Here is a 253,028-nt window from a genome sequence, read left to right on the forward strand (position 1 = left end):
TCTAACTAATTAATATGCGTGAACCCTCAGGGGTTCACGCAAAAAATCTACACTCTTAAAGGGAAATGAACGTTTATCTATATGACGAAACGGTGTAAAGGAAACTTCGAGAGCTATGCAGGATATATTAATGTCAGTTTTCTTATAGACAAAACAATGTTAGCAATAATCTGGGAACTGTCTAAACAATAAATTGGTATAACAAATGCAAAACTACTGTAAGGTTGAACGTATGATACAAGAAGCCCTTATGGGAAATATTTCATTAACTAGATATTACTGTTGTATTAATTTGTGTTTCTCTCACTACTGTTTGATTTGCTAAATAAACAAGAATTAAAAATTATTGCATGTTCAAACTATTATTTTATAATAATTTTATAAATGTATAAAATATGATTTAAAAAAAGACATCAAATTAATGCACTTTTGATTAAATAATATAACGTTTCTGAGTTATGAAATACATCTATAATGTTACGTCTATTTATAAAACAAATATCATTACCTTAATTTTGATTACATTTTTCTAAAGTTTTTAAATAAATTTAGAAATGATGCATGCAATTTAAAAAATTTAAACTCATTTACACTGTACACTCTACACGTCTTGTTGATGGAGAGATGTTCCCACTAGTCTTTGTACTTTTACCAGGGAAGTCCGGGGACATTTACACAATATTCACCTGAACCTAACAACTTTCTTCATTGATTACGAAGTTGCTGTCCAGAATTCTGCCAGATCATCCTTTCCAGGAATCACTATTAGAGGTTGTTTTTTCGCTATACCCAGTGTACATGTGTATTTGGCGCAGCAGTTCTTCCTCTTGTACCACATTCAGAAATAGAAGACGTCTGGTTCCATGCACTTGAAGACTTGGAAAATTCGGACTCAACTGCAAATACCACTCCGTTACGGACTACGTCACAACATGCTGTGTTGAAAGCAACAGGCAGCTATGGAACCATTACCAAATCGAAGGACCAAGGACGACAAACCACCTAGAAGGATTGCAAAGCAGCTTGAAGAAGATGATCAAAGTACCACACCCAAATATATACAAGCTACTAAACTACCTTAAAGAAGAGCAGTCAGCAAACAAAGTGACCATCATCCAGTACCAAGACGGAGGATTACGACCAACAAATGGAAGAAAATACACACAACTCAATCAACGCCTACAAGAACTCAAAGATCGTCTTCAGAACAGTGAAGTTAGTGTGTTTAAGTATGCTAACATTAGCTCTTTTTTGTTAAACTTGGACTAAATGTGTTGCCATTATATGATGTGTTGGGATGTTAATGTTATGTATTATGTGTGCTTTATTGTTGTACTTATGTATAATATATGCTTTATTGTTGTACTTATGTATTATGTGTGCTTTATTAGTGTACCTTCTGTATTGTGTGTGCTTTATAGTATCTGCTCTTCTTGTCATATGTGTGCTTTAATGAATTAAACTGTTTATTATGTGTACTTAATTGTATTTAGCTGTTCATTGTGTGTTCTTAATTGTAACTCTTTTAGTACACATTTATGTAGAATTATGTAGAGTAGTGCTTGGCATGTGCTATTTTATGACTTAATATTATATTCTATGATGATACTTCAATTGTATCTATTATGTGCAAAATAAAATATGAAAATTATTTCATATTTTATAAGTTCCATTGATTAGTTATACCTTCATTACCTGCTACACACTATAACAACAAATTAATCACTATCAAAACAATTCCAGATTGTCCCATAATTGAACTTCCCAATTGTCCCACAAACATATTCCCGATTGTCCCACAAAATTTCAATAATTTTTTACCTGTAATTTCAAAAAGTGGGACAATCGGGAAGACACCTGTCATTCATATATGACAATGTCATTCGATGTGTTTTAGCATCACCGCTCTTCAACACTTTGTACAGTGGACCATTCATTGGATACCAATGACCGTTTGCACCCGCCTTCTTAAATTGATTGACAACCGTCTTATGAAAACATTTTGAAAATAAATTTATTAAATTGAAAATAATTTTCAGTAGAAATAAACTACCTTTTCCATTCCATTTCAAAACAAGCAATGCATTTTTCAAGACATTTAGTCAAACATTTTATTTTAAAAAAATGCATCCCTCTTCCAAAAAAGGAAAAAAATAATCGGTGCATAAGAAAGAAAACTTCAGCATGATATATTTAGTACCGATGTTTCAAATACTAATCAACTGTGAAAGATATTCTGGAGTCGTAAATTTTACGAGATCCATGGATTTCATTTAAATATGAAAACAGAGGAGTTATCAGGAGTCGTATGATTGTAAGATTACATTGTACTTGCTTGAAAATATTGTGTATAAAGGGAAAGTTCTCTTTTGCATAAAAGTCAGTAAAAACGTGCTTCTGTTTGTCGATTCAAATTTATACATTTTCGCTACGTGCGTGAATATACATTTGCAAAAGAGGCAATGCATTTCACACACTAATCTTAAATGTCAATCTTTACTCAAAACTCACGATGTCTTTTATGAACAAAAATGTGATTTCCCCTGTGTTTTATTTTAACCTGCAAGTTAAATATCTAAAAGTTGCAAAATCCTACTGGAAACTGATTATTAAACAGTCTTTATCATTTTCTTAAATATTGTTTCCCAATCTAAATTATTATCTGTCGCTGATAAAAGCATATTTTGATACAAAACTGCAAATTATACATGTTTTTGTAACATTTTGCAACGCTAACCAAATTTGATTAATTTGATTCCGAAAGACATTATACATTATAAACCTTTTTTATCATGGTGAATTTGTAGTAATTATGTACTTTCGAATTTATTCTTTGCATAAAGAAAGTCTGTGGTGTAATTTATAACGCACAAAAAATATGTTTCACTTGCATCGGTCAAACAGATGTTGGGATGTAAGAATTAAGTTTTTTTTTCGCAAAAACTGTTTGATTTTAAAGAAATATTGGAAGAGAGAAATACATAAACATCCAAATCCCAGACATTTTGTTTACAATCCCTGGAGGAAAAGGACTAGATTTTGAATAATTAGCTGCACATGGTATAAGCATTTTATTTAACTGTTTGCTGTATAAAGTTTAAAGCTTTTCAGAAAGCTTATGGAATTTTAAACAATCATTTTGTGATTTGGTATAAGTACAATTTAAAATAAGGAGATGTGGTATGGTTACCAACGAGACAACTTTCCTCCAGGAACCAAATGACGTAGATGTTATAGCAACTATAGGTCACCGTACGGCCTTCACCAATAAGCAAAACCCATACCGCATAGCAAGCCATAAAAGGCCCAGACATAACAAAATGTAAAGCATTCCAAACGAGAAACAAAAGCCTGAATTATGTACAAAACAACAAACGAATAACAAATATGATAAACAGCAATGAACGACAACCACTAAATTACAATCTTTTGACTTGGGACAGGCACATAAATAATGAGGCGGGGCTAAGTATGTTAGTGAGCGCCCAAATGTAGAATGATGAGGTCACATGTTGAAGGAATTAAAATTAACCTTTGAGAACAACAACAACAAAAAAACAGATAAAAGAAACAGCTATTTAATTATGCAATGCCATCGTGCAGACCAAAAATAAAATATCGACAAAAATACAACAAGGAAAGTTAACAATCAATCAGAATAAGAATAAATGTTTTCATTTGCCTATGCATGATAAAGAGGTGTGTACCTTCATAGTGATGATATATTTCCAGTTCAGTATTCTTAGTATCAAGTAGACTTTTGAAGATTCCGCCTTTCCAAAACTTTTTTTTTTCATGGTAAAACAATTTGCAATACAAATCAACTTTTTAAACAGAATTATTACATTAGCCAAATTCTTTCATTTGTGTATTTTCTGCATGAATTTATTATTGATATCACAAAAAATATATCTTAACATTGCTCTTGAAGAAAATACAAAATCTAAAATTGTATGTCAAGTTATCGCCAATGCCGCTTTCTGATTTCAGACCATAAGAAAATTTGTTTTTAAACAATGAAAAGTTCTGATAACATCACTATTTGCTATGCACAATTCTGAGTGCACAATTTTCTTTTTTCATAATAAAACTAATTTGATGTACACATGTATTTCACGGGCTTTATTAACGATTATCACTTTTTTCAGTAAATATTTTAAGCTCCTTTTCTGTTCCAAAATACAGGATATTCTTCCTCTCTGTGCAATAATTTTGCTGGCAATAGTTGTATGGCAAGTAACTGAACTGTAAATCACTGTAAGGTTGAAGTATCGGACAACAGCGAATTATGATTTCTCACAAAAGATGAAACTATTTTTAAAAACTATGCCGAAATTACTCTTGCAAGTGTTGGACATGTCGATTCATAAACGTTGACTCTTTAACAACAGAACACTGCAAAGAATATGGTTTTTTTACAATTAGTTTGCCACGTTTTTAAAATATTTTTATTGATTCTAAATTTCTAGAAGAAGAATGATTAATTTCAGGGGGGGGGGGGGGGGGGGGGGGGGGGTGAACAAAAAATTTATAAAACAATAAAATATGCATAATTGAGTTTGAATCAAGTTGAAATGACAGCAAAAATTCTACATTGATAATATTTTTATTCAAATGGTATACACGTCGAACCCTTTAATCGACATTTCTCTGTAGACCCTACATTGCTGTAAGTCAGTGACACTTTATCCACCAGCAACATACGTTCACAACCAAAATTCAGGTACACGAGGAAACCTTCTTGCTTTAAGACGGTTCTCATTTTCTTAATTTTGAGCTAGATCTAGTTTCGACCTTGGCGTCTTATTTTTAAATTTACTTCATTGACGATATAATCACTACAACATACTTGCAAAATCTTCGTTCCCGTGAAAATTAAGAGTTGTTTAAATTTCAAATTTCATCAAGGTCTCTTCTGTGTATATAAGCCAACTGTCTGGCGGGCTTCAAAGTCGACAAGATAAGAGGTCAATGTATTCAAGTGAATTTATTCTAATATACAATGGGTAAATTTCTGTTTAAAAATTAATCTTATCTTTGATGTGCCGCATAAACATCCCTATAAAGTAAGACAGTCCGTGCGTGACCCATGACATAAGATATTTTATGCATTTCATTGGTTATTTCATATCAAAATCCAGACCAGCTAGTAACCTATATCAATTTACGTGTCTGAAGACGAATTTGTGTAAAATATTTTTGTTTGATTTTAATTTTTTTGAAAATCAAAATAAACTGAACTCTAGAACAGATCTTTTCGGGACGCCGGGTTGATGTTTATTTTTGCGAGAATTCGGGATTTACACTTATTGGGACTCTGGAATCAATGATTAATTTTTCGGGATTTCGGTATTCAGCTTTTGTTTTTACGGAAATTCGGAATGACACCTCTCTCTCTCTCTCTCTCTCTCTCTCTCTCTCTCTCTCTCTCTCTCTCTCTCTCTTCAGCAGACAATGTTGAGAAAAAAAAAATATAAAAAATATTATGAGAATTTGAATTTGTTAAATAAAACTTAATCTACAATTTCATGTTCAACGTTACTCAACATTTTTAATACTGAAACAATTAGAGATATCAATATTTTTTTTCAAATATCGAATACTAGTTCCCAACTAAATGTCTAAATATATCTTTTAAATCATGTTTTAATATTTCTTGAATATATAAAACAATTAATTATATATAATATATTCATTCGTAAGTTCAAGTTCTCCACCATTTAACAGTTAGGTATCTAAAACAAAGTTTTCGGTAAACTAATTAAGATTGTTGAGTAGAATTTCTCTACATAAAGTGTATTTTGGGCAAGCGAAAAAGAAATGATGGACATCCTCAATATCAGACCCACACTGAATGTTCTTCTATATTTTATGATGGTGTGATACTTAACCCCTAACGGGAGGGATTGTGCTTGATTTTCATATGATGAAGACATTATCTTTCAATCAGTTTAATTGAGGTCTGGAGCTGGCATGTCAGTAACTGCTAGTAGTCCTTTGTTAATTTATATATCATTGTCATTTTACTTAGTTTCTTTTGTTACCTATTCTGACATTGAACTCGGACTTCTTTTAAACTGAGTTTTACTGTGCGTAATGCTGTGTGTTTATTTTTTCTACATTGGCTAGAGGTATAGGGGAGGGTTGAGATCTCACTAAACATGTTTAACCCCGCCGCATTTTTGCGCCTGTCTCAAGTCAGGGGCCTCTGGCCTTTGTTAGTCTTGTATTATTTTTAATTTTAGTTCATTTATATGTTTTGGAGTTTAGTATGACGTCCATTTTCACTGAACTAATACACATTTTTGTTTAGGGGCCAGCTGAAGCTCGCCTCCGGGTGTGGGATTTTCTCGCTGTGTTGAAGACCCATTGGTGGCCCTTCGGCTGTTTTTAGCTCTTTGGTCGGGTTGTTGTCTCTTTGACACATTCCCCATTTCCATTCTCAATTTTATTTCTTATATGAAAGAGTTGAAGATGCAGTTGTAAATTTTTAAAAGTTGATGGACAGTTGATTTTTTAGGAAGAAATCCGTATTCATAAATCAATTTGTTAGCGTGTAGATGGTTATAAAACAAGTGTTTAAAACAACTCTTTCCATTACTTTACCAACACAACTAATAAGAGAAGTCGGTCTGTAATTTGAAGGCAATCCCACTGTTTGAATATAGGTAGTAAATTAGTTATCTGCGAGCTGGTTTGATATTTGCCATCTCGTAAAGATTTATTATATATATTAGTGAGCGGAACTGCTACCTTTTCTGGAAACAACTTTAGCATTTTATGACTATCACATTAGGACCTGGTGTCTTGTTTCGATATAATATCTATGATTTCTTGTGTATTTGTTTGGATTTCCGAAAACTTACTATCAGTTTTTGTTTTAAATTTGGGTAGATTTACATGTTCTTCGTCAAGTTTTGAAATTATACAAAATTATTTGTTTAGAAAGCTGCATTATTCCTCATTTTCATATACGACATCATTTATTCCATTATCATTTATAATATTTTGGAGATGTTTTTCTGGATTTTTATTTGATTTAATCAACATTTTCATTAGTTTCGAATACGTTTTTGAGTTCGGGGAGTGAATATAATTTTTATAATACTATCCAAATGTGTTTCAAACTTTTCCTTTCCTTTTTCTCGAGAAAGGTAAATATGCTAGATATACTTACTGGAGGTATGCTGAGATGATTAAAGCTGTGCTTTTCTCCTTGACAACATTTATGCACGTTTCGGCAATAAAGTTTATCGACAGGTTGTAGTAATTCCTATGGGCACCAATTGTGCCCCTTTAAGGGCAGACTTGGTTCTGTACTGTTATGAATCACAGTTTATGGCCAAACTCAGTTAAGACCCGTCTAAATTCCATTTTATTGATAAATTTCTCCTTGACAACATTTAAGCACGTTTCGGCAATAGAGTTTATCGACAGGTTGTAGTTATTCCTATGGGCACCAATTGTGCCCCTTTAATAGCAGACTTGGTTCTGTACTGTTATGAATCACAGTTTATGGCCAAACTCAGTAAAGACCCGTCTAAATTCCATTTTATTGATAAATTCAACAACACTTGATATTTTTTCGTTATATAATGAAGAACTCTCTAAATATACTGCCGAACTTTACCAAAAGGAACTTCCTTTAAATAAATCAAATATTAACAGCAATAAGTTTCCTTTCCTAGATTTAGATATTTCAGTTTTACACAAATAACTCTATACACAAATTTACAATAAAAGGATATATTTTTCTTTCCCTATTGTTAATTTTCCTTTTTTTGGACGGTGATTTTCCTTTGGCACCGTCTTACGGTGTTTATATATCCCAAATAGTTCGTTATGCCCGTGTCTGAAGTGACGTTTTGGATTTCAATGAGCGTATTTATGTATTACTAGTAAATTGTTAAGTCAGGGGTTTCGTAACACAGATTACTTCAAACCTTTACTAAATTCTTCGTTAGAAACAAAGATTTGGTTTTGAATTTTGGTGTACCTGTAGAAAACTTATTTCAAACGGGATAGCACATCTTAATTTTTACGGTGATGTTGAATACCGAGCCCGGAAATTTAGATACAATCCGAGTACACTTATCAATCCTTTAAATAAACTCATTCTAAAAGGTAATTACCAATTCAACACTGTAATTAGACATATGAGTATTGTGTAAATTGGAAAAAATATTTATTTTGTCATCAGTAAATTAAAACCATATTAAATAATGCCCATACTACAATCTGTCGATACCTATATTTTGGCATTGCACAAGGTCATGTTTTTCTCATACTGTTAATGACGCCTTTACACTAGATCCATTGGATGTTGGATCTGTACTGATTGATATTTAAGTCTTAGATACATGGTTTTTTCATTAGTTGTTACTGCCTTTTAACTAGCTGTCAGTAACTGTGAGTACTCTCAGATCTGTACTTTGTGTCTTTTGTGTTGTGATGGATGTATAAATACCCTGCCACGTCCGGTCTGTGTTTTTACAAAACTTTGAATTTTTGAAATACTAAGGCTTTTCTACCTCAGGAATAGATTACCTTAGCTGTATTTGGCAAAACTTTTAGGAATTTTTGGTCCTCAATGCTCTTCAACTTCGTACTTTATTTGGCCTTTTGAACCTTTTTTTGATTCGAGCGTCACTGATGAGTCTTTTGTAGACGAAACGCGCGTCTGGCGCAAGTACAAAATTTCAATCCTAGTATCTATGATGAGTTTATTTGTTTAGATGTTTTTCTGCTTTGTATCGATCTGATGAGTTAAGCCCTTTTAAAGTGATTTTTATAGTTTGTTCTTATGTTGCTCTGTTACACCACTGTGCCAGGTTAGGGAGCTACCATTTGGTTTTTATGGGGGGGGGGGGGGGGATGCTAGGATGAAAATTGAAAAAAAAAGGCAGGACAGGAGTTTTGAGTAAAACAAAAAATTTGTAAGGGTTCCGCAGAACCCAGTGTCTCGCCTACTTTTGCTGTTAATCACAGGCTCAACAAAAATGAGGAAAAAAATTAATAAAAATATTCCTCTCTATACTATCTTTTGATTGTAAGTAGCTTCTGTCCAAGTTTTGTAAAAATCCAGGATAGTTTATGAATCTAATAAATGTTTTAAAAACTTAAACTGCAGACTGTATGTAATGTTAACTGGAAGAAAAACTAAGTCCATTTATAAGTAAAATACGGAAAAAATGGAACAAAAGTTTAACAAAATTTCCTTCTAGATACTAGCTTTTAATCATAAACAAGCTTCTGTCCAAGTTTGGTACAAATCCAGGATAGTTTAAGAAAGTTGTTAAAATTTTAAAAACTTTAACCACAGAGTGAATGTAATGTTAACTGGCAGAAAAACTAAGTCCATTTATAAGTAAAATACGGAAAAAATGGAATTTTTTTTTTACAAAATTTACTTCTGGATACTATCTTATGATCATAAACAAGCTTCTTTCCAAGTTTGGTAGAAATCCAGGATAGTTTAAGAAAGTTATTAAAATTTCAAAAACTTTAACTACAGAGTGAATGTAATGTTTCTTGGCAGAAAAACTAAGTCCATTTATAAGTAAAATACGGAAAAAATGGATTTATTTTTTTACAAAATTTACTTTTGAATATTATCTTATGATCATAGACAAGCTTCTGTCCAAGTTTGGTAGAAATCCAGGATAGTTTAAGAAAGTTATTAAAATTTCAAAAACTTTAACCACAGAGTGAATATTTGTGGACGCCGCCGACGACGACGACGACGACGACGCCGACGCCGACGGAATGTAGGATCGCTATGTCCCGCTTTTTCGACAAAAGTCGAAGGCTCGACAAAAAGGCAGGATAAGCAACTTGAAAAAAAAAGCAGGATGACAATTTATCTAAAAAAAAGTCAGGATAAAATAATAAAAAAAAAGGCAGGACCGAATAGAGTGAAAAATAAAAAGGAAGGAGAGAGATTACAACTAAATAAAAATGCAGGTCAAAATTTTTCATCCTAGCCCCCGTAAAAATCAAATAAGGGGAGGGTTGATGCCTTCAAACATGTTTTACCCCGCCACATCCTATATGTACCTGTCCCAAGTCAGGAGCCTGTAATTTAGTGTTTATTGTTTATTGCTGTTTTTTATATTTGTTTTTCGTTTATTTTTTGTATAGTTTGTTCTTGTGTTGTGCCGTTACACCACTGTCCCAGGTTAGGAGAGGTTTAGCTCCTTTAAACATGTTTATCCCCGCCACATTTTTTGATTCTTTAAGTGCCTGTCCGAAGTCAGGAGCCTGTAGTTCAGTGGTTGTTGTTGGTTCATGTCTGTCATATTTGTTTTTTGTAAATTATTTTGTTATAAATTAGGCCGTTAGTTATCTCTATTGAATTGTTTCATATTTTTCATGTCGGGGCCTTTTAATGATGACTATACAGTATGGATTTTTCTAATTGTTGAAGACCGTACGGTTACCTATATTTGCTTACATTAACTTCATTTTGGGCTTTGGTGGATGGTTGTCTCATTGGCAATCATACCACATCTCCATTTTTTTTCTATATTGACAACGCTACGACTAAGACTGAGTTACACGAACCTGACAAAAAATCGGAGTTGATCCCAGATGCTCCGAAACGTTAAGCAGATCCTGCTCCACATGTGGCACCCGTCGTGTTGCTAATGTAAGTACAAACCCGGTGAGTAGTCTAATTCGGTATGTCACATTCGGGGAAAAGAGGACGGGATTGTGAATACGACATTTGGAACATATCCGTCGTCATCTATGAAACAGATATTCCATAACGGTCAACCAACTCAATTACCCATAACTAGCAATAATACCACATCACCAACTTTGAAGAATTTTTATACGATGTTTGCTTTCTTATCGAGGACAAAACAGAGACAATACCAATACCAATTGAAATACAGAGAGACGGCTATTGAAAATGAAATATGACAAATATGACTCTTCTGGTGATGAGATGTATTGAAAACAAGAATATCTTTAATTCATTTTTAAATTATTAATATTGTTACAATTTTAGTAATATTATGCAGACGAAAAAATAATCCGGTAAGAATTTAGATAAAAAATACTTATTTATTTGTCATTTAGATATTTCAGACCATGGAAGTATTATATTGACAATTTAGTACTTAAGGATGTACTCGGGTCAGATTTATGAATTTTTGTCAGATGTTCGGACTTCTTGGTTTTTTTCCCTACGATACAGGGTAAAATATTTTGCCCCATATCACCCACTTTTCTTTTCATAGAAGACTTCAATAGATTTTTTTTCTTACGATTGAGACCCAAATAATGCCAATGCTAAATATAAGGTAAAGGTCCAAGTCAGCCTTTTCCCGCCATTTTGAAAAAATTAAATATCGCAAAAAGGAGTTCCATAACCTATCAATATTTTTAGCTTATTTTGTTTCTTACTAAAATAATGCAAATGCTAAATATAAGGTAAAGGTCCAAGTCAGCCTTTTCCCGCCATTTAAAAAAAATTAAATATCGCAAAAAGGAGTTCCATAACCTATCAATATTTTTAGCTTATTTTGTTCTTTACTAATGCTCTTCTGACATATAGTATCAACTTTAAATTCTAGATTTTTTTAATTTCACCTATTAACTACATCTTTAAATGTTCAGATCGATTAACGAATCAAACGCATTTTGTTAGTAAATTATAAAATGTGATTTTTTTACTACTTGCTGTATTTAGAATATTCTGTAATACAGTTATTTTAGCGATAGCTTAGTCATCGAGAAGTAAAAGGCTAATTAATTCATGTGTGCATAGAAAAAAAACCACTCTATTGACGATTCATTTCAAAATACTATTAACTAAAACGTAAAGCAATGACCTTTTATATCATTTACATGATTTTCTGTATTTAAGGTCATTGGATAATAATCATGATTTTAGTACGTCTTTGACTACTATTCCATAGCAAAGGTCTGAAACAGATAAAGCATTACGATTGCTTAGTGTTACCATACAGGCTAATCAATTGCACATTTAAAAGATATAGGTGATGTGAAGAACAAACATATAGCTGTAAAAATGGTCCTAATCAGTCTAAAGTTTTTTTATTTTTAGACTATTTCGTGTGGAACGTTGGCGAAAATTCCAATTCTCACAAATTGAGAATTTGTTTAAAATATATCTGAAACATTGTTTGATGTTATCTTATATAAATACTATTTAATGGAAAATGTCACGAAGGCGCGTTTGGAATTGCTATTTGATTTAACCTAAGGATGCAACATTTAAATAAGAACAAAATAAATGAATAAACAAATGTAACCAAAAAGCGTTTGGAAAAAATTAAACAAAAGAGCTGTACATCCCTTTGTTGAAATTTACGGTAAAGATACAGTTTTAAGCAAAAACATATAAATCACTTAAATAATGATGTTGTAGATTATTATAACAAAATTAGTTTACCATATGTTGATGCGGATGTTTTGGGGTAAGGGAGGGTAAGGATTAGGATGATAGCTTGTATGACTATTTAGGTCTCATATCAAACTTGGGACTTGATATTTGATGTTATGTTAGCTTTACAAAAAGTCATATCACATCGATAACGCCGATGTCGTTGGCAATCGCTTTATTTAGACATGTAAAGTATCTTTTCTAAAATACCTGCACAAATTGAAATAAAATGTGCCAAATGTTAATGAATATGTTCAAGCGACCTTTGCTTCTTTAAGCACTTTTTACTTGTCAGAGAAGCTCACAGTCCATGGAGAGAAAAAAATCGACCTTTGGCAGAAAACCTGGCAATTCTAGTCAATTACGGTTGATTTCGAACACACATCGCCACGAGCGGGATTCAAACTCACAACATCAGAGTTGACAGGCTTGTGATCGTAAATGAAAAACTATTACCACTCGGCCCCCGAAGTCCTTGACCTGTTAATTGTTACAATGGTCTTCAGGTCTCGTCGCATGCTTTCTAATATGAAAAAAAAACAACGCATATTTGTTTTGTTTGACGGTTTGACGTTCTTTCTAAGATCTGTTTCCCTCGTTAATGTCGTGATTTTTTTCTTGAAACTTTATATGTTGTTGCTAAGTAAGATTTTAGTTGATATATAATAATCTCAGGGTCGTCGACTACGCTTTTTAAAACTCCAAACTTACGACAAAACAGACTATGTTTCTTTCCTTATTGTTTTATTGTTAATTTTCATTTGTTGGACGATGGTGTTCCTTTAACACCGTCTTACGGTGTTTATATATCCTAACTCGTTCGCTATGCCCGTGTCTGCAATGACGTTTTTGGTTTCAATGAGCGTAATGTACGTTTTATTGGTAGCTTATTAAGTCAGGGATTTCGTTACTACAAATTACTCAAAACCTTTACTAAATTCTTCCATAGATACAACGATTCAGGTTGCAAGTTTGGCTGTACCCGTAGAAAATTTATTTGAGACGAGATAGCACATCATAATTTTTACGGTGATGTTGTTTACAGAGCCCGGAAAATCTAGATACGGTCCGAGCAAACTTACCAATCCTTTAAATAAACTTATTCTAAAATTTTACCAATTCAACACTGTAATTAGATCTTTGAATATTGTTTTTATTGGTATAAGTATTGATAAAACCAAACTAAATTTTATTGTAATACACATATGCACTTTCACGGTACTACGATCTGTCGATACTTATATTTTGGATTTGCATAATGTCATGTTTTTCTTTGACTATTAATGACGTCGTCTTTACACTAAATCCATTGGATGTTGGATGTGTACTGATTGAAATTTAGTCTTAGCTACATACTTTTTGTGTCTGTCCTAAGTAAGGTGCCTGTAGTTTAGTGATTGTCGTTGGTTCATGTCTGTCCTGTTTGTTTTTCGTAAATTGTTTTATTAAATATTAGTTTTCTCAATTGATTTGTTTCATATTTGTCATGTCGGGGTCTTTTATGGCCGACTATACGGTATGGGGTCTCCTCGTTCTGGTACGGTTGCCTATAACTGCTTACATCCACTTCATTTGAACTTTGGTGGATAGTCATTGGCAATCATGCAACATCTCTTTATTTTTATTCATAATAAATTGTGTTTTGTTTTCAATTAAGAATACGTATCACACCCACCCGATCTGAATGTGTCTAGTCTGCATAAAATGTGTACATCTGTTGATTTCCAAAATGTGCATACCTAAAAAAAAAAAATATTCCAAATTCGTTAATGTACTAAAGTCTATTACAAATAAGACAATTATAAGTAACGAATAGTTAACGAAAAAATGATATGTTGTCACACAGAAAACTATCGAATTTTACAATGTTAAACTGATATAAATGGTGATTTGCCTGAGTACTTATAATTGCAGTCCAATAGCAGTGGTTCATCTCCTTTCCTTTATTAAAGTTACTTTGCCTCAAAGGCTAGAATGAGAGCAATATTTTGCCTGGCTGTTTTACTCGACAATCGATTAAATGTGAAATTAGGTAAACACATTTAAAGATATATACAGAGAACAAATTAACTGAACTCGTTGTATTTATAAGTACTAAGGACTGAAGAAAGAGTGCTCCTTTTTCTCATTGTCTGATATCTTCATAAGCACTAAAATAATCCAGAACCATAGCCCACGTGATTTTGGGAGACTTTGAATGACATACCCTTATTAAAACTAAGACTTCAGATTAAAAGGGAAGATCTACGAATATCGATCTCAGCATGCATTCCTTGACTTTGTCAATTACTTTAATAAGTTTAACCTTATTAACATTCAGAACATTTCGTGAGATAATCTTGTAATTAGCTCATGTGAACGAAAGATATTTGTTTGTCACGTAGGTGAAATGAATGTTATATATATCTGGCAGAAACTGTTTCTACAGAAGTCACTTGATACGAACAGACAGACAGGTAAGCAAATAAATTTTACTTTTAATTTTATATTTGATGATTAATTATTTTCTGTATCAAAAATAACCTTTCTTTGATACTTGAAAATATATATGTACAGCTACACATTTGTGAATAAATGAGTTTGACAAATTTTCTTAAATTGTTTGAAAAAAAACATTAAACAGTTTAATTATGTAGAGTTTACATGTCGACCTCTTTTTGCTGTGCATTTATAAGTCTTTGTCAGAGCACTTTGTGTCTGAAAGTAATTAGTAACCTTATTGTGTAAGCTTTTTCATATATGCGTTATCCTAAAAGTCTATTCCATCTTTTTTAAGATGAAGAACATATGAAGTAATAGCTTCCAAATTAATCCGTCATAATCTATTTGTGGTCATTTGTTAATTTACCCAACTTACAACATATGATAAATTAATCTATGCTCATCTATAATAAATAACTGTAAGATGATTACTTTTTGGTCTGTGACGCAAGTAGAACACTTTTGATAGGCGATGCCGAGACAACAAGACATCCTTTTCCGTCAAGCATGACACATTTAATTAAGGCGTAAGGCAAAGATTTGTCTTTTCGCAACCTTAGAAATGTATGGGATAGCTCGTATACTTGCATATTACTTATCTTGCGAGCTAGCGCGTTAGCAATCCGTTTGTTGGTCTAGTACGAGGCAAACATCATATAAATATTTACATCAATACATTGAAATAAGGAGATGATGTATGATTGCCATTGAGACAACTATCCATAAAATTCCAAACGACGAAAATATGAACAATTTCAGGTCAACGGCCTTCAACGATGAGCAAAACCCATACCGTGTAGTTTAATTCCAGCTAACTTTGGAAAGCGCTGGTTTCATGTTGTAAGTAGTCTGTTTGTCATTGTGTACCTTCTTTTTAGATGTGTTCCGTTTAATTTCTTAGATTAATGCTAAGCTTACACGGTCGTTTGGTCATATCGTTAAGTAGTTTCACAATTATTATATTTATTCACGAGGCGGAATTGTTAAATTTGAGATAAATCATGTTTTCCTTGACAGTCTTCCCGAAATGCCGACATTTCAAATAACAATACATTCATTTCATGACAGGAAGGACCATTGAATAAATGTTTTACTTTTTATAGGAAACGTTTTTTTTTCCTTTTTTCCGAATTAGAGCACCGCCAAGTAAATAGCAAAAAGATGTTATATATGTGCATATTTTATATAATTGTGAAAAGCAGGCTTTATTAACGATCTTAAGTTAGTAATATTTTTGAAAGAAAGTATAAATGGTGTAACCAATAACTAATTACCTTATCTCCAAAGTATTGAAAATTACTATCCATCTAGTTTTTATTTTATTTCTTCTTTTTTATTTTCATTCTATTAAGAGGACGATTGGGTTTATAGCTACTCATGTATAATGAACCCTTGCTCATCTTGGGACAGCAGAAACAACCATAACTGTCCTATCACACCTTTCGAACCGAAAGTATTTTGAGCTAGACAGCAAATGGTATCATTAGCAGGGAGATTTTGAAAGTAACTATTCGATTTTTATATATTTTGTTTCAGGTGGAAAAGGCAGAGATGATGCCAAATATGATTGCTGCGGTAACGGGACTAATGTTTATCATGCCTGCTGTATATAGTGCATTTACCGAAGAACATTCCAAAACGATGCCGAAGGAAAACATTTTTGAATTCGCATCATCGCGTAACATGCTTGGAGTAGATTACGATGACAAAAGAGGGTTTTGGGACAAAAGAGGTTATGGTGATAAAAGGTCAGAGGCAATATCAGAGAAATCGTTACAAGATAAAGTTTGTGAACAATATCCCAGTATTTGTCTTTTAGGATTGATAGGACCAGACAAACTAACTCGTGACGCTCGTACTGGTAGCTTAATATTAACGAAACGTGGGTATGGCGACAAACAAAAAAGAGGTTTCTGGGATAAACGTGGATTTGGAAACAGAAGAGAAATAAATGACAAGCGGGTTAGACGAGTTTATCCCTTGATGTTACTTCCGAACACTGCTTAGATGCTTAACAAACACATATTATTGTCTCAAATAAATACACTAATTTTGGAATTCATGTGGATTTTATCTTTCTCGAAGAAGCCTGTTATCAGACCCTGACAACTAAGCCAGGGTCACAAGTCGATACAAGAATGATAAATTATAAATTTACTTTCTTTATTAGAAGAAATTGTCATCAATTGTAAATTATATGCTAAAAATATGTATGATACCGAAATAATGTCCTTCATAAAGGTATCATCAAATCCAAAAGTTTTGAAAGCCAACAATAGAAAAAAATTTAACAAGGTATAAAAGCCAAATGACCTTTACAATGCAGCCTTTAACTGTCTAAGGTCAATTTTGCCTCAGGTAGTTACAATGTTAAATTTTGAATAAATAGATATAAATCCAAACACAAACAATTAATATAAAAATATATGATTTTAATTGGTCTTGTACGAATCAGTGATAACTGGTTGTATGGTACTATTGGCGGCTGATATTCCAACATTAGAGATACTATTCAAGATACTGTGAAAATGTATGATTCAGATTTCCGCAAACTGAATCGTGTTTCTGGAATAAGCATCACAGTTAACATTCCAGTTAATCTTTAAGAATATAAAAACCGGCAAAACTGTGTTAAGTCTTTTTTGTCGAACGGAAAAAAATTACTACAACGGATTTTATAATAATTGTGTTTAAACCAAATGAAAACTGAAAACCTTCAGTTGATATATCTAATATTAAAGTTTGGGTGTAATTTGTGTAACAATTGTTATAATTAGATACCCCTGATTTATAATGCACTTTTAAAAAAGGGGGGTAGCAGCCTGTTTTGAAGTTTTGCATGCATCTAAAGCATGATGTATTGCATATGAATATCAAATAAATGATAAGTCACTTTTATAACTTTTTAATGAAGAAGATTAAGTTTGTAAATTTCGCAAACAGTTAAAAAAGAGTTTTACTTTAAAGTATGTCTTTAAACCCTGCTCCATGATTTTTATTAAAAAATTTATGAAGTTGATGCCACAGAAATTTCCGTTCTATTGAACTATTCCTAAGGGGTCCCGAAATTGTTTTTGAGTATAAATAGTTGAATCTTCCGAACAGTTTGACGGTTGGACAAAGTATGCGTAAAAGTTATGACTGCATTGTGCATCGAAATCTTATTTTTCAAGGTTTTGTTTTTATATATGACACATTTACTTGAATGATTTAAGCTATAAAAACTATATCGGCGACTCCATATAACTTTATTATCAATAAAAATAGAAAATTTAGTGGCATTGACATATCGTAGAGCAGGTGTTGTAAAAATGCAAATATTTTGCAATTTTTTAATTGGTATCGTTATGTTATATAACATATGTCGGACATTTGTTATTTTTGTTATTCTATCCAAGAGATAATCAGTTTGCTTTATTTTGGAAAGTATTAAAGTCAAATACTGGTACTTCATTTTATTATATTGATATACTTTAACAGTTCAACATGCTGTATATAGTTGCTTGCCAATTTTTATAAAAGCAATGAGAGTACTTTTTACTTTAAACGTAGCTTATCAAGTTCGTGAATGGTCCTCTATGTTATATGAAATAAGATGAAAGAGGCCATCAAGTTCGATGTATAGCCGCACGAGTAGGAAGTTTCAAAGTAACAATGAAGTCCTGTTTTGATAAATAATAAATCAGGGGCAACTATAGTTTACCAATGTTCAATCTCGTAAATCCAATAAATGAAAGCGTAAAGTCCAAAAGAAGCGAGACCTAGTGTGTCGACAGGACTGAGGTTTCCTACAAGGTATGCATCAGTCGCAATGGCTAATACAGTCTTGTTAAAATGTCACGACATGGAATAGAACACAGTCGGTAAATTTATAGATCAGATAACTATTCTGGTATCTTAAAATTAAAGACCGCGAAAAAATATCTCTAATAATTTGTGACACAGACACATTTTATCAATCAAATAATTCGTGATGATGGTCATAAAACTTTTCGATTTCAGTCGTTCTTTTTCAGAGCAGTTAAGGCGCTATAAACACTCCACAATGAAGTCCGTTTAATGTGAACATGAACGCGTGTCAAGCGTTAATAGAGATGTGTAAACGCCATAGGATTGGGAAAGGGGTATTTTCCTAATGCGAAATAGGAAGTTGACAATGTATCGTCACAGATTTCATATATCCTAGTTTGAAGTCGTCCATTTGTATCAATTTCAAGAAATAGTCTAATCTAAATATAAAGCACGAGTGTTGATTCATCTATTAAGTTTTTTTTTTAATTCCGATTGGTATTAACAATATTAAAACAATAATAAATTTGGAAAGAGTGTCTTCGTCTTTTTCACGTTTTTTGCCACTGTTCGACATAATCCTTGACTGAATCCTTTAATGTTTTAAAGTTTTCAGTTATAGAAATAAACTAATCATAGATACCAGGATTAAAGTTTTGTACGCGAGACGCGCTTTTCATCTACAAAAGACTCATCAGTGACGCTCGAATCAAAAAAGTTAAAAAGGCCAAATTAAGTACGAAGTTGAAGAGCATTGAGGACCCAAAAATTTCGAAATGTTTTGACAAATAAAGCTCACTGTATTTCGTTCCGTTTGCTAACACGTTTCGAACATAAGTGATATAACGACAGCTTATCGACATGGAAATTGATAACTGTGAATGACTAAATACCGAACATATAACAAAGGCACAGCATTACCTTAATTGTGCCAAACATAATTTAAAGTTCCAATATGTATCTTTTTGTGCGTTTTCTCTGTGATGAGTGTTCTTGCTTATGTTTGAACTGTATTTCTGTCACGTAGTGTTGTCATTTTAGCAATATTTTTTAACATTGCCATATAAGCGGGAGGTTTGGCTAGCCATAAAAACAGGTTTAACCCACCATTTTTTCTTTAAATGTCCTGTACCAAGTCAGGAATTTAGCAGTTGTTATCAAATAGTTCGTTTCTATGCATGTTGGCGTTTATTTTTGTTGCACTTATGTGTTCCTGTTGTTCTTTTGTTTTCCTCTTAAAGTTGATGTGTTTACCTCGGTTTTAGTTTGTAACCCGGGTTTGTTTTCTCTCAATCAATTTATGACTTTTGAACACCGGTATACTACTGTTGCCTTTATTTGTCCAGTCGTACAAATGTTTGCTCGTTTACACATATATAAATGTATAAAACATTCCTCATCACTTGTAAGGAATTGCATTCTAGATGCTCTTCTTAAATATTCTGCATCAGTTACCAAGCATATATAGATATTACCAGCTAGTGGGGCTGTCAGATTGGATGACAGGCATAGAGTTGGTTGCAAAGGAAAGGAACATCTATTTAAATGCGGCAACAGTGCTATAGTGATACGTGTCATAGCATTTGCAAGTAAAAAATTACTGTTTGCATAACGGTTCTCATTAAGAAAAAAGTAAAATCACAAAAATACTGAACTCCGAGGAAAATTCAAAAAGGAAAGTCCTTAATCAAATGGCAAAATCAAAAGTTCAAACACATCAAACGAAGGGATAACAACTGTCATATTCCTGACTTGGTACAGGCATTTTCTTATGTAGAAAATGGTGGATTGAACCTGGTTTTAAAGCTAGCTAAACCTCTCACTTGTATGACAGTCGCATCAAATTCAAAACAAAATTTCGAAATGTGTCCCGAATAACTATACATACCGGCTGGTTAGATGGATACTTGCAATGATAGCGATGAAATGATAATTTATGATAAGACAAGCATTTGATCCCTCAAGTTCGGAAAAGTAAAACAAAGACAAAGAGAAGAAATGGGAAGAATCGATAGCCAAAGAAGATTAACAACATGGCAAAAATAAAGTACATAAATGCATTATAAAATTAGTAGTATACAAAACGGTATATAGAAAAATTAAAACTATCAAACAAATTCAAATTGAAATTGAAACAACTCATGAGGAGAAATTCCTGCGTTCTGAAAAGGAATAGCAATTTTTACTCCATTAGTTTTATCCATAATATTTTTAGTGGCAAATAACAATTCGGTGATATTTCTTATACGGATTGTTGCTACAACAATAAAATATATTATACTAACGGATTTTTTTACCAAATCATGATTAATCTTCATATAATTGCTATTCATGCCTACCCATCATACTTCTTTCTGTTTTAAAAGATTCAATACCTGACTTACCTGAGGTAATTGAACATACCGGATTATTGACGTCACAAAGATTCGATTCCTTTAGGCAAGATTTGAAACCCATGATTGATTTTTTTTAAACTTTTTGGTTCGTGAAACATTTCTTTGAATCCTTACCCTGACTTAAATCAGTAAAAATGTTGCATTTCCATATTTCCAAGACCGAGCAATGAAAATCCGAATTTGGCCATAAGAAAGATGCAGGCAGGAAAACGTCAACGTGCTGTTGCTAGACAATTGCACGTCAGAAACTCATTTACAGTCTTTACAACAACGGTACAGGAAGACGGAATGTGTTAATGACCACCATGACCAGATCAACCTGTAGTGACAACATCATGTCGATGACATTTTATTACGCAACGTTATTTTTGGTACAGGTTAACGATTGCAACGTCATCTGCTTACCAAGTCGTCGGATGTCATGGCAGACAGATTCACGCCGTGAATGTTTCCCATATACTGAAATGCCATAGAGTCGACTGCAGAAAAAATATTTTAAGGCTATCAGTTTTAACCGCATAATTGCCAAAATATACTGTAATAGGTGAGAACGACAGCAAATCAGAAGGGAGAAAACAGAATTTCAAACATGCCCAACAGAACTGGTTGACTTTTCTGTCAATCATTCAGGCGTTGTTACTAGCAGTCATTACATTCGACGGTGGTACAGCCATTGGTAAGGAGAAACCAGAGTTTCAATACCTTCCACTTGATTTGAACAATAAACGTTACGTTATCAATTCAACTTTTTAAGTACAAATTTTATTTAGACAATGTTTATATATTTATTTTACAAGTACATGTATTGCATATTTAAAAATTAAAATTGAAAAAAATAATCTAGTGTTGTGTATTTAAAGTATTTTAGTATATAATCTTGGTCATCTGCAACACAGACGTGAACTGTCGATTAGGTCATTATGGCTTCAATAATTCTCCAAATATATAACATCTAATACTAAATCTTTTTGAACTTCATTAATGTATGTCCGGCAGTGTATATGTATGGATTTTCTATATATGTACATAGTTTGGTTCTCCTAATACACACTAATAAATGCATTTTACCATCATCTGAAAAATCTGAACAATACTTGTTATTCAGTCATGTAAAGCTTGTCATTCAATTTTCAGTCTTATCAACTACAGTGAATTCATTACTGTTAAAACAATTAACTTGCAGTCAATTCAGTACTATTCAGTAGCATTTCAGATGTTAATGTGTACAGGTAAATAGTAGTTACGAAACAATCTTAGTATAAACTAAACAGATCTTAATTGACTGCAAGCAAAAGGTCTGAATAGAACTGAATTTACCGTAGTGGATAAGTCTTTAAATTACTGAAATACTAAAAAATAGCGTTATAATTTATTGTTCAGTCTCTTCAGAGCTGTTCAAATCAAAATTGGATTACTAGTGACATTTTATTACATCATAGCTTTTATCCATGAAATTGTCGGAGGCATATTTATTTTAAGCAGATAGTAGGTTGACATAATTTCAATGGTATATAATTACTTGCATACTGAAGGACCTACAAAATCAAAAGGTATCTTAATGAATAGCCAAATTCACCTGAGGTGAAGTTGGAACCTTAGTTTCTTAATAATTTCCAGATCATAAACGGAGAATTCGTGTTATGAATAATGTCAAAGGAAGCACTCACTGATAAGCTAGTGATACCCTCGGGAATAAGCATTCCACCAGCAGCGATGTCGACATATGCTAGATAATGAAAATAACAAAGGGTAAATTTAGTTTGTCCGAATCATTCCAATATTAATCTACCTCAGGAACGCTCAAACCAAAACAGTTAAAAGCCAAGTATGTATAAATACTTGAATGTTATAGGAGCTATATGACCAAAATGGACAGGAAAGAATATCCAAATCAACGTAAGGTCAACCTTGCCTGAGGCAGTTGGAACTTTGGCTCATGGAACATGAAAATTTGAACCTGCTCACAAATAACTGTCAATATAAAAATAAGAAGATGTGGTATAATTGCCAATGAGACAACTCTCCATCAGAGACGAAAAAAGCACATACTTACATCTATTTGGACACTGGAAGGAAATTTTGCTGGTCTAACAAAAAGTATGGATACATTATAAGAAACCAAGAAGCCGAAAAACAACTTATAAATTTAAAAAAACGACTAAAAAGCGTCATCGAAACTAGTTCACAAAGAGAGAGATATATATGCCGCCGATTTGCGTGTTTGGTGTTAACCGTTCGTATCGTAACCAGCAGATCGTTTCATAATCTACTATAACTTAAAAACAAAACAGACATGAATGTAAATAGATTGATTGTTCTAAACCAGACCTATAACAGAAATGTCTAAGAATTCACGTGTATGTAAAGAAAGCTATAATGGAATCTTATGAAGATCTAAGGAACTGATAGGAGAAAAGAATTTAATCTGGATAAATGGCATACCATTAATGGCGAAGAATTCCAGGAAGAATAACGGATATTCGAACAAGAGGTGACAAATCATCGCAATGAGCGTTACACTTTATCACGATTCAGTGATAGACAATATAAACTACTCAATAACTTAATACAAACAGTGTGTAGATAGTAACGATGGCATTCCAATGGAAGAAAAAAAATTATCTAACTGTTTGAACCAATGTGAGTGATTGGTATATATTTCATTTTCATATGTTGGTCGCAAAAAAGAAACATTCTTCATGCTAAATATTGCATGTACCGACAGTTCTGTCAACATATTTTGATGCGGATTGCAGCGACGAAAACTTTTAAATTGTGTTATTTTCTTTTTTCGTCTGTTTCAGTTGTTAAAAGTTAAGTACGTCGGACAAAGCGGCATAACTCGGATTTTTCTGGGTCTGTATGCTTTGTGTTGATTTTTTTATGGTAACTAATAGTAAAAAAAAATCAAGCATAAAAGAAAATTGGATGTTTTTTTTTTAATTTTTAAATCTCTGCACTAGAGTAGCCTTACGGTTTGAATGGTTATACGGTATTTTTGAAAATTAAGTTGGAATACACATGTAATGACAAAAGAAATTCTCTAAATATAGGAGTCTCAAACGGCTGCTGAAAATAGATGTTCATAATTCTTATGAACGTATGATCGAGAATTCTCTTGTTATACTGCGGAAATTTTCACAAGAAAACCGACTTTGAATAAATCTGAAATGAACAGAAATGACTGTCTTTTCTAGATTTGGATATTTCAGTTTCACATGGAAAACTATACAAAACGTCACGACAAAAGAACGATTTTTCGTTCCCTACTGTTACTTTTCCTTGTTTGTACGGTGATGTTCCTTTAGCCTCTTCTTATGGTGTATATATTTTCCAAATCGTTCGGTATGGCCGAGTCTGTAGTGATGTTTTTTAAAAATATTTAGTAAATTCTTTCATACATACACACATTGGTTTGGAAATTTGACTGCACTATAGAACACTTATTACAAATGGGATATCACATCCTTATTTTAACGGTAATGCTGTTTAAAAGCCTTTAGATTTAGCCACGAACTATGTAAACACATTGATCCTTTGAATAAAAATTTTTTTTAAAATGAATCAAGCCCTAACTATTGAATTCTACATATTTTCTTATGCTGTGTTGTTATACTATTGTCTGTGGTTAGGAGGGGGGTTAAGCGCTCATAAACATGTTTAATCCTACCACATTGTTTATATTCCAGTCTCAAACAAGGAGTATGTAATCAAGTGGTTGTCATTGGTTGCTGTCTGTCATATTTTGTTTTTCGTTTATTCTTTAAGCATAATGTTTTTTATAGCTTACTGTATGGTATGGGATTTCGTGTCTTGTTAAAGACTGTACGATGACCAATAGTTGTTTACATCCTTGGCCTTTGGGTCTCTGTCGGATATTTTAATAACACGTCACTTCAGTGACATAACAATCAAATTATCACGGCAAAGCAAACATTAACATTAACATTTTGTGAAATCATTACTTTTGAAGTTCAGAAAAGTAATTACTAGTAACAATATCATTCAATCTTTAATGTTGTATGTTGTGAATTTATAGTGTAAAATAAGTCCCAAAATGTACCTTCTCAATATTTATCTATTTTGATATGTGGTTGCGAAATGTAGTAACCTAAAATTAGGTTGTCTTGGATATGTCCGAAAATCCCATGTTATGAGTTTAGATCGTTTGAGTTCTATAAATCTTTAAATATATTTTATTAACCAAATTTTATATGCGCTAGCTGATTTCATAGCCCTATTTTTTCTTATTGTTGTACGAGCTCTGACAATATTTGCTAGAATTTTTAATTAATTATGGTTGTCCATTAGGTCTCTGGGGTAAAACTATATATTATTGTTAGGTGTGTTTAACCATATAAAGAAATTATAGCTTCATCTAATTTAGGTACTGAACTATCAACACGTGTCCTAATACATTCAAGTATATTTCTCTGTTCTCGCGTATTATACTTTTACAATGTTATAATTGGAGAGGATAGCTATACACCAACGTGACCAGATAGCTAAAGTAGAACTGTGGATGCTTGAATGATTTTCTCCATGGAATTTGTTGTCCAAAAAGTTTATCCTTGTATCGGTTGTCCCGCTTTTGTCGATATTTTTTTCCAAATGTATGACGTTAACGAAATAACCGAGATCTTCCTGAAAAAATAAAGTGTCTACATATGATGATAACACGATGATTAAACGATGTATTATAGTGAAACGAAAAGTCGTGATGCATATAAAAAGACGAAACAGTACTTTAATTTCGTAAATCCATTTTGAATAGATATCTACAAACCAAGTTAAAACAACTGCGGGAATTGTATGTACTCCAAAAGAAACGAGTCCAGGTGCGTCGATAGGATAACATTTCCTACTATGAATGCGTCTACTGCCATTGTTATCCAGACTCAGTTAAAATGTCACGATTAGAAAAGGGACACAATCGGTTGACTATTCTGGTATCAAAGACCGAGGATCTTTTTTGAATTGGGATACATGCACTTCGTATCGGCCAACCAATTCGTAATTGTGGCCGTAAAACTTGTGTTTCTGTTTTCAGTCGTTCTTTTAATAACCATTCTGGAGCAGATTTTGCGTTGTAAGAACACCTTTATAATGAAACCCGTCTAACGTGAGCATGCACGTGCGTTACTTACAAATTGAGATATGCAAACGTCATACGATGGGACAGAGGGCATTTCACTACTGACAAGTGGGAAGTTGACAGTTGGCAAACTGAAATCATTTCGTTTATATATCATAAGTGAAAGTCGCCCGTTAGTCAATTTCAAGAAAAAAGGTCATTGCATCATCAATAAATATTAAGGTAGATTAAGGAACTTGGCAAGATGTTTATTTTCCTTCTTTTTGTCTGTGAGAATGTTTTATATGATATCAACTTCATATGATTACAAACACGAGTCAACCAGTAGAGTTACATAATTAGTACTTATCGGAATACCGATTGTTTTTTTAAATGTAAATCCATCAAACTCGACAAAAATATTGTAGATCAAAACGTCTAGCATATTAATGATATTGTTGTCGGTGTATTTTTTTGTTTAAAACAGTATGGTTCTTCACAAAGTCTAATTTTTTGGGACAAAAAACGCGAAATTTGTATACGAGATTACCATTTTAGTACGAATTAAAAAAAAAAGGAAAAATAGCACAGTTGAAAGAGAAGATTGATCCTTCAACTGAACATGAGATTGTGCAAAATGTAGACAAATCAAAAGTTTGGGTATAAACATATTTCACATTTTGGGTTAAATATGTGGGTAGATAAAAAATAAGTCTATGATGGCAGTAAGGAACGCCAACCATAATTCTAAAAAGTCACCAGTATATCACTCGGTGTAGTTTATCGCAGGTTGGACAATGTAAAATGGCCTTTCGTAAGAAATGCATCATGTATTCAAAACACAATTACTTAAATTATCAAAGTGTAACAAAACTATCTTCATAGAATTTTTTGTAGAATGACGTGCATGTTTCTCATTTTTGTAATTGGTACATAAAACAATTAACATGTTAGACACCCTCTTACAAATTTCTCCAAATTTTGAATATACAATTTTCAACATCTGGCATAATACAATAGTAAAGTTCTAAGAATGAAAGTTAAAACCAGATCACGTATACAAGAGATTCGACGCAAAAGAGTGTTCATGCAAAATGCAAAACGGGTTCAAGCAAGTAAACAATTACTAGTACGTAGACAAAATACCTTACTAATTCCGATGTACACAAGACGCGTGTTTCATAAGACTCGACAGTGGCATACTATCCAATACAGTTGGAACCCTAAATCAAATACGACATTGGAGAGTATTAAAAAACTGAAAAAGTGTGCCCAATCCCACTAAGGTGATTTTTGCCTGGTGGTAGAAAAACCTTAGTGCTTAGAACAGTAAATTTCGGAAAATGAACATATCAATAATATTTCATGTCAACACAAAAGTGATGACACCTGGGCTGGTGATACCCTCGAGGACAAAACGTCTACCAGATGTATCATCGACCCATTGGTTGTAACACTCATCAAAGATTCCAGGCTTGTAATTTGGTACGCAAGACGCGCGTTTCATCTACATGTACGTAAGACTTATCAGTGGTGCTGGAATCAAAACAGCTAAAAAACAATGCTCGATATGTTCTATGGAATAATCAAACATATATTTTAGAAACAGGAAGTTTAAAACATGAGTTAATACAAATTGCCTTAATAAATCACAAACAGTGAATATTTATCATTTCGTCTTGCTTCAAAAATAAAGGGTGTAGTGACAGACCACTGTATAAGGTTACATTTCTATAATGTGTACTTATTGTCAAAATCATAATAATGCCTCTGGAGGGTGTTTGAGAAAGATCTGGTACATAGATTAGAGCAAACAGTAGCTATATAGTTCACAGATGTTCAATTCTCACACTAGTTACTCAAAAAATACAAATCAAGTTAAAAAAGAAAAACCCGAGGGAATAGCATAAACTTCACACGGAGCGAGTCCGGCGCGTCGACAGGGTAAGCGTCTCCTCCTCTTTTAATACAACTATAAGCCAATTTTCACTGAGTCTCGCAAGTTTCGGAAATAACCGAATTTCAGATATGCACGGTGTTACTGGATAGTATAATTTCTCCCAAAGAATGTGCTATCTTTCAAATGATACCGCTGAAAACAAACCATATAAGAAACTGTACTTTGATACAATATTGAATTGTTCTCTTTTGGAATCTAAATAAAAAAGCAACATTCATTAGTATCATTCCATTTCATATATTAAAATCAACTTACCTTAAAGTGAAAAATAAAAAAGAGACTGAGAAAACCGAGGGGACAAGAAAAACATCATAAGTCGAAGAAAAACAGAAAACACCATGACTAAAAAGAAAAACGACGAAAAGACAAACAAAATTCTACGAACACTACCCAGGAAACTAAAGACTGAGCAAATTGAACGTTACCAAAAATAGTTCGATGATCGGTAAGCAGATCCTGATTTACCAGTGGCACAAGTCGAGTTACTCATTGAAAGTACAAATTAAGTTAGAAGTCGCACACGGTGATGTTATAATCTAATATAAGAGGACGGGATGGTGGCTACGACAATTGTAATATATCCTTGGTTATCTGTGACACTGTTATTCCTTAACGATCAACGGTGTCCGTATACATTTCGAAGGGATGACTAACTTAATCTATAGGAACCCTTAGTTCCATAACTTCCTTGCAAGCAGCAACCTTATATTACGGAAACAGACACAGGCTCTGGAATATCGTATCAACTGGGAAATGTATACTCCATACTATAGGTACTGCTCGAAATGTTGCTATAAAGAAATAGAAATTTCCAACTGAAAATCCTCTTTTTGTGGTAAAGTTTAGTTCTCAGCCGACCACAGGACCAGGTTTTTGTCTTTCGTAGAAATTCGTCATTAATGTTTTACAGTCAGGTCAATTCAAATGGATAGTCTTGATCGTTCAAAAGAATTTGGATGATTTCAAATGATAAACGATGAATGTCGTGAACTGTCTGCGTAAAGTGTGTTTGTTAATTTGTTCCAACATATGAACCTTTCCCCAAAAATAGCCATTGAAGGGAAATAACTCTTAAAAGGAGTCAATTAATTAATATTCAAATTAATCAGCATTTTTGTAAACTTTTACTGATTAGTACTGATGCTACAGATTTTGTGTATCTATAAAAACTGTTCAAATATACCAGGCTTCTGATTAAGTACACTAGACGCGCACGAGTAAAAACTCATCAAGCACTTGAATTAAAACAGTTTGAAGGCCAAATCAATTACGAAAATAAAATTATCAACTATTTTTCATGTTAGCACTGGAGTGCTGACTATAGGTCTGCTGATCCCTCAGGCAACAAAATGTCAACCAGCAGTGGCATTGCCCCAGCGGTTGCACTGAAAACCAAAAATTACAAAATTTGTCCCAAATCTGGCTATTTTTATCTTCCCCATGGGGAGGTGTGGTAGAAAACCTTGTTGTTTGGAATACATTACAGAAAAATGACTACTGGGCTATAATTTTTAATAGCATTAATTTTTAAATTGTTGAACAAATCGTAATGTGAGGGAAATAACTGATATAACTCCTTCAGTCATATTAGCATGTTTGTAGATCTTGTATTTCTGATAATTTGTGTAGTTTACAGTTTCTTTTTAACCATTATAGTCTGCATTGGCTAGTTAATAAGGAGAAACGCTATATTATACGTGAAAACAACTCCATTTAAGTGCTTTAACTACTTCAATGAGTCGTCTGGTGGTTTTAATATAAAGTTAGAAAATATGTTGGTTGATGGACCGAATTGAAAATTTAAAAGTACATCCTAAAAGATAAATTTTGTGAATTTTTATTTCAATTGGTTGAGCAGCTTTAGAGAAAATTATATTCGAACAACTTTTCGGACGACTGACGTCAGACGCCAAGTGATAGCAAAAGCTAAAACTAACAGTGCTCATCCTAGCCAGAAGCCAGTGGAGGTAAACATATGGATGAAAAAACAATCGACATTCGAGTTATCGCATATTTTTATTTTAGGGTTTAAATATTAATATAATTTCATGTGCTTCTAGCCTTTTGTACGTTATCTTTTGTATTTTTTTTGGGTTAAAATCGTTATAATCTAGGCATTCACGGTGGCTTTCCCTACTTGTACATGTCTGCCCATTTAAAGAGTGTGCGCTATTTTAGCATTGCTATTGACAAATTCAAGAAAAGCTTTTGAAGAAAAGTAATAAAAGCGCTGTCCCTTATTTATGTACATTTTGCTATTGTTGTTTATGCATTTTACCATGTATATTTCTTATATAGGTCTGATAATTCTTAGTCGAAATAAATCTCTTCTTCTTCTCCACAATACATAATATTCCTTATTGACACAGAGTACTGTATAGAGGAAGAATCAATTGAAACTTTTGAAACAATCGGCGTTTTAAGAACGCCTTTTTTCATATTTCGACTGCTTTTAGAACAGGCACCGACTATGATTACATTGAAATGTAATACTAGTTATAATAAAAAAAGTTATTGTTACATTGGACACAAATTGCCGGAATGCTAAGTTGGGTTAGAAACCGATTAGGAACGTAACAATAATATTTGTGTCTACAGTTACCTTGTGTTATTGTTACGTTAATACACTTCAATGTGTGCTGGGAGTAGTGATATGTATTACTAGTAAAATACAACTTTAAAACTTTTTATTTGAAAACACTGCAATGCTACAATATTGCATACAATTTTTAAATTTTATTTACAATGGAAGCTTCTATACATCCAGTATAAGCTTTTGGAAGCACTCTAAGTAGCCATCACAAATGATGCAGCAGTGCGCAGGTCAGTTTTGCAGACTAAACAGCTCCACTCTGCAATATCCCCTTTTATAGTTATAGCAACTTTCAATATCTGCCACGCTTCAGGTGAAAAATATTTTTTATTTTTGAAATGTTTATATTTTCGTCCAAAATATTGTTATGTTCGTAGATAATCTGTTCCTTTCCCAACAAATCATTTTAGCAAATAGTGTCCAACGTAACAATTACTTTTTTACTATTGTTACATTTCAACGTAATCGTAGCCAGTGCCTTTAGAATATGCCGTCATTTTCGATGAACAATTAAGAAATGGCCCATCTGAGACATTTCACCAGAGGTTTGCTATAATTTTAAAAAAGTACAGAGGACATTGGCAACAAGAATAATGGATGCTTAAAATAGCAATATCGAGCGATATAATTTAAAATGAATTATGGTACCCAGTGTTTTTTCACCAATGTGTTAACTTTACAATTTTTCTGTGGTGGATTGCAAAACTGTCTCACTTTTGTAGATATCAGGTGGTCCCAAAAAAAAAATATCTGTACTTAATATAATTGAAAAAAGTTAAAAATAAATTTGGTCCTGAATGCAGTGAAATTGTTTTTCTAATCTTAGCGGGAATCACTACCTATGTATGTAAATTGGACCGAGGTTATCTCGATTTGTTGTTGTTTGCTAAATGTCCAAGAGGTCTTGAGTAGCATCTGTTGTTGTGCAGAATGTATCAAATACAGTTCATGTGTTCAAGAAGGATGCAAATGATTGACCTATGACAGAAGAATGCCAAAAATGGAAAATTCCAGCAGCATGTTGGGAATTCGCTTATTGTCCATATATTTTCCCTGTGGCTTACAAAAGCCCCCTTCCCTTTTGAATCCATTCCCACCTGTCTTTTCTAATTCATTGTTATTTCATGCATTTCATTGCCTTGTACTGCTGCAAAACACAACCAATATATTCTTGATAAATCTGTTTATTGCTGTATAACACAGTCTTTGTAATCTTTCTCACATTTAATATTTGTTCTTTCAGTGAAGTGAAAGATAACGAGTTTTTCTGAATTTTCATTATATGTTGTCTGGTTGCTCATGTCCCAATAATGATTTGCAGCTTATGAAGGGTTGAGTTCAGAAAGTAATAGCTGTTTTGTTTCAGAGGAGGCTGTTTGAATTGCTAGCATAGCTGATTTCTGAATTTATTGAATGGTAAAAAAAAATTGTAGCATCTCAACTCTAAGTAACAACAGAATACATGTGTACAGATTGCATTGACGATTTATTTGACCTCTACTACAATCAACAGTACAACATTCATAGATGGTAAAAAGGATATGATGAAGTACAAACTTCATTAAACTTTGGATCTTTTTTAATAAGCAGCAGCTCTTTCCAAATTAACCTTGTAATAATAAGGTTTTCCAAGAGCCATGTCTAATTGCACACTTGAAATGCTTATCTGGTGCGTTAATTGGTAAACAGTGTTATTTCAATCACTGCATCAAAATATTCTTCTTTCAAATGTTTCAATTTAAAATTTGTCACATTGCACTACATCAAATCCTTTATTGATAAATATATGAGATGTACACCAGAAAGTGAAAGAAAAATATATATCTGTTAACAGTAAAACTTCATAAAATATATAAGAGAATTAACAAGCTGTTCTGAGCCTTATCACAAAAATGTAACAAGTGTGATAAATATGGAGATGTGGGCTGGTTACCACTATCTATAAAATACAAATCTTTCTCATTTCTTTTAGAATCTGTATTCATCTTCCTTTAAAATGCAAACTTTTATAACCTTATTCTATTCTTCTAGTTAAAAAATTATGTTGCATAATAAACCTTGATGACATCCTTTGTTTTCTTTTATACTCATTACCTATAGTTCAAATAATAATAAGGATATAATTACAACAAACAATTCTTTTATCAAGAATATAGATTATTATAATTAGTTAGAACAAAGTAAGTTCATGATTTAATAGTTTGGTAAAAGCATCTTTGATTCATAAGTCTTTGAAATATACTTTCAAGATTTTAAATTCAACAATAACTTAACATGGAAAGAATAACAAAGATAAAAATATAACACCATTAACTTTGTTGTTTACTAAATTACAGCATTTTGTGCTGTTCAATACATGTCTATATTCAGTAGAGGGCACTGCATTGTCTGTAGACAGCAGCATAAAATTGAAAGACACACAAAAGTATTAACAATCTAAAATTGCAGTTTTAACATCCTGACAAAAGAGATTTTTGAACATTGTATTTCTGCATGATTCAAAATTATTATCAAGATTATTTTTAAAGTTGTATTTTTTTGTATACTTGCATGAAGTTGTAGATTATCAAAAGGAAAGACAATCTGGTTATGACAAACAGACTATATCTGGTCATCTGTGACAGTCAATGTTGGTAAAAAAATACCTCACAGGACAAATAAGATTCAAACAACATTGCTTTCTTCTTCAAAACCTTACAATTATATCAATATATATATATATTAAAAGAAGTTGAAAAGATCTACATATAATCGTTTAATATAAAAGAAGTTGTTTGCAGAAATACTGTTTGTATTGAATCTTGATAATAAATTAAAGTTTAAAAAAACATTGGTAAAACAAAATATCACATTTATTGAAACCTAAAAATTTGATGAATTCTAATTAAATGTTATAAAACAGACAATAAAAGATCAATAACTATTGTATAAAATTCCTTCACAAAGAATAAGTCATCATCATAAAAGTTTAATCAATCAACTCAATATATCTATTTTATTTGGTGTAGGTATCAATGTAAATCTAAATGTTCTGAAGTTGACATCGGTCTTTATTTCTAGAATGCAAATGCATGTCAAGTTTCAATACAATCAAAATATTTTATTTTCAAATTTTAAGTATGGATTTTCACATTTTTGTATGAAGCCATTTTGATTAGATTTCTGTTCTTTAGATTTTAGGGTGAGAAAATAAGGTGCATAAACAATTTTATTATTTTTTTTAATGAAAACTATTTTAATTGGAACAAGAACTCCATATAATGCAGATTTTCAATTTAATAAAAAAAATTTAAATCAGCCCTAGAAAGTCTTCAATTTTAATTTGACTACAAAAGCCTGAAATAAAAATTAGCCATTTTGGCTGCAATATTGGATTTAATTTTTCCTTCTCAACATTTAATGACTCACTGGCCTATACCATAACTGGTTCATGGATTTTATCTGCCATGATAGTTTTTATGGTCTTGATATAGGTAAAAGAAAAAATCTTCTTGTTAATCTGATAGCTAAATATCTGAAAGTTTCTACAAATCAAAGGTTAACAGGTCTGAAATCGTTGGGTTTTGTTACAATAAATTAATTCTTATAAGATGATGTCATCACTTTTAATTCCCCTGAACTATAAAACAGCTCCAAAAAGCAATAAAATCTTGGCTTCAAATTAACAGTACTGTTTTATGTAAAAATCAATAAGACAGAATATCTTCAAATTACTTTAGTAATGGTCTCAATATTAACTCTGTCAGCAAGGTTATATGTCCATACTGAATTAGTTTTTCTGATTTTAGGCATCCATATTAGAAAAAGAAATAATTTCTTCTTTCTTCTAAATATTCGCCAAATTATTTATTAGCCAAACTACAATTGTTTACATTATTTCACATTATTCACAACTGCTTTCACAGCACAATAAAAACTAAATATGTAAAGAATAAATAGCTCTTCAAAATAAAATATAAATAGAATTTAATAAACATCAATATATAAATTTGTCTTTAAACTATATATATCTCATAAATACAGGCAACAAGACTTATTTTTGTTAATAAATGCTAAAAACATCATGAATATACTTTCAAAATGTTGCTTGTAAATGTCATTGTTGAATCCAATACTATTTAAACCATTAGTTGTCCCTAAAACTCTGGATTGCAGTTGCCAGAGTAAATTTGATATCCACATATAGCTTCATTACAATATATATATATAACATATAAAAATCATAAAACTGGAACTTCATTTTCCTAGGCAATCCCTTAAAACAAATAAAAATGACATAAATAAATTAAATTTGTAAATGGTATACAAAATGAGCAGAAGAAAATATAAATTAAGATTTAAAGCTCAGAATAAAGATTCCGTTAGATTTTATTTGTGAAAATGTTTATTCTGATTTGACACTAAACAACATGAGATTCACACCCAAAATGTTATATGTAAATTCAGTACATATAATATCAATATTTTCATCCAATCAGATTGAAGAGAGGTCTTCACTGTGGGAGTGCCTTTAAAATGGCATGGACTTCTTCAGCAACGGCTGCCAATGCAAACTGGAACTGCTCCTACAAAAAAAAACATAAAAAACTTGTAAAATAATGAGAATCAATTTTTTTTTTTGGAAAATGAGGTCAGGTCAGATGAAACCTGCCAGACAGACATGTGAACCTTACAATCAATCCATACACCAAATATACTTGACAAACCACTTATTGTATCCGAGATACGGACTTGACCCCAAAAACTTTTCCATTAAATGAACCCTATCTGATGACATTATAGCTGACTAAACGGTATGGGCTTTTCTCATTGTTGAAAGCCTTACATTTGCCTATAATTACTTTCATCCACTTCATTTGAACTCTGGTGAATAATTGTCTCATTGACAATCATACCACATCTTCTTATTTTTATATTTTACATAAACCTTGCAAGGATCTTAAATACTAAATATAGTTATCCTAATACTCAAAATAAGTGAGAAATTCACAAGCCAAAAACTCGCTGAGCCATAAAAATGAGGTTATGAACTTTTTACAATATATAGATGAATACTTAGTAAAATAAAGCATCTGTATACAAGGAATTAAGCATCCATGTCTTCTACCTTCTGAAATATATAGATTTGTACAAATAGTATATGCTTTCGCTGCCTGATAAGCATCGCTTTATCTGGCATTCTGCTTTGGCTACAAGCGAGACAACAAAAACTACATCATTTTGAAAGGTTTGAATAATTTTACTCTTTTTTCAATTCCAGGGGCCAAATCATGGCTCTTATCAATACCTCCTTCTTTCATGGCACATCCATCATTAATTTTGTAAACAAGCACAAGTCTGTGAAAAATTGTGTATATTGATGATACCACATTCACTTTTGAAGTGAATAAAAAAACAAATACTTACATGATTATTATGGGTGTATCAAATCCCATTATAGTAGATTTACAGCCCAAAACATTCTTATAATTACCTTAGTTTTGACCGTGTTCATCCTCTGATCCCTGATATGTTCCAGTGTAGCAGCAATATCAATCTCTTTGGCTCCTTTAGCCATCCTATTGAGAACCATATCTACAAGACAGTAAGTACCGGTCCTACCACACCCATCACTGAAATTATAATACATGTAATACACAATTAAATAATGACTATGTTCATTTATTTGGTTATCATCCATGTTAAAATTAGCATATATAAACATAATATTAAGAATCAATTCTTACAAATAGTAGGTTTTTTTTTATACTTCTATCAAATTGTTTTATTACTACATGTAGTAAGAACATTGGTTCCTTAAAGATATTCTCAAGCCAGTACAAGACGGCATCAATTCTCATTAACATTTCATTTCTTTTATAGAAATATCAAATATAGTATCTGATTTAAAAGTAAGTGGACTTGTGTATCCTGTTTTCAACAACCACAGAAAAAAAGCTTGTTAGCTTGATTACTGTTTAAGAAGATGAATGTAATCTTAAATCTTAAATCTGTTTAAAAAAATATTAAGTTTGATTATCATTTCTAATTTTGTGATTGGTATGAACTTTTTCATTTCAAATAACAGGTACATAAATGGACTTTTATGAAATTTGCATGCAACTAGATCATAAGGAAATGCATATGAATATCGAAAAAATTATATATGAAACTTTTATCTTTTCAAATAGATATTTTAGGCAAATAGAAAAACAAATTATTGATGGATTGGTAGAGGTTTACCGCCACTTTCAGCACTGTTGGCTATTTTGTGGCCGTCAGCTTTTATTGGTGAAGGAAACCAGAGTGCATAGAGAGAACCACCAACCTTTGGTAGGAAAACTGACAGACAATCTAAGTCAATTAATATGGAGTCAAACACACCTACCATGTACAGGACTCGAAATCACAATCTCAGTGATGAAAGTCTTGCGATACATTAGTTGAACTCCTTAGACCACTTGACCACCGAGGACCCTCCCCAAAGTACAAATGTATAGAATACATGTACATATCTTAAAATGAGCAGCAATTTTGACTTTAAATTCTAGAAATCCTGTCCTATGAATTGAAGTTATCCTTTTAGTGATTTAACATTTGAAGGGGTCACCAAACCTATTTGTACAAATAACTGAATCCTCTTCACAGCTTGGAAAAAAGGGGCAAAAAGGTAAAAAAACTTCTGACACTTTTTTTTTTTTTTTTTTTAGATAAAACAGATACACTTGAATAGTTTATACAGCCAAAATTAATATGAGAATTGCCTATCAATTCTATATCTATAAACTCAATCAAATGGAAATTTAAGTGATAACAACATATATAGAATAAAGGACTTTTTGTTTTTGATACTGACTTTATCAGAGTAAAATATCAGGTGAGCCCGAACATTTTAATAGATGTAACTCAACTTTGGTCTATTTACTTTCGCTTTTTGTGTTTTTTTTCAGAGTCATGTAATTTATTTTTCAACCCAGACCCTCAATTATCAATATGAAACATTTAAGGCTCTGCGGTAACCTGTATTTTCAGAGGCGGATCTAGAGGGGGAAGGGGCAGGTAGCCCTGGCCACCCCTTATAGGGCTACATTTATGGTTAATGCAGACTTTTTACCTGTTCCACTCCAAACGTTGTCTAGTTTGGGGGCCACCGTGCATCCACTTTTTCAAAATCTTGGATCCGCATCTGAATGTGGTCGCTTATTTGTTCTTTGGTCTATGAATAGCTATCTATACATTGACAATGAAACCACATCTCCTTAATTTTATATGATGGTCCCCCAAAAGAGGTCGAAATATGTTTATTTTATTTGTTTTTTAGCCGTTCTTTCATGCGATAGCGGTACCCTTTTGGTCACTATTTATGTGTTGCGTCTAAATATGAATTGTAACACTTAATGGTGACTGAACAGGTTGAACAAAACCTTCTCAAGAAACAGAAACAGAAGCATCTTGGAACAGAACCAGACTATTTAACATTCAAGCTTATAAATGAAAACTCAGCCGGGATAATAAGGTAAGCTATCAATAATAAAAATTTTCACACAATCATTCAAAAAAGCTCATCTAACTCTTTACTGTTTCGTTCACCAAAAAACTCGTGGGTTTCTGCGAAAAAAATCATGTGCGATTTTGTGAATGAAAGGGAAAGTAGATCCTTACGCGGTGCACTCGCGCATGTCAATTGCGAACTGACCCAATAATTTTTTTATTATGACCAGTCCACTGATACTGATATTATCAGCGAGTACACATCAAAGGAAAAATGTACAAATTACTGATAAATCATTTTTAAAGAAATTTTATAGGACAAGTTTTTGAGTAAAGTTAGTCAAACTATTCATTTTTTGTGTGCAATGTTTACATGTATCCTTTACATTTATAATTCTATCTACAAGCATTAAAGTTTATTATTTTACTTTTTTTCAATATTCAAATGCACTTCCAATTGCTCTAGATGCTTGCAAAATTTTATTAAAACCTTTCAGATGGATCACAAATGTACTTGTTACCTTAACTACACAGAAGTAAGATTACTTTCATTATGAAGATGCTCTGGTAAATTTCAAACGGACATAAAATCCATGAAATAAGAAATTCTAAATTATTTTTTACCTGCAATGTACAACTACAGGACAGGAACGGCCTCTGTATGACTTGTTTACTTTTCTGTAAAAAATCAACAAAAATTAATAATTACAGCAATAGGAAAATATTTAAAGTATTCTCTAGTAATACAGAAAGTTGCAGTTTTCACTAGTGTTATAAAAATGCACTGTTCACTACTGATAAAAAGCTAGGTGAAGTGTTCACCAGTGATAAAATGATAGTAAAGTGTTTATAAGTGATAAAATGATATTTGCATAGCTCAATATTGATGCAAAGATACTTGAAGTGTTCACTAATGATGTAAAGCTATAATGTAAGTGATACAATAAAAATTGCAGTGTAAACCAGTGAAAAAAAGAAAGTCGAAATCTAAACCAGTGATTCGAAGAAAGTTGAAGTGTAAACCAGAGATTCAAAGAAAGTTGAAAGGTAAACTAGTGATACAAAGAAAGTTGAAGTGTAAACCAGAGATTTAAAAAAAGTTGAAAAGTAAACTAGTGATACAAAGAAAGTTGAAGTGTAAACCAGTGAAACAAAGAAAATTGAAGTGTAAACCAGTGAAACTAAGAAAGTTGAAGTGTAAGCCAGTGATTCAAAGAAAGTTGAAGTGTAAACCAGTGAAACTAAAAAAATTGAAGTGTAAACCAGTGATACAAAGAAAGTTGAAGTGTAAAGCAGTGATACAAAGAAAGTTGCAGTGTAAACCAGTGAAACTAAGAAAGTTGAAGTGTAAACCAGTGATTCAAAGAAAGTTGAAGTGTAAACCAGTGAAACAAAGAAAATTGAAGTGTAAACCAGTGAAACTAAGAAAGTTGAAGTGTTAACCAGTGATTCAAAGAAAGTTGAAGTGTAAACCAGTGAAACTAAAAAAATTGAAGTGTAAACCAGTGATACAAAGAAAGTTGAAGTGTAAACCAGTGATACAAAGAAAGTTGCAGTGTAAACCAGTGAAACTTTAAAAATTGAAGTGTAAACCAGTGATACAAAGAAAGTTGAAGTGTAAACCAGTGATACAAAGAAAGTTGCAGTGTAAACCAATGAAACTAAGAAAGTTGAAGTGTAAACCAGTGATACAAATAAAGTTGAAATCTAAACAAGTGATTCAAATAATGTTGTAGTGTAAACCAGTGATTCAAAGAAAGTTGCATAATAAACCAGTGATGCAAAGAAAGTTGCAGTGTAAACCAGTGAAACTAAGAAAGTTGAAGTGTAAACCATTGATACAAAGAAAGTTTAAATCTAAACCAGTGATTCAAAGAAAGTCGAAGTGTAAACCAGTGATATAAAGAAATATGAAAGATAAACTAGTGATACAAAGAAAGTTGAATTGAAACCAATGATACAGAGATTTGAAGTATTCACTTTTTATGCTAAATGTCAGAGGCAAATATTACATACATATTCAGGACCGTAAAATGGGAATGGGATATGAATATCCCCTTTTTGTACTAGAAAGAAAGGCTGTGTTATGTTTCTAAGTAGTTAGCTTACAAGGTAACAGTCAGCAAGAAGACATTTCAGCCCTCTTAGACACATTTTTCAGACTCTTGATCTGACTTATTTTTGCTTGTACTCCTAAATACAGACTGCTATGAAGAAAGCAGCAGATACCAACTTTAAACTGTACTTAAACCACAGACTGAAAATGAACCTTGCAGTCGGTTCCACTATAAAATGTTGCAGGCTTAACAAAAAGGATATTTTCACAAACGCTTTCAGTTTTAATGTCAGGTAATCCATATAATACAATCTATATCCCTGATCCAAGCATGAATCTTGTTTCATATAAATTGAATTTTTATCTATCCCAAACATGATTTTCTGGATTCAAAGTCAACCTTTACCCCCTATACATGCATTGTAGTTAACAAAATGACTCTAAAAGTTTATTGCAAAACCCATCAGAGTTCATTTGACTTTTACATCATTTTATTTCTAAACCCAATGCCATAACAATCAAACACTCAAAATGTTGACCTGAACCCTGAGGTACTGATAGCATTCATCAAAATCAATCTTACCCCAAAAATAAATGTGAATTTCATCAACAAGTAAAGTAGTATTTCCCTACCCTACAATATCACATGTTAATCTACAATTGTGGCAAAAAAACCTAATAATATCCAAAAATTCCATCACTAAAAATCAGGCTTAATTGATATACAGAAAATGTTAATACCAAACATTATGCTGCAACACATGTGAAAGTGACTCCAACTGCACCATTAAATATCAAGCTAAGCAACACTGAAAAATACCCCCATCTGTATCAAGCAGTATTAAAGTGAAAATGTTAATGAAACTAACCCAACAAATCTGTGAAGCATTCCAAAGCTAGTCTACAGTGAAGTGTTAGTGAGGTTAACTCAGATCCCAGATCACTTTTGTGACTATGCAATTTGTCAATTTACAATTGCTAAATCACAAAAGCTCCCTCAGAAACTGATAGTGAGATTAGTGGTTCTACTAAGCAGTGGTTATATCTTCTAAATACTGGTCAACACCAATCACCATGCAGGCAATGAAAACTTCATCAGAAATAAAGCATTATAAATCCCTTCACCAAGCAGGAAGTCAAATCTTCCACCACAAATAAATCAATAAAATTCCTTCACCATGCAGGAAGTCAAATCTTTCATCACAAATAAAACAATCAAATTCCTTCACCAAACAAGAAGTTAAGTTTTTCATCACAAATAAAAAATTCAAATCCCTTCACCATGCAGGAAAATCACCTGTTACTTTTATTAACATTACACAGCCCATTACCATGCAGAAAATAAAACTGCCATCAGAAATAAAACAATCAAATTCCTTCACCATGCAAGAAATCAAATTTGTTACAGAAATAAAGCATTATTAATCCTTCGCCATGCACAAAATTAAACTTTCATCAGAAATAAAGCATTATTAATCCAATCACCATGTAAGCAATCAAACCTTCATCAGATATATAGCATTACAAATCCTTTACCATGCAGGAAACCAAAACTTCTTCAAAAATAAAGCATTTCAAGGCCAATCATCATGCAAGCAACCAAACTTTGATTTCAAATAAAACATCACAAATCCCTCAAGAAGCAGTCAAATGAACAATTGCTTAGCATTACAAAACCAGTCATTTTGCAAAAATCCAACCCATCAGATATGTACATCAGAAATCCCTTTAGCATGTTGGTAATTAACTGTTCATTAGAACAAAAAACATTATGAATCCCTTCACCAGGTGAACAAACACTATCAGAATATAGTGTTCAAAACCCCTTCACTGTGCATTGTAATGATTATTCATCAAAATCAAAGCTTTAATAATCCCTTTCAAATGCGAGAAATCAATTTTCATCAGAAAAAAAAGCATTATAAATCACTTCATTATGCAGGAAATCAAACTTTCAAGAAAAGGAAAGCATTACTAAACAATTCACCATACAAAAAACTAAACCTTCATCAAAACAAAGCATTACTAAACAATTCACCATACAAAAAACTAAACCTTCATCAAAACAAAGCATTACTAAACAATTCACCATACAAAAAACTAAACCTTCATCAAAACAAAGCATTACAAACCCATTCACCATGCTGCAAATCAAATGTTCTTTCGGAAATATCATTACAATTCTTTCAACATGCAGAATTCAGAATTAAGCGACAGTAAGTCTTTCACCCCCAAATAGGTCAACAACTACTTCAGAAGTAAAGCATTCAAAATTTGTTTACCAAAGAGGCACCCCACAGTTCCACACTCAAAACATGAGTCCACCAATTAATATAGTAGCAAAATGATCATCCTTATGCACTCAATTGCTAAATATCTATATATACATATATTTATGTTAATTAAGAAATTAATGCTTATTGCCAAACTTCCGCAACCAACAATAAAATTAAATATGGCAATGTGACAATTAACTGAATAAATATGATAAGAAGGAGATACCTTCTAAAATCCAAGAGAGCTTTAATTGAACTGGGCACACCCAAATCTGGCCAGGTCAGGAAATGGAACTGGGTTACTGTCCTTGTTTCATTGGTTTGCAGATTCTTAAGGTAGAAACTACGAACCAGATAATCATCACACCAAATATGTTCTGACACAAGATGAACCTGAAGTGAAAACAAAAAACATCACTTAAAACAGAACAATAAAGTTTTAGTATTTAAATGTGCAATTGAACTTAACTTTATCCAAGTTATCCTTTCTTTGTTTATGATCATAATTTACTTGGACAAGCGTGACACAATTGGTGCAATTACTGAAGCAGAGGATGCTTACCTTCCTAGAGCACCTGAAATTATCCCCAGTATTTAGAGGGGTTGGTGTTTCTCAATCTTTAATTGACACATACTGTGCACAATTTCAAGCCATATCCAAAGTTGTGTGTCACATTTAGGTAAAGAGGGCATCATTTTAACCAGAAGACCTTTGATGCAATTTGAACTTCTAAGGCAAATTATAAGTAATAGTTCATATAATAAATTTCGTTTTTTTTTCTTCATCTGGAGAAGTTTTCGACATTCTTTACAGCAAGATTAATTTCTATTAAACGTATTGTAATTTATTTTAACAATTGAAACCATAGATATTTAAAGACATATCCTATAACAATGCTTAGTGACTGTTATGCCTATTATTTCAGTCATTTAGAGAAGCCATTTTTTAAACATACCTCATATATATGATACAGGTCACTGCCTTCCTCTGGCCAGTATCGGTGGCACATAGCTTCACCATTTTCAGTTAATTTTGATAACATAACAATTATCACACTGCCTTGTTCCCATACCATCTGCAATACAAATATTAATATATTAAAAGTCTGAATTGTCAAAAAAAAAAAAAATGAAATAATAAGGAAAACTAAAAAAAAATAGTCAATTTATGACAATCACTCATATGAAGTCATCCAATGGATTTGGTCGTATTTGGCTTTCTTGTATATATTGTATTGATGATCAATTTTGCTTTTTAAGTTTCTTCTTTTCTATTATATTTTACGAGATAAATGACAAAAACTAAAAAAAGTTAAAAAAAATCTTCATTTAAGGGCAACAACTCCTATAAGGAGTTATCCCAAGATTTCAGTCATATTGTCATATTGTACATCTTGTATTACTGATCATTTTTGCTGTTCACAGATTCTACCTAAATATTAAAGTCGAGGCAATTTATCAGTCCTGTTATAATTCCTGCTCACAATTTTTTTTAAACTAAGATGAAAAGGACTTGGTAATATTCAAATTGTTATGTTTTTATTGTGCATCAAAATGAGTGTCCTTAATTAATACTAGGTCAATCAGTTTGTTTGAATAACCATCAGAATAGCATGTTCATAGTTTGTTGACATCTTTGATGATTGATCATGCAGAAAATTATGTTTTTGGAACACATGTAACCTGGGATAATAACAGAACAAATTAATAGACCTTAGCTGAAAAAAAATCTTTAAAAGACAGAACAATCATTCTAATTACAATTTACTGATAAAAGTTATGGAAAAATTAAGCCTGGACTTCAACAGATAGTTATAAAAGAGAACGCTGAATCCTTTGCAAGTGACCTGTTTCATTGCACTAGTGCTTCCTGATGTTCTTTTGACTTGTATATGTAACCATTAGGCATGTGCTGATTAACCTGTCTCTGTTTTATTAAATAATTTGATATTCTAACACTTTTGATGCATATAGATTGGAATTAAGGCACCTTCAATTATTACAGATCAGGCTGACAGAATGGATCAAAGGTTCACAATTTTTTTTTTAAATTTATCAGTTGATTTTTTACCGTTTGGAAATTGCAAAAATTGTCCTAAACTTGCCCATGGGTAGAAAATGCTTTTCAAATATATTTTCATTCATTTATCATTACCCATGCAGCTGGAAAGCTGACTATAAAGAATTGGGAAATAGCGCATGGAAAATAATAAAATTACTTATTGCCCTAGAACAAAGAGCAATATTAAATTTTATACTATTAATCTTTCAAAATAACTTTAATCAAAAGTTTGATGAAAGAACTTTGTAACCTGTTTAAGTACACATGATTATAATCATAAAACTAGCTTGTATCACCAAACAGTAAAGAAAGGTTTACAAACCTGCCAGAAGTCAGCCACTGTATGAGGCAGAGGTCCCTGTGTAGCGATATAGGCTGGATTTCTAGGATCATGGTCAGTCTACAATCAAGTTATATTAACTATCATTATTATAATGTCCTATCATAAGATACTCTTTCTAAAGTATATGCATTTGAATGTACAGTTAAGGTTTCAATTTTTCAATAATTTCTGGAAACAAATTCCACGATAATACTGATTTTCAATTTATGCCCTTTTATTTAGTTAATAAAAAATGTCCTCAAAATTTTTTCAATCTACAGTTGAACAGGGTCATCTGTAAAGCAAAACAATACATATTTTTTTTATTTTTTTTGTTAGCTTGAATTTTGCCTTATTTAAAAAGCTCTTTAAAATGTTTATGATTTCTTATAAAGCAGGAATAAATGAAATAAAAATAGATGTAACTTACAATACTGCTAGCATTGACATAGTCAGAGCTGGTGATATTACTGGCATTAGACAGCACTACTCTGGAGTGGTCATCTATAATTACAATGGTTAATAGGTAATTAGTGTCCACCTGTCATACCTGTACAGGTGTATCACAGCTTGATCACAGTTGTCATAGCTGTTTAACACTCAACATTAGCAGCTGATCCCCAGACATATATTCCATCAATATTGGATATGTGTTTATCAATGCTTTGTTGAGTGGTATATTCTGATTAAGTTCACACAATCTGTTAACTATGTTAATTATCATTGTGCATCCTACTTTTAATTCTGTTTGACATTTTAAAGAGGAATTGAGTTTTCCATAAAATATGGATTTTTAACATGTTATGCAATGCCAACTTCTATCAATGTCTGGAGTAATACACATTTGTTTATAATAGATATCTCTGTTCTGAACAAAAATATTTCATGAATTCTTTTAAAAAAAAATCTTTTTTTTTTTTCATTTTTTGGCCTGTATAAAATTAGTTAACCAATTTAAATGTAACGAATTTGTTTCTATGGCTAAGTTGCAGGGAAAAATCATGTTTCCATATTGGAATACCGACATATTTTTGTTGCAGCTTTCTCATGCATTCGATAACATTTTGAAAAATCAAAACCTTTTTCATCATTTAGATTAACAAAAAAACTAAAGGTTGCATATAGTTTATATATCAGTGTTTAAAACAGGCTGCATAATTCTGATTATCAATTCAAATTAAAAAAAATAATCCTTTGGTGAAAAGGTTAATTGTTTTATTTTGATATCTTCAAGAAAAAACCTGCAAAAAAGCCTACAATTAATAAAAAGAATTGTCTTCTTGTATGACGTGATCACCAGATATTTTTCTTTAATTCATTTAATCTTATGGCAAAAAGTTGATATTTAAAAAATAATTCCCAAAAAAAGCAAAATATAAAAAGAACCTAAAGGACCTTAAATATTCTGTTAGACTATAAGATAATTCATAAAATACAAATTAAACCTGAAGGCAGTTCTTGGAAAAATATCATGAAATCCTTAACTTCATAAGAACATTTGTAATATGAAATAATAAAATTGTAAAGCTTCCTCATTTTACTACTATTTGTTAACTTCAAAGATAGAAAAAAAAACAATTTTAATAGTTAGATATTCAAGATAATATTTGTTTTGTAGACTATACATGTCATCCATTAGGGACATGGAACACAATCTTATCATGGTCTTGTTTCAAACAATGTCTATAAACATTAAATGTTTGACATCAGAGTATAATAAAAATTTAATATGGCCTTAAGAACATCTCAGTAAAGTAGTCAATTGTTTGAAATACATATGTATCTTGTGACTATATTTTTAACTCGAGCTTCCTGGAACCTTATCATATAAATAAGTATAACATATGGGAGTGTTATCACAACTCTACACAATATGTGACAACTCCTGAAGCCTACAGTTTTATTGAGCAAATTAAGCCAAAAGACATATATCTCTAATTACAGAAAAAAACCTATATTACTTAATGTATAAATAGTCCTATCCTTTGATTAGAAAATAATGATACATTTTGTATTTCTATCCCTTTTCATTTGTGTTGTGAGCTACCAGAATATTATGTAACTGACCACTGAATAATGTAATATACTATAGTGAAGCTGGAATGAATATGGCAGTTTTCTCCCATATTATTATGTTTGATAAACACCTAGTCAGGTGAAAAATAATAATAAACTTTCATCTATGCCTCAGTCAATTAGAGTAATAATACTGACCAGTATGTAATTATCTACACTGTAACTATACCCTTTCTGGTCAGCAGCTGCTAATCCAAACCTCAATAAATCTATACAAGACCATTTTCTACATCAATTCATAACTCTCATTATTAAGGCTTTCTGTTTATAAGGGATATTTTAACTAGGACTGACAGAAAAACCTGACACTGCATAATATTAAACACTGAGATAATGAAAACATATCCATCTGAATGAATATCTTTCATTATTAGAAATTTATTCTACTTTTATTATTAGAATACTTTGGTCCATAAACAATAGAATCATTTTTACCCAATAATGCTGAATGTAAAATTTACATGTTATAATTTAAAAGATATAATAGAAATATGGTGCATTACATGTGTCAGAGGCAAGCAGTTGTACAATATTTTTTGATCTTTTCTGCCTTGTGGAAAAATAAGGGTAAGGGGAAGCATGTATAAAGATTGTATGGATAAGAACAAGAACACAAGTAGAGTGAAATAAGTTGAACTACTACAGATATTTTTTTAATGAAATTGTGTACAAAACACACAAAACCAGAAGGGGGAAGAGTCCATTCCCCAAGAGCATCTGACTTTCACAAGAAAACAATTTGGATATAAAAGGGCATAAAACAGCAGTTACGTGTTTGGAGATCTAACAGATTAAAGAGGTACATGTACTGACAACTCTATCTATAGGAGTTAACAGAATTAAAGTATAAAAAAAGTACAAGAGTTACCTCCAACACCTGTCTAAATACCTGAGGACACAGGTAGACATAATTAACTGATTTAACAAACAAAAAAACATTTACTATGCAGAAAGATATGGTTTCATAAAACCCAAAGAGGTTCACTTTGGGTACCTCAACTCTGTGATTCTCATCCCTTTTCTATTTCAACTTTTTAAATCTAAACATTTATGAAAATTGATTAAAAAAAAAAGAAAGTTAAAGCTACTGTATTTGTCCCTGTTTTCCTATTGTATTTCATGAGACCGGCTGCATTTCAAAAATTCATATGTATGAAAAAAGACTTGTGTGAAACTGAAATATCTTTTATTCATCATTTAAAAGTGTGGAAAAAGGAGTGCAGTCTAATGCTATATGGCTTCTAGTTTCTGGGATGTTTTAAACCATGTGGTAAATTACCAGTCCCATTAATTGGATAGGTTTATTGATTCATGGCAATTTATAGTACAAGTTCTTTGTACAAAAAATGTTAAAAACAAATTTAATGAAATCTCTAAATTATCAATAAAAAATCATCTCAGCCTTCTAATTACAATACATTCTGGTGGCTGAACTTTAACAATGAAGATGATGTATGCAGATGAACTGTCTCATCAGATAATTTTTATAAGGAAGTGAATGAACAATATTGACTAAAATGTAGTCCAAGTTCCTTCACAACTATCCATAACAGTAGCTAGGATGTTATTTCTAAAATAAATAATTCATCAGTAGATTAATATTAACTCCTACAATTCATCCTAGTTACTAAACTAATATCTAAACCATGTTAAATGATCTATTAGGAAACAAAATTAAATATTCTGGAAAAATTAGAATACGTAAATCATCAATGGAAAATGTTCAAGTAATATAATCTTCATTTAGAAACAGGAAAATTAAACAAAAAAAGTTATGAAATAATCTCATTTTGTTTTTTAATTTTTAATTTTGAGAAAGACACATAGAAAATGTAGGTTTTAAATGGGGTGATACAAGATGGTTCATGCCATTATATTCAAAAGAAAGGTTATTAACTTGGTTTATGATAAAATCTTAAAAAAATCTTATCATGTGAATACAGTAGCAAACTTGGCTGATTCACAATTTACTGTAAAAAATTATTTTATATATAGTAAAATTGAGAATGGAAATGGGGAATGTGTTAAAGAGACAACAACCCGACCAAAGAGCAGAAAACAGCCGAAGGCCACCAATAAGTCTTCAACACAGCAAGAAAATCCAGCACCCGGAGGCAGGCTTCAGCTGGCCCCTAAATAAAAATTTGTACTAGTTCAGTGAAAATGGGCGTCATACTAAACTCCAAAACATATAAATAAACTAAAATTTAAAAACATACAAGACTATCAAAGGCCAGAGATGTTCAGTGGACCGTGAAATTGGGGTCAAAACTCTAATTTGGCATTAAAATTAGAAAGACCATATCATAGGGAACATGTGTACTAAGTTTCAAGTTGAATGGATTTCAACTTCATCAATAACTACCTTGACCAAAAACTTTAACCTGAAGCGGGACAGACAGACGAACGGACAGACGAATGAATGGACGAACGAACGAACGAACAAACGAACGAACAATCCGAAAAACATAATGCCTCTCTACTATCGTAGGTTGGGCATAAAAAAAAAAAAAAGTACAAGAAAGTCGTCTGAAACCTTATGAAGAGTGATGCTGAGTTTTGTGATATATATCAAATACCAACACATAATATGGAACAGATGGAAGACAAAAGGCCTCCTTAACAGTTAAGACTTTTAGGAACATCTACAAATATATTTTTACTTGGTTGATTTTTAAAATGTTTACGTTATAAAATAAAAAGTTTTGAGTGTTCTTGATTTTGAATACATCATGCATCACTATAAACTTACTCAGAGTAAGATAACCTAGCACACATATAGCATTGCTGACATGTAATGATCATGTATACAAATAAACAGACAACCCTGTTCAAACAAACAATACAAGGATTATACAATGCAAGAGGACACAAAACTTGCATGCAACAAGAATCATTGAAATTGTATTAGTGTGAAATGTAGCATGTGGAATGAGGTATTACCTGGGTGTTTAAAAGGGTGTATTAACCATCAAAACTTTTCACATTTATATTCATGAATGAATACAGATCAATAATCACTTTATCACAAACTTTACTTTTAAGTGCATGACTATAATTTTTTAAAACTTATTTTCATGTTTAACTACACAAATAATGTTCTATTGAATATTGATAGTAATTTTATTCAAAAGTTTTTAAAATAAACTGCATGTGAGAACACACAATGATACTCTTGACTTCATATAAAACTTGGATTGTGCCATGGCTAGACTCATTTTGCCATACAGGCTCTGGGGTGGCCATTTTGAGTTTCAGAATGGCACCAAAGTAACAATGCTTGTACTAAACCTTTGAAGAAACATATCTGTTAAGTTTGTTAATACAGGTTATAAAAACAGAGATATTTAAATTATAGACCAATCTGACCCCTCTTTTCTTGTAAAAAAAAAAAAGCAAATGGTTAAGAAAGGGACATAAATCAATACAACATTACAATAAATACACATAAAGTTGGCAGTAGATCATTAGTTTCTACCCTGTAGTTATTTTTTTCAAGTGAAGAAATGCTTACATGGTAATATGTCACTGTATCTATTTTTTCTTGAGTTAGCAGAGTCACTAGCCACCTTTGTACTGGCAGGGTCAGCTTCATAAGAACACAAAGCCTCCCACTCTCTGTCCAATCGGTCCTTGTTCTTCAAATGGTCCTCCATGTAAGACTATTGAATCAATAGTTATTCATTAAATAATAATTATTTCTAATCATTCACCTTTTCAATTTCTTCTTCATTCAATATTCATAGGAAAAAGGTTAAAAAGGGCTGACATTTTCGTTATAAACATATGGTACCATGTGTCAAGTTTCAGAGATATGCCTAGAACAAGGTCTCCACTTCTATACAAATTTACTTAACAGTGTGTATAGATTTCATATTTTATGTTAAGACATTATCATTTTTCACAAGTCACTATCCACAGAAAATTCTGTCCCCTACCAAACCATAAATATTTGAAAATTTTAATGTATGCTGTAAATACTCAAATTGTTTTAAAAAGCAGATAGGATAGAAAATGCAAGAAAACATGTTGTTGTGTATTGTTTAGACTTGGTCTACAACTTTGGTCACATTCTATACCAGACTTCTCATGCACGTTCACTTGCTGTCATTCATAGAAAATAAACAACTGTTTCTTTTCCCTTAAACTTTCAGAATCAGAATTAATCCTATATCATGCCTTATGGAAAATATATGGTGTACACAAATTCTAATGCAGTTTCCTTTTGCAATATAAATTCATATACAGGGTATATAGAAAGATTTAGTTGAGGTCTAATGTGTTAAGATGTAGATCATGTGAATGTGTACATTCTAATTGCTAGATGAGATTTTTCTCCCATTTTCTACACTAACTTACCAAAACAATATGTCCTGTAGAGATGTCCATGTTTGAGGTCACTGGTTCCTCGCTCCTATAATGATTAAACACAAGTTTTTCAGTAGAACAACATGGCTGAACATTTGTGTAATCTATTGACCATCGTTTTATGTGTGTAAATGTGTCCAAGTAACTGTCACAATTGTCCGACCAGAAGGACGAAGCCACACTCTTGGATCGATGCATGTTGCAATCAAATTACTTAAACATAACAAGCTTTGCAATCAGATGCATAATGCCAAAATGAAGTTATCGTCAAATAACAAGTGTTTAGAAGCTTCTGTACTTCCATCAGACTAATCTATTTCTTACACATCCTTCAAGAAAGACAATTCAATCATATCTAGTTTCAATGTAAATTAAATCACAGGAACCCTAGCTGTTTCATTTTTGTTCACAAAATCTACTCAACATGAACATAATTATAGTCAACTTTTGTAAATAATTCTGTATCTTATCTCCAACACTTTCACATCTTTGTTAATTTGCATAGTTTTATAATAAAGCACCAGGTAAAAGTAAACAAATTTTCATGGTTTAGCAATCAAGGTAATTATTACATTAAATCACACGTAATCACAAAGAATTTATCTGAACTTTAGATTGTAATATTAAACTCCACAATTTTCATTCAGCCATGAATATCAATATATGGTATCACCAATTGATTATTTACTATAAAATTTTGATGACTGCATTTATTTCCCATTCAAAAGTTTGTCAATAATTCACATTACAGTTTCTAGTTCACACATGCTGCTTTTATGGTGGTGTCAAAATCATAAAATTCCTTGTCAATTTCAGCTGTTGCTTTAGAATTATTTCATTACAAATAGATAAAATATACCTAACATTCATAATTAGCCTAAAGCCAATCACCAAACTATTAAAAATCTGATATTGACATTTCAAATAAAATATTAAAATTGTATTTCACAAGTCAAGTTTTAATATATGAAAAAATGTCATGGATTGATATTAAGAAAATGAAAGCACTGATGGAAGTAATTTATAGATGCATGATGCAATTTATCTATCAAAATGTTGTTTTTACTAATTTAAAAAACAAACAATAAAACTTTTCATATCTATTATTTTGATTAAAATGTACTGAATGTCACTGGATAACTGACTGTGTATTATATGCATTAAAACAATGTTTGTGTGGTTTTAATTAAAAAAAAAAATTCTAAACACTGAAGTATCATGAAAACTTGGTAAATTATTTCAAAACAGGAAGTATAAATAATCGAAAATTCGTGAATCATATCGTTTTACAATAGTTTCAAGTTGTAATCTTAATTCCCAGGAAAGAAATGAAACCAGCTCACATTTTCCACAAAGAGAAGGATTATTTTTAATGACAAGGCATTTCCCAAGAAAACAATAAAATCTTGCTTTTCACAAACAAGTTCTTAGAACTAATATCATTGTATTTGACATTTATATCACAAATTTCATTAAAGCATTATAATTTGAAGAAAATCAAATTTTAGGCAAAACTAATGAAGTGGGGAAGTGTACTCTGGTGATAAACTTTTCTACAATAATTGGAAACTATTTTGAAATTAAGGCATTAATGTACAGCAATATACGATTTTTGATAATGCTCTTTCTTGATTACATCTTTTTTCCTTTCAATTTGTTCAGTGAAGAGCACTTGTGTTCCTACTTCCCAATTAAAAAACTAACAAGAAGTTGCATGTAATGTTGTGCAATGTGTTCCTTGACTGTATAAAACTGACAGTGCATGAAATATATGCCACTGGACATTAAGCAAGCAACCAACAACAACAATTATAAAACATAATAAAACATAAAGTTAAGTGGGCAGTATAAAAATTCCCGATATAATCGAAGAGGAAGTGACTACCTAGTATGCCTGAAAATCACCAACACAATAAAACTGAACATAACCATATCCTTCTTTAATTTGGAAACTGAGTAATATATTACTAAAAATTCCACATTAAGTGGGTAAAATAAAAGTTCAAAGTATTAACAAACAGGATTTGCAGCTGGTTATATCAGAACTCATTTCCATTGTTCATCTAAACATTATATAATTCCAGCCCAATATGTCAAATTCACTTCTCATACAAATGTTTAGAAACATGAAAGAAGACTACAGATGGAAAAATGGTCAGATACTAATATGGATGAACTGACCAGGTGATTGCAGTATAAAACCCACTCCATGAGTAGGACTAATAATATCTGTATTGCTAAATCAGTATGGTGATATTTTATAGAATAGTTGTCAATCCTATTTCTTTGTGTTCTCTATATTATGGCAAATTCATGCCTTTTTTTTCAGAAAGTAAAAACACATAAGAGTTGTCTTTTAAAATACTTTTATATTTATTTTCCAAAAGAAAAGGCTTATATCAAAAATTAAAATAAAATAATTCTGATGTCTTCCTTTTTTAAAAGAATTTTTTACTCATTAGCTGTCTCTGTAATAAAATATTCATTTTAAATGGCCTTTAAAGAAAATACAGAATAAATCTTTCACACAGCATACAATCAAATGTAAACATGGAATCAACATGTCCATTAATCCACTCTAAAAACTAACAAGCAAACAGAACAATAAGGTGAAAAGGTCAATGACTTTTATGTGAACTCTTAGAGGTATTACCAATATTTTGGATTAAGCTTATGTTGACCCTTATTTAAATAATAAAATAAAAAGAGTTGTGATGAATAGTTGTTCTCTTTAAATAAAACCATTGCTTTTATCCCATATACATATGCATTTTATGAATAAAATGATGACACCAAACATCAAGCTAAGATACTAAAACACATTGATCTTTTTTTAATTCTACTTTGAGAAAGAATTTATCAGTTATAGTTAAAATAAATCTTCTTTCTTCCATTCTTAATTCCAATAGACATTAAACAAATAACAACCAATCAATCATTTCTTAATTATAACTTATAAAAACTAAAGAATTCATATGTTCATTTAATATGTAAATAACAAAAGAACTGATACTTAGTAGCATCCTTTGTTCAATAGATATAATAATCTTTTCAAGCAATATTTCAAATTTAAATTTCCTTTCATTATAGAATATCAGCAACAAGGAATACAAATCAATAATTCATCAATTACCATCCATCAATGATGACAACACAAATTGTTATTTTAGAAGAAATACTTGACTTTTTACAGCATCACAAAGAATCTGTTGAGTATTGTGCCAGGCAATATTAAACTGTTTTTAGACATAATTTCTCAATTTAATGCTTGATGGAGCATTTAAAACAACAGAGAAAATTTCTTATTACAAAAAATAGAGAAAAACTATCAATAAGGAATCCTCTCAGGCTCTGTTATCAAGATAAAACAGAAAACTAAATTCAAAATGGTCATACATGTCACAACTTGTTTTTACACTTCAGATTTATTGTTGATCAAGAACTGGTAATGTTGTTTGGCAACACATTTAAATGTACTTTTTCTGCTTTTTTTGTTTACATAAATCAGGCCGTTAGCTTTCTTGTTTAAATTGTTTTACATTTGTCATGTCATGGCCTTTTATAGTTTGCTATGTGGTATGCCTTTTGCTCATTGTTGAAGGCTATATGAGACCTATAGTTGCTAACTTCTAAATCTTTGATCTCTGGTGGAAAGTTGTCTCATTGGTAATCATACATCTACTCTTTTATATTTGTGTTTCTTTCAAAAACACAAAGAATAAGTGTCCAGGCCCTTATTTGGCCAAAATATAAAGCAGTACAAAATCTTATGATTGTTTTATTAAAATAATTATGAATATTCAGAGATACATGTATATATAAAATTTATAATTTTTTTTTTTCTTTAACAGCTTTCTGTATCTTTTGAGTTTTCTTGTCACAAAGAAAGGTAACTCTTGCGTTCAATATAAATGTACTTATAATTAAACATGACAGAATGAAGGAATTATTTCTAGACAATAACATTTAGTAAATATCTAAAAAGAATTATTCTCTGAAATAAGATAAAGAAATATTTTTCTTTTTGACACATTCCAAATGCCTCCTAACTTACATCTCATCTTAAAGGAAGGCACTCATACATAGAAACAAAATAGAAGAGGAACACAACTTCACTATAAGGTACAGAAATGATATATTTGACTGCAATTCATTCAACAGATTCTAAACTAGAGGCTCTAAAGAGCCTGTGTCGCTCACCTTGGTCTATGTGCATATTAAACAAAGGACACAGATGGATTCATGACAAAATTGTGTTTTGGTGATGGTGATGTGTTTGTAGATCTTACTTTACTGAACATTCTTGCTCCTTACTACTATCTCTATCTATAATGAACTTGGCCCGGTAATTACAGTGGAAAATACTTTGTAAAAATTTACAAAAATTTACAAAATTTATGAAAATTGTAAAAAATTGACTATAAAGGGCAATAACTCCTTAAGGGGTCAATTGACAATTTTGGTCATGTTGCCTTATTTGTAGATCTAACTTTGCTGTACATTATTGCTGTTTACAGTTTATCTCTATCTATAATAATATTCAAGATAATAACCAAAAGCTGCAAAATTTTCTTAAAATTGCCAATTCAGGGGCAGCAACCCAACAACGGGTTGCCTGATTGGTCTGAAAATTTCAGGGCAGATAGATCTTGACCTAATGAACAATTTTACCCCATGTCAGATTTGCTCTAAATGCTTTGGTTTCAGAGATATATGCCAAAATCTACATTTTACCCCTATGTTCTATTTTTAGCCATGGCGGCCATCTTGGTTGGTTGGCCGGGTCATCGGACACATTTTTTAAACTAGATACCCCAATGATGATTGTGGCCAAGTTTGGTCAAATTAGGCCCAGTAGTTTCAGAGGAGAAGATTTTTGTAAAAGTTTACGGACGACGGACGACGGACGACGGACGCAAAGTGATGAGAAAAGCTCACTTGACCTTTCAGGTCAGGTGAGCTAAAAAGCTGATTGAAGATTTTTTCATTTTACACATAATACTTGGCTTTAATCTTCAATTGAAGGAGAAACAAATAAATGAACAGATGAACTCTTTATACCTCCTGGTATCACTAAGGGATATATAATTGAAAGGATATAGGGTACTAGGTACAGGTACATGGTACAAATGTATAAAGTAAAAGCAATCAAATGTTAGTTTGATTCCTTTAATTGAATGGATAGTATTAAAGCTGTAAAACATACCAGGATGATGTACTACTTCGACTGGATGGACTTCTGACCTGGGTCTCTGACACACTACCAATTCTGGAGGCTGCATGAAGTGGCTCAGGCTTCTCTGATGACTTACTCTGCATACGCTGGCGACATAGGTCCTACAAAAGACAGTTACCATTTTATTATGGATTATTGTGTCAATGATTAACTGTCTGCAGGTATTTGGAAGTGGATGTTTTTATTGCATGGAACTGATTTAGAGATAAAAGATGAATACTATAGCCAGTAGAAATATAAATCAGACACATAGACATATGAAACATAAATCTAAAGTTAAACCAAATTACTAAATCATACCCTCCTGGTGTAGGAGAAGTTAACAAATCAAATAAATGTTATGTGGATTGCGAAATAATAAGTTGAATTCAATCATAAAAACAATGAAGCTTTGTTTAGATTATTCAGCTGTTAAAAATAAAGAAATAAGCTGCAAACAAAAGATATGATCATCTGAGATATGATTATACAGACAGATCAATGAAGAATGAACGGAAACCAACCTTCCAATTGCTACATCACTTCCGTAAACCTAGGATTGATGCAAATAACACTACATTTCTGGTTCAACGGATTGTCAATGACAAAACTAACTAAATATGCTAAAACCCAATCAATAAGTTAACGGAAACAAATTCATTCTGTACGCCTCAGATCCGATTCACTCTATTATTACAGATAAATCTAAAACTTTGAATTGGAAATGCATGTATTGAATCAAACATGCAGAATAACTACACCTGATAAATTTTTCATTTCACATAACATGAGAGAATAGATTTTTCTGTTTAATCATTTTGTACATTTAAAGCTACATTTTTCTATTTATTCATGTAGAAAATGCATGCATGAAAGGTTAATGCTTCAAACACAATTAAAAAGCAATATTTATTTTACACATTTCTTCCAATTTCAATATAAACTCCACACTACAAGGATAAAACAGCATAACATGTAGAATTTATTAATGTAAGTAACAGTGGAAAGGACCATTGCATTTATGTCTTGGAAAATTAAAAGTTCTATAATAAACAGGGTCTAAAAATGATGTAAAAAAAATCTGGTGATATTCAAAGAAAACATCCTGGCAATTTACTTTCACCTTGTACAAAAAAATCCTATCATAATAAATCAAAAGTAATTTATTCCTCTCACTACCAAATATGCAAAAAAATATTAAGTGGTTTTAAGTAAAACTTCACCACTAAAAAGCAATGAATACATTTCCTGGGTTAGCCTCTGAGTTGCATATGTTTCAAAAGCACCATGGATATTAGCCTTTCCATCAATACTAACTCTTGTCTACAAGCCATTTGAAACCTTTTACTACACCAAGTTAAGATTTTATGATTCCATCACACATTATTCTTTTATCATAACAATACAGGTCAATAACATTTCATTCTTTTCACTTTCTTGTCAGGGTGAGAACACATCTTACCAATGCAAATCAATTAGGAGACTAAGCCTGTTATTGAATGAGCCAAGCAATTACTTTCCTAAGAATCTGGCCGTGACAGCAGAATCACATTAACTGATAATTACTTTGTCTCTTGGGACTCGCACATGATGGACAAGTTCCGCTACCAATACATAAAAAGGCAATGATGTAATAATTCTACACATATCTACTGAAAAATCATTAGGCCATTGTATTGCATATGATTGTATCAAGTACATGACCAGCATGCCAACATAGGTACAACCATTTACATGTTAATATTGTTAATGATATTATTTAATAACAATGGTGACTTTAATATGATTATGGACTATGTGTACTTTAAGTACTTGTACAATGACTATAACGAATGAACTTAAAATGTCCTTCTCAGAGACATCAATTATTTTCATACTTGAAAGGTTCTCAGTTGGTTGAGGTGTTGAATGTCTTAGTCAAGAACTTAAATGTTCTAGGTTGGACTGTTATAATGTTCAGGCTAACATACAGAGTATATATTTCAATCTACTTCATAGTAGATTGGTTATTACTAAGGGAAAACTTGGATGAAGCCAAATACTGAATACTCCCAATCATGTACATTGGAAACTGCCTACTGTGGACTACTTTTTTTTTATAAAAGTGTAAAATGTCATGTCAATGTTTTTATAAAGAAAGTGTTCAAATGATGTCATGTTGGTTCTGTAATGTTTAAGGTACATCACAAATTTATCAACATTTTGAAAAAAAACTCATACTATTTGAGACCCAAATAAAAAAAATTGCTGTATTTGAGTTTTGCAGACATATATATTGATTTTACTGTCAAAAATATCTAGTTAACTTGCTCCATTATGCACCACTAGGTAAACTCAATTTGGGACAGTAAACTATAGACTAACATCATTGTCTTTCCTCCAGAAAGCATTAACTACAATTCACTCCTCTCCTAAATCTATATACTTTATGCAATGCATTTTCTAAGTAAGAATGACAAAAAAGTGGCAAAAGTATATAATTATCATGAAGAAGAAATTACAGCACATGCTGAAAAGCATCAGTCAACTCTAAAGTTAACTGTATGATTCCAGTATTACCTGATAGTCTTTTGAAGCTTCTGTTCCTTCAGATACAGATGCAAGCTGGGCTAATTTTTCTTTTGAACGAGAGTGACGTCGGATCAGGTAAATGACCACAACAGCCAATAGTATGCCAGCAATACATCCACATAAGACAAAGGTGAGGACAAAATAACGATCATCTTTTACATTCAGCTCATCCTGGTTCTGAAATGACAAAAATAATATTTCAAATTATATTTCACTATATGCCAGAGGTTTATATCGGTCAGTTTTGGTTAGTGATTAGACAACTGTGTTTAATATTTATTTTCATTCATAATGTTTTTGCTAAGCCTACATTTCCTTGTTGTCCAGTAAAAAAAAAACCAGAGGAAATACCTGATTGTTAGTTTCATACAAAAGGATATTTTGTATAATATGTAAAAAAATTAAAAAGGGCATTTAATGTAAAAAAAAAAAAAAACTTCATAAAATATGTTTAAGAAAGAAACAACGACATGGTCAGGATTTCAAGGGGAAAAGGGCATGAAGTAGCACAACAAATGTTTTATAGGTACTGTTATAAGGAACAAAACTCAACTGATCTGTAAATACATCATATCAAATATACAATATTAGCTCAATGTCAGAAAAACAACTTTTTGTGCGAGGGTAAGAAACTTGGGAAGGGTGAGGTTTATTGATTTGATATTTTCTGGCATTGACCTAATATTGTTTTTATAATGCAGCTAAAAATGGCTACAATTGTTAACTTATTTTCCATCCCAAAACTAACCCCAGATCGTGAAAAAAAGTGATGTGACATTAAATTGATAATGCATGAAATATCCCTTTGTTATTTTACATAGTATTGACAACAGGAAGTGTTCTAGCAGCAGTAGTAAATCCTATTTTTTTTTATTTTTAGCTAATGAATAAGTTGCAAACTATCTTTCATATAAGCTCTGCATCCACCTCCATAAACACTTTAATACATAATATTTTTCAGAACAAACACATGTAATTTGGATTATAAGTAACTTGATACACATGTATTGTATTGTAACACTTTTATCATCCACCCACTTCTTCATCACATATAGTGGTATCATTTGGATTCATTTTTTTTTTATAAAAACTAACCAAAAAGACAAAATGGGAGCATACATGTGCAGGTCAAATGTATGATCCTCAACAATACAAGCAAAGACCAATTCTTTATGGTAACTTACATGTCTGCTTGTTAACTGATGATGATTGAGTCTTTAAGCTACAGTAATCAACATAAACCTAATAATATCAATGATCCATGAAAATAGTGTCAAGGATAGATAAACCCTGCAAGAGGGACATGTACACCTTACTATTATTGGATACACTAAACATAGTAGACATTCTAAGCTGCTTATAATAAGTATTAGAGAAACAGACATAAAGAAGAAATAACTTTGATCACTTATCCATGTTAGCATCCTATATTATGTCGTATATTCTGCAACAGGGGAGACAATAAAATGGTATTATAAGACAAAATATGAAACATTTTGACGATCTTATTCAAGACTTCTTATCCCTCTTTCTTAACTACATAAAATATAATAATGAAAAGAAAAAAACCAAGAATTATTCACTGGCATCATCAAACTTGGCTGTTAATCAAACAAAAAGATTCCCAAAAGAATACAGAATCAAATACACTAGTCACTCAAAATTTTCTCTACCACAACCATGTTTTAGCTAAAATAACATGATTTACTCAATATGAAAATCCTATTGTCTTACAGTTAGGAATAACTATGAATTCATACACATTGATATAAACAAGTTACATTATGTCTACCATTGATCTACATTAAAATGTCTAACTCAGTAAGATTTATTAAGCAGCGATTCTGAATGATTCATTACTTCCTGATGTAGAATGTTTATATATCAGAAAGGTCAGGTCTCTGTTTTACAAAATAATGTTTTCTTTACTAGAAGACATTACCAGTGAAAATTTAATATCAACTGTTAGTTCTTGTTGCAAGATACCATTAAGGTTTACAGGGAAATTTTAACTGCAATTTTTACTGATGAAATAAGTAGCTAAATAAGGCATTGTCTGGTTAAATATTTAAACTAGATCATGTCATTTTTTCATGTCTTTAATTACCTTTTTTTTTTTAGCATAAAGCGAAAATTTATAAATACAATTTCCCTTTTCTTTCCTTTTACATATAGAGAAGAAGAAAAAATTCAGTTTAGGAATGGCTTGGAAAACCTTCAAGTTCTAAACTATTTTTATGATATTATTATTTACCCTCAATTTTCCTCAACTAAAGCTTAAATAATCAATCGTATAGGCTTTTTTCTTAAAACAACAACTGTTATAATTGCACCGTTTAAATTCAGACCTGCAGCTGACAAAGGTTAAGTGTAGTTACATTGTAAAACATTTTAACAAATACCCTCAAGACATTAGTTTAAAATAAACATTTTTCTCTTTTAAAGTCTAAACTTACAGTTTGTCATTCTACAATTTGTTGTAACTCACCCAAAGCTAAGCCTGCCTGTCACCAAAACACAAGTCAAACCCGATACTTTGCCAAATTACTAACAGAAAATGACATTTTCTTTACTTCATTAAATAAGTAAATGAACAGATATTGGAAATTCTCGAGTGAAAATTACTGCCAATGGGCTAAGAAAGGAATCAACAAGAAAAATCATGCTGATTTGGTTATTGAAAATGGTTGTAGTTCTGCACGGTAATGAGATGGTTTCTACAAGATGTTCATATCATTTGATCAGATTGTAGAACAGGTTTCAATCACTTTAGATACTTTGTACTTTATTTGTCCCTTTTAACCTTTTTTATTCCAGTGTCACTTTTATTTCTTTGTGAATAAAACGCACGTCTGGCATACAAAATTTTAATCTTGGTATCTATCATGGGTTTATAAACACACTGGAAAAATACCAATCTAATTTCATGTTTGATAAAATTTCTGACTTTAAAAAAAAATTAATTTCCACTGAACGACTAATATTCCTTAATGAACTGACCAAGTAATGCTCTCTTTAATATGGACATTGAAACATATCTACATGATTTTTTTCTACTAAGAAAAAAAAAAAAGATTTTGAATCCCTAAATATTCTACTGATCTATATATATCAAGTTAAATATGTTATATATATACCAAATCATGTAGAAGACATTATACTAACAGATTGATACATGTATACCAATTGTTTGATTTTTGGTTGAAATACTAATGATATATCACTATTTTATTACTATTTTATTACCTTTGGGTGGAATCTAGGTAAGGGTTTTTCAAAAAGAAAAATATATGCATGATATTCAGAAACATTATTTTATATTTATGATAACTGTAAGCTTTATTCAGTATATATGCATGCAGACATGACTTCAAGTGAATTATAGAAGATAAACAATTGGATTCTGAAGCATGGAGAGCAGCTGATCGAAATCACACAAGATTATATAAAGCTTCTGTTTCTGGCATGTTGAGCCATTGATTGTATTACTTCTGCTGTAATTATAAGGCAGTGAGTCATCCTGCTAACATCAGCGATTTTTAACTGGGAAAAAGGTTAATGTGCTACCATGTTTAAATTACCATTCCTTATATAACTAACAAACATTTTTTTTTTTTAACAATTCAAATTGTTGACTTATTGGTTTTAAACTAAGACAGATATTGGTAAAGATGGAATTTCTTTTACGTAATTAGGCGCTGTTTCATATATATGGTTCTATTCACATCAACGGTTGATAAAATATTTATCATAAAAGAATTTGAAATAGTGCTCTGTTTTATTGAGACTGTAAAGTATAAATGCATAATTTCATATTAGAATAAATCATAAGGTCAGGGTCATGAATTTGGTTCAAGTTCAGGTAAGTTTGAGAGTACCGGTAGTATTTAAGATTTGCTTCATAAAATTACTTTGAGAAAAATGTCCAGTGGTAGAAAGAGGTCTTTAAACTGAACTTAAGTAACTTATATCAAATAGCTTGGGATCGAAGTTTGAGTGGAAAAAAGAAAGAGATCAAGACCTAAAGCATAACTTAGTTAAATTGGAACATCACTTTTTTTCCTTGCTTACAACTTGTAAAACTATGTAAAAGTTTTGTAATGATTGATGTGTGAATTATAGAGCAGAACCTCATGCTTTAAGTAAAACTTAAATAACATCCCAACTCCTTTGTTCTCACAGGGGGTGATCTGAGTGGTATCACCCCTACCAGATTACCCTACCTTGGGCTTTTTTGTTCTGCATGCTTTCTTTTGTTCTGTAACATTTTGGTGGGAATGTTGAACACACAATAAAACTTAAAATATTTATTCGGAATAATGACTAATTTTCAAAATTTATGTAGAAAACATTCCACTAAATTTCTACTGTCTATGCTGGGATTCGAACTCAAGACCTTAAGCATGTGAAGCCACGATGCATACCCCTACACCAGGACGATTGCATACAAACTCACTGTTAATTTAACATATTTAAACATTGTATCTGGGGCTCATAAAGGGTATATACTATATAGTTATATATAAAGTATATTATAATTATTGTATTGCATTCTGAACTAGATGTTATGAAGCGTAAATGTTTTTTTTTTCTTCATATAGTCTAGAAGAGCTCAGGATGCAAAATAATTATCCCACTCGGGCTTGGTGTGTCAGTGTAAGATCACCCTCTGGCCTCCAGCCATCGGGGTCCCTCATGGGATAACTATTACAGAAATTTATGGGTGTTAAAATATCATATAAGGTCTTCATTATGTCTTCCTAGAAACCACTACCGGTAAATATAGGTAAAAGTACTTCTTCATTGGCACTCTTAAACATAGATAAAAGTACTTCTTCATAGACAAACCTGAATATAGTTATTGCATAAAAGCAATATTTGTTAAGGTACATCTAAATTAATAAAGGTAAATGTACTTCTTCATAGACAATACTTATCATAGATAAAAGGTTTATTAATAGTCGCAACTAAATAAATGTAAAAGTACTTCTTCATCTATATGAAGATCAGTAAAATTACTTCTTCATTGACACACCATAAATAAAGGTAAAAGTTTAATTTTAAACTTTCTCAACACACTTTAATATAGGTAGATTTTGTACTAGTACAATGTACTCCAGAAACACACCTTGAGAAAGGTAAAACTTCTTTATAGACAAAACAAAATAAAGGTAAACTTTCTTCTTCATACAAAAAACTAAACATATTTAAAAGTTCTTCTTCATAGACAAAACAAAATAAACGTAAACTTTCTTCTTCATAGAAAAAACTAAACATATTTAAAAGTTCTTCTTCATAGACAAAACAAAATAAACGTAAACTTTCTTCTTCATAGAAAAAACTAAACATATTTAAAAGTTCTTCTTCATAGACAAAACAAAATAAACGTAAACTTTCTTCTTCATAGAAAAAACTAAACATATTTAAAAGTACTTCTTCTTAGACAAAACAAAATAAACGTAAACTTTCTTCTTCATAGAAAAAACTAAACATATTTAAAAGTACTTCTACATAGACAAAACAAAATAAACGTAAACTTTCTTCTTCATAGAAAAAACTAAACATATTTAAAAGTACTTCTACATAGACAAAACAAAATAAACGTAAACTTTCTTCTTCATAGAAAAAACTAAACATATTTAAAAGTACTTCTTCTTAGACAAAACAAAATAAACGTAAACTTTCTTCTTCTTCAAAGAAATAAATGGGGAATGTGTCCATGGGACACAGATGATGCCCCTGCTTGCATATAATGTTATAAAGGGACATAACTTAAGAACTGTAAAAGTGACGCTACCCAAATTTACTTGATCTGAGTTTTGTGGTAATAAGCATTGTTTAAAATAAGTTTCATAACATCTAGTTGAGGCAAACTTAAGTAAGAGAACGGAAACGAAAATTTCACCAATTTTTCCATTTGTAAAGGGCATAACTCTAGAACGGTAAAAGTGACGCCACCAAAATTCAAACTGGATCTGTGTTTTGTGGTAATAAGCATTGTGTATAAGTTTCATAACATTTGGTTGAAGCAAACTAAAGTTAGAGAACGGAAACCAATTTTGGGACATACGAACGTACGTACAGGCGGACAAGGGTAAAACTAAATGCCCACTCCGCTACGGCGGGGTCATAAAAACTAAATATATATAAAAGTAGTTCTTCATGAGACACACCTATAAAATATAAGTGAAAGTAAACTTCTTCGTAGACAAAACTAAACAAAGGAATAAGTTTTCTTTGTAGACAAACCTAAATATACATATAAGTTCTTTATTAACAAAACTAAATAAAGGTGAAAGTTCTTCTTCACAGACACAACTGAATATGAAATTTAACATTTACACTCTAAAAACTCTGAAGTGTTCTGAGCATAATAAATGCTTCACATACAATAGTAAATTGAGAAGAATGAATGTTTATACAATTGTATACCAATTATTAAAAGTTTAATATAAGTGCAAACTGTTACTTTAAACCTTATCAACATTGGACACTACTAAATCCTGTAAGGTTGGTCTAAGATCAGACAGAAAATCAAAGTAAGTTCCTTCAGAAATTGACTTATCAATTTTAAAATTAAGATGTTAATCAGGTAATTCATGTATTTTGTCCAAAAACAATATTTCCCCATTATTTTCTGTAAAATCAACAATTTTCTCAACCATAAATTGCAATTATCATAGACTTTTCCTCACAGACTTAAAAGAATCTAATAAAAATGCATTCATTTTCATTAAGCTTCTCCACGTTATCAAGCCTAATCCATCTGATGGGGTTTTACGCCTACCGCCATACAATGATGAATTTTCAATGCCTTACTGGATCAAGTCTCCTCATTTAAAACATCTAAGTAACCTGAATCAAGATAATCAATTTCTGGAAATTTTCTTGGTAAAAGGCGTTAATTAAAATTCATGTCACATTGTCATACTGTGGAAAGATAGTAATGAAAGATACAAAATTCACAATAAAATTGATTGAAAGATGGAAGTACAAGTTTCTTAAACATGTACACATCTTGGCTTGAATTTCCATCTCTGAACAATTTTAAGATATGTCTTGCATAATCAATGATTCCCAGTATTAAATTCACTTCAAAATTATAACATTTTCTCTAATCTAATGACAATTATAGATTTAGAATATCAATTGACCAGTAATGTCTCTAAAATTTACATAAACTTTATGCACAACTAAAAGTCTTTTATCAAATTAATATAAACATTGGACAAAATTTGAAAAATATAATCTTTAATTTGAAATTCAGAATTAATGCTTTTGTAAGTCTTAAATTGATTAATGAATTGAGTGTCTCATTGCTTAAATGCCAGCTAACTCAACATTTTAATAGACTGTAAACTGAATTTCTGAAATCAGGTTAAAAAATAGCAAACAAGAGAAATTAATTATTCATCTTTAATGAAATAAATCAAATGATAATGAATCAGAGCAAAGTTCCCTAAGGTAAGCATCCAACAAGGAATTAAAAAAACTATGAATCATTTTTTTTTCAAATAACAGCAGGGTTTTGTTTTTATTACTCTAAATAATGTATGAAGAGAGCAACTGAACCAAATAATTTGTATTGACAGTGACAGTCTTGTCTTCTGAGCAATATACAATAGTCTTTAATATGTATTGACAAGCAAACTCCTTTGTTTGAATCAACAACACAGGATAGACTGCACAGTTCTGTGGTCAAAGTGTATTTCTACTGAACAAACAAATCATAAACCAGTATCTAAACGTTCCCAGAGTGACAGATCCCTGAAAAGAATTTATTGTAGGGTTGTCATATGATCTGGAAACGGAGATTTAATCAATTTAGGTAGAACAGACTAACAGGTCCCTATAGAAAAGAATACAATAATTTATCTTCAAATGGAATTGTAATAGAAGAAAACAAAATTGCTGTTGTTTTTGAACAGTTAGTTATTAAAATTGTACTTTTGGAACTGTTCAACAAACAGAACTTATTTTTCAAGGCCAAAATATTATTAATATACCTGACACTTAACACTTTCTCATAAAAAAAAATCCTTGGATTTAAAGTGAGACCCTGACTGATTCGAATATACCTGATATAATCATTTAGAGAAAATAAGAGAAGTGGTTATTTTCCAGAGGTCAGCCCTGAGAGGACCTAAGGAAGATAACCATTTCAGGATTTATTAATTTCTATTATTAACTATTCATGAAGAACATAATTGTTTTATTATGCTTAACTAAATAACTACATTGTAGTTATTTCTTTGATGAAAAAAATCGTGCTAGATTTAAAACAGTTATTTTTACTACATGCATCATATTCTCAAACAATAATTTTGTCAACCTGCATATTTATACCGTGAGAAAAAAATGTTATTTTTGTCAATTGATAGAAATTCATGCTGTAATAACTTTTTTTTTCTATTAGTGGTTTAACTATACTTGTAGTAAAGTAAAATAATATAAGAAATAATCCCTTTTTTCAAATTCCATATATTAAATAAGGAGATGTGGTAAGATTGCCAATGAGACAACTATCCACCAAAATTCAAATGAAGTGGATGTAAGCAATTACACATTTTTAAAGATATTGAAAAATGAGAAACAGAACCTAAATTCCTTATTTTTTTAATCTTTAAAATGGAAAACAAAATATCATTATCTAATGAAATTGACAATCAAAGGTAGCACTAAATAACATATCTGGTCTTGAATTCGATAACAATATTATGTATAAGCAGAAATAATTTCATAGTGTATGACAGCATCCTTTTTTGTGCAAAATTTAGAAATTACTAACAGTTTTATTGGATGTTTTCTTAAGATTAAATTTCTGATCCTCTGTTAAAAAGGTAATTTTGAAGATAATATTGATATTTTTTATAGCGTAATAAATGTCAGTATCATCTTTACCTTGAAGTTAATGAATAATACATTAATGATTTTTACTGTGAGCTGATTTTCTGCTTCTTTAATTAAAGTAACACAAGTAATTCTTCACTGAAGGGAAGTAATAAGATATGTCATTTTGAATATTATAAAGAAATTTCCTACAATTGTGAAGAGAATGAGGACGACAACATGATATGATTTTTTTTCATATGACAGGGATTTTATCAATTAAATAAAATTTCACACACAAAGAAATACACACCAAAATAAAACTGAAAATAACTCAAAGTGATATAAATGATTTTTTTAACGTTTTCAGAAATTCAAAACATTAAAATTTTTCAAGTATCTGCATGCAAGTTCATGAAGTTTTTTTTTATATGTTTAAATAACATATAGGCTACTATGGGATATGTACATAATTTACTGTTTCAATATAAAGTGCATAACACATTTTACATACAAAATAAATATCAAAGGAAAGTTTATTCATAATTTTCTCTTTAAAGATTTTCCCCCTAATCTCCAGAATGAATAAATAACCATATTTATGTTTTAATTAAATTTAATCAAATATTAGGTAAATTACAACAAAATAAGATTAATCTTATACAAAATCTAAAATTAAAATGCAGAAAAGTATTAATTTACTGCACTTACAAAATGAATAAAATATTTATAATTTTGGTTTGTAATACAAGCTTATCTTTAAACTATTGAAAATATTATCTTTTGTATGCAAACAAAGACACTCTACTATCCAGCATTATTGCAAGTTACTTTAACAAAGGCTTACCTAAATTCAATAGAGGATCTCTTTACTATGAAATCACATCTCTCATACGACATTGAATCAGAATTACACACCATGACAATGGCATCATGTCCCCAATGTCCCCATGCTGACTAGTGATAAATATGTATACATCCATACCACTAGGACTCAGCCTCGGAACTGCAGACGAAATCAGAATTTTACGTTGATTTGCCATTGTATCACTAATATTAACATTATATTGATCAGAATTCCCATCATGACATGCCTGTTACCTAGGTAACCATACTCAACTATCTTTTCCAAAATGATTTTAATGTTTTGGTGCTAAAAATTCTTAAATGACTTTATATGGAAGTATCGTGATTTTGAACAATATTAATGAAAAATAGATTTTTAAACTTTATAACATTGATGACAAATCTTTGAGATTCAATCAAGTTTTAAGCAATTGTAGAAGGCACTTTTTCTTCTATATAAATTTTAATTTAATATAATAGCAAGGTAAATCAGCCTCAGATCAGTTATTTTCACAACCTTATAAAACATTAATCAGAATTAATGTATAGAGTCACTTTTTCTTCAAACTTATTAACTACATTTTTGTATCAGTCGATATCTAAGCAAATATCTATTCCGGGAGTCATTTAACTTTAGTATCATTTATTAATTATCATAAATGGTATTGCTATTTTTACCTTAAATTACCATGTATAATAGTATTTCTCTTTTGATATAAAGTCAATTGACTTTATGATTTTATGATTATGTGAACCTACACATATGAATGTATCAATCAACTTATATCTAGTTGTCACGGTTTACAATTTAGAAAATCAATCATTTTTTTTTATCTATCACATATCTAATATATATAAAAATGAGTATTTACTCAATTGTTAACTGTTTGTCTCTACAGAAATTATGTAATATATTTCTGCATTTTTACATTGATACATTGTGAAGGGCCCAGTGCCCTAAAATCTGCCAACTTTTGAAAAATACAGGACTCAATTACACAATTTTTCATACCTGTCAATCTCTGAAAATGGAAATGCACACTAAGGAAGAAAAAGTCAGGTCACAACCCATACACAATTTAATTCAGTTGAATTTTAAGTATTTAGAAGATTTTTTTTAATATTGTATAACATAATACTAGATTCCTACAAATATTCAAAATAAACAAGTATTTGCGGAAAATTATTTAAAACTTCAATTTACGTTTTCATTTCAACCATATTGTAATTGTTAAATATTTATTATTAATCAAATATTAATATAAAGTAATGTCCTCTAATGTTTCATTCACACTATTTTTTATTAGTGAATTTTATAAAACCCAACTTTTATAAGAAATCAGCTATAGATAATGTGCTCCTATACATAGGAGGAAGATCAAGAAAAGGAATAATTTTCTGTTGTTTGCATTCTGTGCAGTCCCCGCAGTAAAGCCGTGTATGGATTTCAAGTGACAACAAAAATAAATGGTTAAAATAGTTAAGGAACTTGTATCTCTCCAAAAGTATGTATAAAGAGGTTCAAATTGTTTTATATAATTTTAATAGGATAATTGATTTTTGTAAAGAAGAAATTTTATAAATCAGGACATAAAATTGTAAGTCAAACTTGACTGGCTTCAACCTTTCTGGGTACAATTAACGAGATAGATAGCAAATTATTATTAACTTTCAATCAAAAGAGTGTCAAAAGTATGCTTTGATAGCTGTAATTTCATTCAATTGAGTGCAAATTATCAAAATTCCTGTCCTGGAAGAATTTGGAGTTTGGTCATTTTTTTGGAGGAAAACTTAGCAATTTAGACATAGAACGTCTCATGGTACTAAAAAATGGTGAAAACATTTCACTTGATGAAATCCAAGTTTATTTGATGACCCGTACAGGTATTGAAAAATCTCTGGTGAGCTGGTCAATTCACGGGTCAGTTGACAGGTATGGATTATAATTCAGTTGCGCCCAAAAATAAGTACTTACTTTGCAATATTTTTCAGGTAACATGAATGATTTTCAAAATTTCAATTTTAGTTACAACTACATACAAGGCTCATATCAGAAATTTTGTAAATCTAGCTCATTGTAGTGCAAAATCAGATTTTTCTTATAGTTATAGGCTATTCATAGATTGATAGTTGCTTGCTTAATGTCCATTGGTAATTATTTAATCCATTATCAGGATGAGAACAAATTAATAATTAATACAAAAGGTGAGTTCTTCAAGGTAGGTTGACCAGGGTGAAGGGCTGGGAATTTGGACTACCACTGGAGAATGAGGGTGCAAACAAAACCTGTAGATAATTGGGTTTTATCCTTATTATTGAAGGTCATATTAGTAAGAGCTTTACCTGCTAGAACTCCTACTTCCACCTCCAAGTGGTGATAAATGGGTAACAGGCCAAAACAGAAGTGGTTAATACAAATAAATAATACACACTGAATAGTAAGATTATACTACTGTTGAAACTACATGTATTTTATACTACTATAACACAATAAGTAATAGTAATCTAAGTTTGCATATCAGCCTGGTCCATCATCATCATCTAAGTATCATTTGATTTTTACTGCTGAAGTAATTCAAAAAAATGTACAAAAATCTGTTTAAATAACACTTTAAGAATACTATTCCATTATGGTAAAGTGAGCCATCTATATTCGATGACAGATTTTTTTTAACTGTTGAAAGATCCCAGACTAAACCAGACATTTGTATAAAATTAAAGATTGGCAACTAGGCGAAATCTTGTGATATCTCTCTGCCCTCAATATTTCCTTTTAAATGTTACAGCAAAAATCTTGGAACAGAAATATTAAATATTTAATAATTCCTGTAATATGCTATAAAGAAATCATTCAAATTTTCATTTATATTGCATCATAATTGCACAAAAATTAAAAAAGAGGTGTCAAAAAAGTCCCGACATTTTCCACTCTTTTTATGACTTATTAAATTTTCAATATTTTGATGTTAATTTTTTTAATAGTTTCATTGTTCATAAAATCTTTATCTTACGGATATATGTCATTACTTAAATAAAATGCTTCGCTGAGCGCAGCTGGATACAACTGCAGAGGTCCAACCCTGAACAGTTGGGGCAAAAATGGACACAATATTCGCGCTTGATACAGGTCTGAATTTGGATTGTAATTAAATATTTGACACATAATAGGTTTTTGACACAGAATAACTGTAGTCAAAGTACTTAGAATTGGTTATATGATTTGAATTTATATTCTCCCCCACCCCCCTTTTTTGGCAAAAAAAAAAAAAAAATTGAAGAAATTTTCTTTTTAATTTCTGAAATCTGAAATGAGAAAAGATTGCCCCCCCCCCCTTTTTCCAAAAAAAAATTCTTTCCCTCAAGATATGGTCATAATCTCAATTCAAATTTCCAATGGAGTTTGCAGCATAATTACCAATTTAAATACATCATAAAAGTCTTAAAATAGAAAATGACATACATAATCATGGCTAAAATTAATATTCCTTTAATAGTAATTTCTAAAAATAAATTGACAGCTAATCACCTCAAGACAATACAACATTTCTTTATAAATAATTTAAAAGAAGTGTAAGGGAGGTAAATCCAAACATACACAACATTGTACTTTAAATGTGTTTGGATTACCTCCTTACACTGCTTTTTAATTGTCCATTAACCAGGAAACCCTTGTTTTTCCCCCTTTTTTGCCCCTAATTCATAAACGGTTTGAGCCATAACCCCCAAAGCCAATCCTAACCATCCCTTTGTGGTATGGAAACTTGTGGTATAATTTCAGAGAGATCCACACACCGTTCCACAAGTTATTGTCTGGAAACTAGAAAACTGCTTATTTGGGCCCCTTTTTGGCCCCAAATTCCTCAACTGTCAGGACTATAATCCCCAAAATCAATCCCAACCTTCCTTTTGTGGTTATAAACCTTGTGTTTTAAATTTCATAGATTTATATTTAAATATACTAAAGTTTTTGTTCGGAAACCGAATGTCTTCGGATGACGACGAAGACGATGTGATACCAATATACGACCGCAAAATTTTTTGCGGTCGTATAAAAAGTAGATTGAAAAATAACGAGACAGCTTTCAAAATTCCTATTCCTTTGGTCTTTGGTGGAAAGTTCTCAGATTCATCTTGTTGCGCTTATATTGTATGAAATTTCAATAGAGGATATGGCCATTTGATGGAGTTTCTAATCTCTGGTATAATAATGTCCCTTACAGAAACAATCTTTTTTCCCACAAACCACAAAGTCTAAATTTTCACATTTAGAGAAATTTCTGACTTTCTATTACTGTAAATTCAAAAATGATATGCATGCATATATTATTATGATTCTTAAGACATTATTTTTTTGAAGATAGACAATTTTTTCTAACTATTGGAAAGAAAATATGCAGAGATAAGGAAAGTACTGATGTATAAACTTCATGGTGGTTTTTAGTTTCCCATGGCGATCTGGCATATCATAGCCTTATGCACTTATATTCAAAATTGCAGACTGCTGGCTTGTTGCTCTATATACATTATACAGATCACTTCATAATGAACATATGTGTACTAATTTTAAAACTGATATGCCAACAATCTATTTTAAGTCAAAACTTTAACCTACCTTAATAAACAAAAACTTTAACCAGATACAGGATGAACAGACAGAGACATAAACCAGAAAATATAATGTTCCTCTACTATCACAGGCAGGACACAAAAATAAGGAGATGTGGATGATTAGTAATAAAACAACTATCTATACAGACCTAAGGACAAAGATGTGAACATTGAATAATGAATGATACCATTTCATAATGCTTCTTTACATTTAACTTATTTTAGTATTCAAATATTTATTTAAATTAAACTTTTGGTAAAATAATCAACAGTCTTACAGTTTTTTTTTCACATTTTTCTGATTAACAATTGAATTTCAAATCCAAAGTCTTTATAAAAATCTAATGGAAAGAGAAAGTTTTCTCCCTTGATAAAATTAAGCATGGAGACCAAATAAAAGATATGGAAGTTGACAAAGTTCAGAATGGATACAATCTCCCTGAAAATACCTCTACAATACTCTTTATGTTATTTAGAGTACATTCATACTTAAAATGTCTACCAAAAGACTTTTAAAAATATGACACAACATTAGTCATTTTTGCCATTGTAGAAAAAAAGAAAAGAGAGTTCATTGGTTTCTAGCAGCATCTTCTGTTATAAATAATAATTTTATCTTTTTTCCCACAAAGCCATTGCTGCAACACCTGTACATATCAGAATGAAGCAAAGAAATATTATTTTCTAGACATGCACAAGAAGTCATAGACAATAAACTTTATTCTTAATTTATTAGGAAACAGGTGGGTTAAAATGAAAAATGTATAGTTGGGCTTTCATTTCAATGAATAAATTTAAAAATCCATGACAAGTTGTCTAATATATTGCTGATTATTTGAAAATTATAGTACTTCAAGTACATGTATATCTAAAAGATTGTCATCAGCATTTTTCATTCTTCATTAGACCTTGCTATAAACGAGAACTCAATTTGAGCAGGAAATAAATACCTTAAGTTATTCCTTCAACATCAAAAGAGAATAACTCTTAGGAAAGGGAGATAACTATATTCAGACAGGGAATATCCCACTCACTACCCACACTAACTTTGATTGAAATAATGAATATAATAAATGTTTCCCAATATAAAAATGAACATGGTTTTTGATAATTAATGGTCGTCCCTAATTCAAAATCTGACTCCGAGAGACACTCATATTAATATGCATGAGGGAACTTCAATGACAAATCTGCAGACTGGTGGTTTCAGAATAGTATAGATAATCTGTTTTCAGTCCATAAATCATCTTGCAGCACGAAAGTGCAACACATTTCTACTAATGGCTAGGCCTTTGATTAGCCAAAAGGAACAAGGTTTAGTTCTGTCTACACAAATTTAAAGAGGACTATTACTCATCCCTCAGTCTACTGCATCATTGATTTTATACTGTTTCTCATCATTACATATTTCGACATTTTTAAAAGTCAATAATTGATTAAGTTATTATTTCTGATGTTAATTGAATTAAATGCACTGAGAAAAGTCAACTAGAGGCTCAAAGGACATGAATAATTTTAATATTTTCACCAGTACATGACTTAATGCTGTTCAAATTTTACGATTAAAAACTATTATGATTTATACTGAATCACAGATATTCAAGGGGGGAAGTTTTGTACAGCTATTTTCCATTTTTTGCTTTTCTCATATCTTAAAGTATTTTGTGAACTTTCATAGGAACTGAGGTCAGGAGATATACTTATTACACCAATTGAAATTTTTAATTATTCTTTATATTTGTAGCCAGAAGAGGGGGGTTTTCAGACAAACACCTCCCGAAAACATTATTTTGATTAAAGCCTATTTAAATCAAGATTTAAATTTGAAATATGAATTGTAGTCAGAGCTTCGTTCATGACCCCAAATAAATCCCCTTCGAGACATTCTAGCTACTAACTCATGTGCTTAACTTAAGTTCTATATACATTTTGCACATGGCAGTTTATATAATTTGATCTTTTGATTATTGATTAAAAATTCCCTTTTAGCACCTCTGTCATGCTACCTGAAAATGTCTCTCAGGTGTTTCTGGCACTGTGTGTAATTGTAACTAAAACATTATTGATTCAGGACCTATTATGAATGGTTACAGTCTGTCTTGCTCTTGTCATATTCTTGACAACATCAAATTATCACAATTCATCAATATATGTTATGCATGTCAGCATCTGTTCACAGTTTGTGTTCAAGGTACTTCTATATCATGCACTTTGAGTTAAAACACTATGTTATAAAAGATCTTTGCCAACAGGTTTAATTAACTATAGGTTCACATGTGAGAGGGAACAATTAAAAGTCCAGTTTTAAGCATTATGGAATCACCCAATTCTAAAATACATTTAACTTGAACAATACCCCACATTTAACCTCCATGCACAAAAGGCTATTATTCAAAATGAAACTGCGGTAACCACATTTATAGTTTATTCAGGATTAAAAAAAAAACACTGCCACTGGGTAAATCACCTGTTTTCTATTTCCTGTTTTGTTTAAATCGGTTTTTTTTTCTAGATCCCATTTAGATTTTTTCTATATATATATTATAATATTATTGACACTAACGAAGGCTATTTGTTAAGCCAAAATATTTTTCAACACGATTTTATAACATCATCTTCGTATATTACCATCTTATATAAGTACCGTTGTGCAAATCTTTAGACTTATATAATTTTTTCATTATCTGACAGTATCGTCTATTCTAGACGATCCGGTACATATAAAACTTGCTGGTTGGTCCTTTTATAGATGTCTATATATCAGGGGTTAAAAAATCCACTAGCCTGACGCCCTGGACAATCAAAATTGTTATATAAACCCAATATGCCTGACGGACTAGTAACAGTGGGGGGGGTATTGTACATTTCTTATGCCGAGATTTTAAATTAACGGTACTGGGGGTATGATGTATTGATTGGTATTGACCTGTCTTGTCGGACAGCTGTTGAGCACGAAACCAATCCATGCAACCAAATATTTCTAAATATTTTAGTACGGGCACCCAAGGAACTTCGTCAGTTTTAAAACGAAAAACTGTAGATGAAGGGGGTAATGAGACTAACAATTCATCCCCCAAAACTGCTAAATACAACCGGGAAAAGCTGAAAGGAAAATTTATAGTGTCCCAGAAAGAAAGATTCCCCAGGGCAAGGTCGGCTGTGTTGCTGATGAAAAAAGCAGAGAATATTGCTGTTATTTTCCCGAGCACGCCAATCAAAAGTCTGCTTTGTATGTGGGAACAACTAATTTAGGATAAGCACCACTGTTTGTTTACCAACAGAATAAAAAGCAGGTCAACAAAAATTATTAAATACAGTGTATAATGCCACCTTCAAAACAAGAGACACCCACTTTGTAATTATGCAGCAAACTCTGATTTGTAAGGCATTCTAGGGCTAGCAGGTCAGTTTTGATGGGCTAGCAGTTCTTCCAACAGGGCAAGTAAAATCCTGCTGCAAATAAGTCCTGGGCTAGTTACCTGTAACAGAATTTTTTAACCCCTGATATATATATATATATAATCCTGGCGAGGGAAGAACAAAAATTAGCTTCTGCAAATTTGCAGATTTAACATTGTAATGCTGATATTTAGAGTGATTATATATGTGTTTTCAGGCTTGTATCACCATCACTGGTGATCCGATGGATAAAATCTGTCGTAGAGGTGTCACTGGTTCAGACGTACTTATATCTATATATCAAATAAGACCCCATTGTAAACCTAAAAGTCAAGCTGCCTTCTATACAAAATCAGTAAATACCATATAAGAAATATGTCTGTAGTTTTGGTTACAATTGGTTAAGTGGTTGAGGAATATTTTAAATTTTCTATCACATGGGATATCAAATGGTTAAGTGGTTTTCAAGAAGAAGATATTTACTTTAAATATTTATTATGATACTTTCCATTGTTCCAATTTAAAACCAAGTATATTCTAGTGATTGTATTATTATTCATCCTTTATCTTAGAAAACGTTGCAATGAAAGCAAGTACCTACTAACAAAATCTTTCTCTTCTATTTGCTGTTTCCAACAGTTGTGACAATTCACAAAAAAGGTGGAAAAAGAATATTCTTCTACATATTTCCAACAGGCTGCAATGAAAAATTTAGTTTCAGGTTGTTCTGAAGTTCTCAGAAAGAAGCAATTTTCAACCAATCAGAAAAGTCTAAATAATTTTTGGCCTTAGCAGCCCTCAGAGGGTTTGTTATATATTCAAAACAAGATTTTCATACAACCATCAACACTAACATTTCTGCCAATTTTAGTTTCATTCCTATTAGTAGGTTTGAAGAAGAATTCACCAATATTTACTACAGATGACAGGTTGATTGACTGTGGAAAATATCTATAATATATGGATCTGACGACTTTTCTGAGCTTCTATTAATGGACAATAGGCTTTAGGAAGTCACCAAATATAATTTGTTGCCATGTTCTAATGACAAAGTGATGTTGAACTGGCTTTATAGAAAGATACATTCAAAGTCCAGAAAACAAAAGGTTATATTATATATTGACAATTCTTTTAAAAGGTGGGACCAAAGTTTTCAAACGTTATTCGAATACTAATAAAATAAGCTTGAGAGACTGTGCCCACAACAAGTGAACTGTGACTGATTAGAGTATAACAGTGATTGTTGAATAGCGTGATGATGAACACTGATGTATTGTTAATAGTTCTATTATAACAGTATTGTTACATCATTCAACCCCTGCCACTCAAGTCAAATTTCAATTTCGTCTGAATAATGCATTTCCATGTTATTCGCGATGTTCAATTTTATCAAGGAGAAGTGTGAATAATTTAACTGAAGAAATCAGATTTGGCCAAGAAAAGACGACAGATATTTGTCATCGTCAATTTCTACTGGCTTCTTGATGGTTTTTGTTGTTGAGAAAAATCAATGCTGTGCAAAGAAATACAATTAATTTGCATTCAAATGGTGAAAGAAAAATTCCTCAGCTTAACATTTAATTTTTTTCTTTCCCTGATAATTATGACTTGATGAATGTCTAATATTCATTTGGAAATCAGAATTCAAAGAAGTTATTATAATCTTCAGAGTGGTAGTTTGACTATACAAGCAGCTTATTTTAAGATCAAATCTAAATAACCTTTTTTTTCTGATTGATTAAGGAAAGTATAAATTGAACCTAAAACAGGCATGGTCTATGACCAAAAGACACATCTTTAAACACAAAGGAGAAAATATGCAAGCCTTAATATGACAAAAGATACAGGTTTTTTTTTAAAGAAATTAAATAAAATCACTTAACTGCAAAAAAATTGCAGCAATTCATTACTTAAAGGCATGATGCTTACATTTGTCTCAGAAAACTGATTTCCAATAATCTTGTTCGGTCAAAATGATGTTCCTTTATAAAGTGGCATTAAATGCTTTAACCAATTCCAATGCCCAAAAATCAGATAACAGCTGTTTTATTAATACATTCAGAACATAAAATATACAAATATGACTTTATGGTCATATATCAACATATTTTTTTTTAAATATATATTTTGCCGAATAAAACGAAAATTTCCAGATATATCATTATTAGACGACAAAGCTTGAATTGTTTTAGAGAATTTTTTGAAAATTAAATATATTGGCCTATCAAGCAAATTCTTAAATGTTCAATATCAATGAAATGTTTAGAAACCTGGACTGTAAGGCTTGTGGTAAAAGAAAGACAGACACCTGTAATCCTCCAAAAGACCCTTTCAGCTTTGCTGTGTAAACGGAAATAACAGACAATTTTCTTAAAACTTTCATCAGAGCATTGAATCTAAAAGGTTTAGAGTGCAATCTTACAGTCTCTTCCTTAGTACAAATATTGGATGCATGCTTAACTCTAATAATGTTTTACACACATCAATTTAATAGTCTCCTTTCACTAATTAAAAACAATTATCAATTTTTATACCGAAATTGCTGCAAAAACACTCTTTGACTGAAAAATAATGTCCCAAGAACCCCTTCAACCCTGTAATCACAATCAACACAATTTTCCTGTGTAAACAAACTGTATATGTATGTTAATTACAAAACACATGACTATAAATGGACCACTGTGAATAAAATGATGCCTGAATGTCCGTATTGAACATGAATACGCATCTTTTATGACAGGAGATATATGGAATAGTTTTTAACCTATCACTACAAATAAGTTCTGATGAAAATAATCTCTGAAATATAACTGATGATCTTCAGTTCACCTACAACTCCTAATGGGACATAGAAATTTGTTGGGTATTGATTTACGACAGAAGGAGATTTACAACAATATTACTGACATATTAATCCTTGACGGTGATGTGAGAAAAATCAGTTACTATAGATATTGTATTAAATTCTGACCATCAAATTCCCATCTCCCTCCCAAGTGCAAATAATAGCTATGTACAAAAGCAAATTACACCCAAGACAGAGCTTTACACAGGATATTACTGTGCTTAGCTGTGTTAATGAGAATAAACCAAAAAACATCTGCTTCACAAAATTCATGATTTCAATTCCCAGACGAGACCCGGATTGCATCCAAAGATTTCCACTGTTGACACAGTGTGACTTTATCCAATCGATATACAACTAAAATTCAGAATTACGACTTAAATGAAAAATATATGAACTGATCATGACAGTTTTCCTGTCTTGGGAGTGATGATAAATCAACTTTTAGGTAATTTAGGGCTTAATACATAATGGATATACTAGTTACTGTCCTTTGGTCATAAAGGTTAACTTCAGTATAAAGAGAAACTGCCCATTGGTCATCAAAAGATAACTTGTGTATAATCTGGGAATTATACTGAGTGCCTATAGAAAAGCAACACATCATTTCCAAGCATTTTTTGGTCTCTTTTTGAATATAAATACAAATTTACTTTCAATGCATTAACTTTTTTCAGTTCAGAAACTTCGATTAGTGCCACAGACCAATCTCAAGTTCTTTTTTTTTATTATTGAATTAAGCCTGTCTGAGTAAATGACTCCATTGAATAATTGACTCTTACTGTGACGTGATAACATAAGCTTACCGTGACACTGGAAATGTACAGGACAATTTTTTGAAAGTGAAAATCCTCTTTAGGAATCAATACTCACAAATGTCCATCCAAATTGGTCACACTTGAAGAAATGCAAAGATATAATTGATTATCAGTATTTCTATTTGATAACCTTTGCTGTAGGGCTTCATTATGGTGGAAATTTGCAATCAAAATTGCAAAATTTTTATTTTTGGTTAAAATGTGGAACTTTTAAATGTTAAAATAGCTCTTAAAATTGCTGAACTAAAGTGTCCTTCTCTAGACATCTCATGTAGAAAGTAAGAACAAGAAATCATTTATCAATCACAAATTAGCAAAAGTCATTGTTTGAAGATGGCAATACCATTCATAACCTTGATTAGATTTCCAACAAGTTTCCAGACACTTATTTCATGGAGTCATTTCAATTTTAACTAATAATAAGCATGATTACCACTAAATCAACAAACAAAATGGAGACTAGCAAAACTTAAGTCTAAAGCAGAAAGGTTAAAAAATATTGTACTTGTTTTGTTTTTTAAGGTATATGAACTATAATCAATAAAATCTTGGGATGATAATTTAATTTAGTGGCATTTTAAAAGAAAGAATGTTTTTTTTTACATATGTACTTTTGAAACTTTATCTGTTTTAGGTTTAAAAAAATATCATGAACTGTATGCTATATTAGGCTTTATTTCATTATATAAAACTTTAGTAGAATACTGTATAGTCTGCCCTTTACAGTTTTCTTTAATTTAATTTAATTGAATTTCTACATAACAAATATACCAAGTACAGGCAGGTTACACGATAAAGCAAAAAAAAACTTCCATAACTAAAGACAGATAGTTTACTGAAAAGTGTTCTGAGTATTGAATATTTTCTGAAACAAAAAGGAAAACAGTCTTTCTTTCAACTTGGTATTGACAAACATGAATTTGGATGTCACAGAATGTTTGTGAGATGTTGCATACAACTTCAGAATGTTCAACATGACAACTAAGAATCACAAAACATTATTTCATTAAATAAACTGTTGACACAGAGATATGTCTCGCCTGTCACAGTCAGCATAAAATCTAGAAAAAGACAATCGAATGGACAGCAACATTGCTTATTTATTCAAAGTCACTTGACCATGAACTAGTTGACAGGGCCTCGAAATAATGGTCAAACTGATATGTACTAATAGTAATGCAAATTTATAGAAAATGTTATTGATCTATCACAAGTAGTTCCTATCAAACTGACTTAAGCAGAAAAATTAACATTGAAAATTGCTAATTAATTCAAAATCACTGGACCATGACCTAGGGGCAGGGACTCAAAATAGTCGTCAAACTGATATGAAGTGATAGTACTGCAACTTTATAGAAAATATCATTGATCTATCTATCTAGAAACTTAACAATTGTTGATGCCTTCTACGACTTTCGTCACAGGCAAGACAAAAAATGCAAATGCAATAAGTATAAATAAATGCACATTTGTGTAGGATGTAATTAAATTTTATGTTCAATTCATCAAATTAGTCAAATAAACCAATCAGATTTTTCTTAAATATTGATATAATCTTGCTTTACACAGAGTCAAAAAATTTATTTAATGCATAAATATTTCTATTTCTGTGTTACAAGGTTATACTTATTTTGATTCATTTTTCGACCCTGCTCTTATTATTTTGCATACATCTAAAACAAAGTCTGAGACAGTTTAATTTTAAATATTTAAAACTCTTGGCAAGCCTCCAGTTTTAAATTTGAAAATTAAACTGTCTCCAGTGAAGAAATATTATATCACACTTGATACAGTGGTTTTAAAAAATAAAATTGTCTTGTCTTGTGGTAGATCTAATATATACTGGTGCTTCCTCGTAGCATATAATAGCGTATGATATAAAAATAGGAAAATCTCATAACCAAGAAGAACTCAACATACTGAGAAATTTCTAAACAAATAGACCAACACAAATAACAGCCAAACATATGGAAAGATATAACAAACACTGTTTTATATTCTGATCACATAGCAAAACATAAGACTTTGTCAAGCAAACATTGACTTTGTCATATCTAAGGCCTAGGAGAACAAAACCGTGAATTTGTCTTGTCTATAATGAAGGGTATAATCTTTTTTAACTCTGCACACAGTTTTTCTACATTGTCTTAGTGGTCTCTATAACTTTACAAATAAGTTATGCTATTAATATAAACTGTTGCTTAATAAGACTGTTCCTCGGTACACATTCAACTTGATAAAACTCTTCTTTATTTGTTGTTTCAGCAATATTATCATTAATATCAATCAAAGCTTGGCTGTACTAACAAAAACAGTTGATAGGTTACTTAACTGACCACAAATCCTTGATCCCAATACTCTCATTAATTAGGTAGAAATGATTTATATTTGGTCCATTATGGCTCTACTTAAAAGCATCATCCTCATATGCTAGGGACACAGGCAGGGTGTTCTATCTGTTCAAAGGTGGATGAGACTTTGGGGTGATGAAATTTAAATTATTAGCCACATTTGTTTATTCCATCATACTGCAACAGTAGTTTACAGATGTTCCATTTTGTTAAATCCATCAAGAAGATGAAAATCAAAGTAAAAAACTAAAAGTGAAGGAATCTCATGAAGTCTGAAAGGAGAGAGAATGGGTGTCAGGAACACATCCCTGTCAATGAAGTTTCTATAGTTTTAACACACACATGCATTACATATTGACTGAGATACATAAACGACCAATCAATAAAAAGCAGGCTCTTCAGCAAGATCATATGTAGAACAAAAAAAAAACAAATGTTGTGGAATTGTTTTGAACCATACATGAAAATTGTTCAATGTCAAACTGATATATCATCCATAAATCATAAAGAATATCTGAGAAAAGGATGAAAAAACAAACCAATACTTATACTAGACAAAAGTATGGCCTGGTAAAGCCTGTCTTCACTGAATTTTGATAAGTGAAAAATATTTGTTGTTTAATTTGCAAATATCTTGCGTTTGTATGACACACATGATGCCCCCTCATATTTTACAATTTACAAACAGGAAGTGGTTTATTCTAGACTAATATAAGTTACAAAATCATCCTAACAATATGCAAACATTAGATATGTATATCTAATTCATCAAATAATAAAATTCCTGCTTGGAAATTGTACAGCATTGAGCAACCAATATTATATGAATAATTTGACCAAAATTTATTATCAATAACCACTCATTCTGTAAACAATAAACTAAAATAACAGTTGTCAAATATGTACATCTTTATTATGTGTACATGTATATTCCACATTAAAAAACATTTAATCTTGAAATTAAAATTCTATTAAACTTCATCTATCTGTTAATTTCGAATAAAATATCAAATGGTCGTCCCTTTATTGAGAAATAGGACTAAATCAGGAACTTGACTGAATCAGAACAGAGATGAACACGTTGTTAATACAAATGTACAAAAGTTAATTGATATTCACAGCCATATCCATAAAAAATCTTCCTTTTTTTCAATACCATTTATCATTAAAACATCATTTCCTGAATACTACATGTAACATGTACACTGATATGACAAGCTGATGGGGTCCTTGTTTTCTCAACTTAGCTAAAGACTGTATGTATTTCAGCAAAACAAATTTTGTTGAAAATATCATAATTTCTCACTTACATAATCCCTTTTTTGACCCTCAAAACCTAGATAATTAAGATTTATTGTACAATGGAGAAAGCTTGACCATTAGCAGCTGAGACTTTAAAGATTATTAACCCTGTATTGAACTACTTACCAACACATGATACATGATAAATCTTTCATGCTCTATCTTGGTATGCCCCCAATTTACTAGAGAAGAAAATAATGTTTTTCTAATGTTGGTGTTAAATAAACTATCATAGATACCAGGCTTAATATTTTGTACAACATACAAGGGTTTTGTCTACAAAAGACTCATCTGTGATGATCAAATCAAAAAAGTTAAAAAGGACAAATTAAGTAGGAATTTGAAGAGCATTGAGAACCCAAAATTCCAAAAGGTTTTTTTTAAACAGTTTAAAAAGAATTGATCCTAATTAAATTGAAATGGTCACTGAGAAATAAAACTTTCTTTATTCCTTTTTTCAATAATGAGATGCCTTCAACTGTTAATGTAGAAATGAAACTACTGAAGACCAAAACATATGTCGAACTTTCCATGAAGATAAATAAAATAAACACCTGCACACTTTGTACTACATCTCACCTCTATGTAATAACATGTTTGGTTTGCAATTGTCCTCAGTTCTCATTAGCTTTCATTGAAGTATCGCCTACATAATAACAGCAGCCACTTTATCACAAATTTATATAATAATTTTGATGTGTTTTTACTTCTTGGTGCAAGTAAGCATCTTGATGATATCTAGCCAAATGTACCTCAGCTTGCAATTTAAGAATGTAATAGCTTGCAATCTAAGAATGTAATAATAGGTGTTGTCAGATTATCATGTTGGCATCACGTTTTCAAGGCTATATATATATCCAATGGATAGTTTAGGATTTAATATAGATAATTAAGTTCATATTGGCAGAAAATGGCAGCTAAGAATGTAATTCTAAATTGGTGTTAAGCAACACCACCATTTTGTGGGTTCTCACCGTTCATTTAATATTAAGAGAAGGCGGTTGTTTAATCCTAATTTCCAAACAAAAAATAAACTACAAAATCATATACAGAATTCTAAGTAAAAATAATTAAATACCAATGAATTTCAATGAAATTAAACTTTAAAATCAATCATGGCTCCATGAAAACAGTTCTTCCCCCTTAATACCTGTATTCATGTTAAACGGTTTTCCATATTCAGGATTAAAATGAAATAACTTGGATTTTTTTTAAGAGTGGTCATCATGAATTGTCTATTAATTTTTATTTTTTTTTATCAATTAATAAGACAGAAACCATACATTTGTTTAATGTGTCGTAATCTAAAATAAATCCTTTTTTTTTCCAATCCAGACTCTCTACTAGATTTTGAGTAAATTAGTCAAGCTTAACAGCATCAAATTTAACATAATGAAACATTTGAGATGTCTGAAATCTATAAATTGTCAAGTCTTCGGTCCACATCATTTAATGTTTGTCTTTCATTTGTCATTTTTCCTTTAATAATGCTCTTTACTTTCTTTCAATCTGATTAAAAATAAATGGGGAATGTGTCCATGGGATACAGATGATGCCCCTGCTTGCATATAATGTTATAAAGTTATATAACTCAAGAACTGTAAAAGTGACGCTACCCAAATTTGTACTTGATCTGTGTTTTGTGGTAATAAGCATTGTGTATACATTTCATAACATTTGGTTGAGGCAAACTAAAGTTAAAGAACGAAAACGAAAAATTCAGCAATTTTTCCATTTGTAGAGGGGCATAACTCTAGAACAGCAAAAGTGATGCCACCAAAATTCAAACTTGATCTGTGTTTTGTGGTAATTAGCATTGTGTATAAGTTTCATAACATTTGGTTGAGGCAAACTAAAGTCAGAGAACGGAAACCAATTTTGGGATGTACGTACAGACGGACGTACGTACAGACGGACAAGGGGTAAAACTTAATGCCCCCTCTGCTAGGGCGGGGGCATAAAAAAATTGCAATCAGCTCATTTCAACTTCTTCAACTTTGGGCATCTGATTGCCCCCTGCACTGCTCTCCATTACTCCACTAGTTTTTTTTCCTCTGAAAAGTTACTTTTTTGGACAGGATAAGCAATTATATGCGTTATTCAGTTTTGCACTGAGAAATTAGACAATGTTTAAAATTTTAAAATCTTAGATGATAACGGTAGTGCACTGCAAAATAAAATCAGCAAAGCCACATAAAGCCTGTCCAATGAATAGAGCAACTCTTCTGTGTGGAAGTAGGTGATGCCCCTAACAAATGATACCTTCTAAAACCTTGTCAGATACCTTTTCTTTCCCACATGATTGCCTTACCAATGATGAGAAATCAATGACAGTGGTATAATTGTAGAGAGATCATGTCACGAACAGCTGGGGACAATTTGATGACATCAGACAAATGACCAATCTGGACTGGCTTTTTACTCTTTGATGCTTATTGAATTTCTCTTCACAATTTCTTGACACTATACACAATATATATACAACTTTCCATAGATTAATGAGTAATTAGAAATCAAATAAGAGGATGATATAATATTTTTCTACTTTTAAAAATTAATATTTAATAAGATAATATGACAAAATCAATAGCAATTTACATAAATAACTCTGTATAGTGATATTTTCCTTGCCTGGGGTTAAAAACCTGGTTACAACCTAGACAAATGGCCCTTCTTGAAACCAGCTGGCCCACTGGTTTAGTTACAGCTGTTTTGGAGAGAAAAATAAAAGACCCTATATTGTATTTTTTTGGCTGGTAATATCCTTGGACAAATGTCCAGTAACCCCAGAAGGCATAAAGAACAACAGGGTTACCCTTCTTTTCAGTGTAATTATCCCTTACATATATGGCAATACATTTGATTTATAATACTGACCCCATTGCCAAGACCTATCTGTAGAATCTCTACACCAGTAAGACCACTTTTTGCCAAGATCTCATCTTTCTTTGGTGCTGCAAAACATAATACATCTGTTTAATAAAAAAGCTTACCAGTACATAGTATGATTGTCAATGAGACAACTATTCACCTGCAGTGTCGAAACTCATGGATGTTAACAACTAATACTATAGGTCACTGTTATAATGGCCTATAGCAATGAGTAAACCTATACATCCTTATGAGTGGGGGTATAACTATAGCAATGAGTAAACCTATACATCCTTATGAGTGGGGGTATAACTATAGCAATGAGTAAACCTATACATCCTTATGAGTGGGGGTATAACTATAGCAATGAGTAAACCTATACATCCTTATGAGTAGGGGTATAATTATCTTATCTTTAATTTCATTAATTTTTTGTGATGAAATTCTCCACCTATTTTTACTCATGGATTGTGTCTTCATGCAATGCAAGGTAATAAATCTACTACTAAGTTACAGCCATTCATGATACATGTGAAGACTGAATCAGTTCAATATTAGCAGATTTAGCCCACTGAGAACAGTTCTGATTCTGAATTGGACCTTATTAGAACTTATCAATAGGCGACAATGGTGAAAATGACACCAGATAACTGAAAAGTAACACTAGGTAAGAAAAAAATGAAAGAACAGAATTGATTTTCACAAAGGTAAATATTCACATAGACAATTCTAGCTACACTGAAAAGTCTAAACCACATCAAACCAAATCCAACTAAAACTCTAAAATGTTCAAAGTAGAAACACACATTATTATTATCATTATTTTTATTGACGTTTGTTGCTGTATATCATATTTGTTTTTCGTTCATTGTTTTTTACATAAATCAGGCTGTTTGTTTTCTCATTGAATTGTTTTACATTTGTCATTTAGAGGCCTTTTATAGTTGACTATGTGGTATGGGTTTTGCTCATTGTTGAAAGCCGTACGGTGACCTATAGTTGTTAACTTCTATATCATTTGGTTTCTGATGGAGAGTTGTATCATTGGCAATCATACCACATCTTCTTATTTTTATATTATGAAGTTTCATAATGCTTCATTTAATGTTTTTGCTAAAGTTGTCATGTTGACATATATGTTAGTACTTTATAATCTGTTAAAAAAAATTGTATCAATGCAGATATGAAACTTGAGATGATATGAAAATATGTGACGCATATTTTTAAGACAGATCTAAAATGAATTAAAAAAAAAAATATTAAAACCAGACACATGAAACCTTGTATATATATTTTTACATATTTAGTACCTATGAAACTTCACTTTTCACGGCTTCTTCTAGAATGTGAAACCTCACAAGTATGACAAATGAATCATAGACCTGGGAAAATAACTGTCAGAATCAAATTACAGGATAAGCTATAACAGGACTACAAAAATATGGGGAACCATATAAAGTCAAGCTCATTAAAAAAGATGTGAACAAAATGGGGAAAGTATGTAATATAGCATTAAATTTAACATGCTGAGCGTCAATGATCTATCACATTTTTAATCTCGAATGAATAAAATGAATAGTCAGGGGGTACGTGTACATGAGAAAACAAACCAACAACACACTTTTAAAGAAAAGTACTCTTCAAAATTAAGGTGAAGTTACAGTAAATGGGCTATGTCACAGGTTTTGTTAAAATGTTGCATATATCTTTAACACGGCTTGAACTATATCTAAAAATTGAAAAATAATTCATTTATCTCTTTTATTTTCTGAAATATTATTGACTAAATTCTTTCAAAATAGTTGAATATTTGTAAAGAAAGCATATAAAATTAGCGAAAAACGTTCTTAAATTTGTCTTAAAATCATCAAATTTCCAATTTCAGGTTGATAGATTTTTCTTAAAAAACTATATGAAGTTTTGGTTCTCACTTCAACCTCATACTTGATTTGGCCTTCCAACTATTTTGATTTGAGCATCTCTAATGAGTCTATGTAGATGAAATGCACGCCTGGCATACCAAATTATAAGACTCGGGTATCTAATTGATTAGTTTTCACAATTCGTATGTTCCTTTAAAAGACTTTCAAGTGGCTAAATAATAATCTTATTCAGGACAAAAACCAACTAAAGCAATAAATCAAGTTAAGGATGACCTTAAAAGTGGCTGGTTGGCTAGAAGAGTCAGGAAATGCTGATTGCCAAAGAGCATCTTAAGTTAGTCAGAAATATGTGTTGCAAGAGGTATTTTTAAAGAATTCTACAAAATGCTAATGAGAGAATTCTTTAAAGTGATGTTCAATCTAAAGTGATGTTCAATGTATGATACTCCCAACTGATGGCCACGTAATTTATTGTTCCCAACTCACATGGGATATGACTTTATCTATGATTCTGCAGTATGGATCAAACTGCTAGATTAGAAAAGACTAGGTAGACCAGCACGTTAAAGAAGCTGTTTTCTTTTTTTTAATGTATACTTTTTGAACCTAAGATGTTCAGGAAAAATTTGACACATTAAACCCCTTCGAGAACAAATAAAATTTTAGGGTAGCAATAAATTTTCAGGATTAAAAATTTATGTTTCAATATAAAATAAAACCTCTTTTTTTTTTAAATTGATTAGAAATTATTTTTTTGAAAAACTTGATAAATCTTAGAAGATGTGGTATGATTGCTAATGAGACACCTATCCACCAGAGACCAAATGATGCAGATGTATGTAGGCAACTATTGGTCAACATGTGGCGATTCAAACATGAGCAGAACCCATACCTTATAGTGTCGCTATCAAAGGTCCCCATATGACAAAATGCAAAACAATTTGTCTGTTTATAATTATAACATGCTTCATGCTCAACTAGGTAAAAGGGTCTATCTATGGTAAGCTTTCAAACATACCAAAGTCGAATAAATCATCTATTAAGTTAAACTGTTTTAGCTCATACAAAGAATGAGGCAGTCATATTTCCCTAACCCAGATTTATTTAACCATGTGTAAAATAGGTAAAGTTTTGTAAAATAAATGTGTATAGTGTAAGTCTCATAACATTTGGTTGAGGCTAACTTAAGAAGGGAACAGAAACTAAAAATTCAGCAATTTTTCTATTTGTAAATACGCATAACTCTAGAATGGTTGTGTATAAGTTTTATAACATTTGGTTGAGACAAACTAAAGTTAAAGAACAGAAACGAAAAATTCAGCAATTTTTATGTTTATAAAGGGACATAACTCAAGAATGGTAAAAGTGTCGCCACCAAATTTCGTACTTAATCTGTATTATGCAGTAATAAGCATTGTGTATAAATTTCATAACATTTGGTTGAGGCAAACTAAAGTTAGAAAAAGGAAACAAAAAATTTGTACTTGATCTTAGTATTGTGGTAATGAATATTGTGTATGGGTTTCATAATTTTTGGTTGGGGCAAACCTAAGTTACAGAATGGAAACTAAAAAATATGCAATATTTCGATTCATAAAGGGGCATAACTCAATAATGGTTAAAGTGACACTACCCAAATTCAACTTGATCTGTGTTCTGGAAGTCAAAATTAAACATTGCATTGTATAAAGCATTGATTGTAGTTGATTCAACTATAATCATGGACAAAGGAAGATAACTCCAATTTTAAAAATTACTTGATATTGAGAAGAAAATAAAAATTTTGCAATTTTTCCATTTTTAAAGGGGCATAACTCTAGAACGGTTACAGTGATGCCACCAAAATTCGAACTTCTTGATCTTTGTTTTGTGGTAATAAGCATAGTGTATAAGTTTCATAACATTTGGTTGAGGCAAACTTAAGTTAGAGAACGGAAACTAAAAATTTTGCAATTTTTCCATTTATAAAGGGACACAACTCTTGAACGGTTGAAGTGACGACTCCAAAATTCAAATTTGATCTGTGTTTTGTGGTAATAAGCATTGTGTATAAGTTTCATAACATTTGGTTGAGGCAAACTCAAATTAGAGAACAGAAACCAATTTTGGGATGTACGTACGTACGTTACAGACAGACAAGGGTAAAACTTAATGCCCCCACCGCTACGGAGGGGGCATTAAAATATTTACTATTTGTTGTTTAGCTCATACAAAGAATGAGGCAGTTATATTTCCCAACCCATGATTTATTTAAAGATGTATAAAATAGGTAAAAAGCTTTGTAAAACATATTTGCTATTAATATTTAAAACAAATACAATTTAATATATCAACAATAGTTACCACTTTTAAAAGACCTCCCAAAAAAAATTATGATTTCATGTATTTTCATTTGTAATTTTTTCCCCAACACTCCTTGTGCACAAACACGATTATATTAAACAAGTAAAATAAACTTGGGCCATGAGAATTCATTGGATTTTTCTTTTTCTTTATTACATTAATTTTTCATATTCTCAAGTCTCAACCAAAAAATGTCATATCTTTACTAATATTCTTCTAATAATTAAATTTGTGTAAATTTTCATTATATTTTGACCTCTACAATATTCCCATGTTACTGTGGAGAAGAAAATTAATGCGCTCTACCATTAGGATCAGAATTAAATTTTTCAAGTTGACTGAAGAATTACACAATGTGATGGTGTTTTTATACAATTATCTAGCAACGTTTATTTGACGATGACAAAACTAATAGACAAGGATAAAAACTTGAGCCAGGTTTTGAATTTTATTATCTTAAATCAATAAAACTCAATCCTCAACTGTGAAAGCACACATTTTCACAAATCTACTGCAATTTTCTGTATGGCCAAATAGAACTATAAATTTGTTCATTTACTATAATTATTTAAAAAAAGATACAAGAAATACATGTAAAGGGAGAAATGTCAATTCAAAGGATGTACCTAGGTGAACTTGACTGATTGTAACCATTAAAATGTTAAGGATGTGAACTGGTACAAGTAAAGAAAGTTAAACCAACCAATAGAAATTTTTAAGTATTTTATATTCAATTCCTTGGAAAACAAGATTCTCTTTTTGCAGGTACAAAAAAAAAAAAAAAAAAAAGAACAAATTTTAATACTTATGTAGACTGACCATAAACAAGTGGCTGAAAGAATATTGTATCATTCATCCTTGCCTTAAATTCATTATATTGATTGTTCCATCCAAGTTCTAAATATGTAAACTTTTCCAATTTAAACTCTGCAAATAGTCAGATCATCATGATGGCATAGGCAAAAATTTTCTGGTTGTTTCAGAGAAAAATTTTGAACATACTTTTTATTAAGGTTCTTCATGAAAACTAATGTAAACCATTTATTTCTACACATTACCGCCATCACTTTAGCCCTTTTAAGCTGATTTTACTAATTTTCTAACTTTCTTGAGATATCCATACAAGAGAAGGTGTTAAATTGACCTTCCAACTAGAAGTTCAACTTTCATCTCTTGATGATATCAAGACTGACCTTAATCAACTCCTTAATGAATATATGTAATTGAAATTTATACTTGATGAATGCAGTCTGCATTTTAGTAGTACTCCTTATCCATTTGTGGTCAGTCCATCATGACTGTTCCCTACCAATTTAAAGTCATGACTTGCATATTGTTTTTGACCATTGCTCCTAGTTTACTGAGTCCAATTATAATTTTTGCACATAGTTCAGGATTGCTGCCAACACTGTACTTTAATCTATTTTCAGGATCATATAACAATAAGAGAAGATGTGGTATGATTGCCTATGAGAAAACTCTCCACCAGAGACCAAATGACATAGGCCTTAGTGCTTTATCTATTGGTGGTTATATAATGTTTGATATTTAAGAAATGAGTGCTTCTTTTTGTAATTTTATTGGGGTGTAAAAGTGTTGACCGAAGCACATTTTGTATGAAGTTTATAAATTTTTATGCTAATAAGACCATGAAAAAGAAAGTCTTATCAAGTTTTTTTTTTATTTTCCTGTGCACTTTTTTGTGGAAGCACGTGTCATCACGAATGTAACATTTCATTTTAATATGAAGGTTAATTGTTGAATGACGCGTGATTGTTGTTAGCCAATCAAACTAACGGATTCTTGTGAAACATACATGTACCGGTAATGTAATTATTAATATATATACTGTGGATTCATTAAATTTTGGGGGTTCAAATTTTCATTCATTCGGGAACAATTGTTATTTCGTGGATATTTGATTTTGTGATTTTACATAACTCTGCATTAACAAGCCTATAGAAAATTTGTACTTTGTTGAACATTTCAATTTGTGGTTCACCCACTAGTAAATGAATTTGAGTATAACACAGTCATTTTGATCTTAACATTATCTGAAAAGTCTGAACAATGAACTATTTAGTCATGTTCAGTCTTTTAGTCAATTTCTAGACTTATCTACTGCAGTGAATTCAGTACTGTTCAGACACTTCGCTTGCAGTTAATTCATTACTGTTCAGTAGCCTGTTTACAGGTAAATAACAACTACTAAACAGTCTGAACATAAACTGAATAGATCTTAATTGACTGCAAGTCTCAATTGTTACTTACTTATTTTTTTCTTGACTTAAATCAACAAATAACAAGGAAAATCAGACTAAAGAATCATTGGTATTTCTGGTGCCTTATTTACTTACATCCAAAATGTACTACCAAATCACCAGTTCAAGTATAAATGTTAACAAGCATAAGATAAAAACCACAATAAAATTTAACCTAATGCACTTACTCTATCAACAAACTATGAGAAAAGTATCAATTTAGCATTATAGATTAAGATTTTTAATATATAAATGGAAAAGTTGTGCTGAAAACCAATATCCTGCTGCTGCTTTCTATACTAATTCTTTATCAGACCCTATTATATCAATGTAAAGTCTTGCATGTTTGTCTCTATAAAGTGTGGTAATGATCTGACATTATGCTGTTTTCTAATTATGGTCCAACATAATATTCATTTAAGCTTTATCACATTGTTGGGCATGTTAATGGATCTTTTACATAGAATCCTAATTAATGTAACACCAATTATCTTAATTACAGGTAGGAAGGCTTAACAAGTACCTTAGCTCAATACTGTATTCATGTCACTGATTAGAAAGGCAGAATGGTAAAAAGAGTTTTGAATATATAAATGAAGTGGTCTTGTTTTTGGGGTGTATCGTTTTATGATCTTTTTAACCATAGTTTGGCATATATTTTAAAAGTTTTAACCTGATATGAGACAGATGGAAAAACAATAATATTGTGGCAGGGCATAAACATGAGAAATAATCCCTAAAACAGGCCAGCTAACTTGAGAAATTATAGGTAGTTAAGAGTATATAGCCATTCTCTGAATCAATATGGATCCAACTTTGAAATTATGATAGGAGTTATTTTCCTTGCCTATGAATAGTCCTGATTAAAGTCAATGAAGAATCAAGGAAGAGTTGTGTTCTATTCTGTTGTTTCCTGAGGTTTTACCCCAAATAATAGTCAATTTTTTCAAGAAGAAAATTGTGAAGTATATACATAAACATGTGCAAAAAATAAAGGGAAATAGAACAATTTTTTGTCAAGTTTTTCTTGTACAGCATTAGTTATGTACCTTTTATAAAGGCGTTGCTATGCAAGTATGAGCTTTGAAACATAAAATATGCAGTAGAAACACAGAAAAAATCTTCTAAACCAAAAATTCATAAGGGTTCCGCGGAACCCAGTGTCCCGCCTACTTTTGCTGTTAGTCGCAGGCTCAACAAAAAATGGGGAAAAATTTATTAAAAATTTTCCTCTAGATACTATCTTTTGATTGTAAGAAGCTTATGTCAAAGTTTGGTAAAAATCAGGGTTGGTTTATGACTCAAATAAATGTTTTAAAAACTTTAACTGCAGACTGCATGTAATGTTGACTGGAAGAAAAACTAAGTCCACTTATAAGTAATATACAGAAAAACAGTAAATAAATTTTTACAAAATTTGCTTCTAGGTACTAGCTTTTGATCATAAACAAGCTTCTGTCCAAGTTTGGTACAAATCCAGGATAGTTTAAGAAAGTTATTAAAATTTTAAAAACTTTAACCACAGAGTGAATGTAATGTTAACTGGCAGAAAAACTAAGTCCATTTATAAGGGAAATACGGATAAACAGGATTTTTTTTTACAAAATTTACTTCTGGATACTATCTTATGATCATAAACAAGCTTCTGTCCAAGTTTGGTAGAAATCCAGGATAGTTTAAGAAAGTTATCAAAATTTCAAAAACTTTAACCACAGAGTGAATATTTGTGGATGCCGACGACAACGACGGAATGTAGGATTGCTATGTCTCGCTTTTGCAACCAAAGGCCCAGGCTCGACAAAAATATATCCTATACAAACTTCAAGCATTATAGTCAAAATAAACAATATCAGACTAATCTATTTATGGATAGAAGAATTTGTTTTATATATGTTAGGTTTTTTGAAATTGTATGATTTGATGCATCTATTTCAATAAAAGAATCCGACATATTTGAGACCAAGCAAACATGTTCTCATTTTCTTCTTCTAATTCTTTTTCTGATAACCCCTACATATAACAAGAAAATTTGAATATTCTTTCCAATTATATCCGTAAATGTCAATCTTTCTACACCTTAAAGGTAATTTTTCAACATCTAAATGTGGAGTAATATTTCAAAATCGTCAGTTAAAGGATTCATCATCTTACCACTAGGAAAATAATGACTTTTCCATAATGCAATTGATCTATGAAGCCTAACAAGGCCCTATCGGCCATATCCATTTTTCTAACTAATTTGTAAATTTTCTGCCGCATCTTGCTAGCGATCCAATAGTTTCTAACTTCATTTACACCTTAAGGCAACAAAGTCGTTATTGATGTCTTCTACAAAAGATTTTCTTTTCCTTTCTGTTAATGATGGGTTACCATGGCAACGTAATTGTTTTTGACAGGACCAAAAGACTTGATATTTTTTTTCTTAAAAAAACATATGGCTGTGCAGTCCAAGATTCACATGCAATTAACTGTAGTGTTCGCCTGATCACCAAAAGCAATGAAATTGCATAACATAATTTTGTTCCCTAATAACCGCCTTTTTATAAAACATTAATATAGGATGGAGGTATTATTTCATTAGATGTTTCTCCTTATTCATTTTGCTAGCTTATTTCTTTTCACATTAATATGTAAAGAACTCATTATTAGATTCATGTTTTAAGTAATGGAACATACAAGGAGTAATGGAAAATTATTCAGTCATATATGACAGCATTGGACATACCCTTGCTGCAATTGTATAATTGTTTTATTTGTGTTAAGTAAGATATCAGTTATTTTCCATGCTTTTTATATAACATTTCACTTATACAAAGCTAAGAGGTTTTACTGGACAATTTAAATAGTGATATATAATATAATAATTTGCAAACATGACCCTATAAATATTTTATACAAACAATGTTGAAGACTTTAGGTTGCCCTCGAGGTTTTTTTCTGTTTTTTTGTGACATTTGGTTGCTATTTGAATTTCATTTGTGTACTGAACTTTCAAATTCATAATTTTCACCTGCCTCTGCAGTAGATATTTTGTTTCTTTTTCACCATTCATCCCATCTTAACTGTCCTTGACTTATTCACCTGCTGTGTCACATTTAAGACAGTTATTCCTTGGTAACAGCAATTATGGATATGAAAATAATATCTTATTATGACTTCATTGTTTACTAAGTTTTGACACATTTGCTTACATTTACCATTTTGAACTTAATATGCCTATGTTAAATTAACTTTGAACTTGCATGACTACCTATAAAAGAACTTTCCCTTTTTTTTCAAATAAATTTTCTTTATCTTAGGCCATGCTTTTCTTTAAGGTGTGACTGAATATTACCACTTCAACATATGCCTTTCTTACTAGTTCATAAATTTGAAAGCGTTTCATGCAACTTTTTTTCAATAGTACTCTTTTAAATAGAGCTATACATGTGTTTTTAATGGAAAGTACAAAGTGCAATCACTTAGAAAAAAGAAATTTCAGTCTTTTATTTCAAATTTTCTTCAAATTAGAAGGCTTTTTTCGACAGCGATAAAAATTTGGTAATTTGCTCTGCTTGCATCAATATGTTACTAATGAGGAGAAATTTTCTGGCTCTATGGAGATAATTAGGATTGGTTAAATTGTAACCCTTGTCAAGAAACTCTCCAAATTACTGCCAGCACATGTGATCATCTTCAACAACAAAAAGCAATCCTTGTTCAATTTGGTGAAATAACTTTCTTACTAACACAGCTATTTATTTGTAAGCCTTCAGGCTTCTGTCTTACAATGAACCAAGAAGATTTTGTAAGATCTGTCAGGCCATCATCAGCTGTTATGTGCAGAAAATTAATCTCATTTCACACCTGATGAACGAAAACTGGAAAATTAATCTTAAAGATTTGTGTCAAAATCTTTAATACCGGTTGTCTCAAGTTGTCACTGGAATTTGCTGTTATTCATCTAAAAATATGCCTCTAACCAATTTCATACCAAAGAAAGTTTATAGTGTCTTCAAAATGTTATCTTAAAGGTAGCCAAAGTGAACTTTATAGTAAGATGCAACATTCATATGCCATAAACAGCTTTGATATCTTAGAAACATTTACAGCAACAAAAAATCTGTTAAACTGCTTCAAAATCACAAAAACAATTAACAACACAGTGAAAATTTACTAATTTGGACTAATTGGTCATTAAATTAAAACCCTTTGATCACATCCATACAGCAAGGTCAAATGCTGTATTTTTTGTTTATAGTAGGCCTGGAATCAAAAGAGAAAGAAATCCGTCCAAATTAAGACTTAAAAAACACTGGCAAGATCTGCAGCAAAATCAAACAAAACAATTACTAAAAGAATGATAAAATTGAGAATGGAAATGGGGAATGTGTCAAAGAGACAACAACCTGACAAAAGAGCAGAAAACAGCCTAAGGCCACCAATGGGTCTTCAACACAGCGAGAAAATCCCACACCCAGAGGCAGGCTTCAGCTGGCCCCAAAACAAAAATGTGTACTAGTTCAGTGTAAAAGGACGTCACACTAAACTCTGAAACATACAAGACTAACAAAGGTCAGAGGCTCTTGACTTGAGACAGGCGCAAAAATGCGGCGGGGGGTTAAACATGTTTTGTGAGATCTCAACCCTCCCCTATACCTCTAGCCAATGTAGAATAAACAAACACGGCAATACTCACAGTTAAACTCAGCTTAAAAGAAGTTCGATGTCAGAATAGGTAACAGAAGAAACTAAGCAAAATGACAATGATACATAAATTAACAAAGGACTACTAGCAGTTACTGACATGCTAGCTCCAGACCTCAATTAAACTGATTGAAAGATGATGTATAGTTTGTTTGCACTTAAAATTGATTCAAACCAACCACACTTGAGCTTGTACCAAGTCAAGCTATCTGGACTGTGTGTTGTTCATTTTAGAATTAAATGATGTTTTTTTTATAATTTATACGAATTAAAAGCAATTGAGCATCACATTTTGCATGAAGCACACTATTGTAAACTTTCCAAAAATGTGATGGTCACTTTCTTTCTTTTTTGTATTAATTTTCAAAAACACGTACAGCAATTTAAAAAGCATAATTGCTTGCAGGAAGTACATGAACAATGCAAAAAAGTACTGTTGATTGATTAGGAAGCTGTGGCTAATAATTCTATAATCTTGGGTGGCTTTCATAAGGCATGGGTTATTTTCATATGAATTGAAAGCAAATGACAGAATTTCAGCCAATTAAAGATCAGTATTTGTATGAATTGAACAGTGACTACTGTAAATGCTGTTATTGTAATGGTAGTTGATGTGATCTGTTGTAATATCCAGTATTTTTTTTTTATTCCTGTTATCTTTTCATATATCATATTTCTGTGATATGTCAATTTGTGTATTTTTTCCCTAAGGCAAACCACGAAATTTTTTGTATCAAAGAATAAAATAAAATGTGAACAGTGGCATTATGTAAAAGTAATATTGAGTTAAAGAAAAAAGTTTAGGAGGTGCAGATAAAAGATAAGTACCCACTTCTGTAGTTTTTCACAAAGTCCATGTTTTGCTATTGGAAACTCCATATATCCTCTAAATGATTTACTGAAATTCTGTCACTGATTAAGAAAGAGTTACAGTTACAATGTGGGGACAAACAGTAAAATGGTTGAACAATTGGACACAGCAATTCCTATACCCGTGACTTTCTACTTCATTAAGCAAGGGTTATAATTAGTGCTATACATCAAAACTGGTATGAGCACTTTTTTTCAATCTAGTTTTATTCAGAAATGGGTGTGACTAGAATAACAAAAATTAAAATACAGGTCAGCATTTCATGTTAAAGATCACTTTGATCCAAAAATCTGTCATCTGTTGATTGGCTCATTAGGTCTAGTGTCACCTCATGAATACTCAATACATGGACAACAACTACTGTTAAATAAACTGTTGACACAGAGATATGTCTCGCCTTTTTGTAATTTTGATAATATAATGCAAATGTTGAAATTAAAATGGCAATATTAAATCAATTAAAGTATGCAAAATATTCAAAGTCAATGAACTATGACAGAAGGTGCAGGACCAAATAACCTCCGTGGAAATGAGAAATGCCAATGCTTTTAAAACTGCATACCAAATACCATTGACTTATCTTAGTGGTTCCCTTTAAACTAACCTAAACACAAACTATAACATGTAAACTATGCAAAAGTTTGAAAGTCATTGAACAATGATGAGAGGGGGGCATATAATCTCCATGGATATGAGATATGCAAATGCTAATTAAACTGTATATGAAATATCATTGACTTAACATTAGTGTTTCATCTTAAACTGATCTAATTACAACTTTTAACATGTAAACTATGCAAAAGTTTCAAAGTCAATAGACCAAGACTGAGGGGACAGGGTCAAATAATTTTTATGGAAATGAGATGTGCCAATGCTAACACAACTGCATACCAAATATTATTGACCTCTAAGTAGTGGTTCCCCATAAACTAACCTAATCACAAACTGTTACATTGTTGATGCAGCCTGAAACATCAAGCCTAAGTCTCACGTTTTCAACTTCTTCGAGGCAAGACAAAAACCAAGAAAGACTAAATTAATAAAAAAAACCAAGGATGTATAAAACCGAAACAGTTGAAGAGCTATATAATCAAAATTGATCTAAAATAATAGCCAAATCCTTCTACGGCCAACTTTGCATGAGGGAGTTGAAACCTTAGATTCTTTATAATTTAAAAATTTATAAACGGGTAAATTTAGAAAAGTTTGTTATAAATCATGTCAGTATCGAAGTACTGACTACTGAGCTATAAGAATCGAAACGGAACTCACGTCAATTGGACAATTCACTAAAGTTTCATGCAAATAAGTTAAAGCGTTGTTTAGTTATTGTCTGAAAACTGGAAAACACCCTTTTTTAATGAATAAAACTCCATAACTCGGAAAAGTAAAATCTAAACTTTATAAAAATCGAAAGGGAGCTCACATCAATAGATATAAACTATTCGCCAAAGTTTCATGCAAATTGGTTAAAGCGTTTTTGAGTTGTTGTCCAACATGTTGATGCTAATATAGGTTTTTGCATGACACAGCATTTTACAATATCAAGTTCATGCAGCTGGAATTAATTTGGAAAATTCTATAAACTTGAAATTTTTATATAAAAAAAAACAATGCCACCTTTATTTTAAACTTTATACCAAACAAACATTTAGAAATTATCCAACCATAAAACATTTTAACAACCAGATATTCTTTTACTAAAATGATCGTGGAAAAGATTTACACAAACAAAAAATTTCCATTATGCCTAATTTGTCTTGGTTGTTGAATTCTAAGAAAAATGCAATAAAAGGAGTCTTATTCTACAGTTGAAACCATGTTTTTTGCAGAAATTCAAACTAACATGGAGATACATATTGATTACTGATTAGCAACTCCAGAGTTGTTGGATTTTGATCGATTTTTAATTTTCTTTAAATAATGAAACATCCATGAAGAAAATAGTGTTATAATAAAAAGAGAAATAAAACTCAAAAGGAAAGGTTGAATTAGAAATTAATGAGGAAAATGATGTATAATCAGATGCTCAAGGTACACAGGTACTAAAGCTTTTTCTTAGTGATTTCCCCTATCCTCTTTGTGCTATTTACGCCACAATATCGCAGTAAAAACAAATATTAACTTTATAATATCATTTCATACATAAACTATTGCTTAAAATGGTCCTTTGTCAGGTAAACAAAAACTTGTAACTGAAAAACATGTGAAACGTTGGACATCACAAACCATTGTCATTTGTCATCAAAATTAGACAATATAAAAACTTTGAAATGGATTCAAATATATTCTGCAAAAAATTTCTACATTAAACATTGTATGAGGATTATTAAGGCAGACTTCATACTTAAACTCAACAACCCATTATTTCTTGAAAGGAATTCATGAGAATATTCAAACCTTTGAATTATTTACGTACAAATATTCTTCAATGAAAAACAAAATCTAGCTTGAAAACTGAAAGACTGGTTGCACAAAACATACAACCTTCATACAGATAAACAGATGGGCATGGATATAACAATATAATCTTAGACCTATGGTATTAAAACTTTACTTTCGTATTCATCTCTTTCCAGTGAAAATTGATATTAAACAAACTCATCATAGATACCAGGATAAAATTTTTGTATATATGCCAGACACACGTTTCGTCTACAAAAGACTCATCAGTGACGCTCGAATCCAAAAAAGTTAAAAGGGCCAAATAAAGTACGAAATTGAAGAGCATTGAAATCAATTTTGTCTTTAAAACCAAATTTACGTTAAAATAAGACACAGAACTTTTAGGCCTCAGACAGAATATTTAAAACATTACACCAATGTGATGCATTTCAACAATATAACCATCAAGGAAAAAAGGCCTCAAAAACGTAAAATATCGTAAGTAATCAAATGACCTGCAACAACAGGTAAGAGTTCATACTGAGGCTATTTGTTTACCAAATCAAATACTGCAACCCAACTTATTTCTGTGTGTGATTTAATTACAACTTTCATAAATAGAACAAGAGGCTCTCAAGAGCCTGAATCGCTCACCTGAATTTCAGAGAAGAAGATTTTTAAATGTTAGCAAACTTGATGAACAAATTGTGTAAAATTGTCTTTAAAGGGCAATAACTCCTTAAGAGGTCAATTGACAATTTTGGTCATATTAACTTTTTTGTAGATCTTACTTTGCTGAACATTATTGCTGCTTACAGTTTACATATATCTATAGTAATATTCAAAATAATAACAAAAAACTGCAAAATTTTGTTAAAACTACCAATTCAGTGGCAGCAACCCAACAATGGGTTGTTCGATTCGTCTGATAATTTCAGGGCCGATAGATCTTGACCAATTAAAAATTCTTACCCCATGTCACATTTGCTATAAAAGATTTAGCTTTTGAGATATAAGCCAAAAACTGCATTTGACCATACCTGCCAACCCTCCCGTTTTGAGCGGGAGACTCCCGCTCAAATGGCGAAATTCGGGAAATCTCTTGATTGCCGGTATCCTCCCGCGCGGGAGTATAGAATCTCCCGCTTTGGGATTTTTTAACTTTGAATGACAAGTCAACATTAATTACGTTTTTGTCTCACTGATGAGGATTGTTATTACCTGTAAATCAGAGACCATGTGAAATTAAATGGCTTCACTTCATAGCTTGGGTGTCAAACATAGTACTAATTAACGATCATTAACGACTTTTGCTTCAAGCAAAACACTTCAAAGAAATTTCGGGTTACTTCCCCTGTTTAATCCTGTTTTAAGTTACCCGTCTTAAAATAATGTGAATTGATAAAACAATATAAACTAAATACAAATTAAACAAAGAATCATAAAAGGTTGGCAATTAAAAGATTTTGTATGCCTTAAGACAAAAAAAATAATTAATATTTTAAAAATCACTTAAAAGATCTATACTTCTATTCAATGTTTATATTTAAATTTATAAGATATGTATTGAACCAAATTCAGTGGAAGAAATATGTGCACACACAAAATGCACCTGTAACAACATAATTGCTCTCTTATAACAGAGGTATCTGGGGTGAAAATTGTCCGGAAGGGATTCAAATGTCAAAGTTGATGAAATAGGAAAGAAACAAACAACACACCTTCTGTAGGATATAACCATATTTAAAGAAACAAAGTATATCTATTAACTCTTATATGTGTTTCGTAGATGAATAAATAAACACGTCATATATTTCACTTGAAAATGTCGTTCGCCGCAAAATCTCCCCCTCAGCTGTCATAGCTGAGAGGGAGATCTCCCTCTTTGAAGGTTTCAGAGGTTGGCAGGTATGATTTGACCCTTATGTTCTATTTTTAGCCATGGCGGCCATGATTTGTGATGGATACAACCTTCAGATACAATTTATAAACTAGATACCCTAAGGAACATTTAGTTACAGTTTGAAGGTATTTGGCCCAGTAGTTTCAGAGGAGAAGATTTTTTAAATAGTTTACGACGACAGACGACAACGACGACAGACGATGGACGCCAAGTGATGGCATAAGCTCACATGGGGCCCATTGGGCCCCGGTGAGCTAAAAATAAGGTTATTATAAATTTGTTAAATTTTTCAATTTTATCATAAATAAACCTCAACAAAATAAGAAAATAGCAACAGATAAATCTTTATGAAGTTGGCTAATCTAAAAGGGCTAAAAATAAAGCTGGTTTATGATTGAAACAATTCAATATAGATTCTAACTGTTATATTATAAATATGTAATCATCAAATATTTAAAAGAGATATTATAATGTTTTTGAAATTAGACCTATGGTAAGATTTGACTAGTCAATGACATTATATAGTTTATAAAGAGGCCAATATAACCTTAAAAAAATATAAACTCTATATAAAGTCGAAAACCATTGGACAAAGTAGTTTGTACTATAATTCCTTATCCTGAAGATCAGTATGTCTACAACAGGAAATACAGACAGAATTTATTTTAGAATTGTCGAGCAGGAAAGGCTGTCTACCAAGGGACTAACAGACAAACCCGATGGCAGTGTTCTTATAGTTTCTATACATTTACATTATAACAGATCAGAGCACGATGTACCTATTATATCAACTTCCCCTACATCCTCTTAATTATCTGTATATACAACATCAAAACAAGACCAAAACCCGTAAGACATTGAAATAATGAGAGCTGAAGTAATAATCTCAAACTAAAGCACAGGAAACAGAATGAAAAAACCAAGGAAGTTGTCTTATTAAATACAGAGATACTATCTTATGGAAGTAATTATTTTTTTTCTACAGACAACAGGGTATAATACATTGTATCAAATCTATAATAACACCACAAATGTTGCAATTAGTCATTCAGCTCCTAAAACTTACTGTCCACTATCACTGTCAGCTTCTGCTAATCAGACCAGCCGCAATTTTCTATAGGTCTCTGAGACTTTGTGATCTACGATTACAAGGAAATCTGTTTCAGCTGCCTCATGTGTTATTATAAATCGTCTTTCCTTTTCTTTTTTTACAATAAGACTATGATTTCAAACATCACCAAAAGATTTAACAACAAAACAAATAAGGAAAATTATTAAATAGTTGTCTGAACTCTCTATTTTTTATATTTAGTTAATGTGTTTACATAAGGATGGTTTCTGTTATTTCAACAGTGTATTATAATGTACATTGTATATAAAAAAAAGAGAACTGAAGACTTCAACTTTATAGAATTTTAAATATGAATAACAAGATATATATGATGTATATATATCAATGAGACAGCAAGACAATGCCACATTTAGCATAAGAAAACTAGAGTTCAACCTTTTCTTTTAATCTTGATCAGTGGAATAAAAAAGTTACAAAGAAAGTTATTCATTAAAAATCAGAAATAAATAAAAACCTTAGCTCTATAATACAGTGGGAGGAAGTAGTTTCAAAGAATGTAAATTGGTATTTAGGTGTTTCTCCATCAACCACATGGTATTTAGGATTAAGATCTAAGACAAGTTATTTAGGAGTCAGACTAATGTGTCTGAGTAGGGTGATATGTCTTACTGTAGACTGTTACCTTAGAGCTAGCATGTTGTTTATCAGACTCAACATGTCACTTAGAGTACAAAACAAGGTATGTTCATATCTCCATAACATTTTACAGTCCTAAATAATGCATGTAATGTTTGATGCTGGACATGAATCAGCCATCAAACAATCAATCACTTTTTACTACAAACTAACTTTTCATGTAAAGCAATTTCAAAATCACTGAAACCTAGGGTATAAAATTTACCCAAAAAACTCACAATCTACCAGATTGTTACTGAGTAATTTGACAAAACATTATCAGTCCTGCAAAGTTTTGAGAATGACTAATTCATATTTTTTTTTACTTATCACCTCTTAGTTTAACTATCTTTTCAACAAAGTTGTCAGAAACTTCCTAATTTAAATGGCTTTTAGTTATTTCAATCTAATAATATATTTTCTCTATCCCTTTGAGCCCACACTTTTATTACACTAGAAATGATTTACGTAAACATTTTTTGCAATAATGACTTATTTCCTGTGCCTAAAAATTTTGTCAGCTTTTTGTTTCAGACAAACTCAATTTTCTTCACAAAAAAGCTTACAGCAAATTTTAAACATCAATTTCATTTCTGTCTTAAAGCTAGATATTACATCTACTCATTAGAAATCTTTTTTTTTAAATTACATGTCCTAATGAAAGTGCTGCAGGTTTTATGACAAATTGTAAAGTTCACTTTGGCTAACGACAGCTTACTAATAACCGAAGTACATTTTGAGAAAATTAAGTTTTAACACATCTTTTTGGGGAATAAACAGTTTTCCCTTGATTTTTTTTTTTTTTTACTATTTCATAAATATTTATAAAGTTAAATCAATAAACAGTTATGTATACATGTGTGAAAGTTAAGACTACAAGTTAAAATTTATTTAGATACATATCTACATTATATGTAAAACCACTTTAAATAAAAGAAGAATGTGTCTGAGGACATGAATGCCCCGCTCAAGCTTACTTATAAAACATGAAAATACTTTTTTGAGAGCATTTAATGTCATTGCTAGATGGAATGCCAAAACGAAAAAATTTGCAATTTTCAAAGTTTTAAAGGGGCGTTACTCTAGAATGGTAAGTGACTCACTGCCCAAATTCAAACTCTGTCTGTGAGTTTTTGGTTTTTAGCAATGTGTATGAGTTTCATTAAATTTGGATGAGCAAAACTTAAGTTGGGAGTGCTGAAACAAAACTGGAATGGACGGAAGGACGATCAGTCAAGGATAATACTTAATGCCCCCTTCGACAAGTGGCTGGAGCATAAAAAAATAAATGTGGATAGTGTCCACATGTGGACACAAATGATGTCCCCGCTTGCATATCATACAGTTATAAAGGGACATAACTGAAGAACGGTAAAAGTGATGCTACCCAAATTTGAACTTGATCTAAGTTTTGTGGTAATAAGCATTGTGTGTAAGTCTCAAAACATTTGGTTGAGGCTAACTTAAGTAGAGAACAGAAACTAAAAATTCAGTAATTTTTCTATTTGCATATACGCATAACTCTAGAATGGTTGTGTATAAGTTTTATAACATTTGGTTGCGACAAACTAAAGTTAGAGAACGGAAACGAAAAATTCAGCAATTTTTATGTTTATGAAGGGACATAACTCAAGAATGGTAAAAGTGTCGCCACCAAATTTCGTACTTAATCTGTATTATGTAGTAATAAGCATTGTGTATAAGTTTAATAATATTTGGTTGAGGCAAACTAAAGTTAGAAAATGGAAACAAAAAATTAAACTGGGTTTTGTGGTAAAAAGCATTATATATACATTTCATTACATTAATTTAAGACAAACTCAAGTTAGAGAACGGAAACAAAAAATTCAGCAATTTTTTCATTTGTAAATGGGCATAACTGTAGAACAGTAATCAAATTTTTTTAGAAATGAAGGGTAAAAATTGCTTTAATTTATCAGTGGAAGGTAAAATTAAACATTGCATTGTACAAAGCATTGATTGTAGTTGATTCAACTATAATCATGGACAAAGAAAGATAACTCCAATTTTAAAAATACTTGATATTTAGAAAAAAAAATGAAAAATTCAGCAATTTTTCCATTTGTAAAGAGCATAACTCTAGAACAGTAAAAGTGACGGCACCAAAATTCAAACTTGATCTGTATATTGTGGTAATAAGCATTGTGTATAAGTTTCATAACATTTGGTTGAAGAAAACTTAATTTAGAGAACAGAAACGAAAAATTTAGCAATTTTTCCATTTGTAAAGGGGCATAACTCTAGAACAGTAAAAGTGATACCACCAAAATTCAAACTTGATCTGTATTTAGTGGTAATAAGCATTGTGTATAAGTTTCATAACATTTGGTTGAGGCAAACTAAAGTTAGAGAACGGAAACCAACTTTGGGATGTACGGAAGGACGTATGGACAGACGTACAGACGTACAGACGTACAGACGGACAAGGGTAAAACTTAATGCCCCCTCCGCTACGGCGGGGGCATAACAAATCCACTGGGGTCAAATTTTCAAAATTTATTTCCAGTAAGTTTTCAGAATTGAAGTGACTTAACTGATACTTAAATTTTTCATCATTTTTGTATATGATGTTGAACTTAAAGTTTGAATACAAACTAAACTCAAAAGTCAGAAGCTTTTATAATTTGTTATGTTAGTACAGTTTCATTAGTACTGCTTAAACCTATAATTAGATCCTTAAACCTCCAGTGTTTGGGTTTTCAAATTACATTTTAGAAGCTCTGAACATAATCAACTTAACCCATGTATCAAAAGTATAAAGTAACAAACAGCAGCACCAGGAGTACATGGTACACCCATCAACAAATCATTGAGAGTGAACCCTGTAGGGAAATTTCTTATTACATTTCGACAAAACAGCTTGTAGCAATTTCATAAGGATTGGTGAAAGCAAACTTTAGTTATCCCAAGAAATATACAAAAATGACCTTGTTTTTGACAATTAAAGACCCAATTAAATGACTAATCTGAAAATATTCAAAATATAACTGGAGTTTACTTTTGTCATGTGACATTGTCAAAATTTTTCATGTGAATGAGTTAAAGTAAATTTGACTTAGCTGCAGACATATTCCTAGTGTATGTCATTTGGAAAGGCTGAGCTGAAAATGATAACTAGAGGCTCTGTGTCGCTCACCTGATTCTACTTTGGTTTTGGAAATCATGTTAAAATAGATTAAAATCATAACAGATACCCTAATAATGAGTGAGGCCACATTTTGGTTTAATATTGGCCCTGTAATTTAAAAAAAATCCTGGTGGCCATCTTGAACAGTAAATCCGCAACAAAGTAGCAACACTTCATCAGCACCTCATAAGAAACATTTATGCCATGTTTGGTTTCATTCCATTCAGTGCACCTCTAGAAGAAGCATTTGAATGTATTTCCAATAGGGTCTTATGTTAAAGGAAGTTCCCCCGCTGGCGGCCATCATGGATGAAGGATCAGCTTCAAAGTAACAACACTTAGTCAGCACTTCATAACTTCATAAGGAACATTCATGCCAAGTTTGGTTTCATTCCATTCAGTGGTTCTCTAAAAGAAGACATTCGTATGGATTTCCCATAGGGTCCTATGTTAAATTAAATCCCCCCCCCCCTGGCGGCCATCTTGGATGATGGATCGGCTTCAAAGTAACAACACTTGGTCAGCACTTCATAAGGAACATTCATGCCATGTTTGGTTTCATTCCATTCAGTGGTTCTCTAAAAGAAGACATTCATATGTATTTCCCATAGGGTCTTATGTTAAACTAAGTCCCCCCCCCCCCCCCCCCCCCCCCCCCCCTGGCGGCCATCTTGGATGATGGATCGGCTTCAAAGTAACAACACTTGGTCAGCACTTCATAAGGAACATTCATGCCATGTTTGGTTTCATTTCACTCAGTGGTTCTCTAAAAGAAGACATTCGTATGTATTTCCCATAGGGTCTTATGTTAAACTAAGTCCCCCTCCTGGCGGCCATCTTGGATGATGGATTGGCTTCAAAGTAACAACACTTGGCCAGCACCTCAAAAGGAAAATTCATGCCATGTTTGGTCTCATTCTATTCAGTGGTTCTTTAAAAGAAGACATTTGTATGTATTTCCCATAGGGTCCTATGTTGAACTAAGTCTCAAACCCCCCCCTGCAGGCGGCCATCTTGGATTATGGATCGGCTTCAAAGTAACAACACTTGGTCAGCACCTCATAAGGAACATTCATGCCATGTTTGGTTTCATTCCATCCAGTGGTTCTCTAAAAGAAGACATTTGTAGACGGACGACGGATGCCAAGTGATGAGAAAAGATCACTTGGCCCTTCGGGCCAGGTGAGCTAAAAATCAAAGGGCTTTTATCAAATCTAACATTATTTATAATTTCAAACAGAGCATACTAAACACATTTGACAAATTACCCATTTTTTGATAATTAAAGTCCCGTTATTTCTGGAACCATTAACTTGAAAATCCTCAAAATCAAAAACTATAGAGCTAAGCGTTGTGTTAAATTTTGGTAACATTTGTTAAAGCATACTTTAGTTGTGACCGATTAGATGGACAGAAGAAATACCATAATATATAAAAAAAGGAGATGTGGTATGATTGCCAATGAGACAACTATCTACCAGAGTTAATTCATGAATTCCACTAAGCTAGCTTAGTGTCTCTTCCAAACCATATATATATATATTTCTAATGACTTATAAAGGATATTTACATGTTTCAAGGTACTTGAATAAATGATGAGTAGTTGCCTATATACTTACATATACTTTACATTTAGTATTTAACCCTGTAAACATATATTTGCTTGTGTGTGCTCATAAGTAGCATGCATATTCAACTATATTATTTTTTCTAAATACAGTTGTTAATATTTGATTTATACCTTATACATGTAATATGGAGAGAGCTTTTATAGGCTGTGCCTGTTGCTCAATCCTTTAAATATCTTAATGAATAAAATATGTTTAAAATCAAATCTTCCAGAGTTCAAATGAAGTAAATATGTCTATCTTTGGTAAGGATTCATTACAGCCTACTTGAGTTATTGTGACACATTGGATGGACAGACAAAATACCATAATATATCTGTCTTTGACAGGCCTATGAAAATTACATTCTAATGAATGTGACAACTTCTCAATAAAATACACAGTCAATCTTTATTAAGAAACATTTATGCATGGTTAATTGCATTGTTTTTTTTTCAGTCATAAAACTAGATCAGTATGCATTACTACACTTTCTGTAAATGCTTCAATCAAGCTGAAAGACCCACAAATATAATTTGAAAATGAGAAGGATTTCTTCAACTACTCTTTTGTTGAGGGACCAATACGTGATCAGTTTAACAGAAAAGAAAATAATTGTTAATATAAAACCACAAATGAGACTTGTACATAATAACAGTGTATGTAGCCATGCTATTCTAGGTTCCACTTGTCACATTTTTGTATCTAATAACCAATCAAGAGTTGAATTCTTCTTTTGGTAGTTCTACAGTGGTAACCAAATTTACACAAAAACTAAGATTTTACCATCCAATAAAATTCCAAACAAGAATGTGTCCATAGTACACGGATGCCCCACTCACACTATCATTTTCTTTGTTCAGTAGACCGTAAAATTGGGGTCAAAACTCTAATTTGGAATTAAAATTAAGAAAGATCATACCATAGGGAACATGTGTACTAAGTTTCAAGTTGATTGGACTTCAACTTCATCAAAAACTACCTTGTCGTAGGTGGGGCATAAAAAATATATTCAATTATTTCCATTACATTTTACTGCAAAAACCAGGAAATAACAAGTTAATCAAGATCATTGTTTTTTTTCAACAACTATTCCTACACATTGTGCTAATATTTTCATAGAGTATATGTACACACATGGATATTATATTCATAGGGACAAATATTATCACTTTAAAACAACCCAAGATTGTTGTATGCCAACCAAAAAGATAAAATCCTTTTGAAAAATCTTAAGTAATGATACAATTATTTAGAGATAAGACATGTTGAACATTAGACCTTAATTAGCCTCAACAGTCTTTAACCCCTAGTGGTTGTTTGTGGAAGATAATATATGTACAGTCTTTAACCCCTAGTGGTTGTTTGTGGAAGATAATATATGTACAGTCTTTAACCCCTAGTGGTTGTTTGTGGAAGATAATATATGTACAGTCTTTAACCCCTAGTGGTTGTTTGTGGAAGATAATATATGTACAGTCTTTAACCCCTGGTGGTTGTTTGTGGAAGATAATACATGTAGTCTTTAACCCCTGGTGGTTGTTTGTGGAAGATAATATATGTACAGTCTTTAACCCCCGGTGGTTGTTTGTGGAAGATAATATATGTACAGTCATTAACCCCCGGTGGTTGTTTGTGGAAGATAATATATGTACAGTCTTTAACCCTTGGTGGTTGTTTGTGGAAGATAATATATGTACAGTCTTTAACCCCTAGTGGTTGTTTGTGGAAGATAATATATGTACAGTCTTTAACCCCCGGTGGTTGTTTGTGGAAGATAATATATGTACAGTCATTAACCCCCGGTGGTTGTTTGTGGAAGATAATATATGTACAGTCTTTAACCCCCGGTGGTTGTTTGTGGAAGAATAATATATGTACAGTCTTTAACCCCTGGTGGTTGTTTGTGGAAGATAATATATGTACAGTCTTTAACCCCCGGTGGTTGTTTGTGGATGATAATATATGTACAGTCTTTAACCCCTGGTGGTTGTTTGTGGAAGATAATATATGTACAGTCTTTAACCCCCGGTGGTTGTTTGTGGATGATAATATATGTACAGTCTTTAATCCCTGGTGGTAGTTTGTGGAAGATAATATATATACAGTCTTTAACCCCCTAATGTAGTATAAGTTTCTGTCTAGAATCAAGTAATCACTCCCACTGCAAACAAGGAAATTGTACTACAATGTAAATATTCTTCCTATTTTGGATTATTGTTGCACAATTTTGGGAAATACCAGACATTAATCAATACTTGTAGAACAGATAAACTTAAAATAAGGGCAGCACAAATTATTCTTGAACTACCTTGTGATACCCCTTCAAATAAACTGTTTGAAAAGATATCTTGGCTTTGATTTACTGATTGTTAAGTCTACCATAAGGCCTTATATGTACACAGATGTTTATATGGATCTGTTCCAGAATATCTGTCAAACAAAATCTCCTATGTAACAAATAGAAATGGAATATAACTAAGATCAAATACAATCCAATTACTGAATATACCAAAGGCAAGTACAAGCATGTTTAATAGGTCTTTTGCATTCTCTGGTCCAACTATTTGAAATAAGCTTCCAGAATCACTGTGACACATGTCAAATCTAAATACCTTTAAATCAAACTGTTTCAAGTTTTTATTGCATAATCCATGAATTATTAAATGAATGTATTTAAAAGTCCTTATTACGTATTATTCATTTTGATTATGTAGAATTTTGCATGATATATTGTGAGTGGAGTGTGAGGGCCTCAAGGGTGTATAGTGATTGTAATATTTGAGCATACCCTCTTTAAATAATCAAAGCACTGTAAGCTCTATAGGCAGTTAATAAAAAACCAAGGCAAAAGTAATGATGAAAACAGTGGCAGTGTTGCTTTAATTGTTTATCACAGCTTGTTATATCTCATGTATCAGATTTTTTTTTGTACATGTGCTGCACTGATTTCCAATATCCTACACACTTTTCTCTAACAATATACCATTTGTTTTCAAACGTTTATCATTCATTTTCAAATTACTTTAAAATATGTATCCTTTCGATGATTGAATGTGTGAGAAGAAGTATGTACACTGTCCCAGGTTATGGGAAGGTTTGGAGCCATTAAACATGTTTAACCCTGCCAGATTATGTGTGTGCCAGTCCCAAGTCATTCAGTGATTGTCATTTGTTGCTGTATATCATATTTGTTTTTCATTATTGATTTGTACATAAATCAGGCCGCTGGTTTTCTTGTTTGAATTGTTTTACAAGGCCTTTTATAGCTTACTATGGGGTATGGGTTTTGCTCATTGTTGCAGGCCGTACAGTGACATACAGACGCTAACTTCTATCAACTTCTCAATACACTGATGAATGAATTTAACTTATGCAGGAACAATGTCATCAGAATTACGGTGTTCCACAGTGGTGTATAGTTTAATTCCACTATGTACTAAGAGTTTTCATATGCCACATTAGCATTTTTAGTTAGATCAGCAGGTGTTACTCAGTACACAAACTGATTTAATAATACTGGGAACAATATGAGGTGGTGTAATTTAATTGTTTATCATGCATGGATCATATTACACAAAATGCTGATGTTGTTGGCCTAGCAATGATGCAACATATTTATCTTTTAATTTTCTTTTACATTATTGTACTTCTAAGTGTCCAATCTATTAAATTTACATAAAATTTTATACAAATATTTTGTCTGTCTTTTTTTAATATTTCTATATTCTTCATTTCTAACATACTTTATGAAACATATTTCATGTATCTGCACAATGTATCATCATTATGAATTCAAACTATCTTTATATAACTGATAACTGGGTGTACTTCTTATATATATATTAATAGTGTGCAATAATACACTGTATCTCCCTCTTTGTAGTAACAGTTACACAGACATATCATAGTTCCTAAAGAATCATTAGACAGCCTCTAAAAATAGCTGGACTGTTACATTTGCTCTGACTAGTCGTCATATGATAAGACCTGGTAAAAATCTTCATAGTACATGTACTTTGATCATATCTGTAGATATAGATGTATAAATATATTGAAAACATCATAATGGTCTCGAGTTTCATAGCTGTCATGGAATTTTTTTGATGACTAGTCAATGCAGCTACTAGATGGAATCATGTATTGTACATGTATGTCTTGTCACTTCTAGGACATTAAAGCCAAGAATTGGAATCTAGCTGAAATAAAAACAAACACAAATATTTATATTGTTTATTTAGACATACAATCATGAAATTGAAAAGAAATCGTCATGGGATATACTTTTTTAAGTGTCAGATCAAAGTTTGATTTTTGACAAAAAGTATGCAGTTTGAGAGATAAAATTATGTTAAATTTTATTTCTTTTATTCAATTTAAAACATACATGTCATTTAATATATTATGTTCTAGTTTGCCTCTGTTGTAAGTTGACACATGGTCTGTGATAGGTCTATCAGATAGAATTATATTGTGAATTCCAAAATTTAGTTGTTAATGTTGGTATAATTGACTTTTAGTGGTACGAGTTGACATGGTATGAGTTTGCAATAGTATGAGTTGACTTGATTTCCTGGGGAGAAAACACTGAGTTTGGTCAATTTAAGTTCACAGTACAAAAGTTATGAGACACAAATCAGACAAAGGTTTACTATTACAGGGATCAAAGGTGAGGTCTGATTGACCTGTCTTTAGTAAATGTAAAGGCCCAGAAATAAAAAAGTTCTGGTTTAGAAAAAATATCACGACATGAAGCCAGTGTACGACTCTCAGGCACTTGTTTCTATCCATGGGAAGATCCAGTATCAATGTATATTTAGGAGCTCAAAATATACATTGATACTGGATCTTCCCATGGATAGAAACAAGTGCCTGAGAGTCGGACACTGGGTTCACGTCATGATCATGATGATGCAGACCAAATTCTTCTGTCCACATATATTTCCCAATTCACATTTGCTTTTTATTGATTTTCGCTGATTTTATTCATTTTTAGACATCCGTACCTATATACAGTAATCTATAAACAGTTTTTCTACATTTGTGTGTGCCTTACTATGATCAACGATCTTTCTGAGTCTAAAATCCATATCACATTCTACTTTCATTCTTGGCAAGTTTGACATCTTGAAAGGGTCTCACTAATTAGAGACAAGAAGCGTCAAGAAGCGACAAGAGGCATCAAGAAGTACATAGTGCTACTAAATATAACATTATTTTAAACTTTATAAAACAGAAAATAATCAACTGTAATTAATTGACTTTTCTATAAATGTATTGTTTTAATAGTATATAGACCTTCTTGTCGCTAACTTTTTTTTTCTTGTCGCTTCTTGTCTCTACAATTCTTCTTGTCGCTAATTAGTGAGACTGTTTTGAAATATATCGATCAATCAACGTCGATTTCCGGTTCTATTTCATTCATAAATAACAACAACATTATTTAACAAGGTGAGTTATGTGATAAACGGAATAATATAAAAGGAAGGAATTCAAATGTGCATACATTTAATTGAAATCAATTAAAAAATCACAATCATCTTAAACAAAAAGAATATCATGATTAACAATAATTACCTTTCTATTATCAGAATCCTACAAATTTAAAAGGTACGTTTCGTCTTCTAAGTTAAAATTACCGCCAACTTAGACTACTGTAATTCTGTGTTGCTGCCAAACAATATTTCTACGCCTTTTGCCATTTGGGAAATGTAAACGACTTGTATTTAGAGATTTTCTGCGATTAAATATTTCATACAATTGTTCTTTGACTGACATCTTAACCAAAAGCACACAGGATAATAAACAATGTACAAATTTCTATAAAGCACTATTTCCTATGTGCAACGTCAATTATTTTACGTTGTTCAACGATCAATTAAGGTTATTCTGGTCATATTTTTTGTATTCCAGAATTAAAAGTATGAAAAAAGTGTCCAATTAGTTATAAATAACCTATTAGCCTGCTAGATAACAACAATGGCATCTACTTCAGTATTCTTTGATAAAAAGGCAAATCTAGGGTGCTAGCATATGGCAGCTTAACTGCCAAAAAATCATTATTATTACATCAAATAAGTCAAGAATGATATTACAAAAATCTTCTATGATCTTTTAATAGGCCTTTTTACTTTTATTGTTCATATGATTATGTAATTCAAACTCAAAGATGAAATGAGCATTTAAACATATTTTCCTCCTTATCTTAACTCACAATACAGAGTTCAAAACACTGTTTTCCAAAAATGAGGTCCAACTTTTGTTTTGACCTAATTTCGTGGCCTCTATAACAATTTCACACTAAACATCTGGTACACTGGTGTGTCAATAAAACATTACAGCAAACTAAAAATCAATTTAAATGGAGGTGTTTTTAGCTTGTCTTCACTAAAGAATAAAGTTTTACATAAAAATGAAGGATTAACTTTAAATTGACAATATTCTGTTTATTTTACTGCAAAAACTCACGATTTTAAAATGAAAAAGAAAATAAATGTAGGAGCAAGAAAATCGATACCTAATAAAACACAAAGTTTATTTGTTTTGGTACAATACAATGATTTATTTTCTAGACAGGATTAAAATCTTTTAATGGAAAAGTGAAATGCATGACCAAGTACTTGAGTTGTGTTCATTCTCCTTGTAGAATGACTAATATCGAATTCTTAGAAGAAATAAAATAAAATTACAACCTTCGTAAAAATAAAAGACAAATTGTCACAAAGTAATATGGTTGAAAAATAACTTCCCGATTCTAAATTAACGACATTTTTGTCAATCTCCAAATCAATCAATAGTAAACTTTGTTGATTCAGCAATTTTAGGAATGTTTTAAGTAATTTGCAGATAATAAACTATTTCAAAGATAGTACTCCTAATGAAAATTTGTTACTTTCTAAAGGCAAAATTGTACATGATTAAATTTTGATAATTAAATCTTAAATGTGTGCATCAATTTACTTCTGTAATTTTTTAAAAGAACGAAAGGAAAGGCGATGTTTTAGAAAACACTTCCTGCATTAAATCCAATCAATTATTCATTATGTACAAATACATATTCAGAGGAAAAAAATGTTTTGTTATATAAACTGTTGACACATAGACATGTCTGGCCTGTATGTTATTTTAATGGTATAATGCAAACATTTAAATTATTATGGCAATTCAACATGTAAACTTCAGTATGCAAAAATTTCAGTCAATATATCAAATTGTTGGTGCAGCCGACACTGTAAACAGTACTACCTGTCTTGCATCCATGACTTCATCCAGGGGAGACAATAACATTGATAACATAGTACATGTAAACACATTTATATAATTTACAACCAGGCCGATAAATGGATTATAACTACAGCAGACCATAAAAAAAACTATATATATACCAAATAATTAACAAGGGAACAATTTCTGACAATATTATCTTTTCCATTAGCGGTGATCAAAATCTTTCCATTGTTACCGACGCGCCAGGAAGTAGTAACAACCAACAATGGCCAGGTTGGAAGAGAAGCCTTGCGAAGTGGTAGGAACCATAGGAAGTTCGTCCATTTAGAACCAAGCCTTTAGAACAATGTCATGTATCATATAACAGTAAAACGAACTCAAGTTATATTGTAAACAAACTTTATTTTTCTATATTTATCTTTTCTATTTATAATTCTTTATTGCTACTTTCACTTTTCATTGTTTCTCTCACCTTGACAACACACATTGTGATGTCAAATTCAAGATACCAGTTTGTGTACTTCAGTAAATAATTTCTGTATGTAAATTGTCCTGATGATGCCTGCCTTGCAGGTGAAACATGTAGACCATAGTAAATAACGTTGCAGACCATTTGAAGTGTTGTTGTCAATTTTGATTACTACATTTATATAATGTTTAAATAATGTACTAATACAATGTAGTTCATTTTACAATTACCAACATTGCTTCCAGATTCAGTATTTCCAAAGTGTAGTATAAACTGTACTGTTGCCTTTACAAAGCACAGTATAAACTGTACTGTTGCCTTTCCAAAGCACATTATAAACTGTACTGTTGCCTTTACAAAACACAGTATAAACTGTACTGTTGCCTTTATAAAGCACAGTGTAAACTGTTCTGTTGCCTTTATAAAGCACAGTGTAATATGTACTGTTGCCTTAACAAAGCACAGTATAAACTGTACTGTTGCCTTTACAAAGCGTAGTATAAACTGTACTGTTGCCTTTACAAAGCGTAGTACAAAGCGCAGTATAAACTGTACTGTTGCCTTTACAAAGCACAGTATAAACTGTACTGTTGCCTTTACAAATGTAGTATAAACTGTACTGTTGCCTTTACAAAGCGTAGTACAAAGCACAGTATAAACTGTACTGTTGCCTTTACAAAGCACAGTATAAACTGTACTGTTGCCTTTACAAAGCACAGTATAAACTGTACTGTTGCCTTTACAAAGCGTAGTATAAACTGTACTGTTGCCTTTACAAAGCGTAGTACAAAGCGCAGTATAAACTGTACTGTTGCCTTTACATAGCACAGTATAAACTGTACTGTTGCCTTTACAAAGCGTAGTATAAAATGTACTGTTGCCTTTACAAAGCATAGTATAAACTGTACTGTTCCCTTTACAAAGCGCAGTATAAACTGTACTGTTGCCTTTACAAAGCGCAGTATAAACTGTACTGTTCCCTTTACAAAGCACAGTATAAACTGTACCGTTGCCTTTACAAAGCGTAGTATAAACTGTACTGTTGCCTTTACAAAGCATAGTATAAACTGTACTGTTGCCTTTACAAAGCGCAGTATAAACTGTACTGTTGCCTTTACAAAGCACAGTATAAACTGTACCGTTGCCTTTACAAAGCGTAGTATAAACTGTACTGTTGCCTTTACAAAGCATAGTATAAACTGTACTGTTGCCTTTACAAAGCGCAGTATAAACTGTACTGTTGCCTTTACAAAGCGTAGTAAACACTGTACTGTTGCCTTTACAAAGCATAGTATAAACTGTACTGTTGCCTTTACAAAGCGCAGTATAAACTGTACTGTTGCCTTTACAAAGCTTAGTATAAACTGTACTATTGCCTTTACAAAGCACAGTATAAACTGTACTGTTGACTTTACAAAGCATTGTATAAACTGTACTGTTGCCTTCACAAAGCATATCGTTATTTAAGTAGAAGAAAAATAAATTGACTATAATACATAAGGAATTTGTTCACATTAAAAAAGTTTAAACTTAATTTACCCAGAAGTAAAAATGGACACCAATGCCCCCATTCAAGCTTTGCAATTTTCCAAGTTAAAAAGGGACATAACTCTAGAACGGTAAATGACTCACTGCCCAAACTTGAACTATGTCTGCCTATTATGATTCTTATCATTGTGTATGAGTTTTATAAAATGAGATGAGGCAAACTTAAGATGGACGCTCTGCAGAAAGACGGATGGAAGGACGGTCAAGGGTAACACTTTATGAATAAAATATTTTCCATATACCATTGTATACTGTCTTTTGATCACAAAAAAGCTTCTGTCCATGTTTATCTTAGTTACTATGTTAGTTGTTTTTGTACATAATACCAATCTGATGATTCAAGCAATTTCAAACTTATTTTAATAGTTTGTTCTTATGTTGTGCTGTTATACCACTGTCCCAGGGTAGGGGAACGTTAAGTGCTCACAAACATATTTAACTCTGCAACATTTTATATATGCCTGTCCCAAGACAGAAGCCTATAATTCAGTGGTTGCTGTTGGTTGCTGTCTGTCATATTTGTGTTTTTTTTTTTATTATTTTGTAATAAATTATGCTATTGTTTTTTTCCTTTGAACTGCATCACATTTTGTCATGTTGGGACCTTTTATAGCTTACTATATAGTATAGTTTTTCCACATTGACATGGTTGAATGTCGTATCATGACAAATATTTACTTAAATCTGCTTCATTTAAACTCTGTTGGATAGTCTCATTGGCAATCATGCCACATCTCCTTATTTTAAACAGAAGGATGGACACAAAAATATTTATATACCACTGGTTCAGTAAGCAGGGATATTATACATGAAAAGTACCTTCAAATGATCTACTTTGATTTTGAAATATTCCTCAAATAAGGGACAACATATTAGACTTATGATGCAAACTTATTATCTTCAACGTTATTTGAACTCTAGTGGATAGTTGTCTCAATGGCAATCATTCTACGTTTGGTTATTTTCATAATAATTAAAGGTAGTTGCACATGAGACATAGGACAATGACCTTTATTTTTCCTCATGCTGATCTTTTTTACAGAGGTGCAGTTTCATGCACGGTATTTTGATTTATCTATCATCTTTGAAAAAAAATCTATGAACCTATTTAGACTTACCAGCTTCCTTAACTACAGCCTCAGCATCTCTACCATTGGTAAAGTCAGGATCAACCTTCCACCATATTCTACTTTTATCTTCTCTAGAAATACAAATTTTTGAATTGTAGTCTTTAAAATGGTAACAACAGCCTGCACCACAATATTTTCCAACTACTAGCCCAAATATCAATTTTCCGACATTTTTTAATGTGTCTAAACAAAGTTTTGCAAATACTCGCTAGTCCAAATAAAATTTTACCAGTCTAGGGAAATCATACACGTGTCTAATAGTGCAGACTGTTACAATTATATGAAAATTGTCTTAAAGAGATCTGTTTAATGGAATGATATCATGAAGAAAAATAAGCCTTCACATGAAAAAGAAAATTTCAACTTCTAAGTTTTCGAAAACCTGTTTGCATAAAAATTTGATATCACAACTTACACAAGTATAAAAGAACAGTAATTATTGGCTCAAACTAATCAATCTGAAGGAAAACTCAAATAAAATCTACAAGTTCTCATAATATGACCTGATTAAAATCAAAATCATAAACAGAAAAAAAACACAAATTGATGAAATGTATCTTATCATGGACATTCGAAGGTTTCTCAGCTTTGAAGAACCATAACTTGTTTTTTTTTTTTTTATGGAAAGTACAATTAAGAAGAATGAGGTAGATTTGTTTTTAAGTCACTAGAAGAAAACCAAATAAATTCATAAATTTAATGAGTTTCTATGTTTTAATCCTTCAGAAGTCTGGAGATAAAAAGTCTTATACTTCTACACCAAGATATATTTCAGATAGATCAGACATGTCTTGACTAGCTTACAGCTTACATACAATGAATATTGTAATGTGCTAATTATCTCTCTCCAACATCAAAGTCCAATTAAAATCCTTCCTAATAAAGACTATCAAAGCAAAATGTATAAAATATGGAAATGAATGAGTCCACGATGAATAGAAGTAAGACTAATCCTAAATCATAATACATGTCATTCTTCTTAATAATCTCTCTAGACACATTACCCTGTTTAAAATGTGATCTGGGTTTTGAAGAAGCTGTTTGTGAAGCATATACTCTTCTCAGAAAACAATTATTACCTTTGAAATTATAACTCATTTGTAATTTAGAATTTATCATTATTATAATGGTAAAAAGAGATCCCTTAGAAGAAGCACATGCTCACCAGTGGATTTTTTTTAATAAATCAAACTACCTACTACACTCATTATTAATTCATATTGATGTTAATACCAAAACAGGAGAGAGACTGTGAGAGTAAAGTTTCACAGTATTTTCTAGGTTATAAATCGGAAGCTGGAGCCAATTGTCAATGAATAGCAATCTGTAGCTGAGTAGGAACAATCAAAGCTGCACAATTTCATTATACAACATTTGAAATTTGAAGTAGCAGTACAAAAGGACTGATCATCTGGTGAATGCTACATGCTTTTTTAAAACTGTTTTAGATGAGGCAACTGTTTTTTTTATTTCAAATTATGATCAACACTACAAAATTAATGATAAGCAGTCATAATGTTAACTGACTTTGTAGGAAAGTCACTTTAACAAGTTTATATCTGCTACAATGGATATTTTGTGCTAACAATGTTGGTTAAAATTGTAACTAGAGGCTCCAAGGAGCTTGAATCCCTCATCTGGTAAATTATAAGTTGTCGATAAATGATTGCAGACATTTTGCTTTTTTATAGATTTTATATTTCTAAAATGTTTGGTGTTACAGTTTTTGTCTTTATGTTATACTTTTAAAGATAATAGACATTAAAAGCCAATAATTCCTATAAGGGGCTAATTTATCATTCTAGTTATCATGACATTTTTGTAAATGTTGTAGTACTGATAACTTTTGCTGTTTATAGTTTCTCTTAACATGTAATAGTTTTCAAGGTACCAGGGTAATAGGAAAAATGGAATTATTCTTTAAAACAAGTCATGAAGGTCAATAATCATATAAGGAGCCAATAAATCAGTAATATTAGCATTTCTGTAGATCTTTAATTGCTGATTATCTTTCTTGTTTATAGTTAATGGTTATCTATTATAGTTTTTTAGAACAAAGGCATAAACACTGAACTCTGTCAAAAATGTCATTTAAGGGTTGCAACCCCTATAGATAAGTATGTAAATTTGTAGGAAAGTCACTTTAACAAGTTTATATCTGCTACAATGGATATTTTGTGCTAACAATGTTGGTTAAAATTGTAACTAGAGGCTCCAAGGAGCTTGAATCCCTCATCTGGTAAATTATAAGTTGTCGATAAATGATTGCAGACATTTTGCTTTTTTATAGATTTTATATTTCTAACATGTTTGGTGTTACAGTTTTTGTCTTTATGTTATACTTTTAAAGATAATAGACATTAAAAGCCAATAATTCCTATAAGGGGCTAATTTATCATTCTAGTTATCATGACATTTTTGTAAATGTTGTAGTACTGATAACTTTTGCTGTTTATAGTTTCTCTTAACATGTAATAGTTTTCAAGGTACCAGGGTAATAGGAAAAATGGAATTATTCTTTAAAACAAGTCATGAAGGTCAATAATCATATAAGGAGCCAATAAATCAGTAATATTAGCATTTCTGTAGATCTTTAATTGCTGATTATCTTTCTTGTTTATAGTTAATGGTTATCTATTATAGTTTTTTAGAACAAAGGCATAAACACTGAACTCTGTCAAAAATGTCATTTAAGGGTTGCAACCCCTATAGATAAGTATGTAAATTTAACCATCACTAACAAAATATTTAGAAAAGCATTGATTGAACATTTCTGGAGTTATTGCACAGAAACAACTTAAAATGTCATTTTCCAATCAATCAAGGACCATGACTACTTAAGACGATTCAAGTATACAGCAGTGCATGATTGTATCAGTCAGGTTTCAAACAAAATCATATCGGTTGTACAGTTAGTTTGGTACAGCAGATACAAAACAAGAATGTGTCCATAGTACACGGATGCCCCACTCGCACTATCATTTTCTATGTTCAGTGGACTGTGAAATTGGGGTCAAACTCTAATTTGGCATTAAAATTAAGAAAGATCATATCATAGGGAACATGTGTACTAAGTTTCAAGTTGATTGGACTTCAACTTCATCAAAAACTACCTTGACCAAAAACTTTAACCTGAAGCGGGACAGACAGACGAAAGGATAGACTAACGGACAGATGGACGGACGGACGAATGAACGAATGCACGGATGCACAGACTGAAAAATATAATGCCCCTAAGTGGGGCATAAAAAAAACAAAATTGGCAAAAAATGTGTTTCAGTTATCTGCATAGCACTTGTACAGTTGTACATTTGTACAGTGGCACATTAAGAAAAAGGAAATGTGAAATCTCCAATATCATAATCAATTTTGTCATGAGTAACAATACATAAAAATTTAAAAAACAGTGGTTTAACTGTTCTCATATTATTGCACTGACACAACACATAGTGCAATTTTCAAATCAATCAAAAACAATAACTCCAAAATTATATAACTGACAATGTCAGACTTGACCTCCATCTTGTAAAATTTGAAAAGCCTTGGTTGAACAGTTCTCAAGTTATTGCACAACAACAGCCTACCAACCTCCCGTACTACCAAAAATTAATAACAACATTTTCCAACAGAAAAACCCAGTTAGTATAATGAAATGCAAACTGATTCACTGACAGGTACTTTAAATATAAAATAAGAAGATGTGGTATGATTGCCAATAAGACAACTCTCCACAAGAGACCAAATGACACAGAAATTAACAACCATAAGTATACAGTGGTGCATGATTGTATAAGTTGGGGTTTCAACAAAAATATTCAAGTTAAACAGTTTGGTACAGCAGATACAAGGAAAAGATTGGTAGAAATTTAGTTTCAGTTATCTGCAAAGCACTTTTGTACACCAAGTATTAGGAATACTACTATTTCTGCTGAAGTGATAAACAGAAAAAAAACAAATAATGATTTCCTATACATTATTTTGTACTGTATCTTCTTTCTGTGTTAAAAGATCATGTAAACTTAGGTTGTTATTTGCACTTATTTCTTAATAACATACTAAACCCTCATTTTGTCCATTAACCTTTTGTAAGCTAATATCAAGCTAACATAACAGCCTATAAATAAAGGTAATAATAACCTTACAAAGATATAGTTACATCAATATAATTGTCATGTAAAGAAATTCCTATCGCACATGTTATTTCATTGCCCTTAATTTAATTTAAAAGAAGTTTTGAACCAAAGTGGTGTTTTAAGAAGAAAACAATTTTTTTTATATTATTTTTTTTCAGACTTTTTAATGAAATTTTAAGCTAAGTTCGGAACACTTAACTGGGTTTGATGTTGCTAAGTCAGCTATTTGTAATATGGCAGATATATCAATTAAAATTTTTTACAACAAAAATTTGTCTAGGGAGTATTTTCTGTACTTCAATTTTGTGAAAATGCACTAAATTTGATTGATTTTGAAAATACTCTTAAAATATTTTGAATATGTCTATAAATTTTGAATAGTTGGTCTTAAGACAGCCAGCAAATAATAAGATCCTGTGGCTATACATTACAGAAATTCTGCATAAATATTTTGGTTAAATTCATGTCCTTCATTCAAAATACTCTTCCAATTAAGGTTCCAATAAGTGCATCACTCCCCTCCATAGAATCCATTCTAATTAATGTTCAATTCCAACTATGCCAAAACAATGCATTAATTATTCTCTCATTTTCAATTGTTGGTGGGTATTTGCAATAATTAAGGAAAACATTAATTTCAGAATTTACTTTAGTTTGAGGAGACAAAAACATTGCAATCTTCCTTATAAGAATTTAGAACTTCTGATTTGTAAGCATGTGAATAGCTTTCACAGACCCTTTGAGTCAGGTGATTTAACAGAATTGTGTATGACTTATCAGCTGTTACCCAACAAATAAGTGGCAACAGAAATATCAACTTTGGTTCTTTCTTCCTGAGGTAAAATAAAAACAGCATAAAGTATTTAAAGCATTGAAACATCTGAGAGAATAGAGAATGGAAATGGGAATGAGAAATGTGTCAAAGAGACAGCAACCCAACCAAAGACCAGAAAACATCCCAAGGCCACCAATGGATCCTCAACACAGCAAGAAAATTCTGCACCTGGAAATGGGCTTCATCTGGCCCCTAAACAATAATGTATACTAGTTCAGCGGAACGACACACTAAACTCTGAAAAACATACAAATTAACTAAAATTTTTAAAAAACACACGACTAACAAAGGCTAGATGTTCCTGAATTGGGACAGGTGCCAAAAAAGTCGGAGTCTGATTTTAGAATAGGTAACAGAAGAAGGTATGTTTGATTTCATTATACATCCTTTTTTTCTATGGTACTAGCAATACTATAAGCATGTAACATATAGTTTAATCCAATTTGAAAATTTCAGTAAATGTTTTTTTAAATGAAAATAAAATATTATGATATAGCTTTTGCAAGGCTATGCTCGTTTTCTTCTTAAACCATATAACATGAAAACCTGAATAAAAAGTAAAGCATTATTATTTGCATTCTGAGATAGTATAAATAATTCTCTATTTTTTAGCTGATGTAAACTTTCTCTAAATGGTTGATTTTTTTTATCCACATGAAATTACCATGAGCTAATCATTTCCTTATTAGTCAAAATTCAAATCAATCATGACATCAAATTTTTTACTTTCAATTTCAGATGAGATTACACAATAAAAGGAGACCACACCTGATATTGTCACATAAAAGATCACTTTGCTCCTGCAGATTATGGAAAAATAAACATTAATCTTTTCATAAATATTGGTAAAGATTCCTGAGAGAAAAATATTCTACTACCATATCTTGTCAGATGTTTATTTCTCCACTCTCAACAATCAGACCTGCATCATTTATACTTCCTTTCAAGCCATGCCATCAAATTTGAAAAAGAAGGAAATAAAACCTTTTGTGAGAACCAGCTGGTATTGGTCAGATGTAAAAGAATCTATTTGTTTTATCTAATTTAGAATTATGTAAGTCTAACTGGTTGAAAAGCTGGAGATAAACTATATACCAAAAAGATAATTCATAAAAAGCCTTGCTCCAACTGATCCAACATGTTCCAATGAGAAAATTTTCAAATATTTACTAAGGAGGATGACAAACACAAGGGTTGGGAATAGCTTTAATTAGCCCTCCCAGGAGGTGATAAACTTTAGGCCCAATGAGCTAAATACTTATGTCATTCATCTCTTCAACAAAACAAAGTATTATTTTACCTGATTTCCTTAAATGCAGTTTCAGGTTCAGGTGATACATTGGTAACATTGGAGATAGCCAACACTAACTTTGTTATATCATAGGTATCCAACCTGTCAACAGATAACATCAAAATATGGTTATTACAGGTGTCTTCTGTAAATGCAGGTAATTTGTAATGTTTTCATTAGTTCCAATATTGTAACGAGTTAAAATGGAATTTCATAACTGAGAATTTTTTTTTTTTTTTTTTTAATTCCCTTTAAAAATTCTGTCTTCAGTTTTTCTTTAATTTATAAAAATATACATCAAGAATAATGAGCATTAACAAATTTATGAATTGATGGTAATTTTTTTTTTCAAACATAGAATTCATGAACTAATTTGCCTGACAAAGCATATTCTAAATTAGCTATGTGCTATTGACGAAGTTACATATAGAATCTTACAATAATAACAACCAAAGACATTAAAAATGTCACCATGCAAGACTTGGAAATCTTTGACAACCTTCTGTATTGTAGGGAAAATGTTGATCCATACCATTCATGTTACAGTCCACTAACAACAAGGTGAAAATAAATAATATCTCAGACCTATATAAAGGCTTTTCCAGGGAAAAATATTGGACAACACTTCTTTATGCCCCACCATCCATCCAATTGTAACCATCAACAATTTGCTTTCACCCCCATTACTCATAGCAAAAAGATAGCATGTGGTATCCAACCCTCCCTTACAAGTTTTTCCTGGAATAGCCCTAAGAATAGGACTCCTTGTCTGTAACAAACTTGTCACAAGAGTGCCTCACAGATTTTCTGGTCCTGCATTCTCAGTAGTGTTTTCAAAGCATAACTTACTGTTGAGACACCTTCATGAACATTTCATCTGTCCTAAAAAGTGGTTGACCTATATTGCTATCTTTTTTTATTTCATCACCATCCATTGGAAAACTCTTCTTCATTGCTGAATTATTCAAACAAAACATTTTGTCAAAATAGAAAACAATAATTGTATAAGTAGTTCAATTTAAAAGAAAGGAATTTTAATTACAGTGTCATTATTATTATTATTATGAATCCACACAGTAAACTGTATATTATGAAATAATAATTCATATTTGCCCATTTTTCAAAACTTCATGCCTTTCAAAACCATATTGTCTTTGTTAACATCCCTCCTAATCCCAGAAACACAGATAAAAATATGCTATACATGATAGCAACAAGAGTGCACACGCTGAAATGTCTGGCCTTCTTTACTAATCATTGATATTATGTTGATAGTCCTAAATATAAAGCTTTATTACAACTGCCACATAAACTTAACATTAACCAAGTAAACTAAACATTGACCAATGAACCATGAAAATGAGGTCAAGGCCAGATAAACCATGCAAGGCAGGCATGTACAGCTAACAAATCTTCCATACAACAAATATAGTTGACTTATTGCTTATAGTTTAAGAAAAACAGACCAAAACACAAAAACTTAACACTGAGCAATGAACCTTGAAAATGAGGTCAAGGTCAAATAAAACCTGTGTGACTGACATATAGATCATAAAATATTTCCATACACCAAATATAGTTGAACTATTGCATATATAGTATTAGAAAAAAAGACCAAAACTCAAAAACTTAACTTTGACCACTGAACCATGAAAATGAGGTCAAGGTCAGATGACACCTGCCAGCTAGACATGTACACCTTACAATCATTCCATACACCAAATATAGTAGACCTATTGCATACAGTATAAGAAAAACAGACCAAAACACAAAAACTTAACTATAACCACTGAACCATGAAAATGAGGTCAAGGTCAGATGACACCTGCCAGTTGGACATGTACACCTTACAATCATTCCATACACCAAATATAGTAGACCTATTGCATACAGTATAAGAAAAACAGACCAAAACACAAAAACTTAACTATAACCACTGAACCATGAAAATGAGGTCAAGGTCAGATGACACCTGCCAGTTGGACATGTACACCTTACAGTCCTTCCATACACCGAATATACTAGACCTATTGCTTATAGTATCTGAGATATGGACTTGACCACCAAAACTTAACCTTGTTCACTGATCCATGAAATGAGGTCGAGGTCAAGTGAAAACTGTCTGACGGGCATGAGGACCTTGCAAGGTACGCACATACCAAATATAGTTATCCTATTACTTATAATAAGAGAGAATTTAACATTACAAAAAATATTAACTTTTTTTTCAAGTAGTCACTGAACCATGAAAATGAGGTCAAGGACATTGGACATGTGACTGACGGAAACTTCGTAACATGAGGCATCCATATACAAAGTATGAAACATCCAGATCTTCTACCTTCTAAAATACAAAGCTTTTAAGAAGTTAGCTAACGCCGCCGCCGCCGCCAGATCACTATCCCTATGTCGAGCTTTCTGCGACAAAAGTCGCAGGCTCGACAAAAACAATTGTTTTTAATGCCAAAAGATAACACAGATCCTATTGTATCTATTATAGTGATAATAGGGTGTGCCTAATGGGATTAAAGGTAAGGAACCCACAATTAGGATTTGAAAATAAAACTAATCACTACAACATGTAACTGGGTTGAATTTAAGAAAGTCTATAAATGATGAATCACAAGGAGACCATAAATTACAGACATCAAAACTATGGATTTAATAAATGTTTCACTAATATGCTCAAACTGGTTAACAAGGTCCAGAACAGTGGTCTGGCCTTTTGGCCTTTTGGTTTGAGTTTATTGGTTTTTTTTGTTTTTTTTTTTGGGGGGGGGGGGGGGGGAGGAGTGCACAAACAATAAAATTATAATCCTGTAGATGTGAAAAAAAGTTATTTTCTTGTGAATATGATTCAATGATTTTAAATGCCATCTTAAAAAAAAACACAAAAAAAAACAATTAGCTGTAGTACTACATACATGGACCAACAACTGGAATTCCCAAGACCTTCTTGGTTCTTTCATCTTCATTAAGCAGCATTTCTTTAATTTGGGCATCACTTTGTTGTGTCTGACTGTCCTCAGATATCTGAGATTGCTTAGCTGACTGCATAGCAGATTCCATGGCCATCTGAAGGTTCTTAACATCTTCCTGTCGGGAATCCTCTGACTGCTCTGGCACAAATTCTAGATACAAAAACATAGCTATCATGAAAATACTCTTTAACGTCACATTCAGAGTTATAGTCTGTTTTGGGCTACGTCTTTTATGTTGAAATTAGATATCTAACATGTCTTACAAGAATATCTGATTCTTTATATTTATCAACATTCTAGTATACAAAATAATTTTGCAATTTATCAACATTCTAGTATACAAAATAATTTTGCATTGAACAAAACATAATTTTTCTACATAATATAAAATAAGTATCATATACATAATTACCTGTATTTTCAAGGGATTTGTCTTGGCTGTCTGACACGTCTGTTTTCCCTAAAACTCCAAATTCTTTAAGCCGAGAGTTGACATAAGATGCTAAGAAATTCAGCTGTTCATCTGTCAAACTGTCCGGTCCAATTTCCCCTGTGAATTAACAAAGTATATATTGTAATCCTCTTGTCTTAATATTCTGTCATTCTCTATGTTATGGAAAGTAATACACTTTAAAATAGTCGTAATACATCAGCAAATCTCACTTGGTCTGAACAATTACAATCGTGTCAAGCCATCAAACAGTCTATGTCCAAACCATAAAATAAATATGGAAGACTGAGATAAAACAGGGAATAAAGGAGATGAATGAGTCATTTTTTTCTCTTCATGGAGCTCAACATGAATTGTTAAAGTTGCCTTTTTGTGGACAATATTTTAATGTTATCTTGTGAAAAATGAAAAATTAACAAGATCGATTTATCATTTTAACCATGACATTATAAATCAATAACAAATCGTTTTATCTTCTTTTAATATTGAATTTTGCAGAGAAAAATGAAAAAGCACTAGTAAGACCTTTTACTTTTGAAATGGTGCTTGAAGGTCCATGACACATCCAGGATTACAACTAAAAATTGTTTCAAGTATTAAATGATTTTTTTTTTTTTTTAAAGATGAATTTCACAAATTCTTAAATTACCACATTATGATTTGTGGAAATTATACATTGTAATAACAGTCTCCTGTTATAAACATATTTTTTTTCATTGCTTTGAATTTTTACACTTTTTGCATTCAATAAACAAATAAGGAGATGTGTTCCAATTACAAATAAGTCAACTATGCAAATCTGTTTGTAAAAAGAAAATGTTACTGTAATAAGAGATCTTTTTCATGTCTATTCTTAGCAGAAGTTCTGTAATGAAAATTGTCCTTCAACAAGAATCTCATGTCATTGAAGGTCAAACTGTCTCTATGCAACATTTGTAAAATTTGATGGAATGAGACAGCTAAATAGTTTCCAAAAGTTTATGAGGTCACATCAATAACTGAACCAATCAGGGTTTCCAAAACATGTGAACCTTAAATAATCAGTGCTTTAAGATTTGATATATACTGAAAAATAGCAAATCTGGAGGTCAACATATAGCCTTCAACAATAGACAAGTGTCATATGCATTATGTCTGACTCGAGATCATCCTAATTTATGAAGAGTTGTGAAACAGATACCATCAATACAAAATTCCATAAATGAAAAAAAAAAACATTAAGATATATAACAAAAGATAATGCCTGACTCCTGACTTAAGGTTCCTCATAAAGACAGGCACATGAACATGTAGCAGTATGAAACCATTCCAATTTTATGTCAGTTGTTGTTTATAGGAATTATATGACAGAAATGTATATCAAGACACCTTGACAAATGAACATGCATGAGCAAACATCTTTAACCCTGCTCCATTCTGAATGTGCCTGTCTCATGTCAGAAATTCAGTGGTTGTCATTGGTTGCTGTCTGTCTGTTTTTTTTTTTTTTATTGTTTTATCATGAATCAGGTTGTTGGTTCTCGTTTGAATTGTTTTACATTTTGTCATGTAGGGTCTTTTATAGATTACTATATGGTATGTGTTTTGCTCATTGTTGAAATCCTATGTCTGCTGATATCACATCTTTTGTTTTCTGATGGATAGTTGTCTCATTGGCAATCATTCTACATCTCTTTATTTTTTTATATCCGACTTCTCCTTTGGAGAAGGGGCATAACAAATTTATGGACTTGCCTTGATTAAAAAAAAAAATATGAAAATTCAAATATATAACTAATAGTATTTAAGATTTCAAAGGTTTTGAGAAACAGGCTGATCTGCATTATTATCTACCTTTACAAGCACAGAGTTTTTATAATATTACAAAAAATTTACAAGCGCTGAGTTTTATAATTTTGCAAGAAATGAGTTAAGATACACAGATCAAGTGTACAATAATATTTATGATGTATTTACAATCCTTTTTAGTCTACACATACAGATTTTATGACTTAACAAGACAGCTTTATTATTAAGAAAGTTATCCTTTCAAATGCCGGTTTTATCATGATATAGAATATTGATGACAATGGGTAAATTCACTTTATGAGACATCACTGAAAGAACCATCTTGATCTATATATTTCTCTAATTCTTAGCTAATCTGTCATTTTCCTGACCTGTTGATCATTTTTATTTAATCAACATGTGGTTCATTTGATCTCAGTTCTTCATTGGTCCAAACTCCAATTACCCTAGTATGATGTCAAGTTTTCTTGCTTTCCTCTGACCTATTGTGACGTCACATGAAAAAAGGCGACCATGCATGATTAAGTTACTTAGAAAGAGTACATTTTTTTGAAGATCATTGGGATTAAGATTGTCTGCATATCATCTAAAATCATTAGAGAAACAAATTCTACCACCAAATCTCCTGCAATATCAAATTTCTTCACTCTCAACAGTTAAATCTTAAATATTTAAAATGCTCTGCGAGCCTCATATTTTAAATTTGAAAATTTTACTGTCTCCTGTGGAGAAATATTGTATCACACACGATGCTGTGGTAGAATCTATATATATACATGAAATCTTTGCATCCAGATTGATGACAAATAGGAAATTTTGACTCTCCCCATAACTTATTTCCTTTCCTGAACAGATATATTTTCTAAAGGGGCCTTCTCCTAGAATATCTTATTTCCTTAGCTATTCATAATCTTGTCTTGGGTATTATGAAGTAAAATTAGGGTTTGCTTTAATTTTGATGCCACGATTTAATCTGTTTTCAACAGTAAAATTATTTGAATCTTTCTGTTTGGTAAAAGGCAACTTATTGATGAAGGTTATAGTTCTATTGTTGGTATATAATATCATCTTGTTTTTTGAGAAAAAATATTGATCTTAAAATTCAACGAAATTTATACTTTAATTGTCTGATTATATTCTTTTCTTTTCAATATTTGGATTTTTTCAAGCCAATCTTTTAACAGTGTTGAATTGAGTATTTTCTTTCAATATTAATGATCTTGCAGTAAAATTCCTTTAAAAGTGCAGTGTTCTATATTACCAGGTAGAGTGGGAGAAGGCATAATTTCATTATCAACAAATAGAGCATACTGTGAGCATACTTTGAGTATACCATGGTATACTGCAAGCATTTATTGAGAAAGTAACATATTTTATTATTCTATGTGGCTATTATTAAATCATCTGTAATAATATAATTTTAGTTAGTGCTTTTAACTGAATATTTACATGCAAGGTGTACTTCCACTGCTTGAGATAAAGGGGGAAGGCTGAGTACTGATAGAACTATTTTAACCACACATTTTTATTGGGAAAAAAAATCCCACAGTTGCAAATTTTGTATATGTTATAATTCATTGAGACAGGATTTCAACTACTACATGTATTAGGATTCTACAAAAAAAAAACATTCTAAGATAATATATGAATACCTGTCAACCACTAAAAATAATGCAGGTCATAAAATACATTGAGAAAATAAAAAAATCTGTAAGGATTCCACTGGAACCCAGTGTCTCGCCTACTTTTGCTGTTAGTCGCAGGCTCAACAAAAATGGGGAAATAATTATTAAAAATTTTCCTCCAGATATTATCTTTTGAATGTAAGAAGCTTCTGTTCAAGTTTGGTAAGAATCCAGGATGGTTTATGAATCTAATAAATGTTTTAAAAACTTTAACTGCAGACTGTATGTAATGTTAACTGGAAGAAAAACTAAGTCCATTTATAAGTAATAAACGGAAAAACAGGAAATTTTTTTTACAAAATTTCTTTCTAGATACTAGCTTTTGATCATAAACAAGTTTCTGTCCAAGTATGGTACAAATCCAGGATAGTTTAAGAAAGTTATTAAAATTTGAAAAACTTTAACCACAGAGTGAATGTAATGTTAACTGGCAGAAAAACTAAGTCCATTTATGAGTAAAATACAGATAAACAGGATTTTTTTTTTTACAAAATTTACTTCTGGATACTATTTTATGATCATAATTAAGCTTCTGTCCAAGTTTGGTAGAAATCCAGGATAGTTTAAGAAAGTTATTAAAATTTGAAAAACTTTAACCACAGAGTGAATATTTGTGGTCGACGACGGAATGTAGGATCGCTATGTCTCGCTTTTGCGACAAAAGTCGCAGGCGCCACAATAATGATGAATAATCAAAATATGTTAAAACTTTTTTCAGGTCGAATTCTAATTATTTGAAAAAATATCAAAGTGTTTTTAACCTAATTTTTTTATTTAACTATCTATGTTTATTATGTCTTAATCAGAGCTTACTAATACGAAAACAACTTATAAGAAAATAACATTGTCTTCATTATTAAATTTCTGTGCAAAAAGAATGTCAAATTCAACTTTATTTTCTGGGCTGGATTTTGTGCAGTAAGTATGAAAAGTTATACAGGCCTAAAATTCAAATAATTACATTAGATGTATGTTTCATTATTATACGTTATTTTGATTGGCTAACAGCAATCTCGCATCATTCTTCATTTCAAAATGAATTTCATGAATTGTAACATACATGATGACACACATTTCCACAATAAAGTGCACAGGTAAATAAAAGAAAAAAATGATAGTAATCGTGTTTTCATGATCATAGCGAAAAAATGTAATTATAAGTATTGAATGCTTCTTTAAGTAATTTCATAGGGTTGTAAAAGCGTTGACCGTGCGTACATTTTTAGAATGAAGCGAATGCGCGCTTCATACAAAATGTACTTCGGTCAATGCTTTTACACCCCAATGAATTTACAAAAAGAAAACAGCTAGGTTAAATGCTGAAAACCATATTTATTCGATCTCAAAAGAGCAGGATAATTACAGGATGTATCACACAAAAATCTTGTCAGTTTACGAGTGTTTTCTTTTGTTCAACTGTTATTTATAAATATTTTACCTGTAGATAATGGTAACAAGCTTAATTTGATAAAAAAAAAATCATTATTAACAAACTTAGAATCAGGATGCTCAATGTAATCATGGTAATCAGGCAGAATCTACAGTTCTGTTCAAACTGAATGTACTGGTATCTTAAATGTATAATGGAATGTGGATTCAATAACCTCAAAACCAGGGATCTTTATTAATAAGCTTTGACCCTGCAGGAATGCTGACACTGTCAATATTTAACTGCAAAGATTACTGTCGATAAACCAGCCTGCATAACAAAAGCCTTGATGATTGCTAATTCACAAGAAATATGTTGCCAAGGATATCTGTCTTTCAGCCGGGCAGAAAACCTGATTTCCCTCAGATCTAATAAAGCACAGAACTTGTTGTTTTATACCTAAATACAGTATTCATTACGATTTGTACCAAGCGGAATTAGTATTTCTTAATTTCTCATCAATTCTTCCATTTTCTTCAACAATACGTTTAATGTGGAGACTGAATAAAATTAATACCGTTATCCCTGCGTGGAGAATCATGCCAGTGTCTAAATTAGATCTAATTGATTGATCGGAATTTACGATGGCATTAAAGTGCGGTACTCCTAATATCTTTTTAACCAGATCTATCAGACTGTGTCGTTAAAACCCATAAAAATTGGCATTGGCTATAAAATCCAAGATATTTGTCATTCTCATAATTATTGACTCGTAAACAAGATTTGAACTTCTAATGTTCTCCTGGTTAATAATTAAAATAGGTAATATCAAACTCATTCAAAGTCTATAATACATTCAAATATTCAAGCAAAAATTCTAATTTATTTTTTATGTTAGTTTCAAAACCAGAAATATCATTGTATGCTCAAGGCATTTTTTATTCAAATAAAAATAATGTTTATTTTGTTTGAGTTTTGCTATAAATCAAAACTGTATCTTTGATATTCTATAATTGTTTCGTTTGCAAATTATTTTTTCATTTAAAACTAATTTTTTTCTTAATCAGATAACTGAATGAAAAAACAAAAAATATGAAAATTTTATTTTTTTTCCTTTTAGGTGAAAACCTCGAGCAATATGAAAATGAATGAAAAAGAAAATAGCCAGAAATAGAAATAAATAATCTGGGCAGGGTGATGAGTATTAAGGATTTTTTTATTATGGCCTTATTCATACATTATAATGTCTTTCCAAAGTTCTTTAAAATGAACTGTTATGCTTATCTTTTGAATAGAAGCTTAAGACTTGACTGTTGATGAATTTTTAAAAGAGTAACAGGACTAGAGTTATCTCATACCTGATAATAATCTTTTTAGGATTGTTTTGTATTTTTCTGGCAGATCACTGAAAACAGCACTAGAATCGTCTTCTGCAATAAAAGTAGTCAGATCTATAATACTAAATAAAACTTTTAATCATCAAGCATCCTATTTTTTCATTTCTATTGTAAGATGAAATCTAAAATCAATCTTTATCTTTCTTTTTAACCTCTTTCAAACACATAAAGATTTTCAGTGGATGCCTCCTTAGAGAGCAAATGGTACAATAGCAGGGGCAGACAATAACGCATTTAAATGTACCACAATGATATTGTAACATTGCTTATGACAAACATCCTAAATTTCGCAGACCCCTATTTTTTCTTTTTCTTTTTGCAATCAATTGTGTGTGCTGCTACAAGAATTTTACATCACATTACAGGAAAAATCAACTGTAGTTTTTTTACTGTATAAGTTTGCAAAAGCTTTAAATTGTCCAAAGTTTTCTATTACCAATCATTTTATGATATCACAAACAGTTTTACCACATCCATCCTTCATTTTGTGATTTCCCCACTCAAATATTTGGAGAGAACAAATTTGGTGAAAACATCTCCATTCGTTTTAAAGTTTTGTCTTCTTTTTTTGTTGAAAAGTTTTGAAATCTAAAAACTTTGTGCTTTTATATGTACATAAAACATGCTAAAATCATACTGAAATATTTCAAAAAGAAAGTCATGAAGGAATATTTTCCTTGGGATATTTCCAGCGCATATTATAACATTGACATTTGTCAAAATTTCAAGGAAAAAACAATGTAAGCCCTGAAGAGCATAATTTTCCTACCTTCACTAGACTGTCCCAATTCATCTCCATAGATCAAGTTATGCGTGTTGTATGTAGATTCTGTCTCAGGAGTATAAAATTTATCATCTTTCTCTTGTTGTAAATCTTCTAAATCTTGAAAATACTGTTGCAAATTTTTGACATCTTGTAAACTTATTCTAGAGTCTGGCGTGTCTTCATAATAAATGTCATCACTGTCTCCGAGGTAGTTAGAATTTGTCCAGTAATTTTTCTTAGTGTAAGGTTTTGGTGATTTGTCAAAATACTTGTGTACATAAACTATTTCATCTCTTTTACTTGGAAAACCTAAATTACTATGTGGTATAGATGAAGGACGTTTGTATTCATCATAATATTGTTCAAACAGTTTTTCTAAAACAGCCGAGATTTCACTCTCCACAGCTTCCGATTTACTGTCTGTCTCTGATTCATCACAGATGCTGTAACGTGGAGACTGGTGGTGACGAAATGCATACAGAGCATTCTGTAGCGTACACTGAGTATAGGGATCTCCCCATGAATACCCCTTCTTTACGAGTCCCCATGTTCTGGCCTCTAAGGCTTCTAAGTATTGTGGGCTAAGTTGATAACGATAGTAGTCTTTCAAACTGCTTCCTTTCTGACAGTTCCCAAACAATAAATCTGAAAAATTAAGTTAAAGCAACATTTAAATTTTTTGGTTCTTGTGGGACATTCATATTAGTTTTATGGTATTATTTAGGCCCAGTATTGGGTTGATGTCTCATCCATGTATATCTCATATCTTATTATAGTAGAAGGGTTTCACAGTAATACTGTACAAAACTTTAAAAATGTAAATTCTGTACATGCTATCTATCCTACCTATCTTCAAAAAGTTATATATTAATTGTTACAGAATTTAAAGATTTCTTTTTCAAGACATGTGAAAAAAGAATGAAAAAAAAGCATACATTCTACTGAATAAAATTATGGCCTTTTTTATAACTTGGACTGATTATATATTAGTTTTACCGATACCAGGATATGGGATATTATCTTTTTAGAACATTTCATATATGTGTGCTGCACACTTCCATGAAGAAAAACAAATATTTACATTTACATTTATAGAGCTGTATCTAAAAAGGCAATAAAGTCTGATCTTTTTTCCAATCTAACTGCATCTTATTATCATAGAAATACCAAATATAACCTAATTTACAGCTCTATACATATTGAATTTTCTCAAATTCTTATGCACGATTAGGCTTGAGAAAATAAGGGACAACAGCAAATTTTCTTGTAAATCAAAAAGAAATTAAGTTAAAAATGAGGAACACTTAAAAATTCCAATCACAAACTTGGCGTAATTCTGTTACGATTGACAAGAATTTACCAGATTTACATTAATCGTCTTTCAGCATAGGAAACAAATTAAGGAACCATTGACGGCATAGAAAACGTGGATAATTTGGAGGCGAATTACGTATTTGAATAATTACATTGATGGGTCTCTGACAAGGTTGAGCGCTAGGTTCAGTAAAATGTTACATTGTTAACAAGCTTCAGGATGAAGGCTTTCAACTTAACAAGACACGACATATCCACAGGAATAGAACTTATTGATCTGTAAGATGGAGGATCCAAATGGGAATATTTTGTTTCAAAGATGAATTTAAAACTTTGTCATTACTCCACACATAATTGAGAAATATCATTGATGATATTTTGCTATGTCTGTAATGGAAAATTTTTATTCTAAATCACTTTCCTCAAAGTACACCTGATAATAAGTGTTTTTCCTCAAACACTGCAGTATAAGCACCTACTTTAGGAAATGAGTTAAAAGGAAATCAGCAGGGTTTGCCTCAAGAAAGTATAGAAAATAAAAGGAAATTAAGTTGGCTTAGACTTCCAGAAAAACACAAAACCTTAGTTGTTATTTCCTGAAAAAGGATGAATTGTGAATTAAGTACTGTCATATTTGATGACCAACTACAATTGTAGCTACAAAAAGTGTCTACTTTAATATCTCAAAGGACACTAGCTTTGACCGGAATACTAAAATCCCAATATCATCTGCCATTATAAATCATACAACCAATCAGAAGCCAGGTGCTTCACACTGTCACTATAGTCAATAAAAAACATCATCTGTAACGCTTCATATCTCTAATACCGAGAGTCTATATAGCTGCCTTTTCCTGTTAATTCAAAGTTAGGATTTCTTGGTAAACTGGTACAATTCCATTTTACTAGAATAGAAACCTATAAAACTAACCTGGCCACTGCAAAATTCATTATCCATCGAAATCATTCTCATCAAGTTTTTCTATATATGTTTAACTGAAGGTTTCTTACAGCCTTTTTCAAAATTGTTTATCCATTAGAATGGTCAAAAATAGTATTATCTTTCTGTCAACTAACCTAGATGTTTAAAAAAAGAAAACTTCTCCTTTGTAAGGTTTTTAGCATATGTTCCTCAAAATTTTTCTTGACAAAAAGTTCAAGCATAACATTAATATAAGAAACTGATTTTAGTCTACAATTTTTATTATTATAAAAAAAACAAAAATAAATGGAAAATCTGACAAAAAATGGCAGTCAATGCACTTTAAAATATTAGTTGACAGTTGGATTCCTTCAAATTTCCTTCTTTTTTTTTTATCTTTTTCTATTCAGCTATCCAAGGGCGCTTTGTTCATAAAGGGATCTTTGCATATACATGGCATCCGTTTTAAACCTCAGTGTTCTAGAGATGAAACAGAATAGAAATGTTCAGCAAGCTTCCCATTACTAACTGTTTATTGGCTGTTTCCGTTGATATATGTACAATAGACTGAAGAAAAAGAGAGACAACTCATCAAAAACTGTACATGTGCATGCACAACTGTAATCTTTATGATATATCTGCCCCAATAATGAATATTCAGATATTCAATAAATCAAATCTCCAAAAAAAATTGGGCAAAAATTTGATCATAAGGAAAGTACTTCATCTAAGCAGAATAAAACAAGATTTTGTAACAAACGTAATAAGTGTACAATGGAACTGTCAATCAATAACTTCTTTAAGATTCTTCTGAGTGAATTTTCAAAGGTATTATTAAGCTTTCAGCTGATGATATAAAAGGAACGACCAATTTGTATAACGTTGCTGGAAGCCTGTCATTTTAAAAGGAAATTATACACTTCCTTCTTACAATCATTAACTCTGTTCACTGTCATGTGGCTTCTAAAAGTCGTCAAATTCTAAGACAAAAATTACATTTCCATTATGTCTTTGTAGACGTACTCTGATTGCATGATATCAAGTTTATAAGGGAGAGAAAATTGATTAAGATGTATTCTGAGGGATTCAAAAGGATCAGCGACTTTGAAATACTGAAAAGACAGCTAGATTTCATATTTCATTTTGTTTATAAAAAATTATCTAAACTACATGCTTATCTCATACTTCAAACATTTTCATACAGTCATACTGGCAACTTTCTAATTTAATAAAATAATTTGAGATTTTAGGTGACTTTGAACTACGACAAGGTATCAAGTAATCATTACATCAACCATGCTCATCTCATACTTCAACCATTCTAATTTGTCAAGGCTTACATAGATTTAAATCAGCCAAATTTATTTTCATGTCTCCATGATAACCATTTTACAAAGCTTTCCTCTTTTGTCTTGTGAATAATTTGACATTCTGTGTGATGTTAGCTACCATGGGTGTCTTTGGTCATAAAATGGCTCGATACCATGCAAGCTTATTTTCACTTGACATACAGTTTCTCATCATAAACTTAATCTACCACTATATGATTAATTGATTGGTGTTTTACCCCACTTTCAGCACTATTGTGCTATTTCGTGGCAGTCAGTTTTTATTGGAGGAGGAAGCTGGAGAGAACCACCAACCTTCAGTAGGAAAACTGACAATCATAGTCAATTAAGATTAGAGTCAAACATACAAAATGTTAGGACAAAGTTTAATTAACAAATGGGAACACATTGAAAGTTAAAAAAATATATATTATAAAACAAACATCACTTTATAACCTCACTTATTATACACTTCTTCCAATGCTTTTGTGTTGATTGTTTATCAAGGTACCAAAACCTAAAAGGTTATTTGCAGCCAAAGTTTTTTATCAACAATTACGTAGTGATATATTTTTGGTAGATCATATGTTATGTATTTGTAAAAAACTTAGCATAGTATATATGCATGTTCAATACATTAGAACTTGTTTCATGTGACTTTAAGAGATTGCTGTATAAAAAGACCTACAATTTCAAGAGGTCTTGGTTGTTTGTTGTTGTGTTGGTCTGTTGTACTGACAAATATTTTTGGTAATTCCTGTTATCATTTCTATGTGTTACAAAATCATTTTTATACATCACAATTATTTGGAAAAGTCTGGAGATTGATTAAAGGCAAAATATTACAGATTAATGATATGATTACATTTATAATTCAATTTTATTTTAATTTCAAACTTCCATCAAATGGCAAGGGATTAATTCTCATCCATTAGTAATTCTCACATCACACATTGAATTACTTAGTAATTCTCACATCACACATTGAATTACTTAGTACATCTACATTAAATTTCATTATTCATATTTTGGCTATATATATATATATGTAGTTAGTGGTGTTAACTTAATTGTGATCTAACAATCATGATAGTTTAATTGTCACACATTCAGGCATAAGTATATTGGTTAAAATTGCTAGTTGGTTTCCACTCCCTTGGCAATATATGTTTTGACATGTTTACAATTATATTATTAACGGAAACATTATTTTTGCGAATAGATGAAAAGTAAATTTTAATTTCCTTAGAATGTTGCCCTCTATGAACCTCTTATTATTGTCACTAACTTAATACACCTTTCTCCACAGTCAGGTTTCCCTTGTAATTTTCATTTCACCACTGGTTTTCCTATCACATTTGATCAGGAATCATTATTAATGTTTTTCACAATTAAGGCACAAATTTGATAGCAGTTATTTTTCTATTTCAGTTGAAATCCGGACAAGCTGTGAGCTGATGATTAGGAATACTTAGGAATACCAAATCAATTTCAACATCTGAGCTTTTGTGAGGCTACTCCTTTTACTGTATAATGGAATTTAAAGACATTTATATTTTCCATATAGAAACAAGAGTGTGTTCCTGTAGCGAATCATCTTTATGTTTTCTACTTCATATTTAGCAGCTATTAACTTAATTATACTGAAATTTTTCATGGAATCTATAAAAATTCATTTATACCTGATCGAGGTCTTTAAAGGAAAGTTTAAAGACTTAAAAAAAAAAATAATGTTTCTCTATTTTTTATAATTTGTAAAAATTTCAGATTTATAAACAATTTCATCAAAACTTTTCAGTTTTTACTTACAAAATGGGAACTCTCAACAGGCATTGATCATTGAAATGAAAATCCAATTTAAAAACATGTTTAACTCAAATTAAATTCTTAATTATATTATTTCATTAGGATCATTTTTTATTTAAGGGAGGAGTCTTTCATCATTACTATAAGGTGCAGCACATATAAGTAGTCGCTAACACTATTGCTTCTTTTCTACAAAATTTGATTTCAGCTTTGGGTTTTCAATCATAATGTTGTAATAAAATAAATTTGGAATTTTAGCCTTAAATTTTATTTTTTTTTTTCATTTTTTTTTTAATTTTGCAATTACACGTGTATTTTATTTATTTTTTTATTTTTTTTCATTCTTATTTTAATTTTGGCAATTTTTTTTTACAGGTGAACAAGAGTGGGTTGTCATTTACACCAGGGTAAATAACCAATCAGATTGCAGAATATTTGCTGCATAAGAAATAATAAACTGTTATCACAGAGATATGTCTCGTCTTTTTATAATTTTGATAATGCAAATGTTGAAATTAAAATAGCAATACTTTAACATGTAAGTTATGCAAATATTCAAAGTCGATGAACCATGACTGAAGGTACATGGCTAAACAATATCCATGGAAATGCTAATACAACTGCATACCAAATACCATTGACTTATTATAAGTCGTTCCCTTTAAACAAACCTAAACACAAACAATAACTTGTAAACTATATAAAAGTTTCAAGGTCAATGAACCATGATGAGGGGGTGGGGCTATATAATCTCCATGGAAACAATACTTGCAAATGCCAATACATTTGCATACCAAATATCATTGACTTAATATTAGCAGTTCATCTTAAACTGATCTAATCACAAACTAATACATGTAAACTAAGCAAAAGTTTCAAAGTCAATAGACTTTGACTGAGGAGGCACAGCCAAATATTCTCCATGGAAATGAGATGTGATAATGCTTATACAACTGAATACCAATTAACATTGGCCTACCACTAATGGTTCCCCTTAAACTGACCTAATCACAAACTAATACATGTAAACTAAGCAAAATTTTCAAAGTCAATAGACCATGACTAAGGCAGTGAATACAAATAATCTCCATGGAAATGAGATATGCTAATGCTTATAAAACTGCATACCAAATATCATTGACCTACCACTAGCGGTTCCCCATAAACTGACCTAATCACAAACTAATACATGTAAACTAAGCAAAAGTTTCAAAGTCAATAGACCATGACTGAGGGGGCAGGGCCAAATATTCTCCATGGAAATGAGACGTGCCAATGCTAATACAACTGCATACCAAATATCATTGACCTACCACTTGTGGTTCACCATAAACTAGACCTAATCACAAACTAATACATTGTTAACGCCGCCGGAAACAGCTTGTACCTATGTCTTGCCTATTGACCCTGTCAAGGCGAGACAATAAAACTTATTTTTAAATCATCCAAGCCCCCTTACCATTCCTATTTTATTACCACTGAAATCATTTATAGATCTCAATGCCTTTTTATCAATGTTGCTGTTGAAGTCTCACCGTATCTTTTTCATTTTGAATTATCACTTTCAGGAAATTATCCAAAATAAATGGGGAATGTGTCCATGGGACACAGATGATGCCCCTGCTTGCATGTAATGTTATAAAGGGACATAACCCAAGATTGGTAAAAGTGACGCTACCCAAATTTGTACTTGACCTTCGTTTTGTAGTAATAAGCATTGTGTATAAGTTTCATAGCATTTGGTTGAGGCAAACTTAAGAAATAGAGAACGGAAACGAAAAATTCAGCAATTTTTCCATTTGTAAAGGGCAATAACTCTGGAACGGTAAAAGTGACACCACCAAAATTCAAACTTGATCTGTGTTTTGTGGTAATAAGCATTGTGCATCAGTTTTATTATATTTGGTTCAGGCAAACTACAGTTAGAGAATGGAAATGAAAAATTCAGCAATTTTTCCATTGGTAAAGGGGCATAACTCTAGAATGGTAAAAGTGACGCCACCAAAATTCAATCTTGATCTGTGTTTTGTGGTAATAAGCATTGTGTATAAGTTTCATAACCTTTGGTTGAGGCAAACTAAAGTTAGAGAATGGAAACTAAAAATTCAGCCACTTTTCCATTTGTGATAGGATATAACTCTAGAACGGTAAAATTGACGCCACCAACATTTAAAATTGATCTGTGTTTTGTGGTAATAAGCATTGTGTATAAGATTCATAACATTTGGTTGAGGCAAACTAAATTCGGAGAACGGAAACCGATTTTGGGACGTACGGACGTACAGATGGACAAGGGTAAAACTTAATGCCCCTCCACTACGGCGGGGGCATAAAACTTTTAAAATCTGATAAAAATGTTATAAAATTTCAATTGAAGGTCAATAACTCTATAAACTGTCAATTGACAATTTTTGTTATCATTTGTATATATATTTTGAATTGATCATCCTTTTTGTTGTAAACAGTTTTTGGCTATAAGGAGTCAATGGATAGTTAAAGTCATATTGCCTTGTTTGTACATCCTGTATTGCAGATCATTTCTACTGTTTAGAGTTTCCGTCTATAGATTACAGTTTTCAAGATAACAGGCAATTATCTTTAAATCAGTAAAAATTAAGAACAATAACTCCTTTAAGGAGTTCATGATTTGTTTCAATCAATATGCTGATGCTGTTTAACAGAGAACATTTTTTTTATTTTTTTTTTTTGTTAGTTAGTCAAGTTAGGATAAAAGCTAACTAGACCCATTAGGCTAGTTGAGCAACTAAAAATATTCCTGACCATGTTAAATTGTAATCATTTTGCCTGTTATAGCTTGCACATCAAGAGCTATCACAATCTTCTTAAAATGAAGGCTGAAATGTTCAACATTTTTAAAGAAATTAAGGAAAACTGCATAAAAATCAAAATTTCAACATATAAGAATAAGCTGAAAGGAGTAGGTTCGATAACACCCTAAAACGGCCGCTATTTCTAGCTACAATTTCAAATTAGGATTTATTGACCAATATCATTATCACAATGAATCATAGCTAATACAATGACTAGATAAAAAATATGTCTTTTTGTTGAAAATTTACGTACTTGCGTTCTATTCATGACTTCACAAATAGCACTCATTTTGATTTTCAACGAAAATTCAATGAAAACGGGTAAATTTTCAATGATTTTTTGGACTGGAAACATAAAGCACATGCGTCAACAAAAATGTTTTTTTAACAAAATGTTTGTTATCACATTTTACATATCTGACTTGAATATTTAGTTTGTCGATGCCTGCGCTCTATGTTTCCTAGGCCTTAATTTGTTTGAAATCTGGATGATTTGGTCAAATTTCGCAAAAATCTCTATTTTTTACCTATTTGGGATGTAAAAATCAACGCTTTAAAACTAAAACTTTGACAAAAAAAGTTCTATTCAACTTTCTCACATGTCTTTTTATCACTCTTTGACAAAAAAAGTTCTATTCAACTTTCTCACATGTCTTTTTATCACTTTAAAACATTTATTATCTTGAAACATTAAACTTAATAATTGGGGTCAAATATGACCCGTATCGAACTTACTCCTTTGGTATGGAGCTTTTTCATGTTGGGCTATTTACTGCTTAGAAAATATAAGGGCTAAACAAAAGGTTTTGACACAACTTGATGAACCCAACCAAAATATAACTTCCAAATTTGATGAAAAATAACAATTATATGGTACTATATAAAAGTGTAAGATCTACCACAAATCTATGTACAGACATAACAGAATTTTGATATTGATGTTTCACTAAAAAGCAGTAGAAACACAGAATTTGAATGCAATATAAGAAAATAGAGATTTTCTGATAATATAACATTATAAGTTTTTGTTTTGTTGTGGTATTTTTTTAAATATACATATGTGTAGGAAGAAATTTATGCAATGAACTGTAGATTCCTTATATCATAAAAAATAAAGTAATTGAAACTGAAAATGCCAATTGAATGTGACTTAAAATTGTTTAGATCATTATCATTTCAACAATTTATGGGAGATATTGTTATTTTAAAAACACATCCTAAGGGAGATAACTTGTGAATATAACTATTAAGTAAACTTATTACATCACAAATTCAAAGCTGGCAGGGTTTACATTATTTTCTGTCTGTCTTTATATTTTTTGTTTTAATATATATGCCCTATAGATCATACTCATATTCCAGGCAGTACAGCTTTGTATTTAATGTCAGACAGGGAGAGAAGCTGCAGATATTTTCATACTATGTTTTTATTATGGAAAATATTTTACTAAAACATCTAATATTCTTTGTTGCAGTTAGCTTTGTTAAATAAACACTTTTCTTTAAATGAAAAAAAAATTAGCAAGGTTCACCTTTTGCTATATATATTATCTTTTGGTATACATGTATTTTGGTCTTCTTTGTTTTACCTACATGTATTTGTATTTACAAAGGATTAAAATTTCATTGTTCATCACCTTTGGTTGTGTAACCTGTGATTAGTATAAGCTACCCATTGTCAAATCTTTCATAAAAGTTTTCATTTACAAAATTCACAGTCAACAAAAACTGTTGATAAACAAACAAAAGTAGACTTTTTATTTATATTTTTCCTTAAGGATCGTTATGAAAGTATATAGTTCAATACAAAGTGATTTGAAACTCACTATGTAAAAATAGTCAAGTACATGTTTTGATATCAGGAAATCCTTCATATCAATGCGATAAAATGGGGGTGTGCTCAGCTACACAACTAAGTAATTTTGTCAATGTAAAAATAAGGAGATGTGGTTTGATTGCCAATGAGACAACTATCCACAAGAGACCAAATAAAGTAGATGTAGTTAAAAAAAAAGGTCACTAAGAATGCCTTCAACAATGAGCAAATCCCATATCATGTTTTAAGCTATAAAAGCCATGGCATGACAAAATGTAATGTATTTAAAAAGAGGAAACCTGATGTCTGATTTATGATAAAACAATCAACAACAAACAACTTCTATTCTATAATGTAAATTGTATGAGATTTTAATTTTAAAAAAGTCCTGTTTTGAAGAAATAACAAATTTCATGCATGCTTGCTAAGGGAACAAAATATGGTAATTCTTTCAAGTATCCTTTCTGTTGATCATTATGTAGTAGATTTAGCATTCAAATTTAGAAATAAATAAGGTATTGAGGTTATTTTCAAACTGAACTCCAGGAAAAGGTTGCAAATATCTCGCCAACCTGAAGCTTTTCTGACATGTGAGACAGAGGCAAATATATTTCAATGATATTTGAATAGATGGGTAATTGAGTAGTTTAAGAAATTTTTAACTTACAGAAAAGCAACTTCTAATTATCTCAAGTCATCTCTCTTGGTATTTAATGTGCAGAAGTAGGTGTAAATTAAACTCTATGAACAGATGATTTCTGGGGTGTTATAATATGGTAGTAGAATTTTTCATTTGTTATGCAAGTTTTAATGGAATGAACCGATAATTTCTAAGTGGGCGGGTTCTTAATTGAACATAGTTAGTCATTAAATTCTATAAAGTAAATTATTAGTTTGTGCAAAATTTATGAAAATTGGTGACTGCAATAAATTTTATATAACTCTTAGGAATTTGTTATAAGTTATTTATATATAATACAGAACTTTTAATTACAAAAGGAGTAAGTTCGGTAAGGGCTTGATATTTGGCCCTGATTATTAAGTTCAATATTTCAAGATAACAAGCATTCTGAGAGTATTGCATGGCAATACTTAGTCCCCTACCGGTTAAAAATTCATTGTACTGGAACAAAATGCTATCCTGATCTATAACTTGTCATGGTGTAAACTATACTAATTATCAAAATTCAAACTTTATCTGTAACTAGTCATGATAAAACTACATACCAATTATCAAATCAATATCTTCAAGCATGACGAAAAAAAGTGCGGAAAACTGATTATTTGAGTGAATTTTCTAAGTCTAAGGACCATAACTGCACAAAATCATCAGATCTGAACAAAATTCGAACTTGATCTGTAACTAGTCATGATAAAACTATATACCAAATATCAAATCAATATCTTCAAGCATGACGAAAAAAAGTGCAGAAAACTGATTATTTGAGTGAATTTTCTATGTCTAAGGACCATAACTGCACAAAATCATCAGACGGGAACAAAATTCAAACTTGATCTGTAACTTGTCATGATTAAACAATACACCAAATATCAAATCAATATCTTCAAGCATGAAGAAAAAAAGTGTGGAAAACTGATTTGCCGGACTGACAGATGGACAGACGGACAGAGTGCAAACCTAAAGTCCCCTTCGATTTCGTCGGTATGGGACTAAGAAATGTTTTAAGTTGAAGAAAAGACATGTGAGAAAGTTTAGTATAACTATTTTTGTCAATGTAATGTTTTAAAGTCTTCATTTTTACATCCCAAATATGCCCAAAAAAATTTTGTGAAATTTGACGAAATTGTCCATATTTCAACCAGATTTAGGCCTAGGAAACATAGAGCACAGACGTCGACAAACAAAATATTCAAGTCAAATATGTAAAATGTTATAACAAACATTATGTTAAAAGATCTTTGTTTTCTGTCCAAAAAAATCAATGGAAATATACTAATTTTCATTGAATCTTGGTGGAAAATCAAAATGAGTGCTATTAGTGACCTCATGAATAGTACACAAGTTCACCAATTTTCAACAAAAAGACATATTTCCTTTCTAGTCATTGTATTAAAGCTATGATTCATTGTAATATTGGTCAATATATCTTAACTTAAAATTGAAGCTAGAAATAGGGGCCATTTCAGGGCATTATCGAACCTATTCCTTTCATAATTATGATATAATATAACAAACTAAACTTAAAAAAAAAACACTTAATGCATTGCACAAGTACAGTCAGATATAATATCATATCTTGTTCAAAATATTCATCTTTTTTACATTTATTCACTTGAATGTACAGCACTAAAGTATTCTGAATACAGTACAATGCCTATGCAATAAGACTATGACATTCTGGTTGATTCATAGATTGTCAAGACTTATGTCCCTTAGACCAGAGATGGTTTGATGATAACATTGATTTTCGAATTATAACAGCAAAATTCTCAATATATAACAAAGAAAAGATAACCTCTATTCAATCCTGCATTTTGAAAGATTATTATTGAATTTACCAACTCCTGCCTTTTAACACAAAGCATGTGTTCACAGACATTTTTGATCTAAAATTCCTATTATAAAGCCTCAAGGAATTAAGACAACATAATTTCTAAGAATGTGAAAGAACATGTTTAGTACTAAATAACTGAAATTCCTTAAAAGACAAGAATGCAGGTGACATAATAAGATTTTTTACTAATTGTCTTGTCAATGTTTTATTTTTAATTCAACATGCCCTATGCAGGGTTCCAGCTGCCAAATAGTTATCCTTATGGACCACTCCTCCACCAAGGACCCCATAACAATAAACAAGGAATTATTTGAATCTGGAATAATTTTGAATTCTGAAAAATTGATAAGAAATGTATGATGAAAACTAACCAAACTTTAGACATTAGTGGGTTATCCCAAGGCTCATTTTACAGATATTTGATACTCGCTTCCCCTATTTTATGAGATAACTGAAAAGTTTAGGAGCCTCCCATTTTGGAAATCTGAATGCAAGTGCTGCTAATTTTGTTACTTTTTATGTTGCTTGATAGTTGTCTCATGACCAAAATTTCTGAAATCTTTGTTTATTTATCCGTAATAAATGTGGCTATCGTTCAAGAATTTTGAACTTTATTTTCTTAGGATAGAAACAGTTATTTGTTAATCTGAGCATAAAACTAATACTTTATATCATGGTCTGTAATTGTAATTGCATTAAGAGAAAAAAGAAGATGAAATTTTTCCCTGGCAATCTGTGAAATATTGCATTGTATGCCAGTAAAACACATGTGTTCTTCGCTGAAGTGACCTTGACCAAGTGACTTCAAAAATCACTGGAATCATTTTTCACCTCAAGGTGCATTATCAAGACCTATGATTGATTGATTGATTGGTGTTTAATACCACTTTTAGCACTATTGTTCTATTTCGTGGTGGTCAGCTTTTTACTGGTGGAGGAAGCTGGAGAGAACCACCAACCTTCCATAGGAAAACTGACAATCCTAGTCAATTAAGATTGGAGTCAAGTGCACCTGCTAGAGGTGGGATTCTAACTCACAACCTCAGTGTTGACAGGCTAGTGATACAGTAGTTCAACTACTTAGACCACTTGGCCACCTAGGCCCCTCAAGACCTATAAAGATTTGACTGATCACCCATCAGTTACTATATGTTTGTAAACGAAACTTTCAAAAAATTTTTAATCTATTTACAGGTGCTGTAGCCTTGATTTTGACACAACGAAATTCTTTCCAAACGAAGGGCATTTTCAAGAAAGATTTGGTGATGGTTGGACAATATGTCAATGGTTTACTATACTGACTAATGAATGTCATACAGATACAAAAATTTTGCCCCATTTTCAGTCTATCAATTGCTCCTGTGGACTTAAAATCATTAAGGGCCTTTTTACTCCATGGGTCATTTTCAAACCAAGTTTGGTAAAGATCTGATATTTGCATCAAAGCCTCCAAAGATATTGAAAGGAAACCAAAATGTTGATTTCCGGCTATTTGACTCATGGATGGAATTCATCATTATGTTATTAAAGTGTAACTACTTGTATGTTGTAACTAGAGTTACTAGACTTGAAATATTTAGAACTTATAGACAAAGTGTCATAAGCAATCAAAACAAATCTTCATCTATAAAAATCAAAATCTTAGTGTTTATCTTCAAATGAATTGTTTATAATCTGGAACAGACACAAAAGCTCTAATCAAATCTTGACAAACCATAACAGAATAATATGAGATCTTAAACTCCATTACACTAACTTGAGAGGGTAACTGTCTGTACAGGGAATGGCTTTAAAAATGATTGATTAATGGTTTGTAATAAGATATTGAAAAAGTACAAAACTTAAAGTACAAGAAAAATTCTCATGCTTCTTCACTAGAGAAATCCAATTAAAATTCCCTTGCTTCCCCAATCTGAAACCTCATGTATTCTCATTAGTACTGTTAACATTTCTATCTATTTGTAAAAAACAGTAATTTAGATCATTTCAGCATCACACATCAAATAATCTTATTGATTCAAATTAATTACAGGTAGAATATAAGTGGGTTGTAACTCCTTCCTGTTGATCATAACCATGGCATTGATTGTTTTATTTTATTTCTTCTATAAAACCTTATGAATAAAATTCAGAAATACAGAGAAAATTCATAGAAATTCAATTAACGCTCTGAAGACACAAGTCTTCCCTAAAGGCTTAAATTTCCTGGAAGATATCTAATTGTTCACTTTAGGAAGCAAGAACTTACATCAATTAGAAATTATAACATTCTACAGCACTTCAATCATGTGAATTCTCCATGATGAAACATCAAAAGTTACTGCATGAATTCATTAGTAAGACTGTAATTAGTGGACAAAGCAGCAAGACTAATAACGGTATTGCCATTCAAAGAAATGTTACATACAAATAATATTCTTTTCAATAAAAAAAAATTCAGGCTTTACAGTTGTTGTTAAAATTTATAAAATGGGTCAAAGAGTTGCAATACTTGTGACTAATCAATGTAGAACTTTCACAATGGAGTTGCAATTACAAAAAAATGTACATGAAGGTTGCAAATTTTGCAGAAAAGTAACTAAGTTGCCAAGTCTTGTTTACCATAAGGTATACTAGATTTCATACAGAAAGGGATAGGTCTAAAAACTGTTCTGGAGGGTATGGGTAGATTTGCTATCATTTCTACAAAAAAAAATAATTTAAAAAAATATACCTTAAGTTTCAAATTCTCTAATCATTTAAATGGTACCAATTACACCTCATTTCTCACAATTCATGTGTCAAGTATACCCACATAAATTGTCATTGTATCCACATAAATTGTCATTTGTACCCACTTGAATAGTCATTCATACCAAAATGAATTGTCAATTGTTCCATCAAAGAACATTCAGTATAGAAGTAGGGACAGATGATAGCACATCTAAGGTCAACACATCTTTACATGATGTTGCTAAAAATTCATGCAAAACTCTCAAAATATAAACTGAGGGGGATTACCAAATCAGTTGTATGATGATGTTAACGGAAGCTTGAGAAATCTACTACTTAACAAAAAGTTTGAGGCTTATAAAGACTAGTTACTTTTCTATCATAAAAAAAGTTCAAATAAAGGACATGGATTTTTATATTTTTTGCATAAATTTCTTGAATAACATATCATTTTATTTCCACAGCGTAATTTTTACAATGGATTTTTTAAGATTTGTGTGCATTTTAGTTATGGATAGAATGAAAATAAGATTTTGTAGGTTGGGCTCTTTTTTATCTTGTGTATCATATATGATATTTGGGATTATAATGATTCAATATGGCAGATCCTTCCAAGTAGATCATTAACTACGTCAGATGGTGAGAATTTCAGAGGTGTAAGTCATGTTACAATTATAAATAATATGTATTGGAATTTATATTTAGACTTAATTTCTGTTTCATGTTAATATGACCAGATAAGAGCACAAGTACAATATCTTATATATAGTTAATTCAATTACAAGATTGATTAATATGTATAACCAAAGACACAATAAATCAAACCAAATGGTAATAACATCAGAAAAAGCCTGCTCATCCCTGAATATTGAAAATCTATATGGAGCACCTACTTGTATGGAAAAATAGAACAATTGCATTAATAAATAAAAAGCTACAAATGCCAAAAGGTTTAATAATTGGAACAAGTATAAAAATTGTCCTTTAAGCCTATGAATTGTTAAATATAAAGGTTGTAGTACATTTATGTTGGTATAATCTCTTAAAAGTCCTGGTATAAACCAGGCAAACAATGTCACATTATATCACAGTGAGGCCAGTGGCTCTTTTCACAAAACATCGTACAATAAAAATTGATTGTATGTTATACTGAAATGTTCATGACATACAAGTATTTTTTCTCTAAAGATTTTTTGTGAAATTGATCGCAGGTGTTTTGACAGAATAAGTATCTATATTGATTATACACTGATCAACTGCAACACAATTCCAAAGTTACATCTGATAGATAGTAAGTACCTAATAAAACCAATACTAATATCAGATTGACACAATGCAAACTTAGGATCTATGAAAGATTTAATCCTCTTATGCCTAAGGGCATTTTATCTAAATTTCTGTGTTTTTAAATATTTGCAAACTTACGCATATTATATGCACATGACATGAAGTATTGAATTGATTGATTGATTGTTTGATGTTTGCTTAATCAACCAGCGGCAATATTCAATTAAAGATGCATTAGTAATACAAAGCTACAATTACTTATCTATATGTTTTGGATGGGTACTGTGGGCATGGCTGGGTTAACATGCTTTATTCCTAGACTGTAAAAATGATAAATGGAGAAAACAACTTTTGATGATTGTTTGTCGTTTAGGTTTTTGTTATGCCACAGAAACCATCAGAAACATTGTTGAAGGTTATCCCCATGTAATTATGTGAATACCAGATTGCAGTGTGGTATATTGATAGATTAATTGTTGTCTGTTTAATGTCCAGTGGAAAGTATTTCATGCATATTCAGAATAACATGTCCTAGAATTCAAATGTTGGAAAATATTCAACAAGTGACAAGTCATCAAACAACACATTAATTCATAAATGTTCAAGGCGCATGAGTTAATTGTCACTTGTTCAGTCATAAATGTTCAAGGTGCATGAGTTAATTTCACTTGTTCAGTCATAAATGTTCAAGGTGCATGAGTTAATTGTCACTTGTTCAGTCATAAATGTTCAAGGAGCATGAGTTACTTGTCACTTGTTCAGTCATAAATGTTCAAGGAGCATGAGTTAATTGTCACTTGTTCAGTCATAAATGTTCAAGGCTCACGAGTTAATTGTCACTTGTTCAGTCATAAATGTTTAAGGCGCATGAATTAACTGTCACTTGTTCAGTCATAAGTGTTCAAGGAGCATGAGTTAATTGTCACTTGTTCAGTCATAAATGTTTAAGGCGCATGAGTAAACTGTCATTTGTTCAGTCAAAAATGTTCAAGGAGCATGAGTTATTTGTCACTTGTTCAGTCATAAATGTTCAAGGAGCATGAGTTAATTGTCACTTGTTCAGTCATAAATGTTCAAGGAGCATGAGTTAATTGTCACTTGTTCAGTCATAAATGTTCAAAGCACATGAGTTAATTGTCACTTGTTCAGTTATAAATGTTCAAGGAGCATGAGTTAATTATCACTTGTTCAGTCATAAATGTTCAAGGAGCATGAGTTAATTATCACTTGTTCAATCATAAATGTTCAAGGAGCATGAGTTAATTGTCACTTGTTCAGTCATTGAGTTGAATATTTTTTAATATATTTGAATTCCTGAATTAGTTATAATTTTTAACACATAAACCTTTAATGTAAAACAAGTAGAAAATGCAAGGAACTATATCTTTTCTACCAGTTCTCACTTCATTTAGATCAAGTATCATTGACAACAACTTGACAACACCTATTGTTGTATGAAGTCAGATTCAGTTAAGGGCATACAATACAGTTACAAAGTGGCCTCAGATAATGATGTTACTAATGTAAAATGTTATTTTCGCGACGTCAAAATCTGGAAAAGATGTGTTTCTTCAATTGATTTTAATCATTAGCTTCCAAAGAAAGTTCTTGGACCTCTTTTTTTAAAATGGCATTTGGCTTGATCATGTATGAAAATTATTTGTACCAATTTAATGAACAAATCACTGATGTATTTTTTTTAAATTAGATATTTAATTAAAATGAATTATTTAAAAAGAATTGTGACATAAATATCAAGCATACTTACGTAAAGAAAATAATCCAAATGTTTTTACAATAATCTGATCGTGTTTATCATTTAAAACAAAAAAGTTAGGTATATTTGAGCACATGTCTAAAATTTGGACCCAATTATCTTTAAAAGTAGCACATGAAGGTATATTTTTTATTACATATTTAATTGACATGGTAAAAAAAAGTGTGTATGCCAATTGTCGTAAAAAAAATCACTGTAGGATCAAAACTGTATTGTATGTCCTTAAATTACAGAATTGTCTTTATAAATTCTTTTGTTTTATATTTTGGTATATAATGCATTATATAACATGTTTATGAACCAATCAAATATTGATGCCTTTCTTATTTCTCATGTTTTAGTCAGCTAATCCTCATTTCATTCCAATAAATCATAATTACTTAAACTTCCTGTGGAATCAACAATTTTAAAAGATTTGGTCACTTTTACCTTAATTATGTAACAAAAACCTTGTCTTGGGCTATTTTCCATACATTAAGTGCATAACCAGATCAACATGTGTAGTATGTATTACTTAACTTGGCATGAGTTAGATGGTCCTTTACGACATTTCAAATCTCAATGAAATGCTCCGCTGGGGCGCAGCTTGATACGACCGCAGAGGTCGAACCCTGAACAGTTGGGGCAAGTATGGACACAACATTCAAGCTTGATACAGCACTGAATTTGGATTGTAATTAAATATTTGAACTTAAAAATTTTTAATTTACCTATTCAAACCATATCATTATTATTTGCTTTTATATATAAATCAGAAATAACCAATTTTAAATGGAAAATTTTAAAGAAAAAAAAGGAAAAAAAAATCCCCCCCCCCCCCAAATTTTTTGAACCCCCTTATGATTCATCACCCCCAAACTCAATCCCAGCTTTCCCTTTGTGGTATGGTACCTTGAAGTACAATTTCAGAGAGATCCATACACTTGACCACAAGTTATTGTCTGGAAACTAGAAAAATGCTTGTTTTTTGGCCCCTTTTTGGCCCCAAATTCCTAAACATTTAGGGCAATTACCCCCAAACTCAAACCCAGCTTTCCCTTTGTGATATGGAACTTTGCAGTACAATTTCATAAAGATCCATACACTTACACACAAGTTATTGTCCTGAAACTAGAAAAATGCTTGTTTTTTTGCCCTTTAATGGCCCCTAATTATTAAATTTTGAGGGAATTACCCCCAAAAATCAATCCCAGTCTTCCCTTTGTGGTATGGTACCTTGCAGTACAATTTCAGAGAGATCCATACACTTGAACACAAGTTATTGTCTGGAAACTAGAAAAATGCTTTTTTTTTTGCCCTTTAATGGCCCCTAATTACTAAAATTTTGAGGGAATTACCCCCAAAATCAATCCCAGCCTTCCCTTTGTGGTATGGTACCTTGCAGTACAATTTCAGAGAGATCCATACACTTGAACACAAGTTATTGTCTGGAAACTAGAAAAATGCTTGTTTTTTTCCCCTTTAATGGCCCCTAATTACTAAAATTTTAATGGAATTACCCCCAAAATCAATCCCAGCCTTCCCTTTGTGGTATGGTACCTTGCAGTACAATTTCAGAGAGATCCATACACTTGAACACAAGTTATTGTCTGGAAACTAGAAAAATGCTTATTTTTGGCCCCTTTTTGGCCCCTAATTCCTAAACTTTTTGGGCAATTACCCCCAAACTCAATTCCAGCTTTCCCTTTGTGATATGGAACCTTGTAGTACAATTTCATAAAGATCCATACACTTACACACAAGTTATTGTCCTGAAACTAGAAAAATGCTTGTTTTTTTGCCCTTTAATGGCCCCTAATTACTAAAATTTTGAGGGAATTACCCCCAAAATCAATCCCAGCCTTCCCTTTGTGGTATGGTACCTTGCAGTACAATTTCAGAGAGATCCATACACTTGAACACAAGTTATTGTCTGGAAACTAGAAAAATGCTTGTTTTTTTGCCCTTTAATGGCCCCTAATTACTAAAATTTTGAGGGAATTACCCCCAAAATCAATCCCAGCCTTCCATTTGTGGTATGGTACCTTGCAGTACAATTTCAGAGAGATCCATACACTTGAACACAAGTTATTGTCATGAAACTAGAAAAATGCTTGTTTTTTGCCCCTTTTTGGCCCATAATTCCTAAAATTTGGAGGCAATTACCCCCAAAATCAATCCCAGCATTCCCTTTGAGATATGGAACCTTGTGGTACAATGTCAGAGAGATCCATACACTTACACACAAGTTATGTCTGGAAGTTACAAAAATGCTTATTTTTGGCCCCTTTTTGGCCCCTAATTCCTTAACTGTTGGTACCATAACCCCCAAAATCAATCCCCACCTTCCTTTTGTGGTATTGAAACTTATGGTAAAATTTCATTGAGATCCATTCACTTAAACTAAAGTTAGAGTGCGAAAACTAATGTGCCTTCGGACGACAACGACGACGCCAATGTCATACCAATATACGACCACAAAAATTTTTTTGCAGTCGTATAAAAACTTACCGCTAACATCATTCAGGCGAAGGACAAAATTTAAGATATTTCTGATTTTTTATGAAAATTCAGAGGCATTTAGAACTTGTTGAACTGCATTCAAATTGAAAAAATGATCTTTGTAGCATAACATAAAATAGCACAAAAGTACACATAGAATTGTATCGCCTGCTTTACTGATCATAATTGATTTTATGTTCAAAGTCTTTAAGATAAATGTTTTACTACACATATCACATAAACATGACATTATAAATGATCCATGTAAATGAGGTCAAGGTCAGATGAACCCTGCTAGACCAACATGTACACCTTACAATCATTCAATGCATCAAAAATAACTGACCTATTGCATATAGTATCTGAGATAAGGAATCAATTAAATACACTTGTCATTAACCAATGAACTATGAAATTGAGGTCAAAGTCAAAATATTCCATCCAAGTAGAAAGTTCACTTTACAATAATTCCATTCACCAAATATGGTTGACCTGTTGCCTATAGTATCTGAGAAACAGAATAAAAGACAAAAAGATAACATTGACCAATGAACCATAAAATGAGGTCAAGGACAGAAACCTGCCAGACAAACATGTACACCTGACAATCAGTTCATACACCAACAATAGTTGAGCTACTGCTTAATAGTATCTGAGAAACAGACAGAATCCTTTAACTAACATTTTGATCACTGATCCATGTAATTGGGTCCAGGTTAGGTGAACTCTGTCTTACAGGACAAGCAGACCATGCAACAATCACATATATCAAGTATAATTATCATATTACTCATAATAAGTAAGAAATTCACATGACAAAAAAAGTTTGTTTTTTTGAGCAGTCACTGAACATTGAAAATGAGGCAAAGACAATGGTCATATGACAGACAGAAACTTCATAACATAAGGTATCTATATTATGTAGAAGGTATGAAGCATGCAGGGCTTTTACCTTCTGGAATATAAGACTTTATACAAACAGTTTACATCGAGGCCAACAGATTAGAATCCTTAGGTCTTGTATTTTTTGCAACTTTTGTCATAGGTGAGACAAAAATCTTGCCTTAGAACAGATGTGTTAAAATCAATATATACTATCAATCCTATTCCAATCTTCACTGCATAATACATAAGGGATCTATTATTTAATGTGCTGAAATAACAAAAAATCTATTCCTAAACTTCATTTATTGTCATTGAGTTGAAAAAACAAAAAAATCTATTTCTAAAGTTGCATTGTTTAAGGAAAATATTCAGCTAGAGTTATCATATAAATGATGATTTTTAACAAACAGCATGAAAAAGAATCAATAGGAGATATATGCCTTGATTATTGAACTATAAATCTGATAGTTCCTGAAGGTGACAAGCCCATCATTACAGTTAATGGTCAGGAAAGATTATGGTCTTCATCTGATATTAGATTTCAATTATTTCATTTCATCCAAACCTTCAGGTGCTAGATATGTTTTCACTGTTAATTTTGTCCTTCTGATGTTCAATGCAGATAACATTTATTGATTTTTATATTCTGACCAATCTTAAACTCTAATTTCATCTAAAAAATGTCAGGGTAGGGAGGATGCTATATCCATGGTGCAATAAAAGTTATATAAAAGACTGACTTTCAGTTATTCCATTATCTTTTAAAATCATTAATTGTCAATTGTTAATTTCTGAGACTAAAAAGGGATAAATCCTAAATTCAGAAGCTAAGAAATTTAGCAAAAAGTTCCAGATTTTCAACTAATGAATCTAGTTAATAATAAACACAAATTTTGAACATGATATACAGGGCTGTAAATGGAGTCACTGGTACAATGTGAGTTCTCTTGAACAAGAAAAAAAAAATACTTCAAATCTCTTCTAATTTGAAGGGGCATTAGCTGTCAAATTCATGTTCACTAATTTGACTCAAATTCTCATATTCGACTTTTAACATACTAAAACGTATATCCAAATTATAAAAATCTAAAATAAACAATTTACTATGCATGGACTTGATACTATGTATCAGCATTTCGTGTGTATCTTAGTCTAGACGCCACCTAAATAACCATCGAGGTGACCTCCTAATACTGCAGACGGTCATATAACCCGATATAAACCTTAATATAGATATAAATAGATAGCGAAATCGTGCAATTGGATTTTTCTAGGTCTGTTTCATTTCATATTATAGGTTAAAAAAATTGTAAATCATCATTTTTACCTGTATAAGAATGAGTTTTTCAGGATCGAATCAGTCAACCAAATGGTTTACCCTTGTTTCATTTCCAATGTTGACATTCTTTTCCTTTTAATGGCTGAACACGACTAATACATTCGGAACCAAACTCTAGCTAATGGGTTAAATTGAAGGTCACATGAATACGGATTCAATGAGGTCGAATTATTCAATTGCAAGTGAAAAATTCATCAGCGATGTTTGTTGGTTTATTTTGACAAAATTGAACAAAACTGCTAGAAGTTAATTATTATTTCACTATTTCACTTTCATTAATGATTGAACAGAAAAAAAATCATATTATAATTTTTTTTTATATCTCGTAGCTAATGCCCCTTTAAAGAAATATAGATTCCACTACTGCAACAAATGTGTTACAATATTTCTCCACTCGTGACAGTTAAATTTTAATACATGAGTTATAGTGGTGGAATCTGTTTCTCTAATGATTATTATCCTTCCTATTCATTGATTGATTGATTGTAAGGTGTTAAACCATACTTGACAATATTAAAACAGCCAGTTGAAACCAGAATACATGGAGAGCACCATAACCTTCAGCAGGAAAACTGACAATCCTTGTCAATAAAAGTTCATAGTCATACACACCTGACACAAGGGGGCTTGTACTCACTACCTTAGTGTTGAAAGGCTAGTGATCATTTTACTAAAATCAATTGTTAATAATAATGTATAATCACTGATTCATTGAAAGTTTCAAGATTCCATCGTTTGTCCAAACATAATCCAGAAATACAATCTGAAAATTGCAAATTATTCAATATAACTGATCTTACCATCTATACATTCTTCTTCTGTACTGCAGAGATGTCTTGTAAATAAACAACCTAAAAAATATACTCAAAATGTAAACTATTTGTAAAAATATACACTTAATGTAACCAACCTGATATACACTACATGTAAATAAACCGTTAAAATATACACTTAATGTAAACAATTGTTAAGTGTACACTAAATACAAACTAAAGACAAAAAAGCAGTTTACATTCATATTCAGAAGTTTGGCTGTACCTGTAGAAAACTTTTTTCAAACTGATAGCACATCCTAATTTTTACGGTGATGTTATTTACTGAGCCTGTTAATTTAGATACGATTTAGGTAAAGTTATTGATCCTTTAAATAAACTTATTCTAAAAGGTTATCAATTTAACACTGAAATTAGATCTTTGAATATTGTTTTTATCAATATGAATAATGTTTTTTGTTATCGATAAATTAAAATCCAACTAAATATTACTGTTATAAAATTGAGAATGGAAATGGGGAATGTGTCAAAGACACAACAACCCGACCAAAGAGCAGAAAACAGCAGAAAGCCACCTATGAGTCTTCAACACAGCGAGAAAATACACATATACCTGTATGTACTTTCACGTCCTACATACTGTTAATACCTTTATTTTGGCATTGCACAAGGTCATGTTTTTCTCTGACTGTTAATGACGTCTTTACACTAAATCCATTGGGTGTTGGATGTGTTCTGATTGATATTTTAGTCTTAGATAGTATAATAAATACATGATATTTTTATTGGCTTTTAACTAGCTGTCAGTAACTGTGAGTACTCTTAGATGTACTTTGTGTCTTTTGTGTTGTGATGGATGTATGAATACCCTGTCATGTTCCGTCTGTGTTTGTGTTAGACGTTTTTCTGCTAAGTAAAACCCTTTTCAACTGATTTTTATAGTTTGTTCTTATGTTGTACTATTACAACACTGTCCCAGGCTAGGGGAGGGTTGGCACCTTCAGACATGCTTAACCCCCCACATTTTATTATGTGCCTGTCCCAAGTCAGGAGCCTGTAGTTCAGTGGTTGTCACTGGTTCATGTCTGTCATATTTGTTTTTTCGTAAATTGTTTTGTTATAAATTAGGCAGTATAGTTTTCTCAATTGAATTGTTTTATTTTTTCATGTCGGTGCCTTTTAAAGCCTACTATACGGTATGGGTTTTTCTCATTGTTGAAGGCTGTACGGTTGCTTATAATTGCTTACATCCACTTCATTTGAACTTTGGTGGATAGTTGTCTCATTTGTAATCATACTACATTTTATTTTTAAATTCATATGACTGAAAATCGCCTAACACTAAAGTAATCAACTCAGTTGTATAAGTACAACCTTGATCCGTAACTCACCATTCATACATGTATAAACCAAAAATCAACTAAATATCTACAATAAAAACAAATAAAGTTCTGTAGAGCTATTTCATTTTAGAATGATGGAAAGATTGCTTATGGATAACAATTTATGTCTAAAAGTCACTCAGTGGTGGGAGCACACAAAACTGTTCTGGAGAGTGTGTGACACACATCAGTTCGTACTTTCGTAATCTGTGTGGATAAAAACTTGGTTTATGTAAAGATCTGTAAGATTTCTTTTTTGTTTACAATATTTTCAATCTTAAGACAGCTTAAGGATGTACATCTCTGAGGAGTCAAAAATTTCTAGAATTAAACTTTTTTCTTAACCTGATTTTTGGGTTTATATGACTGTAAAAAAATGATTGGTGAAGAAAAATCATATGGTGTTGCACTCCTTTTTTTGCTTCAGCCATTTGAAAGTACCCAATTTTGATTATTTTCCCATTTTTCATCAATTTTTACCCATTTTTGGGTTATTATCATGAAAAAAATCACAGTTTCACAATTAAACTTTTTTCATACTTTCACTAAAGATGAAGTGGACCAATCTGAATAAATTTAACTTAAAAAAGTATGGGTAGGTGTTAACATAAGAAAGTTTTATAAAATTTTGTTGCTTTTTCGTGTCAAATTTACCATGTTGTCAATTTTGTAAATTTTGGATTTTTCTCTTATTTTAGAACAAAAAGCATATTATTTCAACTTTTTTGTTATAAATGATTGAAAAGATACATATATCTAAGAAATCTGAAAAGAAAAAAATGAATATGGGATATACATGCATCTGGTAAAATCATTTCTTGTACCCCTCACCCATTTTCTCAACATTTTGGCTGAGACTGACATGATTGGTTATAAAATTTGAAAATTTTATTTTTCAAAAGCTACTTATTGTAAATACACAATTTTTTCACAGAGTTAAGTTTGATTATAATATTTTTTTAAATTCATTGATATTTTCCACTTCTGTCACATGTCTTGGAAATAATTCCAGAACGAGATTTCAACGAGACTGAAACGTCAGAAGAAATTACATCCTTAAAGAAACCTCACGCCATGTATTAAGTCAAAGAATTTTCCATTTCTGTGTATATTTAATTGTAATGGATTTTCTCAGCTAGACAACCAACCATGTACAAATAAACAGCCACATTTGTCATCCAATTCCAATTTTCTCATGGCAATAATTGATAAATATTTAGAATGACAAGGAATTTTTCTATGACAACTGACATCTTCAATAAGTTGCTACCACAATTCCTAATGGTTAATAATCAACGTTATGCTTGTACTAATGGAAAGTCTCCTGAATAAACCCCCTCAAGTATATCTCTGAAGAGTATCATCACAAAATACTTTTGGACTTTCAATGCATCATATATATTTAATAACCATAGATTGTAACATGTTCTTTACCATAGCTCCTTTACACATTTCAACAAATGCTTTAAAAAGAATAAAACTTGTTAACTAGTCTCTATCAGGATACATACATGTTCATTTTCTCCACTGAAATATTTTCATTATAATGAAGCTCCCCAACAAACTCAAACTATTAAGTTCTTGAATACTATAGTGTTTAATTATGTCAGTCTTCCGTTTATCTTTCTTTTAGATTTAAATGTTCTTTATTTTTTAACAAACACTGTTGTGGCAGTTTGTTTTATGTTGGCATCTTTATTTTTATGCCATTGTTGTTTGGAACTCTTAAGGGCATACGATACAGTAGCAGGGGCAGATAATAACGTTTTCAAAACTTTTTGTGTTGTTTTCGCGACGTTGTTAGTCAGAACGTTGGAATTTCGCGATGTTTCTAATAAGAACGATTACATTTCGCGACGTCGCTTTAGATGTAGTCACATTTACGGAAAATCCACTGACGTCATAATCCCGATTGCGCGAATTTGAAAAAAGTACCTGCAATGAAAAAGGGCCAAATCACGAGAATTGTTATATTTATTCATTAATCAGGAAGTCAACAATATTAATTTCGAATCGGAAAAAAATCAAATCCACATTCTTTACTTTGTATGTCAGTTATTTCATATAGGAAATGAATAAGAGATATGAAAAACATAAGACGTCGATGAGAGAGAAACCCAACTACACAAAAAAAAAACAAAACAATAAGTAATTTATATAGTAACTTCACCATTTGGCTCTCAAAAAAACGTAATAAATAATGACAGCGCATCTTACTGTTCCTGACTTTGAAAAGGTACAATAAAGAGTTTAACGACATTTTTAGAATTAAACCCGTGGAATATATATGTGTATGAAGAAGAACTGTTAGTTAAAATGACACAGTTATAAGCCCTGTATTATAGCCCAAAAACAAAAACGCACCCGTTGATGTGCTAAGCATATCCTCTATGTACATATTGAGAGAGAAAAATCGGCACACAGGAATTAGGTATTTGACAGACCAGAGTTGCAACTCATTGATGTTAAGTTACTGAACAATACGAAGTCTTTTTGTAAAAGAAGTTTCTCAGATAAGAAACAAAATATTTGTTGGACCGGACAAACAATGTGGTTGCACTCACTCCTAGATTGAAGGTATAATACAGACAAGTAATTCAATGATTATCTGTACCGTAATAAAAAAAAATACCCTGAAGACAAGCTTAGGTAACTTATCTATTGATACAGAATCATTAAATTTTATGCTCTTATATCGATTGCTGTATGAAATGTTATACTACACTGTAATTGACTAAGCTGACCCGATTTAATGTGGGTATGATTTTGTGTTCATGTTATGCCTATAGAGTAGGTCGTTAGTTTTCTTGTTTGAATTATTTCACATTTTCATGTCAGGGCTTTTTAAAGCTGACTATACGGTGTGGCTTTTTTTTTCTTTTTTTTTTTTTTGTGTTGAAGGCCGTAGTGTTACCTTCAATAGCGTTTATCTTCGTCATTTGAACTATGGTTGATAGTTGTCTCTTTTGCAATCATATCAAATGTCCTTATTTTTATATCATCCCCCTTACTTTATAATTGTTGCACATTTTGTCATGTCGGGGCCTTTTGAATAATTAAAACCATGTTCAAGCTGTGATGTCTACATGAATTGTATGACTAATGTCGGACATGCAGAGATGCAAATTAATTTTTTTATAATATATATATATATATATATCTGTTTTGTTTCCGAACATTTCTTTTCTATAAGTAATTTACTAGAATACTTTTTCTATCCAAGTTTCGTAACAATTCATAAAGGTTTGGCAAATATGATGCTATTTACGAGGAGCCAGCTTTATTAATTTTCATGATTAATATCATTGGTTTAAAAAAAAAACCTTGGCTCTACCACTGAAATTGACAACGTAGTAGTGAACAGCGGGAAAGATTTCACGACGTTGTTGCGAATAAAACTTATTCCAACGTAGTTTGGCGCCTTATTGGAAACGTCCCGATTGCCAATAAAAATTAAGGTTTATTGCTTTTATTGAAAAAACAAGCACATGGACCCCCAGTTTTTTCTTTTGCAATCAATAAAGTTCTGTTTCAAGAACGCTCCGCCAAAATTTAAAGAAAAAATCAACGATAGAATTTTTTCTGCACTTCTGTGTAGACGCAAAAATATTTTCATCTTCTTTATTTCACTTGTATTAAAAGAATTTAGGATATAATTATTTATTTCAACCGTTAACTTAGCATGCTGATGCCATGGATCAAGGGAACATTTTAAAAAAAACCCGGTTAAATTATGACTGTTCGTTCAAAAGTATTGGTACTTTCCTTAAAAGTCCTGATTTTTGAAATTTCAGGGTTTTTCCTTCAAAGATGCAAATTTCGAACCAAATTATCTCAAAAAGTAAGTCATGAAGGTATATTTTTCTTTGCATATTTCAAAAGTACACTTCGAAATTGACCTTCTACCAAAATTTCAAGAAAAAATCAACGAGGGATCTCTACTGTATCGTATGCCCTTAAGACGTCATTGAAAACAGGGCAAATAAGAATATGACTAGGAAAATTCTAGGGTTATAACATATATGCAAACTCAATGTTTTCATTATAGATATGTGATAAATTGTTTCTTCTCTGAAGTACAGTATCTATTTGATTTGACGTTTATACAATAGTATAGGTATCTTTGATATATTATTCATTTCCAACTATTCTTTGGGTTATGGACAATAATCTAAGTAATCAAATTATCCAGGTTCCCATTACTTGATATGGACTAATGTATCATACCACATCACCATATCTTTTTATAATAGTACCTACATATATTGATGAACAACTTTTTATAGGCATTACCTTGGGAAGAAAAACAAATATTGTTAGATCAGAGAAGAATGTGTGTGTAAAGCAGATTAAAGTTACCATTTAGATTGCTTGTGTATTTTAATCATATCCTGGGATCTTATTGTACATTCTTTTGGGAATTTGATACCACATTAATCCCTCCTTCCCATGAATGAAACGGATCTTAAAATCAATTTATCGTTCAAAAGTAATTCAATATTCTTCCTCCTACTACCTATTGATTACATTTTGCAATGTAATTTTTCAATTCTGAAATATTCTCTTACATAACAACCTTTCTATTTAAGCTGAAATAGTCACAATTATAAACATGTACAGGCAAATGATCTTTTGGTTAACACATTTTCCTGAAAATGCCAATAGTAGATTTACGGTATTTAGATAATATTGTCATGAACTAACAAGATATAAATTGATTTTCTTTAACTATAAGATAGATGTTAGATGTATGCATGTTAATAACAACACTGAGGGCATACATACATCATGGCATATAAAGAAAATCTGAAAATTTACATACTTGTCTAAGAAATAAACCTAATCAATAATCACAGAAAATTTAAATCTCTTTCATCACTTCAAGTCAGACTTAGTTTTCCAAATTAACTATCAGAAATGAACATGTAGGTGCTTTAAATTGAGGAATTGTCTGGTTTGGCATGTGTATTGTTCTTTCATTTTAGTTCAAGTGAATTTTCATTAGAATAATCAAGCCATTCAAACTCAAACAATTAGTATTGTGCCTATAATTCCCTAATGAATTCCCAATGACATTGTTTAATAAGATGACAGCAGAATTCTTCCATTGACTCATAAAAACAAATCTAAAGGAGATAAGACCAGAATTTACCAAATGATACCCCAAGGAACAGAAGATCGGAAATGTCACAGATTTTACAAGATTTTGCACAAAAAAATAGAAGGTGTAAAATTCTTTACACAACCTTTTACAAATATTGTCACATGCAAATGGTCCAGCTTAACATACAGCTGTTTATAAAACACATAAATCCACTGATTGAAAAGCTGTGTGAATTAGTAGCAAAGAATCATAGACTACTTCATTTTAACTAGATTTTTTGTAGCAGAACAACAAATTTTCACAAGCTCTTGTAATATATTTTGATGATATTTGCATTTTAGAATTTTAGCTCAATAAATACTTTTATTCTAGTTTTAAGACAAGAGTGCACATGCTAAAATGTCTGGCCTGTTTTACTTATGATTGAATTCATGTTCAAAGTCTGTAATATGTATCACATAAACTTAACATTATCAATGATCCATGAAAATGAAGTCACGGTCAGATGAACCATGCCAGACAGACATGTACACCTAACAATCATTCCATACACCAAATATAGTGACCCTATGGCTTATAGTACCTGAGAAACAGATCAACCACAAAATCTTTATTCATTTCCATAGTGGTTGTATTGTTGAGGTGCTGTCTCTTGGATGTTTATATTCTATCTCTGAATTCTCCATTTAATTCAAAGATTTACATACTGAACAAAAAATTTGGTTGTTTAAAATTAACTGTATTTTGGTAAAGGTCTACATTTTCAAGATCAGAAAACTCTCAAGTTACATCATCTACTTAAAAAGAAATCAAACTGGATACATATAATTGTTATGTTTAAAATATGACTGTATGTTCCGGGTTATTGAAGAGCAAACTGTTTTATTTAATTAATTTCATCACTTAAAAAAAATAATAACACTTATTTGCATTCAATTTGTAGAATCTGCATGTAAATGTGAACAATTTTCAATATTTCAACCAATTTTGATATGCTGAAAATAAAAATCTGTGTATATCTTGATGAAATTGACTTTCCTAATTACATCGGGGATTCTATTGTAAGACATTGACAGTCAAATTAAGAAATATCACACAAAACACTGATTACGTAAATCTCATTATATCAACAAGGTGATTAGTAAAACTACAATCAATAAGTTACTTAATAGAATTCTAAGTCGCCATTCTTCATTTAACAATCTAATTAGGGTTTTACAGTTCTTCAAGGTATAAATACAAGTTTATCAAATAGTATATTGAATCAACAATACTCGTTTCACTGGAAAACAGATATACATCATGAACTATAAAGGCACGATAGCTCTTCAAAATAAATGTAAAATTACCCTGTTCTGTCAATTTACAATAAGAATGAATATATCACATGCATGGTTGAAAGTTATGTGACATTATATGAATTAGAAAAAAAAAGTTAATTAAAAAGCTAACTCTTGAACAGCAAAAGTAATAAACAGCTGCACCACGAGCGCATGATACGCCCGTCGTCTTGTGTGTGAGGTTTTATGCAATAATCATAAATCCTTTCTGAGATACGGCGACATGTGAAAACCCCACTTTTTTTATAAAAAAATCAATAACTCTCAAATAAAATTTTGAATCATCACCAAAAAGAATACAGATCTTTAGATTAATATAATTAAGAAGTGTGTAAAGTTTTAAGCAATAATCATAAATCGTTTTTGAGATACGGCGCGACATGTGAAAAAAAAAAAAACCTGTTTTAGTTACAAAGTCCCATAACTCAAAAAGATTTAATCTTATTTTCACCAAAAAGTATACAGATCGTTTGACCATCATAAACAACAACTATGTTAAGTTTCATGAAATTTGGATAAGTCGTTCTCAAGTAAGGGTGCGACATGTGGACGCCGGACAGACGGACGCCGGACATTTGTATACCATAATACGTCCCCCCGTCAAAATTTTGACTGGCGTATAAAAACTGTTCAAATCAAAATGTGGGTATTAAATGCCACCAATCACAGGTGGATTTAGGGGGTAGGGGGTCTTATGGAGACTCATATATGATAAAATAGACTTTTTACTCCAAACGTTGGTTTGCTAGGGAGCCACCCCTTTTTTTTTAAACCCTGGATCCACATCTGCCAATGGTAACAAATTATCAACACTTGATGCTCCTGTCAAGGCAAACAGCAACAGTATATCCATATAATATGTATAACAAAACATTTTTAACTAATTGGAAGTACCATATCATAAAATCAACAAAAAGATCTTTTATCAAAGTTAAAATTCAAGAAATCTAATGGGAATTGGGCTAGACAAAGTGTAGTTCAAGTTAAATCACTGTAAAATGTGCAATAATTTTTTCATTCCATAAAATCAAAACTCTAATTACAAAAGGAACAATTGTCAAAATCTAATGGGAGTGTATGTTCAACATTCAAAACATAATTCATACACTTTATGACCTTTGGTCAAATGCAATCAATTTAAGATTGAAATAATTCTAACAAAGGAAAGTAATAGAGCAAAAGACACCAAAGGGACATTCTTACTCATAAGTCGAACTGACGATGCCATGACAAAACAAAAAGGACAAAAACATAAACAACACTATGAAAAACAAAATATAGAAAAACTAAAAATTGAGCAACATGAAGCCCACTAAAAACTGGGGGTGATCTAAATATGATTAAAATTAGATTGGATCAAATGAAACCTACGGCATGTACGGTAACAAAAAACATTTCATGAAAAGAGTAATCATTTATAAGTTTATTAATCAAATCCTGAGTGAATGAAGCAACAATCTATCAATCAATCAATAAAGCAGGAAGAAATGTGGCACAAGATTCTTACATAATACCATCAAGCCTTCTTGAGGCTTCTGCACACTAAACTAAATTATGATTATATCTGTTTGTCCAACAGTTTTGGGGAATCGTCTATAAATTTTGATGTGGATTAGGAGCAAAAAACACAACAAATTAAGACTTTTTTTCTCAAACTTAAATGTTAAGGTAAACTAACTACTCTTCAAAAACTCTTCATAAACAATCCAGTCCTTAAAGAGGGCTTTGCACATACCATTTTACTGAAAGTGACAGAATCATGATGTAAATTGTGAGGAAAAGAAAACATAATCTATAGAATGTATATGTATATGAAGATTGACCAGTGTCCAGTAGAGCAGTTAGAAGGTATATAATATTACAAAACTTTATGAATAATAAATAAACACTGACCAATCCTTTACAATGCTAAGTGTTATAATGATGAAAACATAACAACATCAATAAAGTCTCACCTAAGACACTTACCGGTAGTCTTTTCTGATTTATCCTCACCCTTATCTTAACAAATTATCTTGTGAAGTTTTCTATTTTATGCATTTAGTTTAAAAGGAAAGTGTCTAACAAGAAAAAAAGCTCTTTGCTTTAAGATGGGAAGATTTCTCTTTTCCTCTAACTGAAGACAATTTCATTAATTGTTCAATTAGTTTAAACTGTACAGTTCCTTCTAATATGAATGACGGAGTTTTATTGGTTACTTTTACAGTTAATCACATAGAAGATTGGATTCAGAAAGTTAAAAGTAACATCACCTCCCTATAGAAACATTGACAAGACTTTCATGACACTTCCATTGATTTCTTACTTAGTTATGTCCTTCAATAGCCATGTGTTGTTGAATGTTACAGAACTGTCCATTCCCAACTATACAAATAGAAATTATGTAGGCTTTATATGACATTCTTTTGTAAATTGACGATCCTGACGTATAGACAAATTCTATTAGTGACATAATGTTTCAATCCCTAAACTCTTCCCACCACCAAATAGCCAATTCACTGCATTATTCTGTATTAATCTGGCTTTATTTAACACACTTCAAAACAATATGAATAAAAGGAAAGGCTGGGTATACTTCAATGAGACAGCAACCCAAAACTAAACTAAGACACATAGAGGACAACAAGACAGCCTTCGGCAATAGACAGGTGTCTATACAAATTATTAAGCTCTAAATTGTCCAGTCTATAACAGTAGTTAATAAATTTCCAATTTGCCACTAAATATAAAAATAAGAAGATGTAGGTATAATTGCCAATGAGTCAACTCTCCACCAGAGACCAAATGACATAGAAGTTAACAACTATAGGTCACCATATGGTCTTCAACAATGAGCATACCGCATAGTCAGCTATAAAAGGCCCCGAAATGACAAATGTAAAACAATTCAAACAAGAACTTTATTCTCCAAATATTCGAGACATTTAGATGTGACATACAAACAAAAATGAAAAGGAACAAATTGCCATTGATTCTTAAGATTATGTATACCTAACAATAAAAAAAAAAAGTTTTTAGACCATGTGGATATGGTATATCAATAAATTTGTCATTGTGCTGAAAATTCCTCAGTTTGGCTGCAGGCAATATATTCCCATCAGCCAGATGTGGCCATTTTATCAGAACTGCTATGCTCCCTGCAGATGAAAATTTGAAAGTGGTCACTAGGTGACATTTGTTCCTTGTCAATCCATTTTTCAAAACCTTTCAATTGGTTCAGTTAACATGTTCTTTTTAATCATTTGCATGTAATATTGAACTACCAAACAATCAATTGGTCATTTTAAAAACAATCATGTCAGCCACTGAATGGTTGAAAGCCCAGACAACAATATCAATGAAACTTGATAATGTTAGTGCCAAATCAATTCATAAATCAAGTAAATCAACACGCATTTGAAAACTGATGTACTGACATTGCTGTTCAATAATATCAGTAATTTTCAATGCATATTGATGGGTATTCTGGCATTCTATTTAAAGGTTTAGTATTCATTACTTTTGTTCTGCAATACTGTATAGATTGTAGGGCAATGGTACCATTATTACGGCTTGAATCCATTGGAACAGGACAAAAAACTGCAATGTATCTTAATTGTACAATGAAGAAGGATTTTCCTTGAATAGAAATAAATACTGCAAAACCTATAGGATAATTTTCTATCATTATTCTATGCTTAAAGGAATACTTTACTGGAACTCCTTTAAAATCAATCATAATTGCCTTCATTTGAAAACATGTTTTATTTGAATTACAGTGAATCTGGTACAATGATGTCAATTGAGAGAGTTCAGGTCAAGATGTCCAATTTAATAATGAAACATTTATATCTATATCAAATAAGAGTAAGAAAATCATAAAATAGAATAGAGAATGTGTCAAAGAAACAACAACCCTACCAAAGAGCAGAAAACACCCCAGGCCACCAATGGGTCTTCATTGATTCACAGCAAAAAAATCTGCATTCGGAGGCGGGCTTCAGCTGGCCCCTTAGCAATAATGTATACTAGTTTAGCTAAATGGATGTCACACTAAACTCTGAATCATACAAATGAACCAAAATTAAAATATATGGGGAATGTGTCCATGGGACACAGATGATGCCCATGCTTGCATATCATATAAATTTATAAAGGGACATAACTGAAGAATGGTAAAAGTGACGCTACCCAAATTTGTACTTGATCTGAGTTTTGTAGTAATAAGTATTGTGTATAAGTTTCATAACATTTGGTTGAGGCCAACTTAAGTTAGAGAACGAAAACTAAAAATTCAGCAATTTTTCCATTTGTAAAGGGGCATAATTCTAGAACAGAAAAGGTGATACCACCAAAATTCAAACTTGACCTGAGTTTTGTGGTAAAAAGCATTGTGTATAAGTTTCATAACTTTTGGTTGAGGCAAACTAAAGTAAGAGAACGGAAACTAAAAATTCAGCAATTTTTCCATTTGTAAAGGGGTATAACTCTAGAACGGTAAAAGTGACGCCACCCATTTTCAAACTTGACCTGTGTCTTATGGTAATAAGCATTGTGTATAAGTTTCATAACATTTGGTTGAGGAAAATTTAAGTTAGAGAACGGAAATGAAAAATTCAGCACTTTTTCAATTTATAAAGGAGCATAACTCTAGATCAGTAAAAGTGACGCCACCCAAATTCAAACTCGATTTGAAATATGTGGTAATAAGCATTGTTTTAAGTTTCATAACATTTGGTTGAGGCAAACTAAAGTTAGAGAACGGCAACCAACTTTGGGACGTACAGACGGACAAGGGTAAAACTTAATGCCCCCTCCGCTACGGCGGGGGCATAAAAACACACAAGACTTACAAAGGTCAGAGGTTTCTGACTTGGGACAGGCACATAAATGCAGTGCAGTTAAACATGTTTTAAAAGTTGACTCCTTCCACCTGAATTAATCACATATATGATTTTTGTCGAGCCTTCGACTTTTGTCGAAAAAGCGAGACATAGCATTCCGTCGGCGGCGGCGTCGTCGTGGTTGGCGGCGTCCACAAATATTCACTCTGTGGTTAAAGTTTTTGAAATTTTAATAACTTTCTTAAACTATCCTGGATTTCTACCAAACTTGGACAGAAGCTTGTTTATGATCATAAGATAATATCCAAAAGTAAATTGTGTAAACAAAAAAATCCATGTTTTCCGTATTTTACTTATAAATGGACTTAGTTTTTCTGCCAGGAAACATTACATTCACTCTGTGGTTAAAGTTTTTGAAATTTTAATAACTTTATTAAACTATCCTGGATTTCTACCACACTTGGACAGAAGCTTGTTTATGATCATAAAATAGTATCCAGAAGTAAATGTTGTTAAAAAAAAAAAATGTTTTTTTAGTATTTTACTTATAAATGGACTTAGTTTTTCTGCCAGTTAACATTACATTCACTCTGTGGTTAAAGTTTTTAAAATTTTAACAACTTTCTTAAACTATCTTGGATTTGTACCAAACTTGGACAGAAGCTTGTTTATGATTAAAAGCTAGTATCTAGAAGGAAATTTTGTTAAAATTTTGTTCCATTTTTTCCGTATTTCACTTATAAATGGACTTAGCTTTTCTTCCAGTTAACATTACATACAGTCTGCAGTTTAAGTTTTTAAAACATTTATTAGATTCATAAACTATCCTGGATTTTTACCAAACTTGGACAGAAGCTACTTACAATCAAAAGATAGTATAGAGAGGAATATTTTTATTAATTTTTTTCCTAATTTTTGTTGAGCCTGCGATTAACAGCAAAAGTAGGCGAGACACTGGGTTCCGCGGAACCCTTACAAATTTTTTGTCTATATCAACTATCAAACTGCAGGACTTAACATGATAATGTATGAATCTTGACTCCTAATTTCAGATTTAGGACAATGACATTGGCAAATTATCTATTACACAAGCATCTATATAAGACTCTCTAAAATGCCAGTTTACACTAACACAGTTGAAATTCTAAGATTTCTGTCTGTAAAGAAGCCAAAAATTACAATTTAATTATCACTGTGAAAAGAACAATTTATGGAAACAGTATTAAGTATTCCATCTTAATTTTGACAACAAAGTGTTAAAGCTTCAGACCGTGCTAAAACCTTAATAAATTCATACTAAATATCAATTCTATATAAATAAAAGTTATAGGCTAAAATGATTGAGACAGGAACCTTTAAGATAACAAATAAATGGGGAATGTGTCTATGGGACACTGATGATGCCCCCCGCTTGCATATAACGTTATAAAGGGACATAACTCAAGAACAGTAAAACCCACTACCCAAATTTGTACTTGATCTGAGTTTTGTAGTAATAAGCATTGTGTATAAGTTTCATAAAATTTGGTTGAGGCAAACTTAAGTTAGAGAACGAAAACTAAAAATTCAGCAATTTTTCCATTTGTAAAGGGGCATAATTCTAGAACAGAAAAAGTGACACCACCAAAATTCAAACTTGACCTGAGTTTTGTGGTAAAAAGCATTGTGTATAAGTTTCATAACATTTGGTTGAGGCAAACTTAAGTAAGAGAACGGAAACGAAAAATTCAGCAATTTTTCCATTTGTAAAGGGGCATAACTCTAGATCAGTAAAAGTGACGCCACCCAAATTCAAACTTGATCTGAATTATGTGGTAATAAGCATTGTGTATAAGTTTCATAACATTTGGTTGAGGCAAACTAAAGTTAGAGAATGGAAACAAAAAATTGAGCAATTTTTTCATTTGTAAATGGGCATAACTCTAGAACAGTAAAAGTGACATCACCAAAATTCAAACTTGATCTGTGTTTTGTGGTAATAAACATTGTGTGTAAGATTCATAACATTTGGTTGAGGCAAACTAAAGTTAGAGAGCGGAAACCAATTTTGGGACGTACAGACGTACGTACATACAGATGGTCAAGGGTAAAACTTAATGCCCCCTTATGGGCATAAAAAGATGTTTACTACATATTCTTCCTGCCTTATGCCCACATCCCAAGCAACATAAGCCCAGACAAGTTGTGTATGAATGTATCAGAGATAACAGACATCAATATCTAATTCCAAAATGTCTTACTATTCATACAAAATCTTTCTTAAGACTGTATAATTATAATCTTTATAAAAATAAGTATTATATCATTCTAACTCTTGTAGAAAACTATTATGAGATTCAATAGCACTGACATTTATATGGTGTGGGTGTTTGATGCTGAATCATAACAAGTATTATGGAAATCAAGCTTGGATTTATATGAATTGTTGAATACTGCCTTATCTAACAGGTAGTTACATTTGTAACTAGAAGGCATGTAATCATTTAACTATAACAAGAGCGCACAAGTTGAAACTAATAAAAAGGAAACTGAAAGTGTTTAAAGTTTTTTAAAAGATGGGAAATTTACTTTATTAGGATGGTGGTCATGAATTTTCTAATGAGTGGGCTTATATAGAGTAATGATTTTCAAATTTTGAAGGGGTCATTAAATTAATGCATAGGAACCTCACTATGCATAAATTCGTTAGTGAAAATATTGATTATATCTGAAACTAGAGGATCTTAAGAGCATGTGTCCTTCATATGGAACTAGTGCATCTTCAGAAGCAGTCACTTTCCAACAAAGTATCTACTAGAATATCCTTCATGAACACAAAAATGGTTCAAAATCATCATTCAAAGGCAAGAACTCCTACATCATCATTTTTTGTCTTTGTTGTCCAATTTGTAAACCCTATCTTGAGGATCCTTTTTGCAGTGTATAGTTTCTATCTTCTATAAAGTTTTTGCCCAAAACATTAAAGGGGTGAAAATCTTCCCTTAAGGGCAATAACTCCTCTAAGGAGTAACTCACAATTTTGGCTACAGTATGTTGACTTTTTTGTAGATCTTGTCTTGCTCATCATTTTTGATGAGTAGTTTTTCTTTTACTATGGCTTTGCAAAAAAATTAAAAAGTTGGTAAAAATCATCATTAAAGGGCTATAAATAACATAACAAGACAACTGACAATTTACTTTATGGTGAAAACACAAAAATTTGTGTAACTCGTCATATAAGGTTATTTTTAATTTAGCAAGGTTAAATGCTACATTTTAGCATGAATTAAATCTAAATTTATCGTAGCTGTTAGATTCCCTGTTTGCAAGTTTATTAATCAAAGCTTTGGTATGCAATACACATAAATATTGACATTTTTGTTCTTTAAAATAGCTTAGTTTTGTACAATTTTGCCACAGCAATAACATTTACATTAAGATTTTTAACATAAAAAGACAGGAACGAGAGATATAGTTTCAAAATTTAACCAAATATTGGGGAAGAATGAGATTCTATTTTTACCCTTAGGCGACTCAATGCTTTTTTTTTTGCAGATGAAAAAAAAGAGTGTTGCTTTGGTTTCTATTGACAATTTTCAATGATGCTTTTTAAAATTGTCTGATAATCTCTTAAAAGTGTTTCAACACTGCTCAATTATCATTCCTTTAGTTTCATATAGCTTATACCACAATATAGAATGTAAAACAAGAATTTACTGTCAGGTTAACAACATTATTCTCTGAAGAGCGAAACTGACTTTTCACAGAAAAATAAAATAAAATATAAAGTTTTCCTTCCTGCTGGGCCTTAACAATTTTCACATGTTTGGAGACACCAACATTCATTTTTCCATGACCCAACCATACAACACAAAAAAAATTCGAGATGTCACCTATACCCACAAAATCAAACTAGAGGCTCTAAAGGGCCTGTGTCGCTCACCTGCATCTTCAACAATTCCCACTTTTGTGTAAAAATCTTCATGAAAGGGGAATAACGGTATTAAGAGTTAACTGACAATTTCAGCTATGTTGACATATTTGTAGATGTTATCCTGCTGATCATTTTTCTTTTTTAAAGTTTCTATTAATCTATTATAGTTTTCAACATATTAGGCAAATGACGCCAAAAAAAATGGTAAAAATTATCATGAAAGGGCAATAACTGCAATAAAGAGTCAACTGAAGATTTCGATCATGAAGCTTATTTGTAGATCTTGTCTTGCTGATCATTTTTGCTTTTTAAAGTTTCTATCTATCTATTATAGTTTTCAAGATAATAGGCAAAAAGGAAAAATTGGAAAAGTCGTCACTAAAGGGCAATAACTTCAACAAGGAGATAATGGGCAAAAATGCAAAACATTCGTAAAATTCGTTGTTTAAGGGCAATAACTCCTGTAAGAAGTCATTTGACAGTTTTGATGTCAATAGACATGAGGTAGATCTCATCATTCTGAACATTCTTGCCCCTGTCAGATTTTCTGTATCTTTAATAATTTTCAAGATACATTTGTAATAGACAAACATTGCATTTTACCCCTATGTTCTATTTTTAGCCATGTCGGCCATGTTGGTCGGAAGGCAGGGTCATCAGACATAATTTTTAAACTAAATCCCCTTATGATGATTGTGGCCAAGTTTAGTTCTAATTGGCCCAGTAGTTTTAGAGGAGAAGATTTTTGTAAAAGTTAACGGATGCAGACAGACAACGATGTAGGAAGATAGACAACAGACGTCAAGTGATGAGAAAAGCTCACTTGGCCCTTTGCAATATAACTGACCTATTGCTATTAGTATTTGAAAAATAGACCAAAACTCAAAAACTTAACATTGACCAATGAACCATGAAAATGAGGCCAAGGTCAGCTGATACCAGCTTAACAGACATGTACACCTTACAATCGTTCCATACACCAAATATAGTTGTACTATTGTTTATAGTACTTGAAAAACAGACCAAAACATAAAAACTTAACATTGACCAATGAACCATGAAAATTAGGTCAAGGTCAGATTAAACCTGCGAGACTGACATGTACCCCTTACAATCATTCCATACAACACATATAGATGACGTACTGCTTATTGTATCTGAGTAACGAACAGAATCATTTAACCATGGTAAACAAGACCAAAATGATCTATGAAATGAGGTTGAGGTCAGGTGAGTCCTGTCTGACGGACATGTAAACGTTTCAAGGAACCCATATACCAAATATAGTTATCCTATAACTCATAATACTAAAGTAAGTAATTTTTTTCAATCAGTCGCTGAACCATAAAAATGACATTGGACATATGACAGACAGAAACTTTGTAACATAAGGTATCTGCATACAAGGTATGAAGCATCCATGTCTTTTACCTTCTAAAATATAAAGCTTTAAACAAATAGTTATTACAGCCTCTGCCGCAGCTGGATAGTAATCACCATGTCATGTATACTGCAACGAAAGTCAAAGGCAAGACAGATCAGAACTTACAAATCCATTGTATATACATTATCAGTATAAAGAAAAGAGATGTGGGATTGCCAGTAACCCAAAGACAATCACTTAGGTATACCAAAATACAAGCATTAATTACAAAAATTATGGGACACATTCCCCTCACACAGAGAAATAAAAAAATTATCTGTGACACACTTTCTGGTAGTGGGGCTGTGGCAGACCATTATTCTATTAATATCATTACTATTTTACAAGGCATTCAAATCCTCTTAGCCATGTTAGCTGGAAAACACTCTGTATGAGGTTGGTGAAGTTGAACCATCTTAAGTTAAAGAAGTATTTAACCATAAACTTACGGATTGATAGTAACATTAGCTCTAGGAAGTAATCAAATTTAATACCATTCATATTCTTCAGCACAGTTAAAGTTCTGAGTTTGACACAACTTTGCACATCTCCATAAGGTGTAGATGTATATCAAGTATGTCTGGGATGTTGACCACACTGACAATGCTGATAGACATTTTAACATTGTTCCCAACAATAATACTAAGGTTCAAGAATATCTTTCAGAATATCACTTAGTTCTTATCAGGACACAACTTCTGGTTCCAGTGGTTTCTATATACCCCCTCTGAACTTGTTTGGCAGAGTCGGTGATAAATCATGCCTTTGTGACTGATTCAGTGGTTTCTATATATCCCCCTGAACTTGATTTGCAGAGAAGGTTATAAATCATGCCTTTGTGACTGATTCAGTGGTTTCTATATATCCCCCCTGAACTTGATTGGCAGAGTAGGTTATAAATCATGCCTTTGTGACTGATTCAGTGGTTTCTATATATCCCTCTGAACTTGATTGGCAGAGTAGGTTATAAATCATGCCTTTGTGACTGATTCAGTGGTTTCTATATATCCCCCAGAGTAGGTTATAAATCATGCCTTTGTGACTGATTCAGTGGTTTCTATATATACCCCCTGAACTTGATTGGCAGAGTAGGTTATAAATCATGCCTTTGTGACTGATTCAGTGGTTTCTATATATCCCCCAGAGTAGGTTATAAATCATGCCTTTGTCACTGATTCAGTGGTTTCTATATATCCCCCTGAACTTGATTTGCAGAGTAGGTTATAAATCATGCCTTTGTGACTGATTCAGTGGTTTCTATATATCCCCCCTGAACTTGATTGGCAGAGTAGGTTATAAATCATGCCTTTGTGACTGATTCAGTGGTTTCTATATATCCCCCTGAACTTGATTGGCAGAGTAGGTTATAAATCATGCCTTTGTAACTGATTCAGTGGTTTCTATATATCCCCCAGAGTAGGTTATAAATCATGCCTTTGTCACTGATTCAGTGGTTTCTATATATCCCACAGAGTAGGTTATAAATCATGCCCTTGTCACTGATTCAGTGGTTTCTATATATCCCCCAGAGTAGGTTATAAATCATGCCTTTGTGACTGATTCAGTGGTTTCTATATATCCCCCTGAACTTGATTGGCAGAGTAAAGTAATAAATCATGCCTTTGTGACTGATTCAGTGGTTTCTATATATCCCCCTGATATTGATTTGCAGAGTAGGTTATAGGTAGCAATACACAGTTAGGAGTTTAATTTCGCATTTTGGCCCCGGTGGATTTTTCAAATATGAAAGTTATTGTGTAATAAAATTCATTTTTAGACAGCTGAGTATTAATTTAGCCTTCAAAGGTGGTTTATAAGAACATCAAGATTATTTTTTACATGTTTTATGGGCTATTTTCTGTTTGACTCTCCGTATTTTCATAGCTAGACCGGTCATCGGTCCAGAAATTAATGTAATGTTTACAAACACTTTTTTTCTACACGAAGTTTTTGACGCAATTTTACAAAAAAATGAGACGAAAGACATATGATTTTCATTGGATTTATTGAAAGATATATGTAAACAGTTTCAGAAAAGGTATTACTTGAAGTGATTGAAATTCTACTTTTGGTCAAATTTTGGGGAAATATGTGACATCTTTTCCCCCCTTTTTGCTATTATTTTATAACAAAAAAATGCAGATTGTTGCCATGGATACACCAAGGAGAAATTATATTTTACCATTTCATATAATGGATATGAAATCTATGGAAGATTCTGATTACATACATATGCACATATATGACACAAACAGTAAGCTTAATATTGCAAGAAGGCAATGAAAAGGGGATGGTAAAATTTATGAGGGAAAATTTTAATATTTTTTCCTAACTGTTTATTGCTACCTTATGGCATACTTACCAAGCTCAGAATTGTACAATTTAAGACTTTTCATACCACAAATCTATTGATATTTAGATTCTAAATCAACTTCTGATGGGATTAAGTGTTTAAGAGTGACAATACATGTCAATTTTATTGTTTACAGTCCTTAGCAACCAAAATTAGACATTTTGACACAAGGCTTATAATTGTACTCTATTTGCTTAACCCTTGCTTCTGAATGATTGCGCAGTATGTAGTAGCCTAAGTATTGAATGTTTTGTATTTTTTCTTGCGAATATATCAAATTATTATTTTTATCAAGATTTCATGTTACATTTTGACATATATTAAATGTATAGTTGATTCAGCTGTAAGAAATTGATTCCCCATTACCAAGTGTTTTAATCAAGTCTTTGGTATACATTAAACATAAAGATAAACATTTTCATGCTTGAAATTGTTAAATTTTGTACAATTTTGCATCATCAGAGGTTTTATAAAGATTTTCAACATTAAAAAACTGACAAAAGAGGTATAGTTTTAAGATTTTGCCAAAAATTGAGGTAGAAACAAGATTTTACACTTTGACTTGGCACCTTTCTTTAAATCAGTTTTTGTCGCGTTTCAGTGTCAACTGCTAACCTTCATAAAATATTTATTACTCAACCAATTTTCAAAAATAAAAGGCCATTTTACTCGTTTTAGCTAGCAGAACACAGAAAATTAGTTAAAGGGGAGAATTTGAAAAAAATATTTACTATTAAGGTAGCAATACACAGTTAGGAGTTTGGTTTCGCATTTTGGCCCCGGTGGATTTTTCAAATATGAAAGTTATTGTGTAATAAAATTCATTTTTAGACAGCTGAGTACTAATTTAGCCTTCAAAGGTGGTTTATAAGAACATCAAGATTATTTTTTACATGTTTTATGGGCTATTTTCTGTTTGACTCTCCGTATTTTCATAGCTAGACCGGTCATCGGTCCAGAAATTAATGTAATGTTTACAAACACTTTTTTTCTACACGAAGTTTTTGACGCAATTTTACAAAAAAATGAGACGAAAGACATATGATTTTCATTGGATTTATTGAAAGATATATGTAAACAGTTTCAGAAAAGGTATTACTTGAAGTGATTGAAATTCTACTTTTGGTCAAATTTTGGGGAAATATGTGACATCTTTTCCCCCCTTTTTGCTATTATTTTATAACAAAAAAATGCAGATTGTTGCCATGGATACACCAAGGAGAAATTATATTTTACCATTTCATATAATGGATATGAAATCTATGGAAGATTCTGATTACATACATATGCACATATATGACACAAACAGTAAGCTTAATATTGCAAGAAGGCAATGAAAAGGGGATGGTAAAATTTACGAGGGAAAATTTTAATATTTTTTCCTAACTGTTTATTGCTACCATAAATCATGCCTTTGTGACAGATTCAGTGGTTTCTATATATCCCCCCTGAACTTGATTGGCAGAATAGGTTATAAATCATGCCTTTGTGACTGATTCAGTGGTTTCTATATATCCCCCTGAACTTGATTGGCAGAGTAGGTTATAAATCATGCCTTTGTGACTGATTCAGTGGTTTCTATATATCCCCCAGAGTAGGTTATAGATCATGCCTTTGTGACTGATTCAGTGGTTTCTATACTGTAAATTCAGAAATTATTGCGAGGTTTTTATTACTGTGAATAATGCGACTGGGTGACTATCGCAATAATAAGAACTCGCATTCGGATATCTGTTACATATATCTGTATGCAGATTTTCATGATATCGCAATAATTAATCTCGCATTTTTGTCCATTCTTGAAAAATCACAATAATAAATGCATGCAATAATTTCTGAATTTACAGTATATCCACCAGAGTAGGTTATAAATCATGCCTTTGTGACTGATTCAGTGGTTTCTATATATCCTCCAGAGTAGGTTATAAATCATGCCTTTTTCACTGATTCAGTGGTTTCTATATATCCCCCAGAGTAGGTTATAAATCATGCCTTTGTCACTGATTCTGTGGTTTCTATATATCCCCCTGAACTTGATTGGTAGAGTAGGTTATAAATCATGCCTTTGTGACTGATTCAGTGGTTTCTATATATACCCCAGAGTAGGTTATAAATCATGCCTTTGTGACTGATTCAGTGGTTTCTATATATACCCCAGAGTAGGTTATAAATCATGCCTTTGTATCTGATTGTTTGTTGATGTTTAATGTCACTTTCAGCAATATTGGCTATATTGTTGTGGTCTGTTTTTATAATGGAGGAAGCTGGAGTGTCCCAAGAGAACATCCAATCAAATGCAGGAAAACTGCCAATCGTGGTCAATTAAGATGTTATTATTCACAACCTCAGTGATGACAGGCTAGTGATACAGTATATGAATACTTAGAGTGAGTAACTTAGACCACTCAACCACTGAGGCAACCATTCCTTTGTGAAATAGTTTAATATAAAAACAAGAAGACATGGTATGATTGCCAATGGGACATCTCTCCTACAGAGACCTAATGATGCAGTAGTTAACTATAGGTCACAGTACAGCCTTTGACAATGAGCAAATCACATACTGCATAGAAAGCTATAAAAGGCCCCGAAATGATATGTAAAACAAAAACAAGAAAACTAACGGCCTGATTTATGAACAAGACTATAAACAAAACAAGAATGTGTCCATAGTACACTGATGCCTCACTCACACTATCATTTTCTATGTTCAGTGGACCGTGAAATTAGGGTCAAAACTCTAATTTGGCATTAAAATTAGAAAGATCATATCATAGGGAACATGTGCATTAAGTTTCAAGTTGATTGGACTTCAACTTCATCAAAAACTACCTTGACCAAAAACTTTAACCTGACTACTCGCACTATCATTTTCTATGTTCAGTGGACCATGAAATTGGGGTAAAAACTCTAATTGGCACCAAAATTAGAAAGATCATATCATACATGTCATAGGGAACACGTGTACTAAGTTTCAAGTTGATTGGACTTCAACTTCATCAAAAACTACCTGAAGCGGGACAGACGGACGGACGGACGAACGGACGGATAAATGAACGGACGCACAGACCGAAAAACATAATGCCCCTAGGTGGGGCATAAAAACAAATAGGTATGATAAACAGTAACTGATGACAACCACTGAATTACAGACTTGTGACTTGGTTGGTTCAGCCATTTTGTTTTCTTGTCCTAACCAATGTCACTAAAGCTAAAATGTAATATTATCTAGCACAGTCTCAGTTTCTATAAAATATCTTGATCCATTTTCCTTATCACCTTGATCACTGCAATTCCTCTAAATCCATTTGTGAAATAAGACTTTTTTTGCCCTTCTGACTGCCAAAAAAACCCACATGACAACATCCATGGACTAAGCCTAACCCAACAAATCTTTTAAGTTCATAATTAATCATTATTATAATCACCAACAAAATTTCTAACTTAAAACTTCTAATTTGAAAATAAATTTACTGCATCCCCTGTAAAGTATTTTATAAATCACATATAGGATGTTGCAGGGGTTGAATGTGTTTAAGAGCGTTCAAACCCCTACCCCACCCCTCCTAACCTGGGACAGTGGTGTGATAGCACAACACAATTACAATCTATAACAATTAAAAAGACCAGGAACTGCCAACTGATGCTTCCCTGAATTGCACATTTATTTTTTTCCCCTATACTAGTGAGCTTTAAGAAACAAATAGACATGTACTATTATTGCTAATTTTTCGCATGAATAAAAGATTTACAATTCATTGTAGGATACCATCCGGAATTCAGTTTTACCAAATCAATTCTGTTTTTAGCAAGTGACTTTGACCTTTGATCAATTGACCCCTAAATCAATTGGCATCTTCCCCTTCCTTATATCTTCTATCTGTATAAGTTTTATTCCAATCAAGAAAGGTCGAGTTACCAACCAGAAGCCACTATTCCATTTTTTTCTATTTTTAGTAACAATGATATTAACATTGACCTAATGACCCCAAGATCAATAGGTTTCTTCCCCTTCACTATATCTTCAATCTGCATAAGTTTCATTTCAAATCAAGCTAAGGAAACTCAAGTTACCATCAAGAAACCATTTTTATAAAAAAAGAAGTCTATATTTAGTAACTGTGACCTTGATCTTTGACCCATTAATCAAGCCATTTCCTTACCTATATCTTCCATCTGTATAAGTTTCATTTCAATCAAGCAACTGAAACTCCAGTTACCATTTGGAAACTATTTTTCCAATTTTTACTATCCTAAGTAACAGTGATCTTGACCTTATTGATCCCAAAATCAATACGTTTCATTCCAATGAAGCAAGCGATACAAGTTATCATGGAAAGCTGTTTTTATTCGAAAACATACAGATGGACAGAAGGAAATCTAGTTAAACTTTTTTTTTTAATTTATCAATTATTTAATTTCTACACTAATTCATAAAAAAATTGGCAAAGTCAAGTTAAAGGGGCACTAGCTGTCAAATTCATGTTCACCGATTTGACCCAAATTCTCATATTTGTTATATAACAATGTAAAACACTTATCCAAATTATAAAAAATCTAAAATAAACAATTTACAGGGCATAGGGTCGAAAATATGTAGCTTCGTTTTGTGTGTATTTTAGTCTAGACGCCATTTAATTATCTGTTGATTTAACCTCCCGAAAACCACCGATGCCCATATAAGGGATATAAACATAAATAAAGATATAAATAGATAGCGCAACTCGTGCAATTGGATTCTTCTAGGTCTATTTAATTTCATTTATAGATTAAAAATATATGTTAATCATCATTTTTACCTGTATAAGAATGATTTTTTTGAGGATCGAATCAGTCAATTAAATGAATTACCTTTGTTTACTTTCAATGTTGACATTCTTTTCCTTTAAATAATCAAACATGCACACAATTCATGTGTTATCCAACTCTATCTAAGGGGTTAAATTGAAGTTCACATGAATACGGATTCAATGAGGTCGAATTATTCACTTGCAAGTGAATAATTCATCATCAATATTTATATGCTTCTTTTGACAAAATTAGACAATACTGGCTGCTAAAAGCGAATTATTATTTCATTATTCCACTTTCATTAATGATAGAACAAAAAAAATCATATTTTATAAATTTTTTATATCTCGTAGCTAGTGCCCCTTTAACCACTGATACATAACTTTTAAATATAATCATATAATCAGGAACCATATCAGTGGTTGTCTTTATTTATACCACATATTGTCATATATTTGCAAAGAGCTCGAGGTTGTCTTTATTTATATCACATATATTCACAAGTGTTTTAGAGCTTATAAGAATTTGGCATTGAATTCAGACTGTTGGTAGCCTCTATCAAATTAATTGCTTAAGACAATTGATATAATTGACAAACTTGATATAAGATATAGCATGTGTAAAGACCTGTTTCTATTGTTATGGAAATGAATGTTGTCCTCTAGATGTCTGTTCTGGCTACATTGTGTTTGAGGGTTGCAGCCTCATTGACTGTTACCCCATTTGTTTCACTTTTAACTGTATGCTGGCTGGTGTTTATACTGATGAATTAGGTCATGTGATGTTGTATATAAGTTGCTGTTTATTTTCATTAAAAAATTTTTTTTTATATTGGTTGATAGTCACACTGACCATGTAATATGTAGTATATTTTTGGGCCATTTTTTTTGTGAGTGTATATTTTAATAATGTTTGATATATGTTTTAACACCTTAAGTTCATCCTTTTATTGGACTGAACAATTCTATCTATAAGTATTCCTCATTTGACAATAAAACAAAACATTCAACATACATGTATAAATTTATTTTACTTTTAATTTCAAATACATGTATTAGTGTTTTAGTATGATCATGAATATGCTATGCATACCTAGTACTACCACCAACTGATAGGATATGATATATACATTTAAGCAATTAAATGCAGGAAACAGGTATGTTCATATTTACTATTAGAGAGGATAGACAGAAAGGTGGAATAGTAAGCTTAAATAATATGATCTTATGTAACAGCTTATAACTGATCCCAAAGATGTAATACAGCTGATTTCAACATACCAAGAAAAGGAGATAAACATGAACTGGGCAAGTTAGGAAATGAATGACCAAGCTTGGAGTAGAGAAAACAAAATGACAATGCTGTTACATATTAAATACTTAGGGGTAAACACCATTATACATGTTTGCTAGGTTCTGATGAGAAGACAAGACAAATTCTCAATACCACTGATGTCAACATCATGATTTCACATTCTGACTTCAAAAAAATAGAATCATGCTAAATGAAAAAAAATTCAACACAAATGACCTAAACTGGTAAATTATTTTTTAAAGATCACTACATAATTACATTGTACTGTAAATAAACTGTTGACACAGAGATATGTCTCGCCTGTCAGCATAAAATTCAGAAAAAGACAATCTGATGGACAGCAACATTGCTACATGTAATTAATTCAAAGTCGCTGGACAAACTAGTGGGTAGGGCTTCGAAATGGTTGACAAACTGAGATGAACAGATAGCCATGTAACTTTAATAGAAAATATTGTCTATTGTAAGTAGTTCCTATCAAACTAACTTAGTCAGAAAACTTGACATTGAAAATTGTTAATTGATTGAGTCACTGGACCATGACCTAGGGGGCAGGGCCTTGAAATAGTCTTCGAACTCATATGTACTGATAGTAATGCAACTTTAGAGAAAATATCATTGATCTATCGCAAGTAGTTCATATCAAATTAACTTAAGCAGAAAACTTAACATTGAAAACGGCTAATTAATTCAAAGTCACTGGACCATGGCCTAGGGGGCAGGGCCTCAAAATTGTCGTCAAACTGATATGAACTGATAGTAATGCATCTTCATGCAAAATATCAATGATCTATTACATGTAGTTCCTATCAAACTATTAACTCAAGCAGAAAACTTAACAATTGTTGACGCCGTCGCCTTAGCCGTCGCCAGAAAAGCTATCCCTATGTCTCGCTTTCCACAACTTTCATCACAGACAAGACAAAAATAGCAAAAATGAAAGATGTTCTTTTAAAAATATTCAGATTGGGACATTGTTCATTTGTTGGTGTATGCCAATATGGTCACCAGTTAGTATTCATTCTATTTACTTCAGAATTTATCAATAATCATCCTCCGTTATTAAAATGTACTTAATACGTTTCCAATACTAAGAGTAGTGAACTTTCATTCAGCCAAACAACAGTAAATTATATTGTTATTCAATTTTGTGAGACTGCATGGCAATAACTAATACCTACTGTTTTCTATCACCACAAAAAAAAATCAATGTCATCTGTCATTGTTCAAAATGAAAGTTGACCATCCAAAAAGAGACAAATTTAAAAACTGAATAAGTAAACCTTGGGAAAATGTCAATGAGACAGTAAAAAAACAACTGTAACATGAAGCTGTACACAAACAGGTGATAGAGATTAATCTAACATTGAGAGTACTCAATTTTTATGATATATATTGATTTTTTTTACAAGAGACAATGGAGAGTATTTGAACAACCAGACATCTGGGTACATGTAAATAACATTCTCTTTCTTCAAATGAAAAAAAAAAATTTCCACCAAGGGAAACAATTTGATGTTTTGAGTTAAATAAGTTCTTATATATTTGTAACCTTACAAATTCGTCCTTCAAGTACAAATGTACTGGTAGAAATTTGAATTCTGATTTACATGATTTAAATCAGACACGTATAAAATGGAAAAACAAATTCAACGAGGACAAATTAGATCTCCTTTAATTTGTTGTATGCATGAGGGTCCTGTATCCTATAGAGAAAAATTCAAATTCAAAATCAAGTTTAAATAATGTAAATTTTGCTAGTTTTTTGTTAATCTATTAAACATTTGTTAAATGTTTTGGTCCAAAATTATTTTAATTTTTATATACATTTATACATGTATATATTAAAATTATCAAACCATTCTTTTGTATGAAAATTTATGTTAGTAACATGTTTTTAATCATTAGTGTTGAAATTCCATTAAATCGGGAAGTTTCGTCAACCTTACAACATTGTACAATGGCTTCCATTTTCTTGATTGTAAAAATTAGGTGGCATGATGGGGAAATAATTTTGACCAAGTAGACTGACTGTAACAAGTTATGCAATCTATTTACTGTAGTATGTCAGTAAAAATATTAAAGTATTATGTAGGAGTTGAGTGTCTTACTGATAATTTACCGATCTAAATTAATAATATTTATAATCAGAAAAAAAACCTCCTCCTAAAATAACTAAATAATTTTATTTTATTTTATTTATTTTATCTAAGAGTGCACATGCTAAAATATCTCACCTGCTTTACTGACCATTGATTTTATGTTGATAGTCCTAAATATAAAGCTTTATTTCAAGTATCTCATAAACTTAACATGATGCAAGAAAATGAGGTCAAGGTCAGATAAACCAAGCCAGAAATACATGTACACCTTACAATCATTCCATACAACAAATATAGCTGACCTATTGTTTATAATATACAAGAAAGTTAAGCAGGCCAAACAATGAAAACTTTATATTATTGACCAATGAACCATGAAAATGAGGTAAAGGTCAGATGAACCCAGCTAGACAGACATGTACACCTTACAATCATTCCATGCATCAAATATAGTTGACCTATTGCATATAGTTTCTAAGAAAGAAACTTAACCAGGCAAACTTAACTTTGACCAATGAACCATGAAAATTAGGTCAAGGTCAGATGATACCTGCCAGACAGACATATACACCTTACAATCATTCCATACACCAAATATAGTAGACCTATTGCTTATAGTATCTGAGATATGGACTTGACCACGAAAACTTAACCAGGTTCACTGATCCATGGAATGAGGTCAAAGTGAAAACTGTCTGACAGGCATGAGGACCTTGCAAGCTACGCACATACCAAATATAGTAATCCTATTACTCATAATAAGAGAGAAATTAACATTACAAAAAATATTAATTTTTTTTTTCAAGTAGTCACTGAACCATGAAAACGAGGTCAAGGACAATGGCGGATGGAAACTTCATAACATAAGGCATCTATATACAAAGTATGAAGCATCCAGGTCTTCTACCTTCTGAAATATTAAGCTTTTAAAAAGATAGGTTACACTGCCATCGCCACCGCCGGATCATTATCCCTGTGTGTCATATTCTGCCACTTCTTATTCTGTGACAGAAGTCGCAGTCTCGACAAAAACAAACAGTAAATATATTAAATAAAAATAAAGAAATATAAAACTGAAAAAATCAACCCCCACACTTTTTTCAAAATTTTATGAAAGCAGCAAATGATTGTTTCACTTAATCACTTTTTGGTGTGATTTCTCATGAAGTTTTACCCCAAAATTGCTTTTATAAGTATAAATTTTCCTTCAGACCCCATACAACTTTTGGCTCAATAAACATCAAGATTTTCAAAGAACATATCCTGAATTTTTCAGAAATTAAATTTCAATAACTGAACTATTTAGAAAATTACACTTGATAGAAAAATTTGTTTTGATAGTTTAAAGGACAATTCAAAAAGGACAATAATGAATTAAAATTAACACTTATTTGGACTTTGCAAAGAAAACATGCATTCTTGACATCATAAATCTGCAAAAAAAATGTTTGGTTTCAGTGTTATTATAAAAATAAGAAGATGTGGTATGGTTGCCGATGAGACAACTCTCCACCAGAGAACAAATAACATAGAAGTTAACAACTTAAAAGGTCACTGTATGGCCTTCAACAATGAGCAAAACCCATACTCCATAGTCAGATATAAAAGCCCCCAAAATGACAAATGTAAAACAATTCAAATGAGAAAACTAACGGGCTGATTAATGTACAAAACAAGGAACAACTAGAGGCTCTAAAGAGCCTGTGTCGCTCACCTTGGTCTATGTGCATATTAAACAAAGGACACAGATGGATTCATGACAAAATTGTGTTTTGGTGATGGTGATGTGTTTGTAGATCTTACTTTACTGAACATTCTTGCTCCTTACTATTATCTCTATCAATAATGAACTTGGCCCGGTAGATACAGTGGAAAATACTTTGTAAAAATTTACAAAAATTTACAAAATTTATGAAAATTGTAAAAAATTGACTATAAAGGGCAATAACTCCTTAAGGGGTCAATTGACAATTTTGGTCATGTTGCCTTATTTGTAGATCTAACTTTGCTGTACATTATTGCTGTTTACAGTTTATCTCTATCTATAATAATATTCAAGATAATAACCAAAAGCTGCAAAATTATCTTAAAATTACCAATTCAGGGGCAGCAACCCAACAATGTGTTGCCTGATTGGTCTGAAAATTTCAGAGCAGATAGATCTTGACCTAATGAACAATTTTACCCCCATGTCAGATTTGCTCTAAATGCTTTGGTTTCAGAGATATGAGCCAAAAACTGCATTTTACCCTATGTACTATTTTTTAGCCATGTCGGCCATCTTGGTTCGCGGGCGGGGTCATCGGACACATTTTTTAAACTAGATACCCTAATGATGATTGTGGACAAGTTTGGTTAAATATGTCTTAGTAGTTTCAGAGGAGAAGATTTTTGTAAAAAATTACAAAAATTTACAAAAAATGGTTAAAAATTGACTATAAAGGGCAATAACTCCTTATGGGGTCAACTGACAATTTTGGTCAAGTTGACTTATTTGTAGATCTTACTTTGCTGAACATTATTGCTGTTTACAGTTTATCTCTATCTATAATAATATTCAAGATAATAACCAAAAACTGCAAAATTTCCTTAAAATTACCAATTCAGGGGCAGCAACCCAACAGCGGGTTGCCTGATTGGTAAGAAAATTTCAGGGCAGATAGATCTTGACCTAATGAACAATTTTATACTCATCAGATTTGCTCTAAATGCTTTGGTTTCAGAGATATGAGCCAAAAACTGCATTTTACCCTATGTACTATTTTTTAGCCATGTCGGCCATCTTGGTTCACGGGCGGGGTCATCGGACACATTTTTTAAACTAGATACCCTAATGATGATTGTGGACAAGTTTGGTTAAATATGTCTCAGTAGTTTCAGAGGAGAAGATTTTTGTAAAAAATTACAAAAATTTACAAAAAATGGTTAAAAATTGACTATAAAGGGCAATAACTCCTTATGGGGTCAACTGACAATTTTGGTCAAGTTGACTTATTTGTAGATCTTACTTTGCTGAACATTATTGCTGTTTACAGTTTATCTCTATCTATAATAATATTCAAGATGATAACCAAAAACGGCAAAATTTCCTTAAAATTACCAATTCAGGGCAACAACCCAACAACAGGTTGTCCGATTCATCTGAAAATTTCAGGGCAGATAGATCTTGACCTAATAAACAATTTTACCCCATGTCAGATTTGCTCTAAATGCTTTGGTTTCAGAGATATAAGCCAAAATCTACATTTTACCCCTATGTTCTATTTTTAGCCATGGCGGCCATCTTGGTTGGTTGGCCGGGTCACCGGACACATTTTTTAAACTAGATACCCCAATGATGATTGTGGCCAAGTTTGGTCAAATTTGGCCCAGTAGTTTCAGAGGAGAAGATTTTTGTAAAAGTTTACGGACGACGGACGACGGACGACGGACGCAAAGTGATGAGAAAAGCTCACTTGACCTTTCAGGTCAGGTGAGCTAATAAAAAGCTGCGCCATGAGCGCATGATACGCCTGTCACCTTTTTTCAAGAATAAAGTTAAATAACTTCTCAATGTCATATCAGAAATTTGTTAAAAACTAAAGAGAGGTTATCTTAATTGATATAACCCAGTCACCAAAGTTTAATGAAAACTGCTCAAAGCACTTTAAAGGTATTGTCCGAAAACTGGAAAATCACCCCTTTTTTTATGAATAAAATCCCATAACTCGGAAATGTAAAATCTAAAATTTATAAAAATTGAAAAGGAGCTTACATCAATAGATATAAACAATTCTCCAAAGTTTCATGACAACTGCTGAAAGCATTTTTGAGTTATTATCCGAAAACTGGAAAATCCCCCTTTTTTTTAATGAATAAAACTCCATAACTCGGAAACGTAAAATCTAAAATTTATAAAAATCAAAAGGGAGCTCATGTCAATAGATATAAACAATTGACCAAAGTTTTATGCAAATTGGTTGAAGCGTTTTTGAGTTCATGTCCGACATGTTGACGAGGGATGGACAGACAAACAGACAGACAACGGTATACCATAATACGTCCCGTAAACTGGCATATAAAAACTAAAGCTTATTTTAATACAAACTAGTAAGGCGGAGTTTTTTAATTTGTTGGTTTAAGGACCCGCTGACCCAATTTTTCTGATTTTCAGAAAACAATTAAAATTGAAATTAGTGGGGTTTTTTTTAATACAGCCTATTCTATAAAATTCATATTCATATTTAAACATAAACATATACAAAAATGAATAATGTTAATAGCCTTTCACAATAAGTTCATTTTTCTTTTTTGTCCTAATTCCGTAAGATTTTATTTTGAAGCATTTTGGGATAAGATGTTTCATCATATTGAAATGGACCCGACCGAACAGGAAAGATGTTAAGTAAAAAGTAACGATATATTAAACCACAAAATTAGGATTTTTTTTTGTTTCATAGGCTGTAGAAATATTGGATATCAAAGGTGGAGTTACCTGGCAAAAAGGATAAACCAATATTGGCGTCTTTCACATCGGGTCTACATCACGGGTGGGGAACTTATTTTTATGCACATTTGCCATCTTTATTCTCATGTTTTCTTGCTTGAAGCTCATTATTCACTGTGTTTATTCAGATTTGAAAGAAAGCAACTTATAGCTATTTTTTAGTTCTTTTGTTCATCGTGAAACGATCATTAATCAATTTTTTGTCCCAGTTGTAAATGCACAAAACCCCCTTTTGAAGAACTTATATGAGGATGACATGCATTGTTTGCTTAAAACAGCAGCGAAGCAATGTATAGCACTTAAATTTAAGGAATAATGAAAATAAAAGGAGAACAGTTATTGTAATACATTTAAAGCTGAAAAATGCAGAAATTCTATACATTGTATCATGTAATTATTTTTTTACTTTTCACCAACTGACCCAAGTCTTTCACCTCAAAACCAACAAATTAAAAACCCTGGCATAAAGAGTTTTGCATTTATGTACTTGAAAATTCCCCTTCCTGGTAGAGAAATAACAAAATAAAAGTATGAATATGTATGTAGGACAAGTTTGAAAAATATCAAGAGGAACATATCTAAAATAGACCTTATCAATATTTCGTAATCTCAACACTTGACCAGAGATTTGTGACACTTAAAACTGTTGACATAATGCAACAATCACTGTTCCATTGTTGTGTAAGAATTTTTTTATTATAATGTCAAAAATAATGGTGGACAAATAGCAAGAAGATTATACATGTAGATTATATGTCCATTACAGTGCAGTCCGGTGTATCTGCGCACTACATGTAAGACCTTTGGCTTCACTTTGGTAATCTCATAATAATACTGTGTGAACAAATCCATGACATACTTTAATTTCATGAAATCTTCTTTACGTATGGTTCCACCTCAAGATTTTATGTAAACATTGCGGATATGACGAAATCAGGTACTGTGCGATATCACCCACCACGCGGACACAGGGGATTCTGTGGTAAATGAAGTTGCTAATGCATTATTTGTGAGCATATGGTCACAATTATTATCTCCAAACCCCATTCCTTTTGGAATTATGTATCCAGAGTGATTTGTCTGATTTGACTGCTAAAAAAAAAGTCGCTTTGGTCACTAAGTTATCCCAAAAGAAATATTAATTCATCCACTCCCCCTTTTTCTTTTACACACTATCATTATGACATTTCAAATAAATTTGTTGTGAGTTTAGAGTATCTTGATCTTGTTGATAATATTACATGATGTCAAAACCTTAAAGACTTATTTTTCTTATAAAATACTGTTTTTATCATCGCTGAAAAGAAACGGAAGTGGCATTAGGCGTCTGCTAAAAATTGAGATTTTTATGTTAATTTTTTCATCAAAATAAACAAACATATTTCTTATATTTTCACAGATAATGAAATGATATGATTTAATGCAACACTGCACATGCAGATGAAGGGTTGTTTTGGGTTAAATTATTCATATTACTTACCAACCGTTCCCAAAGGAAACGGATTTTCTAGAGGGGCACCAAAACAACAACCTCGACCAACCGCCACCACGAGGAAAATAGAACAAAAAAGCACCGACGGCATAGTTTATCAGCCGCCTATAATATCCCCATGCTATAATAAATATTAGTAAAGAGTTAGAATGAAATTAATCCATGTTAGTATGTTAAATAATACGATGACATCTCTGTTTGTATTCCGAACTCCGAACCTTTCTGCTTTTCTATTCAAAATGGCAGGTGCGCTATGAATATTCATAATACATCACATGACGTCACAAAATACTGATTCCATTTACGTTTCCCATAGTTTTTGAAGTGATAATAGAATCATATAGGTTTATTGATTTCAGATTTGTTTAACCTGTACATCAATAAGAATGTCTAATATTTCGTGTAGGCTGTCTTGTGACGTATAGCTGTATAGGTCGCCACTCGAAGTAAAATTATTTTGTTTATATTTATATCCGAAGAAGGCGTAAATTACTAACACCGAAAATTAAAATCCGTTGGATCTATGTACCGTGATTGGAATCATCGGTTGTGCAGAAAAGGAATGGATAGTTATTGCGGTGGGTAAAAAAAAACAATCTGGAAAAAATCATGCGAAAGCGATTTAGACCTGACTTAATTTAATATGACGTACTGCTGGTAGGCTATTTTATTGAATGTTATAAGTTTGCCTTTAAACCGAAAACGTCCAATGGCAAATATTTCATGTAAATTCAATCTAAAGGACGAACAATTTTGAAAAGGTCATCACTTTTCTTGTAAACTCGTACTTAGGGAACGACCGTTTGATTTTTTTTAAGACGGGGTTTTAAATGAATAGTCTGGCCTGGTAAAGGCGGAAAAAATAAGCATGCACATGTACATAACAGATAACAACAGATGGATATGAATAGTCCGGAGGGGGGGATTAACCTCCTGTCCCACGGCCCCAGAATATCAAATAAATGGTCCTCCCCTTATACCTTGGACTATTTTACTAACTTATATTTATAACAGACATAGCTGTTACCAATCACGGGTTCAATATATATAAGACTATATATATCATTGAGAATTAATAATGAATCATTGTAATAAATTATGTTGGGGTATATTGGGGTAAAAAGTCGCACCCTAATTATACTGCTCTCTTAGGGCGTCCTTGATTGATAATACAAATATTGTATTGTATTGTATATAGCGCTTGGGGCATGAAATTAAAACCCCTTTTTTCGTTGCTTTTTTTTTTCTTCTCTATTTGTGTGTTTATTTGTTTTTAGTAAGTATTCTGTAATATTTCCAATCAGTTATTTTCTATTTTCTATTATTTAGTGTGCTCTTGCTCTTGTCTATACGATATTACAATAACAGAAGTTATGTACGCAGGACAAATTCACGCCGTGAAGGTTATTACGATCACGTGATGTAAACTTTGGGATATAAAGTATATGGATTCTATGTTTCTATTTATATATATATATATATTGACAGTCAATATCAAAAATCATGCAAAACGCTATGTTTCTATTTATATATATATATTGACGGTCAATAATAAAAATCTTGCAAAAAGTTATGTTTCTATTTATATATATATATTGACGGTCAATAATAAAAATCTTGCAAAATGCAATATGAAATATTATACAAAGAAATAACATTAAGGTCCATTTCCCGCATAATACACTATTTACTGGACATATGTAATATGATATAAATTAAGGACTTTCACTCGGTCAATGATACGTTATATATGGACCTGTTAGATTATATTGAACCTCGGACTTCGTCCTCGACCTCGTCAAAAGTCCATAATTGATAAATATATGGTTCTCTTTTCTCTCATTTTCATAGGGACAGTCGATTCTGCTACACTTTTATAAATTACAACGTTTGTATGTTAAGAGGATTTTGGATAAGAGCCAGAAAAAATAGGGTATATAACTAAAGAATAACAAAAATATAACACACTCAAAAAATGAAAAGCAAGAAAGGGGGTCAATGTCCCTAAACGTCTGATTCAGGAGATAACTGGACCCTGAGAACGATTGCTTTGTTAACTTTTCGAAATTTTCCGATTTTCCCAGCTTAAATTTATCTATGAAAAAATAATAACGACATTAATATGTTTTGTGACCAGATAGTTGACACTTCGTCGGTTAAATAGCGCATTACCTATATAAACAGACTATGGTAACTGGAAAATACACCCTCGCTCGAGGAAGGCACCAAATAGGAACAGCAATGGGGGCTGTTGAAATGTTGCCACATAAAATGTTAGAGTTAGGTGAATATTTGGAAAATCTTAAGAGTTGGGCAAATCATACATGATTGTCATGTATGTGATTTGGCCGGTAAAGTCGAGATTCAGAATTAAGATATTGAAAAAAGTGATTGCTTTGATTATAACACAATGTTGACTGCTGTACCCCAATTTTTGACATTTTTACCTATTATGTCTGTTTGTTTTGCTCACATATTGTTGTCAGTATAATGGAATTCTAAATGACTGTCATACAAGTGAAAGTTTTAGCTCTCTATAAAACCAGTTTTAATCCACCATTTTCCACATAAGGAAATGTCTGTACCAAGTCAGGAATATGACAGTTGTCATGGCTGTTTGCCAATCGTTTGATGTGTTTGAGCTTTTGATTTTGCAATTTGATAAGGGACTTTCCGTTTTGAATTTTCGTTGGAGTTCGATATTTTTGATATTTTACTTTTTACAAGCTTAGAATATTATCAACAGTAAAAAGGTTCTAAATGGAACAACAACAAACCGTCAAAGGCCTGTTTAAATCATGACGGTGTAATAGCATGATTTAAAGGTAAACATTGGAAGATTTCGTGCCCTCTTACATGTTTAACCACTTCACATTCTGCATGTATGTGCCTGTCCAAAGTCAGGAGCCTGTAATTCAGTGGTTGTCGTTTGTTGCTGTATATCATATTTGTTTTTCGCTTATTATTTTTTACATAAATCAGACCTTTAGTTTTCTCGTTTAAATTGTTTTACATTAAATTCACATATATACTTTATATGATATCTTATTAACTGTATAAGATATCTTTTATAGTTTATAAGATATCATATATAGTTTATAAGATATCTTATATAGTTTATAAGATATCTTATATAGTTTGTAAGATATCTTATTTAGTTTGTAAGATATCTTATTTAGTTTGTAAGATATCTTATAGCTTTTTATAGATATCGTTTAAACAAATGCTTTATGACATATCTTGTATAGTTTATAAGATATCTTTAAAAGTATATAAGATGTCTTATTTTTTTTATTAGATATATTATTAACTTTATAAGATATCGTATAAACTGTACAAGCTATCTTACATGAAGGTTTCATCAGTTATCTTAATTAGATTTTAATATATCTTATTTAGTTTATAAACTATCTTATTTAATATATAGAATATCTTATTAAGCTTATAAGATAGCTCTATTAGATTAAAAGATATATCTATAAGTTTATAAGGGTGACCGAGGGGTCTAAGTAGTCTACTACTGTATCACTAGCCTGTCAACAATGAGGTTGTGAGAACAAATCCCGCACATGGCAGGTGCGCTTGGCTCCAATCTTAATTGACTAAGATTGTCAGTTTTCCTACCGAAGATCGTTGGTTCTCTCAGGGCACTCTGGCTTCCTCCACCTATAAAAACTGACCGCCACGAAATAGCACATTAGCACTGAAAGTGGCGTTAAACACCAACCAAACAATCAATTAATATTAGTTTATACGATATCTTATTTAGTTTGATATCTCTTTTAGTTCATAAGATATCTCAATTGATTTATAGGATAACTTATATTGTTTATTAGATATCTTATTAAGTTTATAAGATAATATCCTTAAAATAATAAAATAAGTAAGATATCTTCTATAGTTTAAAAGATCTCTTTTTTTACTAAATAAGTTATCCTTTAACTTAAATAAGATATCTAATAAACTCAATAACATATATTTTAAGGAAAAACTAAGTGTTTACTATATTTTCCCCCGATTTTCACATGAACCAAATTTAAATCTACGGAATCATTTATCCGTCAAAATTCTAGCTAAAAAGGTATTTCTGAAAATTTGTGTGATTTGTTTTTAAGCAAACAGTATGACTTTTCACAAAAATGTTCCTCCCTTATTTTAGAATGAAATATAGACAAGGATATTCCTCTTATAGATATAAATACTGCTTACAAACATTATTGATATCGGATGATGCTTCGTTAACTTATAATAACGACATAAACATGTTGATAGACACACAGACATACAGTAATTGCACCACTGACTAGTCGGCAAGGTCTTAAAAAAAAACAGACCAAATAGCATTGAACCATCATAGCCTAACATATTATTCTCCAACAAAAAGTGAACTGAATAAAGTCATGGAGGTCCAGTCTTTTTCTGTACGATTATATTATAAATTTTCATATAATTACAAAATGATTTGAACACTTTAACCTCGTCTAACTTACATATAGAAAAGGAGAGGCGAAAGATACCAAATGGATATTTAAACTCATAAGTCGATGACAAACTGACAACGACATGGATAAAAAAAGACCAATAGACAAACATTTACAAAACACAACATAGAACACTACAGACTGAGCAACACGAATCCCACCAAAACCAGATGTGATCCCAGGTGCTCAGGATGCGTAAGCAGATATATCTCCACAGGTGGCACCAGTCGTGTTGTTCATGTAAGTACAAACTCTGCGATAAGTCTATTTCTGTGATTTGTAAGCAGCAATCTGCTATCAAGGAAATCGTGATAGAAAATGCAAGCTATGAAATATCGTATCGACTGGGGAATTTAAACTCCAAACGCAGGCGCTGCTGGAATGTTGCTACAAAGAAATGTAACGTTCTAAATTGGGACGCTGAAGTCATCTCAATTGTCAAAAAGTTGTGTTCTCAACCTACCCTCGTTGCCAATTTCTATATGTAAGTCAAGATATGAGACAGACTTAACTGAATCTGTTGTATCCTTTAAATAAAGTTCGATGGGGTTGTTGCGTTCAACAGATAGTCACCAAACTTTGAATTATTTGGTGAGATGACATCATCTATATAGCGGAACATGAAGTTAAAGGATAATGCTTGCTTTCTTTAACTTTTTTTAGAAGCTGATTTATGAATTCTGCCTCATATGAAACAAGGAAAACAGATGGTTCCCATCAGAATGCCGATTGTTTGATGAAAAAAAGGTCCTCCAAACTTAACTTATAGGTTGTCAAACATCAAGCATCGTGATGATGTCAGTTTCGGTGTATTTTTGTGTGAATCAGAGTGTTGTTGTTTTTTTTATTTGTATTTTCGTTGGCCATTCTTTTTTCTGAAACATAGTAAGAACAATTCTTTCAATTTGTCTTTAAGTTTGGGATGGGGAATACTTTTTATACTATTGCAAGAGGAAAGAGACTTAGATTCACATCGCCCCTAGATTAGGTAGTTTCACTATTGATACTAGTAACTGTGAATTCCAAGTTTGATTGCTGATATAATTGATGTTACTAGTAATTGTTTTGAAAAAGGTTTCGTGGAGTATTTGGAGGACCCAGCAATATAATGTTGCTTGTGCTAAGCCGTCTGGAGCTCCTGCGTTATCTCACGCTTTTTGTAGGGTTCATCTCAGTAAAACGCAACACCAGTGATAGCTTTAACTATCTTTCGTAACGTTACAACAATGCAACAATGCGTTTGAACATTAAAAAATTAGAACAAACAAAATCTTGATCTAACACGGGTTTCCTTGGCTTGAGCATTGAATTTTAATAATGAGAGTTTCATGTTTCTTTGTACGAGCATTGCTGAATACAGATCTGATGAGTCAAGCCCTTTCCAGCAAGTGCTTTTTAAAGTGTGTTCTAATGTGATGTTGTAACCCCAATGGAAAAACATGTTAAACCCCGCTCACATTAGTTATTTGTCTGTCCCATGCCAGGAACTTGTTATCTGGTGATTTCCGCTGGTTGCTGTTTTTTTCATTGTTTTAGTACAAATCAAGCTGTTTTTCTCTTATGAATTGTATCACGTTTTGTCATACGGAGACCTTTTAAAGCTTACTATACGGCTTGAGTTTAGCTCATTGTTGGAGGCCGTATGATGAAATCTAATTTTTTGCACTTTTATCCTTTGGTCTCTTATAATAGATGTCTCGTTCCAAACTAACCACATCACCTTTGCCTGGTAGCTGTGCGCACATTTTTGGAAATAACCGCTTGGCTCTGCAATATTCAAAATGTACATCAGTCAACGATTTTACACCCAGATAAAAACTCTGAGACTCTTTTTAAAATGAAACCATGCAACAATTAGAAATTTTACAGAAATTTAAGTTATCATAGTCTCAATTATAAGACGTTCGATCAAGGCGAAAATCAAATTTCTTGGAAAAAAGAAAACAAAAAACAAAGTAAAACAAGATACACACATAAAAATAAAAATAAATTTCAGAACCATACAGAATTGAACAGCTGTCAAATCTAATGAGTTAAAGCACTATTTGCCATAATAAACATTCTAGTATTGATTATTAAAGAAAATTATTTTCTAGGAAGAAAAACAAGTATTATTTTTAGAATGAATACTATGCGTGGGGCCAGATGTATTTTTTAATTGATTTTGAAGATGTGGAGCTTAATTACCATTATAGCTCGTTCTGGTTTAATGGTCAAGTATTGAAAACCGTTGTCTTGCTTTTATTCAATAAAAGCATGAAAAGGCAGATGCGGATTCATGATGTTGAAAAAGACAGTAATGAGTGGAACATGTAAAAAGTATATATGTATAGCCTCATAAGCGCCCCCCCCCTAAACCCGCCTCTGAAAGGGAGAGAATAGAGCCGAAAACAGAACATTTGTCAAGTAGAAGGGACTCGATCGAGGGTTAAGAAAACGCTTTAAAAAATCGAAATTACATCGTTTAATTATAATTACATAAAATAAAGAGTGACACGTGGTCATATAACTTATAAGAGAGAGGCAAAAAATACCAAAGGATATCATAAGGATGAAAAGTAAAATGACAAAAATACCGAACTCAAAGGAAAATTCAAAACGGAAAGTCCCTTATCAAATGGCAAAAAAAACAAACTCAAACACATCAAACGAATGGAAAACAACTGTCATAGTCCTCAATTGTATTCCTCAAGCCAAAGAAATTGTAAATATATGTTTATATATTTGATGCCTTTACTGTGTAAATCATTTAATAGAAATGCATTTCTGGGGCGACTTTTTGGTCAATTGCGTATTGGGTAATTTAGAAAATTATGTTTTTTCTCTCTGTACAGACAGTTGAGTTGTTCACAAGAACACTCCTATGGTAGACAATTGGATTGCAATTTCAAGTATGTGCAGCCGAACTGTTAAATGTTGCATAATTCAAATTTTAAGATGTTAATTTTAAAAGCACTAGTAATCTTAACCTTACTTTGATCTCCGTAATTAAGAAGCACGGCTCATTTCCGGACTAACTTTATGTTCAACTTTGTCAACAAATAACAAATTATTGTCGTTAGATAAGCATAAAATAAACTTAAAAAAATAGTATAATGTTTTTGAAGAGTTTTAATTTCATCTGGGTTGTGGTTAATTGCAAAGAAAGAGTTGTTGTTCTGTCTGGTACTTAAATAAACATAAAATATTGTTTATTAAAAAGCAAAAACTTGATCGTTGTTCTTCGTTTATAAAATGTTCTAAAAGAGCTGCTTATATTGGTCGTAATCTTACAATTACAAATCAGTTATAAATTAACCGCGGGTTACGGATACAACAGATTTGGATATACTTTCATTTTTTAGTTACGATAGTTATCAGCATCTTAATTAACAGTAAATACAATGTTTCTTGTAACTGAACAAGATATGACTAAATTTCTCATTCTACCTTCTATTGGAATTCGTTAAGACAAATAAACATTGAAAAACTCTTGAAAGTACTCGCTTCTTTCAACGGCAAGGATACGGTATGATAAATTGATTAATCCAGCTAAGGTGGCTCTCTCTTCTGATAATCTGACGATTTTAAATCATGACTGGCTGGCTCTCACAAACAGTGTTCACTTGATATTAGTTAAATGTATGATTTGAATTCAAGAAACTTATAAGGAGTGTCGTTTCTGGTTCTTTTGTTTCTTTGAGTGACAATATTTAAACAACAGCTGTGGCTACCTTAGCCAGCCTCGTGTAGTAGCGAGAAAATTGTGACCTTGCTTTCTAATTTAAATTCCGTCTCTTAATTCCGTGTTAAATTTAGTGCCCATCCTATAATAATCCTTTCCTGGACCAACTCATCGAATGTCGCTACGAGATTTACAGATAACGGCATAATAGATCCGTTATCAATCATCGACTTGAATGGTTCAGACACTCTTCCGTCCTATATTTTACGGAGTTGTACACACTGGCAGACCACATCTCCATGGACCAAGAAGATCTTCAGACACAGTGGCAAGACTTCTTGCAGTTAGTTGACAGCGTGTCAACCCAATACCCTTCTGTAACTCAGCTACTGAAACTTCTACATACTTCAGACTGTGGTCTTAAAGAAATGCACCCACTACAAAAGAGAAGATATTGTATGATTGCCAATGAGACAACATTCCGCCAGAGACCAAATGACGTAGAAGATTAATCACTAAAGGTCACCGTATGGCCTTCAACAATGAGCAAAACCCATACAGCATAGCAAGCTATAAAAGGCCCCGAAATGACAAATGTAAAACAATTCAAACGAGAAAACTAACGGCTTGATTTATTCGAAAAGCATGCAATAAACGAAAAACAAATATGATACTAGTAAACTGCAAAAACGACTAGTTCATCAACTCTTTGACTTAACAACCAACCTTCCAATAAGTCCAACAGAAGTTGAAAGGGTGTTTCATTAGATCAAATTCGTTCACCGCATTTACCGCATCAACCTATAGACAACCACACTCACCCGCTTGCTAAACTGCACCAGTACTGTGATAAAAAAACTCGACAAAATCACTAACCAGATCTCTCAGAAAAAAAGACAGAAGACTGCTTCAGTTTACCCATTGGCAGCAGGTCTTGATAGACTTTAGTGAAAATCATTGACATTATTGTGTACTTTCTTGGCTGTATGCATATAGTTGAGTCTAATGTAATATGTGTTTTATGTTATTACATTGCTTTATAATAATTTCCTTCCTTTTTTTATTTGAAATCCATTGTATGTTGAACCTTTTGTTTTATGTTGTAATTGGATTACCTTTTTATGAAAAAGCATTGCTTTGTAATAATTCATTTCAGTGTTTTAAATTTGAATATCGTATAATATGTTATTGACAGTTCAGCCGTATGTGATGTGATTTATGTCTTTTAGGGTTTTTTTTATGATACTGCTTTGATTTTTAGTGCTCTTTTTACCACTGTTAGTAATACAAATCATCATCTAAGTAGTACATTTTAGACATTAGCCAGTGCAAGTTTTGTGTTTTAAATACAATTGTTAAGTCATATGTGGTCTTGATAATAAAATATTGTATAACACTTATGTTTTAATTTTATTGAAGACAACATAAATGATGACAAAGGTGTAACTTTATGTTAACTTCAGAAGAAAGAGCGACATTTATTTTGTTGTTTTGCTTAGTATAGTTTTCAAACCCAGATCCTGAAATAACAAGTTTTATATTAGATACCATACACGATTCATACACATACAAATTAGCAAAGTACCCCGAATTTTTGTTTTATACATTCAAAAAAAGCAAACAAAAGAAGGAAACATGTACTGTAATTCGGCAAACTATCATGGTGCCCTAATATATAACGTTTAGCTAAAGTGCCCTTTTTCCTATTATAACACCCTTTAGCCCTGAGATTCAAGCCAGAGCACTGCTATTGATAGCTGCACTGTGCAGATTTGTATTGTTTGTTTTACTTTTACAATATATTGTTTAGATATAGGCAAAGGGTGAGACTTATGTAACGGTAGAACTGGTTTAACCCTAGCACATTTTGTGCCCGCACCAAGTCAAGACTGTTGGACAATGGGTTGTTCTTTGTTGTTTGTCTACACCGTACGTCTTTTATTTTTTTTCGGTGGAGTCTTGTGCCAGTGATTGATATGATTTGTTGTACTTCACAATGTTTTTGCTAATTCCTGTTTTCTGATGCATTTACGTATCATTGAAATGTAGTCATTGTCTGTTCTCGTTTTAACGACATACGCACTATAACAGGCTCTTGGGTACATATAATTTGGATACTTTTTCATTGTTTGCACTGAATAAATGTTTTCTTTTTTATATACCACAAACTTAATACTATTTTGGTTGTCTTGTCTTGATTGCGGTGCATTTATTAACAAAGAGTCAATATTTCAATATGTAATGTCGATTTCAATTATAAAATATGACGAGATTTCGAAAAAAAATTGTTAGCAGTATATTTGGAATAAAGAAATGAGTAAATTTCAGTAATTTGTTTCGGAATGTATGAAATGTATTACAGCAGATTCCATTGAGTGTGTAGCCAAAGGTAATATCTTTGGTTAGCTTGCTTGTTAGCTGAACCGTGAAGTCATTATTTGGTCAGGTATACTACCCTCCTTTCGAAGTAGCATAGTCCAACAGACAGATCGATTGGTTTTCTGTCGGACTAGTCTATTCTTAAAGTAGGGTAGTTTACCTAACCTAACAATGACTTCACGGTTCAGCTAACAAGCAAGCTAACCAAAGATATTACCTTTGGCTACACACTCAATGGAATCTGCTGTAATAAAAACAAGCGAAAGTATATTGCTTATGGACAATTTGCTAATGGTCTGCTACAAAGAGAGGTAATTCAAGACGTTTCCCATGAGATAAAGACACGAAATTCAGTACTTGGTGGGAGTTTAATTTTATTCACAGACAACTTCACAAAACTTTATTGTACTTGTATCTGAAATTATCTGAAATTGTATGTACACCGTGCAATTATATATAATATGTTGTTCTTCTATATATCAACGAAATGTCATCATTTTCTTGTGACTTTTTGATCCTTATGAGGCTCTCGTGCTTTCCACCATTCTAATTCCTGAAACAAACAGAACACAAAAAACTTTCAATTTTTTTTCTTTTAATAAGCATGCCATATCAAAAAATGAAGAAAGAGAGTCATAATTCCCTAATTTACGCCCAATTTAAAAACATATGTTAGCACTAACAATGAAACATATAATATGCATTATTATGACTATATTTAAACTGGAGTTTATGTCTACAAACAAAATGAAACCTTTTTCAACAAGTGTTTGTGCAAGTTGTTGATAGAATCAATCCATGATTGAGAGGTAAGCAATTCTCGCCAAACCTTGTTCTTGGAATTGACACTGACGGAGAAACAAAAACAAACTAGGAACATGATTAGATTTTTCAACTTCCAACAGTCTTATTCTTGAGTAGTAACATAAAATGATGTTTGCGTATGTCATAATATATATATATAAGTACGTCTAAACAAGTGACAACTCTAGGACAGATCCATCCATTGGATCAACACTGAAGGTGATACACGACTGAAAACACATATTGTATTCATAATTAATCTAAATATCAGCACAACAATGTTAAATCTGCAAATATTCTCATAATGGCTGTTTATCCAAAAGAGGTATTCTTATAATCAAAAGACTATTGCAGGAAGGCAAAATTTACGTTCTATGGACGTATATATTTACGAGTTGGTTGATTGTTACAGTCACAGTGTCCCAATTTTAAAACTTAAATGTTGCATTGTTTGAACCTCAACACTTACCCTTTTTTAAAATCATTTAAGAAAAAGCATTGTACTCGAGGATACCGGTATAATAGACGACAAATATACAAGCTTAGCAAGAATGCTAACAATTACCGAAAGAAAAGTACTGTTCCTGCTGACATGAAATCATTTCGTTGTTTTAAATACTGTAATATTTGTGTCTGCAATTCATGGTCAACTTGATACGTCAACTTCACGAAAATCACCAGATAAAACGATCTTCTAGAATGCCAATACGGAATTTTTATTAAGAAAAAATAAACGAAATACTTTACTTGTGTGGCATCATAAAAGTTACCAGACAACAACAAAACCTTTATCGATAACTTTATTAAGCCAAAATGAAAGATTAAAAAATAATTCCTAAACTTATTATTTTCATAAATGATATGACGGTAAGAATCTGACTTCGAAACATCATATATACATGTATATATATTTAAATTAGATCCTGCAGGTAGAATCACACTTCAATAGTTATAGTGCTTTATATTTGTGAAAGTTTTAATTTATGATAAAACATATACCTGCTGTGAAAGATTTAACTTCTTTTGGTAAATTGATGTTTTAAGAATACCCTTATCGTGACCGCCAGCCGACCAGTCTTTGCTCTTACTCCTAAATGCCTTGTGCTTAGTAGGAAATGCCTCAGTTTTATTAACAGAAGTTGCAGATCATCCATGTGCGTGACTTTACTTACTTGTGCATCCTGAACAAGAGCGCAATAATAACAAAAGGTATGCACACAAAAATCTTTTAATCTGTTGCCCTGTAAATTCAAAAAAATATAGATTTTAAATAATCATATTTCTAGTAGCTAGGTGTGTCACGATTCAAACCGATGACAATATTCTGATATTGTGTGATGTCTTATCGGATATTTTTCATTTACGGATTAACACGACATGTGTCACTATTGGGGAATTGTTTTATTTCTGTGCTTGATGTTTAAGATTGGTTCTCCCAGAGCATATGTTTATGAAATAACTTGAATCATCAGGGACTTTGCATCAATTATACATCCAACCACCAGATAACAAATTTTTTTTAAATCCTTTCAAGTATGTTAATCGCAGACTTTTAATTAAGTTCACAAATATTTTTGTACTAATAAATATCAAAGTTAAGACATTTTTCTATGATTTTTTACATTACTGAAACTCCATGCACTGTCATTCATATTAAATGCATATTAATTCTCACTTATATTGGACAATTAAACGAGTGCTGATTACAAAGAACATTTTTCTTCTCCTAGAAACCCTGCGCTATTACATATGAAGGTTATAATGAACATTTCCAATTAGAAAATTGGACGTCAGTAACAGGTTAAAATTTTCATGATTCCATTTTATTGAGTGTTTGTCTTTGTTACTTTGTTGATTTACGTTTTGTTTGTATTTTTGTTGGTTTGTTGATTGTTGTTATTTTAAGGAGGGGGTGCTATTTTCGGTTGCATTATGTATTGTTTCAAGACATATACAGTCGTTATACACTCTTCTGATATCCTTTAGTTACTGTCAATTAGCTTATATAGCAGCCATTGATATAGAACAAGTGCCCGTACTAATGGCATTGTGACAACCCGAAGGAAGTTCAGATGGGATACGTGTTGTCATATAAGTGTTGTCAAGTTTGACAGTGGAAAATTTTTTCTAAGTGGCAAAATTAGTAAACATTGATTCAATACATATTTGAGGAAACAGACTAGAAGATAAATCACACATCTGAGTGACAGGTCTTGTAAAAGAAAAGAAAATTAATGTTCATATCTCAGCATTGATACAGTGTTGCGTTTCATTACATTAAAACAAAAATTCACGATGAGTAATTATGTGAGCTAATCAACACGAAGCTTCTTCAGAGTTTTATTTTTTTGCGTCTAAAAATACAGAATTGTCAACTTTTCTCAATTATTTTGCAGACGATCTTAGTGCACAAAACATAATAGCAAAGGTTTTAAATAAGCATCGAGTGGAGTCATATTTTCACAGCATTTCGTTCATGAGGGATGATAAAACATTTTACGATTAGGTCTGGAAATGAAAAAAAAAAAAATCCAAAGCACTTTATATATACCGGTTACACTTCTTAGCTTCATGATAAGCTTCAATTAAGAAATTAATTCTTTTTTTTGTAATTTTATAGGGGTGTAAAAGTGTTGACCGAAGCACATTTTGTATGAAGCGCGGAAGCGCTTCATTCTACAAATGTGCGCACGATCAACACTTTTACACCCCAATAAAATTACAAAAAGAAGCATTCATTTCTTATAATTACATTTTTATGCTGATGAGATCATGAAAACAAAGTTTTATCAAGTTTTTCTTTTATTTACCTGTGCACTTTTTTGTGGAAGCACGTGTCATCACGCCGAATGTAACATTCATTTTTGATATGAAGGTTATTTTTTTAATGACGCGCGATTGTTGTTAGCCAATCAAACTAACGGATTCTCGTGAAACATACATGCAATGTAATTATTTTCTAATCTAAAATATATAACTTAAATGGTTGTACACCACAAGGGTGACCTGGGTATATATAGAAATATGATCATCATTGGTCTTATTCCTAGCGACAGTACTGTAAAACTCTTGTCAAAATGGTGCGTCCGAATGGCTGTCCTTGATGTATCAATTCGACAAGGAATCAGAGCTTTGCATGAGGGAGATAAATTCCTTAATTTAAATTATTTTCAAAATTTTTGAACAGCAAATTCTGATAAAAAATATCAGTATTTTCATTCCAGTTTGGTGAGGGCACCTCTTTAAATATTTAGATGTCGGGATGTTTCATTTGTCAATAACAGTGCTTTACTTTTTGTAGGTTGTGTTGCCACGCAGTTAGTTGGAATAAATAATGTGTTATCGTAAAAAGACCTACCGTCCTATTAAATGATGTTTTGTTCATACTTACATCAATTCTGTTCTGTTCTCTTATCCTGGTTCTCATCACCGAATTGTAATAAGATCCAATAAATGGAACAAAGAAAAGTACCCCTATAGTTTTACAGCTATACCCAACCTCCTCGGCGTTTTTACCAGCAACATAACAGGGTGCAACATAGGCCATTAAAGAGAGGTAAGTATTTTTAAAACATCCAAAAAATTCACTTCTCCACTGCCCCATGATCAGCGAATTCGTTTTCCGCTTTTGTGGATATCTACACAATATTTTATCTAATTTAAAAGTCAAAATAACGAACATCAAAAATAGTTGAAAACATTTTCATATGACTTTAGTCAAATTAATGGAGTCTTTGTTTAATGTGGTAAATAAGTTTTCCTTTTCAGTGCACAGGCAACAATGAAGTTCTTCATCTTTTTAAATCGTTTTCATAAAATTAAATTTAATGTAAATTGATATATAATTATATACTATGTGTTTGCAACAAACAATTTTTGTTTACTTATCCCGTCCAATCGATACTTAAACAATAACAACACCATTAAAATACGGCTTCTTACATGGTCATCGTACCAGTAAAATACGATTTCTTACATGGTCATCGTGATAAATCGTTAAAATTTTGGTATATTTCTTTGAAAGGGTTGAAATATAATCAAAAGTGTATGGCAACAGGCTTGTTCTCAATATAATAAACGTTGGGTAAAATTCTCATATCCTGGCTGTAAATAAGTAACAAGTCATCATTGACAAGCTAGGTTGGGTATAAAGAAAATCATAAGACGAAGGACAACAACACCCTTACCAAACGAAAGAAGACGGAGAGACAAAATAAACTACCATATACGGTATACAGAAACTAAAATGTAAAACCTATCCACAAATCTGGAGTGAACTTCAACTTCAGTGCCAAAGAAGTTAAAATCCGATAAGAAGTCATGCTCAGTGACAAGGCATTGTGCAATGGTGGACTGGAAGATGCCTCTTGGCTAACCTAAATTTAAGACATTGCCACATTAATAAATATCACGTGACCGATTGTAAACGTTTTAATAGAAAACATTTGAATTTCAGGGTAAAACAAAGAGGTAAAAACAACAATGGCAATTTTTAAAATAAAATGTCACAAATGGTAGATCCTGCTCCACTTGTTTCACCCGTCTTAATGAAATTTAAGGAGAGACACAGCTTTGTGAAACAAAAAAGAAAACTTAATAATAGAATTGTTAAAATATATGAAAAGCTAGCTTCCCATGGCCACACCCAAACTTTTGCATTTCAACGACTGGTCCCTCTCCAACTTACTAGTATCAGAAGAAAAAATTGAAAAGCAGTTATTAAGATCTGAATAAACTGTATATATATTCACGCATAGCCTTAAACTATTTTGATATATCTCCTGCTATTATTACACAAGAACTTTTATCTTTTTGAGCTTATCAAAATGTTAATGTTTTTCTTGCACCTCTTCCATTCAAAATATTATCTTTCGACATCGCGTCATTAGTTGTTACAAAGTTGTAATACAAGTGTATCAATGACAGGAAAGGAATTCGTCCATGCATTTTAATTTTCTTATATTACCTCATTAACTTAGTCGATATGTCTTTATAGTTATTTTTAGACTCCAGTAACTTTAGGATGGATATCGTAATTGTATCCATCAAGCATGCCTCTTATCAAATGACACTTTTGACCTGAATAACTTAAATAAATACTATGTACAAATGTGTAAACAACATTTAAATAACAATAATGACATACATTTATATATCAATATACGTAAAATTAAATCGTTAAGTCAGATTAAGGTCGGAAAGTATGTGCAAAATATGTAAGTGCACTATTTCAAAATACAACATGTTGGCTTATTTGGATTTTTATAGATGTAATTACAGAATATATACTGGTGATAATTTTTGGTGAGTATGAACTGAAATATAGAAAAATTTATATATTAATCGAGAAATACAAATATTTAACCCAGACTACTATTTCATTTTCATCGACCTGAATACAGTTAATAAATTTGACGGCTTTGTACCATCATTGTGGCGTCAAAGTAAAACGCAAAGTCATTAAAAACAAACCAACTAACACTTCTTCATCAGTGGACACAAAATATAACAATGTTTCTATATATAACAACACATATTTCTTGAATGTTGATTTCAGCTACGCTAGGCCCAAATCACCTACAAAATATATACGAGTTGACGTTAGTGTCAAATCTAGAGGCTTCTGGTAGCCTAAATTAAATCGCTTACCTGTCAAATATATGCAACATTCAACACTAGAAACTGAGCGAGCAGTGCAACATCTTTCACGCACTGTGTATATGATTGTGGTCAGGCATTATCCAGATCTAATGTGAGAATATAATTTTTCATATATTTGTCAAGCTATTTAGGGGCTATTACCCGAAAAAAGATTCAATTGACGAATTCCATCACTGTAATTATTTGTAGATCCTATATCTTATTGATCATTGTTGCTGTTCACATGGTCTCTATATCTATTGTATTTCTCTGTAAAATCACAAAATTCAGCTAGTTGGTTTGGTTGTGCTTCGTACAGATGTATTGAGCTAAGCAATGTGCAACTGATTTTTACAGTGTGTTCGTATGTTGTGCTGTAACGCCACTGTCCCAGGTTAGGGGAGGGTTAAGCGCTCACGAACATGTTTAACCCCGCCACATTCTTTATGTTCCTGTCCCAAGCCAGGAGCCTGCAACTCAGTGGTTGCCGTTGGTCATATCTGTCTTATTTGTTTTTCATCAATTGGATTGTTTCAATTAGATCGTTAGTTTTCTTTTCTTTATTAACTGTTTCACATTTTTCATGTTGGGAACTTTTATAGCTGACTAAACGGTATGGGTTTTTCTCATTGTTGAAGGCCGTACGGTGACCTATAATTGCATATATGTATACATTGGCAACCATACCACATCTCTTTATTTTTATATTCAAAGGAGCTAACTCCTTTAAAGACTCGATTCTGTCGATTTCGGTCATGTTGACTTATTTGTCCATCTGATTTTACGCACGGATCTTTGTTAGCCTTTAATCTATTATACTCACTCTGACTTATTTGAAGATTTTACTTAGCTGATAATTTTTGCTGTTTAAAATCTATGTGTTATGGTTTTCAAGATTAAAGCCCAAAACGCAAAAATGGCTTAAGATAATCACTCATGTAAAGACTTTACTGGTGATCTCAACAAATTTGTAGATATTAACTTGTTGATTAGATTTATGGCGGACTTTGGAGAGGCACATGAACATGGGCTGTGTTGAAATAACGTTTTTATATCACTGTCCACAAAGATAACAAAGCACAAGTACACGCACAACAATAATAAACAATACCGTATAAAATTACTGATAGCAGAGAAATATGAAACAATGTTTGTAATATTTGTAATTGTATTATATGGGTCATTTAAAAAAAAGTCGAATTTTGAAATTGCAAAATTGAATTAAAGTTACTAATTCAAACAACCCTCTTCATAAGCAAATCAAAACAAACAGTACTTATGGAACAATATATAAAAAGATGCAATCTTGATAATGTCATACAAGAATATATTGAAGCATTTTTTTTTAAAGGAGTGCAACATTTTGTCTCTCCTGTTACCATGTTAAAAAGTGTTACCATGTTGAAAAGAAATTTCGAGTCATTTAGAAAAGGTTTCGATAAAATTTTAAGCTTGTTTTTCATAGTCAATAAGATGGTTTTCAAGAGTAAAAAGTTTCATATATTTTCATTCTGTGTAATGATAGATAATTTGTCAATTTTCCATGTTGTACTGAAAAATACCTCTAAAAATTGGTTATCAAAGATTATAAAAATAACCACCAGCAACGCAAGTCTAAAATAGCAATTAAGAATGTTCAGATTTTTTTCTCTTTCTAATAAACCCGCCATCAAGTAATTCCCTCGCATGTTGGTTTACTTTTTTCTTTCTTTTTGTTTGGTAACAGGAACGTAAGTTAACGATATATCACCATATTAAGTTCTGTCCTGTTACCCTTTTTGTCTATCCTGTTACCGATAGCAGTATTGCATTTGTATATATATATAGATTAAGACGTTGTAACCTTTAAATGAGTTCAAACAACCAAACATTTCATTATGTGTAAAACTATATTTAATTAAAAACTTTTTAAAGACGTTTCTGTCAAATATTGTATATCCTGTTAGAGTAACCATAGTAACCATAGTAACAGGATAGACAAATTTCTTCATTTTTGAATGTTGTGAAATAACTTCTCCCTTTGATGAAGTGATAATGTTTTCTGCTGTGATTTTGGTTTCCAACACGTAATTGCACTTTTCACAAGTATGATATTGTTGTAATTAATAAATTTATAGATAACAGCATAGACATGACAAAAGGGTAAGCACTATGTTTTTCACTAAATGTCTTGAATTTTCTTTTCTCTAAACTGTTATGCAAAAAACGTGCTGTGTTAAATTTTTAGGATGCTTTGTGCTTTTGAAATCATCACTGAATAGTTCCATATTCATAGGAACAAATCAATTAACGTTTGATTTAGTAGCGGTAACAGGATAGACATGCATTTCATGTACGCCGATTGGATTCAATTTGTACAAAAAATGTTACAAAGAATAATAAAGAAGCTGTGATTTTTCGTTAGAGTTATCATTAAAATTTTAAATAGATCCATTTGCAGATAGCAAGGCAATCAGATATAAATAGGGAAAAATCATTTGAAACGTGTTATCCCGACACTGTACGGACATAAATTACGCAAAACTCTGGCTTAAATAGATTTTAATCTGATCAACATAGATCTAAATCGTGTTTATTATTGATGTCCCGACTCATAAATCCTACAAACTTTCATTTAAACACTTATAACTGCATTTTCCTTTAAAAATATCAATTTTAGCATAGGACTTAGATGTACTGAAAATTCGAAATTTTTTTGAAAATGACCTATATGTCTCTGCTGATAGCATCTCAAAGTAATTATCTTGTACTTTAGTTGACCTCAGCAACTTATTTTCAGCTTTTCCAAATTAATTTTGTACTTCTGTTCGTTTTCCGAGAAAGAATAAGAAATCATGGGCATACATTACTGAAACATACAGTTTATATGATCCACTATAGTACAGTGCATAATAGTACGACATGTTGATTTCAGTGCATACATTCTTGGTGAAGTAACGGGTGATTTACACGGTTAGAATCGGAAGATCTTCCATAGTTTTGTTCATCTGAATGTTACATTAAAAAGGGAAAATTTCATTAATGTAGTCGATGAAACATTAATTATTGACGGTAACTTGTCATGATAAAATATCACGTCACGACCAAAAAAGTATTCGTCACATGCAGGGACTACTTATCTGGGACTATTATACTAACGTTAGTATAATAGTCCCAGGACTAATATATAAATGTATTAGTAAATTCACATACGATTCTTTTTTGCTATATCTATCTCATATAAAACAGCATTCTTTCAAACAATTATTGTGATGTCTTGTCTGGTCAGATCATCAGGATCAACTTGATACCCGGCACGTGAAAGAGCATTGTCGAATATATGTATTTGTTTATTAAGTAAAAATTGTGTCACATACGAAGCCAAGGATTTCAAAAGATATAGTAAGAGATTACTATATAAATCCTTAGAATCGTTTTTCTTCTTTGACGAATTAAACCAAGTTTTATTTATTGTCAATAAATTTCAACCGTAAATAGTACTGCCTGAGACCTGGGACTAATATACTATTAATTTATGTATATGTCTCTGATAGTAAAATTGAGAATGGAAATGGGGAATGTGTCAAAGAGACAACAACCGAAGGCCACCAATGGGTCTTCAATGCAGCGAGAAACTCCCGCACCCGGAGGCGTCCTTCAGCTGGCCCCTAAACAAATATGTATACTAGTTCAGTGATAATGGACGTCATACTAAACTCCAAATTATACACAAGAAACTAAAATTAAAAATGATACAAGACTAACAAAGGCCAGAGGCTCCTGACTTGGGACAGGCGCAAAAATGCAGCGGGGTTAAACATGTTTTTAAGATCTCAACCGTCCCCCTATACCTCTAGCCAATGTAGAAAAAACAAACGTACAACAGTACGCACAGTAAAACTCAGTTTAAGAGAAGTCCGAGTCCGATGTCAGAATAGGAAACAAAAGAAAATAAACAAAATGACAATAATACATAAATAACAACAAAAAGTTTGTTTCTGGAAAATGTGGAAAAAAATATGAGGATAAAATATCACAAAAGCTAGGGTATCCATGGTTCTTACATCAACGGCCATGGCCATGGCACCTTCATTCCAAAGGGTAAGCTGAAGATTGTCATTATTTTTTAAACAGAAAATTTACATTGTTGGGGATGGGGTCAACAAAGGAACCTAGGCTAGGAGAGGAGGAATGCTTCCAAATTTTCATTTATAGGTGGACCTTTCCCCTAAAGTTTTACTGAAAAAGCAGGGAGGAGAGTAAATGTCAAGGCTAGGGAAAAGGTTGTATTTTTTCAAAGTTATATTTCCCCCCTTGCTTATCATTAGCCCACTTGTTGAAAAAATACCAATGCTAGGATGGGTCCTGTCTGTGAAGATTATAAGGGTTTAAGTAGGGTTTTTGCTTATCCGCTGGCCTTGTCTTCCTAAGCACATAAACAGACAAAGGCAGCTTATGTTTCCAGTGGGGGATCCAGAACTTTTTATAAGGGGGGGGGGGCACTGACAGCCATAAGAGGGGGCCCGCTGCAGTCATGCTTCAGTGATTCCTTGTATAATCAAACATTTTTTTCCCGCGAAAGAGGGGGGGGGGGGGGCGGATCCGCTTATTGTTTCATATAAAAAATAAGGAGATGTGGTATGATTGCCAATGAGACAATTATCTACCAAAGTTCAAATGAAGTGGATGTATCAATTATAGGCAACAGTACGGCCTGCAACAATAAGAAAACCCGGTACCATATAGTCGGCTATATAAGGCTCCGATATAAAATGTTTGGATAGATTATTTTTGTGTGTTATAGGTTGTTTCTAGATTCTTGTTTCTTGGTATTCATGGTTAATGATGACCCCTCCGCTGCTTTCTTACTTTTTGTAAAATCTGGCAATACAATTGCAATTAAAATCATTATTGATATATTTTTATTTATCTTATTTTGATACCCAATATCACAAGATTGACCTTACAAGCTAAAAAAAAAGATAACATTCCTATAAAACTTCATTTTTTATGCACTTGTAAATAGTCTGAAAATGCCTCAGAGTGGACCATTTTCAATGTAATGTCAAAAAAAATTCCGGGGGGGGGGCAAGCCCCCCTGACCCCCCCTTTTTGGTCAGCTGCTTCAAATAAATAAACAGCCTGCTCAGTGGAAAGATATTGAAACCCCAAACTATCGATCTACCATTAATTTTGAATAACAAAAGATATCAAGTTCATCTTGACTACTATGCAGTAGTGAGATAACAACAAAAAAAAAGATTGTTTTCAATATAGATGGTGAAAAAAATTATGTTTTTGATTGGCCCTGGAAAAAATTACAAGTTATTTTGGCTCAATGTAAAAAAAAGTTTGTCTCAGAAAAAAAACATTGGCAGCCCTGTATAATAATTTGAGACCTCTGACGAATCACGATAAGGATATTTTGACGAATCACGATAAAGTTTTAACCAATTTTATGCTAACGGTAGCCGAAAATGAACGTTTGACGCCTGACGGCAAAGCTAGGGCATTCCTACCCTCCCAGGGGGGCACTGACTGCCCTAAGAGAGGACCGCTTCAGTCATGCTTCAGTGATTCCCTATATAATCAACCAAATTTTTCCCACAAAAGGGGGGGGGGCGGCCCTCCCCTGGATCCGCCTATGATAAAGGTCATAAAGGATATTTCCAAATGTCATTTCTGACTGTGTCGTAAATTTATATAGAGTTGTCTCCCCTAAAATACCTCTCCTGTTAAATTTCGAAATAACGTAAACAACTAAAAAAAATAAGTTTAATGACCAGAAAAAGACAAAAAACGACGACTTTTAGCAGTTAGGAAAGCAAGACAAAACGTCAGCTATAAAATAAATAGGTATAATGTCTCATTTGGTAAAAAAAAATATGTCGAGAATTGGATAAATACAGTTCTTTTGAGGTGTGGTTGGATCCTGGAGACACGCATAATTTTGTTTGAAAACAAGCATCTAATTTTTGTGACTTATGTGTCTGACTGTTATTGTTTCTTTGGGCGCTGTAGTATGTATCAAACATTGATCAAACATCTAACAAAAAATGATGTGAACAAACAATAAAAATATGTCATGGTCCAGCCATGCCATAAAACATTTCCAGGTGCACAGGTTTTTATGTTAACAATAACATGGTCAAGTAATAAAATATGTACTTAATAGAATGAATATATTTATCAATACCTTTTGACGAACCTCCATCAGGTTGGAGTGGAGGAGGTCCACATAAATTGGTGTTAAGAAAGAGGGATGTCGTTTACCGCTATCACACCAAAACGACATTTTTGTCGCTTTTTAGGAGAACCCACAAACCATTAAAAACGTATGTAAAAAACATTGTACTGCCGAAACTATAATAGGTTTGAAGAAAAATAACTGAATTTGTTCTGTTTTACAAGAATAACCCTCAAAGTCCCAAAAATGTATTGAATTTTCGTGGTTGAAAACAATTTCTTTTAGAGGCATCCTGCAAATATTTACACAAGCTATACTCCAATAATAAACTTTGTATGCCTTTATTTATCGAATTTACTTAGTGAAATTAGTTCAAATGGTTGATTGTGAAAAAAAAAACCCAATTGTTATTTTATTTTTAAGTTGTAACGTTTATCCAAATGACGTCATCAAAACTGGTGCTGTATGTGACGTTTATGCGTATAAAAGTTGCAGGTACTTTAAATTACTGGTAACGTTTTGCAGTAGAACCATTGAGTTTTTACCGATTTTCACAATGTGAAGTGTTACAGATTGCATATCGTTCGATATCGTTTCTGTAAATATATTCAATAAAATCTATTTGTTCAAATTTAGAAGGCTGGCAGATAAAGTCGGACTAAATCGGTAATATCTATTTTTGTATGCACTATTTTACCCAACATATTCCTTGAGAAACTTACCCATTTGCTGTTGGTGTAGACGTATTTTGACTTCATTAGTTTTAAAAATACCAAAATATTAAAGTTATTTATAAATTCGACAATGTCTTTTAAAATAATTTCTGCGAAGAGCCAATCATACCCTGAATTTTTTATAATTCATCGTTCTAATACTTGTTCATGGCATATAATTTTCATACTCCGCCTTAATTGTTCATGCGTCCCACTTTGTTTTCAAAAACATGATCTATTTTTAGGCTAGATCGTGTTTTAAATAATCTATCCTTTATTATTTTATTTACTTTTTGTCTTTTGTCAGTGTGTTATTTTTTTTGTGCTTGGTCCAATTCTTACAAGTCAAACTCTTTTCAAATGTTTTTTGCTACCGTATTTGTTCTAATGATATACAAGTACACGACACAGACATTTCAAGTTTAGAAGAGGGGATCAGTGCCTACAAAAATATACTGAGCTTTTCCAAAGCCAAAGCCAGAAAGAATCCTTTGGCCAAGTGGTTGGCGTTATCAGAATGTTGCTATTTCCTGGTCAAAGCTGGATAGTTCACCAGGAGAAGACAGCTGGTACTCTGAGAACTGATCCAACAGTTCTGTGATATTCCCATCTCCTATGGCATGTGGAAATCTATTGGCTATATTTGAAACTGATTTTTTTTTTAATTTGAATACCATTGAATGTCTTATCAAGTAGCTAGTTATCCTCTCACACATGTTGTTATGATAGCAAACGATTGATAAGTTTTTTAAGATGCATAATACTTTGTAATCAATATGCCCTTAATGGCCCTTTGATTATGAAAATAAACATATTTGATTTGATCACTTTCTTTGATCCATTTAAACTAGGACTCCCAACTTTTTGGTACGTACACACGTATAGTTTTCGCTTGGCAATCATTCTAAAGGGACGACAGTACAGGTCCAGAAAGCGCCCTCTTTCTGCTGGACATTTCCCCAAAGTGAATTTAAAAGAAAGAAAGTCACAAAACCTTTAAAACTACTCACAAACTAACCTGAAAGGCTTTTGTTGTTCGTCCATATTGAATGCTTCGAAATTTTCGGTATTCGGTATTCATAGTCTAATTATGAAAAAAATGAGAATTGCGATATCACGAACGACCAAAAAATCAAAACAACGAAAAAGCGTGTAATGGCGTGTAAAGTGGTGAAAAGGGTGTACATGACATGTGACAAAATCTTCGTGTGTAAACCGTTGAAAAAGCGTGTATTACACGCGAATATCATGTGAGTTGGCAACTATGGTTATCACCCTTTATTTGTCATATTTGGTTTTTTTTATCCTTCAATGCTTAAAGCTTAAAATGTCGTAAACTTTCTCATTTATATTGTTTCACATTGAATTACACAAAGGTCAGTCTTGCATACATTGTACATAAAAGAGAGGCAAAAGATACCAAAGGGATAGTCAAAGCTTATGAATCGAAATCACACTGACAATGCCATTGCAAAACACGAAAACTAACTAAAAAGACTGAGCAACACGAACCCAACCAAAAACTGGGGAAAATTAATCATATATCCCAAACTATTGTTGAAGGCAACTAAGACGACCCGTAGTGTATAGCCTTGTCCTGATGTCTTTAGTGGCTATTGGTGTCTCAGTTGTAACCATACCAAATATCCTGACTTTCATATCATAACGGACTCTTTCCAAATAATACTGGTGCCAAAAGAAAATTCTGAATTGTTTATTTTTCACAACCAAAATTGTTTAACAGTAGCTAAAGAAAAACAATATATAAACACGGACGGCAGTGCTTGATTCTATGCAAAAGTTAAGCTGATCCTAGTATTGAAAATTCAAATCCAACACACAACATTGATATACGAACTTGTTTTTATACATAATTTATTAACAGCATGTAGAGTTTTTCAGTTCATTTGATCCATTAAAACTATTAAACTTTTGTCAGCATTTTGAATCGTTTTTTTGTTTTTGTTTTATTGTTTTGTAAGGAGGAAAAATTAACAAGACTCTAATCTAACTACTTCGTATGACTATATATATGAAAAAGATTAAGATATATTCAATAGAGCTAAGGAAAAGAGATACAAATATATCAAAACATAATGGGGCCTTTCTTGTAATTCTGAAACCACAGTGTTGTAAGAAATGTTTCCGTTTTGCTTTAAAAAAATTCAAATCTCGAGGGAGCGAGCATTTGCTGCGCCATGTCCTCATCGTGATCATCTAGTCCAATGGTTTATTTTTAAATTTTATGTGAAAAGCTTTCCTTTTTGTTGGAACCTGAATATTGCATATAACAAAGCATTTTTTACAGTTTTAAGAACATACAAGAAAGGGTTGATTAATTCATGTAATTTGAAAATGTCCATTCTTGTAAAAAGAGTTTTATTTCAAATTTTTCGACTGGAAAATAAAGGGTCGACGTCTAAAATCCTCTATTCTTCACACAATCTAACTTTATCGTTATAGAAAGGATGGCATATGAGAACTATTTCAACCCGGCACCATTTATCTGTGTCACTCATGTCAGAGTTGATTTATTGTCCCAGTCGTTGTTGTTTTCGTTAATATTTGAGTGTTTCTTTTATTGTCCAAGCAGTTGTGTGTTTTATGAAATGAATGATGAAGCCAAATTTAAGTAATCTCCGATAATTTATTCACAGACTATGTATACTTTATCCTTTTAATGTTTGAAATATTGTATAATGTCCAACTATCTTATATACATGATATAAGACTTAAGTTGACCTCTATATATCTTTGTTAATTGTTTGAGTCCTGAAGTTAAAGTCTCATTTATATCGAGTCCGCATCTCTGTTAAAAATTGGAGAAGGTTTTTTTTTGAAGAAACCAGATCTTGATTATGTTTGTGCATGTAACAATCTAATTCAAAAACTTAAAGAATTAACCACAGACAAAAGGAAAGTACGTCGTCCGAAATTATGATTGGGTTAAACTATTGGTACCAACGTTAACCTCTTTTATTTCGTACTTCAAACTAACCATGTAATAGTTTTGAAAAATAGAAACAAGGAAGAAATGAAAAAAATGGTTACAGCATTTGGGACCATATCGATTTTACCGAAATTCCTAAATGAACTCTTGCTGAAAGGGTCAAGACAGTTTGAACCACAGATACACATAAAATTAAGACATTAAATGTTGCATAAAAAGTACAGATTTAGCAAAATTAATGGAACTTCGAATGCCTTTGACATGTAAAATATTGACTTGAGTACCAAAAAAAAAAAAAAGATCAGTTAAGCCTATATAAAAAAAAAACAAAATTGATGCTAAAAGTTCACGACTACCTAGTTTAATCAGACAAGTGACATTTCTCAAAACCAAATCGGCAAAAGTAAACTTATTTCAGATTATACATTATCAGAAAAAAGATAAGTGTAGTGAAATATCATGAAATATTTGCCGCTGAACGCAGTTGTCATTCGATTTATTGCTCAATCAGTTAAGACTTTATGGTCAAATCATAAGTCATTACAATGCTATATACTAGTATCCCGATTTTTGTGGTGATGTATGGTACAAATGTTAAGTCGGACTCATCATCGACGGTGCTTTAGAAAAAAACAGACCCGCACATGTCAGCTATGAAGAAGCTGAGAACACTGCTTGTATTTTGAATCACTCGTAATATAAAATCTTTCATGCTCCTTTATATAAGAATACAGTAATTGAACTATATTTTCTTCAACATATCTTTATTGTGTAATATTTATCATATTATAAAAACCTTCATTTATTTCCATATTGTCGTGGTTTTTTTTAATAGTATTCTAGAAAAAAAATAGAAATGTAATAAATTAATATCGATTTCCAACCCAAAAATTTAAAAAATCAGAGAATAGACGCAAGGTCCGCTACGTGTACTAAAGTTTAAAAATTAATCCCGAGGATGATGGAAATTTACCCGAATGTATGATATGTCCAATTAATCGATTAACGAGGATAACGTGCATGTGCTTGTAGGTAAATGTGTTGACGTTACGTTACGTATCGTTTTTAGTAACGTCATTCAAATATGTATGGCAACGTAACAATGTGAAAAAACAACGTCTTGGCGCTCAAAGGGTTAAGCCCTTCAAACTGATTTTTACAAAATACCAAAGTTCGTGAAATCCATTTTTCCTTGAAGAAAATCTGCTTGTCCTCACTATATTATCTCTATTGCAAAATACCAAAATTTGTGTCAGTTCTTTGCAAAATTTTGATGGTCAAATTCTTACGACCACCACTTTTTCGCAAACTCTTAATCATGCTAATAATACCTATCAAGGAATAAATTAATAAAAAGTACAACAGACAACACCTACCACCAACAATATATAGGTTTCAATTGACACAATTTGATCAAGAGTTACTTCCCTTTTGTCACCATTCTGGAGGTCTAAGTGTGGAAATTTTTTCATAAATCAGCCAAATTATACTGGCCGCAAGACTTTAGAAAAATGGTTTTTCTTAACACTTGTTATTTCTTTTAGTCTTGCATAATTTATCACTTCGATCTTGTAAGAATCTATTATCGGACTTGTGTGTACAATGTATCTCATGTTTCCATTTGGTTAAATAAGAAAATTAACCATTTATCCCTCCAAAATGGCAGCCAACAGAAATAACTCAAACTCAAATCTGACAGAAAACAAACATACAAACAAAGACAATCAACAATGAACAACACACAGTCAAGATACATGTAGCCTGACTTTGTACAGGGACAAAATGTGATGGGGTAATACTTACTGTTTAACCAGTTTTGCGAGTGCACAAACCTCCCCCTTTGATGCCTTTAACTCTATTGCTGCAACAAATTAATTGTAGTTACATTAGGTTTGCCAGGAAATACAGCATAACATTTTTTGTGAAAAGATCCCCTGAATTTCTGTGACATCACCGCACCCGACTACGACTTCATGCGAGATATGATGTCACACACTGATGACATTAAATTGGAGACCAATTAAAGAAAAGATTACACTGTATTATCTTAGGTGTTTCATTTGAAAAAAAGAGATACAGTAGTAAACAGGTTCTTGCATAAATTAAAAAGTTGGATATACATGTACAATGTATGTGTCCATATGGCACAGTCAGTATGAACACATATATCCCTCCATCAGCAAGAGGGATAACCCTTTGACTGTGATGTTCATAGAATGAACGTTGTGGTGTATATGGAATTAATCTTTTACATTGTGGAAAATATTTAATAAAACTTCTTTATACTGCATTTTTGACCTCATATCTGTCACAATGACGTCATACTATTTTTTGTTCTAATTAAAAGATACTAAAATATATATATGTTATAATTATTATTCACGTAGTGGAAGTTGTTTTTATACGACCGAAAAAAATTCATATATTGGTATGACTTTGGCGTCGTCATCATCGTTGTTGTCGTCGTCGACCGAAGACACATTGGTTTTCGCACTCTAACTTTAGTTTAAGTGAATGGATCTCTATGAAATTTTACCATAAGGTTCAATACCGCAAAAGGAAGGTTGGGATTGATTTTGGGGGTTATGGTACCAACAGTTAAGGAATTAGGGGCCAAAAAGAAGCATTTTTGTAACTTCCAGACGTAACTTGTGTGTTAGTGTATGGATCTCTCTGACATTGTACCACAAGGTTCCATACCACAAAGGGAAAGCTGGAATTGAGTTTGGGGGTAATTTCCCAAAACGTTTATGAATAAGGGGCCAAAAATAAGCATTTTTCTAGTTTTCAGACAATAACTTGTGTTCAAGTGTATGGATCTCTCTGAAATTGTACTGCAAGGTTCCATACCACAAAGGGAAGGCTGGGATTGATTTTGGGGGTAATTACTTCAAAATTTTAGGAATTAGGGGCCAAAAAGAGGCAAAAACAAGCATTTTTCTAGTTTCAGGACAATAACTTGTGTGTAAGTGTATGGATCTTTATTAAATTGTTCTACAAGGTTCCATATCACAAAGGGAAAGCTGGGTTTGAGTTTGGGGGTAATTGCCTTTAACGTTTAGGAATTTGGGGCCAAAAAGGGGCCAAAAAACAAGCATTTTTCTAGTTTCCAGACAATAACTTGTGTTCAAGTGTATGGATCTCTCTGAAATTGTACTGCAAGGTACCATACCACAAAGGGAAGGCTGGGATTGAGTTTGGGGGTGATGAATCATAAGGGGGTTCAAAAAATTGGGGGGGGGATTTTTTTTTCTTTAAAATTTTCCGTTTTAAATTGGTTATTTCTGATTTACATATATATATAAAAGCAAATGATAATGATATGGTTTGAATAGGTAAATTAAAAATTTTGAAGTTCTTAGACCACATTCATTCTGTGTCAGAAACCTGTGCTGTGTCAAATATTTAATCACAATCCAGATTCAGTGCTGTATCAAGCTTGAATGTTGTGTCCATACTTGCCCCAACTGTTCAGGGTTTGACCTCTGCGGTCGTATCAAGCTGTGCCCAGCGGAGCATTTTATTATTCTTTAGTTTGTTTGCAAAACTTCTGTTATCAAATTTTAACGAGGGACATAGATTTGTATATGTAGATCCAACTAAAAGCTGTAGCTACATTTACCTTAAACTAGTTTCCTAGCCAGCACATTTGACCCTGTTTTCCAAATGATATATTGACGATTTGCTGAAAAGGAATATATATGTCCCTAGTATGGCTAAAGGGTTAACAATCTAGACCATATTTCATTAAAATAAAACACAATAGAAACCTGCACATTACAGCTACTGTACCAACAGGATAACCCTTAATGTGAATAAATAAAAAATTGCACATAATTTGGAAAACTGGGTCAAATGTGCTGGCTAGGAAACTAGTTAAAGGTACATCCTTTTGTAAATCACTTTGTATTAAACTTTGTGTTTTAATTTCTTTTCAGAATTTAATAAGGGTATTTGCAGTTATATAAAATTGAATATGAGGGAGTACAAAAAAATATGAGTAAAATTTCTTCACTATCAGTGCTATTCAAATGGAATAAAGTTAAAGCATCATGTAATAAAACATTACCAAGATCTAGATGTAAACATGCATGTTGCTTACATAATGAATATGCATATATCATTGGTGGAAAAGATGGCAATGTTTCAGTGAAAGATTTTTGCAGATTTCATATAGGTATGTTGCATTTCATGAATTTTAAATAATATATATAATGTTTCTTAGATAATTAAATTGTAGGGGTTACTGAAGCTGAAGTTAACATTAATGAATATAACAGTTCATTTGCCATGCTTGCATTATGATTAATTCAAAAATTGGATACATTTTGTTGATTAACTTTAAACTGATAAAAATTGTATCATGAACTAAGTTATTTTTATTAAAACATAAAATCCATAATTCTCAAGAAATGCATCATATTAACAATTTTGCTGTTGCTAAGGAAACACCATTCAAAGTATTATGTTTCTGAATCATTTAATTTGATTCGGTTAAATTTGCACTATAAACCTCACATATATACAGTGTTTTCAAGGAAGAACATTCATCAACACGATTTTTAGAGTATGAAATCTGACTTCAATATTAGATACATGTATAACAAAACTCATATTGCAATATAATAGTGTTGAAACAATGTATTTTCCTTTGTATAACAACTAGAAAGTTTATGTGTCCATGGTGTCAGACAATTCTTTGTACAACACATATAGTAAAAGGACTTTCAGTACCTGAATAGTAAAAATAGCTGTTCAATATCTACCTGCACAATGCCTCACAATGTAAAAAAATTGAAAACAAACTGACAATGCCATGGCAAAAACGACCAAAAGACAAACAACAGTAATCAAAACAAAACGTAGAAAACTAAAGACTGAGCAACATAATTCCCACCATAAACCAGGGGGGATCTCAGGTGCAGTGGAAGGGTAAGCGGATCCCGTTCCACTAGTTGCACCCATTGTGTTGTTGCTCATGTAAGTAACAGTTGAACCAATAAGCAGATACCTTGATCTAGAGTTTGTATATTTCTTATCAAAGTTCAGTAGTTACATGTTACACAGTGTCAATCACACAAATTTCATAAACATGTATTATCCTGGTAAAAAAGGGAATTTTCAAATACTTATTTCTTTCTAGAAATAATAGCATCATTTCTAGAACACAATTTATAATAAAATCATTTCAGAAAACATCACATTCAAGCAATATATCATTTAATACCATGATGCTTAAAGGCCCTGTGGAGAACACTGAACTGTTAACCTGTATTCTTTCTCCAATTATGCCAGTGAATTTTAAAACTGACCATTAAATATGGAAGTATCAAACAAATGCTCATGTACATGTTGAACTCTCATTTTGATTTTTCAGGAACACACAAATGGGAGGAACTTTCATATAGAGGGGAAAAGATTCCGTATTTTGAAGGACATAGCCTAGTTGCACACAAGGTATGTACATGTAAATTTGTTTAAAAATGGTAACCAACATAAATGTTTTTAAGAAAAATGATTAAATCAAAAGAAGAGAAAACCTGAAAAGCATTCAATTGGCTGTCCTTAGTCTAGAAAAGTTATGAATATATATTTAACAGAAATCATAAAAAAATCTGCCATCAATGCCAAATGAATGGATAAAGAATAAAAAAGTCAGTTTTGAAAAATTAGAAAAAAAGAAATTTCTACACATACTTTTTAATAATCCGACATTTGTACCACATGTCTTGCAAAACCAGTCTTTTTTAAAAGAAATTATAAAGATATGATATAGAAATTATAAACACAAATATTACGTTTTGAATATATTTGGTAAAATTCATTTGATATTAAATAAACTATAATTTGAAGCATTATTTAAAGGTGTATGTTTGGTATTCTAATATGAGTCTTGTATGCAATTTACATATATATGTGCACACTGTATATTTTGTGTACTTACAGAGACTTTTGTTACTATTTGGAGGTGTACTGAGTTATGATCACACAGAATCAGCCTTATGGATTATAAATCCAGGTAATTACTGTCATTCTATTATTTTATTTTGTTCTACATGATTAAACATTAACTCAAACTACAAATTTAATTCTGGAACACACCCCTCCCCAAAAGAAATTTTGAAACCACACACCAAACAAAGGTAAGCAAACCCTGAGGTCTTACATTCATAAATAAATTTATCAGTGTGTATTACTATGTAAGAATGGATGTTGGCAGGAATACTACTCCCTAAAATAAATTACTGTAAGTTAACACATTTTAAGATTTAAAATTCAACCTTAGTGATTCATATGCTTATCTTTATCATTTTCATACACTCACAATTCTTGAGATAGGTGTATGTTAGATGAGCAGTCATTATAATGATGCCTATATCTGCTCATTTTATGCCCCTGACAGGAGATTTCATCTCTTCACAAAGGTTTCTTTATGCTCAGTTTTACATTAATGGAAATGTAATATTAATGATGTTCGCTCTTCTTGTTTTTGATTTTTTTGCCAGATATTCGGAATCCTCTAGTTTTATCCATGTAGTGCCATTAAAAATTTTGCTCGCTAACCCCTACTTTTCTTTTCATAATTTTATTACATATAGTTTAAAAAGACATATTTAAAAATCTTATAAAATCCTTTAATTTTTCATTGTTTTTGAAAGAAAAAGGGTGTCAATGTTAAATGTATGAAAAATCTAGAGAGAATCATTTCCCGCCAAATTTTTAATGGCTTATATCTCGAAAAACCAACACATGGACCCTTCGTTTTTTTCTGCTTTTTTAGTTCCTTCATTTACATACTATCAATTTACAACAGTCTTTTAAAAAGCTTGTTATTTTGAAACAGAGTAGCGAACATCCTTAAAGCGATAATTCTCTCACAAAAACCACACTACAGCAGAGTAATCTAATTTTGAAAATGTAACCTGTTATTTTCAAATCTTTTATGCTTTAACAATTCGTACTTAAGAGATATGCATATTTGTTATTACACACTTTTGGTCCATGCAGATTTCTAGGGATTGTGTGAGCTTTGAATTTCTAATGCTTGCTCACATAGTAATATAAGTTTTTCATGCTAAGTTTTTGTTTCGCCTGCAACTAAAGATGCAGAATGTGAGACATAGGGATTACTATCTGGCGGCGCTGTGGTAACAGTGTAAACTACTTGTATAAAGCTTTATAATTCAGAAGGTAGAAGACCTGTATGCTTCATATTTTGTACGCTGATACCTAATGTTAAGAAGTTTCTGTCTGTCATATGTCCATTGTCCTTGATTTCATTTTCAGGGTTCAGGGAATGCATGGAAATTAATAGTTTTTTCATCGAGCCAAATACTCACTTTTTATACGACCACTTTTTGCGGTCGTATATTGGTATGACATTGGCGTCGTCATCATCCGAAGACACATTGGTTTTCGCAGAATAACTTTAGTAAAGGTGAATGGATCTCTATGAAATTTTACCATCAGGTTCAATACCACAAAAGGAAAGTGGGGATCGATTTTGGGGGTTATGGTACCAACAGTTAAGGATCTAGGGGCCAAAAAGGGGCCAAAATAAGCTTTTTTGTAACTTCCAGACAAATAACTTGTGTGTTAGTGTATGGATCTCTCTGACATTGTACCAGAAGGTTCCATATCACAAAGGGAATGCTGGGATTGATTTTTGGGGTAATTGCCTCAACATTTTAGGAATGAGGGGCCAAAAAAGCGGCAAAAAACAAGCATTTTTTTTAGTTTCATGACAATTACTTGTGTGTAAGTGTATGGATCTTTCTGAAATTGTACTACAAGGTTCCATATCACAAAGGGAAAGCTGGGTTTGAGTTTGGGGGTAATTGCCCTAAACGTTTAGGAATTTGGGGCCAAAAAACAAGCATTTTTCTAGTTTCCAGACAATAACTTGTGTTCAAGTATATGGATCTCTCTGAAATTGTACTGCAAGGTACCATACCACAAAGGGAAGGCTGGGATTGAGTTTGGGGTGATGAATCATAAGGGGGTTCAAAAAATTGGGAGGGGGATTTTTTTTCCTTTTTTTCCTTTTTTTTTTTTCTTTAAAATTTTCCATTTTAAGTTGGTTATTTTTGATTTATATATAAAAGCAAATAATAATGATATGGTTTGATTTCATCAAAAATTGAAATATTGGGGTTCTTTGATATGCTGAATCTAACTGTGTATTTAGATTCTTAATTATTGGTTCTGTTTTCAAATTGGTCTACATTAAGGTCCAAAGGGTCCAAAATTAAACTTAGTTTGATTTTAACAAAAATTGAATTCTTGGGGTTCTTTGATATGCTGAATCTAACCGTGTATGTATTTAGATTTTGGATATTGGACCATAATAGGTAAATTAAAAAATTTTAAGTTCTTAGACCACATTCATTCTGCGTCAGAAACCTATGCTGTGTCAAATATTTAATCACAATCCAAATTCAGAGCTGTATCAAGCTTGAATGTTGTGTCCATACTTGCCCCAACTGTTCAGGGTTCAACCTCTGCGGTCGTATCAAGCTGTGCCCAGCCAAGCATTTTATTATAAGAATAGGATAAGTATATTTGATATATGGGTTCCTTGCAAGGTCTACATGTCCATTAGAGAGGGTTCATCTGACCTCAACCTCATCTCATGGATCAGTGATCAAGGTTAAGTTTTTGCGGCCAAGTCCATATCTCAGATACAGTAAGCAATAGGTCAACTATATTTGGTGTATGGAATGATTGTAAAGTGTACATATTCGACTGGCAGGCTTCATCAGATCTCAGAGCTCATTTTCATTGTTCATTGCGATTGGTCAATGTTAATTTTTTTTATTTGGTTTATTTGTCTGATACTATAAGCAATAGGGCCACCATGTTTGGTGTATGGAATGATTTTTAGGTTTACATGACTTTCTGGCAGGTTTTATCAGACCTTGTCCTAATCTTAATGGTTCATTTGGCAATGATCAGTTTTCATGGTTTTGTCTGTTTATCAGATGCTATAAGCAGTAGGTCAACTATATTTGGTGTATGATATGATTGAAAGGTGTCCATGTCTGTCTGGCAGGGTTCATCTGACCTTCACCTCATTTTAATGGTTCATTCAACAATGGGAAGTTTTGTGGTATGGTCTATTTCTCAGATACTGTAAGCAATAGGGGCACTATATTTGGTGTACACAATGATTGTTAGGTGTTTGTGTCTGTTAGACAGGGTTCCTTTGACCCTGACCTCATTTTCATGGTTCACTAGTCAATGTTTGCTTTTCATGGTTATGTTTTCATTAGATACTATAAGTGATAGGTCAACTATATTTGGTGTATGGAATGATTGCATTGTGTGCATGTTGTCTGGCAGGGTTCATCTGACCTTGACCTCATTTTTATAGTTTATTGGTCAATGTTTAAATTTGGTAATTTGGTCTGTTTCTCAGATGCTAAAAGCAATAGGCTTACTATATTTAGTGTATTGTAAAGATTTTAAGGTGTTTGTGTCTGTCTGGCAGAGTTCATCTGATCTTGACCTCATTTACATTGATCATTGATAATGTTAAGTTTATGTGATACTTGTTGTAAAACTATCATATAAAATACTTTCAACATAAATTCAATCATGATTAGTAAAGCAGGCGAGACATTTCAGCGTTTATACTCTTGTTATAAAATAATCAGTGTCTTTAATGATACATATCAGAAGTTTGGTTTTTCTATATTTAAGAAAAATACTCTTATTAAAAGCTATTAACTCTAGACCTCTTCCTTTGTCAGTGGTGTCACCTGTTCTAGTAAAGTGCTCTCTGTTTCAGATTTACAATATATCAGAAGGCATGTCCCGGATGCTGGTAGTACACAGCCATGTGCCAGACGTCATCACACTTCAGTAGTCCATAATAATGTGATGTATGTGTATGGTGGATACATTGATCTTCAGGGATCAACCTCAGATGTATGGGCGTACCACATAGGTATGTGTATGGATATGAGCATGTCTTTCTACTAGTAGGAACTTACATAATTTGTAATCTAGAACCTTCTTTTGAAATTTTTGCCTGGATGTTTTGATATAAAATTAGTTATATCACATCACTTCTAAAGTAGGGGCCTCAGTGGCCGAGTGGTCAAAGTAGTTGAACTCATGTATCACTAGCCTGTCAACACTGAGGTTGTGAGTTTGAATCCCACACCTGGCAGGTGCATTCAACTCCCATCTTATTTGACTAGGATTGTCAGTTTTCCTTCCGAAGGTCGGTGGTTCTCTCTGTGCACCAATAAAAACTGATTGCCATGAAATAGCACAATAGTGCTGAAAATGAAATGAAAAGGTGAATTCTTTACACGATTAAGGTGTTACTTTTTAATTATTGAAATAGACTAGAATGTTTACTCTCCAAAATATATATTACATAATACATGTTTATCAATACTAAATAATTCATCTTTGCCCTTATATATTACATTAAAAATAAATGATTAAATAACTATACTCCATACCAGATGGTGTTTGAAAATAAATAAAATAGAATATTAACCCTCTCTTATACATGTACATAAAAAATAAACTACATCATTACTACATGTATATTTAGTTTCTGGAATGCAAATTTTCTCTTATTTCAAAACAAGTACTATTAAATAAATCTTGACATTGACATATTAACATTTTCAGACTCACAGGACATCAACCAAAGAAAACTGTTCGTACTTTGAAATATAAGGGAAGTTTTTACATAGAATGCATGCTTCATTAAAAATAAAATTCCTTTCATTTTCGTATGCAGTGCATTCCATTAAAAAATGAAACTCGTCTTCAACCTGCATATTTTTACACTGCCCACAAAATCTTTTATCTTTATCGATTTTTTTATATCGACCTTTCTCAATAGCTAACTGATGAGCACTGATTCTAAATTGAGTTATTAAGCTTTTTCGATACTGAAATTTATTAACTTGACATAAATATGCTTCCCTTTTGAAGATGTTTTTAAATTTGAAATAAGTATGCAATTTTCCTTTTTTGACATTTGCATTATCGTTTATAATATTTTTCCAGTAAATCTTATATCTACTAATCAAAATATTTTTAACATTTTCAATGTCAAAACTTTTCATATCAACATCAATACATCTTAAAATATATACAATATTAGAATACCAAGATGACTTATTACATTTGTGAGTGTCCATACTCGTGACCAGGGCTTGTTTTAACAAATGATCCTCCTCTAAACCATTAATTTTTTGTAAAAATTTAAGAATAGAACAAATATGGTCAATATTCAATGGAGTACGACCTAGCTCCCCCATAACAGCTAAATTACATGACTTTTTATTTACCCCGAGAATGTATTTGTAGAACTTTAAAATTAAGTTCTCTCAATCAAACTTCGAAATTTTTTCTCAATTTCAAAGAGGTTGTCTGTTTGACATTTCAAAAAATTAAAAGTACAAGTTCCCCAATTTTCTGAGCCATATGATAAAATTGGCTTTATTGTGTTTTCAAAGATATGTAAACAACTATCAATTTTTTAGATGTTTTCACTGAAAGTACTTTTTAACTTGAAGAAAGCTTTTAACCCCCTTTGATGCAAATGATATCAAGCAGTAGAAAAACTTCCAGTATGCTATATGCTCTATTGGTGTTTGTAAAACCTATTGACTTGAATGAATTATGTTGCCATGACATTCCTTGTGTAAATTTCAGATGATGAAGAATGGGAACAGATAAAACCTAATCAGAGATTAGAAAATACCGCAGGCAGTCGACATGGACATACATCGGTTTTATACGGTCGAGAGATGTGGGTATTTGGAGGAATGTCTGGCCTGCAGGCAAAATCAGACTTCTGGAGATTTAATTTGCGTGAGTATACATACATGTGCCTTGTATAGTGATGTAAATTTCAGAAATTTAAGACATTAGAAATTGCTATTAGGTTCATTTAGTGTACTATTTTTTGTATCATAATATGCACAACATTATACTTAGTCTGCTTTGCATTACCTTAATGAAACCCTTGGCAACCTAGAAAATAAGACTTATAAAACAGAGTATTGAAATTTATGAAAACTTGTTTCTTTTTTATCTACAATTTATAAGATTTTAGGGGTCATCCAATATTCTTATAAGTTTTTCTGCAAATATTCCTGAAAATAATTTAAGATTACCTGTTACCACAAAAAAACTTATCCTTTTATTCCTTCATCCTTCAAAAATAGTTTAAAAAAACAGAAGATTACAAATATACCATATCCAACATGTCCAAGATATAAAAGAAAAAAACATAAAAAATCCAGATATAGTCTAAACAAGATTCAGAGATTTCCTATGTTTTAGATTTGATAACATTATAGTATAGGTCTTTTACTGTTGAAGTAGTAAATATATATCATGAAAAGTACACAACAGGACAGGAAAAATGAGAAAAAACCCTCTTTTTTTTGTCTTTCATTTTTTTACTATTAGAAATGCATCCCTCTAAGTTGTTGAACATTTTTCTTCACTAAGATAGTGTATGGTGATACATAGCCTTTTTAGGCTAATGTGAAATTAAGCAATAATCAATCAATTAATCTAAATTCAAGTCTAGATTGCAGGGACATGTTCACAGTATGAAAATACAAAGTTTTTGGCAAACTGATGTTGAGTGATGTAGTACATAAATAAGAAAGCATCTTCCCTTGGATAAATAAACATTAATAAACCTTCAAAGCTTTGTTTGATGTTTTATGTTCATGATTTACTTATAAAAGCATCAAGCACAAATTGCCTAGGTAGTCTTAAGGTAGCATGCTAGCTTCATGTGTTGGTGGTTGTGGATCTTATTCCCAGCTGGGTCGAGCCAAAAATTTAATGTTATAAAGTACTTTCTGACAATTACTCTGTATGTGATAGTTTACATTCCTAAATTTTGCAGAAGCATCTTTTGAAATATAAGTATTAAATTACTACATCTTGTTTTATAGATTCATTGAAATGGGACAGAATAAAGATAAAGTATGGACCTCCATGTTTGTCTGGACATTCAGCTACAGTCGTAAGTATTTTGTATTGTCTAGCTATCTTTATTCTTAACTATCTAGTAACGTAAACCTCATAAATAGTATGAAAAAAATATGTATAAAAGTATAACTTGTACTGTGTTAAACCATATTAGTATGAGATTTGGGTTCAATCAATGAGAAACCAACTTAACAATACAAAATCCAAAAGATATATATATATATATTTATTGAAATAATAAGATAAAACTATGTGAGCTATTGATATCACTTGGTATCTGTCATTGTCATAAACTTTACCAATCATCTATTCAGAAACCACAAAATTAATTTACACCAAACTTGACCACAAGCATCCTTAGGGTATCAGTTTTTTGGAGTGAATACACCAAGACGAACCAGGTTTGTCTAGGTATATGAAACTACTACTCAAAGGTTTCTGAATTGAGTTTCTAGAGAGATTGTCTGCATTTACCAGTGATCGGGAAGGACGTGCGCCTTGCGCCAATTGCGCTTATCGACCAGAAATGGCGCATAGAGTGACAAATGTAAGCGCCCGCGTGGCGCATGATATTTTTCACTTCGTTTTGAAACGTTGAGATATCGTCAAATGGATTTCCGATCGTATTTCGTGCCGCCATGTGTGAGTACACAACTGTGTAGTGTTTACTCCAATGATAGGAGCACCTATATATTTTTGGGACGTCTCGGGTGTTTTCCTATGGTAATAATAGCAACATGCAGTATGACTGATTACCCAAAAACCTAATTAACCATCATTCATGATATAATTTTTTATAAACAACTTTAAATTTGTGAAAATTGGCTAGTACAGGCGAGAATTCTTCTCTAATTATAATCTTTTAAGTAAGCTTGCTATTATTTCGATTGAAAAATCCAAAAAGCCTTTTTATGAATAGCATAGTATTTGTCTCCATAAAAGGGGCTTAACTGTCCTTGTCAATTTTTTTGGTCTTTGGCTCGTTTTGGCATTTTGTAAACATGCCTTCAGCCAATTGTTGTTGTGTCTTATCAATTAACGTTGCTCTCGACTGTTATTCTTGTCATCGTGATGAAGTAATAATAATACAAGTGCAGAGGAAATGCCAGAAACGTCCTCTAATACGGAACGTCTGGAATAAGTATGGTATCGACGAAGACCCAAATTTAATGTAAAAAAAAACATGAACATGAACAAGGGAACAGTACCAATTTTAACATTGTAAATAAAGGTTATTGAAAATATTGCCTGGTTTGGAAGAAGTTATTGTATATTCATTGAAATTGAAATTACAAAATCACAGGAACAATATCCATGATATTAATTAGAATCATACTTGTAAGTACAGTGAAATATACACTTTTTAAATTTTTTTTTTATTGTAAACGAATGGCCCACTCATTTGACAACATGGCCCATTAATTCTAAAAATGGCCCATTGAATTTATTTTTGGGGGGCCCTGGGCCCATAGAGAAAAAATCCTTCCAGATCACTGCATTTACGCTCTTTCAGTTGCAAAATCACCATGATTTCTTGACATCTGAACTGAACATTAGTAAAATTAAACACAGAAACTAGGTGAGCAATACAGGCTCTTTGGAGTCTGTATAGATTTTAAATTCTTACATGAACTAATATGTGATATGATTAACAATAGAGTGTGCTATGCAACCTTAAAAATCTGCTATAATGAACTTGTTTTACCCTGAAGATAATGCAGATAAACATTTTTGTGCACCTGTTAAGAACTGAAAAAAGATTGAAACTTGAATTTAAATACAAAATGGATTTCAACATAAATACATTACAATATCATTATGTTGAATAATCAAGTAAGCATCATTTATAGAACAACATTATAGCATACTTGTTAATTTATTACCGTATATGCTTATTTTAGAAAAAAATCTTGTAAGTAGTGCTTGAAATTAAATATTGGATATCCAAAAGATTTAACTTTAAAGAGCAGTAAACCCAAAATCACATAAAAAAAGCAAATTAAAACGAGCAAAGGAACATAATCAGCCTTTCATCAGGATTGTTTTCAGCTGAAAATTTGGCAAGTAAGAATAGTAATATTAGAAGCTTTTGGTACTTGGCTAGTGATTCCTTCTGGGACTGATAATCCAACAGCAAGTACATGTAGACACGGAAGATTAAACTCAGGAGTAAAACTACTTTGCATTTAGAAATTGTATAAACCACTGAATTGTATGATGAAGAATGTAAACATCACATGTATGTCTTCTATTACCATTTTATGTGGAAGTACTTTGATATAAATTGTAAATATCAACTGATAAGTTATCTATATAATCAGTTACCAGATAACCTACATAAAAATAAGTGTGAATAATGAAATGGCTGTACTATTACATATTTTTTGTTAAATGTATTCCAAACTAATAATACTTTTTTGGGTTTGAAAATAATGTTTGTATTTTTAGGTGAAAGATTACATGGTGATTGTAGGTGGAGAAAGTAATGGTGTAATGTCAAGTGATATATGGGTATTTGGTTTCTGTAAGTATCAGGGGTCAATGTAATGGTGTAATGTCAAGTGATATATGGGTATTTGGTTTCTGTAAGTATCAGGGGTCAAAGTTAAGGTGTAATGTCAAGTGATATATGGGTATTTGGTTTCTGTAAGAATCAGGGGTCAATGTAATGGTGTAATGCCAAGTGATATATGGGTATTTGGTTTCTGTTAGTATCAGGGGTCAATGTAATGGTGTAATGTCAAGTGATATATGGGTATTTGGTTTCTGTAAGTATCAGGGGTCAATGTAATGGTGTAATGTCAAGTGATATATGGGTATTTGATTTCTGTAAGTATCAGGGGTCAATGTAATGGTGTAATGTCAAGTGATATATGGGTATTTGGTTTCTGTAAGTATCAGGGGTCAAAGTAATGGTGTAATGTCAAGTGATATATGGGTATTTGGTTTCTGTTAGTATCAGGGGTCAATGTAATGGTGTAATGTCAAGTGATATATGGGTATTTGGTTTCTGTTAGTATCAGGGGTCAATGTAATGGTGTAATGTCAAGTGATATATGGGTATTTGGTTTCTGTAAGTATCTGGAGTCACTAACATTTATTGGTCAGAAAAAAACCTTAATACATTAAAAATGTCATCTTATCAACTTAAGTATGCTTGCAAAACATTTAAAAGTTAAGTTTTATACACAAAGAAGATTCACATCATGACATGCAGCTGATATCTCAATATCTAGAAAACCCTAAAAAATTTAAAATAATTCACTTAGCAGAACGGCTATGTGTGTACTGTTATAAAATGAAGCAGAACGGCTATGTGTGTACCTGTTATAAAATGAAGCAGAACGGCTATGTGTGTACCTGTTATAAAATGAAGCAGAACGGCTATGTGTGTACCTGTTATAAAATGAAGCAGAACGGCTATGTGTGTACCTGTTATAAAATGAAGCAGAACGGCTATGTGTGTACCTGTTATAAAATGAAGCAGAACGGCTATGTGTGTACCTGTTATAAAATGAAGCAGAACGGCTATGTGTGTACCTGTTATAAAATGAAGCAGAAGAAGATGCAGTCATTAAGATGATTAAATTATGAATAAAACATTATATAATTCAGTCATACAAACTGAAATGTTTTACAAAAAAACACATAATTTTAAAAATCTTAAAGGATATGTTTAGAAGTTAAATAAGATAACTTTTTGTAAAGTTTTTAGATTGAAAAAAGATTTATTTATGCAAAATGTGTATTGTCACATATGTAACTTTTGATTTTTACCAAATGCCTTCATGTAATAATGAATATGACTTTTAATAAATCTTTTCTTGTATTTTACAGGTACATTGAAATGGACACATTACCAACCCACTCATCAGTATCCTTCACCTCGTAAATGGCATACAATTATTCCTGTGACAGCACGATACAGGAAGGGAGACAACTCTGTCAGAACTAAATCATTACCTCATCTGCAGAAGAAAGGACACAACAATGTGGTAAACAGACCAAAATCAAGTCCTGTTTATTCTTCTGCAAGATTTGCTAGACGATCTCCTGAGCAGACTGAAAATGCCAAGTTAAACCGTCCAAATACTTTAGCACTTAACACGAGCAATGATTCAAATCAAAATAACTCTACTTCTCAGCCAATTGAAATGGCAAGTTTAAGTGAGAGAAATACAGACAGGAGAAGTCCTTTTAAAGGAAATGGATTTGAGAAGGGTACAAAACAGAAAGATGAGAAATCGCCACTGTTGTGTAATAGACAGACCTCTAGGGATAGTATGATATCTAATGGTAGTGGGCTAGGGACAGATAACCCATGTCTAGAGCTAGATAGTAGCTGTGAAAAAATGAATAGATTTGCCAAATGTGACAAAGACAGCTCTGATTGTCTGGTTTCTTTAGAACTGAAAGATATGAGTGAAAATATCAATCTGAAAGATTCATTTCATAAGTCTCAAGTTGTTACTAGATTTGTGAAAAATAAAAAGCAGAATTTTCATGCATCAAATATTCCAGGACAAGTCAACCTGTCTCCAAATGGTGATACATTCCGTTGTAAAACTCACAGCAATAATAATAAATCATGTGATCTGGTTGTTGAAGATCTTGAATTCTATGATAATTACTTCTCTAACAGTACTCAGGAATATAACAGACTTAAACCCCAAACACATTCCAGAAAGGTGGATATTACATACAGCTCAAACAAAGATTTAAAGGTTAAAAATTCTGATACATCTTTTTATGAAACAGAATTTAATGACAAAACTATGGTGAATAGACAAAATTCATTAGAAGAAAAGTCATATTCTATGAGTGATATTAGTAAACCAAATCTTGTCCAAATTCAACCAATAACCTCAAAATCAACCAGCATGCAGTTACCCCAAAAAGTGCCTTGTAGGAAATGTAGTTTGAATTGCTGGATGGAGGAAACTGAGATTGATGATGACACCTCATCCCCAGTTGATGATGACACCTTGTCCCCTGTTGATGATGACACCTTATCCCCAGTTGATGTTGATAGTATGTCGAATGCTACATCACACATAGTGAAACAGTTGAATGATGATGTGATAGAATCCAAACCTACACAGGACCAAGAAGCTGGTAAAGAGACTGTTGTTGAGGTATTTGATTTGTCATATTAATGTAGGGATGCAGAAAACATAAATTGCACATCTCAGTATATAGATTTGTAAAACTGACCTACTTTCTTACACTTGTCATGATAAAATAGTTCATCCCATGAATTTATAGAGGACAAAGTCCTCAAAACAGTAGAAAAAGCAATAACGAGAATAATCACTATAAAAGTCTATATGTTATAGATAATGCATATTTTAAGGTTTTTCTTGTCGTAGAACACACTGAGGGGTGTCAGGATTGATCAAATGAAAGACCGATCGTAGGGAGGTCTTTCTTTGGGCAATCCTGACACCCGAGGTGTGTTCTACGACAAGAAAAACCTTAAAATATGCATTATCTGACTTATATACCGTCAAAAAAATATTGTTTTTTATAAAGATTTGCAAAATTTAGCATCCTATTTTACTGACCACACTAAAGTGGGATATTCCTTTCTAATGCGTTCAGGTTTTAATACACCCTACGGCTCATTTAGAATGTGAAATAAAACTCACTAATTAATCTAGATATAAACCTTAGAAATTATTATCCATACACAATAAAAATATTACTGTAACTGCATGAAGTAAGACACAAATGAATTGTTACCATCTGATAACAGTGTATGAAAAATACAAGACACTTTGTAAGTAATTTATTGTAACAACTTAGTTTATGGAAAGGGGGAGGTGCTATGTTTTTTTTTTGTCGATTTGTAATGACATTTTATTTGAATCGAATAAAATAATCAGAATGATTTTCTTTTGAATATCAATACATTTTTTTAACAGATAATCAGGATATAATTATATACCCTCCCCCCACCCGACCTCATTGTGAGGTACGTGAATGTTATTCAATAGAATATAAGAATAATTTATTAGTTAATCATTTGATAGAGTAAAAGGTATACATAAATGTAAAAAAGTAAAGAAATGACACGAAGGGGGCACAGAATCGTGATACATGTACATGTTACACGAAAACGAATATTAATACATGTAGGTCACAGTATGATTTCCTATTCAGTGTGTATCGTCCTGAACTTGCATGAAATATTTGCCACTGGACGTTAAGTAACCATCAATCAATCAACCTATTCAGTTTGAATCAATAAGATTTTCAAAATCTTACACACGAATATGTTAAATCTGGCTTTATTTTAAAGTGTTATGAAAGTTTTACATTAAAATTCATCTCGCATATATGATAATGTCTCTGTATTGTAGCGATAAATTAACAAAACTTCACATTATTTGTTTCTAAAATTAAAATTCGGGCAATGACGATTGTTTTTACACCTATCATAGATTGAACTTTAAAAAATAAATTCCCAAATCGGCAACAGAAACTATCAGAAGAATATAATTTTGAAGTAAATTATAGTTTGCATTTTTATCAAGGAAAATAATGACCTCACACAGGTCATTATTTTATGCCTTAGAGCATATTTCATTGAAACATGGTATCGTCCGGGTTGATTCTTCGAAAGAATGACCTATCGTTCTGAAAGAAAATAACTCCATATAGGTATATAAACTAGTATTATAATCTCTGTCTTTCTCACATGAGCAGTAACAGATTTGGGTTAAATACTTTTCATCTTGTACCTTTCATTACAAATTTGTACTCAACCAACTTGTACCTAATTTTTACTAACTCTTACATTTACTACAGTAACCCATACTATTACCAACTTTTTAATTTCTTAATAAACAAGTGTAAAATTATCTGCAATTTTCATATCTGATGCACAGAAAATATCATGGCAATAATATTGTCTTCCTCTTAAATCATTGTAAATAGGTTACACCTGCCTCATATGAAAATTATCATGAGGGAATACAAACGTTTTATCTTCATTTGTACTGCTTATTTGCTTTCTAAGCTAAACATGTTAAATGACATCTTTCAAATTCATTACTTGAAACATACATATGGATAAAAAAACGTGTTTTTTTTATTAAAAAATCAGTGAGATAGCAACCAAAAATACAAATAAACCATAAAATGTAATTGTATTGATGTCAAATCTACATGTGTGTATATGTACATATTTTATAGAATGGTCCACCATACTTGTTGTTGATTGGTGGACATGAGGAGAGGGGTACCAATATATTTGTAGAACCTATTATTGTGTGGCAGTGTGATGTTTTAGTCAGGCATAGTGATATCAGCCATGGAGAATACATGAAGTAAGTAATCAGGGTCTAAAACAAGTATTAGCTTGTCTAAATCAACAAGCTGGAATACTAATTTAAGTGGTATTATAAGCAATAAACTCTAACTCAACATGCAATGACACCTTGTATTAGATACAGGCATTGGAGATTAGTGATGTTAGATATTGTATGAAAGTAACAAAGGTTCATTTGAAAATGTTTGGACTAAAGTATTTTATCTGATGAAAAAAGTTAGACTTGTCCATTGTCGAGATTTTTATTTCAGAATAGAGTTTATTTTCCAAAATATCCCCATCATCCTTTCATTTTGTTTCAAGTCTCTGTCATTAATAGGAAAGGAAGTCACAAATATTATCTGGACAGTGAGGGTGTTTCAGTTATTAACAAGAATCTATAATTTTATTCTTTACTTTGAAGACTCATTTTCAGAAACACAACATGTAGCAGCATAGCAATTGACTCAAATAAAGTCAGTAGTAATGGTGTCTCTTTATCATGGTTATTTTATATCAAGGGGGAGAATCAACTAAGAAAGTAATAGGCCTGCAGTGATCATACTAATCTTGATATAGTTCATATTGAAATTTTACTAGATTTACTACTATGTAGTAGCTAAAGATCTGAGCCTTAGATTGATAGAACATTTGTTGTTAATTTATATGGTAAAAAGTTTCCTGTGAAGATGTCCGCTACATTATTTACATGATTCTTGAAAACTTTCTCCAAGTTTTGAAAAAAACAAAGTTGAAACAAGCTTGATTTAACATGTTTAAGGAATAGCAATTGATGAAAAGATTATAAATAAAAGTGCTTAATTTTAGTAAGATTTTTATTTGTGTGCTTCCTTTCTTTAAACACTAAATTTGTTTCAGCGATATCAATGAGGTAAACAATACTAGTGCATGGACACAATCTTTCTGAATATTTGCAACTTTCTTAATCCTTCAGGCTTTGCCATGGTTTTAATATGGTTCTTCACCATCAACAAATACTTGTTAAATTAGACTCAAAATTGTAAGAAGTAGCTGAGCTAAGGTTAAAAATTGGTGCATCATTGTCAATTAATCAACAATTTTGTGGTTTTATAGTAAGTTGTTTCATGGATAGAGAAAAGAAATTGTGCATTATTATTCTTTAACCCTTAATCTAAATAAAATTGAAAAGCAATTCATTGTTAAATTATTGTAGAATAAAAAATTATTTGGTGAAATAAACAGTAATATATAGATGCTTTTGATTAGTACAAAATATGTACGCTGTTAAAATCAATGTATTATGGTATTAAGGATGCATAGTAATGATGGGGAACCAAAATTTTGCAACATAAACAGCAGTTTGACCATCAAGATAATTTTGCAACCCAGATTTGTGACTTGCAACAGAAATCCCAGTTTGGTCAGAAATAAACTTTGTTTTATTGCAATTGTTGATGATAAGGTTTAGAAGATACTGAAACATCCTTATTGTAGGGATAATCAAAATCAAGAAGAGAATAAACAAACAAAACAAATCCAAAAACAAGGACCAGTAACAGTACATACAAACAATCAAAAACTTGTCACAGGCAATACAAACTCATATGATAACTCATAACAATGAGCATATCCTGCTTCACATGTGACATCATTGTATTGTTTGGTGGTCACACTGGTCAGTAGAGGTAATGAGTCAAACTCCAAGTAGGAAGTAAACCATTGTTTCAGCGGGTTTCATACATTTTTCATACTTCAGATCAGATGTTAGGATGATTCAGGGTCCATAAGTAGTTCATATAATATAATAGATTAATATATAATAGATTAATAAAAAAAAATGTAGGACCCTGCCGAAATAACAGGGTTTGCATATTAAAATATTTTAACCATTAAGAGCTTATCTGCATGCTTATCAACCTAGTACCTGAAGACCACCAATTGTTATGTAATAAGCATTTATTTGCATTGTGCCCTCTCTTTTGAACAACACTATGCTTATTACAATCTATGTTATATGTATGTATATTAGCCCTGATGCACTGCAGATGAAATTATAAAGCATGGTAAAAAATTCCTTTTATAGCTTTTAGCAATGTTTAGAGTTGTAATTTCCTTCAGATGTTTAGGAATTTTTAAAAGTCTAAATATCTATCATCACTCTGATAATCAAAAGAATATTATATAACCCTCATAATGTTTTCAAAATTCCCCTATAGATTTTCTTTCAGCCTCTAAAACTGTCAAACAATCTTATTTTGATATAATGTCATTTATATTTTAATACCAGCAACAGTTTTACCCAACAATGTATTTTGGTACAAGATGTATTTTCCAAACACTGTATGTTGATGTTTCAAATATCTTTTTTGTGGATGTTGCTTGTGATTATTTATCAAAATCTAGGCATAAAACAAAATTTGTCATTTATAACATTTTTAAACCAAATGCATTCGGCAATAAAATTAACATTAGTTTTAAAAGATTTTGGAATTGGGATTTTTGTTTTTTATTTTGATCAGTACTTTTTTTCACTGAAGTATGCCATGGTCAAGTAAATACATGTATCCTTATTTGACTCCACTTGCTTTACAGCCAATTGTTGGGTTTTTTTTTAAGGTTAACTTTATTTGTAATTTAAAAGCAGATCATCCAGGGTTATCCACATGCCTTTGGCCTTTTACTGGAGCGACAGATGAAATTAACCATTTCTTGAAACACCTACATGTATATAAGCTTTCTTTTTATGAAGATTAGTACTCCTTAATTTTTCTACTATTTCATTGATTTACAGTTAAATTTGATTTATTGAAAAGGAATCTTTTGATATTATATTTATATTTCCAGATCTAGTCTTGTTATATAGAATTTTGACAAGGAGACAGAATTCAGCCAAACGTAAATGTGCCAGATATGCAGAGTTTGCAGGGTCTTTCTACTATGACATTTTATACAGAAAATGTTGAGTTTCACTACAGTACTGTACACAGTTTGTCACTCCAATAACTTATTCAGAAGTCACACCTCAACAGTTTCTAGTGTGTTGTTTATTCCCAGTGTGCCTTTGGAGTTACAGTTGTTGTTAAGCATTATTAGATTAAGAGTGAATAGCCAAAAACCAGCACCATCATTTTTTATATTTTTTTTTAAATTTAAAAAGCTAGTTACCCTTTTTTATGTTATATTTTTTATTGTTTTTCTATGAACATAACATGAAAATAATTTTAGGTTATCATTTGTAGTAAATTTGAAGCTATTCTTGGGCTCTATTTTAAATAAAAGTAAATGTGAAGCTATTTGGGGGCTCTTTAAAAAAAAATTATTCCTTGTATTGTTGTATAAATGCATCATTTTACATTTTTATTTGGTTAGCAGATGTATATGACAAACAGGTACTTATAAATGTTTACTCTAGTCTCATTGTGTGTAACCATGTCAAAAAAGTTCCCAGTTCAATTCATTAAAAAAAAAGTTGTTTCTCAATAAGAATTATATTATTTTTTACGTTTTGGCACTTGATTTATTTAACTGTTTTAAATTTTTGTCTGCAGTCATGAATGTGTTCAACAGGAACTTGTAGTTGACCATTTCATCAGTAAAACATGTGTGTGCCACAAATTAAGTGCATTGGTTTTGTCTGCTTTCTTTCTCTTCAGGTAATGTTAAAGAATGTAACTGATATTAGTATATTCTAGAGGAGAAAACAATAACTGTGTTTAAACATTGTCTGGAAAATATATAAAAAAAATGCTCTGTAATATAGATGTAGCATAAACATTGCTGATAAAAATTGTTCATCAAGGGAAACTAAAATCAATATAAAAGATATATTGTAACTAAAATAACTAATTGTTGATAATGGACTGTTTCCATCAGTTTCCCAGTAGTTTGTCTGGTATACGCTCACTCTATATCAGCTGAATTTGTAGTAAAAATTTTTTTTTTTAAGAATACAACTGTTAGTTTTGTACATGCTTTTTTATAGTTTAATGTCAGTTTTTCAACATCACAAACATAACTGATGGTGATGCAATGTTTATGTTTAAGATATGTCTGAAGAACAGAAATATGGAGTAATAATGAATGTTTACATAACATTCAGCACAAAGAATGGTAGGGAGAATAAAGAGAATTTTCTAGTCTTATTTATGAATAGGTAAATGATATTATGTGCAAGATTTGTTATTTATTGTTCAAAGCATTTACTCAGGTAGGAGAGTTTAATTTCATGTATATAAAATAGGAAGGTAACTAACTTACAATAATATTTCCTATTTGTTTTCAAAAGATCATTTTGAAGTCCCTGTTTATAATTTTACAACTCTGATCTTTATATTTCTAGATACACTATTATATAAAGACTTTAACTTCATTGACTGAACATGATTTCCAACATAATATGGCTTATTATTTTGTGTGGATGTCTGATTTGCTTAGCAAAAACTACTTATTCCATATTTGGATCAAGGATCCGGAAATTTTTCCAGACAATTTCGGTCATTTTGAGGTGTTTGAAAAGTTGGTGCCCCTTCTCAAATTGTCAATATCGACTGGACTATATTCATAGCATCAACGAACATGACGAACTTGTATTGCTGTTTCATTATCGCATTTACTAAGTAAATGTCTTACCATTACCATGAAGGACAGTTTAGGGAAGGCAACAGTCTAAAATTGAAATGATTTTAATGACTCAAAATGGTTAATTTCTCAGACATTGCTTACGTTTCTTTCGATTTGACAAAAGTTAAAACCGGAAGTTTGCGATATTTTAAAGTACGAATAATTCCGGATTCATTTCCGGGATTTGTTTTGTTTATCAAATTGACAGGAAATCACCGGCTTTTTATGGCTTTTTTATTTTATTACCTTTAAAAGTGTTTGAATATAACAGATAATAGTTGCACTCGTTTAATTTAGCATGAAATCAATTTGCATTTTACGATTAAATATTAAATTTGCTGAAGATAATTTCACGCATGCGTATTACATAGTAAATAAAGCACATGTGTTACTCATGAAAAAAATACTTTTTCTACGTAAATTTAGATTTACTTTTAAATCAGAATTGATGACTGTCTTTGATGGAAAGTAAATAAATAATGAAAACACTTGTCAGGGAACTTTAATGTTTTAAAGATATTATTCTGAGCTTGTGATCACTGTCAGGTGTGAATTAAAACCACAGGTAAAAAGTGATTAGCGATCATTAGCCAATGTTTCCCGGAGGCATTGATATAGATATTAGGAGGGCCCACAGGGTTATCAAACTATTGTAGTGGCAGTTTTATTACAGGAAAGGGATTATAAATTAAAACAAGTGATCACAAGTGCAAAATGTCTATTAAGAAATCCGATTTCAAACATTGAGTCAAAGAAATGACCGAAATTACTTCTGTAAAAAAATAAAATTTGTCCTAAATCCCAATTACTCGTTTAGGACAAATAGTTTCATCTTAGGACATGACTGGCAAATATGACCGTTTCCGGACCCTTGATTTGGATAATCATATAGTAATTTTCTTCATCTTTCATAAAGAAACCAAATTGTTTTCTTACCAATTTTTGCATTATTTACTGTCTCATTGTTCCTGAAATAATGGAAATTTACTTTACTATACTGGTACATATTTTAAATTCACCTAGTTTTATGAGTTTTTTGTAGAGGAAACGTGTCTGTCATACAAAATTAGAAGCCTTGTATCTTCGATGAGTTTTTCATACCATGAAGAAGAAGAAATTCTGATATGAACCATATTAGACCTATGACTTGCGTCGGAAGTGCTTAATGTAGAATAGTTCTTCATTTCATTCAAACTTAAAGTATCATGATATATATCATTTCAGTATCTACCAAATTCGCAATCATTTTGATTTTATTAGCAAGTGACTGCCTTGTATTTATTCTATTTTGTTGTGACAGACTAATCTTAAGGTTGTCATTGTAGGTTAACTTAATTGTTTCATTTAATATTCTATGATTTGACAGAAATGTTTGTGTCACCTGACAGAGAAGCTATAGCCACACCACCTAACAGAGAAGCTAAAGCCACACCAAGGGATCACTTCTGATATCTTTGATGTGTTTATTCTGTTGTCTAGGTTTGTTGTCGCCATCATACGTGTCACCTGACAGAGAAGCTATAGCCATACCACCTAACAGAGAAGCTAAAGCCACACCAAGGGATCACTTCTGATATCTTTGATGTGTTTATTCTGTTGTCTAGGTTTTTTGTTCCTGTCATACTTTTTTAATCTACAACTCATACATTGGCTTGACTGAACTTTGCCATCCCTACATATTTTACTTTGAGACATGGGAGACATATCTTGCTTGAAAGTACCGACATATTTTTGAATATATGTTTTGAGAGGACTGTCATGATATTTTGAAAACAGAAGTCGCTTACTGTTTTAAATATCTATGAGTACTTAGTTAGCTTATGTTAATAGTTGAGCAATCAAAGGTTACCTTGTGATACATTTTAACTTTTTTTTTTATCAAATCCTATTCTAGGATATTCTAGGATTAGAAGATTTTAATTTTTATGAAATCAACTTTAAAAGATAGGTACTGCATTTTTATATGCTTTGTACTGTTGATTGTTTAAAAAAAGAGAAGAGTTTTATCACTCAAACAATACCATCAATTTATAAGAATACTTTTTTTTTTACAATTTCCATTCTTTTTTTTTACTGACATCCTAAATGTAACTCTATTTTGAAATTAGAAATAAATAAGAACACCTTTTTTATTTTATTTTTGCAATTTCCATTCTATTTTTTTTCTTTCCTAAATGTAACTTTATTTTGAAATTTTAAATAGATACAATGTTACTGATATGATAGTTCAAGTTGTCATATAATTTAAAATAACTTTGAACTAAATTATAATATATATGATATATATATATGTATTTAATGGGAATCCTTTTTATGCAGCTTCATTTGATTGAAAAGAAATCTATTTGAGGAATGTGCATAAAACACTTGCCTTTTATTCAAGGCTTTCATCCCTGTTTTTTTAATTTTCAAATTGCTTGAAATTCCTTAAAGGTTAGATCAATTTACACTTGTTTCTTTGCGTCTTTTCTTTTCGTATATATTTTTGTATTTATAAAAGAAAAATTAGTCTCATTATATTTATATACAATGTACCGTAAATGCAAAAATCAATATGATGTTTTTATGAATTTGAATAAGGCTGTCTAGTTTCAGTGATACTATTAACATTACAAGTTTATTACATTTTGTCATATTTAAATAATGGATTTATCAAGGCCACAATAATAAATGCCGCATGCAGGTCAGGATTTGACAATACCCACCAGTAAAGGAACACATTATAATGTCAAAGATTACCAAACCAGGCAAAACAGATGTTTTTAATATAAATTGATCTTATTTTCAATATATGACATCTGTCCTTAACCTAGTTTTAATGATTGAAGGAAATCTTAATATCTCCTGCATCCAACTTTCATGTTACTTTGTTTCTGAGAAAAAAGATAACCTATACTTACGATATTTGGTAAAGTATTCCCCATTTTAACCCATGTATATTAAATAGTTTTTATGCATATGTTAGTCTGACAAATGTCATCTGACTTTTTACTTCATTCATGGCCAAGTGATCAAAATCTTGTGTTAGTGATTTTGACTTTTTCTTAGTAACAGCGTGACAGGTTCACAACATTTGACCTTGTCTGTTGATTTGTTGTAAGGTAAAGTTCATGGTTGTCTGAAATATGTAACCTGCCCTTGAACATTCATTATCTAGTTATTCATGCCTAGCTGATGTTTGTGATGAGTTGATAGCCAGTTGTATATGTTTGCCTCATGTGTCCTATGACTATCAACTATATCTTGATAGAAAGTTTTATTTCTCTGCCTGATGTGTAATGTTACTATCACTGATACACTGTCAGTATATTATCATTTATTATTCTGCTATAACGCTAGTGAGATTTTTGTAGGAATTTGTACTTTTATAATCTAACAAATTCTTTTTTTTTATATGTACAAGGACATAAAATTATGCTAAGAATAACAAAATAAAGACATGTGTAGAACTCACTAAAGATTGTGGACAAGAATAAAACTTAAAAATATTAATTTTTGACCAAAAGCCTTTTATGACTTCAGTTATATTATTCTTTCAGTATTTTTCTGTACATACATATTATTTCTGTTTTTAAGTACCAGATTTATATTTAGTTAAATTTAATTCAGTATACTCTTTCTGTGATATCTGTTATACAGTATAAGTTTATATATGTTTCTAAATAAATACTTTTGTAATGATAAAGATTTGCTATTTTTAACACCCGCTATAAGTTAGTGTCATATTAAAGTATTATGTTCTAGTTTTCCATGATATGGTTTCCATGTGATGAGTTATTTAAATCTTATTATTTTATGGAAAGAGCTTGAAGGGCTAGAATAATGTTTTATTATTTCCATTGTTATTACTATATATTGTTATTGGTTTTCAGCTGAATTTCATTCTGTTTGATTCTTCATTTTGTGTCAGTCATAATGATATTGTACATCACAGCTTCCTTAGAAATCACCTTACCAACCAGGATGTAGCCATGTAAGCCACTAAATCTGTAAACATTGAAATAAAGTTCCCAATACTTCTCATTATAAAAATGAGGAGATGTGGTAGGATTGCCTATGATACATGACTATATGAATATGCACACATACATTGCAAAAAATGTGGGTTATATCTTTAGAGCAGTCTTTACAAATGTGTGTCATTAATTTTGTCTATTTTATGACTAGTTTGGGTAATTTTTATTAAGTCATGGCACTGATGCAATACAAGTATGATTGAGAATGGTCATGATCAACAAACAATTGAAGATAAAGATGTGGTTTTAATTGAATACCCCTTCTCAATGCCCTTTTTCATGTCAATCTTATCGATGAAATTAGCGATGTTGGATGTGTACTGATTGTTATATTAGTCTTAGATACATGATTTTTTATACGACCGCAAAAAAAATTTTGTGGTCGTATGACGTTGGCGTCGTCGTCCGGCGTCGTCGTCGTCCGAAGACACATTAGTTTTCGCACTCTTACTTTAGTTTAAGTGAATGGATCTCAATGAAATTTTACCATAAGGTTCAATACCACAAAAGGAAGGTGGGGATTGATTTTGGGGGTTATGGTACCAACAGTTAAGGAATTAGGGGCCAAAAATAAGCATTTTTGTAACTTCCAGACATAACTTGTGTGTAAGTGTATGGATCTCTCTGACATTGTACCACAAGGTTCCATATCACAAAGGAATGCTGGGATTGATATTGGGGGTAATTGCCTCCAAATTTTAGGAATTAGGGGAAAAAAAACAAGCATTTTTCTAGTTTCATGACAATAACTTGTGTGTAAGTGTATGGATCTCTCTGACATTGTATCACAAGGTTCATATCACAAAGGGAATGCTGGGATTGATTTTGGGGGTAATTGCCTCCAAATTTTAGGAATTAGGGTCCAAAAAGGGGCAAAAAACAAGCATTTTTCTAGTTTCATGACTATAACTTGTGTTCAAGTGTATGGATCTTTCTGAAATTGTACTACAAGGTTCCATATCACAAAGGGAAAGCTGGAATTGAGTTTGGGGGTAATTGCCCAAAAAGTTTAGAAATTTGGGGCCAAAAAGGGGCCAAAATAAGCATTTTTCTAGTTTCCAGACAATAACTTGTGTTCAAGTGTATGGATCTCTCTGAAATTGTACTGCATGGTACCATACCACAAAGGGAAGGCTGGAATTGATTTCGTGGGTAATTCCCTCAAAATTTTAGTAAATAGGGGCCATAAAAGGGCAAAAAAATAAGCATTTTTCTAGTTTTAGGACAATAACTTGTGTTCAAGTGTATGGATATTTATGAAATTGTACTGCAAGGTTCCATACCACAAAGAAATTGTACTGCAAGGTTCCATACCACAAAGGGAAAGCTGGGTTTGAGTTTGGGGGTAATTGCCCTAAACGTTTAGGAATTTGGGGCCAAAAAGGGGCCAAAAAATAAGCATTTTTCTAGTTTCATGACAATAACTTGTGTTCAAGTGTATGGATGTTTATGAAATTGTACTGCATGGTACCATACCACAAAGGGAAGGCTGGAATTGAGTTTGGGGGTAATTCCCTCAAAATTTTAGTAATTAGGGGCCATAAAAGGGCAAAAAAACAAGCATTTTTCTAGTTTCCAGACAATAACTTGTGTTCAAGTGTATGGATCTCTCTGAAATTGTACTGCAAGGTACCATACCACAAAGGGAAAGCTGGAGCTGAGTTTGGGGGTGATAAATCATAACGGGGTTCAAAAAATTTTGGGGGGGGGGGGTTTCCTTTTATTTTCTTTAAAATTTTCCATTTTAAATTGGTTATTTCTGATTTATATATAAAAGCAAATAATAATGATATGGTTTGAATAGGTAAATTAAAATTTTTTAAGTTCTTAGACCACTTTCATTCTGTGTCAAAACCTATGCTGTGTCAAATATTTAATAACAATCCAAATTCAGTGCTGTATCAAGCTTGAATGTTGTGTCCATACTTGCCCCAACTGTTCAGGGTTCGACCTCTGCGGTCGTATCAAGCTGCGCCCCAGCGGAGCATTTTTATTATTAGTTGTTTTTTGTTATTGGTTTTGAAGTAGCTTTAGGTAACTGTGAGTTCTCTCAACTCTGTGCTTTGTGTCTTTTGTGTTTTTGTAAGTTTGTTCATGCTTTGTACCGATC

At 31.6% G+C, this 253,028-nt stretch overlaps 2 protein-coding genes and 1 long non-coding RNA gene across 4 annotated transcripts; 2 read left to right on the forward strand and 1 right to left on the reverse strand.

The window, feature by feature from the left end:
* Positions 1 to 14,832: 14,832 nt before the first annotated feature.
* Positions 14,833 to 16,634, forward strand: LOC127728811 (uncharacterized). Its single transcript, XR_007994381.1, has 2 exons — positions 14,833 to 14,871; positions 16,433 to 16,634. It is a non-coding gene; the product is annotated as an uncharacterized LOC127728811 (long non-coding RNA).
* A 17,957-nt stretch (positions 16,635 to 34,591) lies between these two features.
* Positions 34,592 to 195,445, reverse strand: LOC127730359 (receptor-type tyrosine-protein phosphatase N2-like). Its single transcript, XM_052238729.1, has 21 exons — positions 195,196 to 195,445; positions 160,712 to 160,762; positions 136,901 to 137,542; positions 136,093 to 136,164; positions 129,854 to 129,991; positions 129,385 to 129,591; positions 127,310 to 127,415; positions 126,470 to 126,562; positions 120,190 to 120,272; positions 87,000 to 87,076; positions 59,113 to 59,301; positions 56,545 to 56,675; positions 51,330 to 51,384; positions 50,485 to 50,632; positions 45,325 to 45,398; positions 44,895 to 44,972; positions 43,467 to 43,586; positions 42,737 to 42,903; positions 38,803 to 38,856; positions 36,182 to 36,320; positions 34,592 to 35,273 (listed from the first exon to the last, which is right to left on the reverse strand). The coding sequence occupies exons 1-21, from the start codon at positions 195,296 to 195,298 to the stop codon at positions 35,202 to 35,204; spliced, it is 2,799 nt and encodes a 932-aa protein (XP_052094689.1). The 5' UTR covers positions 195,299 to 195,445; the 3' UTR covers positions 34,592 to 35,201.
* Positions 195,446 to 211,686: 16,241 nt separating this feature from the next.
* Positions 211,687 to 245,269, forward strand: LOC127730363 (uncharacterized). Of its 2 annotated transcripts, none has more exons than XM_052238736.1 (11): positions 211,687 to 211,839; positions 225,943 to 226,181; positions 227,382 to 227,461; positions 227,951 to 228,023; positions 231,795 to 231,953; positions 233,690 to 233,848; positions 234,952 to 235,022; positions 237,437 to 237,512; positions 238,826 to 240,123; positions 242,186 to 242,319; positions 245,127 to 245,269. In XM_052238736.1, the coding sequence occupies exons 2-11, from the start codon at positions 226,001 to 226,003 to the stop codon at positions 245,143 to 245,145; spliced, it is 2,250 nt and encodes a 749-aa protein (XP_052094696.1). In that variant the 5' UTR covers positions 211,687 to 211,839; positions 225,943 to 226,000; the 3' UTR covers positions 245,146 to 245,269. The 2 variants fall into 2 exon arrangements, with proteins under 2 accessions (XP_052094696.1, XP_052094695.1); XM_052238735.1 differs by lacking the exon at positions 211,687 to 211,839 and adding an exon at positions 217,867 to 218,010.
* Positions 245,270 to 253,028: the final 7,759 nt, after the last annotated feature.

This window comes from Mytilus californianus, unplaced genomic scaffold, assembly GCF_021869535.1.
Source record: "Mytilus californianus isolate M0D057914Y unplaced genomic scaffold, xbMytCali1.0.p SCAF_2, whole genome shotgun sequence".
NCBI lineage: Eukaryota > Metazoa > Mollusca > Bivalvia > Mytilida > Mytilidae > Mytilus > Mytilus californianus.

What these genes read in the sequence shown, in the direction of transcription:
- LOC127730359 (XM_052238729.1), bottom strand. Translation starts at nt 195,298, where the DNA reads ATGCCGTCGGTGCTTTTTTGTTCTATTTTCCTCGTGGTGGCGGTTGGT. An exon ending in TTCATGAAGGTGTCTCAACA is followed by an intron (nt 126,563 to 127,309) that starts GTAAGTTATGCT and finishes ATCTGTTGACAG; the next exon opens with GTTGGATACCTATGATATAA. An exon ending in ATACAGTGACATATTACCAT is followed by an intron (nt 45,399 to 50,484) that starts GTAAGCATTTCT and finishes TTGTAATTATAG; the next exon opens with ATGACCACTCCAGAGTAGTG.
- LOC127730363 (XM_052238736.1), top strand. Translation starts at nt 226,001, where the DNA reads ATGAGTAAAATTTCTTCACTATCAGTGCTATTCAAATGGAATAAAGTT. An exon ending in CTTCTGGAGATTTAATTTGC is followed by an intron (nt 233,849 to 234,951) that starts GTGAGTATACAT and finishes CTTGTTTTATAG; the next exon opens with ATTCATTGAAATGGGACAGA. An exon ending in CTGGACATTCAGCTACAGTC is followed by an intron (nt 235,023 to 237,436) that starts GTAAGTATTTTG and finishes TTGTATTTTTAG; the next exon opens with GTGAAAGATTACATGGTGAT.